This window comes from Balaenoptera ricei, chromosome 19 (assembly GCF_028023285.1).
Source record: "Balaenoptera ricei isolate mBalRic1 chromosome 19, mBalRic1.hap2, whole genome shotgun sequence".
In the NCBI taxonomy this organism is placed as follows: Eukaryota; Metazoa; Chordata; class Mammalia; order Artiodactyla; family Balaenopteridae; genus Balaenoptera; species Balaenoptera ricei.
The window spans coordinates 15,694,056-15,982,413 of record NC_082657.1 but is presented as its reverse complement, the minus strand read 5'-3'; the positions used below and the strand labels follow the sequence as shown (position 1 = coordinate 15,982,413).

Genomic DNA, 288,358 nt, shown 5'->3' with positions numbered 1-288,358 from the left:
TGCTTCCCACTAGCTATCTATTTTACGTTTGGTAGTGTATATATGTCCATGCCACTCTCTCACTTTGTCCCAGCTTACCCTTCCCCCTCCCCGTATCCTCAAGTCCATTCTCTAGTAGGTCTGCATCTTTATTCCCATCTTGCCCCTAGGTTCTTCTGACCTTTTTTTTTTTTTTAGATTCCATATATATGTGTTAGCATACAGTATTTGTTTTTCTCTTTCTGACTTACTTCACTCTGTATGACAGTCTCTAGGTCCATCCACCTCACTACAAATATCTCAGTTTCGTTCCTTTTTATGGCTGAGTAACATTCCATTGTATATATGTGCCACATCTTCTTTATCCATTCATCGGTCGATGGACACTTAGGTTGCTTCCATGTCCTGGCTATTGTAAATAGAGCTGCAATGAACATTTTGGTACATGACTTTTTGAATTATGGTTTTCTCAGGATATATGCCCAGTAGTGGGATTGCTGGGTCATATGGTAGTTCTTTTTTTAGTTTTTTAAGGAACCTCCATACTGTTCTCCATAGTGGCTGTATCAATTTACATTCCCACCAACAGTGCGAGAGGATTCCCTTTTCTCCACACCCTCTCCAGTATTTATTGTCTGTAGATTTTTTGATGATGGCCATTCTGACTGGTGTGAGGTGATACCTCATTGTAGTTTTGATTTGCATTTCTCTAATGATTAATGATGTTGAGCATTCTTTCATGTGTTTGTTGCCAATCTGTATATCTTCTTTGGAGAAATGTCTATTTAGGTCTTCTGCCCATTTTTGGATTGGGTTGTTTGTTTTTTTGATATTGAGGTGCATGAGTTGCTTGTATGTTTTGGAGATTAATCCTTTGTCAGTTGCTTCATTTGCAAATATTTTCTCCCATTCTGAGGGTTGTCTTTTTGTCTTATTTATGGTTTCCTTTGCTGTGCAAAAGCTTTTAAGTTTCATTAGGTCCCATTTGTTTATTTTTGTTTCTATTTCCATTTCTCTAGGAGGTGGGTCAAAAAGGATCTTGCTGTGATTTATGTCATAGAGTGTTCTGCCTATGTTTTCCTCTAAGAGTTTGATGGTGTCTGGCCTTACATTTAGGTCTTTAATCCATTTTGAGTTTACTTTTGTGTATGGTGTTAGGGAGTGTTCTAATTTCATTCTTTTACATGTAGCTGTCCAGTTTTCCCAGCACCACTTATTGAAAAGGCTGTCTTTTCTCCACTGTATATTCTTGCCTCCTTTATCAAAATAAGGTGACCATATGTGCGTGGGTTTATCTCTGGGCTTTCTATCCTGTTCCATTGAGCTATATTTCTGTTTTTGTGCCAGTATCATATTGTCTTGATTACTGTAGCTTTGTAGTATAGTCTGAAGTCAGGGAGCCTGATTCCTCCAGCTCCGTTTTTCTTTCTCAAGATTGCTTTGGCTATTTGGGGTCTTTTGCATTTCCATACAAATTGTGAAATTTTTTGTTCTAGTTCTGTGAAAAATGCCAGTGGTAGTTTGATAGGGATTGCATTGAATCTGTAGATTGCTTTGGGTAGTAGAGTCATTTTCACAATGTTGATTCTTCCAATCCAGGAACATGATATATCTCTCCATCTATTTGTATCATCTTTAATTTCTTTCATCAGTGTCTTATAATTTTCTGCATACAGGTCTTTTGTCCCCTTAGGTAGGTTTATTCCTAGATATTTTATTCTTTTTGTTGCAATGGTAAATGGGAGTGTTTTCTTAATTTCACTTTCAGATTTTTCGTCATTAGTGTATAGAAATGCAAGAGATTTCTGTGCATTAGTTTTGTATCCTGCTACTTTACCAAATTCATTGATTAGCTCTAGTAGTTTTCTGGTAGCATCTTTAGGATTCTCTATGTATAGTATCACGTCATCTGCAAACAGTGACAGCTTTACTTCTTTCTGATTTGGATTCCTTTTATTTCTTTTTCTTCTCTGATTGCTGTGGCTAACACTTCCAAAACTATGTTGAATAATAGTGGTGAGAGTGGGCAACCTTGTCTTGTTCCTGATCTTAGTGGAAATGGTTTCAGTTTTTCACCATTGAGGACGATGTTGGCTGTGGGTTTGCCATATATGGCCTTTATTATGTTGAGGAAAGTTCCCTCTATGCCTACTTTCTGGAGGGTTTTTATCATAAATGGGTGTTGAATTTTGTCAAAAGCTCTCTCTGCATCTATTGAGATGATCATATGGTTGTTCTCCTTCAATTTGTTAATATGGTGTATCACGTTGATTGATTTGCGTATATTGAAGAATCCTTGCATTCCTGGGATAAACCCCACTTGATCATGGTGTATGATCCTTTTAATGTGCTGTTGGATTCTGTTTGCTAGTATTTTGTTGAGGATTTTTGCATCTATGTTCATCAGTGATATTGGCCTGTAGTTTTCTTTCTTTGTGACATCTTTATCTGGTTTTGGTATCAGAGTGATGGTGGCCTCGTAGAATGAGTTTGGGAGTGTTCCTCCCTCTGCTATATTTTGGAAGAGTTTGAGAAGGATAGGTGTTAGCTTTTCTCTAAATGTTTGATAGAATTCGCCTGTGAAGCCATCTGGTCCTGGGCTTTTGTTTTTTGGAAGATTTTTAATCAGAGTTTCAATTTCAGTGCTTGTGATTGGTCTGTTCATATTTTCTATTTCTTCCTGGTTCAGTCTCGGAAGGTTGTGCATTTCTAAGAATTTGTCCATTTCTTCCAGGTTGTCCATTTTATTAGCATATAGTTGCTTGTAGTAATCTCTCATGATCCTTTGTATTTCTGCAGTGTCAGTGGTTACTTCTCCTTTTTCATTTCTGATTCTATTGATTTGAGTCTTCTCCCTTTTTTTCTTGATAAGTCTGGCTAATGGTTTATCAATTTTGTTTATCATCTTAAAGAACCAGCTTTTAGTTTTATTGATCTTTGCTATTGTTTCCTTCATTTCTTTTTCATTTACTTCTGATCTGATCTTTATGATTTCTTTCCTTTTGCTAACTTTGGGGTTTTTTTGTTCTTCTTTCTCTAATTGTGTTAGGTGTAAGGTTAGGTTGTTTATTTGAGATGTTTCTTGTTTCTAAAGGTAGGCTTGTATAGCTGTAAACTTCCCTCTTAGAACTGCTTTCCCTGCATCCCATAGGTTTTGGGTCGTTGTGTTTTCATTGTCATTTGTTTCTAGGTATTTTTTAATTTCCTCTTTGATTTATTCAGTGATCTCTTGGTGATTAAGTAGTGCGTTGTTTATCCTCCATGTGTTTGTATTTCTTACAGATTTTTTCCTGTAATTGATATCTAGTCTCATAGTGTTGTGGTTGGAAAAGATACTTGGTATGATTTCAATTTTCTTAAATTTACCAAGGTTTGATTTGTGACCCAAGATATGATCTATCCTGGAGAATGTTCCATGAGCACTTGAGAGGAATGTGTATTCTGTTGTTTTTGGATGGAATGTCCTATAAATATCAATTAAGTCCATCTTGTTTAATGTATCATTTAAAGCTTGTGTTTCCTTATTTATTTTCATTTTGGATGATCTGTCCATTGGTGAAAGTAGGGTGTTAAGGTCCCCTACTCTGATTGTGTTACTGTTAATTTCCCCTTTTATGGCTGTTAGCATTTGCCTTATGTATTGAGGTGCTCCTATGTTGGGTGCATAAATATTTACAATTGTTATATCTTCTTCTTGGATTGATCCCTTGATCATTATGTAGTGTCCTTATTTGTCTCTTGTAATAGTCTTTGTTTTCAAGTCTATTTTGTCTGATATGAGAATTGCTACTCCAGCTTTCTTTTGATTTCCATTTATATGGAATATCTTTTTCCATCCCCTCACTTTCAGTCTGTATGTGTCCCTAGGTCTGAAGTGGGTCTCTTGTAGACAGCATATATATGGGTCTTGTTTTTGTATCCATTCAGCCAGTCTATGTCTTTTGGTTGGAGCATTTAATCCATTTACATTTAAGGTAATTATTGATATGTATGTTCCTATTACCATTTTCTTAATTGTTTTGGGTTTATTATTGTAGGTCTTTTCCTTCTCTTGTGTTTCTTGCCTAGAAAGTTTCCTTTAGCATTTGTTGTAAAGCTGGTCTGGTGGTGCTGAATTCTCTTAGCTTTTGCTTGTCTGTAAAGATTTTAATTTCTCCGTCAAATCTGAATGAGATCCTTGCTGGGTAGAGTAATCTTGGTTGTAGGTTTTTCTCTTTCATCACTTTAAATATGTCCTGCCACTCCCTTCTGGCTTGCAGAGTTTCTGCTGAAAGATCAGATGTTAACCTTATGGGGATTCCCTTATGTGTTACTTGTTGTTTTTACCTTGCTGCTTTTAATATTTGTTCTTTGTATTTAATTTTTGATAGTTTGATTAATATGTGTCTTGGCGTGTTTCTCCTTGGATTTATACTGTATGGGACTCTCTGTGCTTCCTGAACTTGATTAACTATTTCCTTTCCCATATTAGGGAAGTTTTCAACTATAATCTCTTCAAATATTTTCTCAGTCCCTTTCTTTTTCTCTTCTTCTTCTGGGACCCCTATAATTCGAATGTTGGTGCATTTAATGTTGTCCCAGAGGTCTCTGAGACTGTCCTCAATTCTTTTCATTCTTTTTTCTTTATTCTGCTCTGCAGTAGTTATTTCCACTATTTTATCTTCCAGGTCACTTATCCGTTCTTCTGCCTCAGTTATTCTGCTACTGATCCCTTCTAGAGAATTTTTAATTTCATTTATTGTGTTGTCATCTCTGTTTGTTTGCTCTTTAGTTATTCCAGGTCCTTGTTCAACGTTTCTTGTATTTTCTCCATTCTATTTCCAAGATTTTGGATCATCTTTACTATCATTATTCTGAATACTTTTTCAGGTAGACTGCCTATTTCCTCTTCATTTGTTAGGTCTGGTGGGTTTTTGCCTTGCTCCTTCATCTGCTGTATGTTTCTCTGTCTTCTCATTTTGCTTAACTTACTGTGTTTGGGGTCTCCTTTTCGCAGGCTGCAGGTTCATAGTTTCCATTGTTTTTGGTGTCTGTCCCCAGTGGCTAAGGTTGGTTCAGTGGGTTGTGTAGGCTTCCTGGTGGAGGGGACTAGTGCCTGTGTTCTGGTGGATGAGGCTGTTTCTTGTCTTTCTGGTGGGCAGGTCCACGTCTGGTGGTGTGTTTTGGGGTGTCTGTGGCCTTATTATGATTTTAGGCAACCTCTGTGCTAATGGATGGGGTTGTGTTCCTGTCTTGCTAGTTGTTTGGCATAGGGTGTCCTGCACTGTAGCTTCCTGGTTGTTGAGTGGAACTGGTCTTGGCGTTGAGATGGAGATCTCTGGGAGATTTTCACCATTTGATATTACGTGGATCTGGGAGGTCTCTTGTGGACCAGTGTCCTGAACTTGGCTCTCCCACCTCAGAGGCACAGCCCTGATGCCTGGCTGGAGCACCAAGAGCCTGTCCTCCACATGGCTCAGAATAAAAGGGAGAAAAAAAAGAAAGAAAGAAAGAAGATAAAATAAAATAAAATAATTAAAATAAAAAATAATTATTAAGAAAAAAAATTTTTAAGTAACAAAAAATAAAGTAAAAAAGAAAGAAAAAACGGACAAACAGAACCCTAGGACAAATGGTAAAAACAAAGCTATACAGACAAAAGCACACACACAAGCATACACATACACACTCACAAAACTAGAAAAAGGAAAAAAAAAATATATCGTTGCTCCCAAAGTCCACCTCCTCAACTTGGGATGATTCGTTGTCTATTCAGGTATTCCACACATGCAGGGTACATCAAGTTGATTGTGGAGATTTAATCCGCTGCTCCTGAGGCTGCTGGGAGAGACTTCCCTTTCTCTTCTTTGTTTGCACAGCTCCCGGGTTTCAGCTTTGGATTTGGACCCGCCTTTGCATGTAGGTCGCCTGAGGGCATCTGTTCTTTGCTCAGACAGGACAGGGTTAAAGGAGCAGCTGATTTGGGGGCTCTGGCTCGCTCAGGCCGGTGGGAGGGAGGGGTACGGATGTGGGGCACGCCTGCAGTGGCAGAGGCCAGCGTGACGTTGCACCAGCCTGAGGCGCACTGTGCGTTCTCCTGGGGAAGTTGTCCCTGGATCACGGGACCCTGGCGGTGGCGGGCTGCACAGGCTCCTGGGAGGGGAGGTGTGGATAGTGACCTGTGCTTGCACACAGGCTTCTTGGTGGCTGCAACAGCAGCCTTAGCATCTCATGCCCGTCTCTGGGGTCCACGCTGATAGCCGCGGCTCGCGCCTGTCTCTGGAGCTCATTTAGGCAGTGCTTTGAATCCCCTCTCCTCACACACCCCGAAACAATATTCTCTTGCCTCTTGGGCAGGTCCAGACTTTTCCCGGACTCCCTCCCGGCTAGCGGTGGCACACTAGCCTGCTTCAGGCTGTGTTCACGCCGCCAACCCCAGTCCTCTCCCTGCAATCTGACCGAAGCCCGAGCCTCAGCTCCCAGCCCCCACCTGTCCCGGCGGGTGAGCAGACAAGCCTCTCGGGCTGGTGAGTGCTGGTCAGCACCGATCCTCTGTGCGGGAATCTCTCCACTTTGCCCTCCGCACCCCTGTTGCTGCGCTTTCCTCAGTGGCTCCGAAGCTCCCCCGCTCCACCACCCGCAGTCTCCGCCCACGAAGGGGCTTCCTAGTGTGTGGAGACCTTTCCTCCTTCACAGCTCCCTCCCACTGGTGCAGGTCCCGTCCCTATTCTTTTGTCTCTGTTTTTCCTTTTTTCTTTTGCCCTACCCAGGTACGTGGGGAGTTTCTTGCCTTTTGGGAGGTCTGAGGTCTGCCAGCGTTCAGTAGGTGTTCTGTAGGAGTTGTTCCACATGTAGATGTATTTCTGATGTATTTGTGGGGAGGAAGGTGATCTCCGCATTTTACTCTTCCACCATCTTGAAGCTCCTCCCAGTATGTAACTTTTTGAGACTAGTTTCATCCATAATGTTGCGTGTGTCAATGGTTCATTATTTTTATTGTTGAGTAATATTCCATTTTGTGGATGTACCATGGTGTATCCATTTATCCATTGAAGAACATTTGGATTGTTTCCAGTTTTTAGTGATTATAAATGATAATACTATAGCCATTCATGAATAGGTTTTAGTGTGAACATAAGTTTTTATTTCTGTAGGCTAAATATAAGTGGGATGGCTAGGTCACATGGGAAGTGTATGTTTAACTTTTTAAGAAACCGCCATATTGTTTTCCAGAGTGGTTTTACCACTTTGCATTCCCATTAGCAGTGTATGAGAGTTCCAGTTGTTTCACATCCTCTTCACTGCTTGGTATTGTCACACATCTATGATTGTGAAAAGCCCCGGTTTATAGAGACCAGTGTTGATATCTGTGTTTTGGCTGTTGTATATTACTTATAAGGCAGGGCATGACAAGTCTGGCACTATTTCTGGACCACAAATTAAGTGAAGATATTCAAGCATTACCTGGCAAGAATGTTTCAGGTTTGAGATGCACTATGCACAATCTGATACTGGGGACACAAGAAGTGAGGCGACATGCTTTTTTGCATACACAGATTATCAGAAAATACACAGGAGTTGTAGGAACCATGTTTATGGGATGGAATTGATTTATAGCTGGACTGGAAAATCTCTAACATTATCTCTATGATGCTTGAATGTCTGATGTTGCCTTTGATTGAGATAAGGGCAGAGGGGTATATAAGGTGCTGTTTAAAGTTGAAAACTTCCTCAAAGACAGCCCAGAGTCAATTTGTTTACTCACATAAACAATTAGATAGCCCAGCTTGACTATGTGACCAGTGAACAGAAGGTCATAAAAGCCCTTGTGGGGAACTTCTGCCTGAGCTCTCCCAGAGCCAAGATTCACACAGATCTTAGTGGTTCAGTCAGGAGATAAGAGTGCAGTCTCTGTGTGAATAAGGACACTGGGGAGCTTGCAACTGGACTCCCCCCAACCAAATGCTTGCCTACCCTTTCTCTTGGTAAGCTACATCCTTTGTTTTTAAAGGAAAGCATTACACGTATATACTCTGTGGAGTTTTGTTAGTTCTTTTGAACTGATGAAATTTTTGCCCATGTTAATTCTCTTGTGTCCTATGACCTTGCAGTTAGGTCTACAAAATATGAATTTGCAAATTAATTCCTATCTTGTTGTATATATTTAGGAATAAGTGGACTTGGATTCCAAAATCATGTCCACTCCTCAGAGCTGCACAAACTTCACTGACCAAAAGATCAGTTAGATGAAAATCCTCATTTCATATATTTATCAATTCATAAAATAAGGACCCATAAAAATTAATGAAAAAGAACATTTTCAACTTCTTCAAAAGAAATCTTAACACAGGAGTTTGGAATATAGCCCAATCCTGTTTCATACCAAAATAAAAACTATTGGACCTAATTTTCCTGAACGGCTGTTAGAAAGCAAAACTTCAAGGTATTCAAAGGTTCCTCCTACAAGGATATGGCGGTACTTATGTCCATTGGATTCTATATCTTGATTTCTGTCTTCACCTTAATTCATGAAATGACTCTGCACAGGATCTTTCAAAGATAGACTTACTTCTCTCTGCATTGTCCATAGCTGGTATTTTGGGGCTATTTTAATTTTTTTTTGCAAAATTGGGAAGTATACATTTGCATTGGTAATCAAGTTGATGAGTATAACTTACTACCAGAAAAGGAGAAAAAAAAAAAAAAGGAGGGAAAAAAAAGATATGTATATGGACTCCTCACTGAATTGTTATGTAGATATGTAATTGTAAACAAAAATTACAGTCCAAACTTCAACTGTATTTCAGGGCCAGTTTTTGCTCACGCCTAGATCACCTCGTAGTCACCACACTTTTGCTCATTGACCCTGGAATCCAAATATTCATACCTTTATTTTTTAATACAGATACTAACAGATTATTTCCCCCTTCTTTTAACCTATCAAATTTAATTTTAAAATGTGACCATTTAATTTTGAGGGTCAGAAATTTGAGAAGGCCTCAGCTGAGCAGTTCCTGCTTGGGAAGGGGGGAGTGGATCTCTCATGTGGTTCCAGTTGGATGTCAGCAGCAGCTACAGTCATCTAAAGACTTGACTTGCCCCAGATGGCCCATTCATATAGTTGGCAGATGATACTGGATAACGGCTTGGTGCTTAGCTGGGGCTATTGACTAGGGTGCCTACACATAGGCTCTCTAGCATCATGATCTCGGTATGGTTGGACTTCTTTCATGGAAACAGCTTTCCCCAGAGTTAAGAGTTGAAGCCTCATCTGTTCCCATGTCAACCTTCCTTTCTTTAGTATGAATTCTTTGCTGTTGTATAGAGTGAGTTATAGCTAATCATTCTTACAGTCATTTCATTTGAAGTGTTCCCATCCATTGTGAATTCCCTGGTGTTGTAAGGATTTGAGCTATGGCTATAAGCTTTTCCATATTTATCATTTTTATATGACCAGTAAGATAGTATTTTATCCAGTTAGAATTCTCCAATGTTGAGCAAGGAAGATACTAGATACCTCCTTTTCTCTAGTATGACTTTGATTTCAAATAGGCATTCTTAGGGGTAAAGGCAATCTCACATTTATTACATGTGTCTGGTATTCAGGATTTGAGCTGTGGCTAAAAGCCTTTGGACATGCATTATATTTGGATTCCCAGTTTTCACAACATTCATAGAGTTTCCCTCTAGTATGAATTCTTGCGTTTGAGCCATCACCATATTGATACTATTTACAGCTGTCTTCCTTCAGAGTGAATTATCTCATGTTGTGAAAGTTATGAGTCATTTGATAGTATCAACATACATATACCCCAGGACCCAGCAATTCCACTCCTAAGTATATACATGAGAGAAATGAATATATGTACACCGAAATATAAATACATTCAAAGAAGCATTATTTATTATGACCCTAAGCTGTAAACAATAAAAAAAGTCCATCAACAGTAGATTGGATAAATTGAAATATAATCATATAATGGAATTTTATACAGAATGAAAATAAATAAACTTCTGCCACATGCACTAATGATGAGTTTTAAAGACAGAGTGATGGATGAAACAAGCCATATATGAAAGAATACATGATGTATAATTTACTTTATATAAAGGTTTATAATATGCAAAAACTATAATGTTAGAAGTTAGAACTGTGGTTAACTCTGAGGAGGTAACAACTTTTATACCATATTTGCAATGAGAAATACAGTCACACCACCTTTCTTTTAAAGCAGTTCTGTTCACAGTGTGGTCCATGGACCACTGCCAGGCAGCCTACTGTTTATTACTGGGTCACAACAAGGTATATATTAAAATTTAAAATAAGCAATTTAAAATGTTTGTAGCAACTTGATAGAGGAATTTATGTTTGGTGAATCTAATAAAAATTTTAAGCTTGTATTTTCAATGACTTTTATCATTTAATTTGTCCAGTAATTCTTTTTATGTGTTTTATAGGAGAGCAAATAGTAGGTACATATGTGGTACAGTACCTTAAACTGTTTAATATTATTATATTTGCAAGCAACAGGTTTTACTATGACTTTATAAGTTTTCACCAAAAAAGTCACAGATTTTAGTGAATTCCCACGGTTTCTATCTTGTGAGTTTTCTGATGGACAATGAGGTTTGACTTACAACTGAAGAACTTTCCACATTCTTTACATTCATATGGTTTCTCTCCTGTGTGAGTTTTCTGATGGCGAATGAGGTTTGATTTCCTACTAAAGGCTTTCCCACACTGAGGACATCCATTGGATTTCTCTCCTGTATGTATTCTCTGATGAACAGTGAGGATTGCCTTCTGGCGGAAGGACTTCCCACATTCATTACAAATATAGGGTTTTTCTCCTGTGTGAATTCTTTGATGGAGAGTGAGGGTTGTCTTTTGGCAGAAGGACTTCCCACATTCATTGCAAATATAGGGTTTCTCTCCTGTGTGAGTTCTCTGATGTACAGTGAGGGTTGTCTTCTGGATAAATGCCTTCCCACATTCATTACATTGATATGGTTTCTCTCCTGTGTGTGTTCTCTGATGATCAATGAGGTATGACTTCTTTCTAAAAGCACTTCCACATTGAGTACATTCATAGGCCTTCTCTCCTGTATGTGTTTTGTGATGTCTAGTAAGGGTTGCCTTCTGGCGGAAGGACTTCCCACAATCCATACAAATGTAGGGTTTCCCCTCTATATGTGTTTTCTCGTGAAGAGTGAGGGCTGTCTTTTGACGGAAGGCTTTTCCACATTGACTACAAACATAAGGTTTCTCACCTGTGTGAATTCGCTGATGTTCAATGAGATATGACTTCCTTCTAAAGCTATTCCCACAGTAAGGACACTGAAAGGGTTTCTCTTCTGTTTGAGATCTCTGATGCATGATAAAAATGGACTTCCTACAGAGGAACTTCCCATATTTGCTGTATGCGTGGGCCTTCTTCTCCATAATATTTTGTTGGTGAACATTGAGATTTGACTTTTCGATGAAGCCTGTTCCATCTTTATTGTATTCAAAGGGTCTTTCTCCTCTGTGAGCTCTAGTATGTGTAAATAACATTCCTTTCATAAGGAAGGGTTTTTCACATTCATTATGTTCAAATGACTGCTCTGGAGTTTGAACCTTCTGATGTTGAATAAGCTCTTGTTTACCACTCAGACTCCGCTCTGTTTGTTTATAGAGATTCACTGCAGTATGAATTTTCTCATGTTTAGTATTAAGGAGTGATTTCTCCCATCCATTACTCTCACCAAACTTCTCTCTTACAGGACTTATATTTCTAATGACTAATTCTGAAATATTTTTAAAAATCTTTCCATCAGGTTTATATTCACGTAGTGTTGTTTTTGAAATAATATGGTTCTTGCTGACAGTAAATGTTTTCCCCAAAATATTAGTTCTCTCCTTCATTAGCCTTTTGTGGTTGATGGATACAACTGATCTAGAATGCCTGTCTTGGTATTCCTTGAACTTCACTAAAACATCTTGAGCTTTCCAATCTTCTTCTAGAAAAAATACAATTAACACCAGTAAGTCTTCACATAAACGTTATGGATAAGATATATATACAAACAACCCATGGTGGGACTGTCTATCTCACTACTGTAGTCTACAGAAAGGCCAAAATAAATTACCTCTTGGAGGGAAAATGTATATAACATTAAAATGAGGAAAAATTGCCATAAGCAAACAACATTTATATCTTTGGGATGTTGTAAATATAAGCTACATTAGGCAGGTGTAATAAACACAAGGGCAAGTAAGCAGAAGATAAAGGATGGTGAAAGTGGGATTGCTCTTGGAATGGGCGGATTCAGAGATAATGGAGGGAGCCTATCAAGGGTACTAAACAGTAAGCAATGAAAATGTTCAGGTGAAGATGAAAGACTATATATTTATTCCCTAATGACTAAATAAGTGTTATAAAATACTTCCATGTGTTTCTTCCTCACTTGTATTTAGCCCACCCATGGCAAATGAACTTTCTCAGGACTCATTTCCTAGTGCAAACAGACACACTAGTCTATAGTCTAGACCCTAACTCTCCATATCACTGCAATTTTTTTCTCTTGAAAAGGAAGAATTGGGAAAACATAATTCCATTAGGAATTGTAAAATAAACCAGAGGACAAAGCATATCTGCAACATGAATATAATCACTGTTATGTTCTGACTGCTGCTACCATCAATGTATTCTTCCAGAAATGATCAATAACTAAATTCTCTTGACCGTCAATTATAACTTTTCCTCCTTTCAATTTGCTAAATTACTTTTTCAGTTTTAGGGAAGGATGGGTTCAAGTTTTCCTCCCAGTGGAGTAACATACCTTAACTCTGCTATTTCCTATTGGGGTTGTGAAAGATTGAATTCTTCAATGTATAGGTACAGCACTGATTGGCCTTAAAAACTATATCTTACTACTGTTAACTTACTACCACCCATATCTGGTGGGGCAATTTTAAAGATGGATTCATCTTACTCAAGACTTACATCTTATTTACAACAGCCCTTTTATCCCATCAAACTAGACATCGAAAGGTAAACAGGTAATACTGTATCATATATTTATAAAATGGAATACTTCAGTGAAATTTATACAATGGTATACCATTCAGCAATAAAAAGGAAAAAACCTACTGATACATAATGACAAAAGGGATGAATCTCAAATATTTTTCAGATTTAAAGCTTTATGCAAAAGAGTACACGTCGTACAATTCCATTTATGTGTAGTTCTAGGACACACAAAACTAATCTGTATCAATAATTGGAATTATACTGCCTTGCTGAGAATTCAACCACCTTCAGGGACATGCTACAATCCAATTTATCCAAAAGCCTTCACATATTCTTTCTACCCTTCAATGTCTATTTTGTCTGAAATTAGTATAAAATTATAGTCTGGACCATCCATTTCAAGCAATCTTTCAACAACCTGCTATTTTCATATAATATTATATGTAAAATGCTCAATTTGATAATAATGCCTTCCCAACTAAAACTTATGCTCTTGGACGTCAACATTTTATTGACTATCTTCTTCGAAACCTTCTGAGTATACATTAACACACTTATCAGTGGTAAAGAGATATGATCTTGACATGTATATCTAAAAAGAACTTACCATTAAATGATTTTTGAATGGATGAGAAAGATGTTTTCCTTGCATACTACCACAGGCCATCAATCAAGTAACTATCGGAATATCTAGCCTCTGCTACAAGCCACAGTAAGGAAAAGTAAAAGAGAGGACCTTATTTTGAGGGAATTGTTAATCAGATGGGAAAAGAGGCCTCAGATAAAACAGTGTTGAATCAGGTAGCAAATTACCAGATCATATCAGAGGATTTGTCTGTTTGCATGTTTATAGACACTAAGTATAATGTGAATGCAGAAAAAAAGGAACTGACATGCTTTGGAGTCATCAAAGAACATTTCATGGGGAAGTGAAATTTGATCTTTTAATCAAAGGATATGTAGTATTGTGTGGTAAAGAATATATAATCTTGCCCAAAGAGAAGTCTGACATTTGCCTTTGGATTCTGGGAGGTAATCTCTAAGTCCTTGGAATGTCATGCCTGAGAGGAAAATTAATTGCCTGGGAGTCTTTGGCCAGCCAGAAAGTAACAATGTGATTTGGGGGGGGGGTGGTCTTTGAGTCACACCAACAATGTGCTTGAGAACGGGGGGCTTTGGGTCACAGAATATTAGCTCAGTCTCTTAAGGGGCTAGAAACTTAGGTCAGCCACATGGGCAGTCAAGCATGCCTATGTGATGGAGCCCTAATATAAGCTTTGGACAATAGACTTGGGTGAAGCTTCCCTGGCTGGCAGTATTCTATATGTATTGTCACAGGGAAGTAACACTGTCCATGACTCCAGAGAGAGGACTACTAGAAGCTCTGTGTTTGGTACTTTCCTGGACTCTGCCTTATGTGCTTCTCCCCTTGGCTAATTTTAATATGTATTCTTCTCTTACAAACCATAACTGTGAGTATTATAGCTTTCAGTAATTTTTTAAGTCCTTATAGAAAACTATTGATCCTAACAGTAGTTGTGGGGACCCTTGAACCTACAGTTGGTATCAGAAGTGATGGTGGCCTTGTGTGTACTACTGTACTCTCTTAGTTTGTAGTTGGCTAACTTTGCAAGTATCCTTATGGTTATATGGCAGCTGTCATATAATGAAAGGTCCAGTGTGAAGAATAAAATCAATTGTATTGAGTACATTTGGGAGATTCGAACAGACATTAGCAGGAATTCTTAGTCAAAAAGAGAAATACATGTGGAATGACCAGATGGAATATTATTCTGTCAGCCCTTGAAAAAGAAGGGATTTAAATTTTATATAATAAGTGATATCTTTTTTGCATATTGACTGAAAGAAAACTGAAAGAACTGGAAAAAAAATCATGGCAAATCTAAATAGTAATTACAGCAGTCCACACCTGAAATAACATGGCTCTCGCTTTTGAAGATGTCAGTGGCAAACGAGAATATGAGAGGATGTAAAGATATTTCATGGAGTGAAATAAAACACAAATTGTGGAGAGATGATTTTTAAAATATTGCAGAGATGATGGAATCAACCTGATGTTACAAGAAGCTGACTACTGGAACAAAAGGATATACAAAGATAAGATAAAGTTAATGACTATTATTTCTGAAATATCAATAACCAAAAGGATGAGACAAGTGACACTATATTGCTGTAGGCAGATTAAAATATACCAGTAGAGTCCAAGTGGGAGAAATGGGCTGAAAATGGCTATTTGAAAGCCATTCACATAAAACAAGGAAATCACAACTTGAGAATGGATCAGATTATTACAGTTTACATGGCTTTTATAAAGACAAGAACTGAGGATGAAGAAAGATTCTTTAAGGATACCGATGAGAGCCTACTGAAATAAAATCCATTTATTCAACAAATATTTATTTTTTCAGAGGGAAGAAAAGCAACCAAGATGAAAAAGGCACTCAGGAACGTAGGATAAGTTTTTCACCCAAATCAAGGTGGGTACATATCAGGAATCTGAGCACTATGTTATGAAACACGGAGATTTGTTGGGAAGAAATTTATTGAAAGAAGTGATACTGAAATTATCACTTTAGTCCAAGTCATATGGATTTTGAAACCTGATAGTAGGTCTCACAGTGAGAATGGGATATGAGACTGAGTGCAGGAAACAAGTAGAAGAGGAAAGGAAAGAAAGAAAATGAAAACTAAGAGGAAGATTAATATTAGCAATGATTACCCTTTTATATTTTGGATAGATTTAAGAATGCGTATAAATAGGAGACTATAATAAAAGAAGAAAGAGAAAGAGCTGAAATGTTAAAGAAAGAGATGAAAAACAGAAGAAAGGCCTAAACCAGCAGTTTCCAAGAGACCCTTATGGGAGGTCCACAAAGTCAAAAATATTTTTGTTAGTAATAACACTTCAGGGGGACTTCTCTGGTGGTCCAGTGGTTAGAACTTCACCTTCCAGTGCAGGGGGTGCAGGTTCAATACCTGGTTGGGGAGCTAAGATCCCACATGCCTCGTGGCCAAAAAACCAAAACATAAAACAGAAGCAATATTGTAACAAATTCAATAAAGACTTTAAAAATGGTCCATATCAAAAAATCTTTTAAAAAAAGATAATAATAACACTTCATTGGGACTTCCCTGGCCGTCCAGTGGTTAAGACTCCGTGCTCCCAATGCAGGCGGCATGGGTTCAATCCCTGGCCAGGGAATTAAGATCCTGTATGCCGCATGGTGCAGCCAAAATAATAATAAAAATAACAACACTTCATTATTAACAAAAATAATAGAATTTTAAACTGTGTTCTTATTTGCATTAGTGGGGCAAAAGCACTGGTGGGTGTCTTATGGAATTTTAATTTATAGAGGTGACTGAGTGATGACACAGAGAGGTTAATGCTATTAAAAGAAAATTTTTTCTTACTTACCTTTCCTGAGAGGAGGGGCCATGCCATGCCATGCAGGGCCACATGGGGAAGCACCAGGTTTGGTCAGGAGGCAGAAAGAAGCAAGGGGAAAGTGTAGGCCAGAGCCTTTACTGGGGCTTGCTTCCATGGGAAAGGCAAGGCAGGGCAGGGGAAACAGCTTAGGATTGGCTAGTTTGAAGAGTGTTGGCAGGTTACGGGTTATAGGGGAGCTCTCCAGTTGTCTGATACCTGATCCTGGGTGATTTAGGGCAGGGTAAATATTGGCTTGGTGTCTGTGAGTTAGAAAAAGGAGGTGGTTGAGGATATGGAGTGGGGATTGGTTGATTTGTATATGAAAGGTGGGCTCACCAACAAGTTGTTTGTTTACTATTTCTAGAAATTGGCTAGCTCTGGGAAGGGCAATCTCTCCTCAGCCAGTAGGGCACCCCAAAGATGTCAAAACATAAAATATAGAAAATTTAACAATGATTGATACGGTGGGTAAAATGCTGGCACATTAACATATATCAAAGCACTGGCACCAATCTATAATAGTAATCACTGCATTTCTAACTACCACACACTCGCAGGAAAAAAGTTTCACTTAAGACTTTTTGATAGAGCAGAAAAAATTCATTAATTTTATTAGATCTCCACCCTTGAGTACATATATTTTCAATATTCTGTGTGATTGTTAAAGAATTTTGCATACAGCACTTCTTTTGCATACCAGAGTACAGTTGATCTTTAAATAACACTGGGAGTTAGCGGCGCCAACCCTCTGCACAGTCAAAAATCTGCATATAACTTATAGTTGGCCCTCAGTTCCTCCATACCCACAGTTCCACATCTGTGGCTTCAACCAACTGTGGATCGTGTAGTATTGTAACATTTGCTATTGAGAAAATTTGCATGTAAGTGGACCTGCACAGTTCAAATGCATGTTGTTCAAGGGCCAATCATATAATGTATTTTGTGAGGAAAAGTGCTGGTGTAATTATGTGAGTTGAGAACTAAATATCTACATTTTGTGGAACAGCAGTTTTACTTGAAAAAACACTATTATTCAGATGTGGGTATCTGGTAAACATTTTCTTGAACAATGTGAACCTGTCTATTCAAAGAAAACATCTGCCAATACTTGTCACCTACGATAAAAGAAGTATAAGTCATTATTTTAGAAAGCTTGTATTTGCTACAGTGAGCTTGTCAACTTCTCAATACTTAAAAGACTTTTATAATGAGATTGCTGGTGATATTAACACATGTGGGTTTGGGGTTTTAAAAAAAATATTGGTATGGAAATGTGTCAAAATTTGGCAGACCTGTATGCACCAGTGAACTGTTACTTTCCAAATGACCAATACATAATATTACAAAACAATGCATGGATAAAATATTTAAATAGACCATTGGATTTTATGTAATAGTCTACAACAGTTCATTGTTATGATTTCAGATTTTATATTGCAACTAACTGTTTAGAAAAAACCAATTGTTAAGTGGCAACTAACTGCTTAGGAACTACCAATTGTTAAGTTTGGGTGTAGTATTAATGAAGAATATCCATGACAATCTAAAAAGGCTTTTAAAATATTTCTCTTTCAATACATATACACATGAAGGAAGATTTTCTCCATATATTTCAATTAAAACAACATATTGCAACAGACTAAATGTACAATCAGATGTGAAAATCAGCTATCTTTTATTCAGCAAGACATTAAATAAACTTCAATCATGTAACAATGCTCCTTTGCTCACTTTTCTCTTTTGAAAAATAGTTTTTGTTTGTAAAAATATGATTTTTATGTCAACATGTAATGACTTTATTATATTTACATTGTTCTTTTTAAATGAAATAAATGAATATTTTTAAATGTGTTTTAATTTTGAATAGGATATACACACATTCACAAAGTTCTTTTAATTCTTAATAATTTTAAGAGTATAAATAAGTCCTGCAGCTGCATGTAAATCAATGAAGTTAGAACACACCCTCACACCATGCACAAAAATAAACTCAAAGTGGCTTAAAGACTTAAACATAAAACAAGACACCATAAAATTCCTAGAAGAGAGCATAGGCAAAACATTCTCTGACATAAATCGTACCAATGTTTTCTTAGGTCAGTCTCCCGAGGCAATAGAAATAAAAACAAAAATAAACAAATGGGACCTAATCAAACTTACAAGTTTTTGCACAGCAAAGGAAACCATAAAAAAAAAAAAATTTGCAAATGATGCAACAGACAATGGCTTAATCTCCAAAATATACAAACAACTCATGTAACTCAACAGCAAAAAAACAAACAACCCAATTGAAAAATGGGCAGAAGACCTTAATAGACATTTCTCCAAAGAAGACATACAGATGGCCAGTAGGCACTTGAACAGATGTTCAACATCACTAATTATTAGAGAAATGCAAATCAAAAGTACAGTGAGGTACTACCTCACACCGGCCAAACTGGCCATCATTATAAAGTCTACAAATAACAAATTCTGGAGAGGATGTAGAGAAAAGGGAACCCTCCTACACCACTGGTGGGAATGTAAGTTGGTACAGCCACTATGGAAAACAGTATGGAGGTTCCTCAGAAAACTAAAAATAGAATTACCATATGATCCAGCAATCCCACTCCTGGGAATATACCCAGACAAAACTATAATTCAAAAAGATACATGCACCCCTATGTTCATAGCAGCACTGTTCACAATAGCCAAAACATGGAAACAACCTAAATGTCCATCGACAGATGAATGGATAAAGAAGATATGGTACATATATACAATGGAATATTACTCAGCCATAACAAAGAAAGAAATAATGCCATTTACAGCAACATGGATGCAACTAGAGATTATCATACTAAGTGAAATAAGTCAGAAAGAGAAAGACAAATATCATATGACATCACTTATATGTGGAATCTAAAATATGGCACAAATGAACCTGTCTACAAAACAGAAACAGACTCACAGACATAGGGAACAGACTTGCAGTTGCCAAGGGAGGAGGAGGGAGAGGGATGGAGTGGGAGTTTGCGGTTGGTAGATAAAAACTATTACATTGAGAATGGATAAACAACAAGATCCTACTATATAGCACAGGGAACTATATTGAATATCCTGTGAAAAACCATAATGGAAAAGAATATAAAAAAAGAATGTCTGTATGTGTATAACTGAGTCACTTTGCTGTACAGCAGAGATTGGCACAACATTGTAAATCAACTATACTTAAACAAAAAAAATTTTTTTTAAGTCCTGAGACTAAAAAGTTTGAGAACTGCTGTCTTAGACATTCAAAATTCTGGTAATAGCAAAGAAGTTTGTATCAGAACAACCTTCCAACTGATAACAATGATAACTATGGACCAATTATAGAAGACCAACTTGTTTGAAGACACTAAAGAATGATCAAAAGCAGGCAGAAACTGGAATGGTTACAACCTTTGAAAGAAAGAAACCACACTGCAATAAGATCTACTTTTATCCAGGTCTTCCACTGTGTGCCCTGGTAGTTCATGCAGCACACAGGGGATAGATCTCAAGGAGAAAGCAGGAGTCATTCTGTGCAGAAGAATCAGAGATCAGAGTTCAGGAGTACTAGAGTGGCTGTAAATTGAGGACAAAATCCAAGGATGAAGAAAGCATAGAAGGAAAGCCCCAACGTTAGCAGAAACCCCTCCTCAAAACCTTGGTTAACTTCATTTCTACAGAGTAAGACTGCAAGGAGCATAAAGGGAAAAGACAGCTGGAACACTGAAAGAACTCAGCAGAGATTTCAGCAGCTACTTAACTCTGCAAAAACAGTTTTTAATTCCAGTCCTGTGCCAAGTTAGAAGAACCTGGTTAAAACTTTGGTCTTTCTACTGAAATCCCAGAAGGGCCATGAATTAGGAGTAAAGGCTGCATCCCAGGACTTAGAGCAATACCATAAAACTAAAGGCAAAACTGAAACTGAAATAGAAATAATCTAAACAATTTAAAAGCAACCTGACAAAAGAATCGACATGAGCCTCCAGTAACTTAACCTCCTGTAAGATTAAAACTCAGCAATCTTCAGAGGAAGAAAAAGGATCCAGCAACTTCACAACATGTTATATAAAGACTTCCTGAGAAGAAACAGGAAAATGTGACCAATAGGGAAGATAAAAACCATTCAACAGAAACAGGCTGATATATGTCCCTATGTTGAAATTAGAAGACATTTAAAATAACTATGATAAATATGTTTACAAATCTACAAGAAAAGATGGAAATATGGGTGAAGAGATGGAGTAGTCAGGAGGCATAAGGAAATGCAAACTGAAAAAAACCCCAATAGCTGAAATATAAAGTTCACTGGATGGGTTTAACAGCAAATAAACATAAGAGAATAAAGAATCAGTAAACTTGAAGTCAGGTTAACAGAAATTACCCAAACTAAAAGAACTTTAAAAATCCTTAGTGAGGGCTTCCCTGGTGGCGCGGTGGTTGAGAATCTGCCTGCTAATGCAGGGGACACGGGTTCGAGCCCTGGTCTGGGAAGATCCCACATGCCACGGAGCAACTGGGCCCGTGAGCCACAACTACTGAGCCTGCGCGTCTGGAGCCTGTGCCCCGCAACGGGAGGGGCCGCGATAGTGAAAGGCCCGCGCACCGCGATGAAGAGCGGCCTCCGCACCGCGATGAAGAGTGGCCCCCACTTGCCGCAACTAGAGAAAGCCCTCACACGAAAACTAAGAGACCCAACACAGCCATAAATAAATAAATAAATAAATAAATAAATAAAGTATTAAAAAAAAAAAAAATCCTTAGTGAACTACAGGGTAGGATGAAATGATTTAAAATATAATTGAGAATAGAGCAAGAAAAAAACTGTAGAAGTACAGACCAAAATTTTCCCAAGTTTTATCTAAAACAAGAACTCTGTGAACTTGCTAAATTCACTTATTAGTTCTACCAGTTCTTTTCTTTTAGATTCCTTAGGATTTACTATGTACACAATCATGTCACGTACAAATGAAGATAGTTCCCTTTCTAATCTGAAGCCTTTTAACTTCTTTTTCTTGCCTTATTGTACTGACTTGTGTCCTGTATAATGTTTAATAGAAGTGGTGATAATGGACATCCTTTCTTTGTTTTTGTTCTTAGAGGAAGAGCATTCATGCTTTCACCACTGAATGTGATGGTGGCTATGTTTTTCGAAGATATTCTTTAGGAAGTTGAGGAAATTCCCTTGGATTGCTAATAAATAGATTTATAATAAATATAAATTGAATTTAATTATTTTCCTGCATTTACCGAGATGATTGTGGTCTTCTCTTTTATCTTTCTATACTTTAAGTGGTAGCTTATATCCTTGAGTTTCGACCTCTTTTTATCTTTACATGGTGAATTATATAGCTTTTTATTTTTAATGTAATTAATTAATTTATTTATTTTGGCTGTGTTGGGTCTTCGTTGCTGCACACAGGCTTTCTCTAGTTGTGGTGAGCGGAGGCTACTCTTTGTTGCAGTGCGCGGGCTTCTCATTGAGGTGGCTTCTCTCTCTTGTTGCAGAGCAGGGGCTCTAGGAGTGCGGGCTTCAGCAGTTGCAGCACATAGGCTCAGTAGTTGTGGCACGTGGGCTCTAGAGCACAGGCTCCGTAGTTGCAGTGTGCGGGCTCTAGAGCATGGGCTCTAGAGCACAGGCTCAGTAGTTGCGGCGCACAGGCTTAGTTGCTCCGCAGCATGTGGGATCTTCCCAGACCAGGGCTCGAACCCATGTCTCCTGCATTGGCAGGCAGATTCCTAACCACTGCACCACCAGGGAAGTCCCTATAGCTGATTTTTGAATTCCAAATCAACTTTGCTTTCCTGGGATAAACTCCTTTTGGCCATGTGGTATCATCCTTTTAAAATACTGCTAAATTCAGTTATATTTTTAGATTCAGTTTTATAATATTTTATTAAGGATTTTTATATCTAGCTTCATGAAGGATGTTGCTATGTAGTTTTCTATTCTTATAGTGCCTTTGATTGTGGATAATGCTGGTCTTATAAAATGAGTTGGGAAGTGTTCTCTCCTACTCTTATTGGTTGGTATAAAATTGTCTGTATATTCCCTAATGGTCCTTTTAATGTCTGTAGGATCTGTAGTGATATAGCCTCTTTAATTTTTGATATTGGTGATATGTCTTCTATTTTTTATTAGTAATATAGCTATGGTTTATTAATTTTATTATTTTAATGTATCAGCTTTTGGCTTCACTCATATATTCTTCTTCTGTTATGTATTTCATTGATTTCTGCTTTAGTCAATTTTTTCCTCTTACTAACTTTTGAGTTTAATTTACTTTTCTTTTTCTAGTTACTTAGGGTGACAGTTTAACCCCTGTTTTAGGCCCTGATTTAAAGGGATAAAAATTTTTAATGCTGCTATAGTTGCATCCCACACATTTTGATATGTTGTCTTAATTATCATTCAGTTCAAAATACCTTCTAATTTACCTTAGGATTTCTTCCTTGTTTCATGGGTTATTTGGAAATATGATTAATTTCCAAAAATTTGGGGAATTTAGAGATACGTTTTTGATTTCTAAATTAATTCTACTGTGGTCAGAAACTATACACTATGATTTCAGTTCTTTTTAATTTATTGATACTTGTTTTATGCCCAGCATGTACAGTCTATCTTGGTGAATGTTCCATGTAAAATAGTCTATAAAGATTAACTAGGTACAACTGATTGTGTTTCAAGCCTTCCACAGCCTTATTGATTTTCTTTCTCTTTGTTCTCTCAATTACTGAGGGAAAAGTATTTATATCTTAAGCTATAATTATATTGCTTCTTTCAGGGAGCAAATTTGGTTCTGGAGAAAATGAAAAAAGAAAATCTTACATATTACTATGGCTTGTGGCCCTCCAAAGGGTAACAGAACATAGATTATGGTATTAAAATTTCATGGGGGGGCAATTAGAAAGAAAATTTCTAAAAAGACTTTTTAGGGTAGTGAAAATGATAAAAAGCTGAGAAACACTGAAGTATTTTGAAGCTGTTACAGTTGTTATGACTTCTTAATGAAGTGTCCCTCTTTATCACTGTAATATTCCATTTTCTGAAATCTACTTTGACATATGGCCGCTCCCATTTTCTTCTTAGTGTTTGCATGTGTAATAGAGTCAGATTCTATTTTGATGTCTTACTGCTGACAACTTCCTAGACCCACTCCCTTTTTTCCCGCAGTCAGAAACCTTGCATGTTCTCTCTGTTGGTGCTGGCAGGAAGTTTAAACCATGCAAGCCCTAGCCTATGTGTAGAGACCTGACCTTACCCCCCACCAAAACACAATAAACACCAAAGCCAGACACCCCTCCTTGCTCTCTCAAGCCATTTTAGGACCAGCTTGGGAATCTTCCCTGCTCTCCCTAGAAAACCTCATTATGTGAGATTTCAGTCTTGATATCTGTCCCAAATTTTGGGTGAGTGCAGGGGGGGATGATCTCATCCCCACATAGGGCAATCGCAAGACAGTATGGTACATATTTTTTCATCATTTTATGTTTTACCTACCTGTGTCTTTATATTTTAATACATAGGACATAGTTGGGTCTTTCTTTTCATTTCAGATACTGAATAGTCATCTTTAGAAGCTTCTTTTGGTTTTTATTTCGATCTTGCTATCTTGCCTCATTATGTTCATTTTCAGTTTACATCCTTGATGATACTCAAGTCATTTATAATGGCTGTTTTAACATCCTTGTCAGAGAATTCCATCACCTCTACCTTTTTTAGGTCTGTTTTTATTAATTGAGTTTTTTTCCTATTGAATGATTTTTTTCCTGTTTATGGGTCATATTTTCCTCCTTCTTCATATGTTTAATAATTTTTGATTGGATATCAGACATTATCAATTTAATGTTGTTGAGTTTAAGATATGGTTGTATTTTCATAAAGAGTATTTTTTTTTTTTTGGCATTCTGTGGCAGCCAGAGTTGCACCACTAGGACCTCCCTTCAAAAAGAACTTACCATTCATGTGCAAGAACTGTTAGCATCTTCAGGATGCTCTTCAGATTTTGAACCAAGACAGGGTCTCCCCAGGGAATCCCCACCAAAATGACTGAACACTGAGTGGGTACTAGAGGGTGGCCATTTCTGTCCATTAGGACTCCTCTGATGAACAGTCTTTGCTTCAGAGGAGTTAGGCTGGTTGAGACTTTGTCATATCTGCATAATGGTCTAAGGGTCTCCCTGCCCAATCCCCTTTCCTTCCACATATCTGTATCATGGTCTGATGGCTTTCTGTTTCTGATCTTACTTCTTCCTTTATCTTTCATAGATGTCACCTCTAAGAAATCTATTACACTCCCAACTCCATCTCAGCATCTCCTTGGAGGATCCAACAGGCACACAGCAGTTATTTTTGGATTAGTTTAATCCTCTTGATGCTTTAATTTAAGCCCTTTTATGACAAATCTTGCAGTCTTTAATCTATTGCCCCATTTATTAGGTGTGACCTTTCTAGGGTGTCTATCTAATGTCCTATGTATTAACAAGTTCTCTCCGCTCTGGCTGAAGGGAAATAAAATGATTCCTGGTGCAGCAGGCTATGAGAATTGTTTGTCTCACAACACTGTTGTAATTGTATTTTTCTTAGAACATGTCCTTGCCTGGTCTCATGGGGTTTCACCTACCCACGTGCAGACTTATCTTTAGCCAAGACTCAAGGGGAACCTTTTCAAGATTTGGGGAACTCTTTCTCTGCATAACTCCCTCTTTTGGAAAGTGTGTCCTGCAAATTCTAGTCACCTCAATTTCCTTGAATGCCAATGTTGTTCCCCTAAAGTCAGTAAAACTGCCAGGTTCTTTCTGGATTCCTCTCTCTGCACTGCAGTCTGGAAGTTGCCTTCAAATGAAAGCCTGGAATGAGGTAGGGTGCATCTCATTTATTTATCTTCTCTCAGGAATCCAGGCCTGTGCTGCCTGTTGTTCAATATCTGAAAATAGTTTTGTCCAGTTTTCTAGTTGTTTCCTGTAGAAGTATAATTCTAGACTCTGTTACTTCCTCAGGGCTGGAAGCAGAAGTTTTGAATTATAAAAATGCAGGCCCAAATGGCTTAACAATGATTTTCTTCAAACATTTAAGGTAGCAACAATGCCAATCTTACAGAAATTCCATAAGAAAGTAGATGAAAAGGAAACACCCCCAGTTTTATATGGCTGACACAATTCTGGATACAAAAACTTTTCAATGACATTACAAGAAAACTACAAACCACTATCCTTGGTAAAATCATGCATTTAGCTTACTAAAATATTAGCAAACCAATTTCATCAATCTATAAGACAGATAATGCATCTTGTCCAACCGGGGTTCATCCCAGGAGCCCAAGCTTGGTTTAAAATTCAAATTAATCAATGTAATACACACAGTAACAGATTAAAAAAGAAATATCATATGATCATCTCAACAGGTGCTGAAAAAGCATTTAACATCAACATCCATTCATAATTAAAATTGTCCGAAAACTAGGGAAAAAAGAGAACTTCCAGAATCTAACAAAGAGCACTTATGAAAAATCTACAGTTAATATTAAGCTAAAGAATGAAATATTAAATGTCTACCTTCTAAATTTAGTGAACTGCTAAGGATGCTCACTCTCACTACCTCTATTCAACATTGTATTGTAGATCCTAGTCAGTACAACAGGGTAAGAAAAAGAAATGAAAGCAATAAAGTATGCAAATGTAGAAGTGAAATATGTTATTTCAACAAGGCCTGTTTTATGTATAGAAAATCTAAAAAAAATACCAAAACAAATAAAGAACAACAGTAACAACAACAAAATTTAATACCATCAAAAGAAATATGCAAAGTCAATATCTAAAAGTCAATTGTGGAGACACATATTAAGAACAAGCTGGAAAAATAAATTTAAAAAATCTCATTATTTACAATAGCATCAAAAATTTTAAAAGCTTAAAGATAAACTTAATAAAATATGTATAAGACCTCTATACTAAAAATAATAAAACACTGCTTATGGGAATTAGAGAAGCTAACTAAAATGTTCAGATATAGTATAGTCATGGACCGGAAGACTCAATATTGCTGAGATGTTATTTCTCACCAATAAAAATCCCAGCATATTTATTTAGAGAAACCAAGATGGTACTGGCACAAAAACAGAAATATAGATCAATGGAACAGGATAGAAAGCTCAGAGATAAACCCACGCACATATGGTCACCTTATCTTTGATAAAGGAGGCAAGAATATACAGTGGAGAAAAGACAGCCTTTTCAATAAATGTTACTGGGAAAACTGGACAGCTACATGTAAAAGAATGAAATTAGAACACTCCCTAACACCATACACAAAAATAAACTCAAAATGGATTAAAGACCTAAATCTAAGGCCAGACACTATCAAACTCTTAGAGGAAAACATAGGCAGAACACTCTGTGACATAAATCACAGGAAGATCCTTTTTGACCCACCTCCTAGAGAAATGGAAATAAAAACAAAAATAAACAAATGGGACCTAATGAAACTTAAAAGCTTTTGCACAGCAAAGGAAACCATAAATAAGACAAAAAGACAACCCTCAGAATGGGAGAAAATATTTGCAAATGAAGCAACTGACAAAGGATTAATTTCCAAAATTTACAAGCAGCACATGCAGCTCAATATCAAAAAAACAAACAACCCAATCCAAAAATGGGCAGAAGACCTAAATAGACATTTCTCCAAAGAAGATATACAGATTGGCAACGAACACACGAAAGAATGCTCAGCATCATTAATTATTAGAGAAATGCAAATCAAAACTACAATGAGATATCATCTCACAGCGGTCAGAATGGTGATCATCAAAAAATCTACAGACAATAAATGCTGGAGAGGGTGTGGAGAAAAAGGAACCCTCTTGCACTGTTGGTGGGAATGTAAATTGATACAGCCACTATGGAGAACAGTATGGAGGTTCCTTAAAAAACTAAAAATAGAACTACCATACGACCCAGCAATCCCACTACTGGGCATATACCCTGAGAAAACCATAATTCAAAAAGAGTCATGGGGGCTTCCCTGGTGGCGCAGTGGTTGAGAATCCGCCTGACAATGCAGGGGACATGGGTTCGATCCCTGGTCCAGGAAGATCCCACATGCCACGGAGCAACTAAGCCCGTGTACCGCAACTACTGAGCCTGTGCTCTAGAGCCTGCGAGCCACAACTACTGAAGCCCCCACGCCTAGAGCCTGTGCTCTGCAACAAGAGAAGCCACCGCAATGAGAAGCCTACACACCGCAATGAAGAGTAGCCCCCCTGCGCCGCAACTAGAGAAAGCCCACGTGCAGCAACGAAGACCCAACACAGCCAAAAATAAATGAATAAAAAAAAAATTAAAAAAAAACAAAAAAGAGGGGCTTCCCTGGTGGCGCGGTGGTTGAGAATCTGCCTGCCAATGCAGGGGACACGGGTTCGAGCCCTGGTCTGGGAGGATCCCACATGCCGCGGAGCGGCTGGGCCCGTGAGCCACAACTGCTGAGCCTGCGCGTCTGGAGCCTGTGCTCTGCAATGGGAGAGGCCGCGACAGTGAGAGGCCCGCGCACCGCGATGAAGAGTGGCCCCCGCTCGCCGGAACTGGAGAAAGCCCTCGCACAGAAACGAAGACCCAACACACCCAAAATAAATAAATAAATTAATTAAAAAAAAAAAAAAACAAAAAAGAGTCATGTACCAAAATGTTCATTGCAGCTCTATTTACAATAGCCAGGACACGGAAGCAACCTAAGTGTCCATTGACAGATGAATGGATAAAGAAGATGTGGCACATATATACAATGGAATGTTACTCAGCCATAAAAAGGAACGAAACTGAGATATTTGTAGTGAGGTGGATGGATCTAGAGACTGTCATACAGAGTGAAGTAAGTCAGAAAGAGAAAAACAAATACCGTATGCTAACACATATACATGGAATCTAAAAAAAAAAAAAAGGTCAGAAAAACCTAGGGGCAAGATGGGAATAAAGATGCAGACCTACTAGAGAATGGACTTGAGGATACAGGGAGGGGGAAGGGTAAGCTGGGACAAAGTGAGAGAGTGGCATGGACATATATACACTACCAAACGTAAAATAGATTGCTAGTGGGAAGCAGCCACATAGCACAGGGAGATCAGCTTGGTGCTTTGTGACCACCTAGAGAGGTGGGATAGGGAGGGTGGGAGGGAGGGAGACACAAGAGGGAAGAGATATGGGGACATATGCATATGTATAACTGATTCACTTTTTTATAAAGCAGAAACTAACACACCATTGTAAAGCAATTATACTCCAATAAAAGATGTTAAAAAAATAAAATAAAATAAAGAAACCAAGAAGTTGATTCTAAAATGTATTTGAAAAAGAAAATGAAAATGACCTGGAATAGCCAAAACAATTTTTTAAAAAGAAGAAAGTTAAGAGGACTTACTCTGACATCAAGACTTATTATAAAGCTACAATAATCAAAGACCAGGTGGTATTAGTAATAGGACTTAAATTATATCAAAGGAAAGAATACTCTAGAAATAGACGGACACAAATACCGTCAAACAATTTTTGATAAGATCATCAGAGCAACTTAATTCAATTCAACAAGTGATGGGACAAATTGATATCTGTATGGAAGAAAACAGACTCTTAACACTTACCTCATACCATAAATAAAACTTAACGAGATGGATCATAGAACTAATTTAAAAGAAGCAAATTATACACAACATTTTTAGAAAAAAATACAGGAAACTATCTTTACAACCTAAGGCAAATATTTGTTTGAGAGGTCAAAGAAATAATGATAAAAGAAAAAAATGATAAACTGGACTTCAAAAACTTGTGCTTATTGAAAGACACCATTAAAATGAGTAGGCAAGCCACAGACTAGAGGAAATATATGTAATACCTATATCAAACAAAATACTTCTATCAGAAAATGTAAAGAATTCCTACTATTCAAGGAAAAAAAATATTACCCAATAAAAAATGGGTAAAACATTTGAACAGATACCTCTGAAGAAGATATAAAAAGCACTTGAAAAAGTTCTCAACATCATTAGTCATAAAAGAAATCTAAATTGAAACTGCTAAGATATGCTACCATTCTTCAGAGTAGTACTTCACAATGACCAAAATGAAAATATTGATAACATCAAATGTGAAAGAGAATGTGGAAGGCAATCAAAATTCTCATACATTGCTGGTAAAAGTTTAAAATGCTATGGTAACTTTTAAAAACTGGCAGCTTCTAAAATGTGAACTATAAACTTGCCTTATGAATGAGCAACACCATCTGATAGGTATTTACTGAGAAGAAATAAAAACGTGTGTCCACAAAAAGATTTTTACAGGAATGTTCACAGAACCTTTATTCATAATAGCCCCAGGGACTTCCCTGGCGGTCCAGTGGTTAAGACTCTGCACTTCCACGGCAGGGGGCTTGGGTTTGATCCCTGGTCAGGGAACTAAGACCCCACATGCCATGCAGTGTGGCCAAAATAATAATAATAGTAATAGTAATAGCCCCAAACTGAAACATTTCAAATGTCTATCAATAGGAGATGCATAATAAACTGGTATCTCCATTCAATTGAATACTATCCTGTTTAATTAAAATAAACTATTTATATATGCAAAAACATGTATAAATCTCTCAGACATTAAGCTGAGTGAAAGAAAGTAGATATGAAAAAGGTCCAGAATAGACAAAACTAATCTATGTTGGTAGAAATCACAGTGGTGATCGTCTTAGGGAGGGATTGACTTGGAAGAGGCCTGATGGAACTTAATGGGTTAATGGAAGTGTCCTTTATCTTGATTAGAGTGTGAGATACGTGGGTTTATACTTCTGTCAGAACTCAAAGAACTTTACCCTTAAGATCTCTATGGACGTTATACCTACAAAGCATGGAGTGGATTCTTGGTAAAGTAATAGCAGCCAATAGCTCTACAAGCATAAGGCACACAAGGAAAGGATTTACGTGGGGAGCAATATTCAAAATAAAATTTAGATTTTAGAGGTATGGAAGTCAGTCATGTATAGACACTTCAAAGATCTCAGGCCTTTAAAAACAGATCCCTCATAAGACAGCTACTATCTGAAAAAAAAAGAAGAAAAAAATAAAATAACAGTTGTTGGTAAGGATGTGGAGAAACTGGAACCCTTGTGCATTGTTGGTGAGAATGTAAAATGGTGCAGCCACTATGGAAAACAGTATAGCAGTTTCTCAAAACATTAAACATAGAATTACTATATGATCCAGCAATTCTACTTTTGGGTATATACCCAAAAGAAAGCAATGACTCAGATATATATTTATATACCCGTATTCATAGTAGCATTATTCACAGTAGCCAAAAGGTGGAAGCAACCAAAGTGTCCACTGAGAGATGAATGGATAAGCAAAATGTGGCATGGACATATAATGGAATATTATTCAGCCTTCAAAAGGAAGAAAATTTTGATACATACTACAACATGGGTAAAACTTGAAGATATTATGTTAAGTGAAATAAACCAGTCACAAAAAGGACAAATACCATATGATTCCACTTATATGAGGTACCTACCAGTAGTCATATTCATAGAGACAGAAAGTAGAATACTGGTTGCCAGGGGCTAGTGGGGGGTGGTAATGGGGAGTTATTGTTTAATGGGTACAGAGTTTTACTTCTGACAGATGAAGGGTTCTGGAGATGGATGGTTGTGATAGTGGCACAACTATGTAAAAATACTTAATGCCATGGAACTATATGCTTAAAAATTGTTAAGATGATAAATTTTATGTGTATTTTACCACAATTAAAAAAATAGATCTCTGAAAATATTCAAAGGCATCAACTACCTGAGTCCACTGGACTTTATCGATACAGACTCACCGAGGTAACGCTGACTTGGAAAAATTTTCTCTGTTGTCCATAGTTCTTTTCCTTGTTCCAACTTGTGGATCATATCAGGCTTAGTCATGTGAAATCCTGATAATAAAAAATGAGACTTGGTCTAAGCTGTTGGGCTTCAAAACTATTGAAGGAAGAGAAAGATACAGTTTCAAGACGGCAGACAAGGTACACATTAACGTCCTACCAAAGTTAATACCTTGCACTAGGCCAAGTGCGGACACAATCACGCTTTCTACTAACAGAAAGGGATTCATCACCTCTGATCTTCGAAATTCAAAGTTCCATATGTTTCAGAAATTCTTGAAAGGAGATGCATGACACTGAAAGATTCAAGGAATTTTCCTTACCTACAGAGATGAGGTGACAGTAGTTTTCCAACATGACATCCCTGTAGAGGGCCTTCTGAGCAGGATCCAGTTGCTGCCACTCCTCCTGGGTGAAGTCCACAGTCACATCCTTGAATGACACTGATCCCTGTAAGGGCATAGTCTAGTTCATCCTAAAGTAATTGAAGCTAGTGAGAACTAGGCATTGGAGACCATGTTCAGTGGTCAAACTGGTTTTCTTACTTTGTGTTTTGTACTGTAGAAAATTCTCTCTGAAAATACATTCATCAGTATTTACTTATTCTCTCATAGTAAAAATACATGAGATCATACTCTTTGCCTTGAATGTGATTGGTTGCTTGGTGCACGAAAACAAATAAAACCCTGACCTTGCTCATAAGAAGTTACAGGCTAAAAGAAGGGCATATGTGTAAATACATACACTCAATAGATATTACAGATGCAATGACAGAAATATGTACAAGGGAACATACTACAAAGTAAAGAAAATTTCATTTTGTATTCTAAGACTTCATTGAGGACATAAAAATTCTGTACTCACAATGAATATTTTTTGCAGAACTACATGTCATTGGCTTTTAAGATTCATGAGGAGAGTAAAACCAGTCAGTAAATTCAGGAAATAGCAAAAGGTACAGTATGTTAGGAAAGAGTCTTTGAGCTTAAGAAGAAAAAGGTATATGGAGGTAGGCAATAGGCATATTTATGTAATACTGGATTTTTTTTCTACAGAGCAATGGTCTTAAAAATGTACTGAGCACACTCCCAACATATTTGTATTTATTTATAAATCATCAGTTGGCATTAATAGCAATCCACAGTGTTAACGATTACTGTTCTTGAATGTAAACTATTAGTATTTTCCTCCTTTTCAGTATACTGTCTTGTACATTCCATTGTAATGCATACCCCACTTTGGGTCTGCTGCTTTATGGAGTATAAAAAAACATGAAGAAATGTTAAGTCATCACATATGTTATGTGAAAAAATTTGTACTTTAGAGGCAATACTCTTGAACACTAGAGAAGGCTTGAGGTGTGTTAGGTGGGAAAGACAATTAAGTAACCACTGTTAGAGATGTGTCCTAGATTAAAGTGGTATTAGTGGTCTGGACAGGAGACAATTGGTTGCTTCATGAGTTTCAACAGAACTGGTCATAAATTGGTTGTAGAGTGGAAAAAAGAGAGGCACAGCTCTTAGGTTATCTGCACAGCAAGTGGGTGGGTGATGAGACTAGAAAATGGAAATGGGAAGCAGGAGAAAGAATAAGCTGGACCAAAGGAGGTAATGAGGTAAACCTTGGACATGTACTTGAAATGTCTATGGAACATACAGGTAGTGATAGCTGTTGGAGGTTGGATATATGGTTCTGATACTCTGGTTAGAGGTCTAGGGTGGAGAGAGGTATCTGAGAGTCACTAGAATCAGATCAGTATAACCTCTGGAGTGAATATGATTGTGCATACAGAAAAAGAGACAGAGAGGAGAAGAGAACCAATTACCATCTGGGGAAAACCCAGATTGGTATTTCAAAGGTTGGTAGATGAAGAGGAATTTTCTGAAAGAAAGATATGGAAACAGGAGAAAGTATCACCTTTGATTCAAGAATAGAACATCTCAAGAGTGGATTAGCAAATGCATCTCCTTCTCTTGCACGCACATATAAAGATTAGAAGAAACTAAAAATATAAGAATAAATCTATAACAGCACTGAAACACTGTGGAAAGGTTTTCACTGGTGGGCCACAGTTTGTAGGAATTGCTGGCAGACATGGATAAAATAGAAAGATCAGAGAGCAATGTAAAATTTCAGTTTTCTGTACAAGATTGCAAGCAAATCTCTATCCTAAAAACCTCACAAAACAGGAAATCTAATCCAAAATAATAATGTGATCTATCAATTCTACCTCCCACTGTATTATTGCAAAACCTAGGTCAGTGGAGATGATCAAGGTTTTTGCATGTCTGCTCCCTGACTCCTCAGAAATTTAGATCTCAAATCAGTGTCTAGACAAGATAGATTCATTCAAGTAATATATTCCCATTTAAATGAAGATAATACATTTCTGTTCCAGCAGTACTTTTATGAGAGGACTGAGAAAGGAGATGATGAATGATACACCCAATCAATATGCAAACATTGGCTACAACTAGAAGGTGCATTTGGGGAAGACTTAAGTTTATCCGGTTGGAATGAGAGAAACTGGGAACAGGACTGCAACTAGGGTGAGGCAGGTAAGACACGTAGGGTACAAAAGTTAGAGCTGGACAGCCCTGAGGGTCCTTCTTAAATTTTGTACCTAGGCCACTTGCTTGCCCTACTGGAGACCAGTTTGATGGAAGCAAATCCCAATATCCAGAAAATTTAAGGATAGGGAAGCAAATGTTCATATAACCTAAAAACAAGTTACTTCAGAAAGAGAGGAAACATCATCTCACCTGAGGCATGGCTTTGATATTTGCAAGAGATGAAACTTCTCTTATGAGCTCTTCTTTTGGAAAAGGGAAGAGTCCTGAGAAGGCAGAGATGGGAAGATACAAGGAGCCATGTGAAACCATATTTGACTTAGATCACCCAGAATAATTCAGCTAAATCTACATCTATTTTCAGTTTCAGCACTTGCCCACTCTGTGTACCCGACACAAATCCAGGACAGAGATTAGTGGGGAAATGGACAAATCCTGTTGCCTTATCAATGCCAGAAGCCTAATCTTCTGGTGAGGTAGAATAGATTCTTGGGAATCTGTTGTAGCATGGAGAGAGGGAACATTGTGTGTTTCCCTCTGCAGCTCTACCTTCCATCTGCCATGGAACACAGATTTATCATATATTTCCAAATCGTTCTTCATGGATTTCCTACCAATTTACACTGTCTCCAGCAGTGCATGAGAATACCTCCCCACACCCTAATGAATGCAGTTGAAAATAACTTTAATCTCTGCCTACCAGATATATATATATATATATATTCTAATTTACACATTTCTTATTATGAGAATAAGTTTTTATTTCTTTTCTGTGGTGACACCTTATAGTACGTCTGTTTTTCTCATAGGTGTTTATTTTCTAATTGGTTGACATTATCTTCTTTTTCAATTTAATAAATTAAACCTTTATCTATTTTAAGTTGAAAGTAATTTTTCTTAGCTGTTCATGTGACTATTAAAGTGTTTATGCCTTGTGAAGATTTTTTTCCCTGTATGTTTTATTGTTTAGCAATACTATGTTCTCAGTTGATGTGAAATGCCATCTCTATCATTATTACATATCCCTATATACTTGAGAATATTTGGACTTTCTATTTAATTTCTCTACTTCATCTCTTTATTGATTCACCTGTGCATACTACTAATTAGCATAGTTAATTATTGAAAATTAACCATTATTCATTATTAATTTATTAATAGTAATTTAAGTATTAACTACTGAGCAACTCTTTTTAGTAGTACAGGTATGGAAATAGAAAAGAAATTGATCTTTCCACACTGTAGGCTTTCAGGCAGAGAGAAGAATAGTTTGCTAAATGAAGTCTGAAGTATTGACTGCTACAGTGAATATTTTAAATCTCAAAATAATATTTTAATTACTAAAATGAGACTGGTCTTATGATTAAAAGTATACCTAATACTTTTATATCATGGAATGCCTGAAGAAGCTATTGACCCTGCCATAGATTTCATCCAGAAGCAGGAAAACTTACTTATATGTCAGTGTTGAAAGTGCTAGTTATGGGTAAAAACTGTTTTTTCCTGCATGCTACCCATGGAACACTAATCATTTTAACACATTGGTTTTAGTTCATATAATACTTCTCTGTAATGAACCTTACCATCTGGGAATTATGAAATCTTACCTCTTCCTTTCCAATACTCATACCTCTATTTTATTTGCTAAATTGCTACTGAGTTACAATTTTGCAGGCAGGCTTAATGACCACTATTCAGATAATCAAATCTTACGTACCTAACTAGTGGTCATACAGAGTCTCTCAATCACAAAACCATCACAAATAGTAACAGTAGGTTACAAACACATGCAGAGTTACATTCGATCACTTACTTCAGAAAAGCACCGTCTCACAGCACCCCCATGTCATTCACAATCTCAGACAGCACATTACTAATTCCAGGCAAAGTCACAAAATCACATCACAAATCATTTCGCTTCTCCATAGTCACCTGCGGTCTCAAACACGACTCACATCTAATCCGAAGAGAGACATATGCAGAGGAGTCCCCACGCAACAACAAGACTCATCCAGCTTCACACACAGTCAGCCGCAACATCCCACAGAGCAGCACGCATCCAAAACGCAGCAGGTTGGACACAGGAGGCCGCTTCCATTTGGTACACACACACACACACACACACACACACACACACACACACACACACAGCATCCTCTGTGTGAGGCCCTGCTCCCTGCGATGGAGATTCCTCGGGGTCAAAACAGACAAGATCTCTCCTCGCAAAACTCGCTCCAGGTCACACTCGATTGTCACCTTCAGGGTCACGCCCACGGACCACGCCCGAGGCCCCGCTAGCACAGATCTGAGTGTCTGGTTACCACGGCCCGGTTCCGGTTCCCTCCTCATAATTACCAGGCCCAGTTTGGACTCCCAGTTTCCTCCCCAGACTGCCCACCAGGTCCCGCTTCCCTAGTCTGCCCTCCGGGACCGGAGCTCCCAATTCCCGCCTCCTCCTCAGAGGCCCTAGGACCTACCAACCTCACCCCCGCCAAGGCTCAGTCGTCTGCGCCTGCGCACTCCCGCGCGGGCTGGCGCTCCCAGGAGTCTGCGGGGCGGCGGGTTAGGAACCGCAAGGTCCCAGCAGCGGACGCTCGGGTGTGTTAGTGTCGGCGCCCGCGCTTTTCCGGGTTGGACTCCCGTTTCTCACAGGCCTTGGGGGGACTGATGAACTTCGGCCTCTGGTTCTTTTTCCGCTAGCCTTGTGGTCATCGTTTTTCGTGTGGTGAGTTGACGTGACCCGGGTCTGGGTGAGGGAGGAGCTCACTGCAGGAGTCCCGGAGTTTCAGGCACGGATGCGGCAGGTGGAGGCAGGAGCCTCGAGCCTTTGTGAATTAGCTGCTGAGGAAGGTGATTGTGGGTGGGCATGTGTGATTGTATGACTGCATCAGTGTAAGATACACACATATGAGTGTGTGTATCAGAAAGAGCGAGAGCGAGCAAGCGAGAGCGTGTGTGTGAGTATGGGGTCGGGGTGTGTGCGTGGTGGGGAGGCTCTGACTGGCCCAGATCAGCTTCCTAGGACTGAGAGGGGGCGGGGCCTCATTAATGACCGTGGTCGGCGGCGACTGTGAGGTGTTACACTGTGACCAAGTGATCCTGTGACAGCACTATTGTGACCGACTAGAGACAGATCAAAACTGGCCTAGTGTGACTTTTTTTTACTTTTAGGAGGGTGGTTTCATTTTTGCAGTTCTAGCATTGAGGAATCAGTGGACAAGATCCCTGTGTGACTCAGCCTGTGCCTGTCAAAGACTGCGAGCCCCTTGTTAACCACAGAGGTTCCCAGTTCTAAAGCATGGCCCCTGTTGCCTTCATCATTGCACCCTGTATCTATTGTCTAGCCTAGTGCTTAATACACAGGCATGCAGTACATTCAGTGTAACCTGTTTTGGAGCTAATTGTCAATTCCATGGTTTCTTGGAATTTGTTGCACTGGGCTTTCTTTCACTGCCTCTGTGTTTTCACCTGTTATAGCCACACTGCGCAGAAATGCTAGCTGCACAAAAATGGCTAGCACTCTAGGTCTCAAATATTCAAAGGGAAGTTGAATAGAGACCTAGAATGAAGGTTCCAACTAAAAAAATCAAAGCTCTGTGTTTATTACGGGGACTTTAGAGCTGGAATTGCCCTCAAGGCAGGGTCCTGGGAAGAGATGATATTAAGGCACCAAGAGTAGTAGTCCTTCCTCCAAAGATTCCTCTTGGAAGCTCTGTGGGGGCAAGCTGCATATTGCAGATCTACAGCATTTTCATAGCTTTGTTGACAGGAAACTGCTGTGAACACAGAAACAGATTGTGCTCCTAGGCTTCAGTCAACCTGACTTTTTTTTATGATACAGGGAAGGGTCAACAGTATTCCAGTCTTTCTCTTACTTCCATTGGGTATATTTAACATGGATGATGGAGGCTTGCTAGTGATGAAGAATGTGTTCTTATTTAGCCTGTCTTGGTATGAAAGGCCTAATATGTCATGATCCCCTTTTCCTTCCAAGTTTTGCTGTATCCCAAAAGAAGGGCCGTGAAAGGAGAAAAGTGTTGCAGCTGCACATCTCAAAGCCAAGCTAGACGTCATTTTTTTTTTTTAACATCTTTATTGGAGTATAGTTGCTTTACAATGTTGTGTTAGTTTCTACTGTATAACAAAGTGAATCAGCTATATGCATACGTATATCCCCATATCCCCTCCCTCTTCCATCTCCCTCCCACCCTCCCTATCCCACCCCTCTAGGTGGTCACAAAGCACAGAGCTGATCTCCCTGTGCTATGCAGCTGCTTCCCACTAGCTACCTATTTTATATTTGGTAGTGTATATATGTCAATGCTACTCTCTCACTTCGTCCCAGATTACCCTTCCCCCTCCCCATGTCCTCAAGTCCATTCTCTATGTCTGCGTCTATTCCTGTCCTGCCCCTGGGTTCATCAGAACCTTTTGTTTTTTTTTTTTTAAGATTTCATATATATGTGTTAGCACACGGTATTTGTTTTTCTCTTTCTGACTTACTTCACAATGTATGACAGACTCTAGGTCCATCTGCCTCACTACAAATAACTCAATTTTGTTTCTTTTTATGGCTGAGTAATATTCCATTGTATATATGTGCCACATCTTCTTTATCCATTCATCTACTGATGGACACTTAGGTTGCTTCCATGTCCTGGCTATTGTAAATAGAGCTGCAATGAACATTTCGGTACATGACTCTTTTTGAATTATGGTTTTCTCCGGGTATATGCCCAGTAGTGGGATTGCTGGGTCATATGGTAGTTCTATTTTTAGTTTTTTAAGGAACCTCCATACTGTTCTCCATAGTGGCTGTATCAATTTACATTCCCACCAACAGTGCAAGAGGGTTCCGCTTTCCTAGAAGTCATTTGAGGTTTTTGTTTCATGGAATGAATTTTTCTCAGGATATAGAATAACTTCATCTTAAATGCCCTGCCAAATAGTGACTAATCCATTTACCTGGCCAAGCCTTCTATTCCCAGTTAATGATAGTACCATGAGGATGGATCTCCTTCTTTTCCAGTTCCTTATCAAATGCCCTTCCTACAGTTAATTTTTGTATAACCACTTGGCAACACTTTCCCCTTGTGCTGTTTTTGTCTAAGCAGTCCCATGACACAGAAACAGTCCTCCTTTACATTGTGATTTGTTAATGCTTAGGTAGAATTACACATTTGATACTTTAGATTTTCTTCAAAGACATGAGTGGGAAAATGGCAAGGTAGGAGAAGGTTTGATTGATTTCAGAAACAGTCTTCAGTAAAAATGGTCTTCTGTTTTGGAGACCTTTAAGAATATTATTAGGGGTATGTACAGAGACATGTCTTTCAAGAAGGGCAGAAATTTTTTCCCAAGGAATTAGAAGATTTATGTGGTACCAACCAGTTATTGAATAAGATTTGGCAGCATCAGTTTTTTTCGAGTCACACAATTGTGTAGACTGAGTCAGCAATGTATAATGGTCTCTGAGTCTTGAGCAGAGGTCAGCAAACCATGACCCTGCAGGCCAAATCCAGCTTGTAGCCAATTTTTTTATGGCCTGTGAACTAAGACTGGTTTTAACATTTTTCTATAATTGACAACATATCAAAAGGAGAACAATATTTCATGACGTGAAAATTATATGAAATTCAAATTTCAGTGTTCATAAATAAAGTTTTGAATTTTGTCAAAAACTTCTATGGAAATTTGTTTTCTCTCTTGTTATATTAGCACCTGCATAATATCCTTGATTTTCTCTTTTGCCCACAAAGCCCAACATATTTACTATCTGGTCCTTTACAGAAAAATTAACTGACCCCTAATCTAGAGTATCTGGATTAAAATCTTGGTCTTGTAAGTATTTGTGAATTTGGGCAATATATTCAGTGTCTTTCTGTTCCAGAGTTTATTGTTTGTAAAACACAAATAATAGTACCAATTTCAAAGCGTTTTTATGAGGATTAGGAGAGTTAATATTAACAGCACTAGGACAGTGGCTGGCAATAATAAGTGCTTAAATTAAAACGTGTTACGGGGGGACTTCCCTGGTGGCACAGTGGTTAAGAATCTGCCTGCCAATGCAGGGGACATGGGTTCGAGCCCTGGTCTGGGAAGATCCCACATGCCACGGAGCAGCTAAGCCCGTGCGCCACAACTACTGAGCCTGCATTCTAGAGCACGCAAGCCACAACTACTGAAGCCCGTGCACCTAGAGCCCGTGCTCCGCAACAGGAGAAGCCACTGCAGTGAGAAGCCTGTGCACCGCAACGAAGAGTAGCCCCCCCTCGCCACAACTAGAGAAAAGCCCGTGCACAGCAACAAAGACCCAATGCAGCCAAAAATAAAATAAATAAATACATAAATAAATTTATAGGAAAAAAAAAAGAAAAAAAAAACCCCTAAAAACCTGTTATTGGGACTTCCCTGGTGGTCGAGTGGTAAGACTCTGTGCTCCCAATGCAGTGGACCCAGGTTCAATCCCTGGTCGGGAAACTAGATCCTGCATGCCGCAACTAAAGAGTTCACATGCTGCAACTAAGAAGTCTGTGTGCTGCAACTAAGATCCCGCACAACCAAAATAAATAAATAAGTTAAAAATATTAAAATTAAAAAGAACCCTGTTGTTATTATGTGGATATCCTAAGTCATCCCACATTCATGAATGAGGAGCAATGAAAATATAAAGTTACTGTAATGGGCATTTTTAAGAAAACAAGCTATATGCTTAGATGGTCTATAACAGGTATCCTTCACCTTAAATGGTTTGCCCTGGAATGGTATACCAAATTATTGTATATTTATTTTATTAATGTATATTTTTCTTGGGGAAAAAGTCTATAATTTGGAGACTGTCAAAGGTGTACAGGAACCAAACAGGGTTTGAATCACTGACCTAGAACCAGTAATTTACACCTGGAAGTGAACTTTAAGAGGAGTTTGTCCCAAAATAATTTCCTATATCATGTAAATATAAGGTTAATCATATTACATTCAAGTGATTAATATTATATAGATACAAAAAGAGATTCTAGTATGAAAAATACAAAGTGTAATGCTATGCAGTATTCATGTTTATGAACAAAATTACTCAAATTGCTAAATTATAAATCAGTTTAATTATTATAATGGCATTTCTTACCAATTTTTCAAGGATTGTATCCAATATGGTACATTAACTGGTCGTTCAGTAGAGAAAGGCAATGATAAAGCCACATTTATTAAGCCTCTACTATGAACCAAACATTGAAAGTGTCGCTTACCTGAATTGTGCACATTCACAGGTGAATCTTTTTTTTTTTTTTTTAGGACTGAAGATTTTTCTTTTAATTTTTCTTTTATATTGGAGCATAGTTGATTAACAATGTTGTGTTAGTTTCAGGTGTACAGCAAAGTGATTCAGTTATACATATACATGTATCTATTCTTTTTCAAATTATTTTCCCATTTAGGTTATTACAGAATATTGAGCAGCATTCACAGGTGAATCTTAACATGGAAAGTGTCTCACTATGTTTATGAGATACAGTAAGAGAAGATACAAGACTTGGTAGGTTTATTTAGTCACACTGGTTTTAGTGCTTTTACCTGTCATTTTGCCAGTCTGTTTGCTCACAGTTTTCATAAGAAGTAGAAGATTGCCTTTTTAGAAAAATGCTTTATATGGAAATAGGTGTTAATTCCTGATGATCAAATGAATGCAGTCTTGTTGAAAAAAAATAGTAATCCAGATTGCACTTATAAAATCAAAAGTACTTATAATTTTAGCATCTAGAAATAATCACTATTAACATTTTGGTGTACATTCTAAATTTTTCCTTATGCTTATGTTTATATGATTTTGTCTTTTTCAGGAAAAAAATCACGTGAATTAATCATTTAAATGAATAAAGACCTCTCTAGCTCTTAGTTTGAAAAAGGAATTCAACCCAATCAATGGTTTGTTGTACTTCCTTGTATGTAGTGTCAAATGACAAAACTAAAACAATTTAGTAACGAGATTGATGTCTTTAATTCAAGGGAAACAATCCATGGATTGGGGGAGTACAGTACCTCACAAGCAGAGCACTCTCCCAAGGGGTTTTGGGCAAGAGAGAATTTTATAGACTGTTAGAAGAGGCAACAGGGAAATGGCATAATTGGCTAGGAGGTCAGGGATTTTCTTATAAGGCTAGCTGGTCCAGTTTTCTAGGGTAAGGTAAGCTAGCCAAGCTGAGTTGGAAGATTGTGATTGGTGTAACGTTAGGTTTCCTTAATAGGTGTTTCCTGTAAATGCAAGCTGACTTAAGTTTACATTTATGACGTGGGCTGGACCACTGGGGTGGCCCCCATTTTGTGGATCCTGATACACAAATTAACTTTATCAGTAGGGATAAGGAAGTGATGATGACGTCCAACTGATTTGACAGACCTGTTGCAATTTTACAGATAACAATTTATGCATAATTCCAGGGGAACAAATTATCAAGTAAAGCTACTCAATTAAGTATTTAATATTTTTTTTTTACGTAGTTAGATAACTTTCAGAAAATAGCACTAATATCTCAAGACCAAATATCTTAGGAGACTCCATTATATAAATTATGCTGACAAGGATGAGTTTATAATTTCAGATAACAGAATTAGATGTTAGTAGTTATAAATATGCATAGTTACAAATAACCCAGCATAAAAGTCTGGGTTAGACAGCGAACAAGATTGATTTTTGTTAATATTTTCAATTTGTTACTTAAGCGGGTCAGATTCTCTTAGCTAGCTTTATGAGGCAGAATGGTGTCTATCTGTAGCTGCTGTCCTCTTCTTTCTCCCATTCTTTGTGGGTTATGTTGCTGGTGAAAACAAATTACATTTGTAAGCTGTGCTCTGTAATATATTAGCATTATAAGGAAGAGCAGGCCTAAGAAGCTCGAATTTCACTTTCATAAAAAATGGTAAGCAAAGAGAATTTCCTTTAATGGTAATGGATTACAGGATATGAAATAGTCTCTTCATCATCAATAAAAAATAGATAATATTTTGTTGGTTTTTTTTTTTTTTTTCACTTAATCCTGACAACTCTTTGAGGTACTAGGTACTACTGTTTTTCTCACTTTATTGATAAGGAAATCTAGGCAGTACAGATAAGATACTTACGAACACACACAATAACTTTTAGAGCTAAGATTGACATTCTGAAAGTTTAACCACAGAGCTTGTTCTTATTTACAACTGCACATAATCTCTCGATAAGTTTTTAACCTGCCTGTCTTACTTATTAATTCATTACAAATGTCTTTCCTCAATATTTACTATGAATTAGGGTAATCACCTTTAAAATCTAACGTACATATTAATAGTAGCTACCAATAATTTTTTTTTTTTTTGGCTGCCCCATGTGGCTTGTGGGATCTCAGTTCCCTGACCAGGGATTGAACCCAGGCCCCAGCAGTGAAAGTGCCAAATCCTAACGACTAGACCACCAGGGAACTCCCATCAATAATTTATTTAACCTCTTTTCTACCCTGAGAGTTTTATGGTTATCAAAACTACTCTATGATGAATATCCTTAAGATATATCTTCATCTACTTTTATATGTTTCCTGCTCACAATATGCCAGAACTTATTCTAGTACTTGAGGGGACACCAGCACTAAAAAGAGGTAAGTTGCTCATTATTAAGCAAAGATCAAATATATGTGGGAATAAATATAAGGTAGACTGTGATAAAGGCTCTTAAGTCAGATGACACATATTGGGAATGCATATGGAAGAGACATTCTGATGACAGCATTCTTAGGTTATGACCAGATTATATTGGAAGACATAAAAGCTCTGGGGAGGTAAATAGGTTTTATTCAAGAAAATTTTCGTGAGATTAGATGTAAAAATGAGACTAAGAGAACAAGATTAAACAGGTGTTTGGTGGTCATCAGGGCTAAAAGGAATGAATTAGAAGTGAATTAAACCCATACATCAGGAAGACATGAAGGCAGCATTTAGAACATCATCAAAACTTATGACACTTCTCTCAGGGACCTTTAACCGTTCTTTTCTAGGCAAAACTCCAACTTCCTTTGCCATATGTAAAAATCAAAGTGTTAAATTAGGTGTTGGGAGCAGAAAGAAACAAAAGCCATTCAGAGTTGGCATCTATTTATCCTAAGCATTTTCTCAAAGTTCAGGGAAGACTGTTTAAGACTACTTCTTAATTTAAGAGTGGCCATGTATTAATATAAATATGCACTTTAAAAGTCTTTAAAAAGAAAGCCATTCTTCAAAAATATATTAATATTAATACATGGCCACTCTTAAATTAAGAAGTAGTTTTAAATAAAAAAAATCACAGACAGCACAGAGAAGCAATGCTAACATAAGGTTTCATAACTTTCCAGATACTTTTCTTTCTCTGTTTATATATATACATTTTACAAGCAAAATGACATATTTATGTATTTATTTTTAAAAAACAATTGAATATGTTTTGAATATTTTCATACTTTTTCCAAGTTTTATTGAGATATAATTGAACATATTCTTAACTACAAAGTTTTTTTATAACCATGCATTTAATGACTACCTTAGTAGTCATGAATGGATGTTCTATAATTTATTTTAAACCAATCAGTTATTGCTAAAGCTGAATCTTACCTGCGCATTTCCTTCTACTTGCTCTGCAGCTCCCATGTCTTGGCCAACTTTACCTCCCCATCTAAGACCCTCTGGGAACATCTGTGTCATTTCAAGTGTAGACATGTTCTGCAGTGTCACATTGGCTCCTGCTGGGTGGAATGCAGATGACAGTAACTTGCTCAGATGTATTTATTCAGGGGAATAATATAGGAACTGAATAGTTTACCCTTTTATCTGGGTCTCACTGAATACAAATATCTATGTACCTCCCCATTCAAAATCTACTTGTTTTGAACTTCACATAATGATAGATCTTTTTAAAAAATAATTAATTAATTAATTTATATTTTTGGCTGTGTTGGGTCTTCGTTGCTGCACACGGGCTTTCTCTAGTTGCAGTGAACGGGGGCTACTCTTCGTTGGAATGCGCGGGCTTCTCATTGCAGTGGCTTCTCTTGTTGCAGAGCACGGGCTCTAGGCACACGGGATTCAGCAGTTGCAGCACGCAGGCTCAGTAGCTGTGGCTTGTGGGCTCTAGAGTGCAGGCTCAGTAATTGTGGTGCACAGGCTTAGCTGCTCCATGGCATGTGCGATCTTCCCGGGCCAGGGCTCGAACCCGTGTCCCCTGCATTGGCAGGTGGATTCTTAACCACTGCACCAGGGAAGCCCAAAGATAGATCTTTTTTTTCCCAACATCTTTGTGAGATTCATCCATGTTGCTGCATGTAGCAGGCACCTTTTCTTTTGCTATATATTCCTTTATAGGATGTTGCACAGATTATTTTTCTGTTATTCTGTTGTTGGAAATTTAAGTTGTTTCTAATTTTTCTTGAAGAGATACTACTGCTATGAACATTATTGTACATGTGTTTTGTGGACTTAAGCATTCTATTTTGCTGTGGAGATGCACAGGGAAAGGATTGCTGGGTTAAACATCTATGTTTAGTTTTGTAGACACCAATGTACATATATCCAGTGTGTTATGCTCTAACAGCCACTGCATGAGAGTTCTAGTTGTAATAAGTTAAGCATAATACTGCAGTCTTTATGATAACCACTAAGAATAATGTATGACAGTATAAATTAATGGGGAAAACTAGAATAATAAAAGTATTTGACTAATACAACAGAAGGTAAGAATGGTGGAATAGAAAAACAAAGAAACAGAGGGGACACATAAAAGCAAATGTTGGTGTACCCAACATTATTAGTAATTAAATTTAATGAAAATGGATTAAACACTCCAATAAAAAGAAAATTGTTGAAAAGAACAAAATCAACCATATGCTTTTAGCAGCTGACACATATTAAGTATAATGACACAGAAAATGAAATATGAAAGAGGTATAATGCAAATACTAAAGGAAAGTTGGTGTCTCTCTATTAAGATCAGAAAAAAAAAAAAAAGGACTTAACGAGAGATAACAGGGACGTTTCATAATGATAAAAGTTTAAACCCAAAAAGAAGATATAGTGATCATGAATTTGAATATACCTACTAACAGCTTCAGGATATACAAATCAAAGATTAACAAAAGTAAAAGGATGAATCAACAAATCCAGTCATTGTTGAAGATTTCAGCATACTGTTAGAACAAGGATACTAAAAATCATTAACGACAGATGTTAGCAAATGACCTAACTGACATACATAGAATACTATATCCAACAGCTAGAGGGTATACAGACTCCACTTACTGAAATTTGCAAATTGCCTGACTTCTTTACCTTTTGTGTTCTGATCTGTTGAATGGAAAGATTAAATTAAATTATAGAGCATTGATGAAGATTAAATGGTAAGGTTTATAAAGCATCTATCACATAGAGCTCTTAGTAAATATTTGTTGTTTTCAAGCTGTAAGAGGCTTTACTTTTCTCCAGCATGAATACTGATAAAAGAGGTGGTAAATGATGCTACTGAAGGAATCAGGGTAGCTGACTGTGATTAAGAAATGGGGGGGCTTCCCTGGTGGCACAGTGGTTGAGAATCTGCCTGCCAATGCAGGGGACACGGGTTCGAGCCCTGGTCTGGGAAGATCCCACATGCCGCGGAGCAACTGGGCCCGTGAGCCACAATTGCTGAGCCTGCGCGTCTGGAGCCTGTGCTCCGCAACAAGAGAGGCCGCGATAGTGAGAGGCCCACGCACCGCGATGAAGAGTGGCCCCCACTTGCTGCAACTAGAAAAAGCCCTCGCACAGAAACGGAGACCCAACAAAGCCATAAATAAATAAATAAATAAATAAAATTTTAAAAAAATGAAGATATAAAATTAAAAAAAAAAAAAAGAAATGGGAAGTGCTAAGCTGGAGGATTCTGGGACTTGTGTTGGCTTGGGGGTAGGACTCCATGTGGGCCAATGCTATTTTGCAATGGCACTGTTTTCTGTTTTTGTGTGTAGGGTGATCAGGCATTCCCAGTTTCTACATAAAAAACCATCCCAAAATTAGTGGCTTAGAACAATGATAGCATTTGTTTTAATCATTAATTTGTTCATTGGGCAGAACTTTGTGGAGACAGCTAGTCTCTGCTCTACCTGGCTTCAGCTGGGGTGGTTTTAATATTGGGGGATGCAATCATCGGAAGGCTTGCCCACTTACGTATTTGGTAGCTCATGCTGGCAGTCAGCTGGAACCTCAGCTGGACTGTGGTTGGAATATCTAGCTGTGGACTTCTTCTGTAGCTGCTTGGATTCCTCACAGCAAAATGATTGGGTTTCAGGGTGAGCGTCTTGAGAGTGAGTTACTAGGAAGCTCTATTGCCTTTCCTAATCTAGCCATGGAAAATAGTGTCATTTCCACTGCACTCTATTCATCATGAGAATCACAAAGGCCTGTTCTGTTTCAAAGGAAGGGAAATAAACTCCACTTTAAAAAAAATTAATTTATTTTTGGGTGTGTTGTGTCTTCGTTGCTGCGTGCGGTCTTTCTCTAGTTGCGGTGAATGGGGGCTACTCTTTGTTGTGGTGCGTGGGCTTCTCATTGCTGTGGCTTCTCTTGTGGAGCACGGGCTCTAGGGTGCCTGGGGTTCAGTAGTTGTGGCTCGTGGGCTCTAGAGCTCGTGGGCTCAGTAGCTGTGGTGCACGGGCAGTTGCTCCATGGCATGTGGGAATCTTCCCGGACCAGGGCTCCAACCCGTGTCCCCTGCATTGGCAGGCGGATTCTTAACCACTTCGCCACCAAGGAAGCCTGTAAACTCCACTTCTTGATGAAGTAGGTGAATGGCAAAATTCTGGAAGAACATGCAGGACCTGAAATATTGTTGTGGGCCTTATTGGAATTTACAGTATGTACCAATCCCTGAGGCCAAAGATGAGGTTTAGGTGTGGATGGTGTCTTCCCTTTGCAGCCCTGCAAGGTAGAATAGCGGGAGGAGTTATCTGCTGAAGATATGCCCAATCTCAGGCCCAGGCCAGTATTAGCAGAGTGGAGGACGAGCCAGAACCCTCCTGCTGAAGTGTCTGGATCCTACTTTCAGACAGGAGGACCTCTGCTTGGTATCTGTGCCTGTTTACTGGATTCTTTGTGTGTGGACTGTTTAGATTTGTCCAGAACCCATTTTACCTGTTATTTTCTATGTATGTTGATAAGGTACTGTTTACAGGCAGGAAGACAAAAGAAAAAAGCACATATTAATGTGTATCATTTGGAGAGCTGAGAAGTACATCTGGTGTCAGACCAACTTTCTTTTCCCAGTTCTCACCTCTGTAGTCTCTGTGCTTCTCCAGGAGGGAAACCCTGAAGAGTACTGACAAGTTCTCAACCATTTTAAACCATGGCTTTGGTAAGTTGCTGTTTCTCTCTAGTTCTTGAACATAGTTATATATTAGATCATGTGAACATTTCTTTATTTAGAAATGTCCTGTGTAACAGAGATCTCTAAGAAGCTGTCCCCAGTTCCTCCCATACCAGTGAAGTATGATGCCAGCCAGCCCAGGGTCCTCCTGATGGGTCTCCCTGTTCTTCCATTAATGTGTAGCATCTCCTATAAGTTCAGTCTTCTTTCAAGAAGAGTTATGGAGTAAAATTAAATCGCTTGAGGAGGAGGTATTTCACCATCCAAAGAATGGTGGAGGGATGATTAAGAGAAGTTGGTCCCATTTAATTACTCATGGAAAAACTTAGAAATTCTTTGCATTTTCTAGGAAAATACACGATTGGCAGTTGATTGTCCCCAGTGTTGGTATGTGTTGAGATTACATGTTTTATGAGGCTTTTAGGATTGGGTAGGAGTAAAATTGGGACTTGCATACAGAGAGATCAGGGATCTACCTTGGGAATCAGTCATGGAAAGATGATTATCAGGAGGAAGATTTATTGTGTACTTGAAAAGTCTGTGCTGGTTTAAGATGACTTTCTATGTGATTATGGACCATTCTGTATTTTATATCCACTAACTCAGGATCAACTAAAGTATTCAGTGAGGGATGGTGGCTCAGCTGGATTTAAAAGTAGATAACTATAGACTCCCATCAGTAGAAAAGATGTTAGAGATTTTTTTCCCCACCCTAAACTTGGTAGTATAAAAGAATAATTAAGAGGGATATATCTACTAGATTAACTGTAGCTGTTAAAAAATTTACTAAATGCTTTGGCATAAGAAAGTTTAGTGCTTATTACATATTTTAAAATAATGGTCTTAACACTCAAACCGAAACAAGTTAGAGAACAATTCAGTGTGAAATATGAAACCATTAAAAAAATGACAACTAGAAAAAAAAAAGGTATATAACATAATGATGAACCTGAGGCTTGAAGAAATTCTTTAATTTTACGCAAACTATTATCTCTCTATATATCTATATAGAGATTTAATACTATGTTGGAAAAGAAATTCCATGAATTATATTTTCTTAGTCTATAATGGAAAAAGAGGATATAAAAATTCACATTTATTAATAACTTATGAGGTAGGCATATGGCATGAAGTATGCTCATATTCACTATGTCAGTTAATTAGTAAATTGTGATTCTTTTATTCATTTCTAGCCATGTTTCTAGACATGTTTTTATAACTGAGGAATCACATAATAGGCATGAACTAAATCAACTAGATTACTTAAAAATATGTGTATAATCTGTTTCTGAAACACTGATTTCCTTAACTTCTCTTACCATAGACTTCCAGCCACAGCCTATTTGCTTGCTATATAGCCTCCTTCTTGGATTTCAAACCTTTATCTACTCTATTTTGAAAACATTTCTTGAATTTCACCAGTAATGCTTGGGTTTGTGCTTTTAGGAATGGGTAACATTCAGGAAAGCGGCCCTAGAGTTCACTCAGGAGGAATGGAATATCTGGGGTTCTGCTCTGAGGGAATTGTACTGGGATGTGATGATGGAAAACAGCAACTTAGTCTCACTGGGTAAGCTATCTGCCTCAAATAATTTAAATATTCTCTCTGGAATATCAAGGCTATCTTTTAAGAAACTAGATGATTTTTTTCACCCTGTTTTCAAAGGAATGGGTTAAGCTTTGTTGTGTTGCAGATGACACCTCACCATCCTTCATGACATTTATTCTTCATGATGGTCATACTTTTCTCAGCCCCTTCATATAATTTCTACCTTCTTTGATACCCAGGGAGCTAGATGTGATTTGTGGGACATTTAAGACATACGTATTGCCAAAGAAACCAGGTGTTATATTGTGTTTGAACTCAGAATTGGTAAAGATGCTGTACATTATTTTCGGACCCACCTTTAGAACAGACAAAAAAAATCCTGATTTGTACTGATTTGCAAAGTAATCTCTACAATTTACATGGTGATGGACTGAGTCAAAAAATATTTTAAATGAAGTGAACAAGTTCATTTCTTATAACAATTTTTTTATTTGACCTACATTGTCATTGAAAATGACAATCCATGAACTTTGCATTTATCAGCATTTGTTTAGCATTCTAGAAAGAACCTGTGAATGTTTCAGAAATCTCCATTTTTCCTCTTAGCAAATAACAAACAAAAATATAGTAATCATAGCCAACATAGTTCTCATTGAATTAACTGTTATACTACATTGCCTTTTAATACAGAGAGAACCAGTATAGGTTTAAATAAGACCTTTCTTACCTCTCTCATCTCTCTATTCTTTGTGATTCTTTCATCACCCTAAGGTGACTGTTCTCTCAATCCCTCTACCCTTCTCTGAAGTCTTCACCAATATTATTTTTGCTTACAGGTCATTAGAAATTTAATTCTCAAAATGTTTTATAGAGTTGGTTTTAATTCTTATAAATATTTTTATACATTATTTCATATTTATTTCTTATAGGCAGTGTGACCACCATATTTGAGCAAGGGAAGAAGCTGGGAAGGTTGTCAAGAAGACAGAGAGCTCAGCTGAGTGAGGGCTGATCAGGCAGGGAACTTTAATTACAACTGTTAGGCCTTTTTAAAAAATTTTTCACTTTTCAATTGTTTGATGTTACTATATAAAATTAGTTTATTATATAATAACTTTGTATCCAGCAACTTTTCTAATTTACTTATAAGTGCTAGTTCTTGCTTTACAGATTCTTTAGGATTTTGTAAACAAACAATTGCCATCTACAAATAGGGTTTTCTTCTTCTTTGCCAGTGTTTATATCTTCATTCATTTTTATTGCCTTAATGTAATTGCTAGGACTTCCAATACAGTGTTGAATAGAAGTAGTGAAAGTAGACATTGTTGCCCTTTTTTGGTCATAGGAGGATAATGTTTAATATTTCATCATTACACATAGGTGGAGGTTTTGTGTAGATGCTCTATCAAATTTGGCAAGTTCTCTAGTCCTAGCTTGCTGAGAGTTTTTATCATGAAGGGATATTATATTTTGTAAGATACTTTTTCTGAATCTACTGAAGCAATATGTCTTTACTCCTTTATTCAACTAATATGATCAATTAAATTGATTTTTGATCATTAACTCAATCTTATATTCGTGGGTCATGTTGTATTTCCTTATATATATTTCCATATTAAATTTGTGTGAAATAATAGAAAAATATATGTTGATCTCTGCCCCCAGTTCCTAGTATAGAACTCCTAAAACCCTTGTATTTGCCTAAGTCATAAGAGTATTAGGAGCATCTTTTGTTCTAATATTTGGTCTTTGACTCTGGTTCCTGACAGAGTTCCTAAATCCCTTGGAATTTCCTAGGTAATAGGAGAGTGTCTTTTGTTCTGAGAAGGTAACTCTTGGTGGGCCCCTGGATGGTAGCTGGTCACCAGAAATATCAAGCCATGATTAGAAGCTTGGAATTTTCAGCCCCACCCATCATGGGTAGGGGACAGGAGCTGGAGATTAAGCTAATGATTGATTATGCCTACATGATAAAGCCTCCATAAAAATCCCCAAAGTATGGGATTCTGAGAGTTTCCAGGTCGGTGAACACAGTCACATACTGGGAGGGTGGTGTGGCCCAACATGGGGACAAAAGCTCCTTGGCTTGGGACCCTTCCAGACCTCCTTCTATGTACCCCCTCATCTGGCTGTTCGTCTGTATCCTTTATGATATATTCTGTTATATAACAAACTGGCAAACATAAGTGTTTCTGAGTTCTGTGAGTTCTAGGAAATGCTCATACCCAATGAAGAACCCCGATTTATAGCCAGTTGGTCAAAAGTACAGGTGACAACCTGGGGCTTTTGATTGGCATCTGAAATGGGGTGGGGGAGTGGGGAAGACAGTCTTTTGGGACTGTGCCCTTAACCTGTGGGATCTGATGCTATCTCTAGGTAGATGGCATCAGAATTTAGTTAAATTTTAGGACACCCAGCTGATGTTAAAAAAAACCCATACTTTTGCTGACCAGAAGTAAAGTGGGATAGCAGTGTAAGACTAAAGGAGAAACACAGGAGGAATGTGTTTTTCCTACCCAATTTGCTAACATTTTCTTAAGAAATTTTGCACAAAGCTTTAGTATGTCATTTTCTCTCAAGTTTTGGTATTAGTGTAGTACTGGCCTCATAAAACAAGATGTGAACTATTTCTTCCTCTCTGCTAGAAAAGTTTGTATAAGATTGGTATTATTTCTTGAATGTCTGGTAGCATCCTCTAGTAAAATTAGCTAGGCCTGGAGTTTTCTTTGTTTATGATAACAAATTCATTTTCTTTAATAGGTATTGGGCTATTCAGATATTCTATTTCATCTTGTGTCTGTCTTATACTGTTATATTTTTCAGTAATTTTGTCCATTTCATCTGAGTTGTCAAATTTGTTGCAATGAAGTGGTTCATAATAATTCCCTTGTTAGACTTCTACTATTTATATGTTCCTTAGTGATAAGTTCTTTTTCATTCCTGATATTGGTGACTTGTCTTTGCAGTTTTTTATTTTTAACAATTCTAGGTAAGGTTTAATCAATTTTGTTGCTCTTTCCAAAGAAATCACTTTTGGTTTGGCTAATTGTATGTCTATTTTCTATTTAGTTTATTTCTTCTCTTTTTCCTTCTAGGTACTGAGGGTTTACTTTGCCTTTCTTTTTCTAGCTTCTTAAAGTGGAACCTCTGGTTACTGATTTTAGACCCTTCTCTTCTAATATAACATTTAAAGCCAGAAATTCCCTACTTTAACTCCATTCCACAAATTTTTATATATTGTATTTTTATCAGTCAGTCCAAAATATTTTATTTCCATTTTGATTTCCTCTTTAACTCATGGATTATATAGAAGTGTGTTGCTTAATTTCCAAACATTTGTGTGTTTTCTAGCTACTTCATTGTTATTGATTTCCAATCTAGTCCCATTTCATCAGAGAATACATTGTGTATGATTTTGATCCTTTGAAATTCATTGACACTTTTTGTATGGCCCAATATATAGTCTACATTGGTGAATATGCTGTGTGCACTTGAAAGGAATATGTATTCGATGGATGTTGGGTGAATTATTGTACAAATATTAATTTGTCCAAGTTGGTTGATAGTTCATATCATTTATGTCTTCACGATTTTTTTTTGTCTTGTATTTTTTTCAATTGCTGAGAGACAGATATTAAAATCAGGGCCAGGACTACAGTAATGCTGAATTGAGTAAAGCACCTAGGGTGCAAAATTTAAGGAGGCACTCATTCTTAGGGTCATGCAAGTGCAGTGTTGTTTGATGTTGTGTTTTTAGGTGTGTACACATATATGACAATAATTCTTCCTAATGTATTGACTCTTCTATCATGAAATGTCCCTCTTTATCACTGGTGTAGTTTATCTGAAAACAGTATAGCCACTCTACTAGCTATATAAACTATATCTATATAAACACAACACACTATAATTTTTACCTTGAATACTTATATGTAGTTTAAAGAAGTTAAAATAAAAGAGTTATTACGTTTATCCAGAGAGTTACCATTTATGCTCTCTTCCTGTGTTCCTGAAGATCCCATTTCCCCACTGGTAGCACTTTGTTTTAGCCTGAAGAGCTTCCTTTTAGCATTTCTTGTAATGCAGGTCTATTGGTAACAAATTGTTAGTTTTCTCTTATCTAAAAGTGTCTTTATTTTTCGTTCATTCTTGAATATATTTTCTCTGAATATAGAATTCTGCCTTGTTAAGATTTAAACACCTTTTAAAATTGTGTAGTGGACACTGACACCTCTAATTCCAATCCAATTTAACAAGGTTTATTTCAGACCTCTTCCTTTACATGTTTGTACCTATCTTCTCTGACTATGAGAATCATGGTTCCAGATATCCTCAGTATACTGTTATTACCCAGTTACTCTGCATGTATCCAGGCTGTCATCCATGCAGACCACAAACTCTGCCTGAGTTTCTCTGTACATGTCAACACATGGGCCTAGACACTGATTCTCTCCCCAGTTGTGGTCAAGAAGATTGAGCTCCTCCATGGACTCCATTTTCCACCACTCTGACAGAAGATATGTGAACTCTTTCTCTTTTTATGCCTTTATTTTGAATTTTTTTTTTTGGAAAAAAAATCTCATAGAGGCTGTGGGCAAGCAAGCCCTGATACTAAGACCCACCACTCTTGTGGCAGGCATAAACACCAAGTGAATCAATTTCCTTATCCCAGAACTGAAAACTCTTATGGTAGACTATTGAGCCCCTGGCTGCTTATATATTCTTTACTTTGAAAATTTGTAGTTTTAAAAATTCTATTTGTCTTAAGATATAATCTGTGGTTTTATTGTTTTTCTTTATTGCTTGTTTGTCTTCACTTCTGGTAAACTTTCATTTGTAATTTATTCTTGAATTTGTTTCTGCGTTTTCCTAACATATACTATTAGTTTATTTATTGTAATATTTTCTGTGTTTATTCTTATGTAGTAAAGAATTAACCTTACACAAAGAGAGGTCTTGCCTTTGCCTTTGGCTCCTGGGAGGTGATCACTAAACCCTTGGAATGTCCTGCTTGATAGCATCTTTGTTTACCTGAGGGTAAAAACCGAAGAGTCTAATAATGTGATTTAGGTTGGAGCTTTGAGTCATGCAGTATTAGTGCAAACTCTGGAGGGGGCTGGAAACTAAGGTCAGCCATGCAGGCAGTCAACCATGTCTATATGACTGAGCCCCAGTAGAAACTCTGGACACCAAGGCTCAGGTGAGCTTCCCTGATTGGCAGTACTCCATGCTTAGTCACACACTGTTGCTGAAAAAAGTTAGCATCGTCCATGATTTCACTGGGAGAGGACACCTCGAAGATTTTAGAATGCTTTAAGTCTATTCTTTCTATTGTTAGTTAGTGCTTTTTAATCTTTTGTTTTGAAACGCCATTAATTAATCATTACTACTTAGTATACACTTACTTAGACTTCCCAACCAATTTTATCTCATTCTGTCTTTCTGGGATCAATTTACTTCTTGCTAATGTGTATGTTCTAGAAATTCTCCGGTGAGTCTATGAAAGAATCCCCATTCTTTGCCTTAAAATGTCTTTATTTTGCCCCATTCTTGACTGCTATTTTTCCTTTATCATTTTGAAGGTATTATTCCATTGTCTTCTGACATCTCATGTGCCTAATCATCATTCCTTTTAGGTAACATGTTTTCTTTCTTTTTCTTTCCTTCAGAAGATTTGTTATTTTGCAGTATCAGGATGTGTCTAGGTATTAGGTCTACTTTCATTACCCCACTTACAACTTATTTTGATTCCTGATCATGAAATCACGACTTTAATTATGAAAAGTTCTAAACCATTTTCTTTTCTGATGCCTCCCCTCCTTTCTCTATTTCTCTCCTTTTATGACATTAGATATGTATTGAACCTTTTCATTTTCTTCTATATCTCTGATAGTTTCCCTTCTATATTTCACATTTCATCTCTGTGCTGCCTTCTAGGTGATTCCCTCAGATATATGTTTAAGTCTAATAATTTATTTTTCAGTAGTGTTAATTCTTTAAGTTCTCAGGTTTTTGTTTTTTTTACTTTGATGTTTATTTCTGGAAATTCTCTTTATTCTTTTAATATCTGCAGATTCTTTTTATGTATTGTGCTTTTGTTGACTTTTCCATTTTAAACATTTATTTCATATTCTTTTATGTTGTCATATTATATGCAGTTCTTGTAGGTACCAACTTTCTCCCCCCCGCCCAGTTTTACTGATGTAATTGACATATAACATCATATAAGCTTAAGGTGCACAGCATGATCACCTGACACATGTATATATTGTGAAATGATCACCACAATAAGTTTAGTTAATACCTGTCACCTCACATAGTTACAAAATAATTTTTTTCCTTCTGATGAGAACTTTTAGGATTAGCAACTTTCATATATGCTATTCAGCATTGTTAACTATAGTCATATTGTTGTATATCTCCAGTACTTACTTGTTTGTGCCTTTTGACCATCTTCACCCAATTCCCCTACCCACCACCAACTTTATTTCTTTACCTGCTGACTCTCCTGTGATGGCTTTTTCCTTGTTGATTTATTTTTAAAAATTTCCTTCCTTTTTATTTAATTATTTATTTTGGCTGTGTCGGGTCTTAGTTGCAGCACACAGGATCTTTTGTTGTGGTGGGCGGGCTCTTCGTTGTGGTGTGCGGGCTCCAGAGCACACAGCCTTAGTAGTTGCGGCACGTGGGCTCTCTAGTTGTGGCATGTGGGATCCAGAGCATGTGGGCTCTGTAGTTGCGGCACGCAGGCTCTGTAGTTATGGTGTGCGGGCTCAGTAGTTGTGGCACACATGCTTAGTTGCCACGTGCAGGTTTAGTTTCCCCACGGCATGTGGAATCTTAGTTCCCTGACCAGGGATCGAACCTGTGTCCTCTGCATTGGAAGGCAGATTCTCAACCACTGGACCACCAGGGAAGTCCCTTCTTGTTGATTTATAGTTTTTGTTTTTCAGCTCATTTCAGTGGAGGAAGAGGTTGTTGTTTATTTCAACTTAATCTCATGTGCCCTGAGTTAAAAGAATTTCTAAAGCAGTGCTGTTACATTTACTTCCTGCTGAGTTGTAAGCATTTCAGTAGAATTCAACCAGGTTCTCCATGTAGGAATTTTTTAAATTAAAAATTAAATTTCTTTAATAGATATGGAGAGATTCTGTTTTTCTATTTCTTCTTGAGTTAGTTTTGGGAAGTTGTGCTTTTCAAGCAATAATAGCATTTTATCTGTGTTGTCTAATTTATTGGCATCAACTTGTTCATAACATTCCCTTATTTTTTTGCTATCTGTGGGATCTGTAGTGATACCTCCATTTTCATTTCTGACATGGGTAATTTGTGTTTCTTCTTTTATTAACTATTCTTAATATGGATTTATAAATTTTAAAACTCTTTCCAAATAAACAACTTTTGGTTTTATTCATTTTCTCTATTGTCTGCTTTCTACTTCATTAATTTCTGCCTATTTTTATTTCTTCTACTTATTTTGGGTTTCGTTTTTTGGGTTGTCTTTTTCTAGTTTCTTTCAGCCTTTATTCATTCTTTAAAAGTGTGGTAAAACACACATAACATACAATTTACCATCTTAACCATTTTAAAGTGTACAGATCAATACTGTTAAGTATATTCACATTGTTATGCAACCAGTCTCTAGAACTTTTCATCTTGCAAAACTCAAACTGTATCCATTAAACAATAACTCTCCATTTCCTCTTCCCCAGCCCCTGGCAACCACCATCCTGCCATCTGTTTCTATATGTCTGACTACTCTAGATACTTCATATAAGTAATACAGTATTTTTATTTTTTTGCCCCCAATCCCCTAAAAAAGTCTCAGAGGTTGCAAGCTCCCTCATCTCTTTGGGCCAGTGAGTAGTATTTTTCTAGAAATATTTTATAGGACTAAGCAGGGTCTTAGTTCCAGCTCTCTGCCCCCAGTTCCTGTGTAGAAATTAGAACCCCAGACCCCAGTTAGTACTCTTAAGCATTATATATGGGATCAAAGATCTCTATGAGGCGTCAGCTCAAAGTTACCTTTACATTTACTGTTGTGATTCATCTCTTTGTTTCTGGATGCAGAATTTTCCTTTTTCTGTTTCTTTTCTTTTGAACTTGACCATTTTAAAGACATTTTGTCATAGTTTAGATGGCATTTCTCTGTGTTTGTAGGGGGAGTAGGGACAGACATTCACTTGTTATGTCTCTCTTTTAAAAAAATTGCTGGGACTTCCCTGGTGGTGCAGTGGTTAAGAATCCACCTGCCAATGCAGGGGACACGGGTTTGATCGCCAGTCCAGGAAGATCCCACGTGCCGCGGAGCAACTAAGCCCGTGCACCACAACTACTGAGCCTGTGCTCTAGAGCCCACGAGCCACAACTACTGAGCCCGTGGGCCACAACTACTGAAGCCTGCGCACCTAGAGCCCATGCTCTGCAACAAGAGAAGCCACTGCAATGAGAAGCCCGCACACCGCAACTAAGAGTAGTCCCCGCTCACTGCAACTAGAGAAAGCCCGTGCACAGCAACAAAGACCCAACGCAGCCAAAAATAAATAAATAAAAAATAAATTTTAAAAATAAATAATGTAAAAATTTCTACTGTACTTTGTTCTTGCCTCTTACCTAGAGGAGAGAAAAAAATGGAATGATTTCCTCACTTTTTAAAAAGTGTAAGGGAGGCATGGAGAAGAAAAAAGAGTGGGTAGTATTGAATTAATGACCAGAGGAAGGCTTAGGGCACCTTTTCTAATTTTACTGAAGTTCAAGGCCTGCTCTATTCCTAGGCTCCTGTCACCAAGGACCTGCTTCTCTTGACCTCTCTCTTCTCCAGTGCTTTACCGTGTATAGAAAGTAGGCTTTTCTATCTGCTCTTTCAACCATAGATTACTTCCATGCCTTTGGTGCCTGTTACAGAATGGAGATGTGTAAATGGGACAAAGCACTCCTGGGATATGACTACAAGGGAGAGATGGAGAAACACGATCCATAAGGGTGAGCTGGAAATGGAAGAAAGGACACAGTGTAACACGGGGACCTCCCTTCTTGCCATATACTAATATTATAATCTATTGATTTTACGTCTATCTTTACTCACTAGAAAACCAAGGTCTGTGGACATAATAAAGTCTTCTTGTATGGGCTCTCCTAAGCACTCACTACTTAGACATCAAATCACTGTCTAGACAAGAAAGGTTCATTCAAGGAATATATGCTTATTTAATTCAAAAGAATGTATTTCCATTTGTGGGCATGAGAAGGGAGATGCTGAGAGAAACATGCAATTAGTAAGTGAACATTAGTTAAAATTAGAAGAAGATCTTGGATAAGGTACAGGTTTATCTGGAGAGAATAAAAGGAAATGTGGACCAGTTTCATGAAAGGGAATCCTATCTCCAGGAAGTTTCAAAATGGGAAAATGCTCATATATGCTAGGGGAAAAAGACTATTGCAGAAAGGAGAAAAGAAACATCATCTAATCAGAGCCATGGCTTTAAGATTTGCAAGAGAGGACCTTTGCTCTTTTCGATTCTTTTTTAGAATAATGAACAAGGAAGAGAGAAGGGAGGCATAAGAAACCATGTGAAACTGCATTTACGTTAGAGTTTCCATAACAACTTGATTAAGTCTGCCTACTTACATAGTAAACAGTTACTATTAAATATTAATATTCATTATGCTAAATATTAACTATTCAGTAATACAGGTTAGGGAAATAGAGAAGAAACTGATTATGTACTTTTCCACACTGCAGGTTTCAGTCAGATGGAAGAAATTTTTCCTTTAAATGAAGTTTAAATATTGATTTTTTACAGTAAACATTTTTATTAGAAAATGACTAATTTAATTGCTATGAGACTGACCTTGTGATTCAAAGTATTTCAGATACCTTTCCTTAGCTCAGAGCGACTGAAAAAGTTATTAAATCACCCATAATTTCATCCAGGAACAGGGAAAAAAAACTCACTCAAATCTGTTAAAAGTAGTACATAGAGGTAAAAAAAGTATTTTCTTGTGTACTACTTCTTGAACCCTAGTCATTTCAACATATTAGAATTAGTTCTGATGGTGTTCCAAGTATGCAATCCAGTCATCTAGAAATTAATTTTACCTGCTACTTTCCAATTCTTTTTTTTTAAAGTAACATACTTAAGTTTAAGGTGTACAATGTGATGATTTGATACATGCATATATTGGGAAAAGATCACCACGATAAGGTTAGTTACCTCATATAATTATGCTTTTTTGTGTGTGGTGATAACATTTAAGATCTAATCACTTAACAACTTCCAAGTATATAATACAGAGTATTATTAATAATAGTCACCATGCTGTACATTAGATCCCCAGAACTTATTCATCTTATAACCTTTGACCAACATCTCTCCCTTTCTCCCACCCTCAGGCAACCACTATTATTCTACTCTCTATTTCAATGAGTTCGGGTTTTTTCGATTCCACATACAGTGAGAACATAGTATTTGCCTTTCTCTGTCTGACTTATTTCACTTAGCATAATGCCCTCAGTGTCCTTCCATGTTGTCACAAATGGCAGGATTTCCTTCTTTAAGGCCGAATAATACTCCAGAGTGTGTGTGTGTGTGTGAATGAGTGTGTGTGTGAATGAGTGCGTGTGTGTAAACACACACATTTTCTTTATCCATTCATCTGTCAGTGGACACTCAGGCTGTTTCCATGTCTTGGCTGTTGTGAATATTGCTGCAGTGAAGATAGGAGTCAGGTATCTCTTTAATATCCTGTTTTCATTTCCTTTGGATAATCTTATATTGCTATTTTACTTGATTAGAAACAGTCATAATTCTGCAAGCAGAACCAAAATGAAACACACCTAACTAGACACACACAGTTTCGCAGTCATTCATTAATAACGCTTATGTAGTGATCCACTTTCACAGTCACATTATAATGAACACACAAAATCATGGTAAGAGTTGGTACAGACACCTTGTTTCCTATGATCTCACCCACTTCACAAAACCACAATTCCATGGACCCTACGTGATATTCCTGACTCCACTGAGCCCGTCTCCTAATTCCATAGAAGAATACCAAATCAAACTCAGAAACCACTTACTTCACAGTCACATACAGTCTCAAACAGAAATCGTAACTAATCCTACAAGGTTTGTCAGCTTCTTAGAAAGTTAAATAGAAACTTAACCTATTATCAGCATTTTCTTCCACTAGGTATCTCCCCAGGAGAAATAGAAACATGCCAGCGTTATCAAAATACATAAAACCTGGAAATACACTAAATGTTCATACAGAGAAAAATGAAAACACAAATTGTGGCACATTTGCACAATGGAATGCTGTCTAGAAACAAAAGGAATGAACTAAACAACATTAATAAATCTTACAATACTAGGATGAGCTAAAGGAGACAATTGGAACTGTAGAACTGACAAAACTAAATTACGATGACATGTATCAGAACCATGGCTGTCTCTGCTGTGAGACTAACAGGAAAAGGACACCAGGGAACTTCCTGGCGGTGATGATATTAAACACGCCAAGGGCGTGCATACACTCACTGCGCGTCTGCTATGTGCCGTGGGTGTTGGGGCTTTCTCAAGGGGCAAAACTGACAAAAACAACAAAACCCTTGATCCTCTGGTTCACGATCACGGACCTGGGGTCCCGCACGTACAGGCCTCAGTGAACTCGCCTGGGCTCTCTCCTGCCCGAAGTCCCTCCGCACGGCTTCAGCCCTTCTTAGCCCGGCCTCCCTCGGCAGAGATTCACGATTTCCGCCCCGGCCCTCCTCTGCCGGGTTCCCAACTCCCTCTTCCCTCCTAGGCCCGGAGCTTCCAATTCTCAGCCAGCCCTACCCTAGCCAGGCTTCTTCCGTTTGCCTCCTCGGCCCGCACCCGGCTTCCGGTTCCCTTTTCTCCCCTCCCCGGCCCAGGTTTGCGATTACTTCCTTGGCTTGGGCTCTCCTTCCTTCCGCGACCTCACCTCGCTCTCAGAGGACCATCACCCGGCTCTTCGGCGTCTGGAAGGACAACCAGCTGCAACCCCTCCACCAAAGGCGTGCGATCATTGCGCCCTGGAATTCCCGGGAGTCTCAGGGCGGGGAGGGGGGTGTCTCTGCAGCTGGTGGGCTCTACGCTCCGCTCTCAAGTCTGGACTTTTTCGGTGTTGGACTACGTTTCCCACAGGCCCCAGAGCCGCCAATGAACTTCGAACTTTGGTTCCCCTTCCGGTGTCGTGGTCGTTATTGAGTTATTCCTGGTGAGTTGAGGTGACCCAGGTTAAGCTGCGGGAGGGGCTGGCGGTGAGGAGGCCTCAAGCTCGCAGAGCGTGGATGGGGCTTGGGGAGCCAGGAGCTTGTGTATGCGTGAGCCGCGGACGACCATACTTGCGGGTGCTACTGTTTGTGACGGCGTCGTTGTTGAGTGTTAGTTCGCGCCTGTGCGTGCGTGAGAGCGAGAGAGCGAGGGCTAGAGTGCGTGTGACGGGGCCCTGGGATAGCGTGACTGGTATCTGATTGGGCTGGTGAGACTGTCAGTGGGGGCGGAGCCTACTGTGTGACCATGGTTAACATGGTGGCGACGAGGGTGTCTGACCGACACTGTGACCGAGTGATCCTGTAACATCTCTGTTGTGACTGACTATAAGTGTGCACGAAGTGGAGTTTTAAAATTTTGTTTTCAATGAGCTTGTTGAAGTTTGGAGTTTTGTTTTTTTCAGCTAGGAGTGTGTAAATTTTTTTTGTACATGTGTGTGTATAAGCTATAACACCATGTCCCCAGTACCCAGCCTCGTACTTTACACAGAGGGGGCATTGGTGAAGTGAGTGTTGCCCATCCAGGTCCAATTGTAGGTTCCATCGTTTCTTGGAATGTGTTTCCCTGGATTCTCTTCTGTCCTCACACCATGTAGCCAGTTGGGTCTAGCTGTAGAGGGATGGCCATCAGAGTGAAAGTCATGAATTTCACTCCTATAATGAAAGTTCCCAATAGAAAAGTACATACTGAATCCTTGGATTAGCATTTAGGCCTGCACTTGCCTTCAAGACAGGCTTCTGGGAAGACATGAGGGGGAGGGCACAGGTGTAGAATCCCTTCGTGGGTTAAACTCCCTTGGATGCATTATGGAGGCCATTTACACCTTTCAGAACTACAGCATTCCCTGAGCTGTGTCCTGTAGACACTGCTGTGAACTTAGATTCCAGCTCTGGGCATAGATGATGCTTACCTTTTTCTCTGATACTGGTAAAAGTCAGCATTCTATTTTCACTCTTACTTCCATCCGCTTGTATTTGTGGTGGGTGATGGGTCATGTCTGATGGTGGACAGTGTGTTCACCACAACTCTTAGCCAGTCCTGAGTCTCACAAGTCCCGTCTTCTTGGTCCTGTAGCTCTGCAAGTTCTGAAGTGGAGAGCATTGCTACTAACTTAATGGCCCATACAAGGTCAGTTCGTGTTTGCTTTTTGTTGTCATACATTTTTGTTTTACAGAGCATAGAATATTTGCTTTCCTTCCTTTAAACTTCCCTACCTAATTGTGACTTATCAATTTTCCTGGTTCTTCTATATAATATCACATCTGCAAATAGTGACAGTTTTGCTTCTTTTCTCATTTGGATGTCTTTTATTTCTTTTTTCTGTTCTCGCTCTCTTTTTTTTTAACATGTAATTGCTCTGGCTAAGACTTCTAATACTGTATTGAATAAAAGTGGCAAGAGTGGGTATCCTTGTCTTGTTCCTGATCTTGGAGGAAAAGCTGTCAGCTTTTCACCATTAAGTATGGTATTTGCTGTGGACTTGTTATATATGACCTTTGTTATGCTGAGGTATGTTCCCTCTATATCCAGTTTACTGAGAGTTTTTATCATAAATGGATGTTTAATTTTGTCAAATGCTTTTTATGCATCTATTGAGATGATCATGTGTGTTTTATCCCTCATTTTGTTAATATGATGTATCACATTAATTGTTTTGGGGATGGTGAACCATTCTTGCATCCATGGAATAAATCCCACTTGGTCATGGTGTATGATTCTTTTAATGTATTTTTGAATTCAGTTTGCTAATATTTTGTTGAGAATTTTTGAACCTGGGTATGTATTTCTTCTTTTGTTTCTGCAAAAAGAATTACATAAGTTTGCCACATAAGTGAGACAAAGTCACAGTTTTATCACACTTCTAGGCATGTAGGAATAAGTAGAAAGTGCCAGTGGTCACCATGTGATTTGACATATCTAAGTTTTCAAAGCTTTGGGGATTACATAGATATCAAATAAACAATTACCAGGAGAACAAATCATGAATTAAGACTGCTGATCAGAGATTCATGGTTTTTTAAGAAGTGGTGGTTTCTTTCAGAGGACATAGGAATGATCTGGGAAATCCAGGTATCATACAAGACCTCATTATACAAATTACACTTGAAAGGACAGTTTTATAGAAACAGAAATAAATATGCATGTAACTCTCTGTGTTGGACAGAGGAACAAGATAAAGCCTTTTATGCTCAAATTGTCACATATTAGATAGATTCTAGTTATATGTCTGCAGCTTTGTGTAGAGGGCAAGGAGATATATCCTTTCATTTTTGAGAATCTTTGTGACAAATATTATTGAGGAAAAATTGTAATCTCAAGGCTGGACTCTGAAATGAGTTAACATTATAAGAAAGAACAGACCTGAAAATCTCAAATTTCGCTGTAGCACAAAGGTGAAGCATAGAGGGAATTTTTAAAAAATAATGAAACAAGGGATGTGAAATATTCTTTACCATTTCATAAATTAGCAGACAGCTTTTATTAGGTATCATTAGGTGCTTTTTATATGGCACTGAAAATGCTTTATGTCTTTTATTTAATTTGATCCAGACAGCAACACTTTGAGGTAGGTCATGTTGTTATTTCCATTTTACTGATGAGGAAATTAAGGCAGTTAAGTAACTTAGTAAAAGGTTACACAATAACAGCCAAAGATAAGATTTGCAAACTGAATTTTGGATGATAGATTTTATGTTCTTTATCATGATAGTACACAACCTCCAATTATTTTAAAAATCTGATTGTTTGATGAGTAATTCATCAAAATTTTTTCCCCAACATTTAATATGAATCAATGTTATCATTGTTAAATACTGCATAGATATTGCTAACATATAGCTCACCACACTTTAACCTGTTGTCTATCCATAGATATTTAGAATTATCATAAACTACGCTGATGTAGATCATTGTAATAGAATTTTGTCTACTTTTTTATCTGTTACTTAAGGAAAAATTTCCAGAAGTTGCATTTACAGATTAAATATTTATTAAATGCCTGTAATATGCCAATTTTATTCATGTTATTGGTGTGGATATTAGCATTAAAGAGACATAGTTGCTATCCCTTAACTTGTTTATAACTGATCACATAATATAAACTGTGAATAGGACTAAAACTATAGTAGGGTATGATAATGATCATTAAAGAAATTGGATGACATGCATTTGAAGTTGATGAGGAGAGACGTCATGGAGACAAACCCAAGGCTGTTAGGTTTTTACCAACTTACACTAAAGCCATGGATTGTCAGGGTTTACCAAAACCATCCTCAGATTGACGATTTGCTAGGACTCACAAAATCCAGAAAAACTGTTATGCTTGTGTTCATGGTTTATTACAGTCAAAGGATACAGATTAAGATCAGCAAAGAGAAAAGTCCAGGAGAAATTAGATGTGTACTTCCAGTGGAGTCATATAGACAGCACTAAATTCTGCCAGCACCATTTTGTAACAACACATGTGAAGTAGGTCAGGGAAACTCAACTGAGCCTTGATGTCCAGACTCTTTATTGAGAGTGAGTCACACAGTCATGGAGCAACTGTGTGACTAGCTTAGCTGCTTCAGAGGTCAAATTGATACAGTGCATCCCAGGACCCCTGGCCAACAAAAATAGGTGTTTACCATAAATCACATTTATAGCATAAATTATCTGTCTGGCATAGCCCAGATATGCTCTTATCAAGCAGGATATTGTAAGGGCTCAGAGGTTGTCTCCCAGGAGCTGTTCAAGGGCCATTCCTTTCTTTGGAAAGAGCAGAGTTTGGGTACTCCAGATCCACTGAGTTCATTGTTTACTGCACCCATGAGATATCCATGGACATGAATGGATTTAGTTAATAACTTTCATGCTTTAGTAAATTTTGGTAGGTTATAGATTGTTTCTAACTTGCCAGTGAACTACTACCCATGCTCAGATTTCACTCCATAAAGAAGAAATTCTGAACTAAAGAGACAAGAACCAGAGTTAGAACTGTCTTTGTAGTAAGAGGAATATGAGTTCAAAACTCAGCTCTGCCACTTTGTGGGTTTGGTTTTTTTCTTAGACGTAACTTAATGTAAACTATACAAACCATATTCTAAAGCTGGATTGTTTTTAACATTTATGTATATCTATGTAACCATTACACAGCTAAGATATAGCATATTTCCAACACTCCAGGATGCTCCCTTCTGTTTCCTTCCAGTCATTACCAACTTGCCTTTACCCCCAACAAAGGTAACCAATATTCTTTTCACTATTACAATAGATAAGTTTTAACTAATTTGGAAGTTCATATAAATGGAATCGTACATTATGTACTTTTTTTTTTTTTTTTTTTTGCTGTGCTATGTGGCATATGGGATCTTAGTTTCCCAACTAGGGATCGAACCTGCATCCCCTGCAGTGGAAGCACAGAGTCTTAACTACTGGACCGCCAGGGAAGTCCCCATTATGTACATTTTTTTCTGCCCTCTTTTGCTCAGCCTCATGTTTATGAAAATCATCTGCTGTTTGTTCAGTTTTATTCTTAAGTAATCTTCCACTATAGGAATGTATCTCATTTAATTTTTCCCTGCTTCTGTTGATGGATGTTTGGGTTGTTAACAGTTTCAGGACAGTGTAAAGAAATGCAGCTAAAATAATTCTTTTACATACTTTTTGGACGGAAAAACTCATTTCTATTGGGCATATACACAAGAGTGGAATCGCTAAGTCACAGTGTATATGTTTCTTTAGTAGATTGTGTCAAATAGTTGCCCAAAGTAACTGAAATAGTTTACACTCAACAACAAGGGGTTTACAGTTGTAACAGGTGAAAAATGCATAAATTAACTTCTACAGTAGGGGTTAACAAGTTTTTTTTCTGTAAAGGACAGATATTAAATATTTTAGGCTTTGTGGATTACACAGTCTCTGTCACACCTACTCAACTCTACCATTGTAGCACATAAACAGCTATAGATGATATGTAGCTTTGTTATATTAATCCTGTTTATCACTTTTCATTCTCTTTATTTGAACCCTAAACAGCTATAGATGATATGTAGCTTTGTTATATTAATCCTGTTTATCACTTGTCATTCTCTTTATTTGAACCCGTGGATTCAGATTACCATCTGGATTCATTTCCTTTGCCCAATGCAGCTTTTCTTCTACCTATCTCCTTTGTGTTATTATTGTCAAACATATTACATTTATATATGTTGCAGGCCCAATTATACATGTTATGTGTGTGTATATATATGTATATAATATTTATGTATATGTATACATATATATGAATTACTTCATACAGTTGATTTAAAAATTTTATTTATTTATTTTTGGCTGCGCTGGGTCTTTTGTTGCTGCATGCAGGCTTTCTCTAGTTGCAGCGAGCGGGGGCTACTCTTCGTTGCAGTGCGCAGGCTTCTCATTGCGGTGGCTTCTCTTGTTGCGGAGCACGGGTTCTAGGTGTGCGGGCTTCAGTAGTTGTGGCTCGTGGGCTCTAGAGCACAGGCTTAGTAGTTGTGGCGTACGGGCTTAGTTGCTCCACGGCATGTGGGATCTTCCCAGACCAGGGTTCAAACCCGTGTCCCCTGCATTGGAAGGCGGATTCTTTACCACTGGACCACCAGGGAAGTCCTGGGAACTTTTCATCCATTATTTATTTGAATATATTAAAATGCACCTTTCCTCTTTTCTGTTACATTTATTACAGGTGTGTGCTTAATGGTGTCCAACATTTCTCTGATGCTCTTTTCATTTTTCTTCCTTGTGTTTTCTTCCTTTGTTCTTCAGATTGCATGATCTCTATCACGTTATCTTTAAGTTTTCTAGTACATTTTTTTCTGCCCAGTTCACATCTACAGTTGAGTTACTCTAGTGAAATTTTCATTTAATACTTTTCAACTCCAGAATTTCCATCTAGTGATATTAAATAACTTCTATCTCTTCACTGATTCTTTATTTGTTATGACATTGTGATCATACCTTCATTTACTTTAAGCATGGGTTCCTTTGTTTATTGAACATAGTTATAATGGCTACTTTGAAGTCTTTGTTAAATCTGGTTGCTTTCTCACAGGCAGTTTCTGTTGTCTGTTTGGTTTTGGCTTTGGTGTTTTTGGTTTATGGGTTATATTTTCCTATTTCTTCACCTGTCTCTTGTTTGTGGAAAGTAGATATTTTAGATAGTTGTTGTAACTCTGGTACTTTTGTCTACTCCTTCTCCCCAGGCTTGTTATTGTTATTTGCTTTCTTGTTTAGTGACTGGCTAGATTAATGAAGTGAAATCTATCTCCCCCATAGTGTAACTCTCTGATGTTGCTCCTTGGGGTATAGACTTTGCTATTACCACAGTTACCCTTGGATGACAGTGGTTTTGACAGGGCTGTCTTTGAGTGTCTCTTTACCTGACCACACCAAGCTGTTAGGATCCACTGATTGTGACTGATGGCACTATTGCTTTCAGTAATGCTGTGGGGTTACACTGCTTCACAGACTAATGAAATCAAGTCAATGTCTGAGATTTGTTCTGACAATAGGAAGGGCTCCCCAAGTATCTTTCTCTGATCCTTTCTGACAAACTAGCCAGCATACAGTTTAGCATTTATCTCCAATGAATTTTTCAATCTTCTCCCAATAGCCTTTCACCAAAATTTCCACTGTTTTTGTGAATGTCCTTACCCTTGAACTTCTTCACACTCTGTTGCAAATGAAGGCAGTTCCTTTGGAGAGGGCTCTGGAGGGGATTGGTCAGCAGTCCTAGGTTTCAACTTGCCTCTCGTGGCATGGAACTCCTGCCCTATGAGCCAAGGCAAAGACAGTTGGAACCCCAGTATTCTCAGCAGTGCCACACCCAAGGTACAGCCTACAATTCTTGTGTGGCTACTAGGCAGAAGAAAATTTCCATTCCTTCATTGCATTTGCCTGAGCAACAGGTAGCTGGGGGCAGAATGAGAAATGCTGATGTTCTACTCCCAGGAAGATAGTTATCTGACTGGGAACAGGGCTTGAGTGGTGAGGAAGTTTGTGTCCTTGGCTGTTCTAGTTTGCAATGGAATCTTTTTCTCACTAGGATGGGATGGACAAGGAATGGTGCAGGTTAGATTAAGATACTGCAGACTTTCACAGTTCTTAATAAGTTTTAGTAGATTTACAAATGTTTCTTCATTTGCTCTATGTTTTTATATATAATTTTACCAGTTTCAATGGGGAGCATGTCGGTGGAGCTCCTCATGCTGTCATACCAGAAGTGGAATTCCCTGATCAATTCTTTACAGTTCTAACCATGGACCATGTAAGTTGCTATTTCTCTCTCCTTTGTGAACATTTCATTTGTCTGAATCTTCCCAGAAAGCAGACCTAAGAGCCTGCCCCACATCCCCATAAAAATCCCCATTTTCACTTTCTAGTGAGAGTTGGAGTCAAACAGCACACTGTACCTCCTATGTGCCTATCTATTCTCCAAATAATGTTCAACATTCCTATGTGTTCAGTGTTTTGTTCAGAGCAGCTATAGGGTAGAAATGGAATCCCTAGATGGAGGCATTTACCAGCCTTTTTCATACTCTTGGGTAGAGAAAAAGAGCAAATGGATCCATTTGATGACATATGGGCAAAGTCTGTACTTCTGAACAGACCTATTTTTCCAGGTAGACTGGATTTGATGTTGACTAGTCTCAGTCAGACATAAATAGTAGATTACTGTAGATTTCAGAATTGGAGGAGATCTTATCCAACTTATGTCTAAATATAATTAAGGCTGATATATTTCCACCAAGCAGACTACTCTGTAGCCACTAAAAAGCATTTAATAAATAATTTTTCATTAGAAGTTATAATTCTTATATATTGTGAAATGGTGATTAACAGTGATGAACTTGGGGTTTTAAGAAATTTTAAAATATTGTTCATATCCCATTTTCTAAGCTAGATATTTTTCCTTTACAAAGAGGAACGAGGATGTAGAAATTCACTATTATTGATAATTCATTCAGCAGGCATGTAGCATGCAGCGTTCATGTATACACTATTTCTTTTAATTTGTAAACTGATTATTTTATTTCCAGACGTGCTTATCTAAGAAATCCCATAGCATGCAGGAAGATTTCTCTGAATCAAAAGGATTCTTTAAAGATCTGTAGATAGTCTGGTTTGGAAGCATTAATTTCCTTACTTCCTATACCATAGGCTTCTACCCCTGGCCAATGTACTTACTATTAGACCCCTTCCTGTAATGCAATTCTTTTTCTTTTTTTTTAAAATTTATATTATTGAAGTATAGTTGATTTACAATGTTGTGTTAATTTCTGTTGTACAGCAAAGTGATTCAGTTATACAGATATATATTCTTTTTCATATTCTTTTCCATTATGGTTTATTACAGGATATTGAATATAGTTCCCTGTGCTATACAGTAGTCCCTTGTTGTTTATCCATTCTATATATAATAGTTTAATTCAATTCTTTATTTCTTACCTTTTACTGAAAAATGTTTCCTTCAATTTTACTTATAATATGTGGTTTGTTGTTTCAGGAATTGGTGACATTCAGGGATGTGGTCATCAGCTTCTCTGAGGAGGAATGGGAGTATCTGGATTCTGCTCAGAGGGACTTGTACTGGGATGTGATGATGGAAAATTACAGCAACTTGGTCTCACTGGGTAAATTTAGCTGTTTACATAATTTAGAATATGTTCTATAGAATATCAGTTGACATTCAGTGAAACTCAAAGCTATCTTTTAAGAAACTAGATGAATTTCTTCTCCCAGTTTCCAAAGGCATGGATTGAGCATGGTGTTGGAGATGACAACTCCATTAAGCATCTTCCTCATTCTTCATGTAATTTCTATGAAGTCCCTTCTCAGTCTCTTATAATTTCTACCTTCATTTATTTTTGGCTGTGTTGGGTCTTTGTTGCTGCGTGTAGGCTTTCTCTAGTTGCGGTGAGTGGGGACTACTTTTCAGTGCAGTGCACATGCTTCCCATTGCTGTGGCTTCTCTTATTGCGGAGCACGGGCTCTAGGCACGCAGGCTTCAGTAGTTGTGGCACGAGGGCTCAGTAGTTGTGGCTCACAGGCTGTAGAGCGCAGGCTCAGTAGTTGTGGCACATGGGTTTAGTTGCTCCGTGGCATGTGGGATCTTCCCAGAACAGGGCTCGAACCCGTGTCTCCTGCATTGGCAGGTGGATTCTTAACCACTGCACCACTAGGGAAGTCCTTGGATTTGACTTCTAGGATACATACACTGTATCCTTTGAGATATCTATTATATTGTGTTTGAGCCCAGAATTGCTAAAATTTCTTTATTACTTTCTTACCCACCTTCTGGGAGAACAGCTAAGATACTGTGTCCTGAGTTGTTATGATTATTAAAAGAATTTGTATAATTTATATTGTTACATTGGCAAATAGAAGTCATATTCATTGCCTGACACAAGTGTTGTCTTACACCTGCTATGGGGTTAAAGAACTTTGCATTTAACGTTAAGTCAGTATTCCAGCAAGGACCTTTTAATGTTTTAGAAAGCTCCTTGTTTTCCTCTCAGCTCACATAGTTCTTGCCTTGTACCAGGCCCTGATTTAAGCCCTTTTAATATACTGAGTTATTTAATTCTACAACCCTATGGCATAAATACTACTTGCATTATTGTTCTTTGAAGAGATTGCTAAGACAAAGAGTATTTAGGCTACCCCTCCAGGGTTACATAGCTAGTGTCAGAAGCAGGTTTTCTTACCCAAGCAGTCTGGCACCACAGTTGATATTCTTAGCTGTTACAACATACTGCCTCTCAAGGCAAAGAGATAGCATGGGTTTAAATAAAAGAAGACACTTCTTTACCTATCTGGTAAAGTATTTATACAGCTAGCCATTAACAGTCAAAGACTATGATGGGCTAAAGTATACTAAACCAATGAAAATCAACAAATCCATAATGATACATAAATAAGAGGTCAGAAAATTTATACTCTCTTTATACTTTGTAATTCTATGGTCACTCTAAGGTGAATGTTCTTTCAATCTTCTCATATTTCTCTTCTCTGAAGTCTTTCATTTCAACCTCATTTATTAAAAACTTAACCAATTCTCAAAAGTGTTTTTTAGAATTGGTTCTGATTCTTATATATTTCTGTATATTATGTTACATTTCTTTGTTGTAAGCAGGGTGTTCCATTTCTAAGCCAGTTTTGACTACCTTATTAGTAGAAGGGAAGTTGCCCTGGAGGGTTACAAGGGATGTGACAAGTAAACAGGGCTATGTGAGTGAGGACTTGATGAAGCAAGGAAAGCCATCACCAGAGTAAAAAGCCCAGCCTGTCCAAGAGGAGGTTGGCCCCTGTGATGTTTTGGGGAAACTCCCTTTAAACCCCTATGGGAAAAAAGCCTGATACTTGGGGAAGAAAATTAAGATCTTTCCCAATTCGACCAACATTTCCTCTAGTTCCTCTTGTATTTAGACTTACATAAATGTCTTCACTGACAAAAAAATCTTGGTCATTTATATAATCAACACTTAATCAGTGTCTACAGTAAGATAGATATTGTGTTAGCCCTATAAGTACAATGGTAAGAAAGACCAATACAGATCTTAATGTCATGGAACTAACATACTAGTAAGTGAGATATATAATAAATAGGTAAATAGATGATTAGAAGATATATCATGGATAGTGATATGTGCTATGAAGAAAAGTAAGCAAAATAAAGGGATGAAGAATGATGGAACTAATTCAGATATTATGGTCAGAAAGGGATCTCTGTGGTCCTATTTTAGCATTCTATGAATATACAGTTCCTCATCAACAATTCACTTAATGCTTTTTACAGTTGAAAACCTTCATTTAAATCAGTGTTGTACTAAGTCCAACATTCCTTCTAATACATTTAATTAGTTACCCTCATGCTACTTGATAAACTTGAAATCTAATGGAAAAGGCAGCAAGTGTTTGGTTATACTCTTTATATGATTGTAACTAATTAGCCACCTCAAATGGTGCACTTGAAATTTTCTGACCTCTTATTTATGTATCATTATGGATTTGTTGATTTTCATTGGTTTAGTATACTTTAGCCCATCACAGTCTTTGATTGTTGATGCCTAGCTATATAAATACTAATTCCTTATGGATTTTTGTGTACCTTTGACTTGATTCTTTATTCTTTGAATTTACTAATGCTTTCTGAAGCTTTCCCAGGCTCACCCTATACCCTCCCTATCCCAGACCAAACACCTGAATTGGTTAAAAGTGAGTTCTTCTGGTCTTCCATGTTTTATGTGTTTTGTTCCTTTTAAAAAAATTAATACTAGCTATAAATTTTTAGTTGTTTAGTTAATGTTTTAGTACACAAAGTACTTTTCACCCTCTTTTGATTCTTGTATTGTCAAAATGGTGGTCTCCTTCGATGATTTCTGTGTCTTTTTGTTATGATTCATTAATATTATAAAACATTCTTGCTTCTGTCACAACAGTCAAGGGCACATCTTCTGCCTTCCCTGCTCCAGGTCATGACTCAGATATTTACTTTAGGAGCCCTGGTTCATTACCTGGTTTATTGCCACAACCTGGGCAATAGGCATGCTTATGATTTTTTGTTTCATGGGAGGTAAGTCTTTGACAATTTTATCTCTTTCTAGCAAATTGTTCTTTTTTCAACTTTTATGGCTTCTGGGGTTTTCAGTATTTATTTACCTAGAAAATAATTCATAAGTCAACATTTTCAAATTGATTGGCATACGAGTCTTATAACATTTAAAAAATACCCTCTGTGATGGTTCTTTCACTTGTCATTTACTTTTTTTTTTAAATAGATCTTTATTGGAGTATAATTGCTTCACAATACTGTGTTAGTTTCTGTTGTACACCAAAGTGAATCAGCCATATGCATACATATGTCCCCATATTCCCTCCCTCTTGAGCCTCCCTCCCATCCTCCCTATCCCACCCCTCTAGGTCATCACAAAGCACAGAGCTGATCTCTCTGTGCTATGCTGCTGCTTCCCACTAGCTAACTACTTTACATTCTGTAGTGTATATATGTCGATGCTACTCTCTCACTTTGCCCCAGCTTCCCCCTCCCACCCCGTGTCCTCAAGTCCATTCTCTATGTCTCCATCTTTATTCCTGCCCTGCAACTAGGTTCATCAATACCATTTTTTTTTTTTTTAGATTCCATGTATATGTGTTAGAATACGGTATTTGTTTTTCTCTTTCTGACTTACTTCACTCTGTATGACAGACTCTAGGTCCATCCACCTCACTACAAATAACTCAATTTCGTTTCTTTTTATGGCTGAGTAATATTCCATTGTATATATGTGCCACATCTTCTTTATCCATTCGTTTGTCGATGGACATTTAGGTTGGTTCCATGTCCTGGCTATTGTAAATAGTGCTGCAATGAACGTTGTGGTACATGTCTCTTTTTGAATTATGCTTTTCTCAGGGTATATGCCTAGTAGTGGGATTGCTGGGTCATATGGTAGTTCTATTTTTAGTTTTTTAAGGAACCTCCATACTGTTTTCCATAGTGGTTGTTTCAATTTACATTCCCACCAACAGTGCAGGAGGGTTCTCTTTTCACCAAACCCTTTCCAGCATTTATTGTTTCTAGATTGTTTGAGAATAGCCATTCTGACTGGCATGAGGTGATACCTCATTGTAGTTTTTTTTTTTTTTTTTTTTAAAGCAATCCCTCCAGGACATTCTTTTTGTTTTTATTAATTAATTTTTTTTTTTATTTTTGGCTGTGTTGGTCTTCGTTTCTGTGCGAGGGCTTTCTCTAGCTGCGGCAAGCGGGGGCCACTCTTCATCGCGGTGCGCGGGCCTCTCACTATCGCAGCCTCTCTTGTTGTGGAGCACAGGCTCCAGACGTGCAGGCTCAGTAATTGTGGCTCATGGGCCCAGTTGCTCCACGGCACGTGGGATCTTCCCAGACCAGGGCTCGAACCCACATTCCCCGCATTGGCAGGCAGACTCTCACCCACTGCGCCACCAGGGAAGCCCTCATTGTAGTTTTGATTTGCATTTCTCTAATAATTAGTGATGTTGAGCAGCTTTTCATGTGCCTCTTGGCCATCTGTATGTCTTCCTTGGTGAAATGTCTATTTAGGTCTTCCATCCATTTTTTAATTGGATTGTTTGTTTTTTTTGATATTGAGTTCCGTGAGCTGTTTGTATATTTTGGAGCTTAATCCTTTGTCTGTTGTTTCATTTGCAAATATTTTCTCCTATTCTGAGGGTTGTCTTTGTGTCTTGTTTATGGTTTCCTTTGCTGTGCAAAAGCTTTTAAGTTTAATTAAGTCCCATTTGTTTATTTTTGTTTTTATTTCAGTTACTCTAGGAGGTGGGACAAAAAAGATCTTGCTGTGGTTTGTGTCAAAGAGTGTTTTTTGTATGTTTTCCTCTAAGAGTTTTATAGTGTCTGGTCTTACATTTAGGTCTTTAATCCATTTGGAGTTTATTTTTGTGTATGGTGTTAGGGAGTGTTCTAATTTCATTCTTTTACATGTAGCTGTCCAGTTTTCCCAGCACCACTTACTGAAGAGGCTGTCCTTTCTCCATTGTATGTTCTTGCCTCCCTTGTTGTAAATTAGATGACAATATGTGCGTCGGTTTATCTCTGGGCATTCTATCCTGTTCCATTGATCGGTTTTTCTGTTTTTGTGCCAGTACCATACTGTCTTGATTACTGTAGCTTTGTGGTATAGTTTGAAGTCGGGGAGCCTGATTCCTCCAGCTCTGTTTTTCTTTCTCAAGATTGCTTTGGCTATTCGGGTCTTTTGTGTTTCCATACGAATTGTAAAATTTTTTGTTCTTATTCTGTGAGGAATACCACTAGGAGTTTGATGGGGATTGCATTGAATCTGTAGATTGCTTTGGGTAGTATAGTCATTTTCACAGTATTGATTCTTCCAATCCAAGAACATGGTATATTTCTCCAACTGTTTATGTCATCTTTGATTTCTTTCACTTTTTATATTTGTTGATTATATTCTTTATATGTTCTCTAACTCATCACATTCTGATTCTATATTTATTGAATTCTCCTCTCAACTTTTCTTTAGGTCACTTTGTTCTTTTCTGTCTTCTTGAGTGGAATGTATACATTGGTTTTCATTCTTTCATTTTTATCAATATAAGTGTTTAAATCCTTACTTTCTATGTGACTAATGTTGAGTTTCATAGATTTTTAATGTGCAATATTTTCAACGCCACCAGTCCCTGAAAGTTTTGTAATTTCAGTTACATTTCCACAATAACTAAACAGTTATTTGATAGAAAGTTTCTTCATTTCTAAGTGGAAGTACTTTTAGTTTACTGATACTGGCATTCATTTATGATTTTATTGTTTCAGTCAAATAATGGTGTTTGCATTATTTCACCTTAATTATACATAATTCAGTCACAGGAAATTATTTTTGCCTTTTATCATGCAATGTATATCAGTCACTTTGGATTTTCCTTAGGTTGTTCCCTCATCTGATTGCCAATCTCCAGCTAGGTCCAAGAGATCTTTTGTTACAAAGTGCCTTACACTCTTGCCCACCTCCACCACCTTTTACATACCATTCTGTTACCAAATTCTCCTTTTCAGCCACAGGTTTACTCAGAATTGCATAAGCTTTAAAATATGGGAAATACCTATTATAATATCTAAAACATTCTGATACTTTTTTAGGCAATATAGCAGTGGTTAGCTTTGAGAATAGGAAAATGGAAAGGAATACCTGGGAAAGAGCATAAAGGAAAACATTTAAATATAGACTAGGATTTCAGGACGATAGATGAATAATAGTGAAAATGTTACTGAAGAGAGGTAAATAAAACACCATCTTTATTGGGATGAAGAAACTCATGGTTTTGCATAGGAGGAAATTAACAGCAGTGATGGAGACAGTATGCGTAGGTGGAGAGGCAATTGGAAAACAATCATTTATAAACACTATTATATATATGAATGTATCTTACTATATTATAAATTTCATGTATATAAATTTATATATATAAAATCACTAGTGTAGTGTGAGGTTTTAAAGGCATGGAGATTCTTATAGTTATATAATTATTTTGATAATTGTGTTCTCCAGTGACTTATTTTTGTAATATTGGCTTTTATTCTCACATTGCTTTCAACCAGTGATTTGCTTTTCCTGTAATTGTAAACTACTATTTACAAGACCTTGGGGCTTGCTATTCAGTGGCACATAGAAGAATGATTTTATTTTTCCTTTTGGAGTTTAATAAGGAAATAAACAGTATGATAACAGAGAAAATTACAGATTACACAATTGAAAAAATGGGTATGAGGGCAAGGAACTAGATATTGGAATAGAGACATAGATATGAACTTACTTAGAGTCAGCTAGTACATCATTTCAGAGGGTGGTAACTTTTAGACCCAGACAACGAAAAGGAGGTAGTATATAAGGATTCCATTTCTGAGAAATGAAATATCTTGTGGGTATCTCTAAATGATAGGAAATGTGGTTTGATGCAGAAGGTGAAAATGATTAGGGGATAATGGATTAAAATGTTGTTTTACAAGCAGCACCCTGTTATCGATGGTAAAGTATTGGGATTATATTGTAAAAGAAAAAAAGAAAAGTATCAGAAAACTGTTAGTATGTATCGATAATCAAATTTTGATCTGTATTTGCAGTATCTCTACAAGATACTGATGACTAAATTCCACATCTATAGGTGTTGATTCAGTTTATCTGGATTAGTTCATGAACATCAGTACTTGACAAGCTTACTAGGTGATGATCAACACCAAAATTTCAGACCCACTGACTTAATCCATTTCTCTTAGCACAAACCTCACAACCTTATGTTATACTCTTATCATTCTCTGAGTTCTCTTTACCTTTCCTCAAACTTCATAACAGTATTTTAATCATTCACTTATACTGTGAATTATTTTCAGTTTTTCTCCTGTGCACTTCATAACTATTTTATCTTCGTGACACATGAAAAAAGAAATTGTTTTTTCCCTTTCTTTCAGACTTGGAATCCAAGTATGACAAAAAGACTTTATCTACAGAGAAGGACATTATTGAAAAAAATGATTCTCAGTGGGAAGTAATAGAAAGTAGTAAATTAGTTGGCCTTGAGAACTCCATTGTCAGAAATGATTGGCAAAGCAAAAGGAAGATTGAAGTACAAAGACCTGAAGTGGGATATTTCAGTCAAATGAAAATCATCTCTGAAAAAGTGCCCAATTACAAAAATCATAAATCTCTTACATTACATCAGAGAATTCATGATAGTGAGAAGCCCTGTAAGGAATATGGGAAGGTCCTTAGTTGTGACTTAAACTTTGATGAATATGAGAAAATATATACTAGTGAGAAAACCTCTGAATGTAGTAGATATTGGAAAACCTTTGGAGTAGATGACCCACATACCCTACAACTGAATATTCATACTGGTGTGAAACCTTGTAAATGTATGGAATGTGGGAATGCATTTAGTTTTTATGAAGACCGTAGTGTACACTGTGATGATCAGAAGTGCTATAAATGTAAGCAATATGGAAGGATTTTTAGAAGGATTGAAAAAATCACTCCACTTCAAAGAATTCATGATGGTGAGAAACCCTATGAATGCACTTTCTGTAGGAAATCGTTTAGAGTGCATGCACAACTTACTAGACATCAGAAAATCCATACTGATGAGAAACCTTACAAATGTATGGAATGTGGCAAGGACTTTAGATTTCATTCACAACTGACTGAACATCAGAGAATTCATACTGGTGAGAAGCCATACAAATGTATACAATGTGAGAAGGTCTTTAGAATTAGTTCACAGCTTACTGAACATCAGAGAATTCATACTGGTGAGAAACCTTATGCATGTAAAGAATGTGGGAAGACTTTTGGAGTCTGTCGAGAACTTGCTCGACATCAGAGAATTCATAGTGGTAAGAAACCCTATGAATGCAAAGCATGTGGAAAGGTCTTTAGAAACAGTTCATCCCTGACTAGACATCAGAGAATTCATACTGGTGAGAAACCATATAAATGTAAGGAATGTGGGAAAGCTTTTGGAGTAGGTAGTGAACTTACTCGACATCAGAGGATTCACAGTGGTCAGAAACCTTATGAATGTAAAGCGTGTGGAAAGTTCTTTAGACTTACTTCAGCCCTTATTCAACATCAGAGAATTCATAGTGGTGAGAAACCTTATGAATGTAAGGTATGTGGGAAGGCCTTTAGACACAGTTCGGCCCTTACTGAACATCAGAGAATTCATACTGGAGAGAAACCTTATGAATGCAAGGCATGTGGGAAGGCCTTTAGACATAGTTCATCCTTTACAAAACATCAGAGAATTCATAATAGTAAGAAACCCTATGAATGTAAGGAATGTGGGAATGCCTTTAGAGTGGGCAGGCAACTTACTTGATATTGAACAAGTTGTACTGGTGAGAAGACTTTTGAATGAAAGACATATATAAAGCCCATTTGTTTCTGAGTTTCATTGGAAAAATCTGTGTATTTAAGTAGAAGTTATCGCAGAGATTCTACCTCTCTTAAATCTATTTCCAGACTTTATGGCCACTCTAAAACTAGAATTATTCATTCATAAGTGATATATACTTTCAGCTTTGTTCAATATCACCAAATATTTCTCCTTTTTATATCAATTAACGTTCTGAATATCTGTTTATGTAGGATGATGCCTATCAATCCATTTCTTAAATGCATGGGAAATGTATTTCCCTAATTATTAATTATTTGAGTTATTTTCATATGAGTTTCTTGTCCAGGGATGTTTTGCTTACAGTTACTTTTGGTGTTTGTGTTTTTGTTCTTTTGCCTATTTATCGTTTTTGGCTTAGTGATTTGTAATATTGCTCAAATATATCTTTTGCATTCTAATTTTTTGCTTGTTTTATATGGCATACTTATCTTCTCCAGAGAGTTAGAACCCCCAGATACTATGTGGTTTTAAAGTTTTGTGGTCCTGCAAGGTGTTTGTGTAGATTTGTTTTGTTTTGTTTTCTCTTGATTTTGTTCTAATGGTAGATGTTTTAACTTTTCCATTGTCATCAAATGTTTGAATTCTTTTTGAATTTCTATTTTGTTTTGACACAACAGATTTCCCTAAATACCTTTTGCAACACAATTCCTTTAAGGAGGCTTTTCACCTCTAGGCAGTACCAGTGGGCATCCAAATGAAATGAGCATTTTAAATATTTCATAAAATATTCGAACCCAATCTTATCAGTCTCTTAAATTTGTTACGCAGCTTTAAAAGTAGGAGAAAATCTACAGCTATTGCAATGATTATAAACTGGTCACTAAAATTAAGAGGGTTTACAACGCTGCTATTACCATGGCTTCAATTGGGTTTTGTATCTATTTATAATTTTCCTTTTTATTCCGTTCAGTGTTGTCTTACTGTGTTTTGGCAGTTGGAAAATCAGTAGACCTTTGATTTTAGCAATCTTCCCTGACTCAGGAAAAACAAAGAGACAACAACAAAAAATGAGACAGTTAATAAGGTTGCAAATCTTAGCTACTCCTCACCTCTTTCTTACGACAGTTGACCTGGTTATATAATCAAAGTGATCAAAAGCCACTGGTTATTAATTTTTATAAGAAAATTTACCTATTATATTTACATACATTTACATCACTGTCATTCATTAGATTTTAATTTTTGAGATTGGTGTCTTGCCCAGTTTTGCATGATCAGCAGTAGTAAGTAAGGTGTTTTCTCATTGGGTATACTGAGCTATGTTTTCTTTACATATTCCTTATTAGTAATTTATTTAAGTTAGCAGTTATTAAAAGTATGTAACTGATAGATCATTCATGTCCTACAGAGTAAAAGAATGGGTCTCTGTTGTTACCCTTTTTATTAGGATACCTGCTGTTTCATATCTTTGAAATAGTTCAATTGTATTATAATTATTAATGTTGTTATTAATAGCTCACTCTACTTACTGAGCTGTCATGTGACCACACTGCTGATTTGCTCTTCTATCCTACTCTATCTGGTTATTCTGAGTTACCATCAATGCTGATTAATTTCCCTCATCTTGTGTAGTACTCCAGAGCTACTTGCCCTACACTTCTTTGTGTGTTTTTAATATTTTTTGCTTGCTCGAACAAATTAAAACAATGAGCTATCCAAACCTTATATATGGACTTAAAATTAATGACAGAAATAAAATAACCATGTGGCTTGACACTTATTTTTTGAATCATTAATGAATAAATGAAAAAAAATACAACACATCCTCAACACATCCACAACATTTTTCTTTGAATTTTGTTATGAACTCCTGTCATTTCACAGACTGCTAATCTGATAAACCAAAATGTAACTTTTGGTACTTTTTCTGGTACTTTTTCTTGGTGCTCAAATTGATAAAATTTATTCCTTTCCATTTTCATTTGCTCCTTTATCCTTTCCACATTTTCTCTAGCCTACTTGGAAGCTTTGGGTTCTTTCCCCAAATACAAGGGGATGTTCCAGACCTATCCTGTTTATTGCTGTCCTGACCATAAAATTAGCTACTGCAAAGAAGGGATTCTGGTTCAATTTAATGGTGAAGAATTCTAATTAATAAATTTAAAGGGAATGAGGGAAATAGGAAATCACCATAATAATAGTGGTAATTATATACAAAATCCATTGATGGATGGTAAGAGTTGAAGGTGAAAGTATAAGGAAAAAATGGGATATTAGAATTGTCTCAAAGTATCTCTCCCAAGTATTTAATTACAAAGATAAGACATTGCACACACCCCTTTAACCAAATAATCACCAACAGTGAGACATTGGCATCAAGGTGATGCACTAAGAAGGGCAAACGCTTGGGTAGTATTCTCACCAAAACATGCATAACTATTTTCTAATAATGAGGGAACTGCAGGCAAACCCAAAATGAATACCCTTTTGTAAAATAACTTGCCCAATACTCCAAAAGTTCATAACTTTTCTAGGTCATAAAAGGCAAGGGAACTAAATACAATGCTGGATTGTGGATTCAATTTTTGGAACATTAGCAGAGAAAACTTGATGAAATTCAATCAAACCTGTCATTTGATTGATAGTATTGTTCCCAATGTCAATGTCCTGGTTTTGATCATTATACTACAGTAGTGTAAAATGTTAGTATTAGGCAAACTGGGAGAAGGGCATATGGAAGCTCTGTAGTCCTCTTGCAATTCTTTTTTTTTTTTTTTCTTGCAATTCTTAAGAATAGAATTTTTTTTTTTTAATACTCTGTTTCCAGTCAAAATGGGAATAATAGAGGCAGGATTTACCTTCCTGCCTAAAATAACAAAACGCTAGATAAAATATGAGAAATAAAGGTTTTCAGACATTGGACACCAGGCGACACAATGGTAATGCCTAAGAAAGTATAAACAAATGTGATCCATACACTTGACCCAGCTTACTGCCTAGAGAGCATTTCCACATCTCAGCACTGTAAGGGGGAATACAAGGGGAGCTTTGTAATCTCCCTAAGTAGACAAGATGGAGCTGAGAGTGCAGGGAGGCAGTGATGGCTAGAGTCTGCAGGGCAGAGTATTAAGCCAAGTTCTAATCAGTGCATGGGATCAAGGAAACCACGTGAGGACAGCAAAAGAAATGCTTAAGAGCACAGGTAATCCTTGGAGCTCACACAGAGCCAGGGATAGTTTGTGTCCCCATCAGCAAGAGTGGTAAACCTCATAATTTATAGGGCACTGGTTAGATTACTCAAAAAGCTATTGCCTCAGTAGAGAGGCAAGTTAGCACTAGATTAAGGCTTTCCTAGTCCCACCTAGCAGAGCTTAAAGCAAATCTTGAACAAATTGTTTCCAGGTAACATAAGTATATTACAGAACAAAGTTTGAGTATATTTATAGAAATGCAAAAATACCAAGCACATTGAAGGTAACTTTCATAATGTCTGTAGTAAAGAAATTTTACCAGAAGTGTAAATAAGCAGGCATACATGACTATAATGCGAAAAATCAATAGAAACACAACCAGAACTAGAAATGACAAAAACAGACTTTGTATTTGATAATAGATACTGACAATACAAAAGTCATAACTATATTCTACATATCCAACAAGGAAGAGCGATTGATCATGTTAAGTACCAATGTGGAAAATATTTAAAAGACTCAAACAAATATAGAGGTAAAAACAACAATGTCTGAGACATAAAAATACAGTTGCTAGGATTAATAGATTAAACATTGCAAAAGCAAGCATTAGTAAACTTGAAGACATAGCAATAAAAACTATATAAGTTGAAACAGAGAAAAACAGACTGAGAAAATATGAGTATCAGAGAGCTGTACGACAACTTCAACTAGCCTAATTACGTGTAATTGAGATCCCTAGAAGAGAGGAAAAAGAATGGGCAGGGGACAAAAAAATAATTGAAGAAATAATGGCTGAGGGACTTCCCTGGTGGTGCAGTGGTTAAGAATCTGCCTGCCAATGCAGGGGAGACGGGTTCAAGCCCTGGTCCGGGAAGATCCCACATGCTGTGGAGCAACTAAGCCCATACACCAGAACTACTGAGCCTGCACTTTGGAACCTGTGAGCCACAACTACTGAGCCCACATGCCATAACTACTGAAGCCCATGCACCCTAGAGCCCATGCTCTGAAACGAGAAGCCACTGCAACGAGAAGTCCACACACCACAATGAAGAGCAGCCCCCGGTCACCACAACTAGAGAAAGCCCACGTGCAGCAACGAAGACCCAATGCAGCCAAAAATAAATCAATAAATTAATTAATTTTTAAAAATAATGGCTGAAAACTTTCCAAATTTCATGAAAATTATAAACCCACAGGTCCATGAAGTTCAACCTATCCCAATCACAAGAAACATGGGGGACAGGGGGTATTACTCCAAGGGAATCATAACGAAATTGATTAAAATCCATGCCAAAGAGAAAATCTTAGAAGCAGGGAGGGGGAGAAATATCCTGTATGTGCAAAAGAGCAAAGATAAGAAACCATACTTCTAGACATGATGGAGTAAACACATTTTGCCCTATTACTCTCCACTTATTAGACTTAAAATCCATGGAAAAAATACATGAAATAAACTTAAGAAGAATCTGAAAGTTGGAGTAATGAAGGCCCAACTCTATTGACCTTGGGATTCGAGTAACAACCCAGCCCAGTGGTGAGTTCCCTGGCGGAAGACTGGATGTTTTGTTGTTTTTGTCTTCCCATATATTCCTATCTGAGCACCAGAGACTTGAAATTAGAAATACCACCAGGTGCAAACAACTACCAAAACACCAAACAATAACAAAAAAATAAAACACCCAAGGTATGCTTGCTTTTCCTATACAAAGGGCTGAGAAGGTTGCTGCCCTGCAGAACAATACCCTGTTGACAATGCCAACTCTACATTAGCTGAACACTTTAAAAATGCCAATCTTTCACACTATTGTGCACAACAGCTAGCAGCACCATCCTCCCTTCTTGCCAGTAAGCATCTGCAGAGGCCTTGTGTGTTCACAGCCTAAGATCCCAGCCCAGCAGTAATGCCTCTTCTCCCAAGCAATGGGCATATGCAGATGCTGTGTGTGTGAGCAGAGACCTGACTGCCATCCTGGCCCATCAATAATGGGCATCTATAAAGATCGTGTATGTGAGTAGAGCATTGACTGCCAACCTAGCCCAAGAACCATGAAGCACACCTCATTTCCTGGCTGGCAGACGCATTAAGAGGGTGTAAGTACAACTGGGGCATTGACTACTGTTGCGACTTGGCACTTACTGGGTGGTGTTCCTCCCCTTACTATCTGACAGGCATTTACAGGGGCAATATGTGAATTATCACTCCAATGAAGCAGTAACAAAGGTCCTTTCCCTTTCCAGCCAGTGGGGGCTCCAAATACTATGTGTGTAAACAGAGCCATGATTAAATTCCAGCTTATCAACAAGTAACAAGATTTACATAGGAATCAGAGTGTCTTAAGATTATAACCCAAATCATTGGGGTACAGTCAAAACTTACTCATCCTAGCAAGAACAAGGAATATTCAACTTGAATGAAAAAAGACCAAAACAAAACAAAACAAAAAAACCCGAGATGACAAAGATGTTGGAATTATAAGGATTTTAAAGTTACTATATAAAAATGCCCAAATAAACACGGAATGCACATAAAAACAGAGCTCCAAAATACATGAAGCAAAAATTGACTATTTCACAATAGGTAGAGCCTTCAAAGTCAGTTTCAATATCAGCTAGAACAACTAGGTAGTTGGGCAACAAGAAAATAAAGACTTGAACAAACTATGAATCACTTAAATAATAGGCATCAATAGAAACTCCACCCAATAAGAGCAAAATACACATTGTTTTCAAGCATATACATGTAAAACATTCTCCAGGATAAAACACACTGAGACATGAAACAAATCTTAATAAATTTAAAAGGATTAAAGTCATACAAAGTATATACTTCAGTCACATGATATTAAATTAGAAATCCAAGAAATTTGAGAAATTCACAGATATTTGGAAATTAAACACATTACTAATTAACCCTAAGGGTCAAACAAAAAAATAAGGAAAATTAGAAAAATATTTTCAGATGAAAATGAACCTAATGAGATGCATATAAAGCAGCACACAGAGGTAAATTTATAGCTGTAAATGCTTATATTTTAAAAAAGAAAAGAGAAAAAAAAATCTCAAATCAGTAACCTAACTTTGCAGCTTAAGAAGCTAGGAGGAAAAACCTAAAACAAGAAGGAAGAAGGAAATAATAAGGAATAGATGAGAAATAAATGGATGAGACAATAGAAAAAATATATAAATGAAACCAAAATTTGTTTCTTTAAAAGATCAACAAGGGACTTCCCAGGTGATCCAGCAGTTTAGACTCTGTGCAGGGGGCGCAGGTTTGATCCCTGGTTGGGGAACTAAGATCCCACATGCCACATGGCACAGTCAAAAAAATTTTAAAAATCAAGTAAAAGATCAACAAAATGACAAATATTTGGCTAAAACCACAATGAAAATAAAAAGGGAGAAGGTACTAAAATCCAGAATGAAAAAGAGGGCTTAACTGCCAACCTCACAGAAATATAAAGTATAATAAGGAAATGCTATGAATACCTGTATCCCAGCAAATTAGATGACTTACAAAAAAAATTCCAAAAAAGACAAAATCTACCAAAACACAAAAAAATGGATAATCTGAATATGTCCATATTTGTTAGAGAAAATGAATAACAACCTTCAAAACAGAAAGCATCAGGCACAGATGATTTCACTGGTGAATTCTACAAATGTCTAAGGTAGAAATACTAGTTATCTGTGATCTATTCCAGAAAATAGAATGATGTCCTAACTCATTCTATGAGGCTGTCATTACCCTAATACCAAAATCAGATAAAGACATTGTAAGGAAGGAAAATTACATACCAATATCTCTCATGAATATAAAAGCAAACATCCTCAACAAATTATTAGAAAATCAAATCCAACAAATGTAGAAAAGTAATTACATACCACAGTCAAGTGGGATTTCTCCCATGCTTGCAAGACTGGCTCAACATTTCAAAATCAAGTAATTAATCTATCATATCAGTAGGCTAAAGAAGAAAAATCATACGATCATATCAATAGATGCAGAAAAAGCATATGAAAAGATTCCATACTCATTCATTATTAAAACCCTCTCAGGAAACTGGAAATAGAGGAAACTTCTTCCATTTGATAAGAACATCTACCAAAAACTAACAGGTAACATCATATTTAATGGTGAGGAACTAAAGGCTTTCCCTCTAAGAGCAGGAACAAGGGAAGGATATCTGCTCTCACCACTCATATTCAATATTGTACTGGAAGTCCTAGCTAATGCAACAAGAAAAAGAAACTGTATACAGATTGGGAAGTAAGAAATAAAGCTATTTGCAGATGACATGGTTGAATGTGTAAAAATCCTGAAGGATGATAAAAAAAACTCATGGGACTAATAAATGATTATAGCCAAGGTTGCAAAACATAAGGTTAATGTACAAAAGTCAAGTACTTTCCTATATACACCAGCAATGAAAAATTGGAATTTGAAATTAAAAACACATAATTATTTACATTAGAACCAAAAAAGTACTGAGGAATAAATCTAACAAAATATGTACAAGAGATATATGAGAAAAACTAGAAAACTCTGATGAAAGAAATCAAAGAACTAAATAAATTAATATTCTATGTTCATAAATATTAAAAAATTCTATGTTTGTAACCCAATATTGTTAATATGACAGGTATTCCAAACTTGACCTATAGAGTCAATGCTATATCAATTAAAATTACAAGTTATTTTGTGGATATTGACAAACTGATTCTAAAGATCATATGAAAAGACAAAGGACCCAGAATAGTCAAACAATACTGAAGATGAAGAAGTTGGAGGACTAACACTATCAACTTCAAGATTTACTATAAAGACACAGTAATCAAGACAGTGTGTACTGGCAAAAGAACAGACAAGTAGATCAATGGAATAGAATAGAGAGCTCAGAAATAGATCCAAACTAATAGAGCCAACTGATTTTTGACAAGGCAGCAAAGACAAATCAATGGAGAAATGTAACAATCAACAAATACTGCTGGAACAATTTGATAGCCACATTAAGAAAATGAATCTGGACCAGGCTTTACAACTTAAAAAAAAATCAGAATAAATCATGGACCTAACTTTACAGTGTAAAACTAAAAAAAAACAAAAACAAAAGCACACAAACTTCTAGAAGATAACATGGGAGAAAATCTAGGTGACTCTGGGTTTGGCAATGATTTTTTTTAGAAACACCAAAAGTACGGTCCCTGAAAAATAAAACTTGATAAGTCAGATGTCATTAAAATTAAAAACTTCTGGGGCTTCCCTGGTGGCACAGTGGTTAAGAATCTGCCTGCCAATGCAGGGGACATGGGTTCGAGTGCTGCTCCGGGAAGATCCTATATGCCACAGAGCAACTAAGCCCATGAGCCACAACTACTGAGCCTGCACTCTAGAGCCCGCATGCCACAACTACTGAGCCCACGTGCTGCAACTACTGAAGCCCATGCGCCTAGAGCCCGTGCTCTGCAACGAGAAGTCACCGCAATGAAAAGCCCGCGCACCGCAACAAAGAGTTGCCCCTGCTCGCCGCAACTAGAGAAAGCCCACGTGCAGCAACGAAGACCCAACAGCCAAAAATAAAGTAAAAAAAAAATTAATTAGGAAACATCCTTGTATGCAAGGAAAAAGAAGTTATAAGGAATTGAAATACATTTTGTTAAGGGAAAAGAAAGTAATTTTGTCTGAAAGAGAGGTCAGATAGAGAGAAGAGAAATGGACAAAATCTGGAGATAAAAAGGAAATTATAGAAGGTAATGGAAAAGAAACCCCGGGCAAAGAGTTTAATGTGTGATCAGGACTAAGATTAGAATAAATTTAATTAAGTAAATGAATTTTAATATTAAAGGTAAGGTGGTGCAAAACTAGAATTTGTTTCCCTCTCTGTTAAGAGGACAAAGTTTTCCTGGAATAATGATCTGCTTTAATAACAGATTATAAAAGTTTCTTTGCCTTTTAAGTAATCTGTTTTAACGATCTGTATTTGCCTTTGAAATCTTTTATTGTCACTTTAGTTAAGTGAAAAAGTATTGTTTCACAGCACCTATAATCCTATTTGATGTTTTTGACAAACTTTCCAAAAATCAACTTCTAAATGAAGTGTTATTGACGTGAAATAAACTTGACATTTTCCAGAGGTCCCCTGGAACATCTGAAGAGATTTGTTTTCTCTCCTTATCAGAGAAAGATATTAAACTAATTAGGCTTATTTGGTATATTAAAGAACATGGGAAGCATTATCAAATGAGTGGTGATAAACCCTCTTAGGATATACTGTATGGATAAATATTAATATAGCTATTCTAGAAATTACATGGAATTCCTAAAAGTCTGGTATGTTCTAGTATAATGTTATCAGTCATAATTCTAGTTATTATCTTTAATTGTTCTGTCACAGAAGTAACCAAGTTTCTTTGCCAATTGCATTGTAATCAGATCTTTAACCATGCCTTTTTAAGTCTTTTTTCATTTATAGGCAGTTATTGTACTCTGATGCTTTTATAAAAATGCTTCATCTTCAAGAAGATTCATAGAAAGGGCCTTTTGACAAGTACAGGTTTCTGATAATTTTTACATCCTACCACCGAACTGGGTAAGAAATTAAAGAATTCTAATGGAAACCCTGATGGCTTCATAAAACTGTTAACAAAAGAGCAAGATCAACAAGAATTAGCTACATAGGGCTGAATGATAGTTTTTATGACTTTTTTGTCTGAAATATTACTGGCTTTTAATCTTTGTTTTCCAGATATAAGGAAACCCTCCCCCTTAAGCTAATTATAACTGACAGCAATTTGGTAAACTATACTTTTGTAAGCAGAGTAGAAACATTTATCTTTTCTACCTGATCCCTCCAGAAATTGGAAACTCCTAGGTTCCCAGCAGCCTTACCAGGTAAATAAGGAAGGCCACCTGACGGGTACAGGAATTTTGAGTTATTTTGGGGACGTTGAGAAGGGAGGAATTCATCCAGATCTATACCCATCACAGGTGGCAAGTCCTTGGCATGGCTTTCCTGGCCTTAAGAGGCCTTTTAAAAGTTCAATCTGAGATTCCTTATAAAAAGTTCCAGCACAGCCAATTTAAAAGAGCCTGTAGGATGAATTACACTTATGTAAATAATCAGGCTAAGTTTATTGAAACCAAACTTACTTTGCGAACAGTCTTAATTTGACTATCTTTGGTAGAAATGAGGATAATTTTAGAGAGAAAAATTATGGTTTAGTGATATTACTTTATGTATGTTAAGTTCTAGTGTTGTTAATTGCTTCTGAGGGTTTGTGTTTACTACCTAAGACTCACTTCCTGGATGACTCCTTGTTACTATGTTGTGTTATTACAAAAGTTTAATTGAATTATTAAAAGACATTCTAGGTTTGTTTCTGAAGCTTATCACAGTAGTCTATCTTTAGATGAAGATCAGATGCCCTGTGACCTACAACCAGGAGATTATATACATATGAAGAAGCATCATTTAAAGCAGCAATCCCCAACCTTTTTGGCACCAGGGACTGATTTTGTGGAAGACAATTTTTCCACGGATGGGGTGGGAAGGGGGAGGGGGATGGTTCATGCAGTAATGAGAGGAGTGGGGAGCAATGGGGAGCAGCAGATGAAGCTTCACTCGCCCGCCAGCTGCTCACCTCCTGCTGTGCGGCCCGGTTCCTAACAGGCCATGGACCAGTACAGGTCCGCAGCCCAGGGGTTGGGGACCCCTGATTTAAAGGACTGTCTCCAACCTAGATGAAAGGACCCTTAAACTAGTTGATGTGCAGCAAAAGTGAAGAAATTCACTCTTAGAATCATATTTCCCACTTAAAATGGGCCCCTACACTGTACTGGTCTATATAGAGGACTGCTGACCTCAAACTCACCTTAAAACAATGCTCAAACAGAGAGGAAATGACACACCAGGACAAGAAGACAACATCAGAAATAGAGAGCTATCCCAAGATGCTAGACCTAACTTGTATGATTATTTATAGTGTTCTCTTGATCTCTTGGACTTTTGCATATGAATCAAATGTTTTCTATTACAGGCAAAATTCTATACAGAGTTTAAAACTTAATCCAGTTGTTGGGCTTATGGTCAATTACCTATGTCCAGTACTTTTGGGTTACCTTGGTGGATTTCTCCTCTCCAAGGCAATGATTGGATAGTCCGTAGGAAATTTATTATAGAAGAAAGAAGTTATAGTTCTGTTCGGGCCACTATTGATATTACTAGATTGGACCCCCTCAGTTGGCCAATCAATCATACTTGCTCTGACCCTGGACATAAATATGAATTTTCTTTTAAAGTTACTCAAGCTCAGAGAAATGAGCTAATTTCAGTGAAAGAATATAAACTCCTGATTATTAGGAGGGACCCTCCCTCAGTCATGGGATGGATTTATATGGCTAATACCAGGCTATGGTTGTTTAAGTTTAACGGAACAATTTGTTTGTTGGGAACAATTAAATTATACTAAAGATAACCAGCCTAATAACACTAGGAAATTGGGCTGAGTGCCTTATGAACAATGCTTATATATCATTACCTTTAAAGATAGCGATTGGTAAGGAACAGACTGGGTCAGATGACTGGGGATATACTGGGCCACACCTAATGGAAGCGCTTGGTTTAAATTCTTACTTATGATCTTATCAATGCTACTAGCTGTATTACTTATACTCTGCCAATTTTATAAAATTATTGTTTTTTGCATTACCAAATGTGACTGAGCCTCCAATAAAGATAATGATGACTAAGCAACCTGAAACAATTAACTAAATATAGTTTTACATATACATATAAGATCAAAATGATTGTAGTAGTGTAACCCTAGATATGGGAAGAAGCAGCAAGAGGGAATCATTTCCTAGACCATAACAGACTAGTAAGACAGATGGTACAGAGGCTTTTATGACTACCATTAACAATGCCTAGTCCAGTAATAGCACATTGAGTGGCCCATCAATGAAATCCTTGCCAGACCTAGGAATGAGCCTTCCTAGCACCATGGGACAAATTGGTCACAAAATGCCTCCCAAACCTTGGTTGAATTTATGACCAAAAGGGGGAAATTGTAAAACAAAAAATGTTGTCCACCATCCAGTTCTACAAGAATCAAGCCATTAGCCACTACAGTCACTGACTTACATCCTGAAAGGAATTCAGGATGAGTCACTCTGTGCTCTGCAAAAATGGGCCTTTAGATAGTTAGAATTATTTCAGGAGAATTTTTAAATGAACTTGGATTCTTGCATCTTCCCATACTTAGAAAAGCACTAAAATCATTACTTATTTGTTCCTCGTGACTGGCAGTAACCTTCTACCGAGATGTATCCTTAACTGCGTGTACCCCTTCACCTCTTCAGAGTAATTTCTCAGAGCTATCTGAGAGGTTGTCTCCCAAGGTATAGTGCTCAGTAAGTCCCCAAATAAAACTGAAACTCACAGTTCTCACGTGTGTTTTTATCTCAGTCCACATTACAATGAAAAGAATTAAAATGCTACTACACATTTCATGCACCTATAGGTAAATTTTGTTTCGTTTACCAAAAACTTTCATACAATATATACCATTTAAAATCCTCTATTTTCATTTAATACTGTAAATTCTCTTATGCTTCCTTTCCTAGTAAATACATGGTTATAAGATGGCTGCTCCATATGCAGCACTATAACCACTTTCCAGGCAGGAAGGAGAAAGGAGGAAGGCCAAAAGAATACATACCCACTGAGCCTGCCCCATCCCCACCCCTTTAAAGAACTAAGAAATCCAATCTAACAGCTTTTGTTTACAACCATAAGGGAAACTAAAACATGTTTTTTGTTTGTTTGTTTTTGGCCATGCTGTGCGGCTTGCAGGATCTTAGTTCCCTGACCAGGGATTGAACCCATGCCCCCTGCAGTGGAAGCCTGGGAGTCCTAACCACTGGACCGCCAGGGAATTACCTTCCTATTTGTTTTTTGTTAAGCTGAGCACACTGCCCCTTCGAACAAAAATCCGGATTTTTATAGCAATGAAGGAGAGAATGGATATTGCGTTAGTCACACATGAAAAAACAACACTGTCTAATATTAAAAATATTCTCAAATAACTTTCAATTATGTGGGAAGTTACAACATCACTTAAATGAAAGTATTTTAAAAAAATATATGTATACACATGTGTGTATATATACGTGTGTATATATATGTATCTACATGGTTACATATATGTACATATGTAAAATCAGAATACTCAGCATACATATTAATTTTTTAAAGTACGAATGCAAGGAAGATATTTCCAAAGAGAAATAGTGGGTTCCAGTTTACTTCATGGGTCTTTGTTAGGAGTTAGCCAAGAAAGAAAAAAAATCACCTCCTGAAAAAGTAAAGCATTTTACAAACAAAGAGAAAATACCAAGCCACCTTATGTACGACTTTTAGATGTCACAACCATTATTTTCTCCTCCTTGGAGATCTCTCTTGGAGAAGGATATGTTAGCTAAGCAGCAGTGGGGAAAGGATGGGGTTAAAGCACACCAAAGTGTGCTTTGTTTTGCAGAAACTGTTAAATTGCAGAAAGTTCCAAACGCCAGATGTTTCAAAAAGGTTACAGTGCAAACAAACAACCAAAACACCTGCTTGCTTGCAGTTTTTGACAACCTAGAGTAACCTCTAGCTCTTTACCATGCCTGCCCTTTCAGGGCTATGCATGCCCCCCAGGTTTAAAACTTCCCCATCCAGCTTTGGAGAGACAGTACTTTGAGAGCTAGCTCTCTGTCTCCTTACTTGTCACAAATAATAAATGCTTCTGCTTTACTCAAAAGTACTTGGTGTGTTGACTGGCTAGGCACCACAAGGGACAGACCCATTGAGCCCGGTAACAGAGATGGGGCAAGGAGACAACAAACCTTTCTTGAGGTCCAGATGACAAGGTCACCTTGCTCACTTGCCCCTCCCTGACCAGGGGAAGGCTATCAGAGGAGACCCGGGCTTCCATCTCAACCTCAACGTCATAGAGAAGAATCAGGATTTTTACAGGGGCAGAACCATCCTGTGTCTCATACATGACTACATGTGACACAGTAACTGACACAGTCTCCCCAAATTCACACATCCAGTGCTGCATAGTCACACACCCACCAGTAGACACAAAGTTAACAGCCTCAGTCACAGACTCCCCCTTCCTTCCGCACACAGTGCTACACACTCACAATCCCCACTAGGGCGCAGTCACAGAGGCACAGTAACAAAGCTCCCTATGCCTGCACAGAAGAGGAATACACGATCCCACAGAAACAATCCACACACCCACCACAGGGACACACAGTCACAGGTAACCCACACCAGCACACAGTATTACACACGGTCACACATTAACAATCATACCACGGAGATTCATCCACAGAAAGCTACACACACACGGTATCACACACAGTCAGAATAACACACACATCACTGGGACACATAGTCACACAGAATTTCGTAACCGACACTCCCCTCCCCAACCCCGTCCGTTCCGCCTGAACAGACTTAATACTCAGTCTCCATCCCCGCCCCGAGCTCTGGACGTTTCACCTCCAATCTCCCGTGCGCGGCGTCAGCCGCCAACAGCTCAGAGACTAACACCCGGCTCCCGTACAGCTCTGCTCATAGCCTCCGGCCGGAGAACGCGGCGACCTCTGGGAAATGTAGTTCAGAGCCGCACTCGCGAGGGACAAGATGGCGCTGGGCTTGAGCCCTGCCAAAGAGAGCCCCACAATCACTCCCTGCCTCACTCCTACTCCACCCCAGCCTCGAACCGCGCCCTGGAGTCTTCTGGCGCTCCTGGCGTAGCCTTGCACCGTGGCTCCTAGTTGGAGTCTCCCTGGCGTGCTTGAACTGGGCTTCTTATAACCCAAGGCACACCACTGCCCTCTTCCAGAGGTAGAGTTAGCACAGATAGAGTGTTACCTAAGTCCTGAGGCTCAGCCTACGTACACTACTCCCCCAACCAGGAAGACAGTCCCACAAGCTATGGTGGAGTTGAGAAAGCGCGAAAGCTGACTCGAAAAGCCGACTCGAACCACTGAAACTGCTGGGAAATGTAGTCCACAGTCAAAAAAACGTGGACAACCGGCCAATATCGACTGATTCTGCCCGGTACTGAGCCCAGGCTTGGCGGAGCCCAGGAGACCTCTGGGAATGCTCGCCAGCCTGGAGTGCGCAGGCGCAGGCGCAGGCGCAGGCTTTCCGGCTCGCCATCGTCGTCTTTGTCTGCTGGTGAGTTTGGTTTTGGCTCAACGAAACGCAGATCTTGTTGCGGGACCTGGGTTTCTGGTTTTAGAATCCGGTCGGGTAGGCTGTAAGGGAGGTTTTGTGGAGCCTACTACCGGGCTGGGGAAACTGAAGGGGAGGAATCGCCTCCTGTGAAGTGCAGTGTTCAAAGCTTCTGTGGATGGGGGCAGGGGTACAGAAGGAAACGGGCGGGTTCTCCGGTGGGTGACAAAGGTTGTGAGGGAGTGTGAGAGGGTTGTAGAGTTGCAACCTGTATGGTTCCAGGTTTGTGAGTTTGGGTGGCATTGTGAACTTAGTGGGGTAGTACCATGTAAACCTCGCTTTTCTAGTTTCTAAAATAATGATAAGGATGCATCTCTCTGGAGCATCCGTTTCTGTGAAAGATGAGAAAGGGAAAAGGCTAAAAGCAGACTCATTGTGGAGTAGAAAACAAAATCAGCATTCCTTTTTTTTTTTTTTTTTAAATTGGAAAGATTTCCGGGAAACTTGTTATTTGTTGTCTAGACTCTCTGTAGGTATTGAATTTTCTTAATTCTTTGAAGGAATTTTGGTAAGGCTGCTTTGAGAAGTCCTGGACTAAGGAATAGCTTTAAGAGGTAGTTTCCACAAGTGCAGACAGCACGGACGGAATTGGGAAGCAAGTTGTCCTGTCTTTGGTGCAGAAATCAAGTAACGGATTTAAGACTCCCTGGTTTGTCAGTGAGCATGGCAGTCTGACTCCTAATTTGGCCAGGTTTTCCCCAAACGAAATGGCCTTTATAAATGTAGCGAAACAAATTTTTCTTTTATCTACAAAGAGAATTTTTCCCAGTATTTTATCACACTTAACATATTTTTCAATAAAACGAAAAAGAAAAGTACCACAGTACAAAAATTCATGTATGGAAATAATAGCTTTGATACATACCGAAAATAATCAGTAATAGTTATAAAGAAGACTACTTTATTTACAATAGCAACAAATCAGATAAAACACCTAGGGATAAACAGTAAATGTATAAAACCTTTATGAAGATTATTTTTAAATGTTAATGAAAGACCCAAAAGAAGACTTGAGCAAATGGAAATATATACTATATGTTAGATAGATTTTGAAAGTCTGCAATGTAGTTTGTTATATGAAGAAAGTAAAGTGTATGTTTGGTGTAATACACTACTTTTTTTAGTAAGTGGGGATAGGAATGTGTATTTGTAGTTACACAGAAAATAAAAATAGCTGTGAGGGGATGCAGCAGCTAGGGCACGGATAAGAATCACATTTTTGCTTGCGTGTTTTGTACACTTCCATTTTTAATTGGGATGGAGGAATTAGATTTCTGTGTTCACTCCATTCCTTTTCAGGAGTTTATCACTGCCTCATTCTTTAACGTTTCCTTGATTTCCATAATACTTCTCTCATTTTTATAATTCTGGTCAAAACCAAGGAACAACTCCCCTCCTCCAAAAAAAAAGAAAAAGAAAAACCCTCCATTAGTGACTTATGTTTTGTTTTTCCCTTAAATATTAGTGTTCTTAAGTTTCTGACTTTGATCATTTTTTTTCACCTCTAAGAACTCTATGAGCAAAAAAATTCCACTGCTGTGGCTTCAGCTGACACAGGACTAACAAATGATCATTCCTATTTGAGGCTTGTCCTGAGCTCCTCATGCACATATCCAACTGCCTAATAGACAGCACCATCTGGAGGTTGCATAGGAACTTCAAACTCTTTATGTCCAGAATGTTATACTTATGTCTTTCCTCCTGCAGTTTGCCTCCATCCTTTCCCCCTTCTGTATTACCTGTTTTCATCAGTTCATAGCACTGTCCGGGCAGATTCTAAGCATACTACATTGGATCAAGCTTGTGAGGAAGTATGATCCTTTTATCTGTCATACCCCATTACAAATTGGAGACCATGGTCTTTTCAATACACATAATAAGTGAGAAATGTATATATGTTTGCTGAACCAATGAATTGAATGACCATATAATTATAGGACGCTTAAAATATTTAATGTCTCCTAGAGTAACATAACCTAGGTAAAATATTAGGCTTCTAAAAATTTTAAGAACTCTGATTCATGAATTATTTCAGAGTCACTCCCTTTGTATTTTATCCATATCACTCAAGGTTGACGACTTCACACTTATGAGAAAAGTGTTGTTATGATACTCAAAACTGTGACTGTGACTGTTCAGTCAGGAGCAAGGCTACAAGTGACACCTGCTCAAAGGTACCCGTACAGGTTGTGATTCTAGAGAACTCTAGCAACTCAGTCTTGTAGTTTCTCTGTGTAACCTAAATTCTGAAAATACGATACCTTCTGTTTCTCATTTTTTGAAATGTATGGAGCCTTTAAATGGTATAATGAGTTTGACCTGAGATGCAAATTACAAATACTCTTTTTTCCATGTGCTCACATGTATGTATGTGCTCCAGTTTCTAAGCCAAAGGTTCAGCGTTACTTTGTTCTTTTTCACAAGCCAGCTTCCTTGTGCATCTCCAGGAGGTGCACTTTCCTTATCCTTCAACTCCTTTGAGGGTCTAAGGGCTCAGCTTGAATTCTGGGATGCTGCTTTGACCTTCAGCAGTAACATCCAAATCCTATGTTAGTATTTCGAATTTTAAAGTCACCAGTTCAAACAAGAAGAGCAATGGATGATTGAGGAAGAAATGTAAAGGAGGTGTTCTCCAGGTGAGTTAGGAAGAACCCAGCAGGTATGAATGGAATAAAGGCTCATTACAGTTATTCAGTGAGTTTACAACATCTGAAACTTTTTTTGAGGAGGTTTTCTTATCAGCCCCCATCCTTTGGAGTGAAAATTGCTAGGAATTCTTTAGATACCTAGGTAACATTTCCACCTGTTCTTCCTGGATTGGTGCTCTTCTTTTCTCAGATTCTGGAGGACTGAGTGCCTCTCTAACCTCTATTCTGGATGCCAGCCTCTCTACCTCATTTGCAGTCTCAATTTTAGGACTTCTACAGCCTAAATTTCGTCCTTCTCTCTCTAACATTCTCCATTTTTTACTTCTCCCTATATGCCTAGACTCCTTTCCTTCATTCAGTCCTTCTTGCCAAGGATTATAGATCTGTAATCTTTCAAAAACTAGCACGTAGATTCTTTTCTTTAAAATTTAACTATCATTTCTCCCTCCTTCTATCGTTATATACCTCAGAGTTGAATTTTACCCCCTTATCCTTATTTCTTATTGTCTTCTTACCTCCAGATGTCATAGTATAACTCTTCTCCAACTCCTGCCTTTTAACAATAATGCAGGCTTGGAAATGAGTGCTGGCTTCCTACTAGTTCAACTCCCTGTTACTTTTAAAGAGAAATAGAACTATTATTTTTAAACTCTAATACATATACTTGATAGAAATTAAAAGACTAGATATGTCTCCTTATTCCTGGCTCTCAGTTCTCCATTTCTGCTCCCTGGAAGCAGCAATTATTAACATTGTATGCTTCTAAATGTTTTATGAGTATACAAGGAGACTTTTAGGCAGAGCAGTGACATGATTTGCCTGTGACAAGATTACTGTGATTGCTATGTTGAGAAGAGTTGTAACATATATCAAAATGCTCAAATGTGAAGCAAACTCAATGTATTCTGTTTAAATGGTGACCTGTTAAGAGCAGAGGTTGGCAACTATACCCTACTATGTGTTTTTGTAAAAAGTTCATTCATTTTCTTATGGTCTGAGACTACTTTCAGGCTACAGTGCCTGAGTTGAGTTGGCATCTGCAGATACATGATATGTAAAGCAATGAAACAGGACTAAAAAGTGTTATCAATCATGGTAAAGCTAAGTGACTATAATAAACCGCAAAATGTGCTGGTTTAAGGAATGTAGGAATTCATTTCTTGGTCACATATCAGTTATGTGGTGAGTAGTCAAAATTTGCGTGGTAGCTTTGGTCTTTGTGGTACTTTAAGATCCAGATTTCTTTCAGGTGTCTCTTTAACATTTAGTTGTGGTTGAAGCTGGATCAACAATGCATCCTGGTTCCAGCCTGGTAGAGGAGAGAGGAACCACCACTCTGGGTTGGGGGGGGGGTCAATAAATTATTTTGTAAAGGGCCAGGTAGTAAGTTTTTTAGGCTTTGTAAGCCATAGGATCTCTGTTGCAACTACTCAACTCAGGCATTATAGCACAGTTAGTTTGCTTAGCATTAGAGTATTTTGATTTATACTTTGAAAATACTTTTTAAACCACAAGATAAATGCTGTTGAAAGGACCATTTTGCCTGGTATTCAGACAATGTTGCCTAGTTCAGTTCAGGACTGTCATTTCACAGTATAAAAAATTCAGTTTGGGGAGGGTGGGAGGGAGGCTTACGAGGGAGGGGATTGGGGGATATATGTATGCATATGGCTGATTCACTTTGTTGTGCAACAGAAACTAACACAGCATTGTGAAGCAATTATACTCCATTAAAGATGTATTTAAAAAAATTCAGTTTTGATAAGTATGTGTGAAGGATGTTGATATAATCCCTGTAAAAATACAAGGGGCTTTAATTACCAAGGAGATGTAATTTCTGTGTTTTCTTTTGGCTTATTAGTAATACAGAACTTAGTCCTGATCTGTTGAGCATCATGCTTTTGCAAATTTAATGAATTTAAAAATTGGAAAATTTTAAATATATAGTATTACTGTACTTTGTTAAAAGTTTAGTAAAATTCACATCTTAAACCATGTATACCTGGGACTTTGGGGTGATAAAATGTCTGAATGATTATCTCTTTTTTTCCTATGTTTATTTTTCTGTTTAGATTTTCTGTCTTTTCTGGTCTCAGTTTTCAGAGGTTGTATTTGCTAGGTTTTCAAATTTATTTGCATAGGGTTGAGCAAAATAATCTCTACAATCCTTATTTCCAAATAATCATTTTTTATTTTTGTAATTTTGCTTTTATTCCCTTTTAGTTTTTCCCTAAGAATCAACTCATGAATCTATTATTACTTCTATTTTTGTTTGTAATAATTACTTTTCTTATCTTTACTAATTTTTCTGTTTTTCTTTTATTTTCTTCTCCTTATTGTAATTCCTTAGTTGGAATGTTTATTATGATTATTTCTTTTAAAAATAATGTAAACATTTATGCTAAAACTTCTCCAAGCATTATTTTCAAATGTGTTCTATGGGTTCTGGGTTCTCATATACATTGTGTTCTGAATAATATTCTGAACATTACACAATTTATTTTAATTTCCTCTTTGACCAAAGAGTTTGTTCAAGCCAGTAGATTTTGGAATTTACAAGTGAAAGATTTTCATTTTTCTAATTTATGACTTTTTTTTTTAGTCAGAGTATTTTATTTTTTATCTGTCCTTTTCTACTTTGTGGAATATTTGAGATTTTATAGGCCTACCATGTGGACTGATTTTGAGAATGTTCTCTGAGCATTTTAAAAGATGGTTCACTATTTTCAAGATACAAAATAAACTAGTTAGCTCTATATTATAAATAAGTGCATGTTTTTATTTCATGTTCCCATTTTTTATATGTTTGCATATTTCATGGATTTGATCTCTGAGGTTGAGAGAGGTAGTCTTCTCAGTTGCTAATGTGTTTTTGTATCTTGGATATCTGTATTTTATATATTCATGATTATCTTCTTTATTTTATCTTTAGTCTTTACTTTAGCATTTCTTATATATTGTTTTAGATGCATATCTTGTATATATATAGTTTAGGAGGGTTTTGCCATATCAGTTGTTAAACTTTAGCATGAATCAAAGTCACCTGAAGGGCTTGTAAAATACAGATTGCTGGGCCCTCCACACAGGTTTTTTGATTCTGGAGGTCTGGTTTGAGGCCTGAGAATTTTCTGTATGATCCTATCATAGCTCTTTTAATAGTTATTTTTATTCTAGTTGCACTTATTGACAGGAACAATATGGTTGGTATTGATTCTCTGATTTTACTTTATATACTGTTTTTATTTTATTTTATTTTATTTTTGGGCCATGCAGCGCAGCTTGTGGGATCTTAGTTCCTTGACCAGGGATTGAACCCATGCCCTTGGCAGTGAAAGCATGGAGTCCTAACCACTGGACCTCCAGGGAATTCCCAACTGTTTTAAATTCTGCCTCATCTTTTATCTTTTGTATCTTTTGCGTAGGATCTTTCTTTGTTTTGAATATATGTCTTTTTTTCCCGAAAATTTGGAAAGTTTATATTTTTTTCTTATGGTTGCCTTTATATTCATAATTTTCTTAGTCTTCATCCCTGATTTGAGACAATATCTATTTACTATCTGTTACCAGTATATTTTATACATTTTACAATACATATTTTCAGTCTCCCTCTTCCCTTCACTGCACAGTTAGTGATTGTGATTATTATTCTAGCTTTAAGTAGTAATGGTTGCACCGTTCTCACCTCTCCCTTCATACGTATGAAATTCTTTGCATCTTTGCCGTTGATTGTGCAGTGACCCATCTATCAAAATCCTATCCACTGTTCAACCTTGACCTTCATTTTTATTAAACTGTCTCTCACTTCTAGCCCAATCTCGCTAATCTCTGTATCTCCATCTTATATTGTAGCTTCCAGAGCAACTTGGATCTTAAGTGTATACACTGTTAGATTTGTATTTTTCGCTTTGATGTCTAAGACATACATTGAAGCTCATTGGCAGAAAGGCCAGTTTTTATCCTTCTTGTCTGCATTCTTGAGCACAAATAAGATGTTTTATTTTGTGAAATGTCTAGTCTTTCTCCCATTTTAAAAACTAAATTGTTTATCTTTTTATTATTGTGTTTCAAGAGTTGTATATATTCTGGATACAAGCCCTTTATTAGTTTCTCCCAGTCTATGGCTTTCCTTTTTGTTTTCTTAACTGTGTTTTCTTTTCTTTTCTTTAATTAATTAATTAATTAAATTTTTTTGGCTGCATTGGGTCTTCCTTGCTGTGTGTGGGCTTTCTCTAGTTGCGTTGAGCGGGTGCTACTCTTCGTCACAATTTACGGGCTTCTCAGTGCAGTAGCTTCTCTTGTTGCAGAGCATGGGCTCTAGGTGTGCAGACTTCAGTAGTTGTGGCACGCAGGCTCAGTAGTTGCGGCACACAGGCTTAGTTGCTCCGCGGCATGTGGGAGCTTCCCGGACTAGGGCTTGAACCCGTGTCCCCTGCATTGGCAGGTGGATTCTTAACCACTGTGCCACCAGGGAAGTCCTTAACTGTGTTTTTTGAAGGGCGTTAATTAATTTTTAATTTTGATGAAGTCTACCATTTTTTCTTTTATATTAATAGTTTTTTTATTAATAGTTTTAATAAGTTTAGTTCTTATGCTGAGGTCTATAATTGATTTTGAGTGAATTTTTGCTTATGGTATGCAGTGAGGGTTGAGGTATTTTTTTCTAGTTATGGAAATTATAGCGCTGATATGAGTGGTAGCATATTACTAATCAGTTCTTGAAATGATTTATAAGAAAATGAGGTTATAATTTTAAGACAGATAGATCAGGATAATGTCCAAGGTTTGCAGTGAGTGGATGGAAAACAGTTATAAAAGAAAGGATTTAAAGAGAGGCCAAGGAAAGGGCTCTTGACAAAAAAAAAAGAGCTTGGGTGCCAGTATATCAGGCATAATGAAAGGAGAAAAACAAATGAAAATTGAATTTGATGGCAATGACAGTTTCTGTATCAAGAAATGATAGTATCAGTAATCAAAATAGAAATCAAAATCAGATTTGGAAGCAAAAATGGCTATTTTCTGTCATATTTTCTTTTTTTCTTTCCCATTAAATATATGTGTACTTTGCTGTTTAGCCCATGTGAAACTCAGTTGTAAGTAGATAAAAAGAGCACTGTCTATAGTTATTATACAATTATAGACTCAGTCAAGTTAAAAGGCCCAAGTCTTCGAGATCTCTGTAAGTATAACAAATAGGGGCTTTTAAAAGTCAAATAGGATTATAGCTATGCTTGCTCCATTCTTCCTCACCCATAGTTTTTGTTCCACATAGACAGCCACTTTCAACTCATTTGACTGTGTCTGTTGGTGTTTATTCCCATATTTTATACAGCTATTTTACCTATTTTAAATGTAATCAATTTAATCATTATCAACATGCTAATATGAAAGATGGGGTTCAGAAAATTTCCTGCATTCATTTGTCTTCATATTTTCTCTGAAACTCCTTTCTCTGATGCTTCATATTTTCTCTTGAACCTCCTGGATTCCTCCACTAGACTACTAATTTCCCAGTCATTACTCTCCTTTTTTTGTTTTTTTTTAAAAAAATATTTATTTATTTATTTATTTATGGCTGTGTTGAGTCTTCGTTTCTGTGCGAGGGCTTTCTCCAGTTGCGGCAAGCGGGGGCCACTCTTCATCACGGTGCATGGGCCTCTCACTATTGCGGCCTCTCTTGTTGCGGAGCACAGGCTCCAGATGCGCAGGCTCAGTAGTTGTGGCTCACGGGCCTAGTTGCTCCGCGGCATGTGGGATCTTCCCAGACCAGGGCTCGAACCCATGTCCCCTGCATTGGCAGGCAGATTCTCAACCACTGCGCCACCAGGGAAGCCCTACTCTCCTTCTTTATTCCTTTCTCCCTTCCTTCCTTCTTTTTTTTTTTAATTTTTTTATTCTGGGAGATATTCTGGAATTTTTTTCCCAACCTATTGAATTTTTAAGGTCAGCATCATATTGTTTATTTCCAAAAGCACTTATTTATAGAACCTATTAATATTTCACTGCTATATAATCTCTTAGCTTTCTGTGATACTAATTATATATTGTATGTATGTGCTCTTTTGTTCCTTGCCTTGTTTTTTCCTGTTTGTTTGATCTTTTACATTATGGCTTTTGTCCAATTTTTGTGATCTTTAACTCTACATTAATACATTGAGGTACCAGAAAGATTATTTTAATCTCTGTGTCCATGGGTGGGTCTTGTGAAATGGTGGGCTTCACTGTGCAGCATTCAGTCAGATATTTAAGTCTTTTATATGACTCCAAATGTCAGTATCTGTAGGTGTTCTCATGATCTTCTCATTTTTTCAAACAAGAACCCTTCCATTATCTGACAACTACCAGCATTCTTGGAGTCTAGCAGAAGAAAGAAGTTGGGAGCCTATACTATATATAAACTTATACTCCTCCCCTTCTTTCATTATGGTACTCTCATCTACTTTCCCTGTCATCACTAAATTTGGAGTTTCTCAGTTGTACTTTGGATAATTCCTATTTCTTTCCAGTTAGGAGAATTGGGTGTATCAGCTGCTCCTTTCATTTTATAAGCCCCACCTTCCACTCTTATGCAGTGTCTCCAGTTATAGTGCCTTTCTGTTGACAGCTGTGTCACAGATTGCCTTGCTTCTAAGTGGCATCCTCATCTGCTAGCATTTTATTTAAGTCACTCAGTTCTGCTGTTAATTTACAGTCCTTTATTTGCTTTCCTTTCAAAATTTCCTAATACTTTCATCCACTGTTGTCTCCTCAACCTTTTAGATTTTATGAGTAATGCCCTTCATCCCCTATTGTCATTTTAATGGAGTTTCAGGAAAATGTAGAAATAAATATCTTATTTAACCACATATCCCTTATTAATACTCCTATTCATTTTATTTTTTATCCCTTCATCCTAGGCTTTCCAAATGTTACGTGTTTGTCTTTCATCCTGTTTGTCACCTGTTTTTTATGTTTTCCCTTACTTTACTGATTTATAAAGTATACATTGTTTCATTTAAAAGCAGTTTAAGCTACATGCACCCATGGATGTTATTTGTATTTGAGCTTTCCTTTATACTGGTAGGTTAGGTTTGAAATAAAGAGTCTATTTTTAAATTGCATATTTTTGAAATTTTATTAAAAATAGTGGGAAAATTTACAAGTGTGATATTGATGATGATGATTGCTACTTTATTGAATGTTTACTACATGCCAGGCATTAAATATTTTACAGTGATTAACTCTTTTCAATGATGATTTTTTTGTACTCCTTTTTAGAAAAGGCCTGGGAAATTTATAAGTAAATAAAGACACAACAGGAAAGACTTGTGGGTTAAGTCTCATCCTTCTCCGTGAAAACACAGCTAAAGAAAAACTCAGAAAACCTAGGTAGCAGAAAAGTATTTCCTCTGAGCACAGACATTGATTCTTTAAGACTACTCCTCTGTGTATGGGACTCAGTTTAAACGAGTTTGGAACATTTAATTTACACTTAAATATGAGAGAAGCTGTCTAAAAAAGAACCATTAAGAATATAATGAGGATGCTATATTTCATCCCAATTTGTAATCAGCTAATCACAGGATAACCAATGTGAAAAGTCTTTCATCATATATTCAACTTTGATAGATAGCTGAAAATTACTATTGGAGAGAAACCATATGAATTTACTGAATGTGGAAAAGCTTTCATCCATGTCACATGTCAAGAGATACTAAGGAATTCTTGTTGGAGAAGGTATCTGTGCATGATAAGAATGTTGGAAAGCCTTCAGCCTGAATCAGATCTCCTTCAGCATGATCAAATTCATGCTGGAGAGAAACCTTATGAATGTAATGAATGTGGAAAAACATTTAGCCTGAAGCAAAACCTCATAGAGCATAAGAAAATGCATACTGGAGAGAAATCACATGAATGTAATGAATGTGGTAAAGAATTCTCTCGAGTCTCATCCCTTACTCTACATTTGAGAAGTCATACAGGAAAGAAACCATATAAATGTAATAAATGTGGAAAAGCCTTCAGCCAGAAGGGAAACTTACTTACTCATCAAAAACATCATACTGGAGAGAAAACTTATGAATGTGGGAAAGCTTCTATTCAGATGCCAAGCCTTATTAAACACCAGAGAAATCATATTGGAAACAAACCCTATGTATGTAAGGAATGTGGCAAAGCCTTCAATGGCAAATCATATCTCTCTGAGCATGAGAAAATTCATACAGGAGAGAAACCATTTGAATGTAATCAATGTGGAAGAGCTTTCAGCCAGAAGCAATACCTTGTTAAACATCAGAATATCCATAGTGGAAAGAAACCCTTTAAATGTAATGAGTGTGGAAAAGCCTTTAGCCAGAAGGAAAACCTCATTATCCATCAAAGAATTCATACTGGCGAGAAACCTTATGAATGTAAAGGGTGTGGGAAAGCTTTCATTCAGAAGTCAAGCCTCATAAGACACCAGAGAAGTCATACAGGAGAGAAACCTTATATATGTAAGGAATGTGGAAAAGCCTTCAGTGGGAAATCAAACCTCACTGAGCATGAGAAAATTCATATTGGAGAGAAACCCTATAAATGTAATGAATGTGGAACAATCTTTAGGCAGAAGCAGTACCTCATTAAACATCACAATATTCACACAGGAGAGAAACCCTATGAATGTAATAAATGTGGAAAAGCCTTCTCTCGAATCACATCTCTCATTGTACATGTGAGAATTCACACAGGTGATAAGCCTTATGAATGTAAAATATGTGGGAAAGCCTTCTGTCAAAGCTCATCTCTTACTGTGCATATGAGAAGCCATACAGGTGAGAAGCCCTATGGCTGTAATGAATGTGGGAAAGCCTTCTCTCAGTTCTCAACTCTTGCTCTGCATATGAGAATCCACACTGGAGAAAAACCTTATCAGTGTAATGAATGTGGGAAAGCTTTTAGCCAGAAGTCACATCATATTAGACACCAGAGAATTCATACTCATTAAAACACTATGAATGCCTTGAATTTGGGAACACCTTCAAGAGAATTCATATTAAACAGTATATCAGAAAATTCATTTTACAGTAAATTCACATGAATGTGGAAAATCCTTCAGCAACAGCTCAAAATGTAATATACTGAGAATTTAATAACTATCACAGTATCATGAAAACCTACACCCCCAAGACCCCACAACAAACATTGTTCATGCTGTACTTTTAGGAGCATTCTCATTAAGGATCCAGTCATGGACAGTAATCAACATGGTTCTGGAAGGCCTACCTGATGCATTCAGACAAAGATATGCGAGGTATAAAGATGTGAAATTAAGAGACAAAATTGTCATTTTTTTGTTACATGTTTTGCTACATGTATAATCATCAAAATTATTTGCTCTTGATGCAGTAATAGAAAACAAAGATTGTGACAGAATATTATATCCAGAAACATATGCATGTCTGTATGGGGAATTGGCAATTGATAGAGGTGGTAATCACAAGTTGGTAGGAAAATCTGGATGATTCAAAAAATGGTCTCAGGGTTAATTGACTCTTCATGTGGAAAAATATTAGATCTTTGCTGTTGTTATACATTAAAGTATTTATTTAAAAATCCAAAAGTGTTATGAAGGTTAGAATGCAAAGAGCAAAACTTAGTAATATAAGAATTTTATAGGAGAATTTTTTCAAACCTGAGGGTAGGAAAGAATTTCGAAAACAGATTCCAGAATACCCACTCTTGAGTATACATACATATAGCGAAGAAACTGATACATGTACCCAGGGAGTCCTGTACCTTTATGTTCATTGCAGCATGAGTTATATTAGCAAAAAATTGGAAACCAATGTCTGTCACTTTTGAAATGGATGAATAAAATGTGATGCAGTCACACTGTATAATATTCTCTAGTAGTTAAGTATAACAAATTAAATCTATATGTATTAATAAGAAAGATATGGAAGTCATGTAGAGTGAAAACAAATGAAGTGAATATATTATAATTATTCCTGTATGAATTTAAATTAAATCAACACTAACCAACACTAGTATTAAAGCATTGGTTATGGGTGAACATTTTTATGTAAAGCTATGAAGAATGGATTGGAAGAATACACACTCAGTTCCCAAAAGTGGTTGTCTCTAAAAAGAAAGGCAGTAGAAGGGAAATGGGGCCAAACATGGTAGTTAAAGGATACTTCAGTTTTGTATCTAAATATCTATTTCATTAAAAAGAAATAAAGATTCCAAGTAAATAAAACAAAATATGTTAATTCTGAATTGTAATAATATATGAGTTTATTCTGTTGTTTATGCTGTTTCTTTTAAACTTCTGAAAATTAAAAAAGATAGGGATAGGAGTAGGGAAACTACATGGAGTACATGTTATAGTGGATTCACATTCCCAGTTAGATGCAGATATTTTACAGAAGATATTTCTACAATCATATCTTTACTATAAAATATGAATTTTAAAAATTGGAATGGTAACAAATCTAGTTATTTAAATTTACTCTCAAATGTCATATCACTAATCTCTGTGTGGTCTTTACTGAGACCACAGTAGATTATAGCATGATTTTGCAACAGGTGATTGAATCACATACATTTAAGGATCATATCACTTAGTAATACATCACTTAGTAATACATGCACAGACTTGTTAGAGATAATTCGTTTTTCAGAAACACTTATCAGGAATTTTAATAGTCCACATACAGTATTGGCATTAGAAATTTGACATTTTTTAAATGAGGAAAACATGTCACTCTTACATTTTTTTGTATGCCATTGAGTAAAACATCAACTCTTGCATTTCAGCTTGAGTTTTAAACTCAGACTATTTTTTTCCTCTAATCTGCCACAGTCAATTTCCCCCACCTCTAGTTTGTTTGTTTCCTTCAGGAAAATGGCACTGAAAAGGGAGATCTCAGACCTAAACAGAATTCTTTTATTAAAAGCAAATCTTTTTGAGGATTTTTGATTCTTTTCCACAATAACTTGACATATAGAAAGCAGTTAGTGCTCTTTTTGAATAGTGATAAAAATGAGTATGTAACACTTAAACCTTAGGCTGCTTTCAAATATATCAATTTCTTTTAAACTCAGAATAATACTATGCTACTATAACTATAGCACTGCACTGCTTATTAGCATATTTGAAGGTTGGTCTTGAGATAAGATTATAAATGCCATAGGTTGACTTTGTGAGGTAATGTATCCAAATAAGATACATGTATATCTATGTGAATCTAAATTATCCTCTCTTTTCTTCCATTTCTCATTAAGCATTCTCTCATATTCCTTAAGTGTTATCCACTTGTGCTGGTGCAGCTTTGAAGTTACCAGAGCAACTAGGAACTCTAATCCAGACCAAATAAAGAGGATTACCTTTTCGTGCCTATAGTTGGTCAGTGCCAAGGCCCAGCAACAAGAATGATTATAATGATCAAATAGAGTAAGATAAGCAGTTGCTGCACAGTATTCAGTGATATTGTGTGCTATAAATTTATTCAGCCATCCCCCTACTAATTCTACTTGTTGCTAGTTATTTGGCATCACAAACAACACTATAGTAAACACCTTTATATTGGCCCTTACATTTTATTTTTATTTCTGGGGGATAGATTATAGGCAAGAGACTGCTAGATTAAAGGATATGTGCTATTTTAAAGTTTTAATAGATGCAATCAGTTATTTTTAAAAAGACAGGTTTCCTCCAGCCATGCAATAGGTGGTATTATACTAAAATTCATGTTTGTCTGATGAGTATAAACCTCACCTTTTCCTAGATTTGCTTCTTTGTAAAATTTCATATTATTAGCCTATTTTCCTATAGGATTATTTATTTTTTTGTCAGTTTTGAAGACTTCACGTATTAGACATTAGGAAGTTTATGGATTGGTTATAGAGATATTTTAATCTCTAGATTGTATATGTTACTTCTTAGGTTTTCTTATAAGTTGTCTATTTCCTTTTTGCAATATATAAATAATCCATCTAGAATTGAATTTTTAATGTCATGTATGAGGGTTCATTTTCTTTTCTTTCAGATGGGTTGCCAGTTATACAAGCACAATTTATTAAAATAATCCAGCAGCCAGTTTAGCAGCAAGTCACACAGCTCTGACACCTGCATGTCCACCAGAAGCAATCACAGATTTGAACCAGCAATCAAAAAAAGAGAGAGGGAGAGCAGAATAAGCTTTAACCTAGCATTAGGTTTATTATTAGCTTTGTCCTGACAAGAAAATGTCTTCACAGCATGTTCATCAGACAGTCCTGCAACTACCCAAGCAAGCACAGCTTCCACTGCTTCAGCACTGCACAGAGGAGAAAAGATCAAAATGGGCGTGGTTCACCTCAGCACTGGGAAACATTAACATTCTCATCCAGCACAGTTTATAATAATCAACCAGGGCATCTGCACGGTGTGCCACCATCACATGGGGCACACTCAGTTGTAACAATGATAATCATTTAAGCACAGAGAAGCCACTGCCTTGGTTTCCCAAGACTTGTGATGCCTTAGTTATATAGGCTGTCAATGTCTACATGCCAATTAACAGTTCGTCCCATCCAGATACAGGCTACAAATGAGAGATTTACAGTGGTGTTTTCTTCAAGGAAAGTGTGGTAGAAAGGCAAATCTAAAGTCATCTTTCCAGAGATGAATCAGTGGGAAAGGCCTGTTCTTAATCCTTTACTGATACCACACTTTTCCTACTCAACTAAAACTTTGCTATGTAATCCTTTAACCATATGATCTTTTCTTCATTCAACTTAAACTGCCTTATATTTTGATTTATACCAAGACCTATTTCTATATTCTCTTGCTTCATTAATCTGTTTTTCTATTCCTATACTAACACCATATTAATTGATAACTTAACATTAGCCTTATTGTATTTTGATACTGAGTATTACAGCAAGTCCCCCACTCCCTGCTGTTTTTCAGTTTTATTGGCTAAGTTAATTTTCTTTCTATATAAATTAAGATAGTTTTCTCAAATTACAAAAACCCTTTGATATTCTAATTGGAATTACATTAAATTTATACACTTACTTTGGGAGAAATGACATTTATGATACTGTCTTTCTGTCCCAAAACATAGTATGCCTTTGCATTTGTTCAAATTGTGATTCACGTCCTTCAGCATGAGGATTCTGAACAAAGTAATTTGAAGCCCATCGCTGCTTAATACCATTATATTAAAGATTTTGTTTGGTGAATAAGGAAATCTCCCCTCCACCCCAGCCCAGAATTCATGTGTGGAAGCCCTAATCTACAATGTGATGGTATTTGGAGATGGGGCCTTAGGGAGATTAATTAGTTTTAGATTAGGTCATGAGGGTGGCACACTTATGATGGGAGTAGTGCCCTTATAAGGAATGCCTCGTGTATGCACCAAGCACACAGTGAGACAGCAGCTGTCTACAACCCAGGAAATGGACCTTCACCAAATCTGCCAGCACTTTGCTATTGGGACTTTTTAGCCTCTAGAACTGTGAGAAATAAATGTCTGTTGTTTAAGCCACCCAGTCTATGGTATTTTGTTATAGTAGCTCAAGCTAAGACAGTCCCCTTCCTGCTTAATTCTACCCCAGCCAGTTAAATATGAGGTAAACATCTTGTCAGATGCTTACTATGAGCTCCTGATATATGGTAAATAAGACAAAGCCACTTCTCATTAGAAGAGTATAATCCCAACTCCATTAACAAGCTCTGTAATTTTTGGCAATTTGTAAAACTTCCTAAGTCTCAATTTCTTCATTTTAAAATAAAAATTGTTGGAATGGGAAATATGTGGAAAATACAGTTCCTGCAAATGACATCACCAAAATGTTGAACTAGGAAGCTCCAAGCTATTGTTTTCCCACAGAAACTGAAAAACAACAACAACAAAAAAACCCCAGAAGCTTTCTGAACCAACTTTGTAGTACCTCTGAAAAACAGTCAAAGCTTTTTTGAAACAAGAAAATGCTCAATTAAGAAAAGCCATCTTCAAAAGTTTTGTGGCATGTTTACTCTTTCCCCACCCCTCCCCAGCACAACAGTGATCTTGGTCGTGACCTGGTGGCAACCCAGTTTCTCCTTCTCAAACTTGAAGGAGCAGAGCAGACCATGTTTGCAAATTATTGTGTATCTCTGTTCTAACCTATCTTGAGGATACATGAAGGACTGATGCAAGGTACACTGCTGTTTTACATTACTCAGAATGCAGGTGGGGAAATGAGCATGCACTGCTCATAAAACCTTCAAGGTGGGATGCCTGGGGCAAGAGATATTGGTGGGGACACAAACTATGGCCTGGAGGAAAAACTAGGGTAAAACTCTGGGAAAATAAGACATTCAAAAGCAGATGTATATAGGGGGGACTTTACTAAGACATACACATGTCCACACAGGGACTTCCCTGGCAATCCAGTGGTTAAGACTCTGCTTCCACTGCAGGGGGTGTGGGTTTGCTCCCTGGTCAGGGAACTAAGTTCCCATATGCCACACAGTGCAGCCAAAAAAAAAAAAAGAAAAGAAAAGAAAAAAAGATATACATATGTCCACACGAGAAGCATGCCAAGAAGTCTTACTTAATCTTGAGAAGACAAGATTTCACCTTGGGGTGATCCCTAGGCTCAGAGCAATTCTAGCTAAATGGTGAAGGAATGCCCCAGCACAGAACCAACCTGCAAAGACTAGGGAAGGTGGCTGTTCTCTTGTGTGTGCGTGTTCGTGTGTTGTTTGTTTCAGCTTCTGGCATTCAAGAAAATCTCTGTCAAAACAGTTAAAAGCAGATATACACAAAATGAACTAAAGAAAAAGGCTTTTAAGGACTTGCCTGGTGGTCTAGTGGTTAAGACTCTAAACTACCAATGCAGGGGGCCTGGGTTTGATCCCGCGTCAGGGAACTGGACCCCGCATGCTGCAACTAAGAGTCTGCATGCCGCAACTAAAAACAAAGATTCCACATACCACAACTAAAGATCCCACATGCCACAACAAAGACCCTGCACAGCCAAATAAATAAATATTTTTAAAAAACAGAAAATGACTTTTAAGTTATCATGCATGCAAGAAACAGTCTATGCAAAAATAATTAGAAAAAGTATCAGATTACCACAGCCTTTAACAATCAAAAACATTGAAACTGGGGGAGGGGGAAACTCTGATTTCCAGAATTAACACTTTTTAATAGTGTCCAATTTACAATACAAAACATAAAGCACATGAAGAAACAGGAAACATGACTCATTAAAAGGAGCAAAGTTAATTGACAGGAACTGCCCTTGAGGAAGCCCAGTCATGGACTTACTAGACAAAGATTTTTAAACAATTGTCTCAAATATGGTCAAAGAGCTAAGTGACAATATGGACAAATAACTAAAGGAAACCACGAAAATCACATGAATAAAATGAGAATATCAACAATCAGAAATTATAAAATGGAACCAAACAAATTCTGGAGCTACAGTATATAATAATTGATGTGAAAAATTTACTAGAGGGGTTGGTTCAACAGTGGACATGATTAGACAAAAAAAAAAATCAGCAAACTTGAATATATTAAATAATATATTATTTTATATTGAGTCTAAGAAGCAAATAGAAACCCAAATGAAGAAAAGTGCATAAGGGACTTGTTGGACACCAACAAGCAGATCAACATATGCATTATGGAGTCCCAGAAACAGAAGAGCTAGAGAAGGGGGTAGAGAGGTTATTTGAATGAATAATGGCCCCAGACTTTAAAAATTTGATAAAAGACATGAATCTGGGGCTTCCCTGGTGGCACAGTGGTTAAGAATCCACCTGCCAATGAAGGGGACACGGGTTCGAGCCCTGGTCTGGGAAGATCCCACATGGCTCAGAGCAACTAAGCCCATGCGCCACAACTACTGAGCCTGTGTTCTAGAGCCTGCAAGCCACAACTACTGAGCCTGTGTGCCACAACTACTGAAGCCCACGTGCCAAGAGCCCATGCTCCACAACAAGAGAAGCCACTGCAATGAGAAGCCCGCGCACCGCAATGAAGAGTAGCCCCCACTTGCCACAACTAGAGAAAGCCCAGCGCAGCAACAAAGACCCAATGCAGCCATAAATAAATACATAAATTTATTTAAAAAAAAAAAAGACATGAATCTACAAGAAGTTCAACAATCCCCAGCTAGGATAAACCCAAAGAGACCCAGACTGAGAAATAATATAGTCAAATTTTCAAAAGCCAAAGACAGAGACACTTGAAAGCAACAAGAGAAAAGTGACTCATTTAATACAACAGATCCTCATAAGACTGTCACTCAATTTCACACCAAAACCTTAGAGGCCAGATGACCTACAATAAATGCTAAAGGGAGTCCTTCAGGTTGAAGATATACAATATAAGAAGAAACTCTACTCCAGGAGAGTAAAATACATGGGCAAATATTTTCATAATTTTGGTTTGTAACTCCGCGTTTTATTTTCTACAGAATTTACAAGACAAATAGATTAAAATATTTACAAATCTATGTTATTGGGCACACATTGTATACAGATGCAACATTTTGACATTAATAACAAAGGGAGAACAGAACTCTATAGGAGAAGAATTTTGTTATGTGGCTGTAAATAAGTTGGTATTAATTCAAATTAGATTGTTATAACATTTAGGATGTTATATGTAATACCTATGGTAACCATAAGGATATATCTATAGCATATGAAATCAACAACATATGAAAAGGATTATACACCATGACCAAGTGGGATGTATTCCTGGATGATTCAACATGTTCAAGGATAGTTCAGCACACATCAATTAATGTAATACACTGCATTTAACAAAAGTCAACACCCACTCATGATAAAAAAACACTCAACAAATTAATAATAGAAGAAACCTCCTCAACATGATAAAGCCATATATGAAAAACCCATAGATAACATGATACAATGTTGAAAGACTGAAAACTTTTCCCTTAAAATCAGCAACAAGAGAAGGAAATCTGCATTCACCATTTCTATTCAACATAGTATTGGAAGGTCTACCCAGACCAATTAGGCAAGAAAAAGAAAATGCATTTAAATTGGAAAGGAAGAAGTAAGATTTTCTCTATTCTCTGATACAATCTTTTATGTAGAAAACCCTAAGGATTCCATAAAATATATTAGAGCTAATAAATGAATTCAGCAAAGTTGCTGGATACAAAACCAACATGCAAAAAATCAATTTCATTCCTATACACTAACAATGAGAAAACCCCTCCCCATGCAAATTATGAAAACAATTCCATTTACAATAGCATCCATTCCACTTGCAACAATTTTGCATCAAAAAGAATAAACTATTTAGGAATAAATTAACCAAAGAGATCAAAGGTTTGTATGGTGAAAACTACATAATAGTTCTGAAAGAAATTAAAGAAAACATAAACAAATGGAAAGACATCTCATGTTCATCAATAGAAGATGATACTGTTAAGATGACAGTACCACTCAAAGTGATATACAGATTAAATACAATCCCTATCAAAATCCCAGTGGTGCTTTGGTGGAAATAGAAAAACGTATCCTAAAATTCATATGAAATTTCAGTGGCCTGAACAGCCAAAGCAATCTTGAAAAAGAGAACAAAGTTAGAAGGTTTGCTGATCTTGATTTCAAAACTTACTACAAAGCTACAGTAATCAAAACAGTGCAGCACTGGACAGACAAATAGCAAACAGAATATAATAGCGACCCCAGAAACAAACTTTTGTGTATATTGTCAATTGATTTTTAACAAAAGTGCCAAGACCATTTAATGGGGAAAAGACAATCTTTTCAACAGATGTTGCTAGGAAAACTGGCTCAGGTTGTTATGAAGTTGAGCCCTTACCAAAAACCATATACAAAAATTAACTCAAAATGGAAAAGAAGACCTAAACTTAAGACCTAAAACCATAAAACCCTTACAAGAAAACAGGGGGAAAGCTTCACGACAATAGATTTGGCAATATTTTATTGGATATGATACCAAAAGCACAGGCAAACAAAAGAAAAAATAGATAAGTTGGACTAAATCAAAATTAAAAACTTGTGTATTAAAGGTCACTATCAAGAAGGTGAAAAGAGGGACTTCCCTGGTGGTCCAGTGGTTAAGAATCCACCTTCCAATGCAGAGGACGCAGGTTTGATCCCTGGTCGAGGAACTAAGATCCCACATGCTGCAGGGCATCTAAGCCCACGCACTCTAGAGCCTGCATGCCACAACTAAGGCAAGCCCGTGCACTGCAACAAAAGATCCCACATGCCACAGTGAAGATCCCGTGTGCCACACCTAAGACCTGATGCAGCCCCCCCAAAAAAAAACAGAGAGTGAAAAGAAAAGAATTGGAGAAAATATTTGCAGCACACATATTAGTATCCACAATATATAAAGAATTCCTACGACTCAACAACAAAAACAAACATACGAAGAAGAATTTATGCCTATCCTTCTCAAACTATTCCAAAAGATTGAAGAGGAGGGAACACTCCTAAGTCATTCTATGAAGCCACCATCAACCTGATATCAAAACCAGATAAAGACAGTATCAAAAAAGAAAATTACAGGCCAATATCTTTGTTGAATATAGATGCAAAAATCTTCAACAAATTATTAGTAAACCGAATACAGCAATATATAAAAAGGATCATACACCATGATCAAGTTGGATTCACTCCACGGTCACAAGGCTGCTTCAACATATGCAAATCAATCAGTGTGATATACTGCATTAACAAAAGGAAAGACAAAAACCACCTGATCATCTCAGTAGACAAAGAAAAAGCATTTGACAAAATTAAACATCCATTCATGATAAAAACTCTCACCAAAGTGGGTATAGAGGGAACATATCTCAATATAATAAAAGCCATTTATGAAAAACCCACAGCAAATATAATACTCAACAATGAAAACTGAAAGCTTTCCTGCTAAATTCAGGAACAATACAAGGATGCCACAGCAATCAGACAAGAAAAAGAAATAAAAGGTATCCAAATTAGAAAGGAAGAGGTAAAACTCACTATTTGCAGATGACGTGATACTCTATATAGAGAACCCTAAAGTCTCCACACAAAAACTATTAGAACTAATAAATGAATTCAGCAAGGCAGCAGGACACAAGATTAATATACAGAAATCTGTTGCGTTTCTTTACACTAATAGGGAAATATCAGAAAGAGAAAGTAAAAAAAAAAACCCCATTTAAAATCACATTAAAAAAATACCTAGGAATAAACATAATCAAGGAAGTGAAAGACCTATACACTGAAAACTATAAAACTTTGATAAAGGAAATTGGAGATGATTCAAAGAAAGGGAAATAATATCCCATGCTCTTGGATTGGAAGAATTAATATTGTTAAAGTGGCCATACTACCCAAAGCAATCTACAGATTTAATGTGATCCCTATCAAAACACCCATGACATTTTTCACATATCTAGAGCAAATAATTCTAAAATTTATATGGAACCACAAAAGACCCAGAATTGCCAAAGCAATCCTGAGGAAAAAAAGAACAAAGCTGAAGGCATAACCCTTCCAGACTTCAGACAATACTACTCAACTATGGTAATCAAAACAGCATGTTACTGGCACAGAAACAGACACATAGGTAAATGGAACAGAATAGAGAGCCCAGAAATAAACCCACACACCTACAGTCAATCTATGACAAAGAAGGCAACAATATATAATGGAGAAAAGACAGTCTCTTCAACAAGTGGTGCTGGGAAAGCTGGACAGCTACATGTAAATCAATGAAATTAGAACACTCCTTCACACCACATACAAAAATAAACTCAAAATTGTTTAAAGACCTAAACATAAGATGTGATACCATAAAACTCCTAGAAGAAAACATAGGCAAAACATTCTCTGACCTAAATCATAGCAATATTTTCTTAGATCAGTCTTCCAAAGTAAAAGAAATAAAAGCAAAAATAAACAAATGGGACCTAATCAAACTTAAAAGCTTTTGCACAGCAAAGGAAACTGTCAACAAAATGAAAAGACAACCTATGGACTGGGAGAAAATATTTGCAGACAATGAGACTGATAAGGGGTTAATATCCAAATTATATAAACAGCTTATACAACCCAATATTGAAAAAAACAACCCAATCAAAAAATGGGGAGAAGACTTAAATAGACATTTCCCTAAAGAAGACATACAGATGGCCAACAGGCACATGAAAGGATGCTCAACATCGCTAATTATTAGAGCAATGTAAATCAAAACCACAATGAGTACCACCTCACACCAGTCAGAATGGCCATCTGTAAATGGCCATCTGTAAAGTCTATAAATAATAAATGCTCGAGAGGGTATGGAGAAAAGGGAATCCTCCTACACTGTTGGTGGGAATGTAAATTGGTGCAGCCACTATGGAAAACTGTATGGAGGTTCCTTAAAAAACTAAAAATAGAGCTACCATATGATCCAGCAATTCCACTCCTGGGTGTATATCCAGGAAAAATGAAAACTCTAATTCGAAAAGATGCATGCACCCCAATGTTCATAGCAGCACTGTTTACAATAGCCAAAACATGGAAATATCCCAAGTGCCCATCAACAAGATGAGTGGCCTAAGAAGATGTGGTATATATATACAATGGAATATTACTCAGCCATAAAAAAGAATGAAATATCGCAATTTGAGGCAGCATGGATGGACCTGGAAAATATTATACTTATTGATGTAAGTCAGACAGAGAAAAGACAAATGCTTTATATCACTTATATGTGGGATCTAAAAAATAATACAAATGACTCTATATACAAAACAGAAAGAGATTCACAGACATAGAAAACAAACTTATGATTACCAAAGGGGAGAGGGAAGGGGGGGTAAAAGTTGGGTATATGGGATTAACAGATACAACCTATTATACATAAAATAGATAAGTTACAAAAATTTACTCTACAGCACAGAGAATTATATTCAGTATCTTGTAATAACCTACAATGAAAAATAATCTGAAAAAAATATATATATATAACAATCACTTGCTGTACACCTCAAACTAATACAATATTGTAAATCAACTATAATTCAATTTTAAAAATTGTTAAAATGGTAAATGTTGTGTTATGTATACTTTACTACAATAAAAAATCTATTTCCTGGTAATAAGTATGCGATGAGTAAATGTTAATCATAATTATTATCTAGTATTTAAATGAGTAGTCTCACATCAGTAAGTTAAAAAATAATAAATCTACAATATTGGTCTAAGCTATGATTAAAAGAATAATATTTGTTCAGAGAAGGTAGAGACCAATGCTAATTGAAAGAGTCTTTTCATCTCAGGTAGGAATGCAAAATTAACATCAGAGGATGTTTTTATATGGACAGAGCATATAATAAAAGAGGCAGATGTAGGGAAGAATACAATGTGAAAAACTTGAAATGGAGTACAGGAAGAGTAAATCTTGCCAACTCCAGTATAATTGATTTTCCTCTCTAGTACCTCAAGGTCTTGAAGATTTTGAATCCAGATTCTGTGACCCAAAATGCATTCATTTGGCATAGTCTCCATAGACAACCTGGGTCATGAACAGAAACTATTTGAAGTGATCCCTCAAATGTGAAAAGGAAGGGTATGTCAGTCAGGCAACATTTTTCCCATCTTGCAACCATAGAGACATTTGTTGAATATCTACTATAGCCCAGGCCACTGAGGAGCTATGTGTTTCTAGAAAAGCCTCAGTCATATACTTTGCCAAATGTCCTAAGTATGAAGTGCAAAAAGTCAAATCTATTTTTCATTCAATTATTTATTGATCCCATCATCGAATTAGGTCCTGTTGTTGGCTAATGGATATGTAATACACAGTTGGCTCCCTGAGGCTCACATAGTGTAGTACAGGAAACAGATATAGGGTTAAATAATCATAAATGTTGTGGAATAGAAGCATGTGAAAGATATGCAAGAGTACAGAAGAGCCTGTGACAAATTTTGAAGCTGGGTCTGGGGAGGCTTCTCAGAGAAGGTAACATTTAAACTGAGTCTTGAAGGGTGCGAGTGACATCACTGGGCAGAGAAGGGAGAAAAGATCATTCCTAGGCAAAGGATACCCTATGTGCAATTGGTCAAGGGCTATATTACAGAAATTGTAAATATGCTGTCCCCAAGCTAGGAGCAGCTTCCCACCCACTTTACCTGATTGGTTCTGACTCATCAGCTCAGTGGTTAGTTTCTCAGGCAAGTAGCCTCTGAGATACCTGATTAGGGCAAAACTGCTATTTTTACTCGTCATCAAACTATATAAATCCTTGTTGTAACACTTAAAACTGCTGAGAATTTCCATTTTTTTTATTACTGATAAATACCTGTCTCCTTATCTATGCTGCAAGACTCAGGAGGACAGAAAACATGTTTACTATTATTCACAATTGTATTCCACAGCTCTTAGCACAGTTTCTGGACCACAGAAGGTGCTCAATAAATATCTGAGGAATTAATTAATGAATGAAACGAATAAACCCCCTCAAGACATGACAAGTGAGTTGCCTATGACTGATAAATAGAAGACGAAGACAAATCCCCAGGATTCCTGATCTCTGGTCAGGGCTCTTTTCAATAACAAAAAGCCCTGGGTTAGGGGAAAATTTTGTAGATATTTTGAAATTCAGCATTTTCCATCAATATAAAGACAAAGTTATATTCTTCTTAAACCACTGTACCATTCTTTTTTGTGGTCATCTCCAAGGGCTCTCAAATGACCTTGAAAGGTCACAGACTTTGGAAGCAGTGATTTTTCTCTCTCTCTCTCTCTTTTGGGTACTGATATTCACATTATTCCATCTCTCAGGGAACTGTGAGATGAGATCTCAGATTTGACAAATATTCCCATTATCTGCCCTGGATAAAATGGGAATGACTTCTACTGTGCTTTTTTACTCTCTTCGCACAAGTGATTCATGGTGTATTTGTGAATGGAATACTAGGACAAATGGTACCTATATTTCTATATTTATTAAATATTTCTAAATTGCATTAAAATTGTTGTACCAATTTATAGTCGTTTAGCAATGTATGAGAATCCCCACTGACCCACATCCTCACCAACTCTTGTTTTCACACTAATTTTCCCAAACATATTGATTGTGGAATGGTAGCTCACTATGGCTATAATTGGCATTTCTTTGGTTATTTGTGAGGATAAGCTTCTTTTCAAATGTTTGTTGTCCATCTAGTTTCCTCTTCTGTGGATTTTCTGTTCATGTATACCCTTCACCCACTTCTTTTTTTTTTTTTTTTGCATTTACAAATAATTATGTATGAATTGTGTATATAATCTGAATACTAATCTTTTGTCGGTTATACATGTTGCAAATATCTACTCTCAGACTACAACTTCTTTTTTCACTTTATGATATTTTTGGATGCCCAATAGTTTTAAATTTTAATATAATCACCTTACTCTTTTATGTTTGCATTTGGGATGTTGCTTATGAAGTATTTCCTACTCCATGGTATCAAAGCTATTGTACTATATTTTCTTTCAAGAGTCTAACAGATTTGCTTTTCATAGTTCTTTCTCTTTTCCCCCTATAATTGATATATAACATTATATTAATTTCAGGAACACAACATAATCATTTGAAATTTGTATATAGTGTGAAATGATCATAATAGCTCTAACATCCATCACCACACAGTTATAATTTTTCTTTTCTTGTGATGAGAACTTTTAAGATTCACTTTCTTTGAGACTTTCAGATATACAATACTATTAACTATAGTCACCATGCTGCACATTACATCCCCAGGACTTATTTATTTTATAACTGGAAGTCTGTACCTCTTAATAACCTTCATCCACTTCACCCACCCACCCACACCCACTCCACACCTCTGGCAACAACCAATCTGTCCTCTGTATCTGTGAGTTTAGTTTTTGGATTTTTTTTTCTTTCCACATATAGGTGAGATCATATGGCATTTGTCTTCTGTCTGACTTATTTCACTTAGCATAATGCCCTCAAGGTCCATTAGTTTTGTCGCAAATGAGACTACTTTTTTTGTAGCTGAATAATATTCCATTGTATATAGAAGATATACAGATGGCAAACAGGTACATGAAATGGTGCTAAACATCATTAATCATCAGGGAAATGAAAATCAAAACCATGAGCTATCCCCTCACACATGTTAGAAGGGCTGTCATCAAAAAGACAAGAGATAAAAAATGTTGGTGACGATGTGGAGAAAAGGGAACCTTTGTGCACCGCTGGTGGGAATGTAAGTTGGTGGAGCCACACTAGAAAACAGTTTGGAGGTTCCTCAAAATATTAAAAATAGAACTACCATATAATCCAGCAATCCCACTTCTGGTATACAGTTGACCCTGAACAACATGGGTTTGAACTGCCTGAGTCCATTTATATATGGATTTTTTCAGTAAATACATACTACAGTACTACACGATCCATAGTTAGTTGAATCCTCAGATGCAGAACCGCAGATCCAGAGGGCTGGCTGTAAAATTATACTCGGTTTTCAACTGCGTTGGGAATTTGTGCCCCTAACCCCTGCATTGTTCAAGGGTCAACTGTATATCCAAAGGAAATGAAAACAGGATTTCAAAGAGATATCCGCACTCCCATGTTCATTGCAGCATTATTCACAATAGCCAAGATATGAAAACAACTTAAGCGTCTGTCAATGGATGAATGGAATAAAAAGACGTGGTATATATACAATGGAATATTTTTCAGCCATAGGACTTTATTTCAAAGGAGCAACAGGATTAGTTTTCAGATTCAACTCTTTTGAATGTTCACTACTTTGGACTTTAACTTTTGAGTGGTTTTAGTTTTTAGACTTTAAACAGGAAATACGAGTGGAAGGAAAATTTTCTCAAATTTGGTACATCTTATGTTGGGTATTTCATTAGTCCTTATTGCAGAATCTCTGTGATGGGCTTTATTAGACAGTAGAACTAAGCATAATTTGGGATGGAAAAAAATTATAGACTGATGTGAAAAACCAGAGCCGAAGAGTAGCTAAGATAGTAAAAGTACATTTTATTCAGGACTATATCAATAGGGGAAAAGATACCTCAGGCTCAATTCTGAATACAGCATGGACAAGTGGAAATTTATAGCCAGGGAACAGGATGAGGGTCAGTGGATGAAAAATTCTCAGAGGAAACATCAGGGGTAAGCGTGGTTCTGGCTAAATCAACCTAACAGGGTTCTTGTTGAAGGCAGGCCAGCATGATCCATTGTCACTTGGGGGATGGTGGATGATGAGGAACCTGATCAGATATCAAGAGTGATCAGATGTCAAGGGTGAAGGGTTCTAGTTCAACTGACTTAGCAGAGTTCTTGCTACATATAGATTTCATAATAAGTGCACAGATAGACCTAGGAGATGGTTCAAGAATCTGACTAAAGTTTGGTCAGGCAAAGAATCTTTGTCACAGGATTGTTGGCATTTGGGCAAAGCAAGACCTGGGGTTAATTAAACTAATGTGCTATGAATGACCCAATTCGGAGACTTCTGGAGGCAAATTATACATTTTCATTAGCAGTCCAAAAGGATGCCCCAAGTAACAAGGGTTGGTAGTGGGGCAGTGGTCTCACGAACATGCAAGCAAGGCTATACTAATAAATTATTGACTCCAGAGGGTTTTGGCCATATCCGTTGAGTTAACAGAACAAAACCTGGGGAACGTTAGTGAATAATACTTCTTTCCCACTCATCCATTTTTCAAGAGGAGAGATTTTTCCCTAAATATTCTTGGCTTCTTGCCTTACCTCTTATTTCTCTCCTGGAAAGGTGGAGCAAAATAGCTGATTAGAGAATTTATTGCCGCTTAGCTCCAAATTAACCCTTTGTTGCCTGATCTGTGAGAAGAGATTTTTCTTTTTAAACATTTTTTCTTTCACCAGCTAGCATGATGTTTAGTTTCATCATTAGAGGGTGCTGGAGAAACAATGCAGCAGGAAGGAGTTCTTGGTTGAGTGTGGCTCTCTCTCCAAGTTCCTGAAAATACGCTCTATTCTCTATTGCTTGGTTCCATAGTTTTCTCCAGTACAAAGTGCCTTTCTGGCACAGCTTTCTCCAGCATTTGGCCACCATGTTTTCTCTAGTCCTTTACTCAGTCACAGACATCATAGCCGAGCTCTTCAAACAAATGTGTCTGTGTCCCAGCCAGGGCTCTACTCCCTATACCCTTTCTAAAGCCCTACAAATGCACACTTGTGGGCCTCATGTAGCCAGCCATCTAGCAAGCCAGTACCTGGCCTTTATCAGCTGACAGCTACCAGGAGCTGTCCTGGCCCAAGCCCTTCATGGATATATGCTAGGTACCTACAAAGGGAGGCCTCTATAGCTCCACATTCCAGTAGTGTCCACAGTGATGCCCCAACTCCCTCTACATGTCTATCTATCAGCTTCTGCTCATCTCACTGCCTGGTGTAAATCATATCTGGGGTCTGAGCAACTCAGAAAACTTCTCTGCTATCCAGTGGTCTTTCAGGAAGTATGAACCCCTCCCCTTCCAAGTTGGTCCTTCCTTAGGTACACTGCCTCAGCCCCAGAGACCCTTGAGTCCCTTTCCATCTCAATAGTATATAAAAATAGCTCTATATAATTACTATTATTGCTTAATAATTCTTTATATTAAACTTCCCTGTTTCAGTTACTGTGTAGTTTCCTGTCTTCTGATTAAACCTAGACTGGCCTGGCCCTGCTTCTTTTCTCTTCTGCTGTGGAATCTGCCTGTCTGCATAGAGCACAGAGCATGCATTCCCTAGCCCACGCCTTGGGCCTGGGTATTAAGAGTCTGTTTTTTCCACCGTCATGATTCACTAAGCCAGTCTATTTGTTTCTGGAGTCCAGTCAGGAATCTCATTGGACTCCCACACAAACCATCCTCCAATTTGCCTTTATCTATAATAAAGGCAATATTTAGCTTCCATATGTCTTAACACTTTGTCCCAAATCTCAGTTGAATAACAATTCATGGGAGGAAATGGGGTGATATATACTTGGCCTCTTCAGAAGCCCCAGCACACAATGTCACATGGCACACTGATATAAAAATTTTACAGACTATCCTATGCTTTTATGATCTTGCTTATAGTAATTTCCATAAATAGCTTTTGGGAGGAGAAAAATCCAGACTTGCCACAACATGATCTATAAGAATGAATGAGAAAACCCCATGCTCACTTTTCAGACCAAGGGGACTTAATACTTGGACCCAAGACAGTTGAAACCATGGAAGAAAAGTTTCTATTAGGCAGCAGTGGGATGGACAGAATTGGAAGTGTTAAGAGAGAGGACTGAAAATGATTAGTGAGCATTTCCTACTATACTCAAGCCTCCAGTCCGGTTGTCACACCCACATTTTGCTCACTCACTCAGCCCCCTCAAAATGTAGACTCAGATTAAGAAGCCAGTGGAGGTTTGGGTTCAAGATGTTGACATAAGAGGCTCCTTAATATACCACCTCCCACAGACACACCAAATCTACAGCCACCTATGGAATAATTCCCTCTGAAAGAAACCCAGAAACTACCTGAGTGACTCCTACATATCAGGAAAATGAGAAAAAATCCACAGTGAAACAGGTAGGAAAGTCTGAGACACAAACTCGCCATAAACCCCACTGCTGGCACAGTGACACACAGTCAAGAGAGAACCCAACTCCCAGCTTCTCCCTGAGGGGTAAAAGGTTTGGACCACGTATCTGGCACCCTAACTTTTAAGAATTCCACCTGAGAGACAGACCCCCAAAATATCTAGCTCTGTAAGCCAATGAGGTGTGTCCACAAGACTCACAAGGCTATAGTGAACTAAGAAACAGTTCTTAACAGTCCTGTGAAGAATCACTGTGGCTATTCTCCCAGGGCTTGGTGCAGAAGCAGCAGACTAATTTTGTCTTTTAACCTTCATACTAGATTTATAAGTGATTAACCCACCACGATTACAACATTAGATTATTCTGAACTTAACTAAATAGTTACATTTACCAGGGAGATTTATACTTTCATATGTTTTCCTGTTACTAATTAGCACCCTTTCTTTCATCTTAAAGAAGTTGGTCAGACAGCAGCTTTTAAAGTATGCAAATATAAACTTCCCTGGCGGTCCACTGGTTAAGACTCTGTGCTTCCATTTCACGGGGAACAGGTTCGATCCCTGGTCAGGGATCGAAAAGACCCCACATGCCCTGTGGTATGGCCAAAAAATAAAAATTAAAAAAAAAAGTATGCAGATATACCTTTTCTGGGGAAGACTAAGAGATGGGTGTTTCTGTCTGCTCCCTCTGTACTAACCCCTGGAGGAATAGCCAGTTAAGAACTGCTTAGTTTTGTTTTGGTTTTTTGCTACCGTCCCGTTGAACCCATGAACACAAGCACCACTGGCCACCAGAATCTGGCTATAAGGAATGTGTCCTCTGGACAGCAGCCACCATAACCGGGGTGCCAGACTTGTGCACAAGCTCCTTTCATGAAGACTCCAGCATGCAGGGGCAGAGGGAGAGCATAAAGATGGGGCCAACTGGTGTCCTGGTCTCTGGGGAGAATTGCAGTTAGCCCCTATATATGTGTTAAATTAGAAGCATACCCCTCAGGCTGCAGCTTGTAAGATGAGCAAATAGGCCTCTTTCACTAAAAGACTGGAGTTTCAAATAAACAACCTAACTTCACACCTCAAGAAACCAGAAGAAGAAAACCAAATTAAGCCCAAAGTTAACAGAAAGAAAGAAATAATAAAGATCAGAGTAAATAAATAAAGACCAGAAGAACAATAGGAAATATCAACAAAACCAATAGCTGATTTTTCAAAAACATAACCAAAATTGACAAACCTTTAGCTAGACAAAGAAAAAAAGAGAGAAGGTTCAAATAAATAAAATAATAATAGAGATGTTACAACTGATTACTACAGAAATACACAGGATCGTAAGAGACTGCTATGAATATGCCAACAAGTTAGATAATCTAGAAGCAGTGAACAAATTCCTAGAAACACACAACCTACCCAGACTGTACTGGGGGCTCCCCTGGTGGCGCAGTGGTTAAGAATCTGCCTGCCAATGCAGGGGACACAGGTTCTGGTCCAGGAAGATCCCACATGCCGCAGAGCAACTAAGCCCGTGCGCCACAACTACTGAGCCTGGGCTCTAGAGTCTGTGAGCCACAACTACTGAAGCCCGCGTGCCACAACTACTGAAGCCTGTGTGCCTAGACCCTGTACTCTGCAACAAGAGAAGCCACCACAATGAGAAGCCCTTGCACAGCAACAAAGAGTAGCCCCCACTCGCCGCAACTAGAGAAAGCCTGTGCACAGGCATGAAGACCGAATGCAGCCAATAAATAAATAAATAAATAGATAAATAAATAAATAAAATCTATAAAAAGACTATATTAGGATGCAATAGAAAATCTGAACAGGCCAATAATGAGTAACAAAAAGTGAATCAGTTATTAAAAACCTCCCAACACAGAGAACCCCAGGACCAGATGGTTTCACTGGCAAATTCTACCAGATATTTAAAGAATTAATGTTAATTGTTCTCAAACTCTTTCCAAAAACTGAAGAGGAGGAATATTTCCAAACTCATTTTACCACATCAGCGTTAACCCGATACCAAAGCCAGAAAAGGACAAGAAAAGAAAATGATAGATCAATATCCCTGATGAATGTAAATGCAAAACTTCTCAACAAAATATTAGTAAACTGAATTCAAGAACACATTAAAGGATTAAACATCATGACCAAGTGGAATTTATCCCTGGAATGGAAGGATGATTCAACATTCACTAGTCAATAAATGATACTCCACAATAATAGAATAAAAGGTTAAAATCACATGATCATCTCAATAGATGTAGAAAAATCATTTGACAAAATACAATGTCCTTTCATGATAAACACCCTCAAGAGGGGGCTTCCCTGGTGGTGCAGTGGTTAAGAATCTGCCTGCCAATGCGGGAGACATGGGTTCGAGCCTTGGTCCAGGAAGATCCCACATGCCGTGGAGCAACTAAGCCCATGCGCCACAACTACTGAGCCTGTGTTCTACCACCCATGAGCCACAACTACTGAGCCCATATGCCACAACTACTGAAGCCTGTGCTCCTGAAGCCCATGCTCTGCAACAAAAGAAGCCACCACAATGAGAAGCTCGCACACTGCAATGAAGAGTAGCCCCTGCTCGCCACAACTAGAGAAAGCCCACAGGCAGCAATGAAGACCCAAAGCAGCCAAAAATAAATAAATAAATAAAATTTAAAAATATGTTAAAACCCTCAAGAGATTGGGTATAGAGGGACTATACCTCAACATAACAAAGGCCATATATGACAAAACCACAGCTAACATCATACTCCACAGTGAAAAATTCAAAGTTTTCCCCTATGATCAGGAACAAGACAAGGATGCCCACTCTCACCACTTCTATTCAATATAGTACTGGAAGTCCTAGCTAGAGCACTTAGGTAAGACAAAGAAATAAAAGGCATCCAAGTCAGAAAAAAAGTAGTAAAAGGGTTTATTTGTAGATTATATGATTTCTATATATAGAAAATCTCAGACTCAACCAAAAAAACTGTTGGTACTAATCAACAAATTCACTAAAGTTGCAGGGTATAAAATCAACAAACAGAAATCAGTTGCATTTCTATATAATATCAATGAAACATCTGAAAAAGAAATAGCCCATTCACAATAGTATCAAAACCAATAAAATACCTAGAAGTAAATTTAACCAAGGAAGTGAAATATCTCTACAATAAAAACTATAAGACTTTGTTGAAAGAAATTGAAGAAGACACAAACAAATGGAAAGACATCTTGTGTTCATAGATTGGAAAAATTAATATTGTTAAAATGTCCATACTACCCAAAGCCATATATAGATTCAATGCAATCCATATCAAAATTCCAGTGGCATCTTTCACAGAAATAGAAAAAACAATCCTAAAGTTTGTAGGGAATCACAAAAGACCCCAAATTGTCAACACAATACAAGAAAGAAGAACAAAGCCAGAGGCATCATACCCCCTGATTTCAAACTATACTACAAAGCTATAATATGAAACAGTATGCTACTGGCATAAAGAGAGATACATAGCCCAATGGAACAGAATAGAGAGCACAGAATTAAACCCCAACATACATGGTCAACTAATATTCAACAAGGGAGCCAAGCACCCTTGGTTTGGAATGGGGAAAAGGATAGTCTCTTCAACAGATGGTATCGGGAAAACTAGATAACCACATGCGGAAAAATGAAATTGGATCTCTGTCATACATGACTAACAAAAATTAACTAGAAATGAATGGAAGACTTAAACGTAAGACTTGATACAATAAAATGCCTAGAAGAAAACATATAGAAGAAGCTCCTCAACACTGGTCTTGGTAATCAGTTTTTTGGATATGACACCAAAAGCAAAGGCAACAAGCAAAAATCAGCAAGTGGGACCACATCAAATTTAAAAGCTTCTGCATAGCAAAAGAAACAAACAAAATGAACAGCAACCTAAAGAATGGGAGAAAATATCTGCAAATCATATATCTGATAAGGGGTTAATATCCAAAATATATAAGTAATTCATACTACTCAATAGCAAATAAAACAAACCATCTGATTAAAGAAATGGGCAGAGGAACTACATAGACATTTTTCTAAAGAAGGAATCCAAATGGCTAACAGGCACCTGAAAAGATGCTCAACACCACTAATCATCATGAAAATGCAAATGAAAACCACATTGACATATCACCTCACACTTGTTACAATGGCTATCATAAAGAAGACAAGAGATAACAAGTGTTGACAAGGATGTGGAGAAAGGAACCTCTTATACACTGTTGGTGGGAATGTAAATTTGTTCAGCCACTAAGGAAAACAATATGGAAGTTCCTCAAAAAGTTAAAAATAGAACTACTATATGATCCAACAATCCCACTTCTGGGTATATACCCAAAGATAATGAAAACAGGATACTGAAGAGATATATGCACTCCCATGTTTATTGCATCGTTATTCTCAATAGCCAAGGTATGGAAACAACCTAATTTCTCTTCAACAGTGAATGGATAAAAAAGAAGTGAGAGATATATATATATCTACATACACACACACACACAGTGGAATATTATTCAGCCATGAGAAAGAAGGAAATCCTACCATTTTCACAACATGGATGGACCTTGAGGACTTTACGCTAAGCGAGAAAAATCAGAGAGAAAAAGACAAATACTGTATGTTATCACTTATATATGGAATCTAAAAAAAGCCAAATTCATAAGAACAAAGAGTAAAATGGTGGTTACCAGGGGCTGGGGGCATAGGAGAGAGATTAAGGATACAAACTTGCAACTAGTAGATAAATAAGTCCTGGTGATCACTGGATCACCATTAGCACAGTACATTAGCACAGTACAGTGATTATATGCGACAAATTTGTATTATAAACATCACACCGGGTAACAGACTAGCTCTTAATAACTCCCACCACAAAAAAGAAATGATAATTATGTGACATGATAGAGGTGTTAGCTAATGCTACAATGGCAATCATATTGCAATATATGAATGTATCAAATCATCATGTTGTATACCTTAAACTTACACAATGTTATATATCAAATATAATTCAATGTAAACAAGAAATTAAATTCATAGTTTAAAAATTCCAAAAAGAGAAAATTCCAACCCAGATGGTTTTGCTATTGAAGTCCACCAAATATTTAAAGAATACATAATGGGAATTCTGCATAATCTCTTCCAAAAAAACAGAAGGGAAAATGTCCTAACTCATTTTATGAGGCTAGCATTACTCTGATACCAAAACCAGACAAAGACAGTACCAAAAAAAAAAAAAAAGTAAAAGCACAGACCAATACCCTTGTTAACATAGACACAAATCTGCTCAACAAAAAGTTAGCAAATCAAAACCAGCAATACAGTATGTATCACAAGCAAGTTGGGTTTATCCCAGGAATGCAAAGCTGGTTTAATATTCAGAAATCAATTAATGTAATCCACCATATTAAACTAAAAAAAAGAAAAACCATATGATCATATCAACTTATGCAGAAAAAGCATTTGACAAAATTTAAGGTCTATTCATAATAGAAACTCTCAGCAACCTAGGAGTAGAAATGACTTTTCTTAGCCTAATAGAGGACCTAACACTAGTGGTTAAAGATTGAATGCCTTCTCTCCCAGATCAGGGATAAGACAATGATGTCCACTCTCATTGCTCCTATTCAACATCATACTGGATGTCCTAGCCAGTGAAATAATAATAATAATAATAATAATACCCCAATGTTCATTGCAGCACTATTTACAATAGCCAGGACATGGAAACAACCTAGATGTCCATCAACAGAGGAATGGATAAAGAAGATGTGATACATATATACAATGGAATATTACTCAGCCATAAAAAGGAACGAAATTGGGTCATTTGTAGAGATGTGGGTGGACTGAGAGTCTGTCATACAGAGTGAAGTAAGTCAGAAAGAGAAAAACAAATATTGTATATTAACACATATATGTGGAATCTAGAAACATGGTACGGATGAACCTACTTCCAGGGCAGGAATAGAGACGCAGACGTAGAGAATGGACATGTGGACACAGGGGGGGGAAGGCGAGGGTGGGACAAATTGGGAGATTAGGATTGACATATATACAATACCATGTGTAAAACAGATAGCTAGTGGGAACCTGCTATAAAGCACAGGAAGCTCAAATCAGTGCTCTGTGATGACCTAGATGGGTGGGATGGGGGGGGGTGGGAGAGAGGTCCAAGAGGGAGGGGATATATGCATACCTATAGCTGATTCACTTCATTGTACAACAGAAACTAACACAACATTGTCAAGCAATTATACTCCAATAATAATAATAATGATAATAATAACAACAATGATAACAATATGAAGAAGAAGAAGAAGCAGCAGAAACAGAAGCAGCATACTGTGGAACACAGTATGGTGGTTCGTCAAAAAAATTAAACATTTAATTACCGTATGATCCAGTAATTCCACTTCTAGGTATACCCACAAATTAATTGAAAGCAGGGTTTCAAAGATATGTTTGTATACCATGTTCACAGCAGCATTACTCACAACAACCAGAAGATGGAAACAACCCACATGTCCTTCAAGAGATAAATGGATAAACAAATATGGTATAAACATACAATGAAATATTATTCAGCCTTCAAAAGGAATGAAATTCTGATACAGGCTACAACATGGATGAACCATGAAAGCATTATATACTAAGTTAAATAAGCCAGGCAGAAAAGAACAAATATTGTATGGTTCTGCTTACATGAGGTACCTAGAATAGTCAGATTCATAGAGACAGAAAGTAGTATAGTGGTTACCAGAAGGGAGAGGGGATCACTAATTATTGTTTAGTGTGTACAGAGTTTCAGGTTAGGATGATGAAAAAGTTCTGGAGATGGATAGTTGTGGTGGTTGGACAACAATGTGAATGTACTAATGCCACTAAACTATACATTTAAAAATGATTAAAATGGTAAATTTTATGTTATGCATAATTTATCACATACACAAAAAAGATAGGCCTAGCATGGAAACAAATCTGTTGGTCATGAGTCAGTAAATGTTGCTGAAGCCATCGTAGTGGGATATAGTTGCTCAAAAAGAAAAAAATTACAGATTAAGAGAAGATGGTCAATAACAGAATCCTAACTTTAAGAAGTCAAGTGGAAAAACAATTCACTAATGTTTTTGTTGCTGTTATTATTTGTTTTAGTGATCAGAGGATTAGAAGTAGAAAAATGAAAGAGAGGTTTGAAGGAAGTCAAGGAAATTGTCAAGAATGGGGTTGTGATACCTTTCTGAAAAGAAATGTAATGAACACAAAGATCTTGGATATGCATCATCATAACTAGATCTGTAGGATAAAATCCCAGAGGTGGGATTGCTCAGTCAAAGGATAAATGCAATTGGAATTTTGAAAGATGCTGCCAAATTGCCTTCCAAATAGTTTGTACCAATCGCAGTCCCTCTTAACAAGGTAAGTTTTCAAATTTTGGGAATATTTGCCATTCAAGTCTATAAGAAACAGTATCTCTACATAGTTTTAATGGCATTTATGTTCCTATGAATGAGGTGGAGTGTATTTTCATATACTTGAGAACAATATGTAGACTCTGTTCTGAGTACTTTTTGTTAATCTCGTTCTCAGTTTTTATTGGGTTGTCTTTTTTGTTTAATCAATTTTTTGAGTGCTCCTTATATACTAGGGAGATGAGCTATTTGTTTGTAACAAAAAATGCAAATTTTTTCCAGCTTGTCACTTTAACTTTTTTTTTTTTTCTCATGTAGTAGCAATGATCAATCTTTTACGTCTTGGTTTTGGGATTTTGAAGTTAGGAAGGCCTTCCTCATTCCATGGTTATAAATTAATTCAAGCTTTCAGTCTCTGTAATTTATTTATTTTTTTGTTTAAGTTTTAAGTTTTGACCCATTTGGAGTTAACTCTGGATTCAGTACATGGCATAATCTATTTTTTTTTCCAGAAAGGCTACCAAATTGTTTCTATTACCATTATTGAAAAGTCCATTTTTTCCAACTGATCTGAGATGCCCCATTCACCAGACACTAAAATTCTTTATTTGGTTCCATTTTTGGATTCTCTGTTCTGTTCCACTGGTCTGTCCAGTCAGATAACAAGCCCGCATTATTTCAATTCTTGAAGTTTTAGGGTATGTTTTGTGATCGGGTAAGACTAGCCCCAACTGCCTCCCACTGCTTTTTTTCCCCCAGATATACTGTCTATTCCTTCCTTTGTCATTCCACTTGAACTTTAGAATAACCCCTATTTAGAAAAATATATTCTTTTCAATGGAATCATATTAAATTCATAAATTAATTTTAAATGACATGTTTATGATGTTAAAGATTTCTATTCAAGAATATGGTATAACTTTTCATTTGTTAATTCTTTGTGTGTCCTTCATAGTGTTTAAGTTTTTTATGTAGGTTTTATTTATTTCTTGCTAAGATAATTCTTAAGCATTTTATCCTATTCCAAGGTTTTGTTTGTACATATGAAGTTTATTTACACGAATTTTATACCCAACAACCGTATTTTCTCCTTTTATTTAAAACTACATTAAAAGTAACTGTAGTAAAATTCTTGGAGAAAGTATCTTTGCAATTAGAAGCAATTTATTTCTACACCTAACAAAATCCACCTGGCCTGGCGGGGGGCGGTAACCAGAAAAAATTAGTAAATCCGTTGATATGACTAGGCTCCTTGAAGAACTTTAAACTTAAATTCCTTGATCTCTCTAGACCATGGTGTTTTCATCAGAAAATGGGAATAACACTCCCTAATTCACTTCTCTGCTTGTTTCCAATGGCCGATACTGCTCATCAAACTTTAAAGTCATTTCTTAGTCCGAGACTTCACAAATCAGCTCCCTTAGACCTAAACCCCTCCCCCAGGACATTAAAAGAACACGTAAGATTGAATGGCTATGACTCCAGGGTCTGGGCTCTAAGCAAGGGCAAGCACCCCATTAAAAAAAAAAAGAAAATAGAAAAAAAGTTCCTTTCAAACCGACTTTCTTTTTAACGAAAGCGCTGTTTTTATTTCTATTCCAAAATTGACGCTTCTGGTTGAACATAAAAGTCAAGCTTTCAATAATTTATTAGCTCAATTACGTAACCTTTCTCCCATCAAATCTAAAAAAAAAAAGAAAGAAAAGGCTTCCAGATCTATCCTTCTTGTTATTGTTTTACAATGAGGCTCAGAGATTATTTTCCAGTATACAATCCCAGTCATACATACGGTGATACTCATTTAAATTATCAATTACACAGACACACACACACACAGTTCTGTTCCTGCCCCTCTCTACTACCCCTGACACCCTAAGTCACACACATCCGGGCTTTCGTTACTTGCCTCCTGCACAACCTGCCTCACCGCCCCCTCATTCTCCTCACTCCCCGACTACCACAGAGAAATCAGTAAGTAGCACAGAATAGCATCAACCCCCTTCGCAACATCGGAAACGCATCCCGTTCAGTTTACCCCTCCCTGTTTCACGTTTAGCGATTCCTCCCCCTTCAACCTCCCCAATAACTTTGCAGGTTCCTGGTTTCCTCCCCTTTGTCCTCCCTGACTAGATTTCAGAAGCTCAGGTCTCAGAAGCCCTCTGCACTGAGGAACCCCCAAACCAAACTCACGCCCGAAAAGCCAAAACGGCGACCCAGGATGCCTGCGCACTCCTTGGGCGCAGGGCCACTCCCAGAAATCTCCGGGGTGTGACCAAGCGCAGGCTGTGAAGAATCAAGACGAATTTCAAACGACCCATCCACCGCTTTTCCTGCTCCCTAACTACATTTCCCAGAAGGCTCGGCTGTGCAAATTATCTCCCTTTGCGGACTAGTTCTTTTCTTCCAGAGCCTGTTCAACTCCAGGGGATAGTAGGGCGGGCCCGGAAGATCCATTTTCAAACGCTTCAGAGTGAGCTTCTTTGGGAGTCACGGCCCGAGGCTGAGCCACGCTCCGTGAAGCCTCCGATGCGCGGTTTGATGACGGAATGCGATCCTTTCGGCTGGGTCGCAGCTGAGCTCTGAGAGGAATCCGGGAGGCCGGCGGCCATCTTGCTCACCGCAGGGACGTCTCTGACTACACTTCCCAGAGGACTTCTCGGCAAGAACGTTATTCTCGCGCGAATTCAGCCTCAAAGTCACGCGCTGGCGGGACCCTCAGGTCTGCACAGACGACTGTTACAGTCCTTTGGAAGGTTCTGCTGCTTTGGAAGCTTGGAAGACCTGAAGTGGGGAACCAGAGGAGAGGGCGGGACCGGAGCCTCGGCTTTGTACCGCTGAGGGGGTGAGTTTGAAATTGTGTGATTGTGTCTGTGTAGTGGTATGTGATGAATGAACGCGTGATTGTGTCTGGCTGTTCCTGTAGTGAGCGCGTGTGTGGTTCCAGAGATAATCGTGTGCAGCACAATCTGAGAGCCTGTGACTGTGCTGGTGTGATGGGATGCGACCCGGTGATGTGCGTGTAATCACGTGCGGCATTGTATGTAGGGGTGTGAGGAGCTTGTGACTCGGTGGATGTGATTGCGTTTGTCCCCGTAGAGGGGTGTGACTGTGCGACTGTGGGCTGCAGAGTACACGTGGGGGCACCTGTGGATACTGTGTGGTTTTAATCTGTGGTTAGTGTGATTGTGACTGTGCGACCATGTGCAGGTGTGCAGTGCCTGTGACAGTGCCGGTTGTGACTGACTGTCCTCTTGGTAAATGTGTGATTGTGCTTATGTGACCATTTGAGGCCCTGGGTATGCGGCCCTGTTGTTGGGTTGTGGGTTATCTCTAGCTGTATGTCACCATGGTGATTTAAGTTTGTGTGTGATTATGTTTGTGTGACTGGCTAAATGTTTGAAGTTTTTTCGCTTGTGTTTACCTCTTTAAGCATTATACTGTAGTTTTCCCCCCGTTTTTAAACTTTATATGAATGTTGCCATACTGTCTTTTATCTCTTACTTTGCTTATTTGTACAACTGTTTTTGAGAATTATGCATATTAGATATAATAGTGGTTCATTTGTTTTCCTTGCTATATTGTATTCCATCCCTTTAAAGTATACTACTACTATTCATCCCTTCTAGTAATGATGGGCATTTGAGTTATTTCTAGTTTTTGACTTTATAGACTATGCTGCCAGGAGCATTCTTTTACATAGGGTACACATGCATGAGTTTACCTACCAATGGAGTTGCTAGGTCATATATCTTACACTTTACCAAATAGTGCCAAAATATTTACAAAAGAGGGTGCCAGATTTATATTTGCACAGCAGTGTTTGAAACATCTCATTGCTCCATGTCCCTACCAAAACATGGTTCTGATAGTTTTTTTAAAACATTTTTATGACATATAGCATATATACAGTAAAGTGCACAAATCTTCAGTATACAGTGATAAAACAGTTTCCTGGATCAACATAGAGAACTTTGCCAGCGCCCCGGAAGTTTCCCTCATGCCCCTTCCCAGTTATTCCTCTCCCAGAATCAATATTCAGAATTCTATAACCATTAATTAATTTTACCCATTCTTGAATTTCATATATAAATGGAATTATAGGGCATGTGTTCTTTTATGCCTGGCTTCTTTTGTTCCACGTTATGTCTATGAGATTCATCTATGTTTTTGAGTGTAATTGTACTTAGTTCTCATTACATTTCGGGGTATATTGCAATTTATTAATTGATTACACTGTTCAGGGACATTTGATATTTTCTAATTTCGGGCTATTACGAATTGTGTTGCTGCTATGAACATTCTACTGTGGTTTTGGTGAACACGTAAATGCTCTTCTCTTGAGTAAATATTTAGGAGTGGAATTGCTAGATCATTGGGCAGGCATGTTTAATGGATACTACCAATATCTCATGTTGTACCAATTTACATTCCATCCAGTAATGTATGAGAGTTTCAGGTGTTCCACATCGTCTCCATTATTTGAAATTATCAATCTTTTAACTATTCTGGTGGATGTGTAGTGGAATTTTATCACAGTTTTAATTTGCATTTCCCTGGTGTGTAATGATGTTCAGCACCTTTTCATATCTTTATTGGCCATTTGAATATCCAATTTTTAAAAGTGTTCTCTTGTCCTTTTAATTTTTTTCATTAAAAAAACTTTTTATTTTCATATTGTAAACATAGTGCAAAGAATTCCAATATACTCTTCACTCAGGTGTCCACAGTACAATTATGAAAACCAGGAAATTTACCCTGATACAAAACATTTGCTAATTTACAAACCTTATTTAAATTTTGCTAATTGTCTTATCAGTGCCCTGTTCTGTTCCAGAATCCAATCTAAGTTCCCAGGTTGATTTAGTTGTCTTGTTTTGTTAGTCTCTTCCCATCTGACATAGTTCTTTAGTCCTTTTTGTCTTTTATGACCTTGACACTTTTGAGGAGCACTGGCCAGTTATTTTGTAGAATGTCTTTCATTTGGATTTGTCTGCTGTTTCCTCGTGACTAAATTTAGACTATGCATTTTTGGCAAAAAGATCACAGAAATGATGTTGTGTTCTTCTCAATGTGTCATATCAGGAGTTATATCAGTATATCTCATTGATAATGTTAACTTTGATCACTTGGTTAAAGGTGGTGTCTGCCTGGTTTCTCCTTTGTAAAATTACTGTATTCCTCTTTTTAATTAATAAGTATCTCGTGGGGAGGTGCTTTGGGACTATGCAAAAATACTGTTTCTCATTATACTTTCACTCATTAATTTTAATATCCATTGATAATTCTTATCTGTAACAATTATTACTGTGATGTTTGCCTAGTGGTGATTTTCCCTTACCATCATTCCTTCTACATTTATTAATTTAAATTCTAGTGTAAAGAAGAGTTGTCCCTTATTCCTCTTATGTGTTCAATTATTTATGAACTCATATATATATATATATATTATTCTATGAGTTCATAATCTATTATTGTTACATATTTTGTTGCTCAAATTGTCCCAGATTTGGCCACTAGGAACTCCTTCAGTTTGACTTCTGTGTCCTTTCAACATGCCATTATTTTTTTGAGCACTGTCTTACTTTCTGGCACCAATATGTTCCAGGCTTGTATTTTTCCCTCCTCTAGCCCTGGAATCAGCAATTTCTCCAAGGATCCCTGGTTTCTTTTATTGGAGAGTGGATTTATAAACCAAGCTCTGGGCACTTGGTGTGCTCATTTCTATCTGGGTGTAATTCCTCTAGTTCCTGGCAACGGACAGAGCTAGAAAATAAGCAAATGTATATACACACATATCTATCTACCTATCTATCTATCTATCTGTCTATCTTTATTTGTATATATTTAAAAACCACCAGTTCATACTCATACTTTCAATTCCAGTTCAGTACCATGGGATTCTGTCAAGAACTGTGAAGTGTCTGAGATTTTACCCTACTTATAAGTTAAAAGTTACCTTGGGCAGCTTCACAGATGCTGGTAGAAGACATGAGATTTCGGAGTCAGAGATGAAAGTTTGTTGCTCATTGTGGTAACAGTAGCCAAAGTATCAATATTTTCCTTGCACTGGTTCACTTGCACCCATAGGGTGATGCAAAATACACAGGTATTTATGTGCTCCCTTGAATTTAGGGAACCTGAACCTTTTATAATGGGTAATAAGCATGCCTGGCTTTTGCTCTAGAGAGAGACTATCTCTGTCCTCCAAGGCTGTTCATTATATAAACATCTTGCAGAAATTATCCAGAATAAAAGCACTTAGTCTCCGACCTGGCAACATGTGCAGAAACATGCAAGACTCATGGAGAATTGTCTCCCTTCAGGTTTGGCCATTTCCTTATTTGTAACTCTTTTCTCCAACAATGAGAAACCTGCTTCTTAGTATCAATAATTTTTTTACACATATCCTAGAATGTATATAAAGTAGTTGCAGAATTGCTAACCCCATACTCGTGTAAAAAATAAATGTACTAAGTACAGTAAAGTATTTGTGTGCAACTTTTTTGTTCTTTAACTTAACCTTATATAGTCAAAACTGTTTCCAAAGTTACTCAATTTAGTTTTCTTCACTACCCTCTTCAGTATAGTTTTGTTACTCATTTTTCCTACATTTAGCTTTGTGTGTTACACTTTGGGTTCCTTCACATCCTGGTTGATTGTAACATGTCATAATATTTTGAGTATGAAAACATTAACATGGTTCCTGCCCACTTCTTGTACCTAATCAGTCTCGTTAGTTTCTGTTTTATCCTTCTGGTATTTCCTTTGCACAAATGAGCAGATACAGGTACTCTTTTGAATGACCTCTTTTTTTTTGCATTAAAGATAACATATTCTAGGTACTCTTTTGAACATTGCTTCTTTCACTTAATGACATATCCTGGACATTATTCTACTGCAATTCAAAGAGATACTAATAATTCTTTTTTACAGCTACATAATATTCCAGTATATGGATTTAATCATAGTTTATTCAACCACTCTCCTATTATGGGCATTTAGGTCAATATTTTACTACTAGAAATACTGCTGCAATGAATACTTTGTATATATGTATTTTTGTATTGCTGGAGGTATATCCTCAGAGTAGATTCCTAGAAGTGGGATTGCTGGGTCAAAAGGTAGGTGTGTATGCAGTTTTGTTAGGTGTTGCTAAATTCTCCTTTAGAGCTGTTGTACCAGTTTTCATTCCCACTTGCAGTGTGTAAGAGTGTCTCTTTCTCCCCACAGCCTAGGAGCAGAATGTGTCCTCATGCATGCCTTTTGTTTTTACCAATCTAATACATGAAACATAGTATCTCGGTGTTGTTTTCTAATTTCTTCAATTATGAATGTGCTTGAACATTTTAAAATCTGTTTTTGTGATTGCCTATTTATATCTTTCCCCATTTTTCTAGCAGTTTTTTAGCCCTTTGTCTTTTAGGATTAGTGGTTTTTTTATGTCTTGAAAAGAAATCTTTGATTATTCCCAAGGTCTTGAAGATACACTCCTATGTTTTCTTTTAGAAGCTTTATAAATTTATCATTCACATTTAAGACTATGATCCATATTGAATTAATTTTTGTGTACGGTGAGAGGTAAGGATAAAGGTTAATTTTTTTTCCATTCAAGTACCCAGTTGTTCCACCACTATTTTATTGAACATACCATCCTTGCCCATCTGAATTGCAAGGAGCTTTTATCATAAATCAGGTGGTATTATATATGTGGCTCTCTTTCTGAACTGTATTTTTTTTTTTTTTTGTCTTTTGTCAGTACCACTGTCTTGAAATCTGTAGTATTAATCCTCTGACTTTTTTTCTTTTTCTAGAAATCAATTTCCTGTAGATGTTAGAATCAATTTGTTAATTCTCACCAAAAAAGAAAAATCATTGCTGGGATTTTGTTTGTGTATCTATTTGTTAATATGGGGAGAATTGACATCAGTATTGCATCTTCCAACTATTAAATATGGCTTATATCTACATTTGTTAAGGTCTTTAATTTCTCTCATCAGTTAGCTATGGTTTTCAGTGCACATCTTTTGTAGATTTATACCTGGGTATTTGACATTTACTGTTGAAATTGTAACAGCATTTAAATTTTGAAAAATTTCCAATTGCTGCTAGAAGTACAATTGCTTTTTGTATTTGTCCTTATATTAGCATCTACAAAAACACCTATTGTAAATGCTATTTATCAGGTTGAGGGAGTTCGCTTTCTCATTTGCTAAGACTTTTTTACATTAATGAGGGCTGAATTTAGTTAAATGCGTTTTCTGTGTCTATGAAAGGATCAAATGTGGTATTGTTTATTATTAATCTGGTAAATTATGTTGATTTTCAAAAGTTGAACCAACCTTTTATTCCTGAAATAAACCCTACTTAGCCATAATGTATTACATTTTTCCCCCAGTGGGTTAGATTTGCTACTACTTTTTGTAGAATTTCTGCATGTGTGTTCATGAGAAATATTGGCCTATAATTTTCTTTTCTTCTAATGTCTTCATTAAGTTTTGGTGTCAGGCTTACATTAGCCTCATATGAGTTGGGAAGAATTCCTTGTGTTCTCTTTTCACTACATTGTAAGGCTACAGTTAATCCTTAACTTTGGAAGAATTCACTGGTGAAGCTATCTGGGCCTGAAATTTTCTTGATAGGTAAATTTTAAATTATGGAATCAATTTAACTTTTCAGCTATTCTGTTGTTTCTGTTTGTTTTGTTTTGTCAGTTTTGGCTTTTTTTTCCAGGGAATTCGTCCATTTCATCTAAGCTTTCAAACTTAAGAACATAAAGTTATTAATATTCTCTTATTATCTTTTTAACGTCAATGCTATCTTTAATAATGTTCCCTTTTTCATTCCTGATTTTGTTCATGTTATCCCTTTCTTTTTTATCAGTGCTGTTGGTAATAGATCTTTCATTCTTCTGGGTACTATCAATAATTTTTTCCTTTCTCTTTGGTTTTTAGCAGTTTGACTCTGATATGCTTGGTTGTGGTTTTGCTTTTGTTTTGTGTGTTTTGTTTACCTTCTTATATATTATTATTCAGGTTTGCTGAAGAAACCTGAAGAAGGGGGTTGAAACTCTTGTTGAGACTTTTAATCAATTAATGTATTCAAATTTAAAAAAAATTTTTTTTTAAATTTAAAAAAATTTTTTCAGATCGGTCTCCCCCATAGGCTCTTTTGTTGTTGTTGTTGTTTAATTTTTTAATTTAATTTTATTTATTTTTTTATACAGCAGGTTCTTATTAGTCATCAATTTTATACACATCAGTGTATACATCTATTCAAATATTAATTCCTCTCCAATCTCTTCTCCTTCTGAGACTCCACTTATGTTTGTGGTAGATCTTTTAACTGTGTCTTGTGTGTCTTTTATACTCCTGTTATTTTTTTTCTCCCACACTTCATGTGGCTATTTTTTGTTGGCTTGTCTTTGAGTTCAGTGATCCTGTCTTCTGCTTGTCTGACCTCAAAACCATGCAATGACTTCTTTGTTTCTTAATTTGCCAAAATTTTATGGATTTCAATTCTGTTTAGTTTCTTCGTCTTATCATCCATTTGCCTATCTTTTCCTTGGTTGCCTTTAACATTTTAATTATAGCCATTTAAAATTATTTGTTTGCCAACTCCAGTATCTAAATTGTCTTTGGTTCTGCTGCTGTTTTCTGTTTTTATCTCTTTGCATGTCTAGTAATCTTTAATTGTATGATAGATATTGTGTCTAAAACAACCATGGGGACCCAAGTCAGCCACTACCTACTTCTAGCCTTCTCATTATATAAGAAAAATTAAACTGCTTTTCAGGTCTCTGTTACTAGCAGACAACTACAGTTCCTAGCATACAGGAAATTTTCAGGGTAATGCTGGAAATATTTAATACATTACATTTTTTTTTTAATTAAAAGAAGTGTGTTATTTAGAAGAGTGCAAAATTCTCAAAAATTTTAAATCACCTATTAGATTGTAAGACTCTCTTCTCCGTAGTGGTATCTTCTGGCAGTGCTCCATGCCCCAGGTGTCGTCATGTTGCAAATATACGATGGTCTTGGCCACAGAGATTGTTGGCTTTAAAAGGGAGGAGCAGATCCTCCAGATGCAAGAATTCAGCCTGGGAGGATACCATCTGGGGCAAAGATGAAGAGGGCTGGGAATGTGACAAACATGGTATGGAGCTATTGAAGTGAGATGTTTCCTGCCCATTCTGCTTGGAAGGTATAGCACTTGAGGAAGTCCCTTTAAAGTCAGGGAAAGGCCAGGAAGAGACACCAGAAAGGGGGACTTAAAAGTGAGGAGTATAGGAGAAGGAACTCTTTCTTTCTGGATTACTGTTGATTCTTTAGTATCAACAGTGACCTCCACAGTCCCCCCTTCTTCTTTTAGCACAATACCTGGCATGTAAGAGGCTATGTGGTTGATAAAAATACTAAGAACTTAGTAAGTAGTAATAATAGTTATTTAAAGGAATGCTTTCAGGTTTTAAGGAAGAGGCATTTGTGGATTACTTTGGTTTTCATTTCCTGGAATGTGTTTACCTGTGGGGGAATGCAGTGAGTAACTAGGGGTAGAAGTAGCCATTAAATAATTTATAACATGATACCATGGTGTTACTTCCTGAGTCGTCAGTTTTACATGAAATTATTGATAAATTGTTTGATGATCAAGGAGCTTGGTATATATAGAGGATGCTCACTGCCCGTTATACTTTTATAATGCTCAGTTTATTACATTCCTATATCCAATAAACAAAAAAAACACAAATTTTCTTAAACATTTAAACATCGATGACAAATTCAGTTACTCCCCTTAAACAGTTTTAGACTTCTATTAGTATAGAAGCACACAGAATATACACAATTATGAATTTTATTACTGTACTTATAGTCAAAAGCTGTTCTAAAGCATCAGTGATGTGGGTTTAGTCCATTTCTATGTTATTTCTGTAGTTTTTAATTCCTTTATATTGTTATGCTAATTTTAATATCTTCCCCAAATTACTGTAAATTCTGTAAAATTACTTTGTTTGCTTTTCTGGATTTCAGTTTTCTTAAGTCAAGGCTCATTAACCCCAAAAGTCTTCTCAACTAGGCAAGATTAGAGGATCTGGTTTATCAACCAGATGTTTCTTGGTCAGGACTTGGGACCTGATTGTACAATCCAAGATCATTGAAAATTGGTTTGACCAATGTATATCCAAATTAAAATGCATATGATCAACTTTTAGGAATTAATCATTCAGAATTTATATACAGGTAAAATGATATATGTACAAGAATATATATCACAGCATTGTTTGTTATAGTGAAAGACTGGAAACAACCCAAATGATCATTGGCAGCAAATTGGTTGAATAAATTAAAGTGTATCCATTTAGTAGAATCCAATGTAGCTAAGAGAATTATGTAGCTCTGAATGTACTAGTTGGGATCTGGTCCAAGATATATTAAGTAAAAATAGTAACAGTGTGTATAATATGCTAAAATTTGTACTTTTCAAAAGTACATCTTTGTGTGTATATGTGTATATATACAAGCTATGTTCTCTAACCCATGTCAAGTTGTCCAGATCTATCTGGCTCTAGTCAAAGCTTGAGGTTTCTGGAGTAGGGGATAATGAGAGATTTGCCCATTCTTCTCACTGATACCCCTCAACTGTTTGTGTGGAGTGAACAGAGGGGAAATATGATCATTCTGGGAGCTATGAGGCAAGTGGGATCTTATATAGCTTCTTATCGTCTCCTTCAGCTCTGCCTTTTTCCAGAAGAGGAGCCCAGAGGAAGACTGGTCCTTTTCTGCAAATATCAAAGCCATGGCTCAGGTGAGATGCTGTTTCTTTTTGCTCAAATAGAGTCATTTTTACCCAATACATGTAAATATTTGCTTTCCTCATCATGAGCTTTTAGGTGTCTTAAAAAAACAACTTTCAGACAGTTTAGTTATAAGCAATGCCAAAATTCTCTTACTCTTGCTCTAAAGAAAAGGTCTCTAATAAGTCAATTCAAAAATTTCTCGCGGTGGAAATATTTATAGAAAAAATAAGTGGTTAGATAATCATTGTTGGAAAAAAGGAAAGAATGTCTGGTTAAAGATCTTTATACTCTTAAATTACAGATAACTGTTAGAGGGCTGAGGGGTTAGATAACAAGTTTCTCTGAAGGGTCTTAATCAGATTGAAATCCATTAGAAAATTGCTTATGGAGTTCATCAAGTATCTTTATTTGTTCCCACAAATTGTTAATTACATAATGTAAAAACAGTCTGACTGAGACCAGGTTTGGAAGAAAGTTTTTTTCACTGGTTAACATGGTCCCCCTTCAGGAACCTGACCCCTATTTCCTCCTAAACTACCCAGTGCCCTCCACGGTCCCCCCTTCTTCTTTTTTTTTTTTTTAAATTTATTTATTTATTTATTTATTTTTGGCTGTGTTGGGTCTTCGTTTCTGTGCGAGGGCTTTCTCTAGTTGCAGTGAGCGGGGGCCACTCTTCATCGCAGTGCGCGGGCCTCTCACTATTGCAGCCTCTCTTGTTGCAGAGCACAGGTTCCAGACGCGCAGGCTCAGTAGTTGTGGCTCATGGGCCCAGTTGCTCCGTGGCATGTGGGATCTTCCCAGACCAGGGCTCGAACCCGTGTCCCCTGCATTGGCAGGCAGATTCTCAACCACTGCGCCACCAGGGAAGCCCCCCCCTTCTTCTTTTAAACAGTGTTTACAAATCCATTTAGTAAGTCCTTCAGCATCTTCTCTCAGAGTTGTGTCAGAAATCTTGGTAGAACAGAAATGTGTTTTCCATTTGTTAATCTAATTTGCTTTGGACAGTGATTTGATAGGATGGAGATGGGTAATTAGGGGCACCTCATAGGAAAAAGCCCTGATCATCTCCACAGACCTAGGTTTTCCAGTAAGAAAGTATGTGGAATGGTTTTGTTTGATTTCATTCTTAACACACAGAAAGATCTCCTATGTATGAGACTTTCAGGTTTGGAGGTATGACTGGTGGTTGGTACAAAGCTCTGACACCCCACGAGATCATCCATGATAAATAGACATCAGTAATGCCATTGTGTGAAACTGGATCACGTTCTGCCAATTTCCTGTAGTTCAGGAACAAAGGAAATTTACAGTTGAGCAATGGGCGGTTTTAGGTGAGATTGGGCCAATGTTGGGAAGGTCTTTAAAGATCACCTTCACCCTCAACGTCTGAAAGCAAAGGAGAAGTTGTCACTTATGTCCATATTATAGAATATTATTCAGTGAAAAAAATATGCTTATGGAAAGAATTTAACAAGGAATAACTTATTATACAGTAGTGTGACATTAGAATGGATCAGTCTTGAATTATATGGAAATTTAAAATATTTTTTAAAGTCATATTGTACATGTTCAGAAGTAAAGTAGTGCTGTTTCAATCTGGCTCCACTACCAGTTCCACTCCCAAAAGGTAGCTGCCCTCAACTCTTGAATATTGATAATCAGTTTTACTCATTATCTCTTGACTTACTGCAGAGTGGAAAGGACATTATACTTACATATTGCACCCTTCATTTCCTCTGATTCTGTTATTATATCACAATTTTTGGTTAAATCAATAGTGTACACGTTCTTAGGACTGTAAATATCACTCACTGCTGAGCCAGCTCATGGCTTTTTTCTGTTACAAGCTTTCATTTTACCTGGGGTTAATTGCTTTCTTCCCCCCATTTGCTTAGTTTTCCATGTATTTATATCCAAAATCTCCAGAATCACTGCCACATGCCAATCAATACGTTTTCCATCTGGTCAAACACATCAATTCCTTTTGAACATGGAGACATCCATCCCTATTCCCTTTTTCACCCTGCTCCCATCTAGTTGCTCTCTAGGTCTGTTTCCCAAAGACTTCCCCTTCCCCCCCCCCCCCCGGGATTTTCCTTCACTGTTCTCCCATGTTAATTCACTTATTTCTTGAATCTCATGTCTTCCTCTTTTCTGGTTTACTCTCTGATTTTGGTGGAGCACAGCCTCTGGTAGTTTCCTAAGAAATTGTGCTGAGTCGTTCCATGTCTAGGAATTTCTTTTTTCAATTGTCACAACAGAATGAAAATTTGGTTATAGATTTCTAGATCAGAATTTCTTTTCTTCATCAGCATATTGAAGAATTGTTCTTACCATTTCTTGTTTTTAGTGGTTTTCTTAAGAACCCCATTGCCTCTCTGGGTCTTTTTTTAAAATTTATTTTTTATTTATTTATTTTTTTGGCTGCGTTGAGTCTTTCTTGCTGCACGCAGGCTTTCTCTCGTTGGGGCGAGCAGGGGCTGCTCTTCATTGCGGTGCGGGGGCTTCTCATTGCAGTGGCTTCTCTTGTTATGGAGCATGGGATCTAGGTGCGCAGGCATCAGTAGTTGTGGCACATGGGCTCAGTAGTTGTGGCTCACGAGCTTAGTTGCTCTGCGGCATGTGGGATCTTCCCGGCCCAGGGCTCGAACCCGTGTCCCCTGCCTTGGCAGGAGGATTCTTAACCACTGCGCCACCAGGGAAGCCCCGCCTCTCTGATTCTTGATGGCTTTTGTCCAACCTGCTTTTAATGTCTTCTTTTTATCCCTTATTCTGAAATTTTACTTATAGCTATTTTGGAAAAGATAGTCACATGTATTCATAACATATTATATGACAAGCATTTGCTAGTTGTTTGTGTATACTATTTCATTTAATGAGGAAACTCGTCTTGGCTGGATTTTGTACCTTCCCAGACTTACTTGGATAATGGAAGTGTCCCACTATGCACAGGCAGTTTCCTTGGAGGAAACAGATGACTTGGAAGCTCAGTGATTCAGTCCTGCTTATTTGTTTACAGTCCTCCAGATGCATCCCAGACATTCAGCCCCACTCTGTATGCTTGCTGGTTTTCACTTCTTCTAGCTTTATTTTAATAAATTTATTTATTTATTTATTTTTGGCTGTGTTGGGTCTTTGTTGCTGTGCGCGGGCTTTCTCTAGTTGCGGTGAGCGGGGGCTACTCTTCCTTGTGGTGCGCGGGCTTCTCACTGCAGTGGTTTCTCTTGTTGCAGAGCACAGGCTCTAGGCACGTGGGCTTCAGTAGTTGTGGCACGTGGGCTCAGTAATTGTGGCTCGCAGGCTCTAGGGCACAGGCTCAGTAGTTGTGGCGCACTGGCTTTGTTGCTCCGCAGCATGTGGGATCTTCCCGGACCAGGGCTCGAACCTGTGTCCCCTGCATTGGCAGGCAGATTCTTAACCACTGCGCCACCAGGGAAGTCCCTCTTCTAGCTTTATTTTTTTCTTCTCTCTTTCCATCACAAAAACACCAATGATTATTAATCCAATCTAATTTTTAACAATTTAACATGGTTGTTGTTCCAGGAGTCAGTGATGTTTAGTGATGTGTCCATAGACTTCTCTCAGGAGGAGTGGGAGTACCTGAATGATGCTCAGAGAGATTTATACAGAGAGGTGATGTTGGAGAATTACAGCAACCTGGTTTCAATGGGTAAGGACATCCATAATAATTCAGATTCTGCCTTGAGAAGGTCTACTTCTTCTGGTGTTATACTCACCTACATTTCAAGTAACCATTTGGATTTCTACAGCTTATTTCCAGAGGAATAATTTTAATACTGTAGAGTTAGAAAGAGGAAGCTGCATTGAGTTATGAGGCAAGTTTCAAGTCCTCTGTTATGTTTCATAAATCTGATGTATCTTTCTTTGACTCTTTCTTAATAATGAAGGGACTGGATTTGAATTCTGGGACATTCTCATCATAAACTTATCTCATTACTTCTTTTGTAAGCAGGACGTTCTATTTCTAAACCAGATGTGATCTCCTTCTTGGAGCAAGGGAAGGAACCCTGGTTGGTTGACAGAGAACTAACAAGAGACCAGTGGCCAGGTAAGTGAGGCATGGCAGGTAATGACCCAATTGGTCAGTGGAGAGACTGCACCTTTGACATGAAATCTGGGAAACTCTCCTTAAAAACTTTAGGCCTGTTGTGCAAAAGTAAACCTTTTCAGCATGACATTTCAAATGATCTTACCTTTTCCCCTTACTTAACACATTCCACCTGCTCTTCTCGTGTACTTCTGTCCCAATTCTAAACAGCTGGTGCCCTCCTCCACCTTCTCTAATAATATTCCTTTCTTTCCAAATTTGGATCTACTTCCTTATCAGCTTATCCTCTTTCGTATTTAGTCTTTAAAAAGCATCACTGTCTCCTGAAATATTTTTTTTTTCTACATTACCAAAGACTTATTTCCTTTAGGGTTTTTATGATACAGTAGCTCATACACTCATTGATTCATTCATTTACTGATTTTCTAATGTGTGTGAGGTACTCTGTCTGCTAGGTACTGAAGAGATTAAAAAACAAACAAGCAGGAATTCCCTGGTGGTCCAGTGGTTAGGACTCCACGCTTCCACTGAAGGGGGCACGGGTTTGATCCCTGTTCGGGGAACTAAGATCCCTTAAGCTGCATGGTACAGCCAAAAATGAAAAAAAAAAAAACAACAAGAAATGGATAAGCAATTTTAGAGTTTATAGCTTTATAGGGATACTATATATAACTCCTAAAATGTAGAGGCACCATAAGTGAGGTTAAAATAGGGAGCCCAGCAGAAAGTGAGGGCTAAAGAGGTAGAAGAGGAGTTGATCCACATAGATGTCATAGAGGGAAATTTGAGCATGCATGTCATTGACTTTAATGGAAAAAAGGAAAAAAGGCTCTGTGCCTCCATTGAGAGCTTAGTGCTAGCAAAGATAAATTTTTTTTAAAAAAGGAAAAACCAGGACAGCACATTCCTTAATTCAGTATATGTGTTTTTTTTTTATTTTTATTTTATATTGAAGAACAGTTGATTAACAATGTTGTGTTAGTTTCAGGTGTACAACAAAGTGATTCATTTATACATATACATGTATCTATTCTTTTTCAAATTCTTTTCCCATTTAGGTTATTACAGAATATTGAGCAGAGTTCCCTGTGCTATACAGTAGGTCCTTGTTGGTCACCTGTTTTAAATATAGCAGTGTGTACATGTCATTCCCAAACTCCCAGTTTATCCCTCCCCCCAACCCTTCCCCCTGGTAACCATAAGTTCATTCTCTAAGTCTGTGAGTCTGTTTCTGTTTTGTAAATAAGTTCATTTGTATTATTATTTTTTTTAATTCCATGTATAAGTGATAGCATATGATATTTGTCTTGCTCTGTCTGACTTCACTTAGTATAATAATCTTCAGGTCCATCCATATTGCTGCAAATGGCATTATTTCATTCTTTTTAATGGCTGAGTAATATTCCATTGTGTATATGTACCACATCTTCTTTATCCATTCATCTGTCGATAGATCAGTATATGTTTATTGAATACCTGTTGCATGCCCAGCACTACAGTCAACACTGAGGTTACAGCAGTGAATAGAATGTGCAGACTCTCTATTTCCAGAGTTTACCCTCTGGTGCACGGAGAGATACACAAATAAATGAATATATAATATATAATGGTAAGTGCTGAAAAGAAAAACAAAGTGGAGAAAGGGGATGGGGGGGTGCTATTTTATGTGATATGGTACAAGAAACTTTTTCTAATAAGATGACATTGGGACAGAGACCTGAAGAAGTATAGCTGTAAATCATTGTATGTGATTACTGGGAGGAAGAACATTCCAGAGAGAGGAAGCCAAACATTCAACGGCCCGAGGCAGGTATGCATTGGCTCTGTGTGAGGAGCAGCCAGGAGGCCAGTGCTTCATCTATCCCAGTTGTTATTATTAAAGTATTTTCAAATCCAAGACTTCAAGTCATTTCACCCTTGTATAACCTCAATATGTAATTCTAAAAAATATGGAAATTTTCTCCCTTATATAACTTTAATGCTTTATCATCCCTAATAACTTTTACACTGATTTCTTGGTACACTGGATTGTTTTAGTGTCATTCTACTGAGTACTAGTGAGAGGAATATTTTCACCTTAATGGTGCTACTGTTTTTAACTTGTTTGCTACTATATTTTACACTTTTAATCTATTACTGTCCTAATTTTTTTCAGTCAATTTTTATGGACTTTATGAAATAAAAACATTATATACCCATTTCCACAGGGTGCTTTTTACTTTTTAAATTTTAATTTGGATTGGCATCTTTAAATGTATGCTTTAATGTGTCTGTAGTCAGCTCTTTTGTGGTTATTACAATTTCTAATTTTAGAAAATTAACTGACTTCTACAAACTTCATAGATATTTTGTTCTTTTTAAAACATTTTTCTACTATTTTCAATAGCATTTAAATCCATTTTAAAGTTCTTTTACAATAAGCTGTAAATTGAGAGTCCAAATCAATCCCCCCTCCCGTGCCCCCATACCTTATTTTAGCACCATTTACTGAACAGCTGCTTATATCATCATTGTTTTATCTGCCTGTTCAGTTATAAGTTCTGATTTATGTTAGTTTGTATTTCAGGGCCTCTTTTTCTATTTCTTTTATCCATCTATCCACTTGTACCTGCAGAGATAGACAGGCCCAGGAGACAGTTTAATATATTTTAATTCTTTTTATTGGAAATTATCTCAAGTACAGAAAAGTAACAAACTATAGGTAGATATTCAAACAGTTATAGAATGAATTCTCATGGAACCATCACCCAGGTCAAGAACTACAACACTATCAGCACAGATCTCTCTTTGTCCATAGTATCTTTGTGTCCCTTTATACTTTTACCACCTAAGAGAGCCACCCAGTTTTTTATAGTCAGAGTTGATTCATTCGATTATATGAATATACCACAGTTTATTTTTCAGTTCTACTTTTCATAGGCAGTTAGGTTGTTTCCAGTTTTTGACAGTTATAAATCACTACTATGAACATTTTCTATGTTATTTGAATAGGATAGAAATGAATGGATCATAAGACATCATATCTTTAGCTGTCCATTTTTCAACTTTTCTTTAATGCGTATACTAGTTTACAATCCCACCAGCAGTATATAGGAACTCCCATTGTTGCACATGCTTCCTAATGTATGGTATTGTCAAACTTAGATTTTTACCAATTGCTGAGCATATAGTGATACTTCAGTGTGGTTTTATTTTTATTTATTTATTTATGTTGGGTCTTCGTTTCTGTGCGAGGGCTTTCTCCAGTTGCGGCAAGCGGGGGCCACTCTTCATCGCGGTGCGCGGGCCTCTCACTATCGCGGCCTCTTGTTGCGGAGCGCAGGCTCCAGATGCGCAGGCTCAGTAATTGTAGCCCACGGGCCCAGCCGCTTCGAGGCATGTGGGATCTTCCCAGACCAGGGCTCGAACCCGTGTCGCCTGCACTGGCAGGCAGACTCTCAACCACTGCACCACCAGGGAAGCCCCTTCAGTGTGGTTTTAATTTGCATTTCCCTTTTTACTGATGAGCTTGAACACATTTTCATATCATTATTCGTCTTTTGAAATTCTTTAGTCAATTGCCTGTTCGTCTTTTTTACCTGTTTTTCTGTTGTATTGCCTGTATTTTTCTTAATGATGTGTAAGAGTTCTTTATATATTTTGCTTATGAGTATATTCCATGTTCTAAAAATTGCTGATATCTTCTTCCACTCTGAATTGTCCTTTAGCTCTCTTTATGGTTTCTTTTTGTGAACAGAAGTTCTTAATTTTGGTCAAATTTATCAATCTTTCCTTTTGTGCTTCACACTTATTAGGACTTATGTAAGAAATTCTTCCTTGGCCTATTTTTGAATCTTATATAAACAGATCATGCTATCTGTACTTTTTGTCCTGTTTAAGAAACCTTTGCTTACCATAAGACCATAAAGATATTCTCCAATGTTTTCTTCTCAATGTATGATTGTTGTTCCTTTATAAACTTTTCTTCTAAGGGGCTAAATTTTTACTGTAATATTCAGGTGTGGTTACCTTTATTCTGCCATATTTTGCTTCCGGTTTTATTTTTATTTTTTATTTTTTTAATGGACATTTCTTTTATTTATTTATTTATTTTTTTATTATTTATTTATGGTTCTGTTGGGTCTTCGTTTCTGTGCGAGGGCTTTCTCCAGTTGCGGCAAGCGGGGGCCACTCTTCATCGCGGTGCGTGGGCCTCTCACTATCGCGGCCTCTCCCGTTGCGGAGCACAGGCTCCAGACGCGCAGGCTCAGTAGTTGTGGCTCACGGGCCTAGTTGCTCCGCGGCATGTGGGATCCTCCCAGACCAGGGCTCGAACCCGTGTCCCCTGCATTGGCAGGCAGATTCTCAACCACTGCGCCACCAGGGAAGCCCCCCGGTTGTATTTTTAAATCTGAGGAGTTATATCTTTTTCTTGTGATAGGAAATCCTTGGCAGTCATCTCTTCAAACATTACCTTGCTACCATTTCCTCTTTTCTCTCTTAAGCTCCTATTAAACAGACATTAGAACATCTGGATCACCTCCAATGGCTTAAACTCTTCATCTCTTTTTCCATTTATACTGCCTTTACATAGAATTCCTTGCCTCGATTTGTATTGATTCACTAATATATTATTCAGTTATGTATGACCTTTTGGCTCTTCAGCTTATCCACTAAGTTTTTTTTTTAATTAGTATAGTTATTTATAAAATATAGTACATGCACAATAGGATATATATAACAATTAACATAAAATTATAAGATAATAACATATAAATCTCTAGATTTGCATATACAAGAGATTTACTAGGAAATACACCTAGGAATATAATTGCTGGGTCTTGGCATACATTTTTTTCCCCCCACCTTTAAAGAGTGATTTTTATTAAACTTTTTAAAATTTGCTTTAAAAAATCAGTTAACCTGTTGGATCCTGATATCTCCAGATAGTCACTTCAAGTCTCCATTCCACTTAGCTTGTATAGACATATAGCCAAAAAAGAGGGTAAAGGCTTCTGGGGCTTTGTCTGAGAATTTAGTGGATATTAAAACACACCAGACAGGCTGTGTGGCCCAGTTGACTTTAAATAGGCATACTTTCTTATTCAGCTTTACCAGGTAATACCAAACTGTTTTCCAAGTGTCTGTATCACCATCTTTCCCTGTAATTGATATTGTAAGATTTTTTTCATTTTTTAACAATCTGATTGGTGAGTATAAAATCTCATTTTGGGGCTTCCCTGGTGTCACAGTGGTTAAGAATCTGCCTGCCGCAGCCGCATAGCACAGGGAGATCAGCTCGGTGCTCTGTGACCACCTAGAGGGGTGGGATAGGGAGGGTGGGAGGGAGACGCAAGAGGGAGGGGATATGGGGATATGTGTGTATGTAGAGCTGATTCACTTTGTTATACAGCAGAAACTAACACACCATTATAAAGCAATTATACTCCAATAAAGATGTAAGACAAAAAGCATCCGCCTGCTGGGACTTCCCTGGTAGCACAGTGGTTAAGAATCCGCCTGCCAATGCAGGGGACACGGGTTCGATCCCTGGTCTGGGAAGATCCCACATGCCACGGAGCAACTAAGCCCATGTGCCACAACTACTGAGCCTGTGTGCCACAACTGCTGAAGCCCGCACACCTAGAGCCCATGCTCCGCAAGAAGAGAAGCCACCACAATGAGAAGCCCATGCACAGCAATGAAGGCACAACGCAGCCATAAATAAATAAGTAGAATAGAATAGAATCTGCCTGCCAATGCAGGGGACACGGGTTCGAGCCCTGGTCCGGGAACATCCCACGTGCCGCAGAGCAACTAAGACCATGCACCACAACTACTGAGCCTGTGCTCTAGAGCCCACATGCCACAACTACTAAGGTCCACGCGCCTAGAGCGCGTGCTCCGCAACAAGAAAAGCCACCGCAATGAGAAGCCCGTGTACCGCAATGAAGAGTAGTCCCTGCTTGCTGCACACAGCAATGAAGACCCAATGCAGCCAAAAAAAACGTCTTATTTCATTGTTTTAAATTGAGTTTTCCTGGTTACTGTTGAAGATGATTATCTTTCCACATGTTTGGCCAATAGTGTCTCTTCTGTGTAATGCCATTTTTTTTTTTTAAACTGCTATCCCTCCCTTCTTTTAATTGCAGTAGCTGCAATGCAGCTATGTTCCACTTCATCTGATTTGATAATCTGCACTTTTTTTTTTAAGATTTATTTATTATTTATTTTTGGCTGTGTCGGGTCTTAGGTGCAGCACACCGGATCCTCGTTGAGGCATTCAGGATCCTCCACTGTGGTGCACAGGCTCCTCACTGTGGCACGCATGCCTTTCTCCAGTTGTGGTGTGCAGGCCCTCTCCTCTCTAGTTGTGGCATGCAGGCTCCAGGGCGCATGGGCTCTGCAGTTGTGGCACACGAGCTCAGCATTTGTGGCGCGTGAGCTCAGCAGTTGTGGCGTGTGGGCCCAGCTGCCCCGTGGCATGTGGGGTCCCAGTTCCCCAACCAGGGGTCAAACCCACGTCCCCCGCACTGTAAGATGGATTCTCTACGACTGGACCACCACAGAAGTCTCTATAATGCCATTTTGATCATTTTTTTATTAGACTATTTGTCTTTTTCCTAAAATTTATAGGAATTCCTTATATATTTTCTAGGTACTAATTTTTGGTCTGTAGCATGTTTTATAGACATCTTTTCCTGTTGTAGCTTATTTATTCATTTTCTTTATGATCTTTTGATGAACAGTAATTCTTTGTGTTATTATGGTTACATTATATATTTAATAGTTAAATTATATATAATTATATAATTTTATATAATTATACATAATTATAATTATATAAGTTTATTAAAAAATTCTACTTTTTTCCTTCATAGGCTTCACACCTTTGGGGTCATAAGAAACCTTTTCCTAGCCCCATTTTCTCCTGTTTTTTCTTCCAAGAATGTTTATGTTTTTACTCTCTTATTAAAGCCCTGTTAATGTAACTGGAGTTGATTTTCACAAATGGTATGAGATCAGTTATAATTTTAATTTCCCCGTAGAGAAAACAAATTATTTTTGCACCACTGAATGAAGAGTCCATTTGTTTTCCACTGATCCACAGTCACATATTAAAACTCCATGTATACATAGGTCACTCTTATTCCATTGGCCTTTTTATCTATACCTGTCCTAATTACTCTTGCTTTTATCAAAAGTCCTGATCTCTGATGGGACAGGTCCCTCCACCTTTTTCTTCAGAAGTATTTGGTTATACTTGTCTTTTTGGTCTTTCATATAAATTTTAAAATTACATTAAGTAAAATTTCATTTATGTTGTTTTTTGTCAACATCCATTCATGATAAAAACTCTGAACAAAGGGGGAACATATCTCAGCATACTAAAGGCCATTTGTGACAAGCCCACAGCTAACATCATACTCAGTGGTAAAAAATTGAAAGCTTTTCCTTTAAGATCAGGAACGAGACACGGATCCCCACTCTCACCACTTTTATTCAACATAGTACCGGAAGTCTAAGCCAGAGCAACTACGGAAGAAAAAGAAATATAAGTCATCCAAATCAGAAAGGAAGAAGTAAAACTGTCACTATTTGCAGATAACATGATATTATATATAGAAAATCCCAAAGACTCCACTAAAAAAAATGTTAGAATTATTTATTTATTTTTTTAAAAAAAATTTATTTATTTATTATTTATGGCTGTGTTGGGTCTTCGTTTCTCTGCGAGGGCTTTCTCTAGTTGCGGCAAGCGGGGGCCACTCTTCATCGCGGTGCGCGGGCCTCTCACTATCGCGGCCTCTCTTGTTGCAGAGCACGGGCTCCAGACGCGCAGGCTCAGTAATTGTGGCTCACGGGCTTAGTCGCTCCGCGGCATATGGGATCTTCCCAGACCAGGGCTCGAACCCGTGTCCCCTGCATTGGCAGGCAGACTCTCAACCACTGCGCCACCAGGGAAGCCCCTTATTTATTTATTTTTATTGAAGTATAGTTGATTTACAATGTGTTAATTTCTGCTGTACAGCAAAGTGGTTCAGTTATACATATATACTTTTTTTAAAGCACTATTAATGTTTTCTTTTTTTTAATATTTTATTTATTTATTTTGTTTGGCTGCATTGGGTCTTCATTGCTGTGCACGGGCTTTCTCTAATTGCGGCAAGTGGGGGTTGCTCTTTGTTGCGGTGTGCGGGCTTCTCATTGCAGTGGCTTCTCTTGTTGCGGAGCACAGGCTCTAGGCACGTGGGCTTCAGTAGTTGTGGCACGCGGGCTCAGCAGTTGTGGCTCACGGGCTCTAGAGCGCAGGCTCAGTAGTTGTGGCGCACGGGCTTAGTTGCTCCGCGGCACATGGGATGTTCCCGGACTAGGGCTCGAACCCGTGTCCCCTGCATTGGCAGGTAGATTCTTAACCACTGTGCAACCAGGGAAGTCCTATATATACATTTTTTTACTACTCTTTTCCATTATGGTTTATCATAGGATACTGAATATAGTTCTCTGTGCTATACAGCAGGACCTTGTTGTTTATCCATTCCATATATAATAGCTTACATCTGCTAACCCCAACCTCCCATTCCATCCCTTCCCAAATCCTCTCCCCCTTGGCAACCACAAGTCTGTTCTCTATGTCCGTGAGTGTGTTTCTGTTTCATAGATAGGTTTATTTGTGTCATATTTTAGATTCCACATATAAGTGATATCATGTGGTATTTGTCTTTCCTTTTCTGATTTCGCTTAGTATGATCATGTCTAGTTGCACCTATGTTGCTGCAAATGGCATTATTTCATTCTTTTTTATGGCTGAGTAGTATTCCATTGTATATATTTACCACATCTTCTTTATCCGTTCCTCTGTCGATGGAAATTTAGATTGTTTCCATGTCTTGGCTGTTGTGAATAGTGCTGCTGTGAACACAGAGGTGCATGTATCATTTTGGATTAGAGTTTTGTCTAATCCAAATGCTCAGGAGCGGGATTGCTGGATCATATGGTAATTCTGTTTTTAGAAAAACTGTTAGAATTAATAAATGAATTCAGTAAAGTTGCAGGATACAAAATCCACATACAAAAATCAGTTGCATGTCTATAGACTAGTAATGAACACTCAGAAAGAGAAATTAAGAAAAAAATCTCATTTACAAGTGCATCAAGAAAAAAAAGAATAAAGTACCTAGAAATAAATTTAACTAAGGAGGTGAAAAGACCTGTACATTGAAAACTATAAGACACTGATAAAAGAAATTGAAGAAGTCACAAATAAATGGAAAGCTATTCCATTTTCATGGATTGGAAGAATTAATATTGTTAAAATGTTCATACAACCCAAAGTAGTCTACAGATTCAGTGCACTCCCTATCAAAATTCCAAGGCATCTTTCAGAGAAATAGAACAAACAATTCTAAAATTTGTATGAAACCTACAAAAGATTCTAAATTGTCAAAGTAATCTTGAGAAAGAAGAACAAAGCTGGAGGCATCATGCCTCTTGATTTCAAACTAGATTACAAAACTGTAGTAAAAATAGTATGGTATTGGCATAAAAACAAACACATAAATCAATGGAACAAAAGAGAGCCAAGAAATAAACCCACATGTATATGGTCAGTTAAAATGAAAAAGCCAAGAATATACAATGGGAAAAGGACAGTCTCTTCAATAAGTGGTATTGGAAATACTGGACCACTGTCTGACACCTTACACAAAAATCAACTCAGTATGGATTGAAGACTTGAATACAAGACCTGAAACCATAAAACTCCTAGAAGAAAACACAGAGGGTAAGCTCCTTGACATTAGTCTTGTATTTTTTTGGATATGACACCAAAGCAAAGGCAACAAAAGCAAAAATTAACAAATGGGATGACATCCAACTAAAAATCTGCACAGAAAAGGAAACCATAAGTGAAAAAGTCAGCCTACTGAATGAGAGAAAATATTTGCAAATCATATATTTAATAAGGAGTTAATATCTGTTTTATACACACACACACACACACACACACACACGCAAACACACAGAACTCATACAACTCAATAGCAAAAAAAAAATACAATTTAAAGAAAATATAAAAAGAAACAAATGGAAATTTTAGAACTGAAAAATACAATGGCCAAAAATTTTTAAACTCACTGGATAGGCTCAATAGGAGAATGGAGAGAACAGAGGGAAATTAGTGAACTAGAAGGTAGATCAAGAGAAATTAGCCAATATGAGTAACAGAAAAAAGATTGAAAACTTAAAAAGAGTGACTCAGGGACATGTGGGACAACAACAAAGCTTTCATATTTATGTCACTGAAGTCCCAAAAGGACCATAGTAAATGAAAGAACCATAGAAAAATAATGTGTTACTTGTAGGGAAACAAAGATTTGAATGACTAGATTTATCTTCATAAACCATGGAGGTCAGCAAAAAGTGGAACAATATTTTATTTGCTAAAGGACTGTCAACCCAGAATTCCATAGCCTGCAAATCTCTTCAGAAATGCAAGTAAAATTTAAAAAGGCAATATTGCAAATGTACATGGCAACTGAAACTCTGGCCTGAGCATCCATGTGGGGCTAGGAAATAGTGGGGACAGTGGGTAATGAGAGAGAGTCTGTACCCTGTCTCAAAGGAGTAAGCACTTGTTAAGTCTAGGAGACAGCAGTCATGAGAATACAGGCCTAGTGCTGCCGCATAATCTGGTCCTTCAAGGAAAGGCAGAAATCCAGATTTCTGTATTAAATCTCCTGATATGTCAACACTGGTAACTAATTCAAAACTTTAGAGAACTATTGGGGCAACACCAAACACAAACATGTGAATAGGATACAACTTGATTCATTGGGTTTCTACTTATATAGAGTTATCTTTTTCTTTGAACCTCAGAAATTCTACCAACGTATATCTAGTTAAAACTCTTTCCTTGGGACTTGCCTGGTGGTACAGTGGTTAAGACTCTGTGCTCCCAATGCAGGGGGCCTGGGTTCGATCCCTGGTCCAGGAACTAGATCCCACATGCATGCCGCAACTAAGAGTTCGCATGCTACAAATGAGGAGCTGGCGAGCCACAATTAAGGAGCCCATGAGCTGCAACTAAGGAGCCCACATGTCACAACTAAGAAGCTGGTGAGCTGCAACTAAGGTGCCCACGAGCCACAACTAAGGAGTCTGCCTGCCGCAGCTAAGACCCGACACATCCAAATAAGTAAATAAATAAATTTAAAAGAACAAAAACAAAAAGTCTTTCCTCATAAATTCTGCTCAGCACAGAAAGGAACCATCTGATTACTAAGAGTTTTCTTTGACTCTGGGAATTTGTCTTATTGTTGGTTTTGCATCATCACCATATTCTCCTTCTGGAACTCATATTTCACATTTATTTTATTTCCTATATAATTTTCCTTCCCCATGACCCTGTCATATTTTGGGGGGGGGGGTGGGTCACCATTTCTATCTTTTCTCTTCTGAGAATTTTTTTTCAAGAGTTAATTCTAGTTATAGTGATGATTCACTTTTCACTGTGGAATTTGAAGATTTAGCTTACTTCATATACTCTTTCCTCATCCTCCATATATACTGTATATAGTATATATAATCCTCCATATATACTATATCACAATTGTAATTAAATTGTTGTTCAATTCACTCACTGACTATGTAAATGTTTTTTGTTGCTGAGCTCTGTAGTCACATTTCACTCCTTGTACAACTTTTCTTTACCATGGAGTTAAACCTTGTCTTAATTGAGAGTTTGCTTAGTTTTCTGTTTATCTGTCACTAATCTCTTTTCAGACACATCAGGTAACTGTGGGGTATTGTTTTGTTTTGTTGTTTTTGTTTTAGTATACTAGCCTGGTGTGTCCTTTATTTTTTTTGTTTTTAATTTTTATTGGAGTATAATGGCTTTACAATGTTGTATTTCTATTGTACAGGAAAGTGAATCAGTTATACATATATCCACTCTTTTATTTTTTAAATTTTTTTATTTTAATTTTTTAAAGATTTTTTTTTCACGTGGACCATTTTTAACACCTTTATTGAATTTGTTACAGTGTTGCTTCTGTTTTGTTTTGGTTTTTTGTCCCTGAGGCATGTGGGATCTTAGCTTCCCTATAGAACCTGCACCCCCTCCATTGGAAGGCAGAGTCTTAACCACTGGACTGCCAGGGAAGTCCCCTATCCACTCTTTTTTAGATTTCCTTCCCATTTAGGTCACCACAGAGCACTGAGTAGAGTTCCCTGTGCTATACAGTATATTCTCACTCATTTTCTGTTTTATATATAGTAGTGAATATATGTCAGTCCCAATCTCCCAATTCATCCCCCCCCCCTTGGTAACAATAAGTTTATTTTTTACGTCTGTGACTCTGTGCTTTGCAAATAAGTTCATCTGTACCATTTTTCTAGATTCCACCTATAAGTGATATTATACGATATTTGTCTTTCTCTTTCTGACTTACTTTACTCTATGACAATCTCTAGGTCCATCCATGTCACTGCAAATGGCATTATTTCATTTCTTTTTATGGCGGAGTAATATTCCATTGTATATGTGTACCACATCTCCTTTATCCATTCCTCTGTTGATGGACATTTAGGTTGCTGCCATGTCCTGGCTATTGTACATAGTGCTGCAATGAACATTGGGTTCATTCATGCATCCTTTTGAATTATGGTTTTCTCCGGATATATGCCCAGGAGTGGGATTGCTGGGTCATATGGCAGCTCTATTTTTAGTTTTTTAAGGGACCTCCATACTGTTCTCCATAGTGGCTGTACCAATTTACATTCCCACCAACAGTGTAGGGGGGTTCCTTTTTCTCCACACCCTCTCCAGCATTTACTGTTTGTAGATTTTTTGATGATGGCCATTCTGACCAGTGTGAGGTGATACCTCATTTTAGTTTTGATTTGCATTTCTCTAATAATTAGTGATATTGAGCGTCTTTTCATGTGTTTTTTGCCCATCTGTATGTCGTCTTTGAAGAAGTGTCTATTTAGATCTTCCACCCATTTTTTGATTGGGTTGTTTGATTTTTTGATATTGAGCTGTATGAGCTGTTTGTGTATTTTGGAGATTAATCCTTTGTCAGTTGCTTCATTTGCAAATATTTTCTCCAGTTCTGTGGTTTGTTTTTTAACTGAGATATCCCTCCTCTAATCCTCTGTTCTTCCTCCCCAGGTGTGATTGTAACATAGCTTTATTTTAGAATTTTCCTTTATTATCATCCAGTGGATTCCCTTAGGATCATCCCTTTGATTCCCTTAACTCCTCCCCTTTGAATTCGTTTTGATTCTCTTCTGTATTTGCATGCCTTGGATACTTTTGTATACCTAGACTGTTGGATCTCTTGCCTTCCTCCTTCTTGATTTGTTTTCTTATTATTCTGAAGCACATCTTTCAAAAGCAACCAAAGGAAGGATGCAAAAGAAGTAAATAGAAAGTATATTTTGTGAATCCTTTCATGAATAAAAATGTTTTCATTTCACTCTCATAATTTGATTGATAATTTGACTGGAGATGTCATTTTAGGTGGAAAAACTGACTTCAACTTTTTAAAGGCATTGCTCCAAGGATTTCTAAAATCTTCTATTATCTAGTGTTGTGGAGAAGTCCAAAACCCATTCAGGTTCTTAATTCTTTTAAGTGACCTGTTTAATCTCTTCGGAAGCTTTTAGCATTTGTTATTTATTTATGATGTTCTAATATTTCGTGTTGAGGTATCATGGTGTTGATTTTATTCTTTCTTGTACCAGGGCACTCACTTATTCCAGAAACTAAAAATCTCTGAAATTTTCTTCTGTTATTTTGTTGATCATTTGTTCCGCATTGTTTTCTCTTTTTCTCTGTTCTCTATGTTTCAAATGTTGATTGATCATTTTTTATGTCCAGTGCTTGGCACCATGTCTGACACATAGTAAGAGCTCATTAAATTTTTTGAATGATTGAACACTTGTAATTCAGATCTTAAATTTTTTGTGCTATCTCTAGAATTTCTTTTTCTTTTTTTTAAATTGAAGTATAGTTGATTTACAATGTTGTGTTAGTTTCTGGTGTACAGTGAAGTGATTCAGTTATACATGTATATATACATATTATTTTTTCATATAGTTCTCTGTGCTATACAGTAGGACCTTGTTGTTTATCTATTTTATATATAGTAGTTTGTATCTGCTCTTTTTTTTTTTTTTTCTTGTTCCATCTCTCTTTTTATGTTGTACTTTCCGTGAGGTTTTATTAAGTTCTCATCTTTGTATTTTTATTTAAAAAAATTTTTCAGTATTTCTTTTTCTGACATCATTTTCTTATGGAATTGCTATATAATATTGTTTTTAGAAGCATTCTTTTCTTTTCTTTTTTTTTTAGAAGCATTCTTCTTTTGAATTTTGGTTTTTTTCCTCCATTGTCTCTCCTGTTTCTCTTTGTGTATTTTAAGCTCTTATTTTTTTTTGTTTTTGTTTTTAATTAATTTATTTATTTTTGGCTGTGTTGGGTCTTCGTTGCTGTGTGCTGACTTTTTCTAGTTGTGGCGAGTGGGGGCTACTCTTCGTTGTGGTGCGCAGGCTTCTCATTGCGGTGGCTTCTCTTGTTGCCGAGCACGGGCTCTAGGCACGTGGGCTTCAGTAGTTGTGGCACGCAGGCTCAGTAGTGTGGCTCATGGGCTCTAGAGCGCAGGCTCGGTAGTTGTGGCGCATGGGCTTAGTTGCTCCATGGCATGGGGGATCTTTCCGGACCAGGGCTCGAACACGTGTCCCCTGCATTGGCAGGCAGATTCTTAACCACTGCGCCACCAGGGAAGTCCCTTAAGCTCTTATATTTAATGTTTTCCTGAAATAGCTAGTGACTCAAAGCTATTTGCTCATATAAAACTGTGGCATTAAAAAGCTGATTTGAGCTTATTTGTGACAGGATTTGTAGATTTATTGGTGGTAGTCACTGTAGAGTGATCTGCCTAGAACAGTTCATTGGCTGACACCACCTATCAGGTCTTTTCTCTTGGGCTGATTTTCTCCAGAATGGGTTCCTCTACTTTCTTTCTGGAATTAATAATATAAGCATGGCTGCCCGATTCTTGAGAGCTTTTGGGTATAGTGGACTGTGGAATCAGCCTGCTATATGGAGTAGGTTTGAGAATCTGCAGTCTGTCTGTTTCTTATAGATTTTCAGTTAATTATCCTTTTTGCAACCCTTATGCACCCTAGTTTCAAGGGTATCTGGTGATTGCATTCCTGAAAATATCTGGTATTCTACAATAAGACTAATCTGTGACTTAGGTTTCAAGGCTCAAGGTTAATACATCATTTATTACTATTCGATCTATTCTCTAGTTTCCAAATTTTTGTTGATGCCCTTTTTTTTCCCCACTCTCATTGTCCTCATGGAGTTTCTTCTTTTGTTGAATCTCATTACTGTCTTTAGTGGCACTTCATGAAAGAGCAGTAATAAATGCATATATCCAATGTACCATATTTGCAAAAAGTGTGTCCTTTTTTTTTTAATTAATTAATTTTTTTGGCCACGTTGGGTCTTCGTTGCTGTGTGCAGTCTTTCTCTAGTTGCAGCGAGCAGGGACTGCTCTTTGTTGCGGTGTGCGGGCTTTTCATTGCAGTGGCTTCTGTTGTTGCGGAGCACAGGCTCTAGATGCACGGGCTTCAGTAGTTGTGGCTCACGGGCTCTAGAGCGCAGGCTCAGTAGTTGTGGCACATGGGCTTAGTTGCTCTGCGGCATGTGGGATCTTCCCGGACCAGGGATTGAACCTGTGTCCCCTGCATTGGCAGGTGGATTCTTAACCACTGCGCCACCAGGGAAGTCCCTGTCCTTTTTCCCTAGAGGAAATTTTTAGACATTTTTCATTAAGGAGTATATATTTAAATACTTTCTAATTGAGTCAGTCAGTAAATATTTGTTGATCTTCCAATATGTACCATGTGCCATGCTCAGAGTTGGATACACATTGATGAAGACAATAGACATTTTCCTTGCCTTCACAGAACATAAGACCTATTGAAGGAAAAGATAGTAAATGAACCTAAATAAGTATGTAATTACAAATTATGAAAATCCTGTCAAGGAAGAGAACAGATTGCTAAAAATATAATTACAAGGAGGGTGTAATTTGGTCATAGGATCAGAGAAGACCTCAAAAAGTATGACCTTTATGTAGAGATTTGGAAAATAAGTAATAGTTACCAAGGCCAAGAGTAAAAGAAAATGCCTTCTATACATAAGGAAAAGTACCTAGAAAGGTCTAAACAGGGACTAATAGTTAGGAGCATTTGAAGAACTATAAAATAGGACCAATGTGGATGGAGCTTAGAAACCAAAATGGAGCATGGTGTGAGATTTGGTTGAAAGGTAGGCAGGAACCAGATCATTCAGAGTTTTGTAGACCACATTCAGGAGTTTGGCTTTTATTGTAAGAGCAATATCGTATAGGAAACCACCAAAGGATTTTAAGCGGAGCATTGGCAGGCTAATGCCATTCTAGTGACATGGATTCAAGACTACAAACCTCAAGTGGAGAAACTAGGTTGGAGGCTATTCCAGTATTCCAAGGGAGAGATATTTCATATTAGGTATTATCTTGAATATAAAGGGAAGAGTGTCAGGATATATTTAGGAGCAATATTAAACAGTATTTGCTAAATAATTATATGAGAGGAAGATGAATAAGATGGTACTAGAATGATCTTCACTTTTTTGGCTTGAGGTTTTTCCTCTGGGTCCATAGTGTGGTCTTCAAAACACTTCACTTGCCTAACATCCCTATTTTTATATGGAAATTCTTCCATAATATTATCTCCCAAATACTAAATAATTATTTAATACCAAGTATTTTTTCATGTAGTATTCCCAGTCCTCACAATGATTATAAGAGTTAGTTATTCCTATCATAGAGACAGACACTTGGGAACTCAGAAAGATGAACTAATTTGCCCAAGAAAACAAAGCTTGTAATTAACTGAGTTTGAGTTCAAAACTCATACAACTGAATCTTGTACCTCTGATCTTTCAATAACAATACACTGCCTCCCATTATATTCTTTTCACTTCTCTTTGAACCTACAAATGCCCTTCCTGTCAGTTGGTCATCACTACTACAGTGCTTGTGCACTTGTTAAGTCCTCTCCTCTTTTTTCCTAAGTTCAGAATCACAGAATTCCAAGGCATAGTATTTTCATCAAACCTCAAGCATATACCATATCGAGCCACAGAAAATCCTCCCTATATAACACTCATGCTAGGTTCATTCAGCACCTGACTTTTCTTAAGGTACTCTCCCATCTGGATTGCCACCTTCTGTTTCCCTGTCATTGGTTGAAGAGAACCTAAGCCTCTAGTTACTTAATCTAGAATTTTCAGCAATGGTGGAAATGTCTGATGTTTGTGATTTCCAGTATGGTAGACATTAGCTATATTTGGCTATTTCTAACACTAGAAATGTGGATATTGCCATTGAGGAACTGAATTTGAATTTTTATTTAATCTTAATTATGTTAAATTCAAATAGACATATATGCTAGTAGCTACTGTAATGGACAACACAGATCTAACCAGGGCCTGGCAAACTTTTCAACAGGCCAGATAATAAATATTTTAGGCTTGCAGTCAATGTGGTCTCTGTTGCAACTGTAGCTCAAAAACAGCCATAGACAATACGTAAATGAATAAATGTGGCTGTGTTCCAATAAAACTTTACTTATAAAAATTATTGCAGGGCTGCAGTACATAGTTTGCCAACCCCTGGACATTCTCCCTTAGACATATTCATTTAATCCTGACAACCACCCTATTAAGTGGTATGATCATTCCCCTTATTTTACAGTTCATGCTCTGCGCTATATGTGTGTTTGCATATGCTGTGAGATTTTGTGTGTGTGTATGTATGATTAGAGCCATCCTGTAACAAGGGAGTCTAAGGCATCTGTATATTTAGCAAGCTCCCGTAAGTAATTCTGATTTATAGCAACGTTTAGAAACCAGTGGCTTACTTACTGTCCTCACCTTACTATGTCATCTCTCTTCACTCTTCTTTTCTTGTCCATTTTTTTAAATTTCAGTTTAATTCTCCCATTTTAATTGAAGTTTTATTTCTCCCAAACAAGAAAAATGTGAGTGATTGCTTTCATATTTTCTTTCAGTCCTGGAGTCAAGATGTGAGACCAAGAAATTATTTCTGAAGAAGGAAATTTATGAAATAGAGTCAGCCCAGTGGGAGATAATGGAAAGACTTACAAGACATGACCTTCAGTGCTCTAGTTTCAGAGATGATTGGGAATGTAATGGCCAGTTTGAGAAACAACATGGCTCTCAGGAGGGACATTTCAGTCAACTGATATTCACCCATGAAGGCATGCCCACTTTTAGTCAACATCCATCCTTTACATTACAGCAAATCATTAGTAATAAAGAGAAATACTGTGCAACTAAGGAATATAGGAAAACCTTTAGACATGACTCACAGCTTACCACCCATCAGATAATTCATACTGTTGAGAAACCCTATGAATGTAAGGAATGTGGAAAGGCCTTTAGACATCCCTCAAGACTCAGTCATCATCAGAAAATTCATACTGGCAAGAAACCCTTTGAATGTAAGGAATGTGGAAAAACCTTTATTTGTGGCTCAGACCTTACTCGACATCACCGAATTCACACTGGTGAGAAACCCTATGAATGTAAGGAATGTGGAAAGGCCTTTAGTAGTGGCTCCAACTTCACTCGACATCAGAGAATTCACACTGGTGAAAAGCCCTATGAATGTAAAGAATGTGGGAAGGCCTTTAGTAGTGGCTCAAACTTTACTCAACATCAGAGAATTCATACAGGGGAGAAACCCTATGAATGTAAGGAATGTGGCAATGCCTTTAGTCAGAGTTCACAACTTATTAAACATCAGAGAATTCACACAGGTGAGAAACCCTATGAATGTAAGGAATGTGAAAAGGCTTTTCGTTCTGGTTCAGACCTTACTCGACATCAGAGAATTCATACTGGTGAGAAGCCCTATGAATGTAAGATATGTGGGAAAGCCTATTCTCAGAGTTCACAACTTATTAGTCATCATAGAATTCATACTAGTGAGAAACCCTATGAATATAGGGAATGTGGGAAGACCTTTAATTATGACTCACAGCTGATTCAACATCAAAATTTGTACTGGTGATAAAACATAGAATATATGAAATGTGTGCAAATGCTTTTATTTACAGCTCAAAACTATTAACATCAACTATTCAACAAAAGAGAATTTATCTCTATATTAATCCCTCTAAATAGAAGAAGGTAGAAACATCTTATTTGCTGACTACAGCTTGTTCAGCCCAAGAAAAATCATGTAGGAGAAACACCCTATGAGTAGAATATGTTTTGGAAGCCATTTAATAAAAGCCCCTATTTCCCTTGCCATCAGGTAATTCAGTCTAGTAAATACTCAGAATGACAACAGCACTTCTGGCACCTTTCTAATCTTATCTTAAACATCAGAGAATACATGCTGAAATGTAATCCTGTGATTTTCATTTTATTTTCCCCCCAATTTGTCTATAGTTGTAATATTCTTAATCTTTTAATCCATTTAAATTTATATAACTGTAAAGTCCATCTGTGTATATCATGGTTTGTAAAATATCTTTATTTTTAAGATACCTTTAAAACCCAAGAGCAGTGACCTCTTTATTTTTGAAGATAGCTTATTCCTTTTGCTCTTTACAAAATTTAGACTTTCTTGTTGTAAAAACGTTCATGTAATGACTTACCACTCAGTAAATAGAGATCCTTTACTATCTTTATGGTGTTTTCCTTGTGTTGCTGTAATATCATTTCATCAAATCCTTATTGATAGACATTGTAGTTTCCTCCAGCATTTTTGCCATTATACACAGTGCCCTGACGGGCATTCTCCCTAGGTATATCTTTGTGTCAGGTCTTTTATTTTAATTGCAGAAATAATGCCTCAACATATATTTTCCTTATAATAGGTTTAAACATTACAAGTAAGGCCTTTGACCACTATCCTTGTACCCATATCCCTCCCTGTTTAGTATTTATCCTTCCTGAGCATTTTTCTATGTTTTTATACATATATGTTTTGATAGAAATTATAAAATGGGGATAATTATAATACCTACCTCATAATTTTGTGTGAAGATCAAATAAAGAGACACAAAGTGCTTAGAATTGTGCCTGTCATATAATAAATAGATACCCACAGAATGTTGGTCATTGTTAATTGTATTCACTGTTGTCATTATTAGTATTATTTGTTGAAAAGCAACTGTTTCTACAGACCTTACTCAACATCAGACAAGATAGATAATTGAAGAAAGACCCATTGAGGGTAATGAATTAAGAAATTTTCCATTATCAGTTACTTCCTATGGAACATGAAGTAATCCTGGGTGTTGGTGGGGAAAGTAATGTTTGTAATGAGTAGGAAACGCTGTATTCAGACTGGTGTCCTTTTCACTACATCATATAATGCCTAATATAAAGACAGACGATAATATAGACAAAACATTGGTGACACTGATGAAAAAATATGAAAAGACACAGCATTATGTTTGAAAATGAATATGCATATGTACATAAAGAGAAACCTTATAGTGACTGATTTTAAATGTTATACTGAATACAGTACTTCCAATACATTTGAAAACCTAAACAAAATTATTTTTTAGGAAAATAAAAATTACAGTATTGACTCAAAGAGAATTAGAACTCTTGGGAGACTCATAAACACAGGTAAAAGGGGAAATTTAGCGTGAGATATAGTAGCTATTACTAATGAAGCATCAAACCCAATTTCTTTTCAGGCAGAACTCTTTTTTTAAAAAATTGGGGTATAATTGATACCAACATTATATTAGTTTCAGGTGCACAACATAATAATCTGATGTTTGTATACATTGGAAAATGACCAGCATAATAAGTCTAGTTAACATCCACCACCATGCATACTTACAGAATGTTTTTTCTTGTGATGAGAACAGGCAAGACTTTATCAAGTATTCAAGGAACTATTTGTTATATAGAAGTAGACATCTCATAACATACTCTAACATAATCCTGATGTTAGATATGGATTAGGAGAACACAAACAGGAAGCTATTTTTCAGGGTCATCCATGAAGATATATACAAGCATACTAAAGAAAATAGCAAACTGTAGGTATCTATTAAATGAACAGAAATGAACCTGCATTGGGACAGTAACTGAAGAGGATCCTCAGTGCCCAGTTCCAGCTAATGAGTGCTATGAGAAAATGCAGGCCTTGTTTTGCCAGCTGTTCTGACTTTTGGGGAAAATCCAGAAATCTACATTTTTTCAGTGTGTGATAGCCCTTGATTTTTTAAATGGCAGCTAGGGTTTTGTTTGGTTTTTTTTTTAAACATGGTATGGACCAAAGATATATTGACGCTGCAAGTAGCAAGTGACCCATAGCTTACTTTTGTTCTGGACACTAGAGCAGTGAGCGTGCAAAAGGCTCACAGGAGGAGTTTTTAATAGTGCAAATCCCTTAGCCCCAAGGAAACTTAAGGGCGGCAGGGGAATAGTGAAATACAAGATAATTTACCTGGAATTTATTAGATGTGAAAAGTATTTTCAGAGATAAAGTAGCTAAGCTCCAAATATAGTTTTTTTTTAAGGACTTGATCCAGTCCCATATTTTCTACATGCAGTTTTTTATTCTCAGCATCATGTCATTTAAAAACTAGGGTATATTTTATATGTTGTAATCCCATTCTTGAGCTATATAACTATAAACACACAACTGAAAATAAGAATAAAGAGTTAACCTATTGAGAAAAATAAATAGTCAGACCATCACTCTAGCAGCAAATATGTCACTGGAATTATGCATTCTGTTTCAGACCAAGGGTCAGCAAACTTTCTGTAAAGGGCCGGAAAATAAATATTTTACCCTCTGTATGTCATACTATTTCTGTTGCAACTACTCACCTCTGCCATTATAGTGTGGAAGCCTACTAAAGTTTCTTAAGAAATGCTGAAATTTAAAAAAAAATGTGTCCCACAGCTTAGCTTTGTTTAGGTTTAGGTTAGTGTTTGAGATGGGCTTTTACTGTTCCTCAATTTTCATGCTCAGCAAGCAGCTTCCTACACTGAATGGTACCATTCTGTGGAAGGAAAATCCATATATCCAAAGTTACTATAGATCTGTCCTTCTATGCCCCACTCTCTTTTTTCTTAGATCCCATATTAGAGGACTTTAAAAAACAAAACAAAACATTGAGCTACTTTATTTTTTACGAGGCATGAAGAAGTAAAATATTTAATAATCAATTTGAGATAAGTAGAGTGAGCAACATATCTGCAGCTGGAAGAATTAGTAAAGACGAGGCTGTTTTGTTCTAATATTTTGCATTACACTAAAATGAGAACTAAGTGGAATTTTATATTCTTATGTCATTTTAAAGTCATTTATTGAGTTCCTCATCTAAAATTACACAAGTAATGCATTTGCACTCGAACCAATGAAACAATGCCAGTAAAAAGAAAAAAACAGTATCTCTGCTCCTCTCCATTCCTCACTCCCTTCCCCTCTGTCCATTTCCTTCTGAGTAATGTCTAAACCTCGTGTATCTCCCCCATATATTTCTTCATGCTTAAACAGTAACACAAATAAATTATTTTAGTATTTTTTACCCCCAAAAATGGATGATACTTTATACATTTCTCTGTAATTTGCTTTTTTACATTCAACAGTACATTTTGGATTTTCTTTCAAGTCAGTAAATGATGATTGAACTTAGTTGTTTTAACGGTTACAGTATATTCCACAGTATGCTTGTACCAATACCTACTCAACTACAGTATTTCCGCAGTTGTGATATTTCATATTATCTCCTCTTCTTTGCCATTTAAAATTAGTGCTGCAATAAACATTCATATATTATATTCTTGTCTATTTATTTTATTTCTATAAAATAGGTTTCCCAAAACATTTCCAATGTTTTCCATGTTTCTTAGAAAAGTATTGCTTGTAGAAAATTTCAGAGGACAGGAGGATAAAGGAAAAAAGTACAGTTTTTCGTTTATGTGGGTATGTACACACACAGATTTAACACTTAATCCATTTGGACTGATTATTACATATGGTGTAATATAGTATGTTGGCTTGTTCTCATCCGGAAATAAAGCCAATTATGCCAGAAACAATTATTAAACTATTGAACTATTAAACTATTCATCTTCTACTGAATTAAAATACTATCTATCATATATTAAATGCTCATATCCTCAAACCTATTTGCCAGCAATCTTTGATTTATACTTTTCAGTAACTTATTACTTGTAAATAAAAATACATATATTATAATTACATAGTTTTTATTTGAAAATAAAGACAAATGTTTCATCATAAGAATTAAAAAATTTTTTTATCCAGTTCCAGTAAAGATCCTCATTGGGATTATATTTTGAATTATTAAGTTTAAATACAGAGTATCCCAAATGAATGCATGATTGACACTGGATATTCATTAATATATATGTATGTCTTGAAATTTCTTTGAGAACTCTTCATCCTCCTTACTCTCTAATATCTTTATAATGTACATAAAATATAATATATATAGTCCTTAAGGTATGCTAGTAATAGCTGAAAGTTTAACATATTTTATTAGGGTATTGATTATAAAGTGATAGATTCTTTTGATCTTTTATAATGTGCAGATAAAAGATATACCCATCTCACAGTATTACACCTATTTTATTTTCTTGTCTTATTTCATGTTGTAGACCTGATGACAGTGGATTTTGAGCAGGTCTTCTTCTTTTTTACCAGATTTTCCCCATTTTTACAGACTGAAGAGTTGGATTTTGAGGATAATTTCTGCTTCCTGTTTTCATCCCTACTCTTGTTTGTGTGTCATAAGAGAATTGATTTATTACCTTGGTGAAATGTATTAAAACACATAAATTACCTCCCTTTATTTGACCCTGAATTTCTCATGTTTCCTGGGGCAGACTATGATTCTCTATGCTGACTCTGCAGACCCATTCCTCTGCTGGTATATGTCCCAATATCTAGAGTTTGAATGAAGTATTAGGTTGTGCATTTTAACTCCAGGTTCAAGCTGCCTCTTTCAATAAAGCATTACCAAAAAAATGTTCTATTTCTCAATCAGTCCAGAAATCAGGATGAGAGAGTTATAGTTAATTATCACCCACAAAAAATTTTTCTATAGCCAGTTTTGTTTTATTTCTAATTTTAATGGAAATACATCAGTTACAGTCAATATGTTCTACATTTTATTAATTTGAGTGGATAAAGAATTCATTCAAATGGTTTTGAGTTGCTCATGGAAAATCTTAATGTGCTGAAAAACAAAGATACAGAACCAGAAACAATGCTCCAAATGATGACACAGAGCTTGTGTGGTGAGATCACCACTGCTGCTGCTGTACACAGAATCCCTAGCTTACACTACTGACACCATGGGTGCTGGGCTCTGGATGTTCCTGCTACTGCCACCTGTGTACCTGGGGTTACCCATCACCCAGATGGAATTTCCACAGTCCTTGTTCCTTTGTACCATCAGCTTGCTGTTTGGAGAGGAGTGTGTTTGAGTGCTGAAGCCTAGGTTCCATCCCTGTGCATTAGCTGCTGTGGAGACAGATACATTTTCAGATTAGTAAGGATCAGCCTCTGCTGCTTTTTTTAAATATATATATATATATATATATATATATATATATATATATATATATATATATATATATTTATTTATTTATTTATTTTTGGCTGTGTTGGGTCTTTGTTGCTGTGCACGGGCTTTCTCTAGTTGCGGCAAGCGGGGTCTACTCTTTGTTGCGGTGTGCGGGCTTCTCATTGCAGTGGCTTCTCTTGTGGCAGAGCACGGACTCTAGGTGTGTGGGCTTCAGTAGTTGTGGAACGTGGGCTCCAGTAGTTGTGGTTCGTGGGCTCTAGAGTGCAGGCTCAGTAGTTGTGGCGCACAGGCTTAGTTGCTCCGTGGCATGTGGGATCTTCCCGGACCAGGGCTCGAACCCATGTCCCCTGCATTGGTAGGTGGATTCTTAACCACTGCACCACCAGGGAAGCCTCCAGCCTCTGCTTCTTAAAGACGGATGTTTCCCATCATAGCAAGGGTACACATGAACTGGGCAGCGAAATGAATGGCCAGTGTTTATAAGATGGCATCCTATTAATCATACATAATTCTTCCCACAGCTGAAAATGAAAACCTCACTTAAAATAATATAGCCATTCCCCCACTCAACTGAAAATGTGCTGGGTAATGTCTATACCTCTTCTATATCTGTCAGGATCCTTTGTAGACATTCTGTAAATTTTGTCTTAAGTGGTAACAACCTACATATAAGAAAAAGAGTAAAAAGAAATGTAATCATAATATATAGGTATATATAAATTAGGTAGATGCTCCAGTCTTCTTCTCTGTAAATGACAGTTGTGACACACTCCCTTTTAATTTAGTAGATTGGGGAGTTTTTATAGGTAAAGTGACCTAAACCTTGATGAAAAAAGGATCTGAATCCTTGTTGGTTATTATAGTTTTCTATTAACTTTTACTACTGGAAATGATTTAGAAGTAGGAGTTGACCCAGGGGAATCTTTGGGTTCTATCCATGTTCCATTTGGAAATTTCAAACCTATCTTTCCCTTGAGAGCCAGGATCAATCAGCCTGGCAAACACCAACCTACACCCTTCTTCTTCTTCCACCCCAGCCTTTGGTCTGTTGTCCAGGGTCACAAGGAGCTCTAAATAGCCAAGTTATAGGCTCACTTTACATTGTATTGGAATCACTGTTGTGTCCACTGGTGAAAGTATTTCTTCATATATTCTCTACATTATCCTTAGACAATGTTTTTGATATTTAGGTTTGACTTTCAAAATATGCTGAGATTTGATTATAATTTATGGTCTGGATATAAGGGGAGTGGAGCATGAGAAAAGTAACACTATTGCAAGATAACTACATCAGACAAGATCTTCAAACAGGTATCTCTAATAATGCATCGTGTCTTAAAGTTTAGGTTGTCTGCTAGTAGTATAGTTACATGAATTGTTTATTGTTTGTATGATATAATTTAATTTCAATTAATTAAATTTCAATTATTTTAATTTCAATTTTTTGTATCCTTAAGTTATAGATGTGTTTTCTAAACACAATATAGTTGCATTTTTTAATTCAATATGACATTCTTTGTCTTTTAAATAGAGTATTAGATCTAATTTATTCAATGTAATTACTGATATATTTAGCTTTAAATCTACCATCTTTAATCTTTTCTGTTTATCTTGCCAATTCTATATTCTTTTTTTCCTCTTTGTTTTCTTAATGATTTTAAAAATTGTCATTTTGTTTTTTACCTCTATTATTGGAAATTCTACATACTATTTCTATGCTTTAAGGGTTACTTCAGAAAATATCATGAATACTAAAACCTATCATGGTCTAAAACAGTTCATATCTTTATTCACTCCCATGACAATAGAACATACTTAGAGTACTTTAGCTACATTTATCCACCCATATCCCAACGTAGATTATTGTTTTCTTGCATTTTTATTATCTTTTTTTAACCTCATAGACATAATTTTTTTTAAAGTGTTTGCAGCCAATTCACTGTTTTTTTTTTTATTTTTTATTTTTATTTTTTTTTATTTTTATTTATGGCTGTGTTGGGTCTTCGTTTCTGTGCGAGGGCTTTCTCCAGTTGTGGCAAGCAGGGGCCACTCTTCATCGCGGTGCGCGGGCCTCTCGCTATCACGGCCTCTCTGGTTGCAGAGCACAGGCTCCAGACGCGCAGGCTCAGCAATTGTGGCTCACGGGCCCCGCTGCTCCACGGCATGTGGGATCTTCCCAGACCAGGGCTCAAACCCGTGTCCCCTGCATTGGCAGGCGGATTCTCAACCACTGCGCCACCAGGGAAGCCCTGACATAATTTTTTATAGTCAATGTTCATTTACATTTGCCCCCATAATTCCTATATTGCTTTTCATTCATTCTTGTTTCTCAACACTTCCATTGGGGATCATTTTCCCTATGTCTCATTATTATTTTATTTCAGTGGATAGTATTTTATTTCAGCTATCATTCCACTCTCCTTACTTTCATTGCTGCTGTGAAAAGTCAGCTGTCAGTCTAATGGCTAATTTGAAGGTAATTTATCCTTTCTTGTTTGCTGTTTTAAGATTTTCTCATTGTCTTTGATTTTATGCAGTTTCTCCATAATGGGTCTAGGTTGAAGGATTTGAGTCAATGGTTTAGAGACTGCCATCATCTTTGGAAATTGTTCATTTATTGTTTCTTCTAATATTGAAGTTTAGCTGCAACTCCAACTCTATCTGGCATATCTTTAAACTCTCTTTTATATACAGCCTCATTTTATCTCTCTGTGATAGATTCTGTGTATTTTTATCTTTCTTCCAGTTAAGTAATTCTCTTTTCTGTTTTGTCCAATTTTGTGCCCAACCTGTACAATAAGTATCTAATTTCAGTTATTGTACTTTTCATGTATGAAAGTTTTACTTTGTTCTTTTTCAAATCGTAATTTTTATAGTTCCCTACACATATTTTAAAGAAATAAAATCGAGCTTTAAACATAAGCAAAGTTCTTTGGTAACTTGTATCTATGATTCAAATGAAGGCCTATTGTCACTATCTTGTGTTTCTGCTGGTTCTCTTTCATAATACCTTGTTTCATTGAGGGCTTAGTTTCTTTTACCACATGCTTCTCATTGATCTTGAAAATAATTATTTGTGAAGATTCCCTGAGATCAAGAAACAATTAATATTACTTCTGCCAGGAAGATAAGGGTACCTGTTGTAGATTACCTTAAACCATGTTCAGGGCTTGAATTCCTGTCCCATACAGGCTTTGTCTACTCAGGCTCTAAATATGCTTGAGGGCTAGTAGGCATGATATCTTATCCTTTTAGAATTTCAGTGTTTGTTCATTCTCTGTGTAACTGGAACAGTTTTCCAGCAAATACAAATGTTTTCAGGCTTGAGTGGCTTTCAACAGCACTGACTTTTCCCCTCCATGTTTACATGCTGTGAAGGAGGAGAAAAGTTATAATTCCTGAGACTCTGTTTTTCGTCGTTGTTGTTTTTTTTAAATCTTTTTTTATTGCAAAAATAAAACACACACAGAAAAACCACAAAAATACACCCAAATGAATTGTTATAAGACAAATACCCCTGTAACCATCACTCCGGTCAAAAAATAGAAATTTACCAGATAAGTCAGAAATTCCTCCATGTGTTCTGTCCCAATCATTACCTTGCCCTGTCTCCAAAAGTAACCACTACCACTCTCCTAACTTTTCTTCCTTGTGTTATTTCTTCCTTGTGTTTCTTTATAATTTATCCATTTGTACATCTCTAAACACTATGTTTTACCTTACCCCTTTTTTTAATTTGACATGTCTTTTAAGTTTCTTTTAACCTACAATATTTCTCCATACTCATATGTTAATAAATGTTTTTTAGTTTTGCTGGGTATAAAATATTTGGCTCATATTTTCTTTCATTGAGTATTTAAAATATGCTATTCCATTTTATATTTCTAAATATACTGTATTTACTGTCAAAATGTCTGGTGATAACCTGACTTTTTTTTTCTTTTTAAAAGTCACTTATGGACTTCCCTGATGGTCCAGTGGTTAAGACTACATGCTTCCAATGCAGGGGGCACGGATTTGATCCCTGGTTGGGGAAGTTCCACATGCCAAGCAGTGCGGCCAAAAAAAAAAAAAAAAAGTTACTTATATTTATTTCTCCCTAGGTGCCCAAATAATTTTTTTCTTTTCTTTAAAGTAATTTTACTAATATGACTTGGAGTTTGTTGTTCTGAATTGATATTCTCAGGTACACCATCTACTTTTTCAATATGCAATTGCAAATCTTTTTTATATCAGTATTATTATTATTATTATAAGTTTTTAGTATTCTGTTCCTTTGCTTTTGTTTTCTTCTTCAGGAACTTCCGTTAATATGTTTGATCTTCTTTGCCTATCTCCAATATTTTTCTCTGTCTCTCAAGTCTTTTTAAATTTCTTTCTTCATTTCTTTCCAATTTTAGAAATTTTCCTCATTTTTACCTTCTATTTCTCTTAGGCATTTCTTGGTTTAGTCATTGTTGTATTCCTTCTGGCTGAGTCTTTATTTCCATTTTTTAAAAAATTTTTATTGGAGTATAGTTGATTTACAATGTTGTGTTAGTTTCAGGTGTAGAGCAAAGTGAATCAGTTATACATATACATAAATCCACTCTTTTTTTAGATTCTTTTTCCGTATAGGCCATTACAGAGTATTGAGTTCCCTGTGCTATACACTAGGTCCATACTAGTTATCTATTTTATATATAGTAGTGTGATATATCAATCCCAATCTCCCAGTTTATCCCTCCGCCCCATCCCCTGGTAACCATAAGTTTGTTTTACACATCTGTGACTCTTTCTGTTTTGTAAATAAGTTCATTTGTACCCTTTTTAAAGATTCTACATATAAGTGATATTATATGATATTTGTCTTTCTCTGTCTGACTTACTTCACTCAGTATGACAATCTCTAGGTCCATCCATGTTGCTGCAAATGGCATTATTTTGTTCTTTTTATGGCTGAGTAATATTCCACTGTATATATGTACCACATCTTCTTTACCCATTCTTCCATTGATGGACATTTAGTTTGCTTCCATGTCCTGGCTATTGTACATAGTAAATAGTGCTGCAATGAACATTGGGGTGCATGTATCTTTTCAAATTATGTTTCCTCTGGGTATATGCCTAGGAGTGGGATTGCTGGGTCATATGGTAGTTCTATTTTTATTTTTTTAAGGAGAGTCTTTATTTCTGAAATGACTCTTTTATTTCTTATTCTTTTCTGAGTTAGCACCCCATTTCTGAATTTTTTTTGGTTCTAATTTATATTGTTCTTTCATATTTTGTATCATTTTCTAAATGCAATATTAGCTCATTTTGAAATAGTAGGTCCCAATTTTGATCTTTCTGATATGCTTTCATTGTCTGTAAGGATGTTATTGTATTCCTTATTCTCTCTCTCTCTTTTAAAATAGTAACTTTTATGGAGTTGGTCTGATACCTTTCTGTTACTTATTTTTATATGGTAGTTTCCCTGAACCACTTTAGAAGGAGGCTTGATTCAGGGTAATTTTTTACACCTACAGAGCTCCTTCTGTAGGCTTCACACAGTGTTGAAAAAGAAATACACACACACACACACACACACACACACACACACACACACACACATATATATATATATATATATATATGGGCTTTCTGACACTTAATTGCTCTCTTCCTCCCTCCCACTTTTATCTGGACCTTGAATTTGAGTCTGTTTTCCCTGTCTGGCTCAATTATGATTCCCCATTCTTTGCATTTTCTCATCAGGGAGGAACTTTCTCCTGGAAAGAAATTTGGGCTGTCTACTTTGAGAGTTCTCGCAGACAAAGCTTCACAAGCCCCTTCAGATCTTCCGTCATGGACAACTTGCACTCCTCTCCCATTGGTGTGTGCAAAGCTGCATCCCGTTTCAGCTGTTGTTCTCAACTTGGCCCACTGTGCTTTCCAGTGAATATGTTTTGGTGTTCTCTTGTTTTCAGGTTACTTCAGATGTCCAATTACTTTGCTTGGCTTCCTTCTTCACAGATGCACAGATTCACCATGCAGGTATTGCATTATGATTTTTCCCTATCTGCTTTTATTTGGGGATTCATGGGGATGTTATCTGTATTAGTTTGCTGGGGCTGTCATAACAAATTACCACAGGCCGGGTGGCTTAAGCAATAGAAATTTATTTTCTCACAGTTCTGGTTGCTATTAGTCCAAGATCAAGATGTCAGGAAGTCTTTTCCTGCCTCTCTCCTTGGCTTGCAGATGGCCACCTTCTCACTGTGTCCTCACATAGCCTTTCCACTGGGCCAGCGCTTCCCTAGTGTTTCTCAGAGTATCCAAATTTCCTCTTCTTATAAGAAGAGACTGGATTAGGGCCCACACTAATCATCTTAATTTAATCATCTCTTTAAAGCCCCTGTCTTCAAATATGGTCACATTCTGAGGTACTGGGGGTTAGGGTTTCAACATATGAATTTGAGGGGAGGTGCAATTGAGCCAAAATTGTTTCATTCAGTTTTACTTAAATGTTGCCAATAGGTTTTTGGTTTTACTGGCTGCTTGCTCTATATTTATGTGGGGATTTGGGACGATTTAAAAACTTTGCTAATGTAACTCCTATTTTTCTAGAATCTTTTTTACTTTTTATTGGTTTTGTTTAATCAGCTTTATTGAGGTACAATTTACATGCAGTAAAATTCACCAATTTTAAGTGTACAATTTGATGACTTTTGAAAAATGTATAAAATCATGTAACTGCTACCACAAGCATGATTTAGAATGTTTCCTTCACTTCAAAAAGTTCCTTCAGGGACTTCCCTGGTGATCTAGTTGTTAAGACTCCATGCTCCCAATGCAGGGGGGCAGGTTCGATCCCTGGTTGGGGAACTAAGATCCCACATGCCGTGCGGCACAGCCAAAAAAAAAAAAAATGTTCCTTCATGCCTTTTTGTCATCAACCCCTTCCCCAATCCCTGCCCTTGGCCTTTGGTAGCCACTAATCTACTTTCTGTCCACAAAAATTTCAACTTTTCCAGAATTTCATATAAATGGAATCTACAGTACATAATGTATTATGTAAGACTTCTTGTATTTAACATAATTCTTTAGAGATTCGTTCATGTTGTTCTGTGTATCAGTAGATTATCTAATTCTTTTTTTCTTTCTGAGTAATACAGCATTGTACAGAAATACTCTGATTTGTTTATCTCTTCACCAATTGATGCACATTGGGTGGTTTCCATTTTTTGGCAGTGTGAATAAAGCTACTATGAACATTCAAGTGCAAATCTTTGTATAAGCAGGTATTCATTTCTCTCGGGTAAATAAAGTCATATGCTGAGTATATCTTTAACTTTATAAGAACATTGATATGTACCATCAATGTTTGAGAGTTCCAGTTGTTCCATAAACTTGCCAACACTTAATATTTTCAGTTAAAAATTTTAACCATTTTAATGAGTGTATAGTATCATCTCGTTTTAATTTACATTTAATTTATATTTTAATTTACATCTCACTGTTTTAATCTACTAGTGATGTTGAGCATCTCTTCATGTGGGTTTTTGTTCTATTTTGTTTTGTTATGCCATTCACATATAATTTTTGGTGTAGTATCTGTTAAATCTTTTACCAGTCTTTATTGGGTTATTTGCCTTCTTATTGTGTCATATGAATTATTTGTATATTCAAGATACAAGTCCTTTATTAGACATATGGTCAGCAACTATTTTCTGCCAATCTGTAGCTTGCTTTTTCATTTACTTAACAGTGGATTTTGAAGAGAAAACGTTTTTAGTTTTGATGAAATCAATTTGTCATTTTTTTTTCTTTCATGGTTCATGCTTTTTACATCCTATCTAAGAAATATTTCCTAAACCAGGGTAACTAAGATTTATCACTTTTATTTTTAAATGGATTGAAAGAATTCAGGGTTGGGCAGTGAATAAAAAAGAAGCTCAAGTCATAAGTTTAAGTAATATATCAATTATAATAAAAATATGGGAGTCAGGGAAGACTACTCTATAATAATAGTCTATGGTATGAGCATATCAAAATTCATTTGCCCACATTTTTTTGAGACTTCAAACACAATTCTTTAATTACTTGGGGTTGCTTCCCCCATACCTTCCAACACTAGGCAACCACTAATCTATTTTCTGTCTTTATAGATTTGCCTATTCAATATGTTTAATGTAAATGCAATCATATAATATGCTGTCTTTTGTGTCTGCATTCTTTCACAGAGCATGTTTTCAAGGTTCATCCATGTTGTAGTTGTGTCAGTACTTCATTCTTTTTATGGCTGAATAGTATCCTGTTGTATGTATACTACATTTCATTCCTTCATTCATTAGTTGCTGGACATCTAGGTTGTTTTTACTCTTTGGTTATGATTAATAATGCTATGAACATTCATGAAATTTTTCTGTGGACATATAGTTTCATTTTTCTTGGGTATATATATCTAAGAGTGGAATTGCTGGGTTGTATGGTTATATGGCTTTAACAGTTCGAGGAACTTCCAGACTGTTTTCCAAAGAGGCTGCACCATTTTATATTTCCACCAGGAGTGTATGAGTGTACTGATTTCTTCACAGCCTTGTCAATACTTGTTGTTATCTGTCTTTTTTATTACAACTACCCTAATACATGAAGTGGTATCTCATAGTTTTGACTTGCATTTCCCTGGTGACTAGTGACGTTGAGCATATTTTCATGTGCTTATTGGCCTGTATATATCTTCTTTGCAGAAATGTCTATTCAGATATTTTGTCCATTTTTAAGTTGGGTTGTCTTTTTACTATTAAGTTGTAAGAGTTCTTTATATAATTCTAGATGAAAGTTCCTTATCAGATATATGATTTGCAAAATTTTTTCCCATTCCGTGAGATGTCTTTTCACTTCCTTTTATTAATTTATTTATTTTTATTTTTTAAATTTAAAAGAATTTTTGGCTGCATTGGGTCTTTGTTGCTGTGCATGGGCTTTCTCTAGTTGTGGTGAGCGGGGGCTACTCTTCGTTATGGTGCATGGGCTTCTTGTTGTGGTAGCTTCTCTCATTGCAGAGCATGGGCTCTAGGCATACGGGCTCAGTCGTTGTGGCACATGGGCTCTAGGGCACGTGGGCTTCAGTAGTTGTGGTACACGGGCTCAGTAGTTATGGTTTGCGGGCTCTAGAGCACAGGCTCAGTAGTTGTGGCACATGGGCTTAGTTACTCCGTGGCATGTGGGATCTTCCCAGACCAGGGATCGCACCCGTGTCCCCTGCATTGACAGGCAGATTCTTAACCACTGCACCACCAGGGAAGTCCTCTTTTCACTTTCTTTCACCAGTGTCTTTTGAAGCACAAAATTGTTTTTTAAATTTGATAAAAAACAATTCATATATTTTTTCTTTTATTACTTATGCTTTTAGTTTCATATCTAAATCATTGCCTAATCCAAAGTTTCACAGATTTACAGCCATGTTTTCTTTTAGATGTTTTATACTTTTTAGCTCTTATATTTAAATATTTGATCAATTTTGAGTTACTTTATGTTTATGGTGTGATGTAGGGGTCCAACTTCATCGTTTCCATGTGAAAATGTGGTCCCAAGATGATTTGTTGAAAGACTATTACTGCCCCTATGGAATTGCCCCTTCTCAAAAATCAGTTGATTGTAGGGCTTCCCTGGTGGAGCAGTGGTTAAGAATCCACCTACCAATGCAGGGGACATGGGTTCGAGCCCTGGTCCGGGAAGATCCCACATGCCGTGGAACAACTAAGCCCATGCGCCACAACTGAGCCTGCGCTCTAGAGCCTGTGAGCCACAACTACGGAGCCTGCGTGCCACAACTACTGAACCCCGCGTGCCTAGAGCACATGCTCTGCAACAAGAGAAGCCACCACAATGAGAAGACAGCACACTGCAACGAAGAGTAGCCCCCGCTTGCCGTAGCTAGAGAAAGAACGCGCAGCTACAAAGACCCAGCACAGCCAAAAATAAATAAATTTATTTTAAAAAAATCAATTGATTGTAATCTGAGGGTTTATTTCTGAATTCTCAGTTCTATTCCATTGATCCTCATACCACTATCATACTATCTTGACTACTGTAGTGTACTGTTTTGTATTTAGGAAATGTGAGTCCTCCATCTTTGTTCTTTTTCAAGATTGTTTTGACTATTCTAGGTCCCTTGTATTCAAATATGAATGTTCAGATCAGCTTGTCAACTTATCAAGGAAGCCAGGTGGGATTTTTATAGAGATTGCACTGAACCTGTAGATCAATTTAGGAAATATTGCCACTTTAACAATATTAAGTGTTCTGACTCATGAACATGAAATGCCTTTCCATTTATTTAGATTTTCTTTAATTTCTTTCATCAATGCTTTATAGTTTAAAAAGTATAAGTTTTACACTTATTTTGTTGAAGTTATTCCTAAATATTTAATTTTTGATGCTATTACAAATGGAATTTTTTCTTATTTTCAATTCTGATACTCATTGTATCAGTCTATGGAAATACAATTAATCTTTGTATATTGATCATGTACCCTGCAACTTCTTTAAACTCATTTATTAGTTCTAACAGTTTTTTAGTGGATTCCTTAGGATTTTCTATACACAAGACCATGCCATCTTCAAAGAGATAGTTTTACTTCTTCCCTTTTATTCTTGAAGCTTTTTATTTCATTTTCTCTTGCCTAATTGCTGTACCTATAACCTCCAGTACAATGTCAAACAGAAGTGGTGAGAATAGACATCCTTATCTTGTTCTTAATCTTAGGAGGAAAGCATCCAGTCTTTTGGCATTAAATATGATGTTATCTGTGAATTTTTTGTAGAAGAACATTATCAGGTTGAAAAAAAATCCCTTCTATTCCTGGTTTGTTTAGTATTTTTGTCATGAAGGGGAACTGGATTTTGTCAAATGCTTTTTGTGCATCTATTGAGATGATTGGGACTTTTTTGTCCTTTATTCCATTGATATGGTGTACTACATTAATGGATTTTTGCATGTTAAACCCATCTTGCATTCCCGGGATAAATCCCACTTGGTCATGGTGTATATGTATAGCTGGATTCGGTTTGGTAATACTTTGTTGAGGATTTTTGCATCTATATTCATAACAGATATTGATTTGTAGAATTTGTTCCTTGTGATGTCTTTTTCTGGTTTGATATTAGGCTAATATTGGACTTAAAGCAAAGTTGGGAAGTATAACCTCCCCTTCTATTTTTTGGAAGAGTTTGTTAAGAATTGGTTGTAATTTTCTACAAGTTTGGTAGAATTCACCAGTGAAGGCATCTCAGCCCAGTCTTTTCTCTTTGGGTAGTGTTTAAATTACTAATTCAATCTCTTTATTTTTTATGAATCTATTCAGACTTTCTGTTTCTTCTTCAGTCAGTACTTTATGTCTTTCTAAGTATGTGCCCATTTCACCTCAGTTATTTAATATATTGGTATATAATTGTTCATAGTATTCCTTTATAATATTAAAAAATTTTTGTATGGTCAATAATGATGTCCTCTTTTTCATTCCTGATTTTGGTAATTTGAGTCTTTCCTTTTTCTTAGTCAATGTAGGTAAAGGTTCGTTAATTTGGTTGATCTTTTCAAAGAACCAACATTTTATTTTTGTTGATTTTCACTTTTGTTTTTCTATTCCCTATTTCATTAATTTCCACTCTAATCTTTATTTCCTTTCTTTTGTTTCTTGTACACTTAGTTTGCTCTTCTTTTTCCAGTGTCATAAGGTAGAACTTCAGATAATTTTTTTTTTTTTTAAATTTTTGACTGTGTTGGGTCTTCGTTTCTGTGCACTGGCTTTCTCTAGTTGTGGCGAGTGGGGGCTGCTCTTCGTTGTGGTGTGCGGGCTTCTCATTGCGATGGCTTCTCTTGTTGTGGAGCAGGGGCTCTAGGCGCGTGGGCTTCAGTAGTTGTGGCACACGGGCTCAGTAGTTGTGGCTCGCAGGCTCTAGAGAGCAGGCTCTAGTAGTTGTGGTGCATGGGCTTAGTTGCTCCACGGCATGTGGGATCTTCATGGACCAGGACTTGAACCCGTGTCCCCTGCATTGGCAGGTGGATTCTTAACCACCAGGGAAGTCCAGAACTTTAGATTATTAATTTCAGATCTTTTTTAAAAAATATATGCCTTTTAATGCTATTAGCTTTAGCTGCTTCCTGTAAGTTTGGTAGGCTGTGTCTTCATTTTCATTTATTTCAAAGTACTTGCTAATTTCCCTTGTGATTTTTTTTTCTTTGGTCCATTGGTTCTTTAGGAGTGTGTTCTTTAATTTCCACATATTTGTGAATTTCCCAAATTTTCTTCTGTTATTCATTTTTAATTTCATTCCATTGTAGTCAGAGAACACGATGCACATGATTTCAATCTTTTTAAATTTATTGAGGCTTATTTTATAACCCAGCAAGTGGTCCATCCTGTAGAAAATTCCATGTGTACTTGGGGAGAATATGTATTCCAGAATTGTTGGATGGTGTATTCTATAGATGTCTGTTAGGTCTAGTCAGTGTACAGTGTTGTGCAAGTCCTCCATTTCCTTGCTGATCTTCTACTTAGTTTTTCTATCCATTATTGAAAATGGGGTATTGCATTCTCCAACTGTTATTGTTGAATTGTATATTTCTCTCTTCATTTTTTCTAATTTTTAAGTCATGTATTTAGGGACTCTATTATTAGGTGCTTATGTGTTTCAAATTGTTATATCTTCCTGATGGATTGACCCTTTTATCATAGATAAGATTTTTTAATATTTATTTTATTTATTATTATTTATTTTTGGCTGCATTGGGTCTTTGTTGCTGCACGCGGGCTTTCTCTAGTTGCGGTGAGTGGGGGCTACTCTTCATTGCGGTGCGTGGGCTTCTCATTGCGGTGGTTTCTCTTGTTGCAGAGCACCACAGGCTTAGGCGTGCAGGCTTCAGTAGTTGTGGCTTGCGGGCTCAGTAGTTGTGGTGCACGGGCTTAGTTGCTCTGCGGTATGTGGGATCTTCCCAGACCAGGTCTCAAACCTGTGTCCCCTGCATTGGCAGGCGGATTCTTAACCACTGTGCCACCAGGGAAGCCCCCTTTCATCATAATAAATGGTCCCTCTTTATCTCTAGTAACTTTTTTGTTTTACTTTTTTTTTTTTTTTTTTGCCATGCCATGGGGCTTGTGGGATCTTAGTTCCCTGACCAGGGATCAAACCCTGGGCCCATGGCAGTGAAAGTGCCAAGTCTTAACCACTGGACTGACAGGGAATTCCCATGTTTTACTCTGTCTTTGACTGGTATTAGTATAGCCAATCCAGCTTTGTTATGGTTGGTTTATAACTAATTTTTTTGTATCTTTAAATCAAAAGTGTAACTCATGTAGACAGAATATAGTTGGATCTTTAAAAAATAAATACCGTCTGACAATCTCAGCTTTTTGATTGGATTGTTTAATTCATTCACATCTAATGTTATTGATATTGTTGCATTTATTGCTGCCTTGTTACTTTTGTTTTCTATGTTTTATGCCCTTTTTGTTCCTCTATTATTCTTTACTTCTTTATTTTGCATTAAGTGAATATTTTCTAACATAACATTTAAATTCTTTTAATGATTTTTTTACCATATTTTGAAAGTTATTTTCTTGGTGGTTGCTCTAGGGCTTACCATACATATCTTACATTATCAGAATCTATTTCAGATTTAGAGATATGGTTATGTTACTCCTATATAGCTCTATTCCCTCTCCCTCTTTTTTTTGTCAATTTATTTATTTTATTTTATTTATTTATTTTTGGCTGCATTGGATCTTTGTTGCTGCAAATGGGCTTTCTCTAGTTGCAGCGAGCAGGGACTTCTCTTCGTTCAGTGCATGGGCTTCTCATTGTGGTGGCTTCTCTTGTTGCGGAGCATGGGCTCTAGGGTGCACGGGCTTCAGTAGTTGTGGCTCACGGGCTCTAGAGTGAAAGCTCAGCAGTTGTGGCACACAGGCTTAGTTGCTCCACAGCATGTGGGATCTTCCCGGACAAGGAATCGAACCCGTGTCCCCTGCACTGGCAGGTGGATTCTTAACCACTGCGCCACCAGCGCAGTAGTCCCTCCCTGTCCCCCTTTTCTTGCTATATTGTTATCCATATTATACTTATATATGCTACATATCCAACAATACATTATTTTAACTATTGCTTTACATGATTTTATGGTTATTAAAGAAGCTGAGATAAGAAAGGAGAAGAAGTATATATTTATAGAGTTTGCTATATTAACCTTCTTGTTGACCATTTATGGGTCTCATTTGTTCCTGTGGATTCGAGTTACCACCCTTTACTGGGTGTTGTTTCCTTAGCCTGGTACATCTTTGCTCCCATTCACTTTCTTTGTGCTGTTACTGGCAAATATATTTCTATATGTTATAGGTCCTAAATACTATTATATACATATTGTTTTATTCAGTTATTTTTTAAATGAGTAAAGAGAAGAATAGAAAAGAAATATGCATTTATATACTTTTATAATTAAGTAATTATCTTTACTGGTACTCTTTGTTTTTTTCATGTGGATTTGAATTACTGTATGAGGTCACTTGCTTTTAACCTGAAAAGCTTCCTGTAGTATTTCTTATCTTTTTAAAAATATTTATTTATTTATTTGGCTGTGCCAAGTCTTAGTTGGTGCATGTGGGATATTCGTTGCAGCATGTGGGATCTTTTTAGTTGTGGCATGCGGGCAGGATCTTTTAGTTGCGGCATGTGGGCTCTTAGTTGCGGCATGCGAGATCTAGTTCCCTGACAAGGGATCGAACCCTGGGCCCCCTGCATTGGGAGCACAGAGTCTTAACCACTGGATCACCAGGGAAGTTCCCCTGTAGTATTTCTTATAAGGTGTATCTGCTAGTAAATAAATCTCTCAGTTTTTATCTGTTCTCCATTTGTCCTATTGAAAAGTCAGCTATTCATCTTATTGGTGTTCTCTTATACATTACAAGTTGGTTTGCTCTGTTGCTTTCAATAGATTTCTTTGTGTTTAGCTTTCAGTGTTTTTATTATGATGTTTCTATGTGTTGATCTCTGTGTGATTATCCATCTTGCAGTTCATTAAGTTTCTTGGCTGTGTAAATTCATGTTTTTCATCAAATTTAGGAATTTTTCTTCTGTGATTTCTTTGAATATTTTTCTGCTCTTTTCCTTCTCTCCTTTCCTTGTGTTACTCACATTATGCATAATTTGGTGCTCTTATTGGTGTCCCATATTTCTCTGAGGTGCTGTCTACTTTTCTTCATTTCTCTCTCTGTTCTTTGGATTGTTAGATCTCTATCAATCTACAAGTTTGCTAATTCCTTCTTCACCAATTCAAATCTATTACTGAGCCGCTCTAGTAAATTTTTTATTTTGGTTATTGTTATTTTCAACTCCAGAATTTCCATTTGGCTTTCTTATTTCTTTCTCTTTATTTATATTGCCTATTTTTTAAACATCTTTATTGGAGTATAATTGCTTTACAATGGTGTGTTAGTTTCTGCTTTATAACAAAGTGAATCAGTTATACATATACATATATCCCCATATCTCCTCCCTCTTGCGTCTCCCTCCCACCCTCCCTATCCCACCCCTCTAGGTGGTCACAGAGCACCAAGCTGATCTCCCTGTGCTATGCGGCTGCTTCCCACTAGCTATCTATTTTACATTTGGTAGTATATATAAGTTCATGCCACTCTCTCACTTCGTCCCAGCTTACCCTTTGCCCTCCCTGTGTCCTCAAGTCCATCCTCTACATCTGCATCTTTAATTCTGGCCTGCCCCTAGGTTCTTCAGAACTTTTTTTTTTTTAGATTCCATATATATGTGTTAGTATACAGTATTTGTTTTTCTCTTTCTGACTTACTTCACTCTGTATGACAGACTCTAGGTCCATCCACCTCACTACAAATAACTCAATTTCATTCCTTTTTATGGCTGAATAATATTCCATTGTATATATGTGCTACATCTTCTTTATCCATTCATCTGTCGATGGACACTTAGGTTGCTTCCATGTCCTGGCTATTGTAAATAGAGCTGCAGTGAACATTCTGGTACATGACTCTTTTTGAATTATCGTTTTCTCAGGGTATGTGCCCAGTAGTGGGATTACTGGGTCGTATGGTAGTTCTATTTTTAGTTTTTTAAGGAACCTCCATACTGTTCTCCATAGTGGCTGTATCAATTTACATTCCCACCAACAGTGCAAGAGGGTTCCCTTTTCTCCACAACCTCTCCAGCATTTATTGTTTGTAGATTTTTTGATGGTGGCCATTCTGACTGGTGTGAGGTGATACCTCATTGTAGTTTTGATTTGCATTTCTCTAATGACTAGTGATGTTGAGCATTCTTTCATGTGTTTGTTGACAATCTGTATATCTTCTTTGGAGAAATGTCTATTTAGGTCTTCTGCCCAGTTTTGGATTGGGTTGTTTGTTTTTTGATATTGAGCTGCATGAGCTGCTTGTAAATTTTGGAGATTAATCCTTTGTCAGTTGCTTCATTTGCAAATATTTTCTCCCATTCTGAGGGTTGTCTATTTTTGTAAGACATTTTCATCATAACTTCCTTTACTTCTTTAAGTATGGTTTAACTTAGTTCTTTTGAGATATTTATAATGGCTACTTTGAAGTTTTTGTCTGAACCTTATTAGTGAAATTTTCTGTTTGTTGCTTTTTTCCTGTGTATGGGTCACACTTTCTGGTTTCTCTGCATGTGTCACAATTTTTTGTTGGAAACTGAACATTTTAGAGACTGGGCACATAAGATGGCATCATCGATCATTCCCAACTTCAATCCCCCTCACAAGAAGACCAACCAGAAACTATCCATAGACAAGACACTATTGTGAAAATCCCAGAACCCAGGGTTGAGCTGAAGCACCCCTGCTTGATCACAAAGAATGAGAAGAACCACAATAGAAGGGTAAGAAGAGTGGCTTCCTTTTGACCACATTGCCCCTCCCCCAGTCCAGCACAACACTGTACCAAGAAGGGCCCCCCAGGCCTACAGTTATTCCAGTAGGAAAAAGAGGACCCAAGGTGGACATGTAGCTTCCCCAGAATTGTGGGACACTTTCCAGGAAACCCACTCAGGTGTTACCTCATGGGATTCACTGGGGGAGCCTATAGAGTTCTACCACAAGTGATCAGATAGAGATGAAGAAGGGAGGTGGACAAAGAAGCAACTAGCATTTAGATCTTTACAGACTGTATTCCTGCTTACAGCAGTGCCTGAGCAAAGATTCTAGCTAATAGCTTTGCCCACCTGTAAAACTGAGCTAGTGGTCCCATGGCCAGGGAGCTCAGTCAGCAGTTCTACCTGATTTGGATCCCCAGCCAATGAGCTGTATTGGCCATGGAGCCCATTCTGTGGCTCCACTCAGGCAGGAGAGGAACTGCTAAGCATAGTTACCAGTCTCACCCCACCAGGAAGCCTGACCACAGACACCTAGGACCCACAGAGCATATCCTTTGGCCTACCCAGGCAGGGTTGCAAACTAACAGTACCACCAAACAGCTGAGCATAGCATCTAGTTCCATTCCTCTGGGGAGTGTAGCCACAGATGCTCAGCAGCTGCAGAGCACATCCTATGGCCCAACCACAGAGCCCAGCCTACAACTCCACCCAGTAGCAGATCCCGGACCACAACCCTGCCCAATTACTGAAAACAGCCTGGGTCCTTGCATAGGCAGGGAGCTCAGCCAGTGACGCCACCCAGTTGCAAAACATAGACTGTGGTCCCACCTAGCCATGGAGCCTGAACAATGACCCAGCCTAGCCATGGAGCACAGTTTCCAGACCCAACCAACTGTGGGGTACAGCAGGAGCCCCTGCCTGACCAGAGAGCCTGGCCAGTGACCATGCCCAATAGTGGAGCCAATGGTGTACCTAGTCACAAAGCCCAGCCTGCAGCCCCACCCAACTTTGGGGCACAACCTGCAGCCCCTGCTGATTGCAGAGTACAGCCTGAGGCCCCAAACTACCATGAAGCCTGGCCTATTGCCCTGCCTGAACTTAGACTCCAGCCAGTGGCAGCATCTAGTCAGGAAGCACAGCCTGAGGCCCAGCCAACCAAGATCAGTTCAGAGCACAGCCTGCCACCCTGCCCAATCACAGAAGCCAACCAGTGGCACTGCTCTGTCAGGGAACACAGCCTGATATCCCCATGTGACCAGAAGTGATTGCAGAGCCGAGCAAGTGACTCCACACAACAGCAGAGCCTAGGCAGTGGCAACCCCTGACCTCAGAGCATGGGCAGTGGCCTCACCCATCTAGAGACCCTGATTGCAAGCCCCAGCTGCTCATGGTTGCTACCAGCTCACCAATCCAGTACCCCAAGCTGAGTAAACTAGTGAAGTTCTTTCCTTGCTGAAGCAAATATGTAAAGTCTGGAAGAGAAGACCATTTAATCAAATGTGCAGTTACCAACTCAAGGATACAAGGACCACAAAAAATCAGGTAGACATAACACCACCAAAGGAAACTAGTAAAGCTCCAATAACTGACCCTAAAGAAATGGAGATCTATGAACTGTCTGACAATGAATTCAAAATAATCCTCTTAAAGAAGTTCAGCAAACTACAAGAACACACAGACAGACAACTAAACTAAATTAGGAAAACAATGTATGAACAAAATGAGAAGTTCAACAAAGAAACAGAAATCATAAAAAAAAAATCCTAGAGCTAAAGCATACAATGTCTGAACTGAAGAATTTAATAGAGAGCTTCAATAGCAGAGTCGACCAATAAAAAGAAAGAATCAGTGAACTATTGTAGCAGACACCTCGTTTGAAATTATCCAGTCTGGGACTTAATGGAACGCCATCAAAAGAAATCCATAGACACAGCATATATGTTAGTGGCACACGGAGCAAAATGTTCCTGTGAGTTTTGTTAGCTGGTCTAGCAAATTAGTCAAACCCAAGGAGGGGGTTGTTCGAACCTCCAATCTATAACCAGTTGGTCAGAGGCACAGGTGATAACCTGGATGCCAGATGCCTGCAACTGGCATCTGAAGTTGGGGGTGGGGAGATGTAGGGCTGAGTCCTTAACCTCTGGGATCTGACACTATCTCCAGGTACACAGAGTCAGAATTGAGTCCAATTGCAGGACACCCAGCTGGTGTCCGAGAATTGCTTGGTGGTGTGGGGAACACACACACACACACACGCACACACACACACGCGCACACACACACACACTGAAATTGGATGCAGAACCCTTTAGTAAGCAAATATGAGGTTTAGTCTAGGCAATCTACACCTAAGGACTGACCAGTGCAATAGTGCCCTCCCTCCCTGGACAGGGACCAGTAGAAATCCATTTGAGGATGCACACAAACTACCAGCACATCTTCTGTAATCAGAACTCATTCACCCAGCTATTGCCCAGCTTTGGAAAAGCTATTCTCTGGGCACCTTGTTTGCACCAATGCAAGTGGCACTATGAGTGTCAAGGCTCTGTAAAGAAGAAGAAGTGCTGGTCAGCAGCAGGCAAGGCAAACATTAAGCATTGGGAAAAATCAGATAGAGACTGACTTCAAAGAAAACTCAGTATTGCCTGATAAATTGTTACAATATTATCCTACCGATGGCTAGCCTTCATGCCATGAAGATGTATCCATTTTAACAATGTCACTATCTTACCTAACTGCAGATGATAGGTGACATGAGAGAAGACAACAGAAATGAATGTGAACTTAAAGGAAAACATCATACTATACAAAAATCTTCATCAAATCCAAATATTGTAAATGTACTTGAAGCAGAGTTCACAGCCATGTAAAACAAACTTATTAGCTGGCATTCTTCTTTTTCTCTTGTTTATGGATTTTAATTTATTTAATGGGTTATAATTAATTACGGAATTTATTGATGGCACAGGAAAAGAATTATTTCAAGTAGTTTTTAAACACTCTATAATTAAGAAGGATATACTCTAAAACAGGAGCCAGAAAACTTTTTCTGTAAAAGGCCAGATAGTAAATGCAATCTATCCTTATTATTTGCAGATTCCATATTTGCAAACTAACCTACTTGCTAAAATTCATTTGTAACCCCAGAGTCAATACTCCCAGCACCTTTTTGGTCATTCGTTGGCATGTGAAAATCGATGACCTATGAGTCTCCCGACACACATGTTCTCAGCTGAAGTCAAATAGGGTACCCTCTGCCTTCTTGTTTCTGTTTTTTTTTTTTTCTAATTAATTTATTTTATTTTATTTTTGGCTGCGTTGGGTCTTCGTTGCTGAGCGCGGGCTTTTCTCTGGTTGCGGCGAATGGGGGCTACTCTTCGTTGCGGTGCGTGGGCTTCTCACTGCGGTGGCTTCTCTTTTTGTGGAGCATGGGCTCTAGGCACATGGGCTTCAGTAGTTGTGGCACACGGGCTCAGTAGTTGTGTCTTGCGGGGCCTAGAGTGCAGACTCAGTAGTTGTGGCACATGGGCTTAGTTGCTCCATGGCATGTGGGATCTTCCCAGACCAGGGCTGGAACCTGTGTCCCCTGCATTGGCAGGTGGATTCTTAACCACTGCGCCACCAGGGAAGCCCTTGTTTCTGTTCTTATACCATAAATACATATCCTTTTCTCAGTGTGGTATTACTTTTTTCCTCTCATTTTTGTGCTTTTAAAAAAATATTTATTTATTTATTATTATTATTTTTGGCTGTGCTGGGTCTTAGTTGTGGCATGTGGGATCTTTAGTTGTGGCATGCATGCAGGATCTAGTTCCCCAACCAGGGATTGAACCCTGGCCCCCTGCATTGGGAGCACGGAGTCTTACCCCCTGGACTACCAGGGAAGTCCCTCATCTTTGTGCTTTTTGTTGGTGATTTTGCTGTTTAAAATGGCCCCAAAGTTTATGCTGAAGTGTTGTCTAGTGTTCCTAAGGGCAAGAAGGATTACAGAGATGTGCCTTACAGAGACAATACATGTGTTAGATAAACTTCATTCAGGAATGAGTTATGCTGTTGTTGGACTTGAGTTCAATGTCAATAAATCAATAACATATAAAAAGTATCTTTAAATAGAAACACATAAAACAATGTTATGTATTCACTGGTTGAGGAAAATGTTGTAACCAGATATTTATAGGAAACTAACTTTATATCTCTGCTAGGAGCAACAGTTCACTAATTCAGTGTTTGCAACAACTTTATAGAATATAACTACCATGAATAATGAGAATCCACAGGCCATTCAGTCTACACTAAGTACTCAAGTCTGCCCTTGTAGTTCAAATGTAGCCATAGACAATACATAAAGGAGGATGGCTATGTCCCAATAAAACTTTGTGTAGGACACTGAAATTGAAATATATAATTTTCACACCTCATGAAATATTATTCTTCTTGATTATTATTATTATTGATTTTTTTAAACCATTAAAAAAACAGACACCATAGACACTCACTAGCTATACAACAGGTGGCAGGCCAGATTTGGCCTGCAGGCTATAGCTTGCCAACCCCTGCTTTAAAAGAACTACAGTCTAAAATTATATTTACAGGCTTGATTGTTAGTAATAATTTGGTATTACAATTTTAAACTATTTTATAGCAATTCTAGGCTAAGGGAAATAAATAAATATGTTAATATTACTAGGAACTAGGATTTCTGTTAGAGAAAAGAAGCAGAAATATAAAATAAAAGGTAAGAATAAAACCCTGTAGTGTTAAATTTGAATTAGTAATGTCAGTATGAACTCATGCTTTGAGTCTTAAACAAGTTTCTTGCCCTCCTTTAACAAAGGGAAAATAGTGTCTGATCCAGAACTCAAGATATCTGACTTCCTAATCCTGGACTGTCTGCTCTAGCCATACTGCTTCTCTTATGTGTAAAGATGTTTTTTCATAGACTAGGGCTTCTTAAATTTTCCTAACAAAATCCCCTTAACACTATGAGAGAGGAAAAGCCCACTCATGGGAATTTGGGGCAGAAGCTAATCAACTACTCTATGCGGGAATTTCCTTTGAAATCTTATTTTTAAAGTAATGCTTATTTGCATTTTTCTCCATAAGAAACCTGTGATTAAATGTGAAATAATTTCCCAGAAAAGTCCGTTTTTTCACTAAATCCTTCAGTAAAGTTGATGCTCCTTGAAGATGCAATATTCCTTTCTCTGTTTCAGAGCTGAGGAGAGTGAGGCTCCTGGTCACATCCAATCATCCAGAGAGCCACCTCCTCACAGTCCTGCAGGAACATACTAGAAGCACACACACTCGCCACACAATCAGGCAGGTCGTTTCTCAGACACACACTGAGTGACTCACATTCAGGGTCTGCAGAGAAGGCCCAAGGAAAACAAATCTACCAAAACCGAGCCACATAAATGCTCAATTACAGACAGGTTCACAGAAACGCAACCTCATGCACTCAGTCAGCCCCACTATCTCACAGGCCCTCACAACATTCTCAGTCCGACACAGCCCGACACAATTCCAGTCATAAAATCTTCATAAACCGCATTCCAATCCCAGCAGTCGCACCATCTCAAACACAACCAGCCACATTCAGTGAAAAACATCGCACCCAGAACCACTCCAAAGACAGATACACAAGCGCTGTCCTTGGTCACACACCTCTCCGGTTGGCCCCACGGAGAGTCCTATTTTCGCATACACATCCCTCTTTAATGCGCCCGTCGTCCCTCCCCGCCCCGCTCCAGGCCCTGCCGCGACTTCCTCAGGACAAAGAGCCGAGAACCCCGCCCCGCTGGGGAGCGACTGGATCTCGGGCTCAGTCGACACATCCCACTCAAAACAGCTCACTCACTGATGCCCCGCCCACTGGGGCTCGGCCGCGCCTGCGCACTCCGTGCGTGCAGCCTGCGCTCCCAACAAGCCCCGCGCGCGGCCCGTTAGGCCCCGGGGGCTGTGGACTTACCTGAGCTGTCGCGCGCTCTCTTCCACTGGGCATCACCGTGAGACGGGTTCGGCGCCCCAGGTGAGCAGTCCAGGCTCGTAGCATTTGTTCTGGCCATCGGTAGGAAAGGCGTTGCGGCCCGGCGATGAGGGAGAGGGAAGGGAAGCGCTGCAGCACCTCAGAGTGTCGGGAGCCCAGCATCTCAGCCCCGAGTGGGCGTGAGAACCGGGGAGGTGTAACGGTGTGGTGTGTCTGTGGGCGTGCCTGCACCGGGGTATGGCATCGGGACTATGTGCGGTTGTGAGGCCGGAACTAGTGGGTGATGGCGTTTGTGTGACTGAATGGGGTGCAGAGCCTCTTGTGTGACCGTCGGTTGCCGTGGACTGGGTGGCTCCGACCCTAGCGTCACGGCTGAATCTTCTGCCAGCCGCAGAGAAATGGCCCCCAGTCAGATAACTGAGAGCCCGAGAAAAGACTTCCAACAAAAAGACTCAGACCCGTCTTGGGATAAGAATGCTAGAACTGAACGTGCCCCCCAGGCTGGCTCCTGGGAGTATTCCCAGCGCACTACATCCTCCGGCGGGCGCGCGCGGACACACACGCGCGGTTGCTCACACAGCTCCGCACTTTCCACCTGCAGGTTTCGGAGCCACGGAATTCCCTCTCTGAAGTCCAATTCCAGTCCCGCACAGCCGTGACCCTGGCTTTTCTCTAATACTGGGAAGAGTCAGTACTCTTCCTCTTCCTTACTCTGGGCGTGCGTGGGTGGTGGTTGGTGGGGACAGATGTGGTCGTGGCGTGCCCTAATTTAGCCGGCGTGGGCAGGGCTCCAAGAAAGGCCTATGTTGTCTTAAGATTCCCTTCTTCCTGAGTCTTGTCAAACTAAGAAAAGGGCTCTGATGAGGAGGAGGAATGAATTGCTATTGCCCACTTCAAAGTCAAGGTCAAGACGAGTGGGTATTTCCTCTTGTTCTGTGAAATGCATTTTTATTTTTTAGGACCTGGGAACATTTGCTTCCTTCTGCTTAATATGACCTGTCCATTAACTTGATATCTAGTTCCCCTCCCTAGTGCCTATATGCATATATCCATGTGGCAGATACTTCCCCTTACTTCTGAGAGCTTTCTTTGTTTTTTAACTATGTGTAAAGGTCTTGTAACAGTGCCTGATACTTCATAAGTACTTGATAAACATTAGCTATTTGTTGTTAAGTGGTGGTTTGGAGCAATTCCCCATCGGCCTCCAATAGATCAGGAAAAATGGAAATACCGTGCTAATTGTGTTGAACATTTCCTAGTTTAAAAAAATGAGGTGCTCCAGGGAACTCTACTCAATGCTCTGCGGTGACCTAAATGTGAAGGAAATCCAAAAAAGAGGGGATATATGTATAGGTATAGCTGATTCACTTTGCTGTACAGTAGAAACTAACACAACATTGTAAAGCAACTATACTCCAATAAAACTTAAAAAAAAAAATGAGGTGCTCAAATGGTTTGAATAGGAATTCTTAACTAGTGGTAATTTAAATCCATTTGGGGCTTTCACTTTACCAGAAACCCCTTGAGATTGTATGTAAAATTATAATAGTTGTTAATATGCCATTTCTCTGGGAAGGAAGTCCATAATTTAATGAGATTATCAAACATGACCCAAAAAGATTCATATCCATTGGCCTAGAATCAAAAACTGTAATGTCTGAGAATGTTCTTTGAAATAAGAACTATATAAAATTAGTATCTATGGGAATTTTCTGGGGGTCCAGTGGTTAAGACTCCGCGTTTTCACTGCCATGGGCCACTGGGTTCAATCCCTGGTCAGGGAACTAAGATTCTGTAAGCTGCGTGGTGCAGACAAAAATAAATAAAATAAGGTAAGATAAGAGAAAATAAAATGTGTCTAATAATAGGAAATTATTAAATAAATCACATTCCATCCATGTGATGCGATTTTATGCCATTGGTATTGACTCATGGGAAGGAAAAGAAGTAAAATGATCAATTTTAAGCAATAGTTACAGTTTTGAACAAGATGACTCAAGACATTTTTAGTTATGTATGAATTCCTTTTAATAAACTAGGGATTTGTGTGACATTTTGCAAGGATATATCTAATATGAAAATTTAATTAGTTATTCAGTGGAGAAAGGAGGAGATAAAGCATCTGTTGTATACCAAATACTGTTCTGTCTGCTTTGGTATACTCTTTCTAAATTTGGGTATGCTGTTTACCTTCATTGTGTTCAGTAACAGGAGAAGGATTGTGAAGATCGCTTATCGTTTTGATGAACAGTAAAAGAACAGTTATTTATTTCTGCCATACTAATTTGTGTGTGTGTGTGTGTGTGTGTGTGTGGAACCCTCTCATGTCACAGGCCTATGACTCACATTTCTCTAAACAACTGGAAGGTACTCCCTCTCCCATCTATTTTATTTATATGGAAATAGTAATTTTTGTTTCTGATGATAGAATTCATGCAGGTTTATTGTAAAAAGAAAAAAAATACAGGAACCTAAGGAAGTTTTAAGAAGAAAATTTTAAATGCCCTTAGTCCCATCATCCAGAGTTAATGAATATTACAATTTTGATGTTTGTTTTTCCAAATATTTTTTTGTGCACTTGTGTACATACGTTTGGTTTGCAAAATAGAATCATAAAAATTGGTTATTTAAGGAGATAAAGATTCTCCAACACTTTGAAAAAGCAATCCAGTGCAGTCATAAGATTTATTATATTGTTATGCCTATGCAGGGTAAAGGGGAGTGCAATGGTTCCCCTCTAATTTGAAAAACTTTTCAAGAATTTACACTTCTTAGTTATGGAGATATTGATTTTTGTTAATTACTTTCTCAAGCCTAGTTCTAAAATTTATTGATGTTGTAAGAAAGACCAGTTGTGAAAATCTCAAAAAATTTACTGTTAAGAAAAAAGAGAAAGGGCATTCTAGTATCAAAATTATTAGAGGACTTCCGTGGTGGCTCAGTGGTTGAGAATCCGCCTGCCAGTGCAGGGGACACGGGTTCGAGCCCTGGTCCAGGAGGATCCCACATGCCGCGGAGCAACTAGGCCCATGCGCCACAGCTGCTGAGCCTGCTCTCTAGAGCCCGCTAGCCACAACTACCAAGCCCGTGAGCCACAACTACTGAGCCTGCGTGCCACAACTACTGAAGCCTGCGCGCCTGGAGCCCATGCTCTGCAACATGAGAAGCCACCGCAATGAGAAGCCCGCGCACTGCAACGAAGAGGAGCCCCCGCTCACCGCAACTAGAGAAAGCCTGCACGTAGCAACGAAGACCCAATGAGGCCAAAAAATAAATGTTCCTTAAAAAAATAATTATTAGAGATGATTTATCAAAAATTTTAAATTTTTAATTAAAAATTATTAAAGATAATTTTCTTTAATAAATAGAATGAAGGACATGTCATGTTTTTCATTTTATTCAGTGCTTATAATAAGCTGCTTTAAGTTCTTTATATGTATTATATTAACGATTCACAACAACCCTATAAGATACTGTTATTTTTTTGATGTGGTCCGTTTTTAAAGTCTTTATTGAATTTGTTACAGTATTGCTTCTGTTTTTATGTTTTCGTTTTTTGGCTTCCAGACATGTGGGATCTTAGTTCCCCGACCAGGGATCGAACCTGCACCCCCTGCATTGGGAGGTGAAGTCTTAACCACTGGACCACCAGGGAAGTCCCCTAGATACTGTTATTCTCCAGTTTGTCTAGGAGGGAACAGAGGCACTGGAAATTAGTAACGTGTCCAAAGCCTCCTAGCTGATAACTGTCAGAGCTTAGATTCACATCCTGCATCCTGACAGCAAAGCCTGTGTTTTTCATATGTGAGAGTCAATCACCTCCCAACATTGTGCATATTCTTTTTAGTCTGCCTAGTGTACTTGGCAGTTTATCATGGATATCTTTCTTCATTAATTAATATGAACCAGTATCATCATTATTAATAATTGTATAATATGCCAGCATACAGTAGAACATAATTTATTTAGCTTGTTGACTATTGTTAGGTATTCTTTTGGTTATAAATTATTCTTTGAAGAACTTCCTTGCATATACTTCTTTGTGTATACTTTTACAAATATTCCCTAAGGATAAATTCCTAGAATTGGAATTTCTAGGTTAAATTATCAGACATTTAAAAAGAACTCATATCATGCCAGATCCTGTGCTAGTGCTTGGGGAAAATACAGTAACTAAAATCCTTAAGTTGCTTTTTGTCTATCAAGGTAGATAAACCTCTACAGGAGTAAGACTAAAATAAAGTCAATGAAGAAGTCTGATGGCATGGCTTGGGAGTTCCTGGAAAGGAGACATCATCTGATTATAGCAAGCACTATCAGGTTGTGACCAAATAGTACCAAACCCATCAGATTTCTGTGGAGGTCAATGGATTTTATGTAATAAGCTTTTTCTCACAGTTTACTTTTTCCTCATGATGTTGATGCAGGGCGAGACCAACAGAACAAAGACAATTCATTAGCTCTTTGGAGGGCATCGTGACTAAAATGACTAATTCAGAACCAAGATAAATTCATCAGTCAAAAAGTTATGAGAAGCAGCAGAAACTTAGAAATCATAGAGTTGGTTCAGATATTGGGAGCTGAAATAAATTAAAAAATAGCAGCTTTTTTCCTCCAAGTTCAAGGGATGACTGCTTTAAAAAAATCCCTTTCACCTACTTGAAGAAAAACTTCCTGTTTATAAAATTTTTAAAAATATATATATTTCAAGGGTATATATGGCCATATAAAATTATGAAGTAAATGTAAGCAAAAAGAAGAAAATTAAGATCACAATGTAGAAATAAGCAATCTTTGCAGATTTTTTTCTGTCGATGCCTGTTAGTACCTCTTTATGCCAATATATATGTATACTTTACAAATATAATTATAATATCCATTTCATTTTATTTTTCTAAAGACTGCATATCTTGAATATTTTGTATGTCTGTGTATTTTCTAAAGCTTAAACTTATACAATATTTTACATCAACTATGCCTCAATCGAAAATATTATTTTAATAATAAAGGTTAGCATTTAGTGATTACTTTGCACATACATGAATATATAGATACATATAGGTGTTTTTACCTGCCATGACAGTATCACAGTACTCACAACTGTTGTTACCTGCATTCTTCAATCAGCAACATGTAGTAAACATATTTCCATCTTTCCTATTAAAGATCTACATCATAATTTTTATTTTTATTTATTAAAAATTTTTTTAAAAATTTTATTTATTTTATATTGACTGCTTTGGGTCTTCGTTGCTGCACGTGGGTTTTTCTCTGGTTGTGGCGAGTGGGGGCTACTCTTCATTGTGGTGCGCAGGCTTCTCATTGCGGGGGCTTCCCTTGTTGTGGCTCGCGGGCTCTAGGCATGCAGGCTCAGTAGTTGTGGCGCATGGGCTTAGTTGCTCTGGGGCATGTGGGATCTTCCTGGACCAGGGCTTGAACCCGTGTCCCCTGCATTGGCAGGCGGATTCTTAACCACTGCGCCACCAGGGAAGCCCTACATCATAATTTTTAAATGGAAAGTTTTTTCACGCTATGGATGCTTTATAATTTATTAAATCTATTCCTACTGAAGGATGCTTCAGTTCTGGAAAGGTTTTTTCCCCTAGGAATAATGTCTGTCAGCACACTTTTACATTTTTGTCCATATATACAATTATTTAATATTTTCTTTAATCCCATAAGTTAGAATTTCTGCATCAAAGGGTTTTCATGGTTTAAATGCTGCTTGTACCTACTTTAAATTTTGTGCAGTCTACAGGTTAGAATGTTCATATCCTTACAAACTTGCTAATATGGGCATCAGTACTCTTAAAATGAGGTTTAATATCTTTAGGTAATTTGATGTGCTATTTCTATTTTTTAGTGAGTCATACCGGCTCATGTTTCTCTCACTGGGACAAGAGATTCTGGGTTTCAGGGGCAAGAGCTAGAGGTGAAAGAGAGCTGACTTTGTGGTTAGAAAAATAAGGATTCCAAATGCAGCTTTGCTACTTATTAACTGAATTTCTGCAAGTGATTTCACTTCTTTTAGTGTGAATTTTCTGATCCATTGCATAGATAGGATAATTACAATACTACATAGCAATCCTGCAGATACAATTAACATATAAAATACCTATCATATAAAAGTCCTTTTTTTCTCTTCTGTTTTTTAATTGATGTATAATTGACATAGAACACTGTTTTAGTTTCAAGTGTACAACATAATGATTTTATATTTGTATATATTGCAAAATGATCACAGTAAGTCTAGTTAACATCTGTGGACATACATAGTTACAATTTTTTTTTCTTGTGATAAGAACTACTCTCTCAGCAACTTTCAAATATGCAATACTATATTATATATATATATATTAACTATATCACCATGCTATACATTACAACCCATGACATTAATTTTAAAACTAGAAGTTTGTACCTTTGCCCCCCCTTCAACCATATCACCCTCTCCACCCCTCCCATCCCCCCACCTCTGGAAGCTACTGATCTGTTCTTTGTATCTGTGAACTTGGTTAGAGCTTGTTTGTTTGTGTTTTTTAGATTTTACATATAAGCAAGATTATACAGTATTTGTCTTTCTCTGTCTGACTTATTCCGCTTAGCATGATGCGCTCAAAGTCCGTCTGTGTTGTTGAAAATGGCAAAATTTTATTCTTTTTATGGCTGAATAATATCCCTGTGTGTGTGTGTGTTTCACATTTTCTTTATCCATTAATCCATCGATGGACATTTAGGTTGCTTCCATAATTTGGCTGTTGTAAATAATGTTGCAGTGAACATGGGGGTGCATAAATCTTTTCAAATTAGTGTTTTCATTTTCTTCAGAAAATACCTAGTAGTGCAATTGCTGGATCATATGGTAGGTCTATTTTTAATTTTTTGAGAAACCTCCATACTGTTTTCCTTAATGGCTGTACCAATTTACATTCCTGCCAACAGTGCACAAAGGTTCCCTATTCTCCACATTCTTGCCAACATTTGTTATTTCTTTTTTTTTTTTTTTGATAATAGCCATTCTAACAGGTGTATGATGATATCTCATTGTGGTTTTGGTTTGCATTTCCCTGACAATTAGTGATGCTGAGCACCTTTTCATGTACCTGTTGGCCATCTGTTATGACTTCTTTGGAAAAATGTCTATTTAGATCTGCCCATTTTTTAATCAAGGTTTTTGTTTTTTGCTATTGTATGGGTTCTTTATATATTTTGGAATTGATCCCTTATCAGATATATGAATGCAAATATTTTCTCCTATTCAGTAGGTTGCCTTTTCATTTTGTTGATGATTTCTTTGCTGTGCAGAAGCTTTTTAGTTTGATGTAGTCCCACTTGTTTATTTTTGCTTTTGTTGCCTTTACTTTTGGTGTCAAAAAATCATCACCAAGACCTATGTCTAGGCACTTACCTCCTGTGTTTTCTTCTAGGAGTTTTATGGTTTCGGGTCTTAAACATTCAAGTCTTTAATCCATTTTGAGTTCATTTTTGTGTATGGTATGAAATAGTGGTCCAATTTCATTCTTTTGCATGTGGCTGTCTGGTTTTCCCAACACCATTTATTGAGGAGACTGTCCTTTTCCCACTGTATATTCTTGGCTCCTTTTTGTAAATTAATTGATCATGTACACATGGATTTTATTTCTGGGCTCTCTATTCTGTTCCATTGACCTATATAGCTGGTTTTTTTGGGGGGTCGATATCATATTGTTTTGATTACTGTAGCTTTGTAATATATTTTGAAATCAGGAAGCATGATACCTCCAGCTTTTTTCTTCTTTCTCAAGATTGCTTTGGCTATTTGGGGCCTTTTGTGGTTCCATACAACTTTTAGGGTTGTTTGTTCTAGTTCCGTGGAATATTCCAGTGGAATTTTGATAGAGATTGCATTTAATCTGTAGATTGCTCTGGGCAGTATGGACATTTTAACAATATTAATTCTTCTAATTTATGAACATGGAATATCTTTCTATTTATTTGTGTCATCTTCAGTTTCTTTCATCAGTGCCTTCTAGTTTTCAGTGTGCAGGTCTATTTAACCTCCTTGGTTAAATATATTCCTAGTTATTTTATTCTTTTGATGCAATTATAAATGGGATTGTTTTCTTAAGTTCTCTTTCTTATAGTTCATTATTAGTAGATATAAATGCAACTGATTTTTGTAAATTGATTTTGTATCCTGCAACTTTACTGAATTCTTTTATTCTAACAGTTTTTCTGTGGGGTCCTTAGGATTTTCTATATATAATATCATGTCTGCAAATAGAGATAGTTTTACTTCTTCCTTTCCAGTTTGGATGCCTTTTATTTCATTTTCTTGTGGAAAGTCTTGACAAATAGATATGTGTTATTGTCTAACTGCTGAGAACATGAATCCACACCTCTTCAGCCTAGGTTGTAAGAAGCAGAATGACAAATGAAGTCATCCAGGAAAGCAATGTGGATGATTCTGATTGAAAATAGTGATGAGCCCAGAGGATTCTGGAAGTTATTGTTCTGACTGCAGGCAGGCAGGGCTGCCAGTGTAGTAATTTCTCAGTGGTAACGGCTGCTAGCATTAGTCCTATGAACTTCTCTCTTTGTATCTGTTTAATTTAAGCAGGCTTGTGAGGTTTTGAAAGAGATTCTGGTTTAGATGATGTGGTCCCTTATCAGCCCTGAAATTTATAAGTAGGGATTAGATTTGTCCATACCTCCTCAAATTTCCGTGTGTGTGTGTGTGTGTGTGTGTGTGTGGTGGGGAGGTCCAGGGAGGGGAAAGAATATATTAAACTGAGTCGTTTTGAGAGTTCTGAGGCCTATCTCATGGCCCCCTTTTTCTCCCCCTAGCTCTGGCCTCTGTGAACTGTGCTTCTCCAGGCAAGTAAACCCCAAGGAGGACTGACCAGTTCTTGAATTTCTAAACCATGGCCCATGTAAGTTGCTGTTTCTTTCACCTTCTGGAAGTTAAGGTCCTATAAACTTTTCTTTATCCTGAAACTTTTTACTTATCAGAGCCCCATCTAAGGACCCATTTCCTCCAGATCCAGTGAGAGATGAGGCCAAATAAATAGTACAATGCCCTTCTTGTGAGTCCGCTTTTTTCCAGTCATTGTTCATGTATTCATTGAACAAATCATTCAGCATCTCTTATATGTGCTCAGTCTTCTGCTAAAAGCTGCAGTGGAGCAGAAATGAAATCCCTTTAGGGAGACGTTTCACCATCTCTTTTGAGTAGTTGAGAGAGTATGGGTCCATTTGACTGCTCATGGGAAAACGCTAAATTTTTCCAAACTTGAGTTTTCCAAGTAGGTGAGATTTGCTGTTGGTTGACCTCAGCCTCAGTACATGGTGAGATCTCATGCTTTATGAGGCTTTTAGGACTAGGTAGGATTATGGTTGGGTCTTGCATGCAGAGAGTTCAAGTATCTTCTCTGGAAATCCCTAAGAGTTGTATACCATTTATATTGGAACAGGATGAGCTAGTCTAGAATGACATTTTTGTGATTCTGGATCACCAGTATCCAGAATCTACATCAGTATCCTCTAACTCAGGAACAAGGAATGCATACAGTGAGGGATGGAAAATGATAGATAAGAAGATCATGCAGATATCTATTGCATAGACTATTATACAACCAATTTTTAAAATTTCATTAAAGAATTTGTCATAAATGGGAAAATGCTTATGATATGATCTGATTCAATGATGAACTTGGAAGAAATTTTTAATTGTATTTGGATCCTTTTCCAACATAGAGATATCATAGGAAAACTTTTTTAAAAAAATCTGTTCTTTAAGGGGAAAGGGTAGAAGAACACATTTTTTGAGAATTTGTGAGGGAGACATATAACAGGCAGAAGACTTATACACAGTATTTCATTTAATTAGAAAACTGAGGGACTTCCCTGGTGGTCCAATGGGTAAGACTCCACGCTCCCAGTGCAAGGGGCCCGGGTTTGCTCCCTGGTCAGGGAACTAGGTCCCGCATGCATGCCGCAACTAAGAGTCCACATGCTGCAACTAAGAAGTCTGCATACTGCAACTAAAGATCCCGCATGCCACAACTAAGACCTGGCACAGCATAAATACATACATACATACATACATACATACATACATACATACTGATTATTTTTTTTTCCCAGATGTGTTTGGATAGTTAAGATATGCTAGAGTATACAAGAGGCTGTATCTGTAACAACAGGATCCTTCAGGAACATATAGGCATCCTGCTTTAAGCACACTCATTTCCTAACTACTGTGTTACAGGCTTCCAGCCCAAGCCTGTTTGCTTGCTCTATGATCCATTTCCTGCAGTATCTCTTCCATTTTTTTCTCTTTCCATCTTAAAACAAATTTTCTTTAATTTCAGTTGTATGGTTTGTCATTTCAGGGATCAGTGATGTTCAGTGATGTGTCCATAGATTTCTCTCAGGAGGAGTGGGACTACCTGGACTTGGAACAGAGGGATTTGTATAGAGATGTAATGTTGGAGAACTACAGCAACTTGGTCTCATTGGGTAAAGTTATCTGCCTCCAGAAATTTAAACTCTGTTCTCTGCAAAATTAGCTTTCTTCTCTGGAAATTTCAGGAATGTCTTTCAAGAAACTATATAAATTTCTGCTCCCTGTTCTCAAGGGAATGGTTTGAGCTTTTTTTGTTTGGAAGTGAGCACCTTCACTAAGCATATTCATCTTTCCCATCCTTATGAGGCCTTCAGGCCTTCCTTAATGATGAAAGGACTGGGTTTGAAATCTGGGTGATTTACAACCTTACCAGTGTCAAAGAAAGCAGGCTTCACTTTGTATCTGAACTCAGAATTGCTATAGGTGTTTTGTTGTTTGTTGGTATACCTATAAGGAAAATAGCTAGACCTTATATCTTGGTTTTTCTCTGACTCTCAGATGAACACATAATTTTTTTAGTGGTAAGTTGTATCAACCGGATTTATTTACAGTTCAAGAGAACTCATATCTTATATTAATAAACAAACATATTCACTCCAACCTACTTTTATGATTAAAAGTTAAAAATCCAAGAACTTTGCATGTAACATTGTATGAATATCCTAAGAAAAAACAGTAAATGCCTCAGGAAACTTCTTATTTTCCTCTCATTAAAATAGCAATTATATGATACAGCCACTGTGGAGAACAGTATGGAGGTTCCTTAAAAAACTAAAAATAGAACTACCATACAACCCAGCAATCCCACTACTGGGCATATACCCTGAGAAAACCATAATTCAAAAAGAGTCACGCACCACAATGTTCATTGCAGCACTATTTACAATAGCCAGGACATGGAAGCAACCTAAGTGTCCATCGACAGATGAATGGATAAAGAAGATGTGGCACATATATGCAATGGAATATTACTCAGCCATAAAAAGAAATGAAATTGAGTTATTTGTAGTGAAGTGGATGGACCTAGAGTCTGTCATACAGAGTGAAGTAAGTCAGAAAGAGAAAAACAAATACCATATGCTAACACATATATATGGAATCTAAAAAAAAAAAAAAGAAAGAAAAGGTTCTGATGAACCCAGGGGCAGGACAGGAATAAAGATGCAGACGTAGAGAGAATGGACTTGAGGACACAGGGAGGGGGAAGGGTAAGCTGGGACGAAGTGAGAGAGGAGCATTGACATATGACACTACCAAATGTAAAATAGATAGCTAGTGGGAAGCAGCTGCATAGCACAGGGAGATCAGCTCGGTGCTTTGTGACCGCCTAGAGGGGTGGGATAGGGAGGGTGGGAGGGAGATGCAAGAGGGAGGGGATATGGGGATATAAGTATACATATAGCTGATTCACTTTGTTATACAGCAGAAACTAACATAACAATGTAAAACAATTATACTCCAATAAAGATGTTAAAAAAAAATAATTATAGTAAATAATAGCTAATAAAATATATGTAGCACTTAGTGTATATTCTAGGCAATGTTTAGGTATGGATATATATTAATATAACCTGCACAACAATCATGTACGATAGGTACTATAATTATCCCTATTTTATAGGTGAGGAAGATAAAGCATAGTGGTAACTTGTCCAAGGTCGCACTACTGGGTTATGGCAAAGGCAAAATTTGAACCCAGATGTCTATCAACCACGGTTGCTCTCAAGAAAAGGAGTACTTGTGTGAATATAAATGAAAATAAGACCTTTTCCCTCCCTCTGCAATCTCCATTTCTTCTGTAATATTAACATGATTTTTTTAATCATCTCATTTTTCTTTGTTCTGAAGGCTTTATCAATTACCATTTGACCTATAGTTTATTAAAACTTTAACCAAGACTGAATCAAAGTAATTTTGAATTTATTTTTTATTTCCATGTTACCTTACATTTCTTTTCTTCTGTCCAGGATGCTTCGTTTCTAAACCAGATGTGATTTCCTTATTGGAGCAAGGAAAAGAGCCCTGGAAAGTAGTGAGGAAAGGAAGAAGACGATATCCAGGTAAGTGAGGGCTAATAAGATAGGGGAAACCATCACCAGAGAAAACTGCCCTGCTAGTTAGGGAAGAGGCACACCCTTCTGATGTTGTTTAGAAAGCCCACTTTGAAAGACCATGGCCTAAGGAGAAAAGGTCTGAGACCCTGGGAGCAAATTAAGGACTTAGCTGGGGTTACTAATAGTACTACTGTATCCTATTTACCACTCTCCTTTTTTTATTGTTGTTGTTCTCTCTAATTTTCCTCCCCTTTGAAGGGGGCATGAGGTATGGAAAGGTGCTCTCTGTTCCCAATATTATTCTATCTATATTTTCATTTCTTCTTTTGCATGTATAGATAGATAGGCAGACAGACAGATAGATCGATCGACTAACTGGGCTCTGAGCTAGGCACTATGCTGGACACCATCAATACAGTGGTAAATAAAACCACTAGAATCCCTGTCCCTATGAGGATTTACCCTGATTTACAGAAACATAGTAACTGTAAGTAAATAGAAAATATGTTAGGTAATAAGGGAGTACTATGAATAAAGGTAAGCACAGTAAGGGAATAGAGAATGGTATGGGATGGGAAGGCTGTTTTAGTTATGGTCAGGAAAGCCTTTCTTCCCTAACTTTTCTCATAAAATTTAAAATGGGAAATAGAAGACTATGGAGATGAGTGTGCTTGACGTGGTAATAATATCATACGTTTTATCAGCAACTGAAGTTTCATGTGAATTACTCTAGAAGATAGATCCTTAGTTTATAGAATATCATTTTTATTTACCTTTTTCCATGTATGTATATATCTACCTTCATGTCAGGAAGAAACATGAATGTAATAGACTATAGGGAAAATGATCCCTTGGTTTAGCTTCTACCTCTGTGCTATTTTCATCTCTCTTTGGACCTTTTGTTAAAAGAAGATCCTTAAAATTCTTGATATAGAGATATATGTTGTCACTTTATATTTTGCTCTGTGTTATATTCAGGTCTGACAGAGGAGGCTCATTTTAGGCTAAAAGCTCTTTTGTAACACCAGGGCTATTTCAGTGCCCATACTGTTTATAAGGTTATATCTTCTGATTCACTTTCTACCAAAGGAAAGAAAAATATGCTGTTTTTCCCAATCCTAACTTATTTTCTATCATCTGATTAAGTGATATTTACAACTGTTAATACTACAAAAATAATGAAATACAGTGGTTCCAAGTGAATAAGATAATATCAGTTTAGTCAGGAAATATTTAGCCAAAATAACAACTGTTGATTCAAAGTTAGACATCTTAAACAAGGTCATTATTTTTTTCCTTTCCTTTTCTTTCTTTGTTTCTTTCTTCCTTTTAGTAAGTTTTATTGAAGTATAAATGCATATAGAAAAGTGGACAAATGAAGGAAGGTTTTTTTGAGGAGATGGTATTTGAGGAGAGATGTGAAGTAAGGGCTCAAGCCATTTGACTCTAGAGGAAGAGCATTCTGAGCAGATAGAAAAGGCCTAAGGAAGAAGTTAGCTTTGCATGTTTGAAAGCCATTATGGCTAGAACATGGGGGAGAGGAAGGGAAAGTAATAAGAGATGAGATCAGAGTTAGTCAAGGGCCATATAATATAATCATTAAGAGAAATTGGAAGCTATAGTCTGCTTTCTGTTTTAAAATGATCCCTCTGGTCAAGTGCAAAAGTAGGAAGGACCAGTGTGGAAGCAGTTTCAGTTCAGACTGGAAGTAATGGTGGTTTGGATAAAGATGGCAGCAGTAGGAGGTAGTTAGAAGCTGTTAGACTCAGGTTATGTATGAAGGTAGTGCCAAAAGAACATGCTGATGGACTTATAAATGCAGTAAGTAAGAAAGACATATCAAAGGAGGAGATAAGGGTGTTAGCTTGAACAACTAGGTGAATGGAAGCACAATTTACTGAGGTAGGGAAGATAGGAAGAGCAGGATAGCAGGTAGACGTTGAGAGTTTCTGTTTTGGATATTTTAAGTTTGAATTGTCTTTTATTTTTCCAGTTTTAGATGTTGAGTAGGCAGCTGAATATGTATATACACATGGAGCTCAGGGAGAGGTTACAGCCTGATGTCCATCTGGGTGTCTTCACTTTATGGTTAAAATTGAAATCTATGGGTCTGAATGTGTACATCTAAGGAACACATGCAGGTAGAAGAAAGCAGATAAAGAGAAGAGGCCTAAAGACTGATTCATGGGGTACTCCCCTATTCAGACGTTAGAAAGAGGGGGCCGCAAAGGACATGCAGAAGGAGCAGCCACGATAAAAACAAAAGAAAATGTTTCAAAATGGAAGGAGTAGAGAATGAGGACTGAGAATTGACCCCAGATTCTGGCAAGATGGAGAATGCTGGTGACCTTGTCAAGAATGATTTTAGTGGAGTCAGGGTGAAAACCTGATTGGAGTGACTTAATAAGAGTAGGTAAGGCAGTGATGAGATGGGTGTAAGACAACTCTGGAAGAAGTATGTATGAAGGGAAGCTGGGAGATAGAGTTGGTAGTTACACTGGGGTTTTGGGTTATAAGCAGTGTAGTTTATGGTATGCAATAATAGACCATGTTTGTGTGCCCATGGGAATGATTCTGTAGGTGGGGGAAATTGATACAGTAGAGAGGGCATAAATTTGGAAACAGTGTCCTTGAGGTGGCGGTGGAGGAAGGGGATAGGATCCAGGGAACAAGAGAGAATTAAAGGGAAAACAATGTAGTTATGAATGCAAGTAAGTTGGTCTGGGTAGTGGCGAGAGGACAGCGTATTCTTCTATTGTTATTTCCTCAGTGAAATCAGAAAGATGATCATGAATAGAATGAGGATTATTCAATGGTAGCATTCACTATGGCCTTATTCAGGATGTGACTAAAATTGATAATTTCAGAAGTACAGTTCCTTGGATGTTAGGTTTTATTATTTTCCAATCTTTGTACTCTGTCCACAGTGTTGAAATGCAAATAGGATTACCTTGGAACCAAATCTTCTATATCCAATTTTTTTTGTATCAACAAAGCAAGGTGGTTAATAATAAAATGCCTAAACAGACTAAGTACTAAGTTCAGGTAATTTACGTGACATTTTCCATTTAATTAAAGCTGGTTCTCTGAAACGGGGGAATCACATTTGTGATTTTTTATATTTATATATTTTTAACTGATCAAAGAAAGGGCTTATATTTTTCTATATTCTCATCAGCATTGTGTAATAGAACAGAAATCCTTTGGTTCAACAGAATTGGGACTGGTATTTGGTTTGCTTATTCATAAAAATGGGTTAGATATTTTATGTACATACCATAAAAGTAATATTTTTAATCTCAACATTAAAATGTAGCTCTTTGTCAATACTTTTGACATGTGTCTAAGGCTTTCTTTCCATTGTGTCTCTTATTTAATTTTTCATCTAAACCACACATACAATTTATAGTCTATTACTATTTCTAGTTAAAAATTTTTTAAGTAGAACAAGAACCAAATTTGCAACAAGTACAGAACACTTCTTGATTATTATGTTTTCCCCATCTTTTACTGTTGTCTCTCCCACACTTAGTTTTTGTTAGCCATGTTTTGTTTTTGTTTTTATTTTTTCTGGCTGTGCTATGTGGCATGCAGGATCTTAGTTCCCCGACCAGGGATTAAATCTTTACCCCCTGCATTGTGAGCACAGAGTCTTAACCACTGGACCGCCAGGGATGTCCCTGTTAGCCATGATTTTTAACAATGTATTTATGACCAGGTTTTCCAAACTGTTCAATTTCATTTTCATAGAACCAATTTCTTCTCATAGTTACTTATAAGTTTACATATTGTTTAATTAAATTGGGTACTTTCAGGAAAATGTGAAACTGGCCTAAACTTGTTTGGAACAAACAGAGTTAACTCTTGTGAGATAGGAGTGCTTTGTCAACTGGGCCTGTGGAGGTGGCCATATCCCCTGGACGTGACCAGCCACTGGACTGTCTCTCATGCCCTAGCCCGCATATCTGTTGCCTACTCTGCAGGCAGACAACAGAAGTTGCTATCTGGCCCAGGGGTGATAATCTGCAGGATTCGATATACCTGGCTACTTTGAATACAGAATTTACCCTGTTGTTTGCCATTGTCTCCATACCTGCTCAGCTTCTCAGCATGAACACCCTTGATAGACTGCTGTCCCCTTGTGCAGAGTAATCTCCCTCTTGTGATTTCGTGTGTGATATCTTTAGAAAATCTAATGCCAGATGCTTCATGAGTGTTTCAGTGTTTTCTTCATAAAGGTTACATATATATTTTAAGTTTACTCTTGAAACTGTTGTGACTGGAATCTTTTTTTCTCCATCATATTTTATTATTAAATGTATGTATAAAGGCTATTAGTTTTTTTTTTATATCCTCCTACCTTATTAAATTCTGTTATCATTTATATTATTTAAACCTCTTAAGTTTTCCAATTATGAATTATCATCTGAAAATACAGTTTTATCTCTTCTTTTAAATTCTTAAGACTACCGCTCATTTTTTTCTGATATTTAAGTGTCTTGACTAATAACTCCAAAGCTGTCTTTTTTTTTTTTTTTTCAAAGCTGTCTTTTTGTTAAGGTAATATGTATTTTATCATTTTAGGGAGGTAATTATTCCTCCTTTATTGAGCTTTTTTTAAAAATCAGGAATGTTTCCCTTTTTTTAGTTGCCTTTTCAGCGTCTATGGAGTTGATCATGTGAATTAAAAAAAAAAAATATTGGGACTTCCCTGGTGGTGCAGTGGTTAAGACTCCACGCTCCCAATACAGGGGGCCCAGGTTCAATTCCTGGTTAGGGAACTAGATTCCGCATGCATGCCACAATTAAGAGTTCACATGCCTCAAGTAAGGAGCCAGTGAGCCACAACTAAGACCCGGCACAGCCAAATAAATAAATATTTAAAAAATATATATTTATTTGGCTGTGCCGGGTCTTAGTTGCGGCATGCGGGATCTTCGTTGACACGTGCAGGATCTTTAGTTGCGGCATGTGGGATCTAGTTCCTTGACCAGGGATAGAACCCGGGCCCCCTGCATAGGAAGCGTGGAGTCTTAGCCACTGGACCACCAGGGAAGCCCCCAATCATGTGATTTTTATTTTTCCCTTTCCTCAGCTGTATTAAATGTGTTGAATTATCTTAATAGATTTCCCCATACTGGACCTCTTTAACATTCTTTGAATAAACGACGCTGGGTCTTTTGACACACTGTTTTATTAGATGCTTAGAATTTTTACATCAGTTTTCAGAAAACTGGTGTGTAGTTTTCTTTTTATGAACAGGATTTAGTATGATAATATTACATCATGAAAATAGTTTGGAAGTCCTCCTTTTTCTTAGTTTTCAGTCTAAACAGAATTTGTATGGCCTGTTCTTTAAAGCGTTAGTAACCTTTTTAAAGCTTTTTCCTTGAAGAAGGAGATGGTAAGTCTGACTACAATCTCTGTTTGCTTTATGGAAATTAATCTGTTGAAACATTGTATCTCTTTTGTGGTCAGTTTTGGTAAACTATATTTTCTTAGAAAATTATTCATTTTAGCTGTGTTTTAAAACTTATTGGCAAAGTAATCTTTCTTCTATGTTCTGTATTTAATCATTATTTTCACTTTGCCATTTTTTAATTTCTATGTCTGTGCGTTTTTGCTGTTTTTATTATATTAACTAATGGTTATCTGTTTTGCTGATTCATTTATAAAAAAGGAATCTGGTTTTACTTTGTGTGTTAGTTCTTTTTTTCTGTTTTCTAACTATTCTAATTCTGCTTTTATATAGTTAATTTCTTTTTTCTGCTTTGCTTCAGTTTGCTTTTCTAATATTTTTGGGTGGGATTTTTAGTTAATTTTTTCTTTCATTGTTTTGCTGTATGTATTAAGATTTTTTTTAAAATAAATTTATTTATTTATTTTTGGCTGTGTTGGGTCTTCATTGCTGTGTGCAGGCTTTCTCTAGTTGTGGTGAGCGGGGGCTACTCTTCGTTGCGGTGCACAGGCTTCTCATTGCAGTGGCTTCTCTTGTTGCAGAGCATGGGCTCTAGGCGCACGGGCTTCAGTAGTTGTGGCTCTCAGGCTCCAGAGTGCAGGCTCAGTAGTTGTGGCTCATGGGCTTAGTTGCTCCGTGGCATGTGGGATCTTCCCGGACCAGGGATCGATCCCTTGTCCCCTGCATTGGCAGGTGGATTCTTAACCACTGCGCCACCAGGGAAGTCCCATGTATTTAAGTTTTTGAATTTTCTTCTAAGCACTGTGGTTACAGTTTCACAGGTAATTTAATGTAGGTTTTTTTTTTTTATTGTTACTATTGTTTTCTTTAAACAAATACCATTTGGGATCTTATTTCTCTATTGATCTAAGAGTTATTTAAGATAGACTTCTAAAATTCCAAGTGGATTTACTTTTTTGTTGTTATTATTAATTCCCAGTTTTAGTAGAAACTATATGATTTCAGCTTTCTTATACAGACTATATTATAATATTTGAAAACATCATCATTTTTCTCTGTCATACACAGCTCATTCAGCACTTAAATTCCCCTCTGGCTATTTCTCCTCTTGGCTTACCATCCTCTGGTTTACATCTATCATGACCTTTGTTAGCAAGTTCTTCACACTCAAGTTACTACAAAACCCTTTGACCCTATTAGTGAGTTACTTACAAATTACGTCTTTTTTTTTTGCTAAGGATTTCATAAACTTCGGTAAGGTATAAACATGTTTTCCTGTCTGAAAGTCACATTTCTAGGAAATAAGGAATGGTCTTGCCTCTGAGGGGATGGAAGGGAGGAGACCAGAATAAGGGGATGAAGGAACAAAATCCACTGAGCATTTGCAAAATGGATGAGTAATAGAATAAGCTTAAAAGGAGCTTAAGTACATAGAGTTTCTCAGTGTCTTTGTTGTGATGTGGAGACAAAGAAAGAGCAACCCATAGCTATGTGAAGGAGGGAATGGCAATGTAGAGAATACTGCATAAATAAGGGTATAAGCAATGGAAGGATGTACAGGAAAATACAACCACCATTTTTCATTTATATAGTCAGCTGGGCTAGCTTGAATGAATAAAGAAAATATTTAATCATTGTAGTAAGATGTGAGAGGTTAGAGGCAGAGAAATATATTCAAAATAAGTATATAAATATAGGAATTAAATGAGTGAAATCTATTTTGTGCTCTGGATTTATTATTTAATGGAGAGTAAAGCAGGGATTGTTTCTGCCCTTAATGAGGTTTAGGGGTAAGAAAATAAGCAGAATAACAATTGGAAAAATTAATAAATAGATAATTTCAACATAGATCTGTGTTGTATATGATATATGTATAATAACAATGCAGATATACAGTTAACCCTTGAACAACACAGGGTTTAGGGTGTTGATCCCCCAGCATACGCAAAAATCCACATATAACTTTTAAAAACATATTTATTTATTTTATTTATTTATTTTCTTTCTACTTTTTTGGCTCCGTTGGGTCTTCTTTGTGGCACGCGGGCTTCTCTCTAGCTGTGGCATGGGGGTTTTCTCTCTCTAGTTGTGGCGCGCGGGCTCCAGAGCACGTGGGCTCTGTAGTTTGTGGCATGAAGGCTCTCTTTTTGAGGCGCATGAGCTCAGTAGTTGTGGCACGTGGGCTTAGATGCCACGTGGCGTGTGGGATCTTAGTTCCCTGACCAGGGATTGAACCTGTGTCCCCTGCGTTGGAAGGCAGATTCTTTACCACTGGACCACCAGGGAAGTCCCCACATATAACTTTTGACTCCCCCAAAACTTAGCTGCTTATTAGCCTATTGTTGACCGGAAGCCTTACCAATAACATAAATAGTAGATTAACACATATGTTATATATATTATATACTGTATTCTTATAATAAAGTTAGCTAGAGAAAAGAAAATGTTATTAAGAAAATCACAAGGAAGAGAAAATACATTTACAGTACTGTACTGTATTTATTGATACCATAAGTTTATGTTGTCTGTTTATAAGATAAATTTTCTGTCAGTATCTACATCAATATTGTCTTATATGATAAACACAGAACGTATTATATGTATTACTAACACTGGACATCAGAAATGAAAAGATAATGTGAAAAAAATTTATATTTCTTTACAGATATAATGACTCATGCATTGGTAATGAAGAAGCAGCAATATGATTGCTTTACGATAACCTAGTGTAATTGATGTGAATGCTTCATGGTAGCCTAGCCTATACAGTAATGAATGAATCAGCATAAAACTTTTCTGGCATACAATATTACAGTCACATTTATAAAACAGTATTGGAAACATTGTTACATTTTTTAAAAAACCACTTACTGTGATGATAAGCTGATATGCAGTTTATCCAATCACAAGAGAGAGAAGCACACTGTACAGTAATGTAATTCTTTAAAAGCAAAGTTGTAAAACAGTAAGAAAGCTAACATATTATTAATTTTATATTAAATATCACTCACCTTATGCCTATGTAAGGATAGATTATCCACTTCAATACAAGTCTTGCACATGATGTTCTACACATATATGTTTGTATATTTATTGAAAAAAGTCCATGTATAGTGGATCTGCACAGTTCAAACCCATGTTGTTCAAGGGTCAACTGTATAATAAGCACATAGCTTTAAGTACTGTCAGTAGATTCAGCCTTAGCGTGAGTAACTTAATCTAAGACCTCAAAGTGAGAAGGAGCCAGCCATGCAAAGAGCCCAAACAGAAGATTTGTGGGGAAATAGAGCAGACTGAAAAGTCCGATGGAAGTAAGTGGGAACATGTTCTAAGATCTGAAAAGAGGCCTCTCCAGGTAGCAGTAAAGAGAACAGTGGTTTGAGATGATGCATTATAGGTAAGCAGAGGCCTTTTAGCGAGTTTGATTTTATTCTAAGAATAAAGAGAAATTGTTGAAAGAATTTATGTATGAATTCTCAACCTTTCATGTCCATCAAAATCATTGAATGGAGAATATTAAATATAGGACTGCCCAGGACTGTAGAATCTGATCCAAGTGGTTTAGGTGGTGTCTAAATCATAGTATTTGTAACAAGCTCCCTTGTGATTCTGATTCACATTTCAGCTTGAGAAACACTGACTTAAAATATTTACTTAGTCACTAATCTCATTTTCCTGAATGAACTCTCATTTTCCTGGTGTTGCCTTTTGCTTTTTTTTTTTTAGCTATGTAACTATTTTTAGAATTTCATTGGGTAGTACTTTGGTTGTCTTTTATTTCTACTGTAGAAATTTTACTACTTTTAGAAAAAGAAAACTGCATGTTTGCTCTCTTGTTTTCTTTCAGATTTGGAGACCAACTATGAGACCAAGAAGTTATCTTCAGAAAATGACATTCATGAAATAAACTTATCCCAGTGGAAAATAATGGAGAGAATTAAAAACCATGGCCTTAAGAGACTCATTTTAAAAAATGATTGGGAGTCCAAAAGAAAATTTGAAGGACAAGAGGAATATTTCAATCAAGTGAAAATTACATCTCAAAAAGTGTCCTCTTACCAAAAACACTCATCTTTTTCTTCACATCAGAGAATTCATTTTGTGGAGAAACCCTATGAATGTAAGGAATGTGGGAAGGCCTTTAGAGTACGCCAACAACTTACTTTTCATCACAGAATTCATACTGGTGAGAAACCTTATGAATGTAAGGAGTGTGGGATGGCTTTTAGACAGACTGCACATCTTACCCGACATCAGAGACTTCATTCTGGTGAAAAACTCTATGAATGTAAGGAATGTGGAGAATCTTTCATATGTGGCCCAGACCTTAGAGTACATCAAAAAATTCATATTGGTGAGAAACCCTATGAATGCAAAGAATGTGGGAAAGCCTTCAGAGTTCGTGGACAACTTACTCTCCATCAGAGGATTCATACTGGTGAGAAACCCTATGTATGTACAGAATGTGGGAAGGCCTTTAGACAGTATGCACACCTTACTCGACATCAGAAGCTTAATATTGCTGACAAACTCTATGAATGTAAAGAATGTGGGAAGGCCTTTTTGTGTGGCTCTGGCCTTAGAGTACATCACAAACTTCATACTGGTGAGAAACCCTATGAATGTAAAGAATGTGGGAAGGCCTTTAGAGTACGACAGCAACTGACACTCCACCAGAGAATTCATACTGGTGAGAAACCCTATGAATGTAAGGAATGTGGAAAGACTTTTAGTCGTGGTTATCATCTTATTCTACATCACAGAATTCATACTGGTGAGAAACCTTATGAATGTAAGGAATGCTGGAAGGCCTTTAGTCGTTACTCACAACTTATTTCACACCAGAGTATTCATATTGGTGTTAAACCCTATGACTGTAAGGAATGCGGGAAGGCCTTTAGACTACTCTCACAACTTACACAACATCAGAGTATTCACATTGGTGAGAAACCGTATAAATGTAAGGAATGCGGGAAGGCCTTTAGATTGCGCCAAAAACTTACTCTACATCAGAGCATTCATACTGGTGAAAAACCCTTTGAATGTAAGGAATGTAGGAAGGCCTTTAGGCTTAATTCATCTCTTATTCAGCATCTGAGAATTCATTCTGGTGAGAAACCCTATGAATGTAAGGAATGTAAGAAGGCCTTTAGACAACATTCACACCTTACCCATCATCTGAAAATTCATAATGTAAAAATATAAGAAAGCCTTTTTAGTCTATGAATGTAGTAATTAGTTCCTTTTGCTTCCTCCATGCACCTGACTTGGCATAACGGGGTTTAAATCATTAAAAGAATGTGTTAATTTAATATATTCCACCATCACTCAGACCTGAGAATCTTCACATTCATTCTAGAAACTAATCCTATTAATACAACAAATGTGGGAAAGACACATCATCATTTCTAGCCCATCACTTTCCTACCTGTGTTATATTGAACAAGATGTTTAACTGCTAGATGCTATAATTTCTTCATTTATAAAATTATAATACTGTAGCAGAATAAAGATTACTGCCGATTCTTTGGTACTCCACCCATCAAGACGTGGAATCCACATCCCTTCCCTTTGAATCTGGGCAGGCTGTGACTACTTTGACCAGTAGAATAGCAGAAGTACTGCTGTGCTAGTTTCTGGACCCAGACTTTACTGGTAGATTTTGCCTCATCTCTTGGAATACCCTCTCAAGTTCAGACCTGAACTGTTATGTTAAAAAGTCTGGCTACTCTGCTGAACAGACCACATGGAAAGGCCCTGAGACTACATAGAGAAGGAGAGGCACTCTGCTGTGCCCAGTCTTCCAGATTGCCCATGAAAACATCAGACATTTGAGTGAAATAGTTTTGGATCCTCCAAACCAGCCATCAGCTGAATGCCAGTGAATAACCTCAGTTGATGCCATGTAGAACAGAAAAATCCACCAACTGAGCCCCTGTCCAAATTCCTGACCCACGAAATCATGAGATATAATTAAATGGTTGTTGTTTTAAGCTACTAAATATTGTTTTATTATTATCATCATTAATATTACTCTCTTGAAAATCCGTATGAAAGACTATGGGCACAGTGAATATAGAAATGCCTTCCACCAACACTCATCCATTATTGAATGTCAGATAACTTATTCTTGTTAAAATAGTGAAAGTGAGAAATCCTTTTTCAATTTTTTCATAAAAAAGAAGATATTCTACAATCTATACTCTCTGGCCTCAGTATAAATTTGATTTAAAATTAACAGAGGATGAATGGACCTAGAGATTGTCATACTAAGTGAAGTAAGTCAGACAGAGTAAGACAAATATTGTATCACTTGTTTGTGGAAACTAAAAATAGTACAAATGAACTTATTTACAAAACAGAAACAGACTCACAGACATAGAAAACAAACATGGTTATCAAAGGGGAAGTGGGGGGATAAATTAAATTAGGAGTATGGTATTAACAGATAACATACTACCATATATAACATAGGTAAACAATAAGGATTTACTGTATAGCATTGGGAACTATATTCAATATCTTGTAATAACCTATAATGCAAAATAATTTTTTAAAAGAATATATGTATATATATATATTCACTGTATGAATATATATATACACACTGTATGTATGTATATACATATATGTGTGTATATGTAACCAAATCACTGTGCTGTACACCTAAAACTAGCACAATATTGTAAATCAACTATACTTCAATTAAATAAATAAAATTAACAAAGAATAAGATAAAAAGAAACTATTTGGAAATTAAAAATCACCTATAAGTCCAGCATCAATTTTAAAAAATCCATTGTAGCCTTTTAAAAAAATGCTCAAATTGTCCTATATTTGGCCAGTGGGAATCCCCTCAATTTGGATCCTTTGTCCTTTTGTCATGATTACTGTAGCCTGTGATAACTTCCTTTTTTTCTAACAAAATGCATTGGTCAGCTACAGAGCACATTAGGGCATTTATTAATAAATAAAGGGAAAATGGAGCATTTATCCTGCCTTTCCTTTATGAACTATATTTCAAGACAACCAAAAGTTGATGAAGGAAAGTTCTTTATTATTAGAGAATTCTAGCTAATAAAGGTCAAAGGAATGATAGAATCCAAAAAGTCACACTTTTTATTTATGAAATAATGGGTCTTGATGGTATCAGTGGATGTGAAAACCACTAGGTGAGAGATTATTCTAAGATTTTAAAGGACAGAGCAGAATGACAACCCGTTAACCTATAGTAACATCTCTAAATTAAATCAGCAAGACTATGTGCTTCTTGATGTAATGCAATGGATGTATACTACCTGTGGAGTATTCTTGTCCAAAATATTGATTCAGAAGTGTAATTTAGTCTCTAAACCTACCAGTTTACAGGAAACTTGGGAAATAAATGAACAAATTCATGACACAAAGAAGCAAACAGCCAAATCCAGAATGTGGGAAATTCCACAAAATAAAAGCCCTAGTTTCTTAACCAATATATGTTAAGAGAATAATAACAGAATTTTACAAATTAAAAGAGACTTGAGACATATTAATTAAATACAGTGTATGGAATGTATTGAGATGCTTGTGTTAAAATGTACCCAGGATTTGCTTTAATCAGGTATGGTAAGTCACGAAGACATGGAAATGATTATCATGAAGGAAGAAGCTTATACGCGGAGATTTCTGCAAACAGGAGGAACTGAGTACACATAGGAGAACATGGAAGGAGCACCTAGTCCTGTTAGGAGGCAGAAGGCGGAAGAGGGCAGAGCATGACTCAGAACCTTTACTGGAGTTTTCCCAGGAAGGAATGGGTGACGTGATGCCAGGTAGGTACACTGAGCAAGTTTAAGACTGGGTAGATTGAATAATTTTGTGGGCTCTGAGCTCCAGTGGTGGTCCTCAGTTGTCCAGTACCTGGCCCTGGGGTGATTTAGGGCAGGAGGAATATTGGCTTGGTGTGTGAGAGTTTGATAAAGGAGATGTTTGATAAAGGGGTGTGGACTTTGGATTGGTTGGTTTATATATCAACGGCATGCTTGCAGGAGGGTTGTTTGTCAAGGAATTTGCGAGCCCTAGAAGTGGTAGTCTTTCCAAGATCAAGTCCCCAAATGCCAGAGCATCAAGAATACGGAAAATAAGAAAATACAGGCAATACAATCCTGATTTGGACAGATAAAAAAAAGACAACTTTTTACATTATTGTGAAAAAGTAAACCTAGAGTGGGTATTAAATTATATTAAATAATTATTATTCATTTGTTAGGCATGATGATGGCATGGGAGTGGGTGTGTGTATGTGTGTATAAATCCTATGCATTAGAGAGCCATACTGAAGTATTCAAGGATGAAATTATATGTATGATTTGCTTTATAATACTAAAGAAAAAATGGGAAGGATAGATGAAACAAGATCGGAAAAATGCTGTAAATTGTTGAAGCCGGGTAATGGGTACATAGGGTTCACTGTGCTATTCTTACTACCTTTGCATATATTTGAAAACTTCCATAATAAAGTTTTTGTTTAAGTAGAAAATCTGAAATTTTAGACTACTTAGTGATAAATGATAATTTGATCCCTACAGATAAAAATTTGTGGGCAGGGCTTCCCTGGTGGCGCAGTGGTTAAGAATCCACCTGCCAATGCAGGGGACTCGGGTTTGAGCCATGGTCCAGGAAGATCCCACATGCCACGGAGCAACTAATCCCATGCGCTACAACTACTGAGCCTGCGCTCCAGAGCCTGTGAGCCACAACTCCTGAAGCCCGGGCGCCTAGAGCCCGTGCTCTGCAACAAGAGAAGCCACCGCAATGAGAAGCCCCCGCTCACCGCAACTAGAGAAAGCCCGCACACAGCAACAAAGACCCAACGCAGCCGAAAATAAATAAATTAAATAAATTTTTTAAAAAAATTGTGGGAAGCCACCAAAGCTCTACTTTGTAGGAAATAAACAACCTTAATGCATTTAGAAAACCTGGATTGAGCAGTTAGTTCACGACTCTGTTACCACACATACCGTGCCTGTCACATAGCAGGCAGTTGACAGAAGTGTTGGGGAAAAAAAGCATTAACTTAAGCCAGAAAACGTGTTTTTTACACGGGCTCTCAGCAGTGAAAGCGCGGAGTCCTAACCACTGGACTGCCAGGAAATTCCCAGAAAACATTTATTTATTTATTTATTTATTTATTTATTCATTTATTTAATTTATTTTTGGCTGCGTTGGGTCTTGTTGCTGCACGCGGGCTTTTTCTAGTTGCGGCGAGCTGGGCCCACTCTTCGTTGTGGTGCGCGGGTCTCTCATTACGGTGGCTTCTCTTGTTGTGGAGCATGGGCTCTAGGCACGTGGGTTTCAGTAGTTGTGGCTTGCTGGCTCTAGAGCGCAGGCTCAGTAGTTGTGGCGCACAGGCTTCGTTGCTCCCTGGCATGTGGGATCTTCCCGGACCAGGGCTCAAACCCCTGTTCCCTGCATTGGCAGGCAGATTCTTAACCTCTGTGCCACCAGGGAAGCCCCCCCCCCTTTTTTTTTAATTAAGGTAAATAGCAGGAAGTAATTCATACAATAAAAGTAAAAGTACAACTTAAAAAAAGTAGAAGAGGGACTTCCCTGGTGGTGCAGTGGTTAAGAATCCACCTGCCAGTGCAGGGGACATGGCTTCGATCCCTGGTCTGGGAAGATCCCACATGCTGCGGAGCAACTAAGCCCAACTACTTAGCCACAACTACTGAGCCTGCACTCTAGAGCCCACGACCCACAACTACTGAGCCCATGTGCCGCAACTACTGAAGCCTGCGTACCTAGAGCCTGTGCTCCGCAACAAGAGAAGTCACTGCAGTGAGAAGCCCGCGCACTGCAACGAAGAGTGGCCCCCGCTCACTGCAACTAGAGAAAGCCCATACGCAGCAACAAAGACCCAATGCAGCCAAAAATAAATAAATTAAAAAAAAAATTTTTTTAAGTAAAAGAATAGTTAATAAAGTAGTAGATTTTATCCAAGAATATTCTCTTTGAAAATACCATTAATATAGAATCAGCAGTTATTATTGAGGGACAAAAGATGATTCAATTACAGCTTTATGTATGGGAATGGTGAAATAGGTACACATATCAAAGAGATTTAAAAGTTTTAAAATTTATATGTTACTATATACGTATATTTCAGTATGTATAAAAATATAGAGAATGAGCTATCTAGAGAAACCTAAATGATCAAAGTTGACTCAAGAGACTATAGAAAGCCTGAACAATGTATAGATTTTATATTTTATACAATTTATAATTTATAGATTTTATAAGTTATAGTTTTATAATGTATGAGATCTGTAAACAAAGGAAATTTAAGTGGAGTTCTTGTTTTTTTAAAAACTAGAATCGATAGTTTTTCAGGCAATAAAGTTTTAAAGAATAGGTAACCTCTAACAAAATTTTGCAGGATCATTCTATAAGGCAGATATCCCAACAATAAAATTTTAGATGAGGGTAATCCCTAAAAAGCAAAATCTAGACCAGTATCATTTAAGATACATGCAGACATTCCAAATAAAGTTCAGTAAATTGAACTCAGTAGTCTAAAAAAACAGTTATAAAACATAAAATGATTTACCAGGAATACCCAGGGCCTGACCTTTTGTGATTTAGTTAGGCATTTAGGTTTTCTAACTTGAGCAGTGTAACAGTGTTGGGAAAAATGACGTGATCCTGCCCCAATAATTTCTTTCTATTGTTTCTCTTCTTTTTCTCGTTTATTTTAGCTTCATCAATTTTATAAAAGGAATGAAAAATTATTTGAAAAATAGGCATTCAATACTTAAAAGTTATTACCTTCTACAAAAGAAAAACAAGTATTGCCACAGCACTTTATTTTCAGCCAAATGAATGTCACTGTCATACACTGACTTGTACCTCTAAGTCCATTTTGCTCAGAGTGGGCAGATTGGGCAGATGTCATTGAATAATCAGTCACCATCTAGAATAATAAATCTCTTCCACTCATGATTTCAAATTGTTTTTAATTTGTGGACATAACACAGTGTTTACACAAAAATGTAACATACACAATGAGCATTTTAAGTGCTATTATGTGTTTCTTCTCCCTGGTAACATTTTCTTGTTAACTGAAGTCTTTTGGGGACAGTACATTAACTCAAAATTTCTTAAAGTATGTTCCACAAAACACCAGTACTTAATGGTTCTTGAAGAAAATGATTTTGTGTTCAAACAAGCATGCAAGCTCTATATTCTATATTTCTTGGGAGAAAAAAATCACATTAAGTGCCTAACAAAAGACTATCAAAAATGTTTCATTTTATCAAACTCAATGTATCTCATACTTCACTATAGAGCTCCCATTCCCAATACCTATTGTAGGTGTAATTCCACTTTGGCAGATGTTGCCCTAACCAAAAGGAGAGGCTTCAAGGATGGAAGTGTCAGCATTGTGGCAGGTGTATGGTTATCTAGCAAGGCAAGCAACTCAGCATGCTGTCCAACCAGCTGCTTGCTCTTTTTTGGATTTAACATGGTGCTTTTCAGTAGAATAGAAAACCCCTAGTCCTTTTCTTTATATAAATACACCATATGTATTGAGGCCTTTTATTGGTCAATATTTAGGTTATATATAATTTCTCACTGAAAAATATCTTGTTGAATATCTGAGTTTCTTGCTATACATAACAAGGGTTTCTCTGAGGTATTTATCAAAAGGTGAGATTGGTAAGTCAGAGGTTATGTTCATGTTCAACCTCGCTAGATATTGCCGTAGAAGAGGAGAACATCTTTATGGTACCAATTTACAACCCCTTCAACCAGTGAAATATTATTTCCTTATATCCCCACTTCTGGTATGTGCTTTAATATTTTCCTGGTAAATAATGAGTTGAGCATCTTTTCACATATGTTTATTGCTAAATACTATAGCTTGCCAATTCATATGTATTGCCCATGTTCCTTTTTAAAAAAATCTTCATATAAAAATAGTGGGATTCTTAAAAATAACATTCTAGATAGTAATCCTTTACCTAGTATTATGATGGACTCACCTTCTCCCAGACTGTGGCTTATTTCTGTTTTTATTGTGATATTGACATATTAAAATTTTAAATATGGATACAATCATCACTTTCATTATTACCCAATAACCTTTAAAATTCATTTTTTTACTAGACTCTTAATTTTTTAGGCAATCAGTTATGTCAACTACAAATAGATATGATTTTTCCTGAATATTTATAGTGATTATTTTATTATTCTTACTCTAACAGAAATAATTTCCAGAACAAGATTTAGTATTAGTGGTGATAACGGGCATCTAGTTGTTTTTCCCAACTTAATGGAAATCACTTAGTGTAATGTTTGCTCTCTGTTTGAGGTAAACAGACCTTGTGTGGTTCACTTGTTTCCTTCAGTCCCTATTTAACTTTTTTTTTTTTCAATTAAAAATGCCTGCTGAATATTGTCAGATGCCTTTTTGGCACACTGATATATTTTCCTTCTTGAATTTGTTAATGTGATAAGGTGTACTTTGGTCATTAAGACAACGTGATACTGATGCAAAACGAACAAGTAGACCAATAGAACAAAATAAAGAGCCCTGAAACAGACCTACATACATGTGGTCATCTGATTTATGACAAAGGTTCCTCGCAGTGTGATTGCAGAGGAAGTGATGTTCTTTTCAATAAGTAGCACTGGATCAATTGCATATCCATATCGATAAAAAATTAACCTTGGCTCTTATCTTACACTTCACACAAACCAATTCCAGATGTGTTAATGATGTAATTGTAGATGATATGACAAAGGCTTTAGAAGAAAACATAGAATATCTTTCTAGCCTTGGGGTAGGAAAGATTTCTTAAACAGAACACAAAAAGCACTAACCATATGGAGAAAAAAAAGTAAATTTTACTATATTAAATTTAAAAATCTATTTTCATCAAAAGACACCATTAAAGTGAAAAGGCAAGCCACAAACTGGGAGACTATATTCACAATACATAAATTTGACCAAGAATATATAAAGAACCACTACAAATCAATAAGTGACAGACAACCAAATAAGAAATGAGGGTACTTCCCTGGCAGTCCAGTGGTTAAGACTCCGTGCTTCCATTGCAGGCCGTGCAGCACGGCCAAAAAAAAAAAAAGCACTTCCAAAAAATGGATATCCAAATGGCCAATAAAGATATCAGACTGTGCTCATGTTTGTTAATTATCAAGAAAACGGAAAAATTAAAACCACAATGTGATATGGCTGTACACCCACCAGAATAGCTAATAAAATGCGTGCAAATGCTTGTGCATAATGCATACCTGGAGGGTGCCATGATGTGCTCTCGCTATTTCAATATGTTAGTGGATATTAAAGACAAGATCCCCAATCTCTAGGAAAATCTGGAAAGCAGAAAACCGGTGAGTACCTAACTAAGAAAACCTCACATATTGATAAGGGTCATGAAGAGAAAGGTACTGGGAAGGAGAGTTACTGGAGGGGGACAATTCAGTTAATCTTTTCATCTCAAGTGTATACAGTATCTATAGTGGCAGCAATACAGGTTTTATGTAAGTATAGCCAGGCTAACACTGAAAAAGAAAAGCTGCAAAGTGGTACTAGTCCAATCAGATAATTAAAAATACTAAAAAGTCCCTATAATCGAAACGATGTGGTACTCATGAACAGACCAGTGGAATAGAACAGAATTCCATAAATAAACCTAAATACATAGGGGATTTTAGTACATAAAGGGACAGGGACGTGACACATTCTTTTTATTTTTTGTATTTTTTTACTTTGGGGACCATATTAATGTTTTACAAATTTTAAAAGTCAATAACAGGGACTTCCCTGGTGGTCCAGTGGTTAAGAATCTGTCTCGCAATGCAGAGGACGCTGGTTCGATCCCTGGTTGGGGAAGTAAGATCTCACATGCTGCGGGGCAGCTGAGCCCGCATGCCAAAACTAGAGAGAAGCCCACGCACCGCAGCAAACAGCCCATGTGCTGAAGCAAAAGATCCAGCGTGCTGCAACTAAGACCTGACGCAGCCAATAAATAAATAAATAAGTAAATAATTTTAAAAAGTCAAAAACAACCAAAGGGGAAAGTGGGGAGGGATAAACTAAGAGTATGGATTAACATACAACTATATATAAAACACATAACAACAAGGATTTACTGTATAGCACAGGGAACTATACTCAATATCTTTCTTTAAAATAAATTTATTTTATTTATTTATTTTTGACTGTATTGGGTCTTCATTGCTGCACGCAGGCTTTCTCTAGTTGTGGCGAGCGGGGGCTACTCTTCATTACGGTGTGCGAGCTTCTCATTGCGGTGGCTTCTCATTGTGGAGTACAGGCTCTAGGCGCGTGGGCTTCAGTAGTTGTGGCACGCAGGCTCAGTAGTTGTGGCTCACGGGCATAGTTGCTCCACAGCATGTGGGATCTTTCCAGACCAGGGATCGAACCCGTGTCCCCTGCATTGGCAGGCGGATTCTTAAGCACTGCACCACCAGGGAAATCCCTATGCTCAATATCTTATAATAACCTCTAACGAAAAATAATCTGAAAAAGAATATATATGTATAACTGAATCCCTTTGCTGTACACTTGAAACTAACACAATATTGTAAATCAACTATAGTTCAGTTTTTTAAAAAAGTGAATAACAGGAGAGAACCTAAATTGGAATATAAGCAAAAAAAAAAAAGTTTCCTTCACACTAAAGGGGGAAAAAAGACTTAGGCAAGCAAGTTTTGAAGACAATTTGACCATATTCCCTCAGGCTAAAAACAGAAGAAGAAAAAAAAAAACCCGTAAACAAGTAATTAACTCTCGTTAGTAGGATTGATTTACACAGTGATTACAGATTAGTAATTCTGGAACTATTTCATGTATTCTAGAATCAAGCAAAAAAGTAACTGTATTTCGGAGTAAGTAAATATAATGGGAGCCAGGTTTGTTGTTGCTGGAGAAGGGCGTTGCAATAGGGAGAGCAGGAGGCTAGGATGAACCCTGTGGTGTTGGATTGCAATTGGAGGTATCACTACAAAGTCGTGTTTTAAAAAAAAAAAATTTAGAGATTCATATAAAGGTGTGTGTATGTATGTCCCCCTAGCAGAGAGGACATAGAAGCAATTACACCGCTGTAGCAATGAGAATATCCAGCACCCAGATCCCAGGAACAAGGGCTCCTTGGAGAAATAGCATAAGACACTGAGCAGAGAAAACACAAGATGGGATTGGAACATTCTGAGGGGGTAGAAAGTAGGGAAGTGCTCAAAAAATGGTTGAAATATGTCAAAAAGTCACAGTATCTCAAGGAGTTCTCACTGGCCAAATCTGGACAATCTGAGCATCAAAACAGGTCATAATAGTAGCAGATTGAGTAAAACCATTGACTAATACAGTGACTAAAAGAAGCATCCATGAAACATGCTTTATAGTAGAATGCCAACTTACTAATGTAGAAGGAATGGTGAAACTAGAAAATCACCATCCATCAACCATCACAGTAATCATTGATTCTGGTAAGAATCATCAATGTATGCCAAAACTAATGGGTGAAAATTTGATGAGAAACAGAATTTGATACCATCGTAAAGTCTCTCTCCACAAATATTAATTACAAAGGGGAAAGTAGTAACATTACAGTGAAGAAACCTGGCAGACAGCATCTTGACCAGTTATCAAAGTTAACATAACCAGTGTGGCACAAAATGACATCCTGTACCTCCAGAACAGAGCGACTCCTGTGATATTCCTGCCAGAAGGCATAACCAGAATTTAATCATAAGGAAATCACAGAAAAATGCAAATTGAGCAATGCTCTACAAAATAACTGGCCTTTGCTCTTCAAAAATGTCAAGGTCAAGAAGGACAAAGCTTGAGGAATTGTTTCGGGTTAAAGGAGACTAAAGAGACATGACAAGTGTAATATATGACCCTGGAACAGAAATTTTTTTTCTGTAAAGGCTTTATTGGAACAATTGTGAATTTGAATAAGGTAAATATTAAAATAAAAGTATTATATCCATGTAAATTTCATAATTTTGATCATTGTAATTATGGAGATTACGGGAGAGAATGTCTTTGCTTTTAGGATGTATACACTGAAACATTTAGGGGTAAAGGAGCCTTACGTGGGCAACTGACTTTTCTGAATGAAATTCCAAGTGTTCAGAAAAAGATAGGATTGTAAAATAAATGCAGTAAATGTTAGCATTTACAGAATCTGTGTGAAGGGTATACAGTAATTCTTTGTGCTATTCTTGCAACTTTTCTGTACATTTGATATTATGTCAAAATAAAAAGTTTCATTAACAAAGAAAGCAGGTTTGCATTCTGCCTCCTCCATTAATTGCTCTGTGATGTTGAACAGGTCGCTTCACCTCTGTGTTTCTGTGTCTGTCACATGAGGATCGAAATAGTACCCACATGATGGGATTGTTATGAAAAATAATTAATGCATGTAACATTCTTAAAACTAGGCCTGGTAAAAGAAAGAGCACTTTAAATTTTAGCTTTATAACTTTTACTTGAAAATTTGTCTTTTTTCACCTCCAAAAATTTTTCTCTGTCTTCCTTTTTTCTTTTTTTCTTAAAATTCCCTTTTCTTCCTTATTATTGGTTTCTCCTTGTAGAATTCCTATTAGACATTAGAATTTCTGGCACTGCCTTTCACATGTCATTTTCTCTCATGTTTTCCACTTTTATCCTTCTGCACAGAATTTTGGGAGAAACTCTAAGCATGATTTTTCTATTCTTATAGTTACTCTTCCATATATCTCCAATTCTACTATTCAGCCAAGCTGTTGAGTTATTTACTTCATGTGTTTAATCTCCAAGAAAGCAGATTGGTTTTAGAAAAGCCTAATCTGGTTTTATGCATACTCTTTCCTTTCTGGTATTTCAGAAGGTAAGGAGTGAGGTGGAGGGCGGTGGTGGGGGGCAAGGCAGAGGCCTAATTGAGTTTTTAAAGTTCTGTTCCAAATTCTTGAGGTTCAGCCACTTTTTTGCCATTGGGATCCTTAAAACACTCTAGTATAGTAATATAAATCTCACTTTTCACTGTTACTCCTTAATTTAAAACGTCTAATGCAAGTTTCCTGCACCCATTGTCTTGTTCTATAGTCTCATACTTTATTTTATTTTTTAAATTATTTGTTTGTTTGTTTGTTTGTTTGTTTATTTATGGGCTGCATCAGGTCTTAGTTGCAGCACTCGGTAATCTTTCGTTGCTGTGCGCAGGCTCCAGAGCGCGTGGGCTCAGTACCTGCGGTGCACGGGCTCTCTAGTTGTGGCTCGCGTGCTCAGTAGTTGCGGCACGCGAGCTTAGTTGCCCTGCAGCATGTGGGATCTTAATTCCCCAAGCAGGGATCGAACCGGCATCCCCTGCATTGCAACACGGATTCTTAACCACTGGACCACCAGGGAAGTCCCTACTTTATTTTAAATAAGCTTTTTCTCTTAGAATGGTTTTAGATTTACAGAAAAGTTGCAAAAATAGTTCAGAGTTCCCGAATAATGAACACCCAGTTTCCCCTTTTGTTAACGTCTTATACTACTATAGTACATTTGTATATTCTTATTAACTGAAGCCCATACTCCAGTCAAATTTCCTTAGTTTTTACCTAATGTCCTTCTGTTCCAGAATCCTATCCAGGATACCACATTACATTTAGTCTTCTGTGTCCTTATGCTCCTCAAGACTGTGACAGTTTCTCAGAGTTTCCTTGCTTTTGATGTCCTTGACAGTTTTGAGGAGTACTGGTTAGTTGTTTTATAAATGTCCCTGAAGTTGTGATTGTCTAATGTTTCTTTCCTAGTTAGGCTGGGGGTTTGAATTTGGGGGAGGAAGACCACACTAACTGCCATTCTTACAACATCATATTAGAGGTATATGCTATCAACATAACTTATCACTGATGATATTAGCCTTGAATTCCTAGCCAAGGTAGTGTTTGCCAGATTTCTCCACTGTACAGTTACTTTATCCCTCCTCCCAGACTATGCTCTTTGGAAGGAAGTCACCATGCACAGTCCACACTTAAGGGGTGGGGAGTAATGCTTCAACTACTCGAGGAGGGGTAATCCACACAAATTACTTAGAATTCTTTTATATGGGAGATTTGGTCAATATCCCCCATTTATTTATTCAACCATTTATTTATGTCAGGATGGACTCATTGATATTTATTTTATACTTTGGGTTATAATTCAATACGATGTATTTTTGTTTTTGTTTTTGTTTGTTTTTCTCAAATTGTTCCAGCTTTGGCTATTGTGAGCTCTTTCAGTTGGCTCCTGTGTCCCTTTGACATACCCCATCATTTTGTTTTTTGAAGCACTTCCTTTATTTTCTGGTACTACAAGACATTGCAGGCTCATCTTGTATATTTCCTGCCCAGTCTTAGAATCAGCCATTTCTCCAAGGAATTCTGGTTCCTGTCAACCTAAATAAACCTAGGAGGCAATAATCAAGCAAAAAAACATTTATTTGGGATCAAAGAATTGCAATTTGAGGCACATAGATTCTGGTAACAACCCAGTGTCCCACTAGGGAGTAAAAGTCAGGGACTTTCAAAGGCAAAGAATGGAAGTTTGCATTACAGACTCTTAACTGGAATTGGAGGCAGAAGCTAGTTTTGGCTAAACATGATTGAGTGCTAAGGCTACCACAGCAGGGAGGTAAAAGTCCGTTACTGTGACAAGTTGCAGGTGTTCTTGCAGAGTCCTTGGAATATCTGTGGTTTGGCCTCACCTGGCTCCACCTGGTGAGGACGTGCATAAGGTCCACCTTCTAATGGCCTTCTGGCTCCATTTTAAAACCCCTTGACATTAGTGACTCCATTTTATTTCACATTTCACACTTCTTTCATTGTTGAATGGTATTAGAAACCAAATGCTGGGCATAGGGATTGCTCATTTTTCCTGGGATTGCTTCTAGGCCCTCTCAGCAGACAGAGCTAGAGAACATATTTGTGTATACTAACCCAGGTATATATACAAATCTATATTATTTATATATGTGTATGTATTAAGCTAAATATGAATTCATATTGATTTCTCTGACTCTAATCCAGTAACAAATAGTTCATTCTGCCTTCTGTGATATTGTGTTATAATAAGAAATATATATTTGGTCTTATACCCCATTCCTGGCACAGAGCTTCTAAAACCCTTGAAATTTCCTACGTGATGAGAGTGATAAAGGTGTCTTTTGTTGTGTTAAGGAAGTGACTTTTGGAAAGCACCTAAGGATGAGATCTGGTAGCCAGTGGAGCCAACCATGTGATTAGAGGTTGAAACTTTCAGTCCCCCTTTTCCTCTCCTTCACTACCGTCCCACCGCTGGGGAGGGGGGAGGAGCTGGAGATTGAGTTCAATCATGCCTATATAATGAAGCCTCCATAAAAACCCAAAAGGAGGGAGTTCAGAGAGCTTCTAGGTTAGGGAACCAGAATGCTTCCATGTGCCACTGTGCCGGGCCCCAAACTCCATGAGAATAGACGCTCCTTTGGGATGTTCCCCTCCATATCTCTTCATTTGGCTGTTCATTCATATCCTTCATAATAAATCGGTAATCTAGTAAGTAAACAGGTTTCCTTAGGTCTATGAACCATTCTAGCAAATTAGTCAAACCTGAAGAAGGGGTTGTGAGAACATAACCAATTGGACAGAAACAGGTAAAACCTAGCTTCCAATTGGTCAGAAGCACAGGTAACAATCTGGGCTTGCAATTGGCATCTGAAGTGGCGAGGAGTGGGCAGTCTTATAGGACTGAGCCCTCAGCCTGTGGAATCTGATGCTATCTCTGGGAAAATGGTGTCAGAATTGTGTTGAATTGTAGGACATCCAGCTGGTGTCCAAAAATTGCTTGGTGGTGTGTGGGAAACCCGCTGCACACATTGTAATTGGTAACTAGAACCCTCTTACCTCCCCGCCTTTGGTGGTCTGGAACTTCCCACTCCAAGACTGAGGAACCTGGTTTTCATTGTCTTTCATCCATTTATTTATTTGTTTACATGTAGTGGTTTCAGAATTGTTTACCCATACACCATTTATGTACACTTGTCTTTAGACTTACAGTTTCTACTCATTCCCAAAGTTACTTAAGTCAGCTTCTTTTCCCCCCCATATCCTTCAGTGAGGTTTAGCATACATTTTTAATACAATTGGATTCTTTTATCATTGTCTGAATTTCATCCTGGGATCCCTCAGGGTCAACTTCCTAATTTATTTTTTTATGTGTAAACATTAAGGTTCACTATTTGTGCTGTGATGTTCTATGGATTTGGACAAATGCATAGTGTTATATATCCACTACCACAGTAACATACAGAATAGTTTCACCACTCTAAAAAATTCCCTGTGCTTCACATGTTCAACTCTTCCAAATCCCTAAACCTCTGGCAATCAGTGAACTGTTTAATGTCTTTATGGTTTGCCTTTTTCAGAATGTCATATAAAATTATGTATGTATGTATGTAGCCTTTTAGACTAGTACCCTTATAAGAAGACAGGAGAGCTTGCTTAAGCTCTTTCTTCTCTCTGCCATGTGAAGATGAAACAAGAAGATAACCATCTGCAAACCAGGAAGCAAGCCCTCACTAGACACTAAATCTGCCTATGCCTTGATCTTGATCTGCTGGCTAGCCTCCAGAACTGTGAGAAATAAGTGTTTGTTGTTTTAGCCACACAGTCTATCCTAATTTGGTTTTTGTTCTTGTTTATTATTTTATATGGAGCATCTGTTTTATTTATTTATTTATTTTAAGAATTTTTTTAAAAATTAATTAATTTATTTATTTTTGGCTGCATTGGGTCTTCATTGCTGTGCGTGGGCTTTCTCTAGTTGCGGTGAGCAGGGGCTACTCTTCGTTGTGGTGCGTGGGCTTCTCATTGCACTGGCTTCTCTTGTTGCAGAGCACGGGCTCTAGGTACGTGGGCTTCAGTAGTTGTGGCACTCGGGCTCAGTAGTTGTGGCTCGCGGGCTCTAGAGTGCAGGCTTAGTAATTGTGGTGCATGGGCTTAGTTGCTCAGCGTCATGTGGGATCTTCCTGGACCAGGGCTCGAACCCATGTCCTCTGCATTGGCAGGCGGATTCTTAACCACTGTGCCACCAGGGAAGCCCCTTATTTTTTAAAAAAATTATTTATTTATTTATTTATTTATTTGGCTGCGCCGGGTCTTAGTTGCGGCACGCGATATCTTCATTGCCGCGTGCGGGATCTTCATTGTGGCATGTGGGATGTTTAGTTGTGGCATGCGAACTCTTAGTTGTGGCGTGTGGGATCTAGTTCCCTGACCAGGGATTGAACCCGGGCCCCCTGCATTGGGAGCATGGAGTCTTAGCCACTGGACCACCAGGGAAGTCCCTATCCTAATTTGTTATAGCAGCCCAAACTAAGATAGTAGTGACATCTCGTTGTTTTAATTTGCAGTTCCCTAATGACAAATGATGTTGAGAATATTTTCATATGCTTATTTGCCACCTGTATATCTTCTTTGGTGAGGTATATGCTCAAAGCTTTTGCCCATTTTTCAAATGGGTTATTTTCTTATTGTTGAGTTTTAAGATTTTAAAAATATATTCTGGATACAAATCTTTTATTAGATATGTATTTGCAAATATTTTCTTCCAGTCTATGGTTTGTCTTTTCATTCTCTTGGTGTCTTTCACACAACAAAATGTTTTTGATTTTTAATAAGGTCTAACATATTGATCTGTTCTTTCATGGCTCATGCTTTTGTTGTTGTACCTAAAAATTCATCAACCATCCAAGGTCACACAGATTTTCCTTATTTTTTTTCTAAAAGTTTTATAGTTTTGTGTTATATATTTAGGGGTATGATCCATTTTGAGTATCAAGGTTTTGTGATATTTTGCTTTTTGTTCTTTTTGCATATGGGCATCCAGTTGTTTTGCACCATTCGTTGAAAAGATTATCCTTTCTCCATTGAATTTCCTTTGCTCCTTTGTCAAAGATTAGTTGACTATATTTGTGTGGATCTATTGCTGGGCTCTCTCCTTGGTACCACTGATATTTTATCTATTCTTTTACTGATACCATGCTGTTTTAATTGCTGTTACATTATAGAAAGTCTTGAAATCAGTAATATGAGTTCTCCAAACATTATCTTTCTATATAACTCCATACTTTTGGTGGGAACATATATATTTCTTGAAAAAATCATACTTGTGCTTTAAGATTCAGTTCAAACGTAAGGTCTAGAAACCATTTACCCATCATTTGAATTCTCATTGCATCCTGTACTTACCTTGATTATTGCACTTATATGAATATAATCTCCTTCTATAATTTTTATGCCCAGAATCTACCAGTGTTATCAAAATCGACAGTCAAGAAGTATCTACTATTCTCAGTGGAACAAACTGCTATCTGAATTGTGTATGTAAACATTCTCACCCAATAATTGGCTATACTACATACTCAAATCTTAAAAGGAGATTTTTATACCCTAGTGTCTCCATGTGTTCATTTTTCATATGTTTAAGCGCTTGATATTTGCCAGGAACTAGGTGAGATGCTGCTGATGAAATGGTGAATAAGAGTCCTGATCAAGCCAGTCTTGTCAGATTAATTTTGTACTTAACATGTTGTGTTAAAATGGTCATTTTTCAGGGACTTCCCTGGTGGTCCAGTGGTTAAGAATCTGCCTTCCAATGCAGGGTATGTGGGTTCGATCCCTGATCAGGGAACTAAGATCCCACATGCTGCAGGGCAACTAAGCCCATGCGCCGCAACTACAGAGCCCATGCACTCTGGAGCCTGCGTGCCACAACTAGAGAGCCCACACACCGCAACTACTGAGCCTGTGCACCACAACTAGAAAGAAGCCCACACACCGCAACGAAGAGCCCTCGTGCCACAATGGAAGATCCCGCATGCCACGATTAAAACCTGACGCAGCCAAAAATAAAAATAAATAAATAAATAAATATAAAATGGTCATTTTTCAGTTCTTGGCTGTGAGCTCATTGAGGGTAGTAACTGGGCTTTTGTGTGTGATTTTACTTATTAATTAATTAATGTATCTGATGCATAATAATGCCTGGTTGGGATCTCCCTGGTAGTCCAGTGGTTAAGATTCTGTGCTTCCAATGCAAGGGGCATGGGTTCGATCCCTGGTCTAGGAACTAAGATCCCACATGCTGCGCCACACAGCATGGCCAAAAAAAAAAAAAAGCCTGGTCTGTGTGTATGATAAGTATTTGGTGAATAAATTATGAAGGACTTTCTTTCAGGTAAATGTGACTAAGAGAAAGTATTAACATTTTAAAAGTAACACCTAAAGACAGGGTGGTACCAAAAGCCTAATTGTCTCATTAAAGTAAAAGAAAAATGCAGCTATCTTAGATTTAAAAAAATAAAATACAATCACTGCAGGACACGGTTTCATTTTTCCACTGAGATGCCTGAAATTGCAGATTCTTTTTGTTGAATCCAATCAAGTACATCATGAGCACTGTAATAAAAGCAATGTATTCCTAAGTGCTAGACAGGTCAAATGTACTAAAAACTCAATTAATTAACTTACTTAAGGTTGTGAACTAGCAAAGGATGTTGGTTCAGTCTCCAACCAACAATCCTAGTGAACTAGAAATACAAGAGAGGTATGGATTGCAGGAATTTAAAAAATTTTAAAGCCTCCTGACCATGATGGAGTAACTGATATCAAACTAGGTTTCTTGCCAAAAACAATCATAAAACTAGGCAAAATATATGAGGCAATGGTTTTCAAACTTTGGACAATAGGCAGTGCAGGACTATGATCACTGATAGAAGAGAAAAACATGAAGTAAGCCCATGATTGTCTCTGCTTTCTGCCTGGGGCTACTTTCTGGAGTATGGTATGGAGAGGTATAGCTCAAGTAAACTCAGAGTCTCGCTGAGCGGAGTAGGCTAAGAATTTGGCCTAAGCCTAAGAGTTTGGGGATGTTAAGTGGCTGGAATTAGTGGGGTAGAGTCAAGAGAATAGTTTTCTGCAAAGAAGGAGTCCCAGAACTGTGCCTAGGGATCTTCTTACATTTTTAATCAATACTAATCTGTGCATGTACAGGAAGAGACTCCACAAAGCCTAGCAGAGAACAGCTGCTGGGGAATTACGAGCTGAACAGAGATTCTAGAAGTCCTGGGAAAAAGGAAATTCCAAACATTTAGAGTGGACAGACACTTCTGAACACCCTAGTAGTCAGCTCACACCCTAAAAAGGCCACACCTTTAGAGTACGGTTATGCTAGCCCTAAGCAAAGGCTACTCTAGATCTAAGGGAAGAAAGTTTTAAAATAGGCCTTGAAGGGATCAGACTGATCTGCCAGTAAATTAACTGGCTGCTATAAAAAAATCAATAATCTTTAAAGAAAGATAACAAAATCTGAACTCTCAACAACATAGCATCCACAATGTATAACATAAAATCAAAAATGACTACTCATTCAAAAAAGCAGGAAAATGTGATCGATAAGCAGGAAAAAAGCAACCAATGGAAATAGAACTTGAGATTACCCAGATATTGGAATTAATTAGGAGGTAGTATAAAAATGTTTATTGACTTAATGGAAAATATAGTCATAATGAATAAATGGACAGGAACTTCAGCAGAAAAATGGAAAGGATAAAATAGAATTGGGAGGGCTTCCCGGGTGGCGTAGTGGTTAAGAATCCGCCTGCCAATGCAGGGGACACGGGTTCGAGCCCTGGTCCGGGAAGATCCCACATGCCACGGAGCAACTAAACCCGTGCGCCACAACTACTGAGCCTGTGCTCTAGGACCTATGTGCCACAACTGCTGAGCCCACATGCCACGGCTGCTGAAGCCTGAACGCCTAGAACCTGTGCTCCGCAACAAGAGAAGCCACTGCAGTGAGAAGCCCGTGCACCGCATCGAAGAGTAGCCCCCGCTCGCCGCAACTAGAGAAAGCCCGCACGCAGCAATGAAGACCCAGTGCAGCCAAAAATAAATAAATAAATAAATTTAAAAAAAAATAGAATTGGGAATGAGAGTTTTATAACTGAAAAAACAAACAAAAATTTCACTGAATGAGCATAAGAACAGATGGTGGGCATCAGAAGAAATGGTCAGTAATCTCCATGATAGATCAGTAATAATTATCCAATCTTAAGTACAAAAAGGAAAAAGATTGAAAAAAGAAAGATATTTATGGAACAATATTAAGTGACCTACTGTACTTGTAAATAGAGTCCTAGAATGAGAGGATTGATAGAATGTGGTAGAGCAAAAACTATGGCCAAAATCCCCCAAATCTAATAAATAGAAAATCCTGTAATCAGATAGAAAAAAACAATACATAACTTATTGGGAAACAAAAATATGAATAATGCTGACTTAATCAGAAACAATAAAAGCCAAAAGACAATGGAATAACATCTTTAAAGTACTAAAGAAAAAAATGTGAATTCAGAATTCTATCCCCAGAGAAAAATATCCTTTTAAAATGAAGATGAAATGAAGATATTTTCAGATAAATGAAGATTTAGATCATAACCAGTATAACTGTAGTATAGAAAACACTAGAGGGAGTTCTTCAGGTTGAAGGGAATTGACATTGGATGAAACAGGAAGGAAAGACCAACAGGTAGGAAAGAAGAGTATCAGAAATGGAAAATATGTGGGTAACTATAAAATTTGTTTTCTTTCCTAAATGTTATTAAAATATATGACTATTTAAAGCAAAATAATGTAACATGGTACGGTGGGTTTTATAAGGTATGTAGTTGAAATGACAACAGTAGGAGAAAGAATAAAAAGTTCAGGGACTTCCCTGGTGGTTCAGTGGTTGAGACTCCACCCTTCCCCTAGGGGGTGTGGGTTCGATCCCTGGTTGGGGAACTAAGATCGTCATGCCCCATAGTGTGGCCAAAAAAAAAAAAAAAAAGAATGAGGAGTGCAAATGAAATGATATTGTTACAGGTTCTTATATTTTACATGAAGTGGTATGATATTAATTCTAGTGTAAACTATATTAAAGATGCATATTTAATCCCTGGCGCAACCTCTAACAAGATGCATAGAGGTATAGCTGAAGAGCCAACAGAATTCAAATATATAAGAAAAAATTAATCAACCCCCCCCAAAAAAAAGCAAGAAAGGAGAAATAGTTAATTTTTTTTAATGTGGCAAATAGAAATCAACAAAATAGTAAACATAAATCCAAACAAATTAATAATTATATCAATATAAATTGATTACATATTTCAGTGAAAAGCCCTAAGACTGCCACACTGGATAAAAAATGTGAAACCCAAACTACATGCTATCTACCAGAAATGTATATTAAATGTAATCACAGATGGGTTCAAGGGAAAAAAGGTAGAAAAAGATATATTTGTGCACACAGTAAGCACAAGCAAACTAGAGTGACTCTACTAATATTGGATAAAACAGATGTCAAGACAAGAGACACAGAGAAATGTTTCATAGTAGAAGGGTCAATTCATTGGGAAGAAACAATCATAAATGTGCATATACTATAATAACAGCTTCAAAATACATGATGCAAAAACTGAATGAACTAAAGGTAGAAATAGACAAATCCACAATCGCAGTTTTCATGTATCTCCTACTTCATACATATTCTACTATTCGAAAAATGAGATTTAAGATTAGCCTAGATATTTTCAGATAATTTCTAAAGTTTTTTGAGAGGAGAAAAATCCTTCCATCTATGTATAACTAATACATAAAAAATTTAAGATGGGGAGGATGCTGGAGTGTGGTCGCTGGCAGGCTTATCCGGTTTCTTTCCTGAATGAACTCAAGACAGGACAAATCCAATTATTATTCATCTGGGAGACTTCTGAAGACACCCTCCCTAATGTTTGCTTTTAAATCCTCCTCATCGGAAAACAATCATAAATGTATGTACTTAACAGAGCTTGAAAATACTTGAAGCAAAACTTAGTAGTACTAAAAGGAAAATAGAAATAGCCACACCTATCTCAGTAATTACTAGAACTAGATTTTTAAAAATCAGTAAGGATAAAGAACATCTAAGTGACAATATCAACCACCTTAAACTAATAGACTTTTATAGAACTAAACGTTCACAAGCGCAGGGGGGAGAGAGGGAAAAAACCCAAAGAGAGGAGGGAGGGGGGGAGCGAGAGCGCGAGCAACCTCTGTGGGTCCAGGTTCTGCTAGGGTTTGGGGGATATTGAGACTTGATGTGTATCTACGTCCTGCTTGGGTATATATACTGAGCACCTGCCGTGTGCCTAGTACATATATTAGGCGCCTGCTGGTGCCAAGACCTCTCTAAGCCCTAGTAGGGGTTCCTCAGGGACAAAGCAAATCCAAGCTGCCAGCGTGTGCCTCGTTCAGCCCGGGGCAGCTTCGAAACCCCTCCCCCAGTAGCCCATCTCCAAGTCCGGAGGTCCACCGCCCGCTCCCGCCCCAAGCGCTCGCGCCCGCGCTTGCGCATTCCTCTCGGCCCGTTGGGGCGAGGACCAGGCCCTCCCTACCGGGACTACATTTCCCACAAGCCTCTGCACCTAGTTTCCTTCCGCCTTCCTTGCTGGTGTCGGCTCGGAGAGGTGAGTTGGTCTGGTGCATTGAGGAAATGGGCGCGGGGGCGTCGCGGGGGCTGCGCGGGCTTCTGTGTGCACTGGGCTGAAGTGACTGTGTAGTTTGTGACGCTGACTGGACACTGGGCGCCCTGGTGCGTCCTCTGTCCTCCTGCTTCAGGGCCGCACAGATGCAGCGGCCCAGAATGGCTCCGAGTTAGATTTATGAACCTCACAGTGAAGGCCCCTAACAAAAAGACGCAGAAGAACAACAGCTCTCAGAACCACAGCTTAACCAGAGCTCCCTCCCAAGGCAGCTTTTGAGAACTCAGAGACATATTCCAGCCCTGGTCTTTGTACTCTGGCCATTCTCACCCGGAAGGGTCAGCTTCTCCCCAGGCTCCCTCTTACTACCATCGGGTTATGTGTGTGGTGGATGGCGGGAGCAAATGTGGTAACGGGGGTGTGTCCTTAATCTGGACAGGCTGAGCTCCGAAAAAGGCGCAATGTGTCCAGATTCCCGTCTCCTTCCCCCAACCTGGTGATCTTTAGGAATGGAGTCAGAAAGGGGAAAATAATTATATATATACAATTATATATGTGTGTGTGTATATATATATATATATATATATATATATATATATATATATATATATATATATATATATATATATATATATTATATATATGTTTATCTTTCCTCTTTGTTCCATGAAATGTAATTTTTATTTTTTTCTAGACGTGGGGACGTTTGCTTCTCCTGTGAAAGAGTGAAAAATCAGGTCGGACTGAAAAAAGAAAAAGCGGCCCTGCCATTAATCTGGATGGGAGAGAATAGACAGATAAAGCAAGCTGCAGAGTTAATAGAAAACATTATTTCTGCCCAGGTCATGCAGCAGTTCTAAAATGCCATAAAGACTCCCTTTTGGAGAGCTTATAGCTTTCTTACCAGTGTTGTTCCAGACCTGCCTTGCTGATTTTATTTTATCAGTGGGGATACCCAGTTGCTAAATTACCCTCACTTCACTTTCTAGCACTCAATCTCCAATTAATCCCTGCCTCTCCTGTTCTCACCTCTGAAACAGCAGCCACTGAAGAATGGTTCCCCACTTCCTCAGAATCCTTCAGCTGGAATTCAGCTCTTTACAAAAGAGCTTTTCTTATCCCTCTCCTCCATCACATTCCAGCCATTCCTGTGGAATTTCCTCCCTCTTTTGAGTCAATAAATCTTATTTTGTTGGACTGTACAGGATTGTTACAGGTAGTCTTTAGCTGGTTAGGCTTTAACACCAGAATATCCTATCCATTGGCGTGGTACTTTGTTCTTCCTTCCCAGTGAATGCTGGAGAGGATGAGGGTAGAGTCCCCCACCTCCACCAAGGGTATCCTCTCCTCTCCAGTGGCTATTCAGATGAACATTTGGCAGTCATTTAATTCCGCCTGTGAGCTGCTGCTTTCTAATAATTTGAATGATCTGCAGGTAAACCTCATGCAGGGACGCTAACCGTAGAGCTTTATTTTAGGCTGTGATTTATTGTGATTTATTTATTATAGTTTAGTTGGAATCATACACTAGGTGCTTTGATCTTTTCCACTGCCCTGAGGTCAAAAGCAGGGAAAGATACAAGATGGTTTGATTGGTGACAGGGTCTTATGCTTTTGAGGCTTTTAGGAGTGGTAAGGTGATAGATTTTTAACAGGGAACTCTGTGTTGACAAGACAAGGGATTACTGGTGGGAGGGAAGGGAAACATCAGTAGAAATTTGAAAAGTGGTTTGAGGTTTTTGACGGCATGAGTTTGTTTCAGGCCACATATTTATGTGGTCTTATGACAGGCAGTTTAGTATAGTTGCAGTATGGGTTATGGAGCTGAATTATCAGGGTTCTAATCCTAATCCTTCACCCTTAGAGCTGGGTGAAGTTGGGGCAATTTATTTCATCTCTTTGTGCCACAGTTCCTTCATCTGTAAAAGGAGGATAATATTAGAACCTACTGTATAGGGTTGCTAAGAATAGGTGAATTAATATATGTAAAGTCCTCAGATAATGCTTGATACATAAGTGCTCAGTAGATTTAGTTGATATTATTAAAGTGTGATCCATGTTTTTTCTCATCACCCAGATCCAAAAATTATGAGGATTGTGCCATGTGTGCTTCATCCATCCACATACCCTCCCTTTGTAAATTGTTGTTAATCAAGAGGAATTGCCTATCAGTCTGAAGCTCTGAAATTTATTAGCATTCTAAGGAAGAGCGGGGCTGAGAAGCTCAAATTTTTTGCGGAAGAAAAAAGAAAGCGCAGAAGAGAATTTTCTTTAATAACTGTGGGAAGCAGTATAGTATTCTTCATCTTCAGTGATATAGCTGATGTTTATTAAATGTTTATTTGCTACTTTAGTGTGTTATTATATGTAGTGTCTTATTTAATACACATAACAATGCTTTGGGATAGAATCTATAGTTATCACCATTTTATATAGGAGGAATCTAAGGCTGAAAAGTTAAGTAACATGTCCAAGGTAACACACTTAATAACTGTCAGAGCTGAGATTTATATCTTGGAAGTTTGACAGCAAAGCCTATGTTAGTAATTACAACAGTATACCAAATCTCGTCATCACGTATACTTGAACAAATCCTTCCCACCTTACTCAGTAATCCATCATGAGGGGGGTGATATTAAGCTGACGACAGCAAGCACTGTCAAGTTATGTCCAGGTTATAGCTGTGAGGTCTCTGTAAAAGAATTTCATACAGTACGATTTATGCCTTACAATTTTTATTTTAATGATGTTACATGCAAGGTTAGACAGATAGGACAAGAAGATCTAATAGCAGTTGGAGGGCTTCATAGGCACCTTGGCCCAAAGGATTGGTTCAGAAGCAAAAGAAACCCATTTGTCAGGACGCTGTGAAAGGAAGCAGCCATGAGACTGTCATCAGTGCCTAAAAGATATCAGAGACTTTGTCATCCTTTTCTAGGTAGTACTCTAACATATGGGTAAATTAAATCATAGAGTTGGTTCATGATTAAATCATGAATTAGACGCTGAAGTAAAGAAGAAAAGCCACTCAGGAAAAACAACAGCTGTTTTTAAGAGTATCCTGAACTTTTTTCTTCAGTTCAGCAGAAGACTGGAGGAAAACTTGAATTGGGAAAGTCTTTCCCTTCTTTGGAGTATTTGCATACTCTAGGGTCACACTGTGTTTAATATGGTGGTGAGTGTTGTGAGCTACCACTGTAAACATTTTAACTGGTCCTTCTAGACATACATGTGATTTTTTTTTTTCTGTCAAAATAGTTAAAGGCCACACATGCTGGGGGGTTTTTGTATTTAACATACTGGCTTTACCCATTTCATCAGAGTTAGGGCAGCATCATCATTTTTTACTCTTTGCATGGTTTTCAGTGGTATAGATGCAGTACAGTTTATTTAATCATTCCCCAGTTTAATTATTTTCAGCTTTTATTCATTATAAACCAAATCTGTTTGCATATCTCTGCAAACATCTCTATATACATGTGCAAATAGTTCCTTTAGTCCCAGAAGTGGAGTTTCTGGTTTACAGCGTTACGGGGTTTAAATGCCGTTTCACACAGTTCTAAATTTGGACCAACCTGGTGTGCTGTGACCTTGCTAATACAGCGTATCATCAGTCTTTTAGATCTCCCAATCTAGTCGCTGTAAAGAGGTAGTTTTTGGTTGCTTTAACACATTTCGTTAATTAGTAGTGAGGTCTAGTATCTTTTGAAAGGTTATTTCTATTTTTTAGTGAATTGCCCTTGCTCAGGTTTCTCTCAGTGAAGTAGAAGTTCTACCCTTCAGAGGCAAAAACCAAAGTTGAAAGATGGCTTTTTAGTTAGGGAAATGTGGACTCAAAACAAAGCTCTGCCACTTAATAACTGTGAATCTGGGCAAATGATCTGACCCCTGAGCATCAGTTTTCTGAACTATGGAAAGGAGAGAGGAACTACTTTGCAGAACAATGCTGAGTGATGTACCTAAAGCAGCCATCACATGAAAGTTCTCAATGAATGTTTGTTGTTGACTAACTGCAACAATCATGAATCCTCTACTGAAAGAGAGGGGGTGGAAAAGGACGTCATGGTATGAGAGGTTCTGATTGGGAAACAGAGTAGTGAGTTGTCCTGGCTGGGGAAAGGCCAGTGCAGCTTTACAGTGGCAGGAGCTGCCAGGCCCAATCTGTGTGGTTTTCAGTCTTTGTGTTTAGGAGTTTCAGGCAGGATCCTGGGGCTCATAGGGGGCTCTGTGTGCATGGTGTGGCCCTTTCTCAGCCCTGAAAAATTGAACTGGAAAGGGTAGATGCTGCTCAGGACAAGTCTGAGGAATCCAGTGTCAGGACCAGATCCACACTGCCAGACGGGAAACTGGATAGAAATCCTCCCGCTGAAGTATCTGGGCTCTGCGCAAAGATCATCATTGTTTAGCTGAGTTTCGTCAGGGCTTGGATTTCTTCAGACTCCCTATACTCTCCTCCAGTTGGGTATGAGAGCATGTGGGTATAGCGGTGAGGAGTAGTTTGGAAGCAGGAATGGAAGAGAAAAAAAGCTCATACTAACATAAGTCATTTTGGGAGCTCTGAGGCACATCTGGTTTCATGGCTGCTTTTTCTTCTTCCAGGTCTGGCTTATCTGGACTCTGTAGTTCTCCAACAGAGAAGTCTTGAAAAGGACTGACCGGTTCTTGCAGTTGAAAACAATGGCCCATGTAAGTTGGTGTTTCTTCTTCGTTCTTGAAATATTGCCAATTTCTAGGCCATGTTTCAGCATAAGGAATGATTATTCCGTATCCTGAAACTTCCTATTTAACAGAACTCCATCCAAGAACCCACTCTAGTTCCTCTCATTCCTGTGAGAGTTGGGGACAAATAGCTCAGTGTCCCCTATGTGCCCCCTTCCCTTTTTTCCACTAATGTGGACCATCTCCTATCTACAGGATCTTCTGTCAATAGCCATCAAGGAGCAAAAGTGAAATACCTTGAGAAGAATGTGGGTATTCTCTGCAGAGTGTCCCCCCGTTAACATTTTTGATTTTAGCTTTTGATTTTAATACCTAAACTTCAGAGAAAGCATATTTCTCTGAATTACAGTGATTTTGGGTCTAGTTTTATATGGGAAAAATTTACATCCCCAATACACAATTTGACATCTTTTAAAAGTTTTTTTAACTTTGTTTTGCTGTGTAACGTGCATAGAGAATAGTGCACAAATCAGAAGTGTGCAGCTGAATGAATTTTCATAAATTGAGTATATCTATGCTGTCAGCACTCAGGTCAAGAAAGAGACTATTACTAGCATTCACATGCCCCCCTTTCAGTCACTTTCTACCTACCCAGTCCAAATGTAACCAAATGTAATCCTGACTTTGCACACCATACAATAATGTTGCCTATTTTTAGAACTTTATGTAAGTGAAATTGTATAGTTCAATGTAACTTTTTTTTAAACAAAAAACAATGTGTAGGAAGTCTTGTTATATTCCAAATACAATTGCTGGATCATCAGAACCATCTGCAGATGTTTTGAAATGCATGCAGATATCATTAAAGGGGATGTGTATAACTGGTACTGCTGGTGATAAGGGGGGCCTCAGGGCATCATACAGAGTGTGAGCCAGGCCTGCCATTATGTTCTCCTTGGAAACGCATTTGCAAAGTGCACTTCACATGTAGCCCCTGTTTTTGTCATTTTGTAAAATGAGTTCCTAAGAAGTTGGAAAAGTATTGAAGAAACTTGTATAGAAAGAAGCAAAGCAAGTGAGAAAAAAAAAATTTGGTAAAAGAGACAGTGAAAGTACTAAAGCCAGAGATATCATGTGTGCACTGACCCACATGTACTCTAATTCTGTCCTGGGGGAAATGTGAAGCTAGTTGGAGGGTTGGCATTGATGTATAATGCAGTATAATTCTTTGCTTTAAAATGATGGGAAAATAGGCACCCACCCAAAATGGTGGGAAACTAATGTAGTGTTAGAATGTCTTGATTTTCAGGAATGGATTATTAATATTAAGTGGGAGATCCCTGTTTTGAACTTTCCTTGATGATCTTGTGGTTTGATGAAAGAGAGAATTTGGTCTTATTTGACTGCTTATAGGGAAAACTCCAAACTTCTCCACAGACCTGAATTTTTTAAGTACATAAGATGAGATTTAGTATTGGCTGGTCTTAGTCCCTGTATGCGTTGAGATCTTATGGTATGTAAGGCTTTTAGGATTGGGTGGATTAGGTAGGGATATGATTGCGGCCTTGTATTGTGAGGCCTAAAAGTTCATATGCTGCCTTGATATCTTATCAAGTCTCCAAAGACTTAACCAAGAGTTCCCCTGCTCTCCCCAGATGTGGCCCCCATGCAATGGAAAAGACTCTTTACCTGGCTAGTTTCCCTATCAGCTAGACCAGCTAAACCCCTCCTAGTCCTCAACCTAATAGGTTTCACCTCCTTGCCAGCCCACAGAATTATTCAAACAAGCCCATCACATCCTCCTGCATTGGCCAGGGACCCCTCATCCTCTTTTTACTATAAAGCCTGCCTCCCACAGATCCTGCTTGTTCACCCTATTCCTGAGTGCAACCCCTGTGTGGCCGTGCATGACATGTGGTGTCTTCCTCTCCCGGGCTGTGAGTATATGTGACTAATAGCCTGCTGTCAGTCTTATCTGTCAGGTGTCGGATATTCAGTCACCTCATACCATTTAGGGTGAGGGATCCCTCCTTCAGCTATGGGGCGAGTAGGAGGTGATCGGAACAGAACTGCAAATAGAGATGAAGAATCATCTCCAGGAACCCCTGACAGAAGGATACTAGGAGCAGAGTCCATCGTGTAGTTTTACAGGATGTTCTGGTTTAGAGCAGGGTTTCTCAACCTTGGAACTACACTTGACCTTTGAACAACGCAGGGATTAGGGACACTGATCCTTTGTGCAGTTGAAAATCTGGCCCTCTGTATATGCCATTTCTCCATATCTGGAATTCCTCATTATATGCAGTTCTGCATCCACAGATTCAACCAACCGAGAATTGCATAATACTGTAGTATTTACTATTGAAAAAAATATATGTATAACTGGTACCACGCAGTTCAAATCTGTGTTGTTCAAGTTTCAACTGTATTAATATTTTGAGCCAGAGAATATTTTATTGTGGGGGATTGTCCTCTGCATTGTAGGATGTTTAACGGTATCCCTGGCCTCTACCAATTAGACGCTTCTAACACTCACACCCCTTCTCCCTAGTTGTGCCTATCAGAATTGTCTCCAGACATGACCAGATGTCTTCTGGGAAGTAAAATCACTCCTCATTGAAAACCACTGGTCCAGGGTGATACGATACCTTTACCATTCGGTATCCTCTAACTCAGGAGTGAGGAAAGGTGTTCAGTGAGGGATGATGGATGATAAATAGTAAGAAGATCATCCAGATGCATAAGTAATAGATAAAGTAGAATGTGAGAGTTGAGGAAGATTTTTGAGACTGTATTGAATCCAGACATCTAAAGAGAGAGGAAAAAAAGATTGGATTTAATACATTTGAAATGTGGACTGGCATGTAGCAAATTTTAAAAAATTTACTAAAGAATTTGTCATAACAGGGAAGATGCTTATAATAAAATGTGACTTTATGGTGAACTTGAGTCTATTTTCTTAGAGATTTTGTAGTACATTTCATTTTTATCAATGTTTTTTCATGATCAGTAAAGGGGAAAGAAGGTAGAAGACCTCATATTTCTTAAGAATTTGTGGTGGAGATACAGCTTGCAGAGGGTTTGTGTGCACTGTTTCATTTAATTGGAACTTCTTTTGGTTATTTTATTCCTTTCCTGATATTTTTGGGTAAAAATTTAATCTTATCTGCCCTCACAGGACTGTTCAAGACATGTAGCACTATGCTTCAGTGATACTAATTTTGTTACTGTTCCTTACACATGTCATAAAGTTGCTTGCTGTGTGCTTCCTCCCTCTTTGCAATGCAATCATTGATCTCTCTTTCCATTTGAAAAATATTTCATTTATTTTCACAAGTTATCCATGAGTTTTATTTTTTCAGGGTTCAGTGACATTCAGAGATGTGGCCATAGACTTCTCACAGGAAGAATGGGAATTCCTGGACTCAGCTCAGAGGGACTTATATAAGGATGTCATGTGGGAGAATTATAGCAACTTCATCTCACTAGGTAAGGCTGTTTATCCCAAATTATACTGGCTTTCTCTTCTGTCAGTATCAGGACTATGTTTTGAGAAACTAGATAAAATTTTTCTCTCTGTTCCAAAGGAATGGTTCAAGCTTTGTTAGGTTGGAAGTAGGCCCCTCCTTTTAACACTTCATCACTCTCAGGTTCAGCAGGCTAGGTCCTTCAGACTTGCTTCAGGCTCTGTTGTTTCCATGTTTCCTTAGTATCCAAGGGGCTGGGTTTGAATTCTGGGTTTTTTACGACAGAAGCATTCTCCAAGAAACCAGACTTCACTTTGTATTTGAGCTCGGAATTGATGTAGATGCTTAACCCTCCTTTATAATCCACCTGCAAAGAGAATACCTAGACTCAGGGATTCTGAGTCTCTTTAAAAATCAGAGGAGCCTGTAGAACTTACATAGTATGAGGTGGATCCACAAAGTTCATCTAAAACTCAAGTAAGTGCATTCTGTTTCCTATAACAGACATATTCAGTTCTACTTGCTTTGTGGTTGAAAGTTAAAGTCTAAGAACTTTGCATTCAACATTAAATGAATATCTTAGTAAGGATATGAGGATGTCTGAGGAAGCTTCTTATTCTCCTCTCAGCAAATTGATAACAATAAAAATTAATAGCTAGTATACACACGTATTATGTGTATATATATACATATAACTACATATACTTAGGTACTATTCTGAGCATTGTACATTATTAATTAATCCTCACAACAACTCTATGAGAAATATGCTATTATTATCCTTATTTCAGATGAGAAAATTTAGGCACAAAATGTTAATAACTTGCAGAGGTAACATAGCAACAAAGGCAGGATATGAACCCATGCAGTCTGGATCCATATTCTGTGTTCTCAACTATTACAAAAGACTGCCTCTCAACAGAGCTTGTATGAGGTATGAGTTTAAATTGTTTTAAGGCCTGTTCTTACCCATCTGGTGTCTATTCCTTGTGGTCCTGAGGTTACCCTAGTATGAGTGTTCTTCAACTCCCTAGCACTTCTTTGCTCTTAGGCTTTATAAAGTACCATTTTGATCTATCGTTTATTATAAATTTAACCAAATCTGAACCTAAGGACTTTGGGGCTTATAATTTCATGTCACATTATCTTTTAAGCAGGACCTTCCATTTCTAAACCAGATGTGATTACCTTATTGGATGAAGGGAAGGAGCCCTGGATGGTTGTAAGGGAAGGGACAAGAAGACATCACCCTGGTGAGTGAGGGCTTAGCAGGCATGGGGAAGTCATTACTGTAGGTAATAGCCAAGTATGTTAGGGTAGAGACATACCCTTGAGATGTTACACATCTCTCTTCAAAAGCCCATAGCCTGTGGAGAAAAGGCCTGAGACCTAGGAAGCAAATTAAAATCTTTTAAGCCTGGGCTAGCAAAGGAACTTCCTACTGGCCTTGATTACAACTCTGTGTTTCTTGTCTCATGTTTCTCTCCCACTTCAAAGAGAGAAACTGTTCTCAGTAGAAGGAAAAAAATGATAATAAATATGAGTTAAAATCAACAAAATAGAAAAAGAAAAACAGTGAAAATTAATAAAACTTAGAGTTGATTTCTTGAAAAGATCAACAAAATTGATAAACACCAGCTTGACTAATCAAGAAAGAAAGAGAGACAACATAAATTACTAATACCAGGAATGAAAGAGAGGTTTTCACTTCACATTTTACAGCCATTAAAAAAATAATAAGAGAATACCATGAATAACTTTATGTCAGTAAATTTGACAACTTAAATGAAATGGAAAAATTCCTTGAAAAATATAGCTTACCAGACCTGACACAAGAGAAAAAAGAAAATATGAATAATTTCATATCTGCTAAAGTAATTGAATCCATTATCAGAAGTCTTTCCAGAAAGAAAATGCTAGGCCCAGATGGTTTCACTGGTGAATTCTATTAAATATTTAAGGAAGTAATATTACAGTATTACACAAATTCCTTCAGAAAAAGAAAGAACTCCTTCCAACTCATTTTATGAGACTACTATAACTCTTTTACTAAGTTCATGAAGGATATAAGTCTATAATTTTTTTCCCTTTGGTAATTTCTATCCTTTGTGAATATAGATATAAAATGCTTAAAAAATATCAGGAAATTAAATCCAGCAATATATAAAAATGATGACCAAGTAGGGTTTATCCCAGGAAAACCCTAGCTTAGTTTAACATTAAAAAATTAATCAGTGTAATTTATCATATTAACAGAAATGTGAGAAACCATGTGATCATCTCCATAGATGTAAAAATAGCATATGACAAAATTCAACATCCATTCATGATAAAAATTCTCAGGAAACTAGAAACTGAGGGGAGCTTCCTCAATCTGATAAAGGACATCTGCTGAAAAAATACTACATCATAAACTTCATCATACTTGATTGAAGAGTTTCCCCCAAGATTGTGAACAAGGCAAGGATGCCCAGTCTCCCCAATTCTACTTAACATTGTATTGAAGGTTCTAGCATTGCAATAAGGCAAAAAGAGATAAGAGATATTATAAAGATGAGAAAGGAAGAAGTAAAACTATTTGGAGATGGCATAATTATATACTTAGAAAATTGTAAGGAATCAAAATAACAGCTGCTCAAAGCAGTAAGTGAAGATCACAGTAAGATCACAGGATATAAGGTTGAGCTACAAAAATCAATTGTGTTATTATAAACTAAGAGTGAAAAAAATTAGAAAATTAAAGTCAATTAAGAAAAATTAAAGTCAATTAAGTCAATTTACAGTAGTGTCAAAAAAACAAAATACTAAGGAATAAATTTCACAAAATGTGTAAAACCTCTATAATAAAAATGATGGAACATTGCTAAGAGAAATAAAAGAAGACCTAATGAATAGAAAGATACCATTTTGGGGATGGGGACTCGGTATTGTAAAAATGTCAATTGTATAGATTCAACACAATTCCAGTCATAATCCTAGGAACCTTTTTTTTTTTTTTTTTGTAGACATTAACAAGCTGATTCTAAAATTTATATGGAAAAGCAGTGGACTTAGCATGTCTAAAACAGTCTTGAAAAAGGAAGAACATATTATAGAACTTAGACTACATGACTTCAAGATACTTCAAGATATATTATAAAACTCTAATAATCAAGACATTATGGTATTGGCTAAGGATCAACAAACAGAACAGAGACCCTAGATGTAGACCTCACATGCACTTAAAGGGTCATTTATTTATTGACAAAGGCATCAAAGCATTCTAGTGGAGAAAGGAAAGTCTTTTCAACAACTGATGCTGGAATAGCTGGAAAAAAATCTTGAACTCTGTCTCATTCCAAAATTAATTTGAGATGTATTTTAAACATAAATATAAAAACTAAACATTAAAAAATCTTAAACACAAAATATAAAAGCTAAGTATAAAAAATAAAATGAAAATTTAAGAACTAAGTATACATTTTATATATGAGAAATATAAAGCTTTTAGAGGAAAACATAGGGGAATGACTTGGTAGTAGGCAAAGGTTTCTTAGGAGAAAGCAATAACCATAAAAATTAAAAATTGATAAGTCACAATTTATCCAAATTAAAAACTTTGTCTTATCAAAATATACTAATAAAAAAATGAATAGGTGAGTCACAGACTGAGAGAAAATAGTAGTAAAACAAAGGACCAGTATCCAGTCTCTACACTACAACTCAACACTATAATGATGAACAACCCAATTAAAAAATGGGTAAATGGTACATCCATACCATGGAATAATGCTCACCAACAAAAAGGAATACATTATTAATACACACAACGACTTGGATGAACCTCAAGGAAATTATGCAGAGTGAGAAAAACCAATCACAAAAGGTTATATACTGTATGACTCTAATTGTCTAATATTTATGAAATAATAAAATTATAGAGATGGGAAATGGATTAGTGGTTGCCAGGGGTTAGGAATGTAGGGAGGGGAGGAGATGGTTGGGCTATAAAGGAATAACACAAGGGAGTTTTGTGGTTATGATATAGTTGAGTATGTTCATTGTGGTAGTGGTTATGCAAGGCTACACATGTGATAAAATTGCATAGAACTATATACATACACATACGTGATGGCATGTATAACTGGTGAAATCTAAGTAAGCCCTATGGATTATACCAAGGGTAATTTCTTGGTTTGAATATTGTACTATAGTTTGTAAGATGTTAACATTGAAAGGGGCTGGGTGAAGCCTGCATGAGAGTTTCCTGTACATTTCTTTGCAACCTCCTGTGAATCTACAGTTATTTCAAAATAAAAGTAAATAAAAAATGTCCTGTTGGGGGTGATAGGTAAAAGATTTGACAAAGAGAGGAGCTACTCTTTTTTCTTGATCAATGACTACAATTCATCTATATCTAAATCTGTATTAGGCAGCTCCGGCTGCCATAACAAAATACCATGGACTGAGTGACTTAGACAACAGAAATGTATTTTCTCATAATTCTGGTGGCTAGAAGTCTGAGATTAGCATCTTGGGGCCTGACGAGGGCTCTCTTCCTGGCTTGCAGATGACTCTGTTCTCACACTGTCCTCACATGGTGAAGAGAGAGAGCACAATCTCTCTCTTCCTCCTGTAAGACCACCAGTCCTATCCTATCCTATTCTACCCACCAGTCCTGTGAATTAGGACTCCACCCTTACTACTTCATTTAACCTTAATTGCCTCCTAAAAGCACTTTCTCCAAATACAGTCACATTGGGTGTCAGGGCTTAAATGTATAATTTTGGAGGGCCACAATTTGGTCCATAGCAATATCTATATGGGATCCAGTTTCTTTCCAGTCTAACTAGTATATATATATTTGCTTGCCTAAAAATGTGTTCATTCATTTATTCGGCAAATACTTGTGTGCCCAGTCTGAACCAAGCACTGTCCTAGACACCAGTAGGACAATTGTGAGCAAGAGTGGTAGTTCCCAGCAGTCTTGTTGTTTACATTTTAATAGGAGAAGGGACATTAAGTAAACAAGTAAATGAATAAACAGTATTATATAGTGACAAGTGTTATTAAGAAAAGTGAGAAGAACAAGGGATAGAAATTGGCAGGTGTAGACAGGTTTGTTTTAGGGTGGTTGGGGCTTTTTGTGGAGGTGATATTCGAGTGGAGACATGAAAAAAGAGCTCAAACCATATGAATATCTAAAGCAAGAAGCAAGAGCAGTCGTAATGGAACAGTAAATGCAGAGGTCTTGGGTCGGAGGAACAAAGGCTTTGATGTTTGAGGAACAGCAAGAAGACCAGGATGATTATTCAAAAGGTAAGTGAAAAGTAGAATAACAAGATGAAGGCAGAAAGTCAGGCAAGGGCTAAATCACGTAGAAGTTTGTATGTCATAGGGGAAGGCATGTGACTTTATTTTTATTTTTTGCCCTGCTGCACCGCTTGCCGGATCTCAGTTCCCCAACCAGGGATTGAACCCGGGCCACAGCAGTGAAAGCCTGAAATCCTAACCCCTAGGCCACCAGGGAACTCCTGGCATGTGACTTTTAAGTGTGATAGAAAGTCATTGGAGATTTCTGAGCAGGGGAATGACATGAGCTGATTTGTTTTATAATTATCACTCTATGGAGAATAGATCGAATGGGGGCAAGATGGATAGTAGGAAGACCAATTAGGAGGCTATTTCATTTGTTCCAGTGGAATATGGTAGTGGGTTTTTAAAAAATTTATTCATTCATTCATTCGTTTGTTTATTTATTTATTTATTTATTTATGGCTGCGTTGGGTCTTGTTGCACGTGGGCTTTCTCCAGTTGCGGCGAGTGGGGGCTACTCCTTGTTGCGGTGCACGGGCTTCTCATTGTGGTGGCTTCTCCTGTTGTGGAGCACGGGCTCCAGGTGCAGGGGCTTCAGTAGTTGTGGCACGCAGGCTCAGTAGACGTGGCTTGTGGGCTCTAGAGTGCAGGCTCAGTAGTTGTGGCCCTTGGGCTTAGTTGCTCCATGGCATGTGGGATCTTCCTGGACCAGAGCTCAAACCTGTGTCCCCTGCATTGGCAGGCAGATCCTTAACCACTGTGCCACCAGGGAAGTCCCTGATAGTGGTTTTAATTTGAATGGTACTGGTGGAATGACAGATACTAGATTCATGGTGGGTTTCCCCAGAAGATGCTGGGCTGCTCCTCTGTCTGGATCCTCTCCTTTTCTCACTGGAACTCCCCAACAACCTGTACAAGGCTCCCCCCACAAGTGGATGTCCTCTTTACCCGGATTGGACTCCTCACACAGCCTCCTCCCCCCTATGTAGATAAGGGGTATCTTTGTCTTTTAATTGGTGTATTTTATACATCTACATTTAAGTAATTTTCTTATATATTTGGGTTTAAATCTACTGTCTTCCTAGTGTTTTCTGTTTGTTCAACATGTTCTTTCTTCCTTTTTACTGTCTCCTGCCTATTTTTTGATTAATCAAGTATTTTTATTTTAGCTTTTGCCTCTTGAGTGTGTTAGTTATACATACTTCTATTTTTCCTAGTTGCCCTAGAGATTAACACATGCATTATTCACTTACTACATTGTACCTTAAATTAGTTCCTTTATATCTTTCCCAATATTGTAGAGATATTAAGAACACTTAAATTCCTTTTATGTATCCTCTACTTTTTGTACCATTGTTGTCATGTATCTTAATTCTATATACATTTAAATCCTCACAGAGTATTAATTTATATAATATTATCAGTATTGATTTAGATTTACCTACACACATACCTTTTACAGTGGTCTTTTTTCTTTTCTGCATTGTAATCCTTCTGTTTAGAATCATTTTCTCTGTTCCTGAAGAACTTCCTTTAGTATTTCTACTAAGTCTAATCTGCTGTTAAAGCTATCTGTTAAATTTTTTTTTTTAATCTTTAGGCTCTGTGGTTAGGCAAAGGGATTTTTTAAAAAAATTTATTTATTTTTTTGGCTGCTCTGTGCAGCTTGCAGGATCTTAGTTCCCCAACCAGGGATTGAACCTGCGCCCTTGGCAGTGAAAGCATGGAGTCCTAACCACTGGACTGCCAGGGAATTCCCATAAAGCTATCTGTTAAATATTTAATTTTAGTTATTGTATTTTTAAGTTATAAAAATTCTATTTGGATATTTTTAATGAATTCCACTTCTGGTTAAATTCTCCATCTTATATCTGTTTTCTTGGAATTTTTGAAAAATATTTATTTGGTTGTGTGGGGCCTTAGTTGTGGCAGGCGGGCTCCTTAGTTGTGGCTCGTGGGCTCTATAGTTGCAGCATGTGGGCTCCTTAGTTGTGGCAGGCGGGCTCCTTAGTTGCAGCTCCAGGGCTCCTTAGTTGTGGCTCTAGGGCTCCTTACTTGTGGCGCCCCAGCTCCTTAGTTGTGGCACATGGGCTCCTTAGTTGCGGCTCACCAGCTCATTAGTTGTGGCACGCAGGCTCCTCAGTTGTGGCATGCGAACTCTTAGTTGCAGCATGCATGTAGGATCTAGTTTCCTGACCGGGGATTGAACCTGGGCCCCCTGCATTGGGAGCGTGGAGTCTTAGCCACTGCGCCACCAGGGAAGTCCCTGTTTTCTTGGAATATTAATCACAGTTTTGGAATAGCTTGGGTCTGTTTCTGTTGTCTGCTTAACCCCTTGGTTTTTTAGTCATTTTTCTCCAGTCTTTTATACCTGATTATTTATAGTCGAATTCTGGACATTGTGTTTGAAAATTTTTAGAGGCTCTGAATGATACTGTTTCTGAACAATATGTTGTCTTTCTTCAGAGATGATTTAATTTGCCTCTGGTAAGCATACAGAGCATGGGCTGATCAACTTCATCCATTTAAGAATAGTCTGTTTACTGCCTGTTTGTAGCTCTTCTGGGGTCTTAGCTGAAAGTCTGGGATGATTATTAGGAAACTTCCTCTTTAGGGGGATCTGGACTCTAATTTCTGTCTCCCCAGCACTTTGAGACTGCCAACATCTCTACTTGGACCTTTAGCCTTTTAGAAGTTACTTTCTGCTTAACATCATTGCCGTGATTGATGCTCAGTTTGAGAGTCAGCAAATACCTCAGGGGAAATTCCATGCAGAGTGTTGGCTTAATTCAACATATTTGCTTTCTCTCCAGGACGTTGGCTGTCTAGTCCTGGCTGCTTTGGTTTTTAATTATTATCATCAAACAATTATTTTAATTAACCATTTCAGTTGTCTTGGGTGGGTTAGTCTAAAACTAGCTTCTCCGTCATAGCCAGAAACAGAAGTCTCTTTCCCACCTCTTCTTATAGTATTTCTATATTTTAGAGCAAATAACATGTAAATTATGTTCTGTAACCCTAATTCTCACATTATTAACACATTTTGTTAATATTAGTCATAGAGTTAAAAAGGTTCAATACTCATACCAATTGTTATGACTTAGTTTTGTTTTTTCTTCTTTCCAGGTCTCTCTTGCTTTTCTTAATTTATTCTTTATTGAATTCGTCAAGAAAGGCTGATGGGGCCTAATGAAATTTACATATCTCCTAATTTACTTTATTTAAGTACATAATATTGTTATCAACAATATTTTTTGTCGTTTTTTTTTAATTTTTGAATTTTATTTTATTTTTTTTATACAGCCGGTTCTTATTAGTCATCCATTTAATACACATCAGTGTATACATGTCAATCCCAATCTCCCAATTCATCACACCACCACCCCCACCACCCGCCACTTCCCCCCTTGGTGTCCAAACGTTTGTTCTCTACATCTGTGTCTCAATTTCTGCCCTGCAAACCAGTTCATCTGTACCATTTTTCTAGGTTCCACATATATGTGTTAACATGCGGTATTTGTTTTTCTCTTTCTGATTTACTTCACTCTGTATGACAGTCTCTAGATCCATCAACGTCTCTACAAATGACCCAATTTCGTTCCTTTTTATGGCTGAGTAATATTCCATTGTATATATGTACCACATCTTTATCCATTCGTCTGTTGATGGGCATTTAGGTTGCTTCCATGACCTGGCTATTGTAAATAGTGCTTCAATGAACATTGGGGTGCATGTGTCTTTTTGAATTATGGTTTTCTCTGGGTATATGCCCAGTAGTGAGATTGCTGGGTCATATGGTAATTCTATTTTTAGTTTTTTAAGGAACCTCCATACTGTTCTCCATAGTGGCTGTATCAATTTACATTCCCACCAACAGTGCAAGAGGGTTCCCTTTTCTCCACACCCTCTCCAGCATTTCTTGTTTGTAGATTTTCTGACGATGCCCATTCCAACTGGTGTGAGGTGATAGCTCATTGTAGTTTTGATTTGCATTTCTGTAATAATTAGTGATGTTGAGCAGCTTTTCATGTGCCTCTTGGCCATCTGTATGTCTTCTTTGGAGAAATGTCTATTTAGGTCTTCTGCCCATTTTTGGATTGGGTTGTTTGTTTTTTTACTATTGAGCTGCATGAGCTGTTTATATATTTTGGAGATTAATCCTTTGTCCATTGATTCATTTGCAAATATTTTCTCCCATTTTGAGGGCTGTCTTTTTGTCTTGTTTATGGTTTCCTTTGCTGTGCAAAAGCTTTGAAGTTTCATTAGGTCCCATTTGTTTATTTTTGTTTTTATTTCCATTACTCTGGGAGGTGGATCAAAAAAAATCTTGTGGTGATTTATGTCAAAGAGTGTTCTTCCTATGTTTTCCTCTGAGAGTTTTATAGTGTCCGGTCTTACATTTAGGTCTCTAATCCATTTTGAGTTTATTTTTGTGTATGGTGTTAGGGAGTGTTCTAATTTCATTCTTTTGCATGTAGCTGTCTAGTTTTCCCAGCACCACTTATTGAAGAGACTGTCTTTTCTCCATTGTATATCCTTGCCTCCTTTGTATATGCTTGCCTCCTTTGTTATAGATTAGTTGACCATAGGTGCGTGGGTTTATCTCTGGGCTTTCTATCTTGTTCCATTGATCTGTATTTCTGTTTTTGTGCCAGTACCATATTGTTTTGATTACTGTAGCTTTGTAGTATAGTCTGAAGTCAGAGTGTCTGATTCCTCCAGCTCCGTTTTTTTCCCTCAAGACTGCTTTGGCTATTCGGGGTCTTTTCTGTCTCCATCAAATTTTAAGATTTTTTTTTCTAGTTCCGTAAAAAATGCCATTGGTAATTTGATAGGGATTGCTTTCAATCTGTAGATTGCTTTGGGTAGTATAGTCATTTTCACAATATTGATTCTTCCAGTCTAAGAACATGGTATATCTCTCCATCTGTTGGTATCATCTTTAATTTCTTCCATCAGTGTCTTATAGTTTTCTGCATACAGGTCTTTTGTTTCCCTCGGTAGGTTTATTTCTAGGTATTTTATTCTTTTTGTTGCAGTGGTAAATGGGAGTGTTTCCTTAATTTCTCTTTCAGATTTTTCATCATTAGTGTATAGGAATGCAAGAGATTTCTGTGCATTAATTTTGTATCCTGCAACTTTACCAGATTCATTGATTAGCTCTAGTAGTTTTCTGGTGGCATCTGTAGAATTCTCTATGTATAGTATCATGGCATCTGCAAACAGTGACAGTTTTACTTCTTCTTTTCCAATTTATATTCCTTTTATTTCTTTTTCTTTTCTGATTGCCGTGGCTAGGACTTCCAAAACTATGTTGAATAATAGTGGTGAGAGTGGACATCTTTGTCTTGTTCCTGATCTTAGAGGAAATGCTTTCAGTTTTTCACTGTTGAGAATGATGTTTGCTGTGGGTTTGTCGTCTATGGCCTTTATTATGTTGAGGTAGGTTCCCTCTATACCCACTTTCTGGAGAGTTTTTATCATAAATGGTGTTGAATTTTGTCAAAAGCATTTTCTGCATCTGTTGAGATGATCATATGGTTTTCGTTCTTCAATTTGTTAATATGGTGTATCACATTGATTGATTTGCATATATTGAAGAATTCTTGTATCCCTGGGATAAATCTCACTTGATCATGGTGTATGATCCTTTTAACGTGTTGTTGGATTCTGTTTGCTAGTATTTTGTTGAGGATTTTTGCATCTATATTCATCAGTGATATTGGTCTGTAATTTTCTTTTTTTGTAGTATCTTTGTCTGGTTTTGGTATCAGGGTGATGGTGGCCTCATAGAATGAGTTAAGGAGTGTTCCTTCCTCTGCACTTTTTTGGAAGCGTTTGAGAAGGATGGGTGTTAGCTCTTCTCTAAATGTTTGATAGAATTCACCTGTGAAGCCATCTGGTCTTGGCCTTTTGTTTGTTAGAAGATTTTTAATCACAGTTTCAATTTCATTCCTTGTGATTGGTCTGTTCATATTTTCTATTTCTTCCTGGTTCAGTCTTGGAAGGTTATGCCTTTCTAAGAATTTGTCCATTTCTTCCATGTTGTCCATTTTATTGGCACAGAGTTGCTTGTAGTAGTCTCTTAGGATGCTTTGTATTTCTGCGGTGTCTGTTGTAACTTCTTTTTCATTTCGAATTTTATTGATTTGAGTCCTCTTTTATTCTTGATGAGTCTGGCTAATGGTTTATCAATTTTCTTTATCTTCTCAAAGAACCAGCTTTTTTTCTTTTTCTTTTAAGAACCAGCTTTTAGTTTTATTGATCCTTGCTATTGTTTTCTTTGTTTCTATTTCATTTATTTCTGCTCTGATCTTTATGATTTCTTTCCTTCTGCTAACTTTGAGTTTTGTTTGTTCTTCTTTCTCTAGTTCCTTTTTGTGTAAGGTTAGATTGTTTATTTGAGATTTTTCTTGTTTCTTGAGGTAGGCTTGTATAGCTATAAACTTCCCTCTTAGAACTGCTTTTGCCACATCCCATAGGTTTTGGATCGTCTTGTTTTCATTGTCATTTGTCTCTAGATATTTTTTGATTTCCTGTTTGATTTCTTCAGTGATCTCTTGGTTATTTAGTAACGTATTGTTTAGCCTCCATGTGTTTGGGTTTTTTTACATTTTTTCCCCTGTAATTCATTTCTAATCTCACAGCATTGTGGTCAGAAAAGATGCTTGATATGATTTCAATTTTCTTAAATTTCCTGAGGCTTGATTTGTGACCCAAGATGTGATCTATCCTGGAGAATGTTCCGTGCACACTTTAGAAGAAAGTGTAATCTGCTGTTTTTGGATGGAATGTCCTGTAAATATCAATTAAATCTATCTGGTCTGTTGTGTCATTTAAAACTTGTGTTTCCTTATTAATTTTCTGTTTGGATGATCTGTCCATTGGTGTAAGTGAGGTGTTAAGCTCCCCCAGTATTACTGTGGTACTGTCAATTTCCTCTTTTTAACAGCTGTTAGCAGTTGCCTTATGTATTGAGGTGCTCCTGTGTTGGGTGCATATATATTTATAATTGTTATATCTTCTTCTTGGATTGATCCCTTGATCATTATGTAGTGTCCTTCCTTGTCTCTTGTAACATTCTTTATTTTAAAGTCTATTTTATCTGATATGAGTATTGCTACTCCAGCTTTCTTTTGATTTCCATTTGCATGGAATATCTTTTTCCATCCTCTCACTTTCAGTCTGTATGTGTCCCTAGGTCTGAAGTGGGTCTCTTGTAGACAGCATATATATGGGTCTTGTTTTTGTATCCATTCAGCAAGCCTGTGTCTTTTGGTTGGAGCATTTAATCCATTCACGTTTAAGGTAATTATCGATATATATGCTCCTATGACCATTTTCTTAATTGTTTTGGGTTTGTTGTTTTTTTTTTTTTTTTTTTTTTTTAAAGAAATTCACGTTCTTTTATTTATTTATTTATTTATTTATGACTGTGTTGAGTCTTCGTTTCTGTGCGAGGGCTTTCTCTAGTTGCGGCAAGTGGGGGCCACTCTTCATCGCGGTGCGCGGGCCTCTCACCATCGCGGCCTCTCTTGTTGCGGAGCACAGGCTCCAGACGCGCAGGCTCAGTAATTGTGGCTCACGGGCCCAGTTGCTCCGTGGCATGTGGGATCTTCCCAGACCAGGGCTCGAACCCGTGTCCCCTGCATTGGCAGGCAGATTCTCAACCACTGCGCCACCAGGGAAGCCCTTGGGTTTGTTTTTGTAGGTCCTTTTCTTCTCTTGTGTTTCCCACTTAGAGAAGTTCCTTTAGCATTTGTTGTAGAGCTGGTTTGGTGGTGCTGAATTCTCTTAGCTTTTGCTTGTCTGTAAAGCTTTTGATTTCTCCATCGAATCTGAATGAGATCCTTGCCAGGTAGAGTAATCTTGGTTGTAGGTTCTTCCCTTTCATTACTTTAAGTATATCATGCCACTCCCTTCTGGCTTGTAGAGTTTCTGCTGAGAAGTCAGCTGTTAACCTTATGGGAGTTCCCTTGTATGTTATTTGTCATTTTTCCCTTGCTGCTTTCAATAATTTTTCTTTGTCTTTAATTTTTGCCAGTTTGATTACTATGTGTCTTGGCGTGTTTCTCCTTGGGTTTACCCTGTATGGGATTCTCTGCGCTTCCTGGACTTGGGTGGCTATTTCCTTTACCATGTTGGGGAAGTTTTCAGCTATAATCTCTTCAGTTATTTTCTCGGGTCCTTTCTCTCTCTCTCTTGTCATTCTGGGACCCCTATAATGCGAATGTTGTTGCGTTTAATGTTGTCCCAGAGGTCTCTTAGGCTGTCTTCATTTCTTTTCATTCTTTTTTCTTTATTCTGTTCCACAGCAGTGAATTCTACCATTCTGTCTTCCAGGTCACTTATCTGTTCTTCTGCCTCAGTTATTCTGCTATTGATTCCTTCTAGTGTATTTTTCATTTCAATTATTATATTGTTCGTCTCTGTTTGTTCTTTAATTCTTCTAGATCTTTGTTAAACATTTCTTGTATCTTCTCAATCTTTGCCTCCATTCTTTTTCCAAGGTCCTGGATCATCTTCACTATTATTATTCTGAATTCTTTTTCTGGAAGGTTGCCTATCTCCACTTCATTTAGTTTTTTTCTGGGGTTTTATCTTGTTCCTTCATCTGGTACATAGCCCTCTGCCTTTTCATCTTGTCTATCTTTCTGTGAATGTGGTTTTTGTTTCACAGGCTGCAGGATTGTAGTTCTTGCTTCTCAACAATATGTTTAACCTGAAATTTTTTTAATATTTTAATGCAGGTTTTTGTCATCAGTGTCAATATTATTTTATTTATTTATTTATTTATTTATTTATTTAAATATGTATTGTATTTTATTTATTTTGGTTGCGTTGGGTCTTAGTTGCAGGCACACAGCATCTTCGTTGAGGCATGCGGGATCTTTTTTTGGTGGCACGCAGGCTCTTTGTTGTGGCACTTGGGCTTCTCTCTAGTTGTGGTGTGCAGGCTGCAGGGCACGTGGGCTCTGTAGTTGTGGCGCGCAGGCTCCAGAGCGTGTGGGCTCTGTAGTTAGTGACACACGGGCTCTCTAGTTGAGGCACACAGGCTCAGTAGTTGTGGTGCACAGTCTTAGTTGCCCTGTGGCATGTGGTATCTTAGTTCCCTGACCAGGGATCAAACCCGCATCCCCTGCATTGGAAGGTGGATTGTTTACCACTGGACCACCAGGGAAGTCCCTCTATAATTACTGGAGCTTTTTAGTGTGCCTCTACTAACCTTTGGGGTATTCCCTTCTTATTACTCTTCTTTTCCAGTTTTTAAAAAATTCTTGGTTATTTCTCCATATGGATTTTTGAATTAACATGTCTAATTCTAGAAAAAAAAATTCATTGGTATTTTTAATTTGGATTGCATTAATTTCATTCTACCTCTCTGTTTGCATAAAGTGCATCTGTTGGATCTTACAGCAAGATTGCATTTCTAAGGAACATTATAAGAAAGAAATCAATCATTTGACTGGCATATTATTCTGATAAAAGACTAACTTTCTAGTTCTAGAGGAGAATAAATTATTTTCTTCTTCCTCTTGTTGAGTAGAATTTTCCACTGGGATTCAGAATCACAGAGTATCAGTTAAAACTGCAAGCCACCTTATGGCCACCCCCTTATGCTTTTGGGATCTCTCAGGAAGGAACCACATGGTGCTGATTTCTCTGAAAGCTGCTTTCTCCAAAGCAGTAGCAGCACTTCGTCCAGGAGGTCTCAGAATTTTGCAGCTCAGGTGGAGTCATATCCTGATCTCTTTGGTTGCCCTGCTGAGACATCCTCCAGACTTTCCATGTTTTGGGGTCTGCTTGTGTTACCTAATAAATAGGGACTGTGTAGTGTAATCTCGTGGAGGTTGACCTGGATTTAGGGCGTCAGCTACCCCAGTTTATCAATAGTACCTATATATTTGTGTAGAAAGCCCCAAACAAAAATATTTCGCTAATCCTTTTAAAACATATACTTAAGGGCTTCCCTGATGGCTCAGTGGTTTAGAATTCACCTGCCAATGCAGGGGACACGGGTTCGAGCCCTGGTCCGGAAAGATCCCACATGCCGTGGGGCAACTAAGCCTGTGCACCACAACTACTGAGCCTGCACTCTAAAGCCCATGAGCCACAACTACTGAGCCCACATGCCACAACTGCTGAAGCCAACACACCTAGAGCCCGTGGTCCACAACAAGAGAAGCCACCACAATGAGGAGCCCGCACACCGCAACAAAGAGTAGCCCCCGCTCGCCACAACTAAGGAAAGCCCGCTCACAGCAATGAAGACCCAAGGCGGCCAAAAATAATTAATTAATAAAAAATTTAAAAAAATAATAAACCATATACTTAAAAGCCATTTACACAAATGGATTTAAAGTGTAGTGTTGATCCTTAATTCGAATCACTGTAGCATTATTGCATTGCATTAGGCCACTTATATCTCTGACCTACAGGCTTTTTCCATTCTAGGTGATAATCTGGTGACTAAAGAAAGCCATTACAAATTAATTTTTGGAACAGAGTTTGGGCAAAAAGAAAAATGACTTTTAGAGTTCATAATTAAATATTTCAGAACCAGAAAACAGAAGTAGAATATAGGTGAGTTAGAGAGACAAGACACTTCACACTCATTTTTTTGAAATAGACTTCATTCATAGACAGTCTCCGTTCACAGCAAAATTGAATGGAAGGTACAGAAATTTTCCACATACTCCCTGAGGATTGCATTATTTTTATAAGTTAGTGGGAATCTACATCTTTTTCGTGTTTACATTTTTAAAATACTTTAAAAAGTTCAGTTTATTGATGAATATATAATTGACATACATTAAAATTCACTCTTTTTAGTATCCAGTTTTAGGCATTTTAATAAATGTATATAGTTATGTAACTACCACCACAATCAATTTTTAAAACAGTTCCTAAGTCTCCTCATGCTCCCAGTGTTTCTTCACTAGGTTAAATCTAGCTTTTGGGCCAAGAAATATATTTTTTATCATGTTCAGAAAGTAACTGTATATTCCTTTTATTTTGAGTGCTTTTTTTTATAAATAATGAGTGCTGAGTTAATGTCAGATGGCTTTCCAGTGTCTTTAGAAATAAGTGTATAATTTTAATAGAATAATTAATATTATAGGGATTTCCTTGACAGTCCAGTGGTTAAGACTCCATGCTTCCAATCCAGGGGGCATGGGTTCAATCCCTGGTCAGGTAACTAAGATTCCACATGCCATGTGGCCAAAAAAATAAAAATAAATTTAAAAAAAGAATAATTAATATTATAAATTTTTTAGTAGATTTACTAATGTTGAACTGCCCTTCCATTCTCAGGGTAAGCCACAGTTAGTTATGATATATTTTCTTTTAGTGTGCTGTGAGTTTTGGAATGAATTTTTATAAGTGATATTGGCATGTAGCTTTCCTTTACTAGGTTTAGATTTCATTTTTAAACTCACTTAAAAATAATTTAGGGGGCTTCCCTGGTGGCATAGTGGTTAAGAATCCGCCTGCCGCTGTAGGGGACACGGGTTCGATCCCTGGTCCAGGAAGATCCCACATGCCATGGAGCAACTAAGCCCGTGCACCACAACTACTAAGCCTGCGCTCTAGAGCCTGTGAGCCACAACTACTGAGCCTGCGAGCCACAACTACTGAAGCCTGAGCGCCTAGAGCCCGTGCTCCGCAACAAGAACAATGAGAAGGCTGCACACTGCAATGAAGAGTAGCCACTGCTTGCTGCAACTAGAGAAAGCCCACCTGCAACAACGAAGACCCAACGCAGCCAAAAATAAAATAAATAAAAAATTTTAAATAACTTGGAATTTTTTTCTTTTTTTTAACATGCTGGGCTACTTTAAATATTGGGCTACATGCTTTCTAAAGTTTTGATAATCTTCAAGATAGTTTTTGGAGAAGGTCTTTGACTACTTTCTCTATATTTTCTTAGAAAATTACCCTTTATTGCCATAGTAGTTCCTTACGATTTTCAAAATATTCTGTTTTATTAATAATTTGTTAGTGTCAAGAAGTGTAAAGGGTCTGAAATTTTACCCTACTTGCAAGCTAACAAGTAGCCTACAGCAGTGTCATGGTTGCTGGCAGAAGACACAAGACTCCTAAGCCAAAGGCAAAGGATTTTATTGCTCAAAGCACAACAAGCAGCATGAACATCAACATATTTGCCTTGTTCCTCTTTGCCCACAAGTTCCATGGGGGTGATACGGATGGTCCAGGTAGATAACTGAACGTTCAGTGAGCTGCCTTATGGGAGAGAGCCTGGAGTTTAGAGAACCCAAATCTTTCATAATGGGCAATACATACGCATGACCTTTGCTTTGAGGGAGGTACTACCTTTATTATATTGAACAGTTAGCAAACCTGTATGTTGATTTACAGAGAGTATTTCTACCTTCCAAGGGTATTTGTTATACAAACATTCTCAAAATGATAGTCCAGAACAAAGGTAGTCAGTGCTTCTGCTTGCAAGATGTGCTCTGATGCCTAGTTGCTATTTTTTATTTTGTTTGAATGCTTTCCTTTTTTTTTCTTTAAAAAAATTTTTTTTTTTAATTTATTATTTTTGGCTGTGTTGGATCTTTGTTGCTGTGCGTGGGCTTTCTCTAGTTGTGGCGAGCGGGGGCTACTCTTCGTTGCAGTGCATGGGCTTCTCATTGTGGTGGCTTCTCTTGTTGCAGAGCACAGGCTCTAGGCGCGCAGACTCAGTAGTTGTGGCTCGTGGGCTCAGTAGTTGTGGCTCACGGGCCTAGAGCACAGGCTCAGTAGTTGTGGCACACAAGCTTAGTTGCTCCGCGGCATGTGGGATCTTCCCGGACCAGGGATCGAACCCGTGTCCCCTGCATTGGCAGGCGGATTCTCAACCACTGCGCCACCGGGGAAGCCCCTCTTCTTAATTTTTGAGTGGGATACTCATATATTTTTTTCTTTCATTTCTATTGCTCTAATTATTTAAATGTATTGATGAATTTTCTTCTAAGATCTGTAGCTGTATTTCATAGATTCTTGATAATGTGGTGTTTTCAATATTCTAGAAATTCTTCAATTTTTAAAATTTAGTAAATAGTTTTAAAATTCGGAAGTGAAGATGTCTCTTGGTTTTATGATTTTATTTCTCATTTTGTTTCACAGTGATTAGGCTATGGTTTGAGTCATTTTAACAGTTTTATACATTTATACTGTAGTCACAGAAAAATACTTTCCTATCTCTCCTATCCCATCTCCTCCCATCTCTTTTCTTACTTCATTTGCATTTAGATATTCTTCACTCAAGTCCCCCATCTGGGTCACTGTCTGCACGCTCACATCTAACATAGCCTTTATTTTTACTCTCTTGCACTCAGGTGATACCAAATCCCATTCCGTAGTTGACAGCCATTCTGCTGTACTCAATATCTACACATGCCTTTTTGCTCAGGATTTAATAAGCCTGTCAATATTAGCATGATTGAAAAATATTTGAGATCGTTCTCTGGGAAGTATGAAAGTTGCTGCGGCTATGTGGGATTGGAGAGGAGCACCTAGGGAAGATATGGAAGAGCAAGTGTTTGAGTAAATGTAGCACCGATGTAGTAATCGTATGAACTCCGGTGGAGATAAGCAAGTCATTGTAGTACAGTATAAAAGATTAAAGGCAGGGCCTCCCTGGTGGTGCAGTGGTTAAGAATCCACCTGCCAGTGCAGGGGACACTGGTTTGAGTCCTGGTCTGGGAAGGTCCCACATGCTGGGGAGCAGCTAGGCCCATGCACCACAACTACTGAGCCTGCACTCTACAGCCCACGAGCCACAACTACTGAGCCAACGTGCCACAACTACTGATGCCTGCATGCCACAACTCCTGAAGCCCGCGTGACCCAACTACTGAAGCCTGCATGCCTAGAGCCTGTGCTCCACAGCAAGAGAAGCCACTGCAATGAGAAGCCCATGCACCACAACAAAGAGTAGCCCCTGCTCACTGCAACTAGAGAAAGCCCGCATGCAGCAACGAAGACCCAACTCAGCCAGAAATAAAATAAAAAAAGATTAGAGACAGATGTACATATTTGTTAGTGATTACATAATTGTGGGAATTAAATGAGTAACATCTATTGTGAATTTGGGGTTGCTTATTCAATAGTAAGTGAACTTAGAATCGTTTCTACCACTGGGAAAACTTAGGGGTAAGAGACTAACAGAATAACAAGTGAGAAAATTAATAAATATGTTATTCCAAAATTGAGAAAAGTGTTATAGAGACGAGCAACACGTTGCTGGGATAGAGCATAAAGTGCCTAGACTTAAACAGGATCAACAGGAATATCTTTTCTGAAGAAGTGATTTTTGATTAGAGATCTGAGGATGAAGAGAAGTCAACCACGCAAAGTCAGAGGATTTCTCAAAGAAGGAGCAACCTGTCAAGAGCCCTATTTAATGGCAACAGTTGCATTAAACATTAAACAGTGCATTTTGTGAGCTGAAAAGAGGCCTTTATGGCATGAACAGAGAGAGTAAATGGGAGAGGAGTTGATAAGCAGAAGGCTTATTCATGCTCAGGTATTTCTATTTTATTCTAATTGTAAAGAGAAATCATTGAAAACGTTTAAGTAGAGAGACTCAAACATTGATCAGCAACGGTCATTTATTGTCAGATATAAATAAGAACAAAACAAAAACGTGCAGGAACTAGTCCTGTAGATCTTGTTTCAGTCAAACATATCTCTGTATAGTTTTAACAGACCTTTAGGTGATTCTTACACACACTTAAATCAGGCCTCCACTGATTCACACTGTTTCCCTAATCACCAACCTCACCTCCATTCCTGAACTTTCTTTATTCTCTGTTTCCTTTGCCTTGTTTTGAAATGTATGAGAATATAGTCTGTTCCATAATACAGTTAATAATCTGTAATACAAATTAGCTTAGTAATGATATGAAGTAGGGAATGATATCAGTATAATGTGGAACTTTGTTGTTTCACAGGTAATTTTCCTAGTTGAATAGTAGAATAGTACTATTCTGCCAGAATAGTAGAAATAGATTTATAACATTCAGCAGGAAAGGCAAAAGCCTTTAATTTGATACTTTATTGTTAAGAGCCCTTACACCTCTATATTAAGAAAATTAATAATAAATGCCTACATTCAGGGCTCCCTCCCCAGACATGGATACCATCAACATTGCATGTCTCCTAGCTGATGACAGGTTTCACTTCATCCTATTTCCATCTTAATGGTAGCCTCACTGGCTCAGGGCTTTATTTTCATGTACAGTGTCTCAGCACCTGAAATCCAGTGTTTTCAGTTTTTTGTGTGTGCATTTTAATATCCATGATGCAGCCTTCAGCTGTGTTGAGCTGCCTTTCAGGTTATCTCTTGAGATATCAATTATTATATTTGTTAGTGCTCTGCCGATAAAATTGGTAGATTTGAGTGTTCTTCTCCAGCCCTGTTTTCCCCATAAACTGTAATTTTTGGTGTGTAATTTTACAGAAGATAGGTTTTTTTAGGTACACATATGTGTTATTGTAGCAGGAATGCCTATCTTCTAGAGATGTCTAATCCATTCACTGGTAATGATGCTGAAAATTCAGCCTTTGTGCACCAGTGCCGATTTGAATCTCGGAGATGGAGTTTTGGGTGAAGTAGAAAAGAATGGCTTTATTGCTTTGCCAGGCAAAGGGGGACACAGCAGGCTAGTGCCTCAAAAACTGTGTGTCCCAACCCAGGAGGATTTGGTGAGGAGTTTTATAGCAGTGGTTCAAGGGTGGGGTTGCTGATAAGGATCAGAGTGTGTGCAGGGCCTGTATTCCTTTAATCTGGCCTCAGGTTGTCTCCTGATGAGCTTCTCGAGGTTATCAAACTGTGACTTTCTCTCTGGAACGTCTTCCGTTTGGTAGGGGTTTTAGTTCTGCAGAAGAGCTCAAAGTTACTGTTATGTGTATCCCTTGAGGTGGAACCAGGACCCCCACCCCCACCCCCAAGGCTGTACTGTTGTTTCTTGGCTGCTCCTTCCTTGTTTCTGCATCCCCTCCCTTCCCTGATGAGCAGCTGTTCAAATCTGCCCTTTGGAACTCAGGGAAGGTCATGGAGGCTGGAGTCTGTTCCCTGCAAACAAAGAAATGGGGGACACAGAAAGACTTCTGTGCCCAGGAGCCCCACAGGGTCCTGCTCAGTTTCAGTAATAGGCATTATTTTAGGTGCTTTTTATTTCTGTATAGTTTTCTTTCTTCTGGAACCGGAAAACAGCGTGTATTTGCTTTCTTGTTTTCTTTCAGACTTGGAGTCCAGATACAGGACCAATACTTTATCTCCAGGAAAGGACATTTATGAAATATATTCATTCCAGTGGGAGATAATGGAAAGAATTAAAAGCTATGGCCTTCAGGACTCCATTTTTAGAAATGATTGGGAATGCAAAAGCAAGATTGAGGGGCAAAAGGAACCACAAGAGGGATATTTTGGGCAAGTGAAAATTGCTTCTGAAAAAATGTCCACTTACAAAAGGCATAATCTTCTTGCTGAGTATCAGAGAATTCATAATGGAGAAAAGTTATATGAATGTAAGGAATGTAGGAAGACCTTTATTCGTCGCTCAACACTTAGTCAACACCTGAGAATTCATACTGGTGAAAAACCTTACAAATGTAAAGAATGTGGGCAGGCCTTTAGACAGCGTGCACACCTTATTAGACATCACAAACTTCATACTGGTGAGAAACCCTATGAATGTAAGGAATGTGGGAAGGCCTTTACAGTCCTCCAAGAACTTACTCAACATCAGAGACTTCATACTGGTGAAAAGCCCTATGAATGTAAGGAATGTGGAAAGGCCTTTAGAGTACATCAGCAGCTTGCTCGACATCAGAGAATTCACACTGGTGAGAAGCCCTATGAATGTAAGGCATGTGGGAAGACTTTTAGGCAGTGTACACACCTTACTCGACATCAGAGACTTCATACTTCTGAGAAGCTCTATGAGTGTAAGGAATGTGGGAAGGCCTTCGTATGTGGTCCAGACCTTAGAATACATCAGAAAATTCATTTTGGGGAGAAACCCTATGAATGTAAGGAATGTGGAAAGGCTTTTAGAATATGCCAACAGCTTACTGTCCATCAGAGTATTCATACTGGTGAGAAACCCTATGAATGTAAAGAATGTGGGAAGACTTTTAGATTAAGGCAACAACTTGTTCGCCATCAGAGAATTCATACTCGTGAGAAACCCTATGAATGTATGGAATGTTGGAAGACCTTTAGTAGTTACTCACAACTTATTTCCCATCAGAGCATTCATATTGGTGAGAGACCTTATGAATGTGAAGAATGTGGGAAGGCCTTTAGACTACTCTCACAACTTACTCAACATCAGAGTATTCATACTGGTGAGAAACCTTATGAATGTAAGGAATGTAGAAAGCCTTTTAGACTGCTCTCACAGCTTACTCAACATCAGAGTATTCATACTGGAGAGAAACCTTATGAATGTAAGGAATGTGGTAAAGCTTTTAGACTTTATTCTTTTCTTACTCAACACCAGAGAATTCATACTGGTGAGAAACCCTACAAATGTAAGGAATGTAAGAAGGCCTTTAGACAACATTCACACCTTACTCAGCATCAGAAAATTCATAATGGAATTTAATACAAGAAGGCTTTCAAATGTACATTATGTTACAGAACATCAGAAAATTCATTTTTGAGAAAATTTATTTCATGCTCATAACTAAGCATTAAAAAGTTTATATTTCAGAAAAAATTGTTGCTTTAAAACCTTCCACCACCATTCAAACATTGTTTATCTTCAGCAAATTTATATGAGGAAATAGTATAATGAATGCAGGAAAATCTTTAGCCTTATCTATCATTATTGCCATTTCACCCCTTTATTACCAGTGTGTTATTAGATAAGGTACTTAAATTTCTGTGCCTCATTTTGCTCACTTGTAAAATGGTGATAGTAGTACTTATGTATATTAGTTATTTATTGCTGTGTAATACATTACCACAAACTTAGTAGCTTAAAATAATACACATTATCTCAGTTTCTGTGGGTCAGGAGTCTAGGCATAACTTAGTTGGGTCCTCTGCTTCAGGGCCTCTCACAAAGCTAAAATCAAGATTTCAACCATGGCTGAGTCTCATCGGAAGGCTCAGCTGGGGAAGGGATCCACTTCCAACCTCATGTGGTTGTTGACCAAATTAATTCACTGAGGGCTGTTGCGCTGAGGTCCTCAGTTTCTAGCTGGCTATTGGCTAAAGGCTGACTTCAGTTCCTTGCTACATGGGCCTCTTCAAGGTGGCTGCTTACTTCTTCAGAGTGTGAAAGCCAAGGAAGCAAGAGGCTGCTAGCATCAAAGAAGCTATCATCTTGTGTAATCTAATCATTGAAATGACATTATTTCATCGCCTTTGCTATCTTCTTTTGGTTAGAAGCAAGGAACTAGGCCACCCTACACTCAAGGGAACAGGCTTACACAAGAGTATGAATACCAGGAGGAAGGGACCACTTGGGCCAATTCAGAGTCAGCCTGCTACATCATGTAATAGAATTCTTGTGAGGAGTGAGTAGTTAATACTTGGAAAAATAGCAGCCACAAAGCATGTTTTCTGTAAATATTACCTATAGTTGTTATTAACATCATTAGTATTAGTGAATTCATATGAAAGGAATATCCTATAGAAGTAATAAATGTAGAAATGCCTCCTGTCACTGCTCAGCACTTACTAAACTTAAGATAATTTATTCTGGATAAAATCTAGGAGGTTATATTGAATGTGAGAAGTTCTTCATCACTTGAGCTGCATCCAAAATTTCATGCTGAAAAGAAACCTTATGAATTTCATGAATATGAGGTTGTTAAGAGTACAACTATTAGAAGAATCAAAGAGAAATATGAAATTATTTTCCCGTAATAAATTCCAAAGAGTAAATGTTTTATAATCCCTCATCTCTGACCACCATTCAATTAATTAGAAATTATCAAAAAGGTGGCATAAAGGAACTAACCACTTGGAAATTTAATTGTGTGTGTGTGTGTGTATGATACTCTTGTATAAAAGAAAGAAAACATTCCATTACAGTCAATATACATTTTGATGCTCAAATTGCCCCATCTTCAGCCAGTGGGAGTTGGGTCTTTTCACATGACCCCAATAGCAGTTTGATAGTTTACTCAGTTATGGCTGTTATAGAAAATGCTTGGGTACCAACTCATCATTCTGAAAACCAATAAATAAAGGGAAAAATAAGTATTTATTTTGCTTTTCCCATGTGAATCAACTTTCAGAGTCACCCAAAGCTCATCAAATTAATTTTTTTTTAATTTAAGAAATCTCACCAGTAAATACAGAAAAATTGATAGGATTAGAAAAATTTTCTAGTTCCTAATGGAATAATGGGTCCAGAAAATGATCTTCAGTGGATATTAAAACTATTTGGGAAAAAGTTTATAGTGAGAACGTTATATTGGATTTATCAAGCTGACCACCTCTGAGCCCTTTATTCAATTTTAACCTCTATAAAGGTGGGACTATCAGACAATAGGCACCTCCTGATACAATGCAATTAGGAAGTACATACCACTACCTATGAAGTCTTATTGCCAAAATAATGAACTGAAGGAATCAAACCTTTAAATCAAAAAAAATTTTAAAGCCAAGAATTTGGGAAATAGATGAAAAAGTAAATGGCACCGCAAGGAAACAGCCAAGCAGATCCAGAATGTGTAAAATTCTACAAAACAAATGACCTGATTTCTTCAACTAATGAGTGGCATGAAAAAGAAAAGAAGGGCACTGTTAACAGATTTAAAAAGACAAGAGGCATATCAACTAAATTCAATATGTGGGTGTTATTTGGACCCAGATTGAACAAAATGTAAAACAACATTTTGGAGACTGGGGGAAATGTGGACATGCACTGAGTATTAAATGATTCTTAGAAATATTAGTTTTGTTAGGGATGATAATGTCAATGTGGTTATTAAAAGATAGAACATCCTATGTGTTAGAGATACATATATATGAAATAAGATACCCAGATTTGCATTAAAATAACTCCAGCAAAAGAAAAAGAAAGTAGCGAATTGGCAAAGAGCTAGAAAGTAGATTAGCAAAATGTTGATAATTACTGAAGTAGAGTGGCTGTTTATGGAGGGTTCATTGTTCTAACATTTTTACTTTTTTATGTATTTGAAATAAAATATTTAAAATCAAAGCTGAAATTATACACTACTTAAGAAATGATTGTTAATGAGATGCCTGCATATCTAAATTTGTCAGATGTAACCAAAGTTCTATTCAGTGAGAAATGTGTGCCCCTGAATGCATTAAGGAAACTTCGTTTGTGGACCCAGTCTTCATCTTCTTCACTTACCTGCAGCAATCAGTGCTGGGCCTGTCACATAGATAAATGTATTAAAGGAATGAATAAGCATTTATGTCAAGAAACAAGAAACAGAACAAAGTAAAACCAACACAAGAGAAGCAAAGAACAATTGAAAGTAGAAATTAAGAGATTAGACACTAGTAGACTTCCAATGTTAATGACTGTATCTTGGCAGGTCTAATCAAGGAAAAGAAAATGAAATATAAACATTCAGCATTAATGATGATAAAAGTGATTACAGATTATCAATAAATTTTCCTTTTAATTATAAGGTAACACTGTATGTACTATATATATTCCAATATGTGTAAAAATATAGAGGGATTACATTTTCTTCTCTAAGTATGTTATCACAATTGACTGTGCTCTAGAACCCACAGACCAACAAATAAATGTGTCTGTGTACGAAGTTCCTGTTTAAGGAAAAATTGTGATAGTTGTGTAGGTAAAAACCTTAAGAATAGATAATCCTTAACAAGATTTTACCAATTAATTTTACACAGGTGAAATAATCTGATACAAAACTAGATGAAGATAAGGAGCAAAATCTAGACCAGCTTCACTTATGAAAATTCTATTCTTCATAATTCTAAATAGTTATATTTAGAATTTCTTACAAAATCAGTCTTCACTAATAGGCCAGTGTTTTGCCTTTCCCAAGTACAAAGTATCTCCAGAAGACCAGTGTTTAACCAACATTCTCCACAAGTTTGTTTCAAGGAATACTAGTCCTTGATGATATTTGAAAAAAGGTATCTTGGGAAAAAGTGTAAATGAAACGAAGGATAAAGCATCTGCTTCTGGGGGAAATCCAAGTACACGTTATCAGCTTGTTGAAAGATGTATTAAAGAAATTTTCATTTAACATAGTGTATCTCAAATTTACTTCATTGTGCACTTCTCACTCCAAATACCTTTTAACACCTTTAGAATGTGAACCACTTTGGTAGATGCTACCATAACCACAATGAATGTCTTCAAGGATGTCATTTCAGACATGGTGAGTGATTGTGTTGGGAAGGGGTGAGGAAGGGCACTTTTCTTTTGCAGCTCACATTATACTCTGAAATCAGCTTCCTGCTTGAACGGAAGGCTAGTGATTTTCTATAGAATGGAAAAGATTCCAGCCTTGTGCTTGATAATGTATGTATTAAACATGCTTAAATATTCTATTAAACAGTGATTAGGACAAAATGATTTTTCATTGTAATAAAAATGCTATATTGAATACCATTTTGTGCGTTTTTTTTTTTCTTCTTATTTTTATTTTTTTTGGAATCAAGCCATTTTATTGAGGGGCTTTGGGGGAGGGTCGAAAGGCTGGGAGGATAATGAGATCCGATGTCCTTCTCCCAGCCGGGACCTCCCCAGCTTCACAGTCGCTGAAAGCCGTTTTCTTATTTCTTTGAAGAGTTGAGACTCAAAGGTGCATATCTAGAAGTGCTGTGTATACTGTGTTTCACATATTGCTAGATTGTTGCTCCATCATTGCACCAATATTGAATCCCTTAAGTTATTGAATATGAGTGTCTGTACTTCCCTGATTACAAGTGAATTGAGCACATTTTTTCATATGTGTTTATTGGCCAATGATGTTTCCCTTAGTGCTTTTTTTATTCACACATTTTCTCTCTTTCTTTTTGGGTTATCTCATTGATTTTTTAAGGAGTCTTAAAATAATCCAGGTATTGATAATTCCAGGTACTACACATTTATAAATGTTGGGCTTATTTTCTCTCAAGGTGGCTTGTGTTTTAACTGTGTTACGGTGTTTATTGTTTTGCTAACATTAAGTTTAGATACAATTTTCATTTTAAGCCATACCAAATAATTGTATTCTTTTTTCTTTTTTATATTTTATGTTTTCTGCCATGCATCTGCAAATAGAAATAAGTTCCCTCAGTATTTTTTATTATTTATTTTATTTCTATTTCTTATTGCAGTAAGCCAGAGTTTTCAGAATAAAGTTGAATACTAGTGGGAATAACTTCCCTCATTTTTCCAATTTAATGGAAATCACATATCTATTTAAACATTTAGTGTAATGCTTATTGACTTAGAGTAAATAGTCTGTTATATGTAAGTAGTTTCATTCAGTCCCTGTTCTACTTAATGCCTGTTAGATTTTGTTGGGAGCTATTTTATCATCTGTTGGTGTGAACCTGTTTTTTCTCCTTTAATTATCTGATGTGATGAATTATACAGATTTCTTGACAAATTCAGGGGTTCCTATAACCATTCTTAGGTTGAGTAGTTCACTACAACAACTGACTGAACTCAGGAATGTAGTGCAGTTATGATTAGTTTTATTACAATGAAAAGATACAAATTAGAATCAGCTAAAGGGAGAGATGGATGCATAGGACAAAGTGTGGGAGGGATCCAAATGTGGAGATTCTGGTCATCTTCTCCTTGAACACAAGGATGCTATTACCTCCTCTTGGCCATGAGTTGTGACAATATGCACAAGAAACCTTGCCCAAGCCTGTGATCTCCAGATTTTTTGTTGGTGCTCACATTCTGTCCATGAGGTTAGGCTGATCTTTAGCCTTCAACTCCTTCAGAAGGTTCAAGCTCACACCTTTCAAGTATGAGCGTCGAAGTTTCAAGTCTCCAGTTCTTCCAGTGGTCAGAACTGATATGGTGTGTCCCAAAACCTCTATCATAAATCACATTGTTAGACTGGTGGCCAGAGCCCCCAAGCAAACAAAGACCCTCCTATCAGGCAGGACATTCTATGGGTCTAGAGATTACAAGTCTAAGGACATGTTGCCTGTAAGTAAAATTCTATATGTGTATCCCACAAATGCTCAAATGCTTTGTACTTAACTTGATGTCATCACATTAGGCTGACAACGAGAATCTTTGTAATGTGGGCTTAATAAGAGCAGAGCTGCAAGTCAAAGTGAATTTTATGTTTACCTATATTCTATTTTACCAATATACAAGAATAACACGATGTCTTAAAGGGTGCAGGTAGTTCAGAAGAAGTATTATTGGAAAAGGAAAGAAGAGTAAAAATATCCTACTATACCAAGGGATGGAGAGAAACATGTTATTGTTTATTTTATATAGGTAACATCTGTTTAATTGGTCCTATTATATTTCCATTCTCTTTTTAAAAAAGTCTTACCTGTATGGTTCTTAAGAATACACAACAGGGGCTTCCCTGGTGACGCAGTGGTTAAGAATCTGCCTGCCAATGCAGGGGACACGGGTTCGATCCCTGGTCCGGGAAGATCCCACATGGCGCGGAGCAACTAAGCCCGTGCACCACAACTACAGCACCTGCGCTCTAGAGCCCGTGAGCCACAGCTACTGAAGCCCACGTGCCACAGCTACTGAAGCCCACGTGCCACAACTACTGAAGCCCACGCGCCTAGAGCCCGTGCTCTGCAACAAGAGAATCCACCACAATGAGAAGCCTGCGCACCGCAACGAAGAGTAGCCCCCGCTTGCCACAACTAGAGAAAAGCCCACGCGTGGCAACAAAGACCCAATGCAGCCAAAAATAAAATAAACAAAAATAAAATAAATATTAAAAAAAAAAAAGAATACACAACAGGGACTTCCCTGGCAGTCCAGTGGTTAAGACTTCACCTTCCAATGCAGGAAGTACAGGTTCAATCTCTGGTCGGGAAGCTAAGATCCTACATGACTCGCGACCAAAAAACCAAAACATAAAACAGAAGCAATATTGTAACAAATTCAATAAAGACTTTAAAAATGGTCCACATCAAAAAAATCTCTTTTTAAAAAAAGACTACACAACAATATGGCCTACATAATTTAAATATTAAATAGAGTTAAATTGCTGAATCAGAGAACAGAAAGTTTATAAAAATAGTTATATTTTCTTACACATTTAATTTAGTTAGTCCTAATAATTGCTACTGTTAACTAGTCCTGTTGTTTAAATGATAGCCTGTATGTAACAGAAAATTAAATTGTGTGGCTGAACCACACTAACTCTATTTTGTCAGCCTCATCTTAGGCCTGCAGCCCTACCCGCTCCCCTTTCTGCATAACTGAGCTTTAGCCTACTTACAAGGAATGCACCCCAGCTAAATGAGTTTCTTATCAACTTTTTAAATTTTTAATAAATTTATTTATCTATTTATTCATTTTTGGCTGCGTTGGGTCTTCGTTGCAGTGCGCGGGCTTCTCATTGTGGTGGATTCTCTTGTTGCCAAGCACGGGCTCTAGGCGTGCGGGCTCAGTAGTTGTGGCTCATGGGCTCTAGAGCACAGGCTCAATAGTTGTGGCACACGGGCTCTAGAGCACAGGCTCAGTAGTTGTGGCACACGGGCTTAGTTGCTCTAGGGCATGTGGGATCTTCCTGGACCAGGGCTCAAACCTGTGTCCCCTGCGTTGGCAGGCGGATTCTTAACCACTGTGCCACCAGGGAAGCCCCAACACTGGATAAGTTTAAGGTGTACAGCATAGTGATCTGACTTACATCTATAATGAAATGATTACCATGGTAAGTTTAGTGAACATCCATCATCTCATATAGATACAAAATAAAAGAAACAAAAAAAATATTTTCCTTGTGATGAGAAAGAACTCTTACAATTTTACTGTTAGTCCTTTAACAGGTTTCATATATAACATACAGCAGTGTTAAGGATATTTATCATGTTGTACATTATATCCCTACTAGTTATTTATCTCATGACTGGAAGTTTCTACCTTTTTACTACCTTCATCCAATTGCCCCTCTCCCAACCGCCACCTCACCACTGATAACCACAAATCAGGTCTCTTTTTCCATGAATATGTTTGTTTCTTTGTTTTTGAAGTATAATTGGCCTACAAGACTATGTTAGTTCCTGTTACACAACATAATGATTCGATATTTCCATATATTTCAAAATTATTACCACAATAAGTCTAGTTATGATATGTCACCATACAAAGATATTACAGTTATTGACTATATTTCCCACAAGGTACATTTCATATCCATGACTCATTTACTGTGCAACTGGAAGTTTGTGCCTCTTAATCTCCCTCACCTATTTCTCTACTTCCCTCAACCCCTCCCCTCTGGCTTGTTTCATCTCTGTATCTATAAATCTGTTTCTGTTTTGTTATGCTTGTTCATCTGTTTTGTTTTTTAGGCTCCACATATAAGTGAAATCATAGAGTATTTGTCTTTCTCTGTCAGACTTATTTCACTTAACATAATACCATCTAGGTCCATCCATGTTGCCACAAAGGGCATTATTTCATTCTTTTTAATGGCTGAGTAATATTCCATTATAATAAATACCACATCTTCTTTATCCATTCATCTGTTGATGGGTATTTAGGCGGCTTCTATGTCTTGGCTATTGTAAATAATGCTGCAGTGAACATTGGGGTGCATGTATCTTTTCAAATTAGTGTTTTCATTTTCTTCAGATACATAACAAGGAGTGGAATTGATGGATCATATGGTTGTTCTATTTTTAAGTTTTCCAGGAATCTCCATATGATTTTCCAGAATGGCTGCACCAATTTACATTCCCACCCACAGGGTTCCCTTTTCTCGACATTCTTGCCAACACTTATTATTTGTCGTCTTTTTGATAATAGCCATTCCGACAGGTGTCAGAATGATCAGGTCATTCAAGATGGCTGTTCTCTTGCTCTTTGTGAATCCCCTACTTGACCAGTTCCTCCTTCACCTGTAACCTACTCACGTGAACGTCTTTGCCTCCTGCCCCAGCTAGTGATGGTTCTAATCCTCAGGCCAGAATGGCTCCACCTGCTACTTTATTAAAGGGAAACATCTACCCTCATGATGCATGTTAATCTGAGGGGCTGTGAGGGACGTGCTCCAGCTGCTGGTTTCCCTGGTAACTGATGAGCCAAGCTGATGTCATTTCCCCCTATAAATTGTAGCCTCCTTCTCCCCTGAGTAGTAAGGACTGCTGCCATGTCCTACTCGCTGTCTGATGCACGCTGTGGGGTGTCACTCCAGGACCTTCTTTCAGGTATGTAAGATCTTCTCACCCAATAAACCATTGATGTCTCTGTTGCCGTCTCTGGGCTCTTTCTTCGGTCTTGAGGCTGGGCAACTACAAGGCTTGCAGTTCTGTGGGGTACAGCCCAATAATTGGCCAGCCAGGAGGCCGAGGGAACTCCCACAAGTGCCATGAGGTCAGGATATAAAGATGGGGAACACAAAGTTATGGGGGTGATCCTGAGGTGGCTGTCCACTAACATGTGGGGCCCTGTGGCAGCTGACTACTATGAGGCATGTCTTTCTCTTCCATTACATTAATGATATCCTGTTAACCTCAGAGTCTCTTTCCAGTTTAAAAGTAGCAGCCCAATGCTTATGTCTTATCTGACTGCACATGGATGGCTGATGAATACAACACACAAGGACCTGGATTATCTACAAAAGACAAGCATCACCCCCCGACCCCTCACCCCTAAACAATTACAGACACAAGCTTTAGGGATATTACCTCAGGGATAGGCTTGTGAATTGGACGTGGCCAGTTACCCGGAAGGGTTTGGTTGGGGCCTGTGGCAATGGCAAAATAATAGTAACCTTGGACTTCTGGTCCCAGCTATGGAAGAGGGCAGAGCAACGATCTAGTGCGATGGAAGAACAGCTATATGCATTGCAAAGGTGGAAGACATTACCAAAGACCTACCCGAGTCATCTAACAATGCAAAAAACCCCCACTATTTGGGGTCAGGAACACCTGTGTGCAACATATAGGACCCCCATGGACATCAGGAAGGAAGGAATCTTCCTTCATCAAGGAATCTACTTTACCAGCCATGATGTTCAGGAATGGGCTGATTAAAAATGACATACGCTGGCATTTCCACCTGCCCTCCAACCTCACTGCTGCCGGGCTAATGGAAAGAATAAATGGACTCCTTAACAACTGATGATGGAGAGCCATGCTCTCAATATGCGGACCAGAGGCTAACTCAAGCCCTAAGGACTATAACTGAACATCTCAGGAGCAATTGTCCCAATGGCCAAGCCATATTAACCCAGAGACAACTAGTCAATGCAATCTGAGTTCAACGGTTGCCCACCGAAGGACTGTTGCCAACTATTGGTCAGGACAGTAACTCACTCTGGCCCTTGCCACAGGGTCTACCTCCAGGGGAACACGTTATAAAATGGCCCTGGGACTGGCAGGTAAGTCCCGGGTGTTTGGGGTTTGCTGCCCCACGGGGGACAGGATTAGAAAGGGACTGACAGACTTCACCGGTCTCCTACTCAGCCCACCTAAGACTACTAAGGTAATTACTCCGGGCCCCTTACTAGAGAAAGGCGCCATCATATTAACTCTGTGGTGGGTTGTTACACCACCTCTCCAGTATTCGGCACCAGCTGTGGGGCTAAGGGTGGACTGGCGGAATGGTACTGCAGGCCAGGACCACAGGCAGAGGTGGTATTATCTCAGAATGTGATTACTGCTTGTATTTTGCTTAATGGTCACGACCTTCCCTGTGTTGTGCCTGTTAAACATCTTACATTTTGTCCCTAGTCTGAGGGGAGGGAATTTGTTCGTGGACTGGGTCACAATGGAGGCCTCACTGTGAAATGAGTCTGATTGCTGGGTCTACAGTGACAGGCTGTTGGTGTCCTCCTGGACTTCCATGAAAAATTGACCTGATAAGCGTCTGGCTACAGAGTTTTTCCACCTCTTGGACTCTTGATATCCTTTAGATGCTGTTGTCTGTATTGCATTTGTGGTATTTGATTGCAGTGCACCTCTACATACCTGACCCCAGGGATATCTCGGAAGAGGGGTGGACCAAAATTGTAAGGGTCGTGCAGGGTATGTAGGGGTGGAGTGTTTGGTCAGGTCACTCAAGGTGGCTGTTCTCTTGCTCTGTGCATCCCCTGCTCGATCAGTCCTTTCTTTTTTTAAAAAAATAAATTTATTTATTTTTGGCTGTGTTGGGTCTTCGTTGCAGCGCACAGGCTTTCTCTAGTTGTGGCGAGTGGGGGCTACTCTTTGTTGTGGTGGGCGGGCTTCTCATTGCGGTGGCTTCTCTCGTTGCGGTGCACGGGCTCTAGGCACGCAGGCTCAGTAGTTGTGGTGCATGGGCTTAGTTGCTCCGTGGCGTGTGGGATCTTCCTGGACTAGGGCTCAAACCTGTGTCCCCTGCATTGGCAGACGGATTCTTAACCACTGCACCACCAGGGAAGCCCTCGATCAGTCTTTTCTTTACCTGCACCCTACTCACGTGAATGTCTTTGCCCCTTGCCCTAGCTATGAATGGTTCTAATCCTCAGGCTGGAATGGCTCCACCTCCTAGTTTACTAAAGGGAAACATCTGCCCTAGTGATGCTTGTTAATCTGAGGGGCTGTGAGGGATGTGCCCCAGTTGCTGGTTTCCCTGGTAACTGATGAGCCAAGCTGACATCAATCCCCCTATAAATGGTAGCCTCCTTCTCCCCTGAGTAGTGAAGACTGCTGCAATGTCCTGCCCACTGTCTTTAAGATCCCCTGTCCAAAAAACTATTGACGTCTCTGTTGCTGTCTCCAGGCTTTCTTTGGTCTCTAGGCTGAGCAACTACAAGGCTTGCAGCCCAACAGTGTGCTACTCTGGCCCATTTACCAGGTGACCTGAAAATCTGGTGGTTTTAAGTGGGGCCCAGAACAAGAGAAAGCTCTGCAACAGGTCCAGGCTGCCATGCAAGCTGCTCTGCCACGTGAACCATATGATCCAGCAGACACAGAATGTTTGACAAAATATCTCGGCACCATGGTCCAGCCATACTGACACACAAAATTAACTATCACAAAGATATTAAAAACTATAAACAAGTAAGCTTCATTCAGTAGGTTATTTTAAAAGTCAACAAGGACTTCCCTGGTGGTGCAGTGGTTAAGAATTGTTTTCGTTATTCTGAGGATTTTACTTTTCCTCGTAAACTTTAGAATAATTTTGATATCTACAAAATTTCTGGCATTTTGATTGAGAATTGTATTGAATCTACAGATCAAGTCTGGAACAGTTGACGTCTTCACAATATTGAGTATAAAAATTTCTCTTTTGAATCTTTTTTATTTATTTTTTTATACAGCAGGTTCTTATTAGGTATCCATTTTATACATATTACTGTATATATGTCAATCGCAATCTCCCAATTCATCACACCACCACCACCCCCCGCCACTTTCCCCCCTTGAGTATTCAAATTTATGAACTTGATTCTCTCCATTTATTTAGATCTTTGATTTATTTCATCAGAGTTTTATAGTCTTTCACATATAGATCCTATATATAAATAAATACATATATATATACACACACTTACATTTTGCTCTGAGTCTGTCTAATTAATACTTGTTAAGTGGAGCACAGGGCCAGATAGCTATGATTCAACAATAGACCACAAGAGAAATTGAAATAGGGAAGTTTACTCACAGGTCCTGGAGAAAGTACCCAGCATGCATCAAGGGGGCATTGGGGGAGGTCAAGGCAGAGTGCAGACAGAGATAGGACCTGAGGCACATACCTTTATTAGGGTCATGAAGGAAGGCTTTGGGGTTCCTGGGCTAAGGCTGGATTGGCCAATTCAAATCAAAAGAGAGCTTTGACAAGGCCCACAGGGGCTGCAGAAGACTAAGGGGTGCACAAGAAAGTGCTGGGAGGCAGGGGAGATAGTTGATCACAAAGGTATTGAGGAGGTCGTATCAGGAACGTACATTTTTTTTTTTTTTTTTTTAGGAACTTACATTTGCTAGTGACTCTGCAGACTGTTATCTAGGGCATGTGCTAGCATGAGGGGGCTAGTGTCAGTTGATGGTCCCTGCAGGCTGCTTAGCCAAACAAAATGGATGCCAAGACAGCAATACTCTGAGTAGCTTACCTAAACTCTCGACAGATTTATACCTAATTATTTATTTTCATGCTAATATAAATGGTGCTGCATCTTTAAATTTCAAATTCCTATTGTTCATTACTGGTATATAGGAAAGCAGTTGACTTAGTATCCTGTGACCTTGCTATACTTGCATGTTAGTTCCAGGAATTTTTTCTTGATCCTTTGGGATTACATAGACTATTGTGTCATCTATGACCAAAGAAAGTTTTATTTCCTCCTTCCAATCTGTACACATTTTATTTCATTTTCTTACTGAACTAGTTAGGACTTCCTGTCTGATATTGAATAGGAATAGTGAAAGAGGATATGCTTGCCTTGTTCCTGATCTTAGGAGAAAAGCATCCAGTTTCTCACCATTAAGTATGATGTTAGCTGTAGGTTTTTTGTAGATGCTCTTCATCATGATAAGGAAGTTCTCCTCTTCTCCAAATTATCTGAGAATTATTTTATCAGGAATGGATTTTGGATTTTGTCAAAAGCTTTTTGTGTCACTGATATAATCACATGCTCTCTCTTTTGTCTGATGTGGTGGATTACATTAACTTTTTTTCTTTTTTTTAATGTTGACAGCCTTGAATAGCTGGAATAAATCCCACTTGATCGTGGTGTATAATTCTTTTAATATATTTTTGAATTTGATTTGCTAATATTTTGTGAGAATTTTTGCATCTGTATTGATGAGAGAGATTGGTCTGTAGTTTTCTTATAAATTTTATCTGGTTTTGGTATTAAGATAATGCTGGCCTCATAGAATGAATTATTAGTGTTCTCTCTTGCTTCCATTATCTGGAAGAGATTGTGGAAATTGGTTTTGTTTCTTCCTTAAACGTTTAGTAGCACTCACTGTTGAAACCATCTGTGCCTGGTCTTTCTTCTTGGGGGGTTATTAATTATTGATTCAATTTCTTCAAAATAAAGGGCTACTTGGTTATCTGTTTCTCCTTGTGTGAGCTTTGGTAGTTTGTGTCTTCAAGGAATTGGTCCATTTCATCTAAATTATCAAAGTCGTAGATGTAGAATTGTTTATAATATTCCCATATTATTCTTTTAATGTATATGGGATCAGTACTGATGACCCCTCTTTCATTTCTGATATTGGTGGTTGGTATTTTCTTTTTCTTTTACCTTGGCTAGAGATTTATCAATTTTATTAATCTTTTCTAAAACTTTGATTTCCTCTATTCTGTTTTCAATTTCAATGATTTCTGCTCTAAATTTTTTTTTCTCTTACTTGTTTTAGGCTGAAGTTACTCTTCTCTACTTTCCTATGGTGGAAGCTTAGGTTCTTGAGTCTATATCTTTCTTCTTCTCTAACATATGCATGTGATGCTATAAATTTCCCTCTAAGCACCGTTTTCACTTATTACCATGCACTCAATGGCTTAAAACAACAGTAACTTATTCTCGCTCAGTTCTGGAGGCTAGAAGTCTGAAATCAGAATAACTGGGCTGAAATCAAGGATTCATGTGTCATGCTTCCTCCAGGGGTTCTAGGAGAAGATCCATTCCTTGCCTTTTCCAGCTTCTGGTAATTGCTGTAATTCCTTTGGGTGATTTCACTTTAGCCCTCGGAACTGACATCTTCAAATATATCTTGTCTGTGTCTTCACATTACCTTTTCTTCTGCGTGTGTCAAATCTCCCTCTTCCTCCTTTTTAGGGCCCAATCAGGTAAACCAGGATAATCTCTCCATTTCAAGATCTGTAACTTAATTATATCTACAAAGACACTTTTCCCAAATAATGTAACAATCACAGGTTTAGGGATTAGGATGTGGATACTATTGGGGGGAGTATATTTTTCAGCCTATTACAGTTGTATTTTCTTTCTTTTAGTTTAAAATATTAAAAATGTCTCGAGAATTCTTTCATCCATCTGTTATAAAGAACTGTGTTAAATTTCCATGTATTTAGAGATTTTTCCAGCTATCTTTCCAATTCCTAGTTTAATTCCATTGAGGTCTGAGAATATATTTGTATGATTTCTACTTTAAATTTGTTAGGGTGTGTCTTATGGCCAATAATGTAGTCTAACTTGGTGAATGTTCCATGGGAGCACAGGAATGTATATTCTATTGTTGAATGGAGTATACTATAAAGGTACAAACTTCCAATTATAAGATAAATACACTGGGCATGTAATGTACGACATGATTATAGTTAACACTGCTGTCTTGTACATTTGGAAATTGCTAAGAGTAAATCTTAAAAGTGTTCACAAGGAAAACTTTTTTTTGATACCTATACGAGGTAATGGATTTAACTGACCTTATTGGGGTAATCATTGCACAGGATAGTATGTCAAGTCACTACATTGTACACCTTAAACTTGTGCTGTATGTCAGCTCAATAAAACAAAAAACTCAAAACTAAAAAAATGAATTCAATCATGCTGAATTGACAGTAATGTTATTAAGGTCAACCATATCGTTACTGATTTTCTATCCGTTTGATCTATCAATTACTGACAGGAGAGTGAAGTCTACAACTGTAACTAGTGGATTTGTCTATTTCTCCTTTCAGTTCTATCAGTTTTTGCCTCATGAACTTTGATGTTCTGTTGTCAAGTACATACATTTAGGATTATCTTCTTGGAAATTGCCTCTTTATCATTATGTTGTGCCCCTCTTTAATCCTGATAATGTTTGTTCTGAAGTCTGCTCTGATGCAGGTATAAACAGATCTTGACTGTGTCCGAGTTTGCCTGTCTCTCTAGATTTCAGGATAGTGGATTGCCCTGCAACCTGTTTTCTGATGTGTCCAAGAGAAGTTTTGTTTTTTAATTTGTCCAGCTTTTTCTTGTTTTGAGATGGGAGTGATGACTTCCAATCACTTTAAATCTCAGCACCGAAACCAGAAGTTCCTGATCTTTTTTTTGTTAAACAGATTAGTTTTGTTAATCAACTTCACTTAATCTTTCCTCTATCACCTTCATTCTGATATTGAGCCCATATGGTGAACTATGAGTTATATTTTTCAGTTCTAAAATTTTCATTTGGATATTTTTTACCCAGAGACACCCTCCTCCCTGTCCTCTGGTAGGTGAGACAACTTGCTTTTCTGTTCTACCATGCATTTCTTGTGAACCTCTAGGGCCATGCAGTAAACAGATATAAAGAAAGCAACAGGATTCCCCACATGTTTTTGGAAACACAGTTCCTCTGGTCAGAGAGAAAGGTTTTCCTCCCTTCAAATTTTTGGCATTGTCCCAACTGCCT

At 37.6% G+C, this 288,358-nt stretch overlaps 4 protein-coding genes and 1 long non-coding RNA gene across 29 annotated transcripts; 4 read left to right on the top strand and 1 right to left on the bottom strand.

Annotated features, from left to right (window-relative positions):
- Positions 1-9,902: 9,902 nt before the first annotated feature.
- On the bottom strand, positions 9,903-62,099 carry ZNF382 (zinc finger protein 382). 14 transcript variants are annotated; one of them, XM_059906264.1, is made up of 6 exons: positions 61,802-62,099; positions 44,511-44,641; positions 34,092-34,165; positions 31,653-31,804; positions 31,285-31,380; positions 9,903-11,958 (listed from the first exon to the last, which is right to left on the bottom strand). In XM_059906264.1, exons 4-6 carry the CDS (start codon positions 31,789-31,791, stop codon positions 10,535-10,537), a joined length of 1,659 nt encoding a protein of 552 aa, XP_059762247.1. In that variant the 5' UTR covers positions 31,792-31,804; positions 34,092-34,165; positions 44,511-44,641; positions 61,802-62,099; the 3' UTR covers positions 9,903-10,534. The 14 variants fall into 14 exon arrangements, with proteins under 14 accessions (XP_059762247.1, XP_059762246.1, XP_059762248.1 ...); XM_059906263.1 differs by having other exon boundaries at positions 44,511-44,638; XM_059906265.1 differs by lacking the exon at positions 61,802-62,099 and adding an exon at positions 61,675-61,724 and having other exon boundaries at positions 44,511-44,638.
- LOC132354371 (uncharacterized) lies at positions 36,438-51,371 on the top strand. The gene is made up of 4 exons (XR_009499243.1): positions 36,438-36,624; positions 48,186-48,273; positions 49,732-49,855; positions 50,764-51,371. It is a non-coding gene; the product is annotated as an uncharacterized LOC132354371 (long non-coding RNA).
- ZNF529 (zinc finger protein 529) lies at positions 62,066-81,313 on the top strand. 6 transcript variants are annotated; one of them, XM_059906280.1, is made up of 5 exons: positions 62,066-62,077; positions 63,208-63,261; positions 69,307-69,400; positions 70,640-70,766; positions 78,110-81,313. In XM_059906280.1, the coding sequence occupies exons 2-5, from the start codon at positions 63,248-63,250 to the stop codon at positions 79,513-79,515; spliced, it is 1,641 nt and encodes a 546-aa protein (XP_059762263.1). In that variant the 5' UTR covers positions 62,066-62,077; positions 63,208-63,247; the 3' UTR covers positions 79,516-81,313. The 6 variants fall into 6 exon arrangements, with proteins under 6 accessions (XP_059762263.1, XP_059762260.1, XP_059762261.1 ...); XM_059906277.1 differs by lacking the exon at positions 62,066-62,077 and adding an exon at positions 62,093-62,177; XM_059906278.1 differs by lacking the exon at positions 62,066-62,077 and adding an exon at positions 62,093-62,210.
- Positions 81,314-94,808: 13,495 nt separating this feature from the next.
- LOC132354003 (paternally-expressed gene 3 protein-like) lies at positions 94,809-220,396 on the top strand. Its single transcript, XM_059905517.1, has 13 exons — positions 94,809-94,963; positions 104,923-106,627; positions 135,241-135,506; positions 144,394-144,466; positions 148,002-148,128; positions 148,429-148,527; positions 166,642-167,662; positions 178,930-179,047; positions 179,142-179,208; positions 204,956-204,969; positions 206,431-206,557; positions 208,412-208,504; positions 217,765-220,396. The coding sequence occupies exons 2-13, from the start codon at positions 105,392-105,394 to the stop codon at positions 219,120-219,122; spliced, it is 4,599 nt and encodes a 1,532-aa protein (XP_059761500.1). The 5' UTR covers positions 94,809-94,963; positions 104,923-105,391; the 3' UTR covers positions 219,123-220,396.
- Positions 220,397-221,618: 1,222 nt separating this feature from the next.
- Positions 221,619-276,507, top strand: LOC132354350 (zinc finger protein 14 homolog). 7 transcript variants are annotated; one of them, XM_059906286.1, is made up of 7 exons: positions 241,432-241,477; positions 242,187-242,229; positions 242,784-242,927; positions 246,092-246,178; positions 249,514-249,640; positions 250,773-250,871; positions 271,168-276,507. In XM_059906286.1, exons 4-7 carry the CDS (start codon positions 246,170-246,172, stop codon positions 272,532-272,534), a joined length of 1,602 nt encoding a protein of 533 aa, XP_059762269.1. In that variant the 5' UTR covers positions 241,432-241,477; positions 242,187-242,229; positions 242,784-242,927; positions 246,092-246,169; the 3' UTR covers positions 272,535-276,507. The 7 variants fall into 7 exon arrangements, with proteins under 7 accessions (XP_059762271.1, XP_059762269.1, XP_059762270.1 ...); XM_059906287.1 differs by lacking the exon at positions 242,784-242,927 and having other exon boundaries at positions 241,434-241,477; XM_059906288.1 differs by lacking the exons at positions 241,432-241,477; positions 242,187-242,229; positions 242,784-242,927 and adding an exon at positions 221,619-221,728.
- The last annotated feature ends 11,851 nt before the right edge of the window (positions 276,508-288,358 follow it).

Coding starts and splice junctions, on each gene's coding strand:
- LOC132354350 (XM_059906283.1), top strand. CDS start 248,059: ATGACATGTGGTGTCTTCCTCTCCCGGGCT. Junction 248,089..249,513: donor GTGTCTTCCTCTCCCGGGCT/GTGAGTATATGT, acceptor TTATTTTTTCAG/GGTTCAGTGACATTCAGAGA. Junction 249,641..250,775: donor TAGCAACTTCATCTCACTAG/GTAAGGCTGTTT, acceptor TCTTTTAAGCAG/GACCTTCCATTTCTAAACCA.
- ZNF382 (XM_059906264.1), bottom strand. CDS start 31,791: ATGCCCTTACAGGGATCAGTGTCATTCAAGGATGTGACTGTGGACTTC. Junction 31,381..31,652: donor CTGTCACCTCATCTCTGTAG/GTAAGGAAAATT, acceptor TTTTATTATCAG/GATTTCACATGACTAAGCCT. Junction 11,959..31,284: donor TCCAAGTCAGCGTTACCTCG/GTGAGTCTGTAT, acceptor TATTTTTTCTAG/AAGAAGATTGGAAAGCTCAA.
- LOC132354003 (XM_059905517.1), top strand. CDS start 105,392: ATGATAAGAATGTTGGAAAGCCTTCAGCCTGAATCAGATCTCCTTCAG. Junction 106,628..135,240: donor ACCAGAGAATTCATACTCAT/TAAAACACTATG, acceptor GGTCGCAGCTGA/GCTCTGAGAGGAATCCGGGA. Junction 135,507..144,393: donor GGCTTTGTACCGCTGAGGGG/GTGAGTTTGAAA, acceptor CGTCTCCTTCAG/CTCTGCCTTTTTCCAGAAGA.
- ZNF529 (XM_059906280.1), top strand. Junction 69,401..70,639: donor CAGTTCTAACCATGGACCAT/GTAAGTTGCTAT, acceptor TTGTTGTTTCAG/GAATTGGTGACATTCAGGGA. Junction 70,767..78,109: donor CAGCAACTTGGTCTCACTGG/GTAAATTTAGCT, acceptor CCTTTCTTTCAG/ACTTGGAATCCAAGTATGAC.